Source organism: Lates calcarifer, linkage group LG21 (assembly GCF_001640805.2).
Source record: "Lates calcarifer isolate ASB-BC8 linkage group LG21, TLL_Latcal_v3, whole genome shotgun sequence".
NCBI lineage: Eukaryota > Metazoa > Chordata > Actinopteri > Centropomidae > Lates > Lates calcarifer.
Window position 1 is genome coordinate 19847190 of NC_066853.1, and position 288358 is coordinate 20135547.

General features: G+C 39.2%; 2 protein-coding genes across 2 annotated transcripts; both read left to right on the plus strand.

Annotated features, from left to right (window-relative positions):
* The first annotated feature begins 54159 nt into the window (after window positions 1-54159).
* nectin1b (nectin cell adhesion molecule 1b) lies at window positions 54160-129226 on the plus strand. The gene is made up of 6 exons (XM_018665509.2): window positions 54160-55366; window positions 103772-104143; window positions 106060-106359; window positions 107112-107229; window positions 111987-112138; window positions 124980-129226. The coding sequence occupies exons 1-6, from the start codon at window positions 55315-55317 to the stop codon at window positions 125483-125485; spliced, it is 1500 nt and encodes a 499-aa protein (XP_018521025.1). The 5' UTR covers window positions 54160-55314; the 3' UTR covers window positions 125486-129226.
* A 5465-nt stretch (window positions 129227-134691) lies between these two features.
* Window positions 134692-184281, plus strand: LOC108876109 (uncharacterized). The gene is made up of 6 exons (XM_018665425.2): window positions 134692-134779; window positions 135944-136051; window positions 164677-164824; window positions 173883-173976; window positions 179680-179781; window positions 184100-184281. Exons 1-6 carry the CDS (start codon window positions 134692-134694, stop codon window positions 184241-184243), a joined length of 684 nt encoding a protein of 227 aa, XP_018520941.1. The 3' UTR covers window positions 184244-184281.
* The last annotated feature ends 104077 nt before the right edge of the window (window positions 184282-288358 follow it).

Sequence of the window (288358 nt, forward strand, 5' to 3'; positions counted from 1 at the left end):
TAGCTCAAAGGCAGCTGAAGGAAACTCTCTAAAGTGATCCACTGGGGAGCAGAGATATGCCACCATTTGTTCAAAAAGTCGCTGCCCTCCTCAAATCAGTGAGAACGACAATACCCAGAGCACTTGGCTTTAGATTCTTCCGAGCAATACAGAGGAGTGTGTTGAGCTCAGTAGCTACACTTTCTTTGGCAACACTTACCCTATTTAAGTTGTTAGAATTGATCCCAGATGATGCACCTGTGTGTGGAACCAGTAGAGGATTATACAGTATATCATAGTTAGTAGCAGTGTCACAGAGAGGAATCTCATTACAATTTGTCCATGAAAAAACAGGAAAGAAATGATAGATGAACAAATAATCCACACATTCACTTTCTAAATTTGGTAACCAAGATGCTTTATCTTTATTTTTCTGCTGTGTTGTAATATTGTCAATATTTTTTATGGTGGATTATCTGTTTTGTTGAATTTATGTTTTTTGTATTGAGCACTACAGTTAAAATATCAGCTGCATCCTATTTGAGGCAAATGCATTTTTGCCATTGAATTTCTGAATTCCTGTACAATAGTGTTGTTATTCTTTTCCCACCACATTGACAGTGCATATGCATGCAGCTATTCAATCAGTATTATTCCTCTGTTCATTTGACAGCTCTGTCTGGGTGTATAAGCATGAGAAAGAGTCTCCCACTGTGCTCCAAGGACAAGCTGACGTTTTGGATAGTATTGAGGGTATCTTTGGTAGAAGGAGTTACATTTGCTGGTGCAGAACTTGAGGCACAGTGAACAAACAGTGTCAGTTTAAACGGCTATAGCAGAGTTGAATATACTACCAGCCTCTGGGTTTTCGTTTTGAATTCAATAACAGTACAGATGCATATAATTATGTGTCCTCTGCAAGACAGATTGGCATCAGTAATCAAATAGACAATCAAGCACAAACAATTTAACACCAATTATTATCCACAATATATCACATCAAATCCTGCACCATCAGGGAAAGAAAAATATAGAATGCTGTCCCAGTTGTTTTTTTTTGTTTTTTTTTTCCCTGGGAAGCACACATCCACCTACCATCACATTTCTCATGCATTTTTTAGAGTCAACTGTTCTCATGCCAGGATGCACTTGAGAAGGCCTATCTGGTCTTTGTGAGAAGCCATCTGCATGTCTTTAAAGCCCCCCTATTAGAAAGTTAAATGAGCACATGAATATCCCTGGAGATCGTTTACCTGCATTGGATAGAAAATAAGATTTTTATGGTGGAGTAGACATTACAGTGCAGCCACAAAGTAGAATGGATAGCCTTGGTCCAAAGCTTATTTAACACTTGATGTCATGCGGCTACATCATTTGTGCAGGCGGGATAACTCATTTGGAAAATGAAAAGTCCCTTGGAGTGATGTGTGAGATCTAATCGGCTGCAATATTGCATAGTTTGTAGATTGCTTCTTGTCAGCCAGTTCACCGGGTACAAAAATGGTTGGTTAATGTGTCAGACTGGATTGTCTGAGGGACTAAGTATGGCTGTATGAGAGTCTGAAATTTGTTTTGCATAAAGAAACCTTTCATTACAAGGAGATATTGTTCGCTCTCCATCTTATCTATGTAAATGTCTACAAGAAATACAATGTATATGGAACAAGTAGCAACTGTAAAACAGATGATATTCATTGCTGTTCACCACCCAAGCATCTGGATACCATACAAAACCTCAACTATCATATTTGTTGATGCAGTTATGCATATTGACCAAAGGATGGAGCCCAAAGACAGAGCTTTCCAGTCCTGCTGCTGGTCACTTCAAGAGATTCAGTCTGTGAGGTTCATGCGTAAAGACTGAATAAAACATGATGCTTCTCTTATGCCTTCAGCAATACAACAACATCAAGACTTCATTTCATTGCTGTCTGGCCAAAGTTGCATTTGATTATTATTTTTTTTTCTTTAGTATTCAACTATTTCAAAGGCTTATCACTCACAGCAAGGTCTTTGGTTTTGTTGTGGTGATTTGGAGCTCCAAGGCAGTTTCCACTAATATAGGTCAACAAGGTATTAATAGAAACAACAAGGAAAAACATTTATGGCAAATTTACTGGTTTCTTTCTTTGGTGACTCATCACATTTATATCTGGAGGCAGCAGTGTTTTCATCTGGCTCAGATCTTTCTGGAGCTGTCCACCCACTCACAGCTCCCATGTAAATACAGTTGTTTATTATGAGCTATAGTCCCAGCAAAAGGTTGGAGGCACTGACCTCAGTCCAGCTCTAATTAATCAACAGAACGGCGCGACGTCCCACGCTATTAACCTTACAGAAGTGAGAGGTTTATAGATGGCACAGGCCAGACCTGCGAAACAAAGCTACTGATTTCATGAACTTGGTCTTTGTGTTTTTAGTTTAACTGTTACATCAATACTAATCTATACATATTAGACCAGAGAGCCAGCAATGTAGTCAGTTTACAGCAAGCCATTTGTCCTGTTTAATTTTATATAGCAAATGTCCTCACAAATGGCGGTTTGCTGAATTGACTTTACGTATTCCTGAACTCACTCCTGTAGTTGTGTGAAGAATAATTATCCTATAAAGAAAGAACAGCTCTGGTTGTTTGTTCAAGAAGGTTTAGCCAATATGCAGTATGTTTTTGCTCAGTAGGGAAGCTGGAAGTAGATTGACGTTCTTCACCAGTGTGAAAGGTCTTACTAGAAATTTATATCAGATATGTTATTGTCATGTAAAGACTACTGAAGCATTGATCCGTTCAGTCCACACCAACTCTCATCACAACCAATCTACAGCCAGCTGAACCTTCTTTACCAGGCTGAATAATATCTGAAATAAACAAAGATAGCTTTCAGGAAAATTCCATGAGAAGTGTATAAGAAGAAAACTGAAAGATGTGTTTATCACTGGTATGTTCATGACCTACAGATAGCAGATTTGTTTGATTTGAATGGCTTCTTATGGAGATCACACTTAACTTGGTGCCTAGAAGAAAAACAACGCTGAAGAAATGGGACTGGTTGATGTGCGTGGGACTTTCTTCTCTTTGAGCTGATGTACATTGATACATTTGTACGTGTGAAAGTGTATCTGTTCTCAGTGAGAGACAAATGATGGATGTCTAAAATGCTCCAGAATTCTCCCTTAAAAAATGTTGGTGGTGTGGAAGAGAGGAGGTTGTGGTGGATGGTTGGATGTCCTGTCTCCTATCAGTACTAAATGGTGGTTTCTTTTAACCATGACCACAATTCTTCACTAGTTTTGCCTAACCATAATTCTTTGGCCCTTACCACCATCTTTTCCCAACATTAATCAAGTAATTTGGTGTGTCTTCATTCTGCTGAATGGGGTGCCAGATCAGCAGAATGCTCCTATGAGTCATTTTGAAATCTCCTGACAAACCATTTTGTCGTTTAGGTGTGAGGAATTATTTATTTTGTTGAATCACATTTATTATCAAGGTTGATTTGACCCTGTTAATAATTGGGTGCACATGATGAAACCTATGAGTGGAGTTTGAGCTTTGTTGTCTTTCCCATGAGCACAAGGGCAGCACTTACGGAGAGAGGAAAAACAATTTTTTATTCACTTTCCAATCTGCTTCTGAATTCCAACTATAGTCCTTCCAGTCACAAGTCTACTTTTCAAAGGTCAGAGAATCTCTGGGAGAAATAACCATCTGTTTCACAGTTGTCTTGTGTACTCCGTTTGGGGATGTAGAGAAGGAGAGAATGCAACTTGCCATGTGCAAAGGAGAGAAAGGTACACTGTCAAGTGCAAAAAAACTAAGCTTAAAAAATTGGTGAAGCAACAGCTTATGCTCTACTGCACTTTTGATAATGAGAAAACTCAGTTTTCCATCTTTGGAAATGTCTGCTTATCTTACAGGGTGTAGTTGTCGCTGATTTGAATTTGCCTCATGGAAACACAGTTTATGTATCAAGCAATCATATGTTGCATATCAAAGTTTATATAAGGTGACAAACAGATGGTTATTTCTACTGGAGATTCTCAGAAATAAGTCTGACGACAAATGTCAAGCATAACAATGTTAAAGGGGCATAGACAGTAGGAGTAGCATAATATTTTTGAAAATCAAACTGATATTTTTTGTCATTATCTATAGTGGAAGCCAATGCTGGTGCAGCAGACCGGATTCAAATTCAGTTTCTAATACTGAAAATCCATCATAACTCTAACAGGTGCTCAAATCTAATCTAGCCACCACCACTCATCAGTAGCATAGTCAGAAATCATGCTGGGAATAGAGAAAAGCAGATAGGCCTACTTTCAAGATTCTTAGTGCAGTATGTTTTCAAAAAAACATTACCATAACATTACTGGTTAGATCACTGGTGTATAATTAAGTTACATTGCAGGCACCAACTCCTGATGAACGACAACCTAGCCTGACACTCCCTGTCACAGACATTTGACAGAAACACACACACAACAGCAGCCTCAACATTAAACCACATGTAGATATATTAAATCATACAGGTACACAGGCAACTGAGCACACACAGTTAAATATGATCAACAAGCCCACCTGATACAATCATATAACAGCTTGGCCAAACAGCCAAATAACCACATTCTGTCTCGCACCTGCAGGAGCACATTCTTTCCTACAAGGCTGCAGAAACAGCAGCATAAAATTTGTGCCAATATGCACAATAAACTAAAACAGGTAACACGACGGGGACGAAGAATTTAAATGTCATGAAACCACGTCAGCACTGAAGTTATTTCACAATGGTTCATTTGTGTTTCAGGGAGCATGAAGGAAAGTTTAGTCTGTGTGTCACCGCTGATGCTCTCATGCCATGTTTTACGTGTCTGACAGTTGAGCACAATGTTATCACTGTACATTTTGTCATGTACTGTGACTAGGGGCTGTGGGACACTATATCTCTTGGGAATTATGCCACTGGAGCTTAACTTTAATGTTATCCAGTGGGCTACTACTATTACTGTAGGCAGGACTGAATGAGCATCACCATCTTCCTTACCATGAGGCAGGGAAAATAGCATGGTGCAGCACTGAGTCGTCACATAATCTAAACAAGCATTAGAAATTGCCATTAATTCAGTCTTCACCCGATGTGTGTTTTGAAGCCCGTTGATCGAGTTAGCCCAGGCACTGTGGCAACGGATATGCATACAGACATATTTTTTGACTTGATGCAATGGATGCAACATTAAAGTTATAAGAAAACAAATGTACCAGTCGGCCACAGGGGAGCTTTTTACCCATGGCTCATCCCAGCATGTTGGCGACGTCTTTCGTGAGATGAGATAATCTCTGATGGTCTCCTGCTCTGCTGAGTGACAGGTTTCATCTGCTGGGGGGATGTCACCCAGTGTGACAGGAGGTGACACCCTGGAACTAATTTATTCTGCTCTTAAGGGAAATTCCATTTCTCATCTGCCTGTCGCACACGCAATAGTACATATCGTGTAGTTAGCAAATTATAGAGACGTCTCAACGGCTGACCAGTGTGAGAAATGAAGTGTTGCTCTGCATGTATTGAATCGATCTTGGCAATGTAGCAATTATTTCAATGTACCCAAAATCTGAAAGTGATACTTTGAATAAAGTATGAGGTAGTCAGCTCATTCTCTCAGTGACTGCAAGCAGGGGCTGATGGCAAAACAGGTAAGCATGTGAATAAATGGATGTCACTTTAATAAATGTATCAGACTGTGAAATCAATTATAATTGATCCCCCATTTATGAAACTTGGCAGGGACATTTATTAAGCCTCTGAGGGTTTGGAGTTTGATTAAATGGGCCGAGCGGCTGGGTCTGGTTGTTTTCATGTCAAAACAGCACTTAGTTTTGTAAAGTGCTTTAATAGTGTGTCAGGTAACATTTATTTGCCAGTTGTGTCTTGTCAGTTTGTCGACAGGTGTTATCTTCTCCACACAGGGTGTAGAGCAGTGTTGGCATTCTTCACAGTCTGAGGTATGATCCTGTGGTGTTAAAACATTGTTCCAGCTAATTGTTAGAAAAATACATAAATGAGAATTAATTGCTTATTAAATATATGCCATATAAGCACTCACACGTTGTACATGTGCACACTACAAATAGATGGAACCTCTTGTTGGTTGTTCTGACATTGTAGCCTGAAGCTATTTTTCTGTCACCACTTCAGTGTTTGTTTTTTTTTTTTAACTGCTATTCTACTGTGACTTGTTCCTGCCACATGGGCAGCATTCTAGATATGTGACTCAGTCAGCTCAGCCAATCAGATGTAACACATTAACACAACAAACAAGCCAAGATGGCAGTGTAGCAGTCAGTTACGGGCGAGTAGGTTGTTTTGTTAGAAGCATTATTTATGTGAGATAATCTTAAAACTCCAGACTGGATCAAATGCGTTTTCTGTGCTTAAAGTTTAAAAAATTACAACCAACATGAGCAATGACTTGGCTTTTAGTGCATTAGATTTGCATTAGTGCATTAGATTGCATTTGGGTCTCTCTCCCTTCCTCTCTCCCTCACTCGTGCGCACACACACACACACACACACACACTACCTACAATTCAATTTTGGTAATCAGATTTATTTTCACCACAGACAACGCTGTTTCCGCCAGAAGCCAGTGTTGGAACCTTTCATCAACATCTTGACACAATCACAAGTCAGATGTCTAATTTACATTTGGCCACATGCCACCACGCTAATTAAAGATTTAAATCCGTTTGGATGGTGAACACAAATCAATAGTTCTTCTCTTTAGACACTTTAGTGGAGTCATCAGTTGGAAAGTTTAGCATACAAGTTGGTTTTAGAGGCAGTTCTAAGCCTGAAACCTACTCTAAGTTGGAGACTCTTAATTTTAAAAGTTGCCTCTCTGCGATTTCCCGGTAACACATTCACTCTGCATGACGCAATAGAAATGGCGAGAGTGGTAATTTGTTTCCACTCTCTTTCACTTTAATCGTCAGTGAACGTGTTATAATTATGGCATCACCGGCTGTGATGTGAAAAATGACAGATGCAGACTCTTGCAAATTAAAGTAATGAATTTAAGTGGCAGTGTTCTTTCATTAATTTGTTCATCATTCATCCATTTACTCTGCATCTCCCTATTGCTACTCCTGTTTCATTTTATAACATTTTAATTGTTGACATCAAGCAAAAGAGATACAGATTAAGATGGCTGTAAATGTCCATTAGCATAAAATCTTCTTCACATAATAATTTTGAGGTTGAGATCTTTTCATCTTTTTTAAAATCACCTTGAGAAATATACAAGTGCTAAAATTCACTGATTGAAAAAAATGTTGAAATATTGGTGGTAAAGTAGGTGATTTCTATTTTATGAGACTTTCTAATGCAGTGCCTTAGTTTAAAGCCTGTACGTCTTCCAGGCTCTTTGTTACCTGGTCATTTCATGTCAAGTATGTGTCCTGCAGTTACTATGAAAGCTAATGGATTTCATATTGTGCCCCTCTCACCTGGGAATCATCTCACTTCAGCTTTGCTCTCAGATACAGCTTTAGTTTCAGCTGTTTGCCCTTTTAGACTCCCAGAGCAGGCTGGTCCTTTTTATTTGATCTCTGCACTGCATTTTGAACTATGACAGTGTGAGTGGGATCAGTGCGACCTCAGCACCTGCAGTTATTGCATTGATTTGGACCATACTGTTGCTGTGTCTTGGGTCTTTGCACCAGAATAACAGTGGTGTAATACATTTGTACTTTTACACCCCAGCAGAAAATTGTAGCCTGCAATGCCTGAATATAACTGGACATAGGAAAGAAGAAAAAAAATATCCAACAAATGTCAACAAAAGGTAAAAAGCAAAACGACTGTGCTACATTTTAGATGTCAAGATATCCTGCTGCTGGTCCTCAGAATGAATTACTATTTTAACCTCTGGTTTCCTGCTTTGAGTTTTATGCCAGTGGAAGATTTCCAAATACTAATACAAGGCTAATCAATGTTGATTAATTCATCACTGCTTGAAAGCTTGCAGACAAACATTTATAACTTTAGAGCAGGACAAAATGCAAACTCTTTTACGCCATCATTTGTCATGTTGTAAGAGCTCCTAGTCCCTATTCATTTCAAAAATAGACCTCTGAAAGATGCAGAAGTCTAGCTTTGTGTTCATTGTGTTCGTGATTTCATAATTAGAGTTTTGTGGGTGCTTTGCTGTAAGCTGTGGCTTTGCAGTGTCTAATGTGACTCTGTAAATTTCTGTCTTTTTTTTTTTTTATTGTATCAAATAAATATTCCCTTATTCCCAGAAACTGCCCTTGGTGTTCTTGCAGTCACTTTTAAAAAATCCTTGCCGTTTTAGTCTCTAATGAGCAACTCTGGTTTTAAAGCCTGATGGCATCCTATGTTTTGAGTCACACAGCAGCAACTCTCTGGTTTCCTGCTTTGGAAATTGCAATTAAACTCTGGTTTGTTTTAGGCAAACTGAAAAACAGTGAGATTTAAAGATCAACCTGAGTTCCCCTACACACTGACTGCGTAGGATTTATTTGAAATAAACTTTCTGCTTGAGATGATGGCACAGTGGTAAATAAAATGAGGCAAATCTTTAATGTCTACTTCACTTTATCAGTTGGAGATAAGAGTCCAGAGCAAAAAAAAAAAAAAAAAAACGCCATTTGGACCTTACCAAAAATGAATGAATGAATACCAAAAATAATTGAATAATTATGGAGCTCGTACCAACCACAGAAACATTACTGGTGATAAGTGACATCTCACACACTGCATGCACAGGCTGTACTTCACCTTAAGCCTGGCACGCACTAAAAGATTTTTAAAATCTTAATCGATTTAGTAAATGTGAAAGACCACACACAACAACAAATAATGTGATGTGCAATGCGAAGACCAACACAGCACGCCACACCCTAACAGATTCAGTCCACCAACCACCAGAGTCTTGACTTTCAAAACTTGTAAAATTGAATATCATAAATATTAAACATGTTCAGTATTATTGAGGCAGCCCTGATCGTCTTCCAAGTCGGGGAGGGTAAAATCACTCTTAACACACCTCACACCACAGGAAAATCTGGCAAAATAATCTTTAGAACCATCAGATAATCTGGCCTTTGGGCTACCCATACTTTTATGTGTCAAAAACATCCAAGTAGAAATAGATAAGAGGCCTTTTTTGTTTTGTTTTTTGCTGTGACCTCGGAGGAACCGATCAAAGTCGCACAGAACACATTATTGAATGCACCTGAACTTTTATCTATTGTTTTCAGCTGTCTGGTTTCAGCAGGTGCACTTCGCTTTCAAATTATGCACCTCTTATTTGGGGCACAGCAACCCTATTTAGGTTTTGGATGAGACAATCAAATTTGAACAGGCTCTTCATAAGAACAAGAGCAGCAATCATTGACTTTCCCTGTCCATGTCCTTGTCAGTGACATTAGCCTCCTTGTCACATTAGCCCTACTACCACTGCTTTTATACTGTGGTTGTAAAGCAGTGAAAATAATGTAGTGTTCCTTGTGCTTCACATAAACTTTTCATGCTCATTAAAAGTGACAGTCACTGCGGTGTGAAATTCAGAGATGCCGGGAATTTCTGAAAGCAGCGATATCTCTCACTCGGTGGGGGAAGAACTATCAATTATCAACAAATCGGTGACAAAATAGCTGGAAAGCTACCACCACTGGATGTTACATCTAACACAGCAAAAGTAGTTAGAAATAATACATAAACACACCCAAGTCACAATCACAAGATGCTTTCTCGGTCTTTCAATTCTGCCAACACTGCATACTACTACTTGTAGTTTAGTTTTTAAATGTCGGAAAATAGACAAATGTTCATTACAAGAAAGCAAGGTGTTATCTTCCTGCTAGTTAGTCTGACAACCAGTTATTCCAATTATTATTAATACTTGTTTTCATAACTTTTTTTAAAAAACATAATAGGTCTTTTTTATTCAGCCAATCAATTAATTCACTAGTCATTTCAGTATAAAAATCAACTTGGTTTTACGTATATATGGCCCAAAATCACATGATCATCCCAGAGCGCTAAACATTCTGTACAGCATACTGTCCTCAGCACCTCCATTTGCAAAAAATAAAAAAATCCAAATTTTAATGCAGGCTCTCAGGACGACCTCAAGGACCCCTGAGGTTGTCCTCAGCTGTAGTTTGGGAAACCACTATTTTAAATTCATCAAGGTCAGGTTAGCTTCATGCATTGTCTCATCAAATAGCAGACACACTGAAATTCTGCCCTAGACATCGTTAAATGATGGTAATTGTCCTCATGAGAATAAAAAAAAAAAGAAGAAATCCTTCCAAACCAAGATGCATAACGATCGTGTGACTCTCCCTCAATGGAAAGTTTGTTGTGGAGCTCTGGATAAAGGAAATGGTCTACCATCTCGCTGACATTGTTTTACCTCATTAATGTAACTGGAGCATGCAGAAATGCATTCATCCCCATTTTCACAACATTTGCATCTCTGAAAAGGACACCCTAACCCAAGCGGCAGTATTGTAGAGTCAGAAGATGAGATGGGTGTTACCCGAGACCCCTTTAACACAACCAAACATGGCTGGCAGCACTGGTCCAGGAAGAAAACAGACTTCAGATGGGCTTTTATGGTTTCAAGTATACCACTCAAGGTCAGAACAAGTCCAAGCCTCCAGCAACATTTACAATAATATGTTCAATTTTTAAACATTCTCAGATAATTCTTTTTTTTTTTTCCCTTAGCCAGTGTTGTATTGATTTAGTTTCACGCATAGAAGTGAGCTGAGGCACATGGAGTAAATGTTACCTTGTAGTTCTGTATAAAGCGATCAGATTCCTGCACAAAAACATAGCTTTTATTTAATCACTTGGACTATGTGAGGGTCTTCATGGCTCACATACTAAATGTAGCATTTTATTAGGGCTCACATGTGACATTCTCATCTGTGGCTTCCTGCAGGGTTATATAACTCAAACATCCCTGCAGCCAGTGAGACAGAAAATGTCGTCTTCAGTTCACTGAGGCATACCAGCCCCTGACAACCATTACTGTGGCCCCGTGCTTCCTCTACATTGTGAGCATGAATACATTTCAATGACTCCCACATGCTCAATCTTTCATGACAGGGATGTGTGTGAAATCTTAAGCCAGCCTCCCCACCTATAGTGTAGAGCGAGGTGCACAGCTAGCAGCGGTATCAGGATACTAAGCTGACTGGCAGAGGAAGAGGCATTTCTTTTTAACACGCTGTCACAGCTCTCTTCACTTAAATCCTGCAAGATTGTTTATAAGGAATTACCCATCTTTCATGAGGAATTGTCAAAAACAAGCACAGGATAAAACCTTGAAATGAAAGAAAATCAAGAGTTGAGGATTTGGTTCAGTCCACAGTAATAAGTAGAGAAGATCCTTTTATTGATAATTGAATTTTTGGGGGTTGTAATGGTCAGATAAGAGTCAAAATTCAGTGTAAAGAACAGTATCACACTCTAAGCACTAATCATCTTACTGTGCAGAATCAATTGTAATGCCGTCTGCTGCCGCATGGACGGTGCCAGCACTAAATATGCAGGAAAGAGCGGAGGCTAATGATGCTTGCCAATGGGGGCTTGAGTTGATATTATAACAGATTGCACTTCAGTCAGGGTCTAGCCAGTGGGAGAAAGGAGCAGCTTCTTTATTCATGTAGAAAATTACGAGCACAAAGAGGAGAGGTAAACGTCATGGATGGGAGAGAGTTGTTTACACTCTAAGGGAAATTTTACACTTCAAAGGATTGACTGTGTCTCAGTTTTGACAGTGAAAGATAAAGGTTATTCGAAATACATTTTTTTCCCTTTATAGTTTCCAATCCAAGAAGCCATTATTGGTCCTGAAGTATCTCAGTCGTGTATATATATATATATATATATATTTTTTTTTTCAGCAAGCTTATCAGAGTGCTTTTTTGATGAATTTGCAAATTTGAACAATAGTGTGTCCTCATCTGTGAATGTTAACTTTCCCTTTCAATCCTCACATCCCACAAGGCCTACACACTGTGTGGCACATCAAACAGACAACGTGGATGTGTGATTCTTATTAAAAAGAATGACAAATGCAGAGGAAAGATTAAGTTCTTCTGGGATATACTGTTGCTGGCATGAATGATGGTGCAGTGGCTGACAAGAACAAATGAAAAGGGTCTAGATTTATTATCAGATGATATATACATGTCATAAATTTATGTAAGAGTAAGAAAATGAAAGGAAAATGAATACATGCTGCACTTGCTGCACATGTCTTCTGATGCAAGAGACTGTCACCTGTAACCGTGGCCACACATGTCTCCCCTTAGCCCAAATGCAGGTCTGGGAATTCATCAAAATGTTAAAAAAAAAAAAAAAAAAAAGTTTAGGAGACTACTGTCACCTGTCACAAAGATGAATTTGCCTCTAACAGATGATGTCTGCCAGCTACAGTGCCTGAGTCGCTCAGCTCGCAGACAGAATGTACTCTTCGAATGATTATGACCCAAGTCTGAAAGTGCGTACGCTTTGTATGCAAACCACTTTCTCTCAGAAACCTAGTGCAGTAGCAAGCTGTTACCTGGATGATTTGTCAAATAAGTTGTCATCTCCCTTCTTTTGATGTGCAGTGTTTTGTCGTCTTCCTGTGAGAGCCCCCTTTCAGATCTCGCTTTTAAAAATTTTCTGTCTGAGCTAATAAGATGAAAAGTGGTTGGAGGCATAGCTAGCATAAACATCCTCTTTGCTGAGATTAAAGCAGTGTTTCTATGATGAAAGTGCATGCTTAGATGTTTTGCTAATTTTCATCTATTTCATTCTCAGCACTGTCAGCTCCTATTATTAGGATTGTGTTGGTGTGGCAAATTTAAATGTCTGGACGTATGGAGGAAAATACATAGTTGCCAGAGCTGCAGAAATAGTTAAATACTTTCATCTAAAAGTTAAATAATAGTAACGTTGCATGACTTAGTGCATTGTACTAATTGCGTTTTATGACAGAGTGCTTCAGGTTGTGTGTCGCTGACTTGTGCTTTCATGTTCTAGAGGTGCCAATCTAGTGCTGGTCCCCATTTCTCTGATTAAAAAGCTTTATGAGAAAGCAATTGCAAAATGCACTCTCCTTCCCCACAGGGATCCGCCAGGTTCTGACCTCTTTCTGTGTTTGACCAGTCACACAGTGCTCTGCTACAGTGTACGTGTCTAACTTAATCTCTTCTCCCTCAGTGTTTTTTTTTTGTTTTTTTTTTTGTCTTAAATCATCTTGTGCTTGTATATTTGACATAAGCAAATGGAGAAAAAGGGTAATGAGCATGTTACAGTTCAGTGTTTCCTGAGTGTCTACAAGATTTCATTTTTTATCTGGTACTTTTTTTTTCTTTTCTTTTTTTTGTCCTTGAGCAGTTTCAGCATGAGGCAATAAAACATCCAGGTACACCTGAGAGAAGTAAAAAGAAGAGAAGAAATTGCGTTGTGCTCAGTGGGGCATAGACAGGGAAGAAACAGAAGCACATCGCCGCTGCCTCTTTGTACCAGCAATGTGTGTTTACATACTGTATACTTCCTCTCATCTTTGGGGGTCAATCCTTTCAACAGCTGCAAGTCACATCGAGCAGCTCTGCCAGCACGTCCTCCAATGTGCTCTTATACACAAAGGCATCATGTCATTCACTTAACGGATATATGAAATTGATTTTGTGACCTTGCAAACCTACCTCAGCTTTTGTTTTGAAGTCTCCATTCATTTCATTGTTGAAAAATGACAGATGATATAGCAGGCTTTCATCATGGAACAAAAACCCAACATGCAATAATAGATTTAAACCTGTGAAAAAATGTCACGCTATTATGTTGATATGGTGCTGTTAGATAATTTCTCATAGTTGATATTGACAGATATGTTACTGTTGCTTACTAGAGATGATATTGAATGAAAAATCTGTAATATTGCTTTCAGGACTGATATGTGGTTAGTTTACAATGTAGAGACCTTAAAGTAGTGATCTGTTTAAACATGGTTAGAAGAAATTAATTAAATAAAGCTAAAAAATAATCGCATCAGACTCTTTAGGACATTACATTGACAGACACATGCTCTGGCAGATGAAGGCAAGATGGAACACCTTTCCAGGCAAAATAAACAATATTGCTTTAAATCAGTTTGTTCGTAGAAAACCTGTGTCAATAATGTCTTGTGTATTTCATTATCATCACATCTAATCAGTGAAGAGAGCATGAAATTAGATTGTAATTAGGTCACTATTTTTCATGACTCCTGAAATGTCAGTGATATCAGAGAACACGGTGAAGGCTGTTAGACATGGTTGAGAGTGGGGGGGGAGTGAACATACTGATGTGTGCGTCCCACAGAGATGTTCAGAAGTCTCACACTTGCCTGTAAAGTTGGGCAATTATATACAGTAAGCCCACAGGAAGAGCTGGGAGTGGAGCTGCCCACACTCTGAAAAACCAAAGGAAAGAAGCAACAATATACATGCAATATGTCTTTTAAAGTAACTTCAGTATTGAGTGATCCTGAGAAGAAACCAGCGGCAGCCTTGAGTGCTTTGCTGAAGAGCAAAAGCCCTGCAGGGGAGGAAAACTGGAAATATTCAGAGGTTATAGCTCTGTCAAGGCAACGCAAACCTCTATATTAGTGATATTTTTAAATATTAGAAATGGTTTTGATATCTTTTTTTTTTTTTCATCTGCATCTTGATGCATCAAAGAGAAATAGTAATAATCAATTTTATTTCCACATCATTTAAATCAAGTCAAGTCAAGTCAAGTCAGATTTTATTTATATAGCGCCAATTCACAACAGAAGTTATCTCGAGACGCTGTACATATAGAGCAGGTCTAGACCGTACTCTTTATCTTATAAGATTTACAGAGAAAAACCCAACAGATCCCACCATGAGCAAGCACTAGGCGACTGTGGCAAGGAAAAACTTCCTTTTAAGAGGCAGAAACCTCGAGCAGAACCGGACTCAAGGTGGGCGGCCATCTGCCTCGACCGGTTGGGTTTAGACAGAAAGAGAGGGGGGTGGGGGAATGGGGTAGGAGAAAGACAACATTGCACATACACAGACTAAGTCAAAGTGTAAATAGTAGTAGTAATAATAGTAATAATAATAATAATAGTAATAATTATTATTACAGCTAAAGGAATAATAATGACAAACGATGGTACATTAATAGCACTAACACTATCAATAACACTAGTAAATGTTTTAATTATTGTTGCATCATGGGTTGAGCTGGATCATGGGAGCAGCAGGAGACTCTCCAGCTCTGGAGGCAGAACCCTGCAGTGAGAGACAGTAGAAGAGAGAGAGAGAGAAGCACAGCCTGGGCAGTAATGTGCTTGAGGGAAGAAACACACAGTTAAAGTGATGCAGTGATATTAAGACAGTTAATAATAATCTCGTCGGCAGGACATCATGGACAACATTTACTAACTATTAATCTTAACTGATGCATTGAGACTGACCCAACCCGCCAAGGAAAAAATGGTATCCTGAAATAGGAACCAGGATAATGTGCTAGTTAAAAGTTAAGGCATAAAGATGAGTTTTTAGTTTGGATTTAAAGGCCTCAACTGAGTCAGCCTGTCTAATATCACTAGGGAGGTTGTTCCAGAGGAAGGGGGCCCGATAGGAGAAGGCCCTGCAGCCTGCTGACTTCTTTTTGACTCTAGGGACAGACAGCAGCCCTGCACTCTGAGAACGCAGAGCACGGGAGGGAATATAAGGGTTAAGAAGATCAGACAGGTATGAGGGGGCTAGCCCATTTAGAATTTTATAAGTCATTAAGAGAACTTTAAAGTCTGATCTAACATGAATAGGGAGCCAGTGAAGGGAGGCTAAAACCGGGGGTAATATGGTCAAACCTTCTCGATTTGGTCAGCATTCTAGCTGCAGCATTCTGAACCATTTGCAGACTTTTAGTGCTAGTACGCGGTAGTCCTGAAAGCAAAACATTACAATAATCCAGTCTAGAGGAAACAAAGGCATGGACTAGAATTTCAGCGTCTGCCATGGAGAGAAAAGACCGAATCCTAGCTATATTGCGTAGGTGAAAAAAGGCGGTCTTTGTAATGTCTTTAATATGCTGATCAAAGGAAAGAGTACGATCAAGTGTGACACCCAGATTTTTGGCTGTTGTACTTTGAGGGATAACACAGCTGTCAAGGGATATAGTTACATGATCGAACTGGTGTCTATATCGTGCTGGGCCAATAACCAGCATTTCTGTTTTGTCTGAATTAAGAAGCAGGAAGTTTTGAGACATCCAGCTTTTAACAGATGACAAGCAGATCTCTAATTCCCTAATTTGAGAGGCATTATCAGCCTTTATAGGCACATATAGCTGGGTATCATCAGCATAACAGTGAAAATTAATTCCATGACTCCGAATAATTTGGCCAAGAGGAGAAATATATAGAGAGAAAAGCAGGGGGCCAAGAACAGAACCCTGGGGTACTCCATATTTCACATCAGAGAAGGCTGATATGGTGTTATTACAAGAGACACACTGAGTTCTGTCAGATAAGTAAGATTTTAACCAGCTGAGGGCCACGCCAGAGATTCCAAATCTATTTTCCAATCGGTCCAAGAGTATACGGTGATCTACAGTATCAAAGGCTGCACTAAGATCAAGTAATATGAGCATAGAGGTGGAATCTGAATCTAGAGAGAGTAGCAGATCATTTACTACTTTAGCAAGTGCTGTTTCAGTAGAGTGAAAGGCCCTAAAAGCAGACTGATACGGTTCAAATAGATTATTATCAGCTAAATGAGCTGAAAGCTGCTGATACACCACTTTTTCTAGTATTTTAGAGAAGAATGGGAGATTTGAGACAGGCCGATAGTTACCTAAAGACCCAGGATCAAGGTGTGGTTTCTTAAGTAAAGGTTTAACCACAGCTGTTTTAAAGCTAGAAGGAACAGTGCCAGTCGTCAACGATAGATTCACAATATTCAGCACTGCAGGGCCCAAGACTGGCCAGAGATCTTTGGAAAGTTTACCTGGTAAAGGGTCAAAAAGGCAAGTGGTGGGTTTAGAAGCTAGTACTATCTTAGATAATGAATCAAGACATATAATGTCAAAATTCATCAGAGCAGAAACTCTCTGAGACTCAATATGATGGACAGCCGGTTCTGCAGCAGATGCTGGAGAAACTGAACTGATTTTTAATCTAATCTCATCAATTTTACTGCAGAAAAAATTCTGAAACTCACAGGCAGTAAAGGGCGAGCAGCTAGGAGGCGGCTGCTTTTTAGTGAGTTTAGCTACAGTGTCAAAAAGAAATCTAGGATTATGTTTATTGCTATTGATTAAATTTGAAAAATATGCTGCTCTGGCAGTAGACAGTGCATGCTTATATTCCAGAACACCCTGGTGCCACTGGAGATACAGAGCTTCTGATTTGGATTTGCGCCATTTGCGCTCTAATTTCCGACAGGCCTGCTTCAGAGCACGTGTGTCGTCTGTGAACCAGGGAGTGGACCTCTTTGGCTGTTTAATTTTAGTGGTGAGAGGTGCAACTGAATCAAGGAGACTAGACAAGGTTGTATTCAAGTCCCTGGTACAGTTATCAACAGAACCAATTGCTGTCGTAAAAGGGGCCAGGACCTCTGGTAGTTGTTCACTAAGAACAGTTAAAGTTGCGGGACCTATGTGTCTGGTGGAAGATATATTAGAGACAATTTTAGGGGGACAGACTAGAGTTGCATCAAATTTGATAAGAAAATGATCGGAGATAACCGATGTGACAGGAGAGATGGTCAGATTAGACACCTCAATCCCACGGGAAAGAATCAGGTCTAGAGTGTTACCACCACAGTGAGTGGGTTCATGTACAGACTGTGTGAACCCGAAAGTATCAATAAGTGCCAAAAAAGCTATATTTAAAGGATCAGAGGCCTTATTTAGGTGAATGTTAAAGTCACCCATAATTAGGATATCATCACTATATGTGACAAGACATGATAAAAAATTTCCAAATTCATCTAAAAACTGTGAGTAGGGGCCAGGTGGCCTGTAAAGTACCACAAGGTTGAGTGGTTGCAATCTATTTCCCTGGTCATGGGGATCGGAAGCTACTGGAGAAGGTTTCAATACTACAGCCTCGAAGGAGTTAAAAGTGACATTAAGAGCTGAGGTTAGACCAAAGAAAGACTTATAAATTAAAGCGACGCCCCCACCTTTTTTCGTAGCCCGAGCAACATGTGCGTTGGCATACTCAGGTGGGGAAGCTTCATTTAAAGGCAGGAACAAATCTGGTTTAAGCCATGTTTCACATAGACCAACCATATCCAGATTATGTTCAAGAATCAAGTCATTTATCAATAATGCCTTGGTAGAAAGTGATCTAATATTTATGAAGCCAAATTTGAGGATCATATTGAGCCTGGAGCTGCTGGTAGCAGCCTGGTGTGGCAAGGTACCTATAGATGAAGTATTAATAGGAATGAGGCATCTAGTGCTTCTGTTAGGAAATTTAAGTGGCCTTTTATTCAGTACTTTATGGGACCTAGCACTGTCACCAGTGGCAGGAGTGGTGTTTTGTACATGGTGGTTTAGAAACTTAGGAAACTTGTGAATAGTACGGCGGGGAATGGAGACAGTCTCAATGCAGTAGATCAGGCTATCAGTCTGAGCATCTAAAGTCTGCAAATTATCCTGGTTAGATTCATCATCTAAGCTATCTAAGCTCGTGGACTCCAAAACCGCACCACCTAAAGACCTAGCAGGTTCTCTACTCACCTGCGACCTGCCGATCACTAGTGTCTTACTGTCAAACCCGACGTAAACACCTGTCTATATTCCTAGATAAAATAGCAGCGCCTGCTCCAGTAGGATGCAGACCATCTGCCTTCAGCAGGTCAGGACGGCCCCAGAAAGAAGGCCAGTTATCCACAAAACTATATCCCTGCTCACTACAGTGACGAGCCAGCCAGCGGTTCAGAGACGTTAATCTACTGTACACCTCATCATTACCCCGCATGGGTAAAAGACCAGAGACAACTAATCGATGCCGACACATCTTTCTAGCAGACTCAAACGTCCTAGCTAAACTAGCTTTGGTGACCTCAGACTGCTTCATTCTAATGTTATTGGTGCCGACATGAATGACAATGTTGCTATAACTAGGTGTGCAGTGTGCCTGTTAGCAAACGTAAGGCTTTTGTATACATTTCAAGTCAGTTGAGTCAGACTCATGATCAATGACTTATGGCCATATGAATTTGCTGTGTTGCTTTAGAGGTATCTAAATTTTACATGGTTACTCAGAGTAGATGTGTGCGCATATAATCAACATATGGTTGCAATTGCAATGTTTAGCACTTACAGTAGTTTGTGTGAATCAGTATTCACTATTACAGGGATTGGCTGAAAGTCGTAGGAGGAGGGAGGGAAAAAAAAATGCAGTCTGTTAAGGCAGAAATGTGTGAAGCCAATACTGAAATACATATTTTGAACAAAGAAATTCAAGGACAGAATTAAACTGAAGTGCTTTACAAATAAATAAGGATGCAACAACTAAATTTTTTTCTCACCTTGTAATTCCATGCTTGTACATCTCTCTACTGTAAATTCATTGTTAGTAATATTAGCCCTTGTTTCTTAAGCCATTTATCAAGCTTTGTTAAACGTATATAAAGAGTTTCAAAAAGACTTTGATAAGAGTGCAGAAAATGTCTATATTTAATAGCATTAGAAAAACTCCCTTCACATTAAATTGTATTTAGAAGCACACACAGAGGGTTCAGAAGAATCAGTGGCAGCCTTATTCAAGTTCTGTTAACTCTGTGAATGTATGCAGCAGAATAGTGTATTTAATAAGGATCGGTGTCATTTGACTGATACCCAACCCAATTAAGCCAAACCATGTTAACCAATGAAACATAGCCATCTCAGCAGAGTTATTGAAAAAATAATCCCTTCTCTTTGTAGGAACCTGCTGTGATTTCTACCTGAAAGGTACAAACAGAAGGACCAGGCGCTTTCTTCATTAATGCCACTGTACTAGTGTTATGAGAGATGGGGAATACATTTATTTCACTTTTGAGATTCTTTCACGTCAGCACAAAGTAAACTGATTTTTAAGACTGAGGTGTTCATTTTAATATCCCAGGCCATTTGTAACAGTAAGAGCAAGAGCTGCTCATCAGCATTTTGAAAAATTCTATAAGCTTTCCAGAAGAGTATGAAGAGGAGCACCTCACACTCAGTACACAGCCCTGTAAAGCCTGAAACATGCTACGTGATACTTTGATTCCTTGATCGTTTCCAGTGCTTCTTTACCGAGCAGCAGTTGACCCAAAGGCATTTCAAAGGTAACTACAGAGAGAACAATTTCTTTCTGTGCATTCTCCATCCATCCTGTGAACTCCTTTTTCTGTGAGCTCACTGAAGACAAAGCCTGTTTAAATTGGCTAACAGATGTTTTGTTTTCAAAATTCTTTGATACCCCTGCTCTCATATGTAAACTAGATTCACATCCAAACTTTTTTTTTTTAAATAAATCTTAATTAACATCTTAATTGTTGTATTTGAATATTTGCAACCCAGTGAAATTAACTGTTTTTCAGTAGTGAGGAAGAGCCTTCATGTTTTTTATATAAGACAAAGATAACAGACTGTGAAATAATGTAACTCTGCTGCTAATATGTCCATAAATAGAATTCAAGTGTGATGATAAGAAGCCTGTGATGAAGACAGCACCTACCTTCTGTAAAGGAGTCGAGTTTAACATTTGACTCGATGATGTGAACCAGTCTCTCATACAATCATACATAAATAATATGCAGTTTTGCTCAAACTTTAACATTTAGCTGAGTTTACTGAATTTCATCAAAATGCTTTCTGTGGTTTTTCAGTGGAGGAATAATTTGTATCTGCCTTCTCATCCTGTTGCCTTTGTTAAAGTTTTGCACTTCAGCACAAACGATTTCAAATCTCAGCTATGCGGCACTTTTGATGTTAATGTATTTGATGTACATTTCAGGTAGATTTAACTATTAAAATGGTGAAAAGAAAGAATGGGGTGCCTTGCTAATGAAAACCCACACTGGCTATAGAACAAGTGGACGTGATTTTTTTTAGATCTCAACTTCTGCCTTTTTTTGCATAGTACAGAAGACTGCTGTCCCCTCATGCAGTTTTGCAAGGATCAATTTTCTTTTTCCATTACCCTTATTGTGCATTGCTTATCCACAGAAAGCCACTTGTGGTCTGAATAGCATTGACCCATGATATCAGAACCTGTTATCATGAAATTTCTTCATGAATCTTTCACTGGAATAAAAAGATATTTCAATGTCACACCACGCAGGTTGGCAGCGAGGAGAGAGTAAAACTGTGACTAACATCTGAAAGAACAGTTATTATAAACCTTTCAAAATGTTATGTATCATAAGGTCTCTTCACCACAGGGAAAAACGGTTTTCCTCTCACAACTCAACTCTGTATTGACTTTAACATGTCCATTTTCACCCTGTAAAGACAGATATTATTAGAGCTCTTACAACTATTATTCAGATTGTCCCCTGTGTAAAGACCCAAGGGTATTGTACTCTCTGGTGCCTCAAGGCAACAGTTCTTACATTCTCTTAAGACACAAACAACATTTACAGGTGTTATACTACAGCCTTTCATGCCAGCAAGTCCCTTAATTTTTCATATAGAAATGCAATAGCTACATTTCAATGCAAATAATCAATTAAGGCTTAAAACATCTTTACTTCAAGGACCTCCATAAACACATAAGTTGCAAAATATTTGTCATGCTTTCAACTAGTGTGAAATTATCAAACTTTGCTTCATTTTTGCTCAGACTCTTAAAAGCTCCCCAAGGACTCACCTGAGTTGAAATCACAAATGTCTTTTTTGCACTTACCTGAAATTGTCCACAGCATGTAATTCATTTAAGCAATATTAACTGAGAGGGTGTGCTTTAACGTCATTTGAACACGACAGTGATGCGGTCAGGACCGAGGCGCTTGCGTCAGTGGACTCCTATGTGTAATGGAACCGAGTTTACCACTACGGCAAATAATCAGACCCCTAGTAACAACCTAGCAACAGAAATGATCTTCTAGTCCCAGATGAGTGAGCTCTGAGCTGACGTTAATGCTTTATCAAGGTCTCGGACTTTACCGAACTAAATCAGTAGATTACTGCACAAATGAATGCTTACTTTTATCAACCACGTTATAACAAAGAAGCTGCAAACTTTTACATGAATTTTAAGTTATAGCGCCGTGTCACCGGCACAGCTGATGGAGAGAGCCGAGGCGCTTTGCTCAAATGACGTTAAAGGACACCCTCGACTGTAATCTTGCCATTATACAACTATTGCCAACAAAGTGAAATGTGTACGGCGGAGTAATATTTTTAGTGATGAGTAAGGCGTGCTGTCATGCTGATTTGAGCACGTTCTAAATGTCTTGTGGACCAATCAGATTGCTCGGTCGGAACTACTTGTTGTATAACTTAATTTAAGCAATGATAGGAGAGTGTACCTACAGTACCACGCATGTCGCTGAGAGCACATCCTCCTCAAAGTCCCAGTAACCACTGAGCTACCTTGCTTAAATGTATAGAAACATGACAGATCTAACACTTTCAATAATCACATACAAGTTTAAACAAAAGTGCTGTTTTATGTCAAAGTGTTTTCAGCATACCCTCTGCTTTTCTTATTTTCCCTTAAATCTCTCCTATTTGTAAAATAGTAGATAAAAATTGGGTCATGGATGATTTTCCCTTTTACCAATTTCTTCTTATTGACTTTATTACCTCTGAACACAGTGCGCCTTCATTTCAGTTTTGGTTAAGACAACAGCGCACGAAGAAGCGAAATTGCATTGTAGATGCCTGTGGCACATTAATTGGAAAACAGCGTAATCAAATCTACAGTACATTAATATGACATGATTTATGCTGCTCTGCATTTTGCACTACCAGAAGTCATGAATATAATGTTTTATATCACAAAGATGAAATATGAAAATCTGCTTATTCATACCAGCAGTTTTTTTTGTTTTTTTTTTTCAAATGCAGAGCTACAGTAGAAACAGTAGTACTAGAGGAAATGGATGGTACTTATCCTTTATTGATGTAAAACTTTGAGTCTTATATCTTTTTGGTTTTTTAAGTTGTTTGTCATACACTTGAGGAGCACCAGAGGTTGTATTATGTTGTATTATGTGAGGAAGATGCAGTTAAGCACTATCACAGTTTTTTAATTATTAAAAACACACTGGTACCTAAATGGCAGGATGAATTGTGTTTGCTTAGTTGTGTGGGAACTGCAAATTGAATATCCATTTCAATTATTCAGAAACCAATTACACAATTTAATTCATTACCTTGATGTTTTTATGACCCAACAGTTCATAACCTAATATGATATCTCAGACATTATTCGTTTGCTGGTATGAAAGCACAGAGAGAGTTGTAGACATAAAACAAAGCTTTTAGGTAAAGAAAGGCACATAAATAGACTTATGTGAAGGTCAGACTTGGTGTCTAGGCTTTGATTTACATACTAACACATAAAACTTGTGTGAGTCTTCACACATCCAGTACCTGTCTGGGGTTGAGCTTGTGTATGGCAGCACATAAAAACTGACTGAGGCAGCACTGTGCAGCACATAAAGCTGCACTCTCCAGTACATATACTTTATATTTACACCTGACACAGAAGCCTAAATCTTAAGATAGAGCTGCGATGGAGGGGAGTGTGCAGTATCTCTTAATTCAGACCCTTCTCATTTAACCCATTTCATTTTTTTGGTGTGTGGCATGAACTCTTCTCCACACACATTGAAAAAAAAAAATCAAAACTAAAAAGTAAAATCTAAAACTGTTGCATGGAGCGATTACTCCAGACTCTCTAATTCCAACTCTTCTGCCTCTTTCATCCATTTGGTATCTTTTGGTATAAAGTGATCACAGACCAGCCAGTTTGGTAAACACGAGCATGCTGTGTGCAGTTTACTTGGAGGATTTTTGGATATTCAAGTTCAGTTTCCTGTTGCTGCTCAGAGCCTGAAAAGTTGCCCAGTGCTGCTTCTACGTCAAAGTCTAAATTGGCCCCTTAAGGAAAGAATGAGAAGGAGTGTTCTTAAATAAGCTATTAAACAAATGCGCACATATGAAAATATGAAATGACATTTTCAAATCCGTATGCCTCATTTTGAGTGGAGGACACACTCTGCAAAGACCATTTGGCCTGCAGGCACAGGTGGCAGAACCTCCATTACGCATTCATTTGTGTTTTTATTCAGGTTCCCAGTTTGCATAAAAAAACAGGGAGACATAATAAAGCAAAACAAAGAGAAATGAGAAAAAGCCTCCTATGCTGCCATTAGGTGATTATGTGTTATACAAATGTAAGTAGCCACTCACATCAACACCTTTACCGAAATAGTTAAAGCCATTAGATATTCAGACATGTTTAGAGGGATAATTGTAGTTTTCAACTTGTCAGTACTACACTTAGTCCAACATTAAGTAAAACAACATCACATTTTCACCCATGACTGACTCTCTTGAGATTCTAAAAGGCCCAACAATAGCTTAAATCACAGAGCAAACTTCCGTGGCGAGTAATTGCAACACTTTATCTGATCAGCTGGATGCAGAATACATTTTGTGTTGGTTCTGCCTCATCACACTCATCTTGCTCATTGTTGCAGAGGCAGAGCCTCTGAGACAGAACCAGATTAGAGTGTCCTCTGATGAATGCTGCGGAGATACCACTGCACAGGTACAGCGGTACACAGAATTACAAATATGGCGAGGCGGCTTGTGACAGGGCAACAGTGTGGCCAGCGGTGTGCACCCAAGTGAGACAAAATACAGCTAGATAGTAAATCACTGGCTGCGGTTCCTGGGCTGAGCGCACCGGTGGCAGTCTCACTGTTGAGCTGCATCGAGGATGAGGCACTGTATTGGCAGTGAGCTGAGGATGCGTTTGTAGTGATGAATAGTGGAACACAAACACACAACATATCTGGGCACATCCTGTCTCGCTTAGTATACAGCCAGGGTTTTCTTTGCTGGATAAAACAGATTCATCTTCTCAGCCCAGAAGCTAAAGCCCTTCTGTTTTCCTCGCGTCCCTGGGTTTCTGCTCAAATGCGAACACTGCCTGCACCTTTTCAGATTCGAAAAATCTTGTGTGCTGTAAATTCTGTATAGAAATGCAGTCTTTTTAGATGTGACACTTGGAATGATTCTTGAGGGAAGCTTTGTAGCCATTTTGCAGTTTGGACTACCTCCCCATTTTTCACACAAACCATTTTTGTAATCCACCATTTACTAAAACATAAAACAGTCAAGAGGGAAAACAAGAGTCTGCCTATTCTTACTCTGCCAAACCATTCTTCACACTTTGTTTCACTGCACCAGTACAGGGGAATCATCTGCAGAACTCACTTTTGTGATGTGATAATGTCAAAAAAATGAATTATGTTGAGCAGTCACCATCTTCGCCAGCACAGAGCTTATGACATGGCAACCATGTCCTTCCAAAGCAAATAGTGTACAATAGCTTGCATGCCTGAGGTGAGTCAAGCCATCAACCGTGTGTTGCACTGGTCTTCAAGAGTGCTCAATCAAATTCCTCCTTGTAGTTCTCCATCAAAAGCTTTCTAGTATTTCGCTGCTGGCTGGACAGCCCCACTGTTGTCCTGCATTGCAGCGGGACTTTAAAAAGGTGACACAGCCGACGGGGGAAGGGATGGCAGCCCAAAAATTGTGACAACCAATAGAATGATATGCCCAACACAGTCCAGAACTAAAGACTAAAACTTTTCCCAAGCTGTAATTTCTGACACCAAACCTTAAAAGAAAAACAAGCCTCAAGATTTGTTTTGAGGTTTTTAGTCTGAGTCTTTTAGTCTCTCGGCTGCAGTACAGGAGCAGAATATTGTAGCTATAAATGAAAAAAGCCCACATCTAATGTCAGTACATAAGAGTCAGAGTTTGTACTCCTTGCTCTGACTGTGTGGCTCTTTGAAGAAATAAGAGAGAATGTAAAAAAAGTACATTTTGCAGACCTTGTCACAAGGGATTAAAGCATATTGGAACATGATACACAAATATGACAAACTTGTGATAACAGTGACAGAATGGAATTGGAAATGTTGTACCCAGTTTAGAAAATTCCTTTTATTATCGCACCAAAAACCACTCTGCTGTCAATGTGATATTTTCAGTTCTTAGCTGTGCTCGGGAATATTTGAAAAACTTAATTTCTTTGTAGTGCAAGTATTGTTGTAATGTGTGTGTCCTGGTGCAACTGTCTTGACCTCATCACTGTAACATATGCAGCAAATTTGCACTGACATGTAAGTACTGTCACTTCAGTAAACCTGCAACATCAGTAGTGTTTGAGACACAATCACATAAAACAATCTAAAGTCAGTAATGACCTGATGGGTTTTCTGTGAGGTCGTGTCACTAAATTGTTCCAATCTTTAAAATATCTCTCACCACATTTGTATATACTTTTAATGATAGTAAAAGATTAACATCAACAAAGGGAGAGAAAGAAAACAAAGATGCCGAGCTAGTTATATACCAGACAAGGTTTCATAAAATCAATTTGGGCTGATTTAACATAATTTTTGAAAAAACTTTGTTCAGTAACATCTGCCCTGAATTCTGCTCACTTTTAATGGGATGATGAATTGTGTAGTGGGTTGTTATTTTAACAGCCATATGGCTGTCTCTCAGGAATTAATTAATTTCATTTATATCTTTGGAAAGGTGAGCTTACTCCAAATTACATAAATTGACATCATCCACAAAGCTTTTAGATCGTCCTGCTGTTTTCATTTCACCATGATTTACCATGCGCCCTGTGCGACTCAAGGTCCTGTCTGTTTAAACATACTGTATTTACATACATTTTAAGGTTGTATACACACACGCAATCACTATTCAAGCCTGCTTATGGTTTGATAGAATACATCTTATGTCACATGTGTTAAAGAGAGTACATTGTCTGTATCTATTTTGATTCAAATATGGAGTTTATGATTGATGTAAGTCTTATAAATCTGGAAGAATCTAAATTACAGTGATAAAACTCTCAGCAATCAGTGAATACAAGCAAATAATGCAGTTTCCCTCTGTATTGTTCCCTGATTCAAAGAAAAGTTGAACACTCCCCACATGGGGCATGTATGAAGGGTGTGCACTATCTTACAACTCTGCAGTCTGCTCTCTGGGCTGCCTCATCAAACAATGCCATTATCCCAGATCAGCATGTGCGACATGGGTAGATAAGAACTGGTAAATTATACAGCAGTTATATACTGCAAGAGGCAGACAGTGAATTCTCCCCAGCAGCAACATTAAATCACCTCCTCTAAAAAGAGAGGTGTCTCCTTTGGTTTTACTCATGTATAAGTCTTTGCAGCGTAGTGCCTCATCTCCCTTTTAAAACACCTCTCACTTGTCCTCTGTGGAGGTTTCTGATGTCCTGCAGCACTTATTACTAAACAGTGGAGAGCATAGATTGACTCCTTTGGAGATCCAAATTCTAATTATGTAAATGAGCGAGACTTTATTTTAAGATTGAATGCTGATAGTGAACTTTCCATTTTTTGGTAAAACTTCATTCTGCTCGGCTGGAAGGTCAGGCTCTTCTTCCCCCCCCCCACTAAATGTCCGGCCTTGAGGTATTGCCGACAAAGTATAATCGCTATTCTGAATTAATATGCTGATCAAATCCAGGGTTCCAGGCATAGACGTGGCTTTTCATCCTTGCCACCATGCCCCCATGTTCCCCATCAAATATTCAACATCAAATATGCACGAGCATCGTCATTGTAGTTTTGGGTAACTGTACCTGCTACAGGGTTACTTCCTGACATCACGCGAAGGATCATGCATCTTGACTGCCCATTTAAGCATGAAGAGGTGGCTCTCGTGGCTATGCCTGGCTGCAGACATCATCTACAATCTGTTAGGGCTGGGGTGTTATGCATTCTAAATGCATTTTGCAGAGGGAAAATTACCTCCCTCTGAAGAATGCTTAACACACAGTCCCTCATTCATTTTTCCCATATAATGCCCACATATAATGCCCTTGTATTTCAAACAAAGTGTATAAGCTGAAGGCAGTAGCCTTCTGCAGTGGGGAGTACCACCAGTTGTGCTAATGCAGCTGAAATTTATGAGTTCACAGCCAAAGTGCAATGGTAACCAATTAGTTATCCACTCCTCTATAGGTCATTTTGTCTCTTCTAATTTTTCTGAAGGAGTATTGAAAAAAAAAACTTTTCAGCCAGTAACTATGTATTGCTATGCTTTGCACGAAAAACTATATCTTTGAGGACGCCCTGTAGTGATGCTGATGCAGTTGGAACAAGCACATCATACCTCGCAGCATCACTGTCATATCCATAATCACAGTAAAGAATGTCCTCTTTGCTATTGCTCCTCAAAAGAATTATGTGAAGAAAAGTTTGCCAACCATGCCAGAGTGGTTTTACATATGATTTCCACTCCGACGCAAAGAACACTTACAGTTCGTCTGCTTGTATTTTTGAAAACATATGTTAATGTTGAGGGGGAGGAATATGACAAAATCCTTATTAATAAGCAGATGTGATAAAAAAAAAATTTGGGTTAGTAAAATAAAGAAAGCCTTCACAGAGACTTTTCAAAAAGTAATTCCAGGGGTCATTTTCATAATTCAAATATTCAAACATAACATCAGGTTTAAGTCAAATGATGTTGAACACATAAACTTCACAAACTCAGTGTACACACAAATCTCTGAACAGTGATAACTGTCATCCTGAAGGTCAAGATTTTCAATAGCCTGTCTTCAGAATTTGAGATAGCCAAGGTATGAAGAGATGGAGATAGAATAAGAAAAAAATGATTATAGTGGAATCTGGCATTTTCTGGATGAATGCACTTTGGCACTCAGAGGCTGATTGTGAGTGACACTCTATGACCAGTCCCAGCCTGTCTGAGCATCTGCGCTGTCAGAGGCAGAGTGGGGAGGTGGGGGGTACGGTTGTGTTATCATGTGGCTGTTATTCTCTAGCTGAATAACTTACAGCTAGAATATTATATTCGACAACAGTATACAGAGAGAATAAAGTAACGTTGGCATTTCTTCCTTTTTTCCAGCAGAAATCTGTCAGGTGATTTAACACCCCACTGGCAGCCATATTTGAGTGTCTTAGCTCTCAGCTTCAGTGGTTTTTAACAGCTGATTGTGTTTCAAAACAAAGCAACAACTTTGTCGTCTCACCTGAATTTATTAGACAGGGGAAATTGATTTGGCGCTAATAAATTTGATTGATTTTGTGTTAGGACAATGTTGGCTTGTTTGCTTACAAAGCATAGCATGGTCTGCTAACATCACCGTCTCAGTCTCAACGCATCTGATTTTCACACCAGATAATTAGAGCTGCCAACACTCCAGGACTGAGCAGGGAATTTACCTCAGTGTCCTGGGAAGGAAGGAAAATATCTACTTTCTGACTGAATCTATTAAAATAATGGTAAGTGGGTTGTTTTTGTGTGTCAGTGAGAAATGGACACATTCCTTCGTTGATAGTTGGCACTGTGATGGGTCAGCACAAGTTTGAGGTGTTTGTAGTCACCCTGAAATATCAGCCATATGCTAACTACAGTACTATAGCTAATACAACAAGTATTATAATAGTAGTTAGCAGTTAGTAGTTAGCAGTAGTTAGCATGCAGGTGATGTGCCTAGCTAGTTGCATGCTGACATTAACATATGCTAAATAGTGTGCCACCAGCTTGCAAAAAACAACTTTTTGTATTTAATTTAGAACATTCCTGAATGAAAACATTCCTCTTGGACCCTGGTTAAGTAAAAGTCAACAAAGTTGCAACAAACTATAATAAAACGTATGATTTCATATGAAATAATGTCCACAACTGCTACAGAGTCTGTTAGCCAGTGGATCATCCAAGACGAAGTGCTATTGGCATTAGCATTGATACATTTTTACCATGAGAGGCACATTTTCATATGTGGAGACACAAACAAACACAGAGCTGAATGAGACTAAACTACGCTGAGTTTTTATGTTTTATCAACCACCTGACAACGCAACTTAGTCATAACATAAAAATACAGTTAAACTTATCAATTCCTGTATCTAAAAACCAACAGGTGGCTTTCTGAAAAGTTGAAAAATGATACCAAGCTGTGCATACGTTGTGTCTTTAACAAAGATACAAATTCTAACATTCAACAACTACAGCTCCCATGAGTCTCTGACATAATGATACAGCATTATTCTCCCATTCGCTGTCTTTCATCTTTCAGCAGTCGACGGAGAGAAATTCTACATGACAGCACTCTTTCTCACGTATCTATTTCTGATTTGGCTGTTTGGACAGTTTTCCAGTGGACCTCCATGATGCTGTCAGCGGTGGCTGCCTGGAGATTTATGATGCAATCGCACAGCCTTTATAAAAATGTGAGCTCAGTAGACACTGAAGACATTATTTAGCTTAAATTTCAGCAACCTTTTGTTCCAATAAGAAAAAGTAATTGTGAAATGTCGGAATATATCACCCTCTTTGCTCATCAAAGAAATATCGATGGCCTCTGCTGCTTCATTGTGGTCTGGGGGAGATAAGGTATTTGAAACCTTGATCTGATTGGAGAGCACATGAGCTGCAATTGTAGCCTGCTGCATGAAACAAAGGTTTTCTGTGGCTGAGGGAGGCAGTTAGGCTGCTTTTGTTCTCTCTGCAAAGCTCCTGTTGGCTTGGCCTAAGTCAGGATGACATGTTCACCTCCTATCCTCAGTACCTATTTCTGGATGACTATAACTTACTCTGACATTGCTGGGGGCAGCACTTCCTCCGTATTACTCTCAATATAAAATCCTACTAATGTATTTTGGCTGTTATTTATCTCAGGCAAAAAAACAACAACAAAAAAAAAAAAAACATTTCTGAGGAGTAAAAAGGAATAAAATGTGTTTTTGGACCAACACCAGCTGATATTGTAATGTGCATAAACATTTGATCTGCATTTTTCAACACTTTATTATTATTATGTTTACACCAGTTGGACTGAATTACACAACATGAACAGAGCAACAAAGCTAGCCCTTGATAATACGTAACACAATCACCTTCAGGGTATCTTTTTGAGTTGAGATAAAATCTCTGAGAAGAAAAGATACATATAGCAGAAGAGTAAATGTTGTTTCATGAGCAAAATGTGCAATAAAAATAAATGAGGGTCTATTCAATATTTCTAACCAACTGCAAAGAGTCCAGGATATGTGACAGTATAAAATGCACTGAAGCAGGAACCAGGGTGTGCTTGTTTTCCACATACAGTACATATGAGCTGTTTTCATGCCTTGTGCTGGAAGGCATCAAATGCTCAAGGATCGGTATGTAACATAGATATGTACAAGACTGTCTTTAAGACTGTGAATGTTATAGGTCAAGTTGTTTTCATAGGATTACAAAATTTTCCTCTCACAGCCATCTTATATTTATAATCTGAAACCACTGTGTAGTATCCATTCCAACAGAAAGCGCTACTTCTGTATTGCATAGTAGGAATTGCCAGAGATTATTTGAAATTTGCTTTGACATTTCACAATGTTGGTGTATTAATCTGGAAATCAATAAACATTATCTTCAAAGACATCCCATAAGACACACTGATGAGTTTACATGATTGATTGAGCTGTACATGCTTCAATCATTGTGCTGTTTAGTGAATATCTTGAATTAGCAAGTGGGTCTCTGCTGCTCCCACAAGTCTAGAAAGGCCTTGGGGGACACGGGGTCAAGCAAAGAGAGGTTAGAAAGTAGGAAGTTGAGTCAACTCAAAACTCATTTTAATCAGCCTTTTCTTGCCACACATAATAGGCTACATTTTGCTATCTAGTCCATCAGGATAATCACCTTTGGTTTCTCGTGGTGCAATCAGTTTGACTCTGTATCAAAATTTAAATCGCAGGACACGGCACAAAGAAGTCTTTCAGGGGTCTGATAGAGAAGGAGGATCCTGGCGGCAAGACCGTTTTGAATAAAAAATGCCTGAAGATTAAAACTAGCTTTCGCCATTTAAAGGGAAACAGGGTGCAATTTCAATAATCAAAGGTGCTCCCTTGAATGGCAGTGTTTGCTTTGGATTGGAGTTGAATCTTTAATTTTTTCAGCAGCAGAGAGAAAATTGGAGAGATGCAGATAACGTGCATCAAAGGCAGTCACTTATACTCAAGACTGTGCTGTTGCAGTGTTGCCAGTTACACTGCCAACAGCATCCAGGGTGATTTCATTTTTTAATGTTCTCCATCTCATCATTGTGAACAACACTAGAAAATATTGCCAATCAGTGTAGTTCAAACATAAACTCTGAGTCAATAGTAATTCTGCCGTTAACTGTGAGCAAATCAAACATGATTCCAGGGTTGTGAATCTCACAGCTTGTTGCCTAATATTGACTCAACTAAGGAAATGTAGGGATATCAAATTAAGCAAATTGTCAAATCAAGTGGCATTGTCCTGCTATTGAGACTAAAAGTAAACAAAATTCATCTTATCATTTTTATTAAGCTATGTTTCTGTGTTGAGAGTATTGCTGAATTTCAGAGCTCAAACCTGTAGCGACTGGCGAGATGCAGTCAGATCCTGAGCACGGCTGAGAGCTCTGTTCTATTTATAATGCACAGGGCACTTGCCTGTCCTCATGAATAAACCTTACTGGGATGAATGCTTCCCACTGGGACTACAATATGGAAGCAAATGGGAGGGTAATACCCGCACTTCCATCACACAGAGACAGAATACATCAACAACTGCAGCAAGTAGGAAATTAACAGATTCAATCACAAGTGGAGGATACTGTCAGGTTTTATACTATGTACTCTTGAGATATTTTCCTGAAATCTTTAGGGTGTTGAAACTGTTGTATGTCTAAATCATACAGTTCCAGTGCCTTACTTCAGTTTGCAGCAACTCTGTGCATGACAATATTGTTGGTAAAAATAGGTAGTTTTTGAAAATGCATTATTGTATGTTGGATTCAATATATGGTCACTTCAATCAGTGATTCCCAACCAAAGACACTTGTCTGTTAGAAATAATGGATAAACCACTGAAGTGATTAACTAAAAGCTTAAACGTCCATTATTAATGCAAACTTGGCCAAAGCAACCTAAACATTTACCTCAATTTTACATAGCTAATGAATAGTGTTAAATAACATCTAATTTATAAACAGTTCATAAGACAATGTTTGGAACACGATGTTGGTGCAGATAAAGGGATATTTGAACTCATCTGACAGGGCTGTGGGGATATGTTAGAGAAAAAAGGTTGGGAAGCACTGATGTAAATGATTAATGACTTAAAGTTGTGCACTTTGTGTCGAAGCATTCTGTGTTTGAGATCTGGGCTCTTTGTGGTAAAAGTTCTATGCAAAGAAACTCTGGTGTGAATCAAGTGAAAGCGATAGCGAAACAGTTACATATACTGCGATGATTAATATGTTCAGTGACCTCAGGATAGCATCTTAGCAGAAAAGTGATGACTCAAGCATGGAAGCAGCATGATTCAGGAGGATGCTGTGACTCTGGCGATGAACTGAGTTTCCTGTTTTTGTACTGTGAGTTTGTGATTTGTGTGTTTCTTAGAGACATCTTGTAAATTGCTCACCCTCAAATGGCAGTATCTTGCTAAAATTAGCACACGTGTATTCCCTGTGTGAAAACACCGTAAAGCCTGCTTGAGAATGTCTCTTAAATGTCTTTTAAAACAACAGAAAAGTCCAACATGATTGATGCCAATGCAATGTCGTCTGTTGTTCGGGCCAAGAAAATGCCAGTCAAATTTCACAGCCACGTCACCTCCTCTTCATATTTAATACCACAACAGCAGCCCCAATTTACGTTCTAATTCCCATCTCCAACAAAGAACAAAACAGGCGGCTGAATTTGTAAACAACTGTCTCTGTTTTTTCCAACTCAGTGCTTTGATGTGACCCTAAGGTGATGCCAATGGGATTGACAACACGCTCCTGCAGAGCTTTTGGATTTGGAATAAATCATCGAGACAGGCCCTACCCTCTCTGTGCTGTGCTCCTGGACACTAATATATCTCCCATATAGCTCACTGCCCCAGTCACTCCGTTCAGATGAGAAAAACGACAAGGTGCCGTGGGGGAAATGAATTGCATGCATGCAATTTACTAATACATGAGAGAAATAACACCTCATAAATGTCAGTAGGTAAGGGGGGAAACGGCATAGATTTGACAGCGATTAATTTATTCCCAGCAACGCACTGCTTATAATACAGAATGAAGGTGTGAGACATCCTCAGCTTAAACCAAAATATATCATGTCAAAACAGTAACAAATGAGAAAACAACAAAGAGAGGTGTCTGATCTCATACTTGTAGATTAAAAAAAAACAAAACACCATGTACATGCAGATAACAATGGTGATAATCAGCAGTTATAATTTAATATCATTTTAATATACCTCTACTGGTCTTGAAACAGCTGTATTATTCAACAGTGTCAAATTCAAACAGCAACACTTAACACTCATATTTGGAGCCATTTCTTTTTCTGCAAAAGTGTCGTTTTAGTTGTCAGGCATAAGAAAATGAACCCTTAATTTTTTATGTTATGTTTGATTAGGTTTTTGCCAGAAACGGTCACAGCAGGGGGACTGCATATTGCATTACAACCAGATTAATGCAAAACCCAGTTGGCAGATTATCCTATGGCTGCATCACATCTTATTTCACGGGTAAATAAAGGATCAAGAACACATTAGAGACTACTCTGGTATTTAATCAAGTTACAGCTGAACATTATTTGCACACATGACATAATGAAATGTTTCATTTCAAGTGGTTGTTAAGTATTTATGCCACACATCACATGACCTCTCAAAATATCTCTTGCCCTTTTCATATTTTATGCCTCCTGCCTAATTTAAAGGAAAGAATTAGAGCATAAAATTACTTTGCTTTTTATGGGGGAGGAGCAGTGGACACACACATGACATTAAGCGCTATCCTTTTCCACACCCCAAGCTCGTGCCAACAAAAGAGATGTTTCCTTTATTGCAGGGTGTAAAAATGTTCAATTTAAAGCCTCGCTTACATCATGAAGGTTCACTTTCATGTAGTAAGCTATTCAGCAGCAACAGATGCAAATGCACTTGACGAGATTCAAACCCAAACATGCAGAGTCGGGGGATGAAGGATTACATGTTGCAGAATGACAATAACCTGATTAATTCAGATGTAATCTGTTGCCAAAAATGGAGTAGATCACACTTACTTTGGAATAGCAAATGTTATCACTCAGGGCATTATAATGCAGACATGGCATTTTTAACTATATGACTTTGAGCACAAAAAACACTGTTAACAGTTTGTAATAAGTTGTCCATCATATCTCAAATTACACAGGCAACTAGTTGACCCCCAAAGTGACATAAATCAAATTATATGGCTACTTGGAGTTGTCCAGTGAATTATGTATATCAATTTAGAGATGCTGCACCACCTAAAACCAGATTAACTGCATCTGTGAATCATTTTAATTTGGATTATTTTCAGTCTTGTCCACACAATTGACAAAAAAAAAAAAAAAAAAAAATGAAACTATCAAAAACTGCTCTTTAATATTTAATAGCAAAAATACAGCATCTATTTTTATTTTCTACTGAAATACTGTGTATATACTGCACTGCACCAAAACAGCACAATCAGAAAACGGTTCATCATTGAAACCAAGAACAAAGACCTCCAGTAACCACGCCCACTGGGTACAATACAGTATCTATCAACAGTGAGTATGCACCAAGGAAGAGCAGCTTGGAGGATCATGAGGGGCATTAGCTAAGGCAGTCCTGTCACTGCTAAGTCTATAAAAGCTTATGTCTGTGACACACAGTTAAAGCGCGTTTCAGAACCACTCTTGAAAACCAGTGTAAATGTTGATCACATATGTTGTCAGTGTTGTCAGCAATATGTTGTTGATGTTGGTGTTTTCTTTTTCTGCGAGGCCTCACAATGTGTTAAAGATGTTATCCAGGTTATAAAGGTTACAATGATAAATATGTTTCTCGCAACTGTGGTGCCAGTGCCATATGCATTGAATATTCTAGTGTCTTATAACCCTTGTTTCACCAGACAAGTTTAATGAGGACACTTCCCTCTTCAGTGCAACTGCCTGCTGGGGAAACAGTTAAAGGGAGATACATTTACACAGACAGACCCACCGAGACACACATATATATATAGAGCTAGACACACACATACCCACTGTGATCTGCCCAGTAAAGTGACAGCCTATATTCCCAATGACAAATGATATATTTGCTGCCTGATATGCTGTAGCCCCGTAATGTTAATCTCACTCTTTCAGGCTTCTTTCATGTCAAGACATGAGACACGACTGCAACTCGCAGGCTGCGCAGAGCAAACACGAGGAAAGATGCCTTTATTAAGAATATGGGAAGAAAAATATTTCTTTTTTCTGAGAGAAAGGCAAAGATTCAGTATTTGTGAGGATAACATCAAAGCTCCAGCATAAAAAAAACACAGTGTTGTATGTCTTCTTCTCTCTCTCGCTAAACATTTAATGTAAAAGCAATTGAAACTATATGCACCCATGACACATGCTCTCAAGCAAGTCATTGTATACATTGTACCATTTATATGTTAAAAAGTAGAGCAAAGGCATTGACCTCTACAAGCGGAGTCACTTCTCAGCCTCCAGAGGTTCTATAGTCCAATCGCACAACAACATAACAGGATGTAAAACATGCATGAGTAGCTCATGGCATCATGGGGAGTGTTAGCTAAGTCAGCCTTGACATCTCTTATATAATGCTAATAGGGAATGCAGCATAGGACTCTCTTTTGCGGTCTTGTGGCTATTCAACGGCAGCTTTTTCAACAGAAAATATTCCATTTCCCCTTACCCTGTAATTCTGCATTGTCTGCAACTCTTTTATTATTCTTGGGTTTTTTGTTTGTTTGTTTTTTTTTAATAAATAAAATGAAGGACCTCTGTGCTTTAAATGGACTTAAATGCACTCCCTTGCTCACACCAGATGCACATAGTGCTCATTGTTCAGTCAGTCATTTCAAATGTAAGAAATCCATTACACATGCATCATTGATTTTAAGCTGCATTTGCATTGTGTGGAGCCTTAGGTGTTGACTGCGTTTGAAAAAGAACTGTTTTTACTGGCGACCAAAACTCCAGCTTAAGCAGACACTAAACACTATACTAAGCACTTTTTTAAGCACTGTTTTCTAGCTTTTCTTTGAGTGTGTCATTATATTATATCTCATGAGTTAATAAAAGCAGGAGCAGATGAAAAATGACATTTTGCACTGAAGAGGCTTTGATTTCCTTAGACCAGTATGCTAAAGATTATTTGGTTCCGTTCCAGAGCTGGAATATTACTGGCACAGTGATTAGAATTTTGCTAAACTTTTTATTTTTTGAAATGAAGCAAGTGTTGGCAGTTTCTCAGGTCTTAAATAGTGTATTTCTTTAAAGCTCTGCAGTTTATGTTTGCATGCACTGCTGGCTCAACATGTATCGCATTCATTTAGAAGTCAAATGTGGCACTACAGCCTACAGCTGCACCTCTCAACCTGTCTGACTTGAATTCTCCCAAATCAAAGTGACAGCCAGCACTTTGGTGCTATAGAATGAATGAATTTTTTCTAACCAGGCTACCAGGGGGTGGGGGTGGGGTAATCTAAGGTTGTGGTTTATTTAATAAAAAATAATAATAAAAAAAAGGACTTAGCCACCAAGAGCCGAGACCATATCTGTTACCTGTGGTGGTGGTGTGTTTACATAGTATTATGTCAGCTGTTATCAGAAGCCCCATATGTACAAACTGTGCCTCAATTTATAACATCTACACAAAATGAGAGGGAGGCTTAAATCATGGCAGTTGAAGTGTTATTATGTTGCTGATAGACCTCTGTTATGTCTCCTGTTCTTGAATCGGCAGGAGTCTCATTTCCTGACTGCATCCACATAAGATTTATTTGCATTTTGTTTACAGCAGGCAGGGATGATGCCACTCCAGTGACCATGACATTGCCTCTCAGCAGACTGGCACAGTAGTGAGTTGGGAGACTATCCTTAAAATAGGTTCAAGCCCCTGTGACAGTAAGCATGCAAGCTACTGAAGTGCCCTTGAGCAAGACACTGCATCGTCTACCAGGCATTCTGTTCTGCAGCCGGAACAGCACTCTGACCTCTGTGAAAAGACAATTTGTCATTCAGGAATGTGTAGCCTCTCGTGCAAAAATAAAATTCAAACTGCTTGAGCTTTTCTCTTTGATTACATGAGTGAAATACAAAATATACAAAGATGACTGTGGCTGGGCTCAGTTCATGGAAAAGAATCTTTCTCAGATAAGAGAAGGTTTCAGCAAAAATGTGGAAATTGCACTCGACTGTTTGAATGATTAATCTAAGTGCTAATCAATGTCAGCCATAATTACTGAATGTCGCAATGCCTGTTGCTCTGTGGCTTCATAAACTGTTTTCCTATCTCTCCCCACATCCATCACATTTTATTTTGTCTGTTGCTCGAGAGGACACACACACACACACACACAAAAAAAAAAAAACTTTAAAAAAAAAACTGGGCTGTTCCCTACCAGAGGGAGAGGACGGTCTCCAGGGAGCGTTTGCGACAGACGTGATTATCATCCATCTGTTCAATTAACTGTCAGCTTTCTCAGAAATGAATGAAAAGGGTGGAAAAATAAATAATTGATAAAGTCAGGAGACAAATTGAAACAGTGGCCTCATGCATTTGAAAGCGTGAAATATGAAAATGGACACATTAAATGCAAACTAGAAAAAAAAAATACGCAGGATTTAGCTAATTTCCGACAAGAGCCTCACAAAATATGCATAATATCGATATCTTGCCTCTCTGACAAGTGATAAGGGTAATGAGCTTTTCTTCTTCCTCTGCTGGATTCAAGGAAATCACATTCTCTATGTTACAGATGTAAGTCTCATTATCTGACCTGAGTTTCTTCACTTCAATTCCCACAGTCTTTGCTCACTAAGCGCATCAAGCTGATTAAAGAACTTTTCTAGGAGACTAATCCTGTTTTATGCATGGGTCCTGTGTTATCACACCACAAGCACAGCCCTGTGCTCTGGCCGCCAAACAGATAGTGTAGCCTATGCATCCCAAAGCTGGCTTTACCTTAGACACCGCCTCGTCACCTTCCTCACTTCTTCAGGTTCCCTCTCCTTCAAGCAGCATCACACACGCAGGGGCATGCACACAGTTGTGTACCCATCAAAGCGTCCGTGCAGTGGGCTGTACAGCACTTTTGCAAAGCTATAGCAAACAGTCACACAGCAGCTTTCAGAATGTTTGGTTTTCTACTTATTTAAAGATATCACAAAAGCTCTCACTGGGAACAACAATTCTGCTGAAAACCATACCGATTCATCCTTAGTTGATCGTTGGAAAATTACTTGTCAGTGTCTTTCATAATCAGATAGTGTCGCAAATAGTGTTGTAAGTTATTCATCAAACAGAATGGCAATGATCACTGGTCCAGGCTTCCCCATTATAGGGATTTGCTGCTTTTACCACTTTAACATCATTATAAATTGATTATCTTGGGTTTGGATTGTTGGTCAGATAAAACATGAATTTTTAAGCTTCACCTTGGGCACTGGGAAACAGTGGAAACCATTTTTTTTTACTATTTAATAGCCATTTCAAAATCCAATATCCACAGATTAACTGAGAAAGAAAATAGTCATCAGTTGCAGAAATTAAACGTGTACATCAAACTGTATACTGGGCCTGTGCATACTAGTTATTGTGTGAAGTAAGACCATTTATTACCTCAGACACTTTTTTGATCAGTTTAGAGGGTGTCAGCACTGATGCATTTTGAATACTCATTCATCACTTAATTCATCAAATAAAAACACTGACATGTTTCATATAATCCACTATAATCCACAATATATAATCCTCAACTCGCATGAGTTTGCATGTCTCTGTTGTCTTTTCTTCACATATACACACGAACAAGGTGGATGGATGGGTCCACGAAACACAGGACTTTGACACAGGAGACTGCTGTTCATTTCCTGTTTGAAACTGTCAGTCATCATTATTTCCTTTAACCATGACTGTTGGTCTGGTACACCTAGAGGAATGCTATTTCAGGAGATGCTCCTGTGGGTTTTATCTGAGACCAACCACCTACATGGTCATCCTAGTTGGAAGACTTATTGGTTTACATGCATCTCAGGTGTTATCTTTGTGTTTATGTATGCATGCTGTTCTGGAATCACATGTATTTTGCAAATGCAATTATGCAAATGTTGTTTTCAAACGTGAATCTGCCTTCCAAAGATGACACTGTTCCAAGAACAGTGAAAGCGATGTTTGAGATTGTGTTTGATTGAGTCAGTGTGATGGTTTGTTCCTACTTCCATGGGGAGAGTGAAAATATTGTCAGGTCGGGTCATCATCAAAAAGAGCCTCAAACCATAAGCGTCTGGCAACCTTGTGGGACTGGCCATTAAGTCCCATTTCCATGACAACGTAAAATATATAATGTATATTACAAATTGTATAGTTAAGACGGCTTACATTTTGGTCATTTGTATGCAGCATCTTTCAGTAGCATGACTACTGTTGCTTGGACAGACTGCAGAGAGTCATTTCCAAACAATACACTGATTTCAATTCTATTAGTTTAGCCATTTTCAAAGCCTGAGAAATTTCTGCTGTTGAATGACAACGTTCTCAAAAGTGAAATTTACTTTTTTAAAATCTCTTCTAGTTAGTAAATGACATCAGATCCATTCAAATACACATCATTTTATTTAAAAATGACAACAAAATGCTGATATTTTTCAAATTACCCTCAGGCAATAGGACAATATATTCATTTTATTTCCATCAGAAGACACAGTTCTGTGTGTTTACAGCAAAAGGACCCAGTTTATTATCCCACTGTATACACATTTCTTTTTAACACACTGGAAACACAGCATGATGCCTTGCAAATTATCAAATCAATGATTGCCGCAGTGGCAGAATGTCAGGAATTGATCATACAGGCCCAAAAACTTTGTTTTGACTCACCAAAAGAGTGTATGTGCCATCCTACTACTACTAAAAAAAGTATAAATCTCTAATATATCTCTGCAGGTTATTGTCACTCATCTCTGCATCTGTGTACACTGAAATCTACACATACACACTTTGTTTACAAGATAACCAGCATGTCTGTTGTCTCTTGGCTGGTTGGGAGAAGCCTTGGTAGGGAGCCACCAGCCGAAGGTGGTTTGGTGAGACGAGTTGGGCTTCAGCCGGAGCTGTCTGCACTACAGAAGGGGAGGTGTGGGCTGAACTAACTACTGTATACTGCTATATTTTAAAGAACATTCTCAAAGAAGTTTAAAAGGAAATTCAGGTTTATCTCAACCTGGCATATTTCTTATAAATCTAGCTGTTGTGAATGTTTGAGTCATGCTAACCTTGAACTTGTAGAGATTCTGTCCAGAGATGCGGGCCTTAACCTGTAGAAGCTTCAAGCAATATATTTGGATCAGCTGTCAGATATTGTCAGGCTCAGGGCTGCAGAGCACCAGCATCCTGATGATCACCAACTTGTACCCTCCTCGTAGAAGGCTAGAAGCCTGGGGGAGATATGCAGATAGCAGCAGGGGAAGATACCTCACTTCTTCCTTTCTTGGCATGTCAGACACATGCAAGGAGAGAGACACAGTGTTGGATCAGTCAGAAAAATAAACTCACTGCTTTGTTGGTCCTGCTCCAAACCTGTAGAGCCCTTTATAGGGCCCCATCTATCATCATAGAACTTGGGTTACAACGTACAACTATCATGTGCTACAGCAAAGATAAATATTTAGAGTGAATGTTGAAAGGCACACAGTGATAACTGAGGTTTGTCAACTGGCCATCAGCTCCCCCTCATGTCCCAAAAGTGGCCCTTGAATTAAGCCATTTGACTATCACAGATGCAGGATGTTGCAAGTCAAAATCCATTCCCTTCTACTTTATTGTTTGATAGATTTTGTTTGGATCAGCAAAATTCACATGCTGAGGAAAACAGGCTATAATCAATTTCACCATCCTGAAGTCTTATCAGCTCCAGCAGATCCTCTTTTTTTATTATTTATTTCAGCTATCTCCGTATTCTCAAATGTTGCTACCTCGGCTGAAAAAAAAAAAAAAAAAAAAAACACTTTTTCACAACAACTTTATAAGACAGGTTGTTACCAGGAGGTGAAAGCTGATAACCCCCTGGCATGCTCAGAGGGTATTATTAAAACTCATGCAGGCAAAAAGGCATCAGAGAGATATACTGCTGGACTGTTGGGGTTTCAAACGGGAACATGAGACCAACATGACAGGATCGTGTTTTTCTGATTGAGCGTGTGGATTCATTAATCTGTGGCTGTTGACTGGGTTTTATTTTTCTGTTAGATGACTTATATTCCTGCAGCATGCTTGATCTCTTTGAATCAGATTGCACCTTATCAGAGGAAACAGACTGCGCAGAGTTATCTTAAGATACTGCAGCAGACTGAGCTCTCGATCCACGTGTCATTCAATAGGCACATTAGTCCCATCATTATTGCAGGCCCAGTGACACTACTGCTACTTTGAGGTAACCCCCTGTTGTCAGGCTTACTAAATATCTAATTGAAAACCAGATGTTTTTCTCACATAAGCATTAAAGAGGATTGATCTTGAGCCGATTTCATGCCCCCACTGTGATGATATGGAAATAAACAAGATGCACAGGAGTTCTCCAGACACAAGCAGCTCTCTATCTCTCTGTCAAACAGAATGATTTTTTCCTGATCTTTTCCTTAACAAAAATGATACCCTTAAATGTCGTACATCTTTCAGTTTCTCTGAGGTTTTACCACAGATGAGAAATGATAATCTTATAAGCTCCATGACTTATTTTTTCCCCTGATGTTTCAGCCATAATAAAATATATAATGGAATTGGCTGTTGCCCACAGCTAGAATTTATGCAGACAGACAGAGTAATTTTGTCTTGTGTTCACCTCCAGAATGGTCCCTGTGATGAGCCCTCTGCCACTGCCCACCCATTTGCTGATAGCCCACTGGTCACTCTCCAAATCTCTCATTTTCTCTTTGCAGGCCTTTGAAGCCCAAGACTGAAATTAAAGATCTCCAGATATAATCCTTTCCTTCCAGCACTTGGGTCTTCTTTCTCCATCTTGCTCAGCAATTTGACTCCACACACTTTGCTACGAAAGGTAATCTGTAATTTTGCGCAGTACTATTTTATTGTATGTTACACATGGAGATACACAAGCTGTCAATCTTTGAGGATCCTCTGTCACACTTTCTTTTTGGAACATTTTAACTTGAATTCCTTAGTTAAACATTGTGTTTCTCAGATAAGTAGCCCGATCATTACTTAAGGCTAACATTTTGAATGATGTTAGTGTAATTACAGCCTTGCAATATAAATTTGTTCTGTGTAATGATGCATTGGCATTGATGCACTGACAGCGTGTCCCAAAATACAAGTCAGTGGCTACAATTTAAATGAATACAGGTTGTGCTGGCATAAAGTATTTCAATGGAAAATATGTTTAAAAAAATAAATAAACAAACTCACATAAAATGTAAACTCACAAAGAAACGTTTTGCTATGGCTACAACTTTTCCATGAGCAGAGTTTGTGACCGCTAACTACAGGTAGAAATCCTACTCAAATGACAGAATAAAATATGTCTCCTGCCTGCAGTGCATTTCCTGAAAGCTTAACATAAGAGCTATTGATTGAATTTGGATGCACATCTGATGGCTTTTATAATTGTTAATATTGATGGCAGGGCAGAATATTACATTGAAATTTGCAAGAACACAAGCAGTGAAATTACTTTCTGTCTGCTGCCATGCTGTTAAAAGCATTAAAGTGTATTTATGGAGTGCAGACATTGTCTGTCTTCCCTATTATGTGTATAAATGAGCAGACAGTCTCCTCTAAAATATCAAATCATGTCTTTCCCTTATTTTCTTCACAGGTTAAAGGGGTACACCAACCTTTTCCTAGCTTTACTATCTTATTGTTGTTAAACGAGACACATCACATAGATTTTACTTTGCTTTGATGTCATGCAGCTGTCAGAGGTGCGTGACATATGTCCTTTTTATGTGGACACATTAATGTTAGCTCATAAACTGCATAGTAATTTTTATGATCACATCTGAAAGATATACTGATATAACAAATGCAACAACACACAGAGAATGAAAGAGCCTCAAAATAGGTAAACAGTAAAACAAACAAAATGGTAGATTATGGGGTCATTCAGAGCCCCATATATATATATATATATATAATATATATATATATATATATATATATAATCATACATAACACACATATGATAGCATATAACTCAAACGTCCTTTCAGAGCTGCTCAGTCTCTGCCCATAAAAGAATGTAGATGGTGCCAAAAAGTCAACCTCAAAAATAAAGAGTGAGAACCCTACAGTACACAGTAATAAAAAGTACTCTTAGAGACATATGGGTTAGGCCAAAAGGCCACTATCTAGCATAAAAGCACAGATATAGAGAAAAAAGGTTAAAAAAAAAAGTTTAAAACAGCCATCTGAATGTATAATCAAGGCCAACTCTGCCAGCTTTTTCCACGATCTGTCAGAAGAGCAAAAGCTACACTCAGGCAAACCCTGGTCACTGTAAGTATACTGATGAAACACTTGTGATTTTGTGAAGTGTAATATGATACTGTTATATTCAGTGATACTTCAATCCATCCATCCCTTAGCTATACTGCTTATCCCTTTGAGGGTTGAGGGAGGGCTGGAGTCCAATTCCAGTTTGCACAGCACTGGCACAGGGAGAACATACAAACTTCACACAGAAACACCCAGACCCGCAGGCAGGTTACAACCCAGAACCTTCCTGCTGTGAGGCAATAGTGCTAACCACTACACCATCGTGCTGCCTTCACTTCAATCCAGTTATAGTAACTGCACTTTTACAGAGTGTACTGCAGATGCAATTTAAGGCTGAATTTAAAAAAAAAAAAAAAAAATTAAAAATTGCATGTTGGTGGTAAGAGAACATAAAATTTGTGTTATGACTAGCTGATTGAAAAGAAACATCTTTGATCATCACAACATTTTTTAACCAACTTTATTGTCCAGGAAGATTGTCACAGCACTGCCCAAACCAATGAATGAGATAGATAGATAGATAGATAGATAGATAGATAGATAGATAGATAGATAGATAGATAGATAGATACTTTATTTATCTGCACGGGAAATTCACACAATACATGTGTGTTAACATGTAACAAGACTTACCTGTACAGATGATAAGGAAGTATAATGTTGTAACACTTTTGCCTGCACCTCTGACCACATGAGTTTTATCAAACTTTATTTTTATCAAACTTTTATCAAACATGAGATCTTACTCTAGTCTGGCTCCATCATACAAACACACTTTAAATTATGTTCTGTGGCATCTGTTACATGATGCCTACTAAATTTTAGAGCCTGGTGGTGACTGGTTTAAAAGTTGATTTTCATGCTCTGCTCCTATTTCGAACTGCCAGCTTAGTTAAGTGTTTTCTTGCATCAATGCAAAACCAAGAGTGGCCTTTTGTGTCATTGCCTCCTGATAAATTTATGCTAATAAGCTGCTGGTAAATAAATCATGAAATATAAATAGAAGTTAATAGGCACCAACAGAAAGCATGTGTCTCTCTGCAAACACTTTTAATGATGTATTCCTTTGAAATAAAGAAATGAAATCACCCGCCTCAGGCAATAGTCTGGAATAGCCTGAGCACGATGCAGTCAGCATTTCAAAATGTCCAATCTGAGTTTTTGTACATTTACTTTGCATTCATTTACATAGTCCAAGGAAAACATTTCCTATAAATCCATTTCTTTTGCTGTCATCCCCAAGTTTTTGTTTGCTTGTTGGTTTATCAAGTCTGTCTGCATGTATGTGTGTGTGATTACTTGCAGTCAAAAGCACAGAGATGGCAATCTGTCATAAATATAAAAGTAAACAAAATCTTTTATTGCACTAACTGTTATTTGTTGTTTATAAACAGCACACTGAGGGTGCAGTGTTGTGGAAACATGCACTCAACAAGGGGTTGGGTTTAATGATCATATTGTTGGTGACACACCAGATGATAGACAATATAATTACACAAACAAGTCATTTGGTTAACTTAATGCTGAATCATCAAGCGTCCCAACTGGAAGATTGAGACTGATAGTAACACAGTGGCAGAGCAGCTGTGTCACCTTCGGGTGTCCTCCTCAGACTCTGACAGAGGGAATTTTTTTTTTCCATTATTACTTTTTTAAATTGCTGATGTGGTCTCTGTGTTGACAACAATGTGGAAGTTCTTTCCTACATTACTTTTCGACCTTATAGACATATGCATCGACTTTTTGCTCTACACATACTGAGTCTAGAGGTGTGGTTTGTGGGTGGAGCTGATTTTAAATTGTCCTTAAATATTCCTGCGGCGTCCCGAGGACAAGGTAATGGAGAGTCTTCATTTTCTACAAGGAGTCTTCCAGTACCACTGGGGTTGTTTCCCAAAATGGTAAATCCTTATTGTATAGGACCAGGATGAATGTCAATTTTATTAAGCATTTTATCAGACAGGACAGGCCTGGAACATTTTCTGCAAATTTGTGAAGCACATGTGCTAAACCATGGCTTTGAATGCTGGCACAAAAGCTGGATTCAATTTGTTCTCCATTCAGCAATCAATTCAGCAAAGTAGATATTCTTCGAAATTCAAAAAAATGAAAAGCTTTTGGCATGAAAAGGTTGTCATACCGAACCAGAAGATATCAGAATGAATACTCGACCATTAGCAAATGAGGCAGTTTCTATTTACAATTTGAATTGATTGGATTGAAAGCAAATCAACCTCTGCTGGCACACATGGACATCAATGACAGTAACCTGCCTTCCACAGCTTTAGAGGGAACAGTTATGCTAAACCTCATCTATTTTTAGCACAGATGGGTGAAATAAATGTGGCTTATTGCCATCAGGAAGGTACTGTGATTATGAAACCATGAGTGATTTAGGGACGGCTGATAGCACCCTCAGAATGATAATTTATTTTTTATGTGTGGGGGGGTCTGATCGCTTCTGTATGAGAGCAGAAACATCCACATTTTAACAAGGCAGCCAGTCAAAGTAGAGGAAGCCTATCTTGGCTATAGGAGGTTGAAGTGGCTTGAAAATGAGCCAGTTGATAGATAGTTAAAACCGTGTAACTTAGCAAGTGCTGCCATGCATGTGATCCATCTCATTATCCACAGAGCAGAGATTCTATCCTGCTGTCTCTGCAGAAGTGCCTCCGTGCTGAGATGTAGCTGTTGGATCCACAGTTTGCAAAGATAATGCAATCACAACACTTCTGCACAGTTTCAACTAGAGCTGAGGGCCACAAACATCAAGGGTGAACTGATTAGCAGAGTTCTGAGTATGAGAAAATATAAACAATAGGGAATGTTATGGGGTGAATTTGTACTTGAGAAATAGTCAGGACATATTCTAGTAGTTGAGAACATCAGTTTAAATATTTTTAGGGAAGTTATAGCTAAGTTTTGTACAGTTTGGGTAACAGAAAACGTATGAACATAAAGTATGAGTAGGCAGACTGTAGTTACAGTAACATTTTAAATAGGTGGTAATCAGAATACAGTTATATTATTAAAATCAATAGATTATCTGAAGATTACTTTTGTATGTCTGCATTACTCACTCTGAAGTAGTTGAGTTGAAAGTTTGCTGGTCAAATTGCCTGCCTAGTCAGCTACCTATTTAGCGGAATTGCTAGCCTGGTCGCATAGTAGCTAGCTTGCTAAGCAGGTCTAGCTAACGAATGAGCCATAGAGTGGAGACCATTTACAGCATGCATGGTGAGTAATGTATTTTGGCCAGTTATTTCTGTCCAATAATGTATATATAAATACCTATCTAAATGTCTGGTCACTTTTAAACTACTGTTTGACAACTTCAACTTTTTGGTATGTGAGCTAGCTTCCTCGCTCTGTGGAGCTGTTAAAATATTAACACCATTGTATCTTTTTTGTCCATTTCATGATTTGGAAAAACAGACAAGCTAAAAACAGTCCCTTTTTAGTGCTATGCTATTTTTACTTTAAGAGGATTAGTTTCAAGACAACAAAGTGAAAACAAAATGTTCTGTGGAACTACAAATTCACATAGTTCTGTTTTTATCTTGTTTACTGGTTTTCACTCTAACAGTGTGGAAAATAAAAGATATAGAATATCTCCACCAGAATGTTTCTCCTGGGCTAAAGTCTATTGTTCATAGCAGTATCGTGTGAATGCCACATTCATTCACATGCAATGTTGAAGTAATCCAGGTACCAAGTACTTAATAAAATACACTACTCGCTTAGTAAAGAGTAATCTAATGGAATACCTTACAGATTACATTTAAGGTCATGCATTCTATAAAATCTGTTGTAAAATATATTTTATAGTAACCCTTCCAACACTGGTTTTAGATGAAGTTATAAATTCACTAGCTCAATTTACAAATTTCAGTTTCCATTTTATTTTGTGTGTGTGGTAGTATATAAAGATATATCTGTTGTTGAGCCAGTGAAAAATCTCTCCTCTGTCAGCTCAGCTCTCTGCCACACTGGCTCTTTCTTTGTTTACTAGCACGTAAGCTAAGGCTAATGCTCACTCATTAGTGGCAGCTAGTGAGCAGACAGAGGTCAATTGTATCCCTGCAGATATAACTGTGCCAATGCAGTATGCTGTGAGGTGTTATTCACTCATTTGCCAGCTACTGAGTTTGCTCGTCTACTGTAGTAGGTGAGTAACAGGATGTGACTTTAGCTACTTTATTACAGATTGATTTCCTCTTTAAGTTGGGAACAGTGGTATTTTCCTAAATGTTCCCTGAAGGAAAGAATTATCCAAGGGCTTTCTTGCACAGTCTCACGCCCACATGCACAAGTAGATCATCTTTCTTTGTCTTGTAACTGAAACACATCAGGATTCATAAATAAAAGACTGAATACCTGCACAGTATACATAATTTGAAATGCTGTGGGCTACAGTCCATCATGTATACTTCTTTGGTTAGTCATCATTTTTGTGTTTCAGCTTAGTTTTAAAATGAAACAAAAACAGCCCTGGACTATAGAAGCATATTGCATTTGGCTTGACAAAGAAAAATCACCAGCTTTTCTCACAGTAACAAGGTCTTTTGTTATGATTAGGAGATATTTTCTTTCTTATTACAAAATCTGCTTCCATTCTAATGAAAAATGACCTGGTAATATCATGTCTTTTTGCATCTATTCTGATCTTTACACCCTGTCTTGCCCTAGGAAACGTATCAGTGCCCATATGACTTGCTAAAAATAATAATTTGTTTTAAGACCTAAATACAGTGAAGTGATCAGTTTTAATCTAAAGTTTGCACTGGTTGATTTACTATATATTTGACCCTTTTGCACTCCTTAAAGGGATTCCCTTGAAAAAGTAATCGAATAACAATGTATATGCAGTATTTCTACCATGTTGAAGACAATATATTATACTTAAATTATACTGGAACATTTAATAATATTAAGATGCTTCATCAAGATGTTAAATATCATTGGCTTAACTCTTTAATATAATTTTCTGTCTCAAATCAGGAACCAAAATAGAGCTGCTTGCACACACACAGAGGCCTGTTCAAGGTTAAATTTACTTCACTTCATTGCAACATCATTTATTCTGTGTGGGAGAGTAAAAGGGATTTCATTAACTATTCAAGTGACATTAAACATAACATATAGAATATATTGTAAATTTCACATGACAGATAGCAGAGTCCAGATGTTTCCATTTGCACATCAGTCCCATTGAAGTGCAGAATGTGGGCAGAGGTCAGGTGTCAAATGCATATATGTATATTTAAAAAACCTTATGAATGCCCACTGTTAGAAACCTCATAAACCATCTTATTTAAATTTCCGTCTGTGGCCACAGAGGTATTAGCTCTTCAATTTGTCCAACACTGGGCGACTGAAAGTGCAAGGAGGTTGAATACCTCATCAACATTTTTCCCCCTCTCCTTTCTCACAGCACTACTGTGTGTTCAACTCCTAATGACTTCCTCCTTTGCTCGTGTAGTGATTTTGGACTGCATGCTGGTAATGCCAGAGAACCAATTTTTGTCCCTTTGATTGGTATTTGAAGAAAAAGATAATACACTGTCAATAAACACTGTAAAAGGTTGATAAGACCTTTCTGTTCACTCTGAAGAAGATTAGCTGCCTCATAGAGTGCACTGTTGGCTTTTCTCTTCTCTGCTGTGTTGGTGTGAATGTTTTTTGGGAATATGAGCACATCACCAAAGATTATGGTATGTCCAATATGAATTATGTTTGCTGCCTAGAGATTATAGTACTTATGACTATGAATTATCTGCAATCATCTGTGTCTCTATCTATCAACTATTTTTTTCAGGGAGATTTAACAACACGTTGTCACCAGAATATTTAATCAGGAAATAATTCAGGGCTCTACAGCCACCTAGGAGAATGCAGAATTGAAGACATTACCAACATAAGTCTGTCTGGTAAAACAATTACCATCCACTGTATCAAGCTATTAAGTTAAATGGTCAGTAATTTGTTTGGTACAGTGTAATTGCACTGTATTAAATGCTGGGGGGAATCAGTTAATAGCAGCCTGGCATGGGGTGTTTGTTGTTTCCAGATGTTAGTATGCTGTGCCCAGGATGAAGTCTGTTTTCTGTCTGAGGATTAGGTTTTGGTAACATACAGTACAGTGTAAGATTTTCATGTGTTAAGCAATCAACATTGAATTTAATTAAAAATTGCCGATCTGTCTTTGTTCAGGATGACTGCAGACACCTGGAGACTGTTTTTATAGGACACAAATTTCTCTATCAAATGTTTTTCAGGCCAGGGAAACTAACAGTTTTGGATCAAAAGAGTTGTCTGCTCTCCAGGGAGGCAGACTTGGGTCAGGCCCAATGCAGATTTCATGCTATTCTGGACCGCTGAAAACCTGCATTCTGTTTCGCTCATCAGCACTTTGCCAAAGTGCTGCCATAATTTTTGTGTTCACAATTGCAAGTTTGTGACAGCTCACATTAGGTCACTATACGACAGATGTCGTGTTGTGTAAATCACTGTTTGCATCACTAGCTGAGGTGATGACAGAAAATGGGACTGGAATGGATTAGACTCACACCCTATGTCAGGGTATTGATATATGGCATAATGTAAGTGAATTTGTTTTGTTTCTACATGGTTATAGAGTTAAAGATGGGCTCATTTAGTTTAATAGGGTTGTAATGAATTAGATTTCCCCTACATTTATTTGCCATAAAATTGTGAATAAGAAGCAGCTTTAAGTCAGGAATTGTGTTGAACTGGAAATACGTTCTGAAACATGAGAAAAAGTAAGATCGCAAAGTCATCAGATGAGATTTTACAATACTGTGAAAAGAACACACAAAGGAAATGTTATGAGATGAAAATGATATTTCTTTTTTTACTGGTAATAGAATTTTTGAAAATGTTTTCAACTTGTAGCCTATTTCTGCATTAGTTGTGGAGGGTTAACGTCTAAATTTAATATAAGAGGAAGTAGCTTCAGCTGAAATAATCAGGCAACAATGTATCACTGCCTCTATATTCTTAAATACACCCTGTAGTAATACTGTCATCAGCGAAATATCAATTACTTTTTCTCTGCAGTAAAATGCATCATCACGGTTTATTTGACATTGATAAATGAATCAGAAAACCCTTCATCTGTTACATTTATTGGGCTTACCCTATAATTTAGCCATCTAGCCTTTTTTTAATGCATCTCCAAATATTCATTATGCAGGACAGTTCCTAAATCTCCACGGCGGCTCAGGCCTCGCCTCAAGCTCTGGCACAGGCTGTAGTTCAGAATGAGTGTATCAAATTTCATCAGCTCGCCTGTAAATCAATCACAACCTTGGCTGCTCGATGAAGGGGGCAACAGAGTTAATGCACTGAAGGCAAGGGGCAAATCTGAAGTTTTTTTTAGTCATTATCTGCCATGGGAAGTTTGGCCGAGCATGGATGTTGTTTTTTTTTTTTCGGTCAGTATGCTGTGATTTGGACTCAAACTGCTTCACACGCTCAAGCTTGCCAGCACAACCATTGCTGATTAATGAACACCTGCAACTGTGGCAGTTACTAGTTGAGTGCCTTGCTCAAGGGCATGTTTAAGGTAGTTGTATTTGTAGGGGAGGATTTTCTGTTCCCTTCCTCCGATCCAAATTTTCCAGGTTTATCGGATTTAGACTACTACTCATCTCTCAGTTCCTCCAGGCTGCTCCTGCTCTGACCTTTCAAGGTTTATGAAGTAAAGTGTTTATCTTCCAAATGGTAAATTGTAGTGTAAAATTGACATAGTTAATCCATACTGTATATATTTTATTCATAACCCTGGAAATTCTCCTGCTATCTTGTGTGATAGCCATGAATTTTCACTTCCCTTGTGTGCCTTGTCAATAGTCAGTAATACATTTCAGCTGCAAACTACATAGTACATTCAGCTGACATGATTCCCTTTTGCTAAAACCATTACTTTGGGATAAGTCTGCAGAATTTCAAGCAGTAGCCCTTTAGCTTTTCCTCACAGCTCTGTATTTGACAAAACAAAATGTCAACTCTTGAGTTTATCTTTGTGCTCCTGGGATGAATGCACTACTCTAGTTTCATTGCACTTAACAGGATAGTAGGTATGTTTATAAACTGCCCATCCTTCACTTACAGAGGGTTTGTTACATATAGTCTTCCATTTTACATAATGTGATTTATGTTGCAGTGCAAACACTACACTGACCCTAATAACCAACTGGCCCAGTGCTCTTTTGTCATGCCAGGTAATTTCTCTTGCTATTTGGCAGATAATTCAGTGCTGCTGATAGTAAATCATGATTTTGGCCGCCGTGCGGACCTACAAACTCCAAAACAACACAATCGACTCTGCAATATTATCCACGCTGGCCTAGGTCTATTGTAATTATCTGAAGAACTACTGTCCACAAGAGGGAAGTGTTATCACATTCATCCTCCCATTCATTTACAGGCACTACAGTCACATGCCTGATCCTGTGTGGTTGCTTCTAGAGAAAAAAGGATGAGCTGGCTGAAGAAGGAAGGAAAGATGGAAAAAAAAGGGGGGGGCTTGGTTCGGCTAGTCAGCTCTCACAACTGGCTCATGAGGTAAAACAGACACCCCCCACCCCACCCCACGTGCACTCACACAAACTAACACGCTCATATACAGTTGTAAATGTGGGGACAATGTTTTGTGTCTGTGTCTTCCTTTAGTGTGTCACTTCCCATGTTTTTAAATTATAAACTGTTACCTCATTATGAGAATATGGAAGGATCATATGTTAGCTGTCACTGCCCCACCCTGATTTATTTATTAAGACTTGTGGTTCACTTGAGGTCTGGGGTGCTGCAGGGGTTATTTAGGGGGATCCCTGATGGTGCAGAGCATGTAAAAAATACTAAACTTTCCAATTTATGAAAGTAATTTGAAGTTAATGATGTAATAATTGCTAAATGAGCTCTTGTTTATGGGTCTCACTGCCTGAAACCCCATCTCCCTGTTGACGATGGATCTCAAAAAGTGCTGCTTCTTTGGCCATTGGGCATTTCCATTTGGGAGAAAATTGATGAAAGGACATCAGCACTTGGAGTGTATTCTGTCCTTAATTTCACTGGCTACTTATCACCAGAAGACTAATGACTGTCAAAGTGAGGTTCAGGCAGCTGTCCCAGTTTATGCAGGAGACTGTGCTTTCAACAACCTATCATTTGTTCAAGTCACCGCTGTGCAGGTTTTGTTTATCTTACTCATATCCTCTTTCTCGGTAGTCAGAAAATCACGTTTCAAAAGTTTCGGTGGCTCCGTGGGCCCTTGAGGGCATTTCAACATGAGTCATGTTTCCTATTGCATTTATTCACTTAAACATGACAGTACACGCTGTGTTTCTGTCCTTTTCCCACATCCCCACCCTGCCTCATCGACGGATCTCTCTCTATCCTCCTGAAATTGCTTTTCGTTTGCTCACACTGTTACCACCTTCTGCTCCAGAAGTTGTCATTTTTTAAAGATAAAAAAAATACCTTGGCGTGTTAGAAAAGTTTGAGAATCGCTTCCTAGGGGTCTACCTCGCTGTTGTAGGGTTTTTTTTTTTTTTTTCCAGGCGATGCTTTTGCTTTTTGCAGGACAATCCAGGCTCCTCCCTTGCTACAACGTCACCCGATCCCGATCTCTCTCCCAAAGCGTCAGCGATAGTCAGTAACACACTGTGGTGGCAGATCAGCGGGGCGGTGCGCATAGCGGGATAAAGCTACACTGTATTTCATCCAACAAAAAAGAAGAACGAGAAAAGGGAGGGGGCGCATCCCACCATTTCCAGAGTTTTAACAACTTCACCGGCCTGGCGTTCTGATCTGTCCGGCTGGCCGTGGCTGCAGGCAGGGGGGGGGGACCGGGAACTTAAGGAACTAAAACAGGGACGGTGCCAGCAGATTATCTGTGAGGTGCTGTGTCAATTCCACATACGGAAGAAAAAGGCGACATTTCTCCCGGAGGAACTCTCCCAAGTGTTGGAAACTTCCCAGCGCAGCATCGATCGAGGACCTCCCGCCCACTTTACCTCTGATCCACAATACTGGAAGGGGGGGGGAGAGAGTGAGTTCTGCAGCCGCTGCGGTGGATGGAGCAACAAAGGTTAGATGGTTAAACTAGAAGAGCTCCTCTGACAACATCCCAACTCTCCTTTCTCTCCTCGCCTGCCGTCTCCCTAACAGACTCCCATCACCTAAAACGGCAAATCTGCAGCCGATTGGATCTCGTTTTGGGGGGAACCCGGCCAGGTTCTACTTAGGGCAAAACTCTCCGCCTGCCAGGGAATCGCCGCAGACGTGAAATTGATGCTTTGGTACTACCGATCCTCTAGTTTTGCGAAAGTCTGCTGCTACTCATTGAGGAAGGGAGACTAGTTGTGGCCGAAGTGGGATTTGCAGAAGTTGCATGCTTGGTCTTTGTCGTCTCGAGTGAGCCCTATCCATCCACTCTCGGGTTACCAGAGAAGATCCGGATAGTTGAGGTGCCATGGCGATGTGTGTGGGGATATGGATACTCCTGTTGTCGCTGCACGTCCAAGGTAAGCCCGCAGAAATCGACTTCAGCATTGAATCATCTGAGACACATATCTGCCTTAATTTTATCACCCCCCACCCCCCCGCTCCAACGTCTCTCTCTCTCTCTCTCTTCTCTCTCTCTCTCTCTCTCTCTCTCTCTCTCTGTGTGTGTGTGTGTGTGTTGCAGGCTGTTTTGCAGTGACATATACTTGATTAATGCACGAATGGGTGGATCGATATGTGATCGCCTGGTTTGTGTTTTGCAACAAGATGAGCAAATGAGTACCAGAAAATTGGAAAGTGTCTCCAGTCTTAGAATCCAACCCTCCCCAAACGGCTGCAGAATACTTATTTGGCTGTAAAAATAATGAACTTACCCGGGCAGCAGGCAGATGGCGATATGTGCGAACCGTGTAGGCCAGCAGTCTCCCAAGTTTTCCAGTATCTCATTGCGATGGCAACTCGAAGACACAGCCTGCACTTGAATGATAATTGAAACCTGTGGCCTGCCATCTTCAGCTCTCCTGTCTGTTAGTTCAATACAGTTCATAATTAGAATTTAAGGACTCATTAGAAGAGCTCTGTCCAAATCCTTTATGTTAGATTGTGAATGAGATCCACAGGCCTTTGCTGTTTTCATGTTCAATCATGACATTTTCTGAGGAAGACTGACTTCAGGATATGGTGACATTTGTCTTCCAAAGAATTGTCTCAACTTGTACTTTGAGAAATGGTCCTGAATACATAATAGATTTTAGCAGTCAGATTGCCAGTGTGAGTGTGTGTCTGTGTGTTTTGAGTGGAAGGATGAGGTGTTGAGGGAAGCACTGGTGGGTTGATAAATGGAGTGATAATTTGACATTGATCATCTTGACATTAAAGCTTCTCAAAGAGAACCTAATTATTTAAACACATGCTTAATAAGTGTATTTGACTCTTATTGGAAGGAGCATCATTATTCTGGTTATATTGACAACCTTCTAATTGGAAAACAAAACAAGCCAATAACAAAATCACCATGTGTATATGCCTGTGTGTGTTTGTGATCCATTAGGCGGAGGAGTTTTTTAGGCTTAGCTGAAAGTTTACTGGTTTGTTTACATCTTGGGACTAGTGAATTCTGTCTGGCGCCCCTATTTTAAGTAAGGAATGGAAGAGGGTCAAGTGTGGTCAAGAAATGTCAGATCATGTTTTGAATGGCACGATGTTCTCTTTTTTTTCTGACAGACTGCAGAATGTGCATGGTTCAGTGATCCTGTTCTAGTTTAAGAAGTCTAAATAGACTTTTCTCATCAAATATATTTGTCCCATCTGGGCTGTTTCAGCTCGAGAACAACTAAGATATTGACCTTGTTCGCCGTGAGGCTCCTTATGGCGTCATGTGTTTAAGACTGATTGAATACTTTGATCAAAAGCCCTGTCTGATTTACATTGAGATGATCCCTTTGCTTGTGGAGAAGATCAGGATTAACTAGTTCCCTTGGGATTCGTGGTGGAAATCTTTTGAAGCTGTTCAATCAAGGGAGTGGAAAATGTCTCAGAAATTGCACTTAAAGCGTCCTGAAAATGTCTTATTTGAGAAAAGCAGGAGGTGTTTTCTAAGCCCAATTAGACTCCGTCCAAATATGTTTTACTCTTATTTCTTTTTTTTTTATTGCTGCAGTTTATTTAAAACCAAAAAGACTGCATAATTCACTCTCTCAGACATCTTCATAATGGGAAGAGCTTGGAAAATCTTTATTTCAGCAGTTGTTTGGACCCATTTCTTTTGACATGCAAAAACAAGAATTTGGTCTTTCACCCTGAGGTTAAAGGGTGTAGCCATAAATGCCCTCTGTCTTTGATGGCCTAATTGATATACAACATGTTCCAGACTCTACCCTCATTACCCAAGCACAAACAAGTGGGAATGGCCCTAACAAATGCAAGTAGCAGCAAACCCTGTTGCAGTTATCCATCAGGGAAAACCATTTGTGCCTGTCATGGTAATAACCATTTGTAGAAAACACAAGAGTGCCAAATTCATAAACAGAAAATATTCCAAGCTGCTCGCCAAATAGATTATCAAATAAAACGAACATTGAGAATAATGGTTCTGTGAATACTAACAGCAGCTCTGTTCCCGCTTTCTTATATTAGTACACGGTCTCTCCAGTATTCCAGACTGATATTTAATTGAGTGTGAATTGAGTTAGCAACCAGGTGGTTGTTTATGGCTTGGCTCCATCCTCGGGTCCTGGTGCTGCACGAGCCCATATAGATATCACTCTCAGCGGTGGGATAAGGAGATTTTCCAGTTCTAATTCTTCATCTTAGTTGGATTAAACATTTGGGAAATGAATGCTGAATGGTGGACGAGCATCAACTTTGAATGTACCATTATTCAGGCTTGGAAATTGTGTAGCTGTGAATTATAATCTTTGTAATAACCTGGCACCATACAAGCTAAAATCATTCTGCTGGAGACCCCTGTAGTTCAGTACTGTCAGTAATTTCATGCAGTCTCTCATATGAGTTTCTCTTGAATGTTCAGTGGTTTGCTTCTCTGCTAATATCACAACACAGCTGCATTATATTGTGTCATTGTCATTAAATTGTGCTTATTTGCCATTTGAGTCTCATGTGATGTGATTGAAGCCACGGGTGATGTTTCCTGTTCTGTTTTGACGGACAGTTTTATTGTTTCAACTCTTTAGGGTTAATTGCACAGCTAACTGCCTGATTTCTATGCACAGGCTTGTCACTGAGGCCCGACACACAACAGTTCATTTTGACTCATGACAAATGGTCACATGCTGCGCTGCTGCAGTGTGTATTTGTTTTTCAGACTCATCTGAGGCACATTGAAGTCTGGCTTTGTGTATGAAATGTCATGTCCTTCAGGCGGATTGTTGATTGACTGAACAGTCAGGGGGTCTGTGGACAATTGCAGACATGTTCATAAATAGTGTTGAAATAGATGTTTGATTTTGAGCGGTGAAACAGGAGGGAAAATGTTTCCTCAGATGGGTCACTGCGCTTTTGCAACACTGTAATTAGCATTTTGACTTTGCTCTTTTTTTCTCCCTCTTTTGAGGAAAACTAATTGCTAGTCCGTGGCATTTTGTATTCCATTTGGATGACAGTTGTGATATAGTGAAATGGAGAGCGCCACTATGGGATTGTTGGGCTTTGATGGTTAGAGTGTGAATGCAAATTGCTCTGATCCTCATTCCTTTGGGGAGTCTCCCTTTGGTCCCCGCTGAGGTGATGGATGGGAGAGAGAGCTCAGAGTCCTGCGAGACTAGCTTGAGGGGAGCTGACAGGAGATTAAGCTACGTTTTTGCCATTGGAACTAATGGAGGCACTTGGCCACTCAAACTTCATCTCTTTGAGCATTTAGCTCATTGTGGTTCTGCTGTCAGCTCTTTAGCAAATCCTTCTCCAAACACTGCGTGAAATGTCTCTGTAAAGCGTAGATTCTGTTGTTTTTTTTTTTTTTTGGTCTTCTGATTCTGGAAATGGAGTGGCCCTTCATTAATTTCAGGAGCTCCTCTCAAATGAGTGATTTTTAAATTTTCTTTGGCAAAATATTTAAATTAGTTCTCTTTTCTTCCATACGTCACAGCGGTTGACTCAAGAGGCACAGTCTCAGTTCTCTTTGTAAGTTCCTGATGTACATTTCCATCCACTTGTGGTCTCTGCATAAAGGCTGAATGTCACAAAATAGATGAATAAAACATGACAATAACCACTGAACCTAAATAATGGAAAGGTTATGACAGAATGGAGTGTTCTGTGCTTGTGGTAGGCTGCACAAATAGTATTAAAAACTGAATGAATGTTGAATTAAGTTCACTTCTCTGACTGTTTGGAGTCTGCACATTTATGTGCTGGATGTTGGTCAAGGCCTCGAATGAGGTGCTTACAGCTCTTCTGCATGTCCCTGTGATGATGAAACTGTTTAGATTTGATCCCACCGTCAATGAATGAAGCTATTTTAGGGGATAGGGAAGTTTAGTCAAATATCACACGTGATGTTTGTCCCAGACACCGGCTGTCTAAGGTTACCAGATAGCTTGTTTTGTCAGAACATGCAGTTCAGTATCATATGAAGTGTTTTCATTTGGGTGTTATTTTGGTGTACAGTGCCTGATAGGTGTCCCCTCCTGCTCCCTCGCCTCCTTCACACCAGACAGTCACTGTGTTGGATCAGGATGGAAAGCACGTTTATCAGCAAGCTGCAGCTGCAATTTTATGCTTTAAATCCTTGAAATTCTTTCTCTGTTTCAACTCAAATCGCAGAATCAGCAAAGTAAGGAAAAAGGAAATCAATAAAGGGGATCAAATCTCGCCCTGAGTTTTTCTGATTTGGCATTAATCTGTCAAGTCTTTTTCTTTCTGTTTAGCCAATCCTTGTTGAGGGATTAAATGGTTAAATTCTTGCTCTGCTCTTAAGAATGAGAATGGCATTGACTGACTACACTTGTTCCATATTTTCCTTGGCATTTGTCAGATAGCTGTTCCAGCATCTGAGGATAGGCTTATTATGGTTCCTGAGTTGATGTAAATCTTCTCTGAGGAGAAAGTAAATAATTTCACATGTTGGAGGGATTCTGACAGTCTGCACTGTTTTTATGTGACACCATCTTGGCTTGGCAATAGCTTGTAGAGTTTCTTTGCACTATTTCTCCCTTAGTGCTCAGTTACTATAGTTACTACCTGCAATCAGTCATTTCAGTTGAAAGAAATCATATTTATTTCTTTACAAGCCCTGCATCAGTTTCAGTGTTTTTCCAAGCTGCTGTGTGAAGTTAAAGCAGCCTTTTAATGCATCATTTTAATGCAGTCATCTTTGCATTTTCCACCTCACTGGTTTAAAAAAAGAAACCATATGGGAATACCAATCTTTGCTCATTGTGTGTGGGTTTACAACCGGGGCATTTAGTCCCAGGCTGATCTGGGATTGAGAGAGTGGATAATTCCTGGTCTTCCCACTAAGGCTGTATGCCTTTAAAATAAAGCAGATCTGATCAGTGCAGCTCCCACCCCCGTGTGACTGCCTGTACAAGTCAATTTACAGCAGGCAGCTGGGCTGATGTGCCTCCATTAAGGTGCAAAGAAGTCCTGATAACCTGTCAGTGAACAACCTGCTGAGTATAAAGGGGAAAATGGATCCTGTAAGGTGGAAACACAAAGTGTGTTGTGGTAGAAGATTTTTTTACCTGATACCTGTGCTGCAGAAAAAACATCAAGCAGTGTCAGTGAGATATACAGTGAATGTTACCTGACTGACTTTGATGAGCTTTAAGGTTTATTACATTGGCTGTGTAATCGTCTTGGTCCTCGCTATAAGCCAAATGCCTCTGTTATAGCTCTAGTTTCTTGAATTTGTTTAGGTGGACTGCTATTCATTTAAAAACTTGATGGACTAGTTCGTGCTGTTGCCATGTTTCTGGCTGTTTGACTCAGTTGAATTTTGTGCTGACTTGTGCAGTCTGTTGACAAGAGCTGGCCTGCAGCTCTGCCTCTTACTGTCCAGGGGCAGACCAATATATCGGTTGGCATATGCACTGGGCAAGTATAGGCCTTAAATGAAATATATGACAGAAGTTCTCCCTGACTACAATGTCATTCTGGTGTTGTACTTGGCCACTATTAAATGATTCCACTGTTACCAAATAATATCATTTAATTGTTCAATAATCATTATAGGTAAAATGTTTTTTTCAAAGTCTAAAGGCTGCCTTGAGAATTTCAAAGAGCCCCTGAAGTCTTTGTTTCATTCAAGAATTCTTGTGTTTTTCTGACATTTTTCCTAATTTGTGACCTCAGGCAGGTCAACTTATAAGACACAGTGTGTCTGCAACTTCTGACTGAAAACATTCGCACTGCCTTCAAAAACCATATCTGTCAATCCCATTAAAAGCCTTCCAGCTCACCCACTGCACATGCCATCCACCTGATAAATACCCTCCAGGGGTGAAGCTGAAATGGAATATGAGCTTGCAGAACACATTCGGATGAAAATATCGAACATTTCTCAAATTTAGCTGCGGCTTCTATCTTTCGTTACGGAAATGTTCAGAATCAAAGTGGTATCGAAATTTCCGTCATTGAGACACAGCACCCGTCTTTCACAAGGCTCAGGGCTGATCTCCTGCCAGAACTTTACATTTTTCTCTTTTACTGTCTACAAACTTGGGTGTACCCCCCTTTTCCCCTCCATCTCTCCCCTTCCCTTTCCTCTCTCTCCTGGCTCCTCTCTCTGCCTTTGAGGATGGTGCGTGCTGAGAGTCGGCTTGGTTAGCACTTGATACAAAAGGGGGTTTGTTTCATGAAATGTTTCCCTTTTTAATGAGTGATGGTGTTCGCTCATTTAATATTCCGTACTGATATCTCTCCGGGAGCTGACTGTGCTTCAAAGCAACAGTGTGGTTGTAAATGGAAGTGGGTGAAGGGGGTGGCAGCAGCAGCAGAGGTAGTGGTGGGGGTATTGGGGGGGGGGGGGGTTGCTGCTTAGAAAACACAAACACAGGTTTATTTATTCTCCCTGACATATAGCTAAGCTCCCAGTGTGCTGCAGCTTGCTGCAAAGCTCCTTAGTGCCCTCGTCCTGTGCAGACAGACTAGCAAAATATGACTGATAACAGGTCAGCTCTGTGTCTGTCATATTTCTCTGTGTACATCTTTCATTTATGTTTGCACCGTTTCCTGCTGTGATCGACTTTAAAGGTAATTGCTCAATTCAGGAGGATAGCAATAGCTTATATGTGAACATTTCTCAGAATATTTCTGCTATTATTTCCACACACCACCTGCGCCGCAGCTGACGTGATGGTTTCTTAGAACTTACCATTATAGTGAGATTGAGGTCAACTCACACGAGTGGTAGAAATTCTTTTTTTCTTTATTTTTTTCCCTTTTTTTTTAGTGCACATGGTTCAACTTTGCACATGAGAGATGAAGATGAACACAGAGATGACCTGCAGTTTGGCATTGATCCTTCCATTTTGTTAGTAGGGTCTATGCCAAAGCAACTAATGTAGTCTGCTATTGATTCCCCAGTTTCAAGCCTGGCTGAGTTTCACCCTGATGTTGCATTGTTTTCAGAAAGTCAGGTGTGCCAAATGGCCTCCGCCTCCCTCCTCCTTCCTATATGTCCTCTCTTTTTAAATGGTGTTGTGGTGCATGTGGTTATCAGTAGATTTTTGTATTTAGATGTATGTGAAAAAGAGGTGGGTGGGTAGGTGAGTGAGTAATCTAACCACTAGCCCTGCCTCAGAGTGGGGAAAGGGGTTCTGTTTATCCCTTTATCTCGAGCTGAAACAGAGTCTGTGTTAGCACTGCACCTATTTAAACTATTGACTGCATAAAAGCAAAGCTGCAGGGTATGGCTATGCTGTGCTTGAACTGTATTTACTTGAAATGTATTTACTTCTCTAAATAACAAATATAGTACATCATATGGCAATAAAGGGAAGAAAACAAAGGAAGCATGCATGTTCTGTTCTTTTCATACCTTACATTTATTAGAAGCAGCTTACAAAACCCTGAAGCAAAGGGACTCATACTCATGAATACAAGATGTACACATACAGTAGCCTCCACACTTGAGGTCTCCATCACAGAGAGTGCACATAGGACTGCTGCAGTATCCCTAATGCATTATGTTAGGGACTGACTGGCTCGAAAGCAGGTCTACCTTATGAGGACCTGCTTCTGTACTTCTCTGTCGTCCACCATCCTTTCTGTTCTCTAGAGCCTTACCAATGTATTGTTGAGGTCGATTTAATGTTGGGAAATATAAAATGAATTTCTTTAATGATATATCAACAGACATTTGTTGCATTTTTTTCAAATTTATTTTAAATTGTACTAAAATACTACGTTGAAGGCAGGGTAATTTACAGATTAAAAACACACTTTTTGATGAAAGATGACAGCAAATTTATGGTAAAAGTGGATGTTGAACAGTAAACAACACAAACGTAGCTTAAGAAACATGAAGGTCAGATCTGAGTCAAAAGGCCATAAAACAATTACTGCTGCAGTTTATTGTACTGCACTTTCTTTCGCCTGTCTCCCAACATATATGATATTAGTCAGGTTTTAGTGTTTTCTACAGATTGTGTTCATTTGCAGCTGTTTTGCATTTGTCTGTTTTATTGGTTCTGGACAGAAAATTAATGCCTCCTGGTCAACATTGTTTTTAAAAGTATCAGACAGAATGATCACATTTCCAGATTTGCAAAGTGCTCGCTGATGTTTTTCAGTATGATATTCCTGTCAGACCCGGCACATGGGAGCTAAAATAGAGGGTGAAGGTTAAGAACAGACTTTTCATGGTAACTATAGTAAGACTAAAAGTAAGATTGAGCTACGGTTCAGTTTAGGAAATGAAAAGGTTGGTTAAGGTTGTAGAATGATCCAGATCATAGTTGACCTCGATCTAACTTCAAGTTGGCAATGGCATTTTGTCTGGGTAACTTTACTATTTCCCCTGAAGGTAATAAATTCAAATGCAGAATAGCTGCATATAAAATTTGTGCTGTACCCCCCACCCACCTCTCTTTCTGTCTCTCTCTTTCCTCCTCCTCCTCCTCGTCCTCACTTCTTGCTTCTTCCAGCTGAATAAGTTTGCCAGGGGTTTCCACATGGGAGCTTCCACTCTGGCAGCACACGTCTTGCTTGGCTACGGGTCCACAAGTGGAATTAACCAGTCAGGAATCTGGAGAGGGCTTTGATAACAGTAAAGGAATCATGCGGGGCCATTTTGTAGTTCACAGCAATTGTCAGTTCAGCCATGAAGATGCCAAATGTCACATCAGGCCAGAGAAACAGAAGGTTCCGGGAGTCAAGGGTTCCCCATTCTACCGCCCACACGTCAAATATGAGTTACAACGTTTATGTGATGATAAGTTATGCAGATATAAGTGGCCACAAGAACTCCCACTCTCTGACCCTGCACCCACATTGCTGATAGCCTCACAGATGAAGAGTGAGAGGGAAAAGTACATTTTCCTGCCTTTATTGATGTATTTGACTTGAATTTCTTCCTCCCTTCTGTTCATATAGAACACGAGCATCGTAAATATTTATGTGAGATGGATGCAGGGGGTTGCAATTGTTCCCGGCACTGTGTACCTTCTTTGTCAGCATTATGAAACTGAAAATAGAAGCTAAAGAGGAACAAATGTTGGAAGAAACTTGATATAGAGGCTGTTTAATACCACAGCAAAACTCTTAAAATACCTTCCCTCTTACAGCCTGCAGACTCATAGCTTTCAGGATGCCAAGTTTTAAATTGCTTTGCAGAATGGGTTTAAGGATTTTACCTTTCTTCCTAAATTGTGAAAAAAAGAAAAAAAAAATCTTGCAAGCGAAAATAACAGCCCCAAATGTAAAGAGGCAAAAGGGGAAATGGAAATTTACATTTAGACCCTGCGGGGGATGGGAGTTTGCATAGGGTCATGCTGTTCATGAATGAGGCTATGTTCCAAGGGTGATTCTAGTTTGCCTTGAAATGGTGTTCTTGGCGGAAGTTCTGTGTAGGCACATTGGGGCTGCTCGCTGGAAGAAAAGACTTGTGCAAATAAAAGTTCATTCAATTTTTTCCAGCTCATTAGGCCCTATTTCTATTTCTATGCGGGAAGCCAGTAGACCCCCCAAAACCAACTCATATTCTCCATTAAAGCTATCTTCAAACAAACCGGTTGCCTGTTGCATAACTGTAAGAATATTATAACACATAAAACAGTAAATTAAATTAAAAGCCTCCATAATGTGCTAAAGATCATATTGTCTGCTAAATTAGTTTAATTAAAGCCTTGCTTAATTTGAGTAATGAGTGATTCAGAGGCTCAATCAGATCTTTTATAACAAGTGAGTCCAAGTCAAGATGAAATGTTAGTCCCATGTTTCAATAGACTGCTCATTATGTGATGAAAGTCAGAGAATAAAGCTGATTGGATTTGCCCCACATCTCCAAGGGTGTGTTTCATCCCTGCTGTTTGTGAAATTTTGGTTAAGGTGGAAAAAAGAAGCAGCTCCTGAGAGAGTAAGTGGTGCTCCAGTGGAAGTAATCCACAGGGCTGATTCTGTATGTCGTTATATGGGATTTATAGGGTTAATCCTATTGATTTGGTGGTGGGATTTGCCCGTGTAATTCTTGTGGAAGTTTCTCTGACCTCTCATCGTTGGAGCGATTCGGTGTGTGAGATATGGGGGTAGTTTTGTTATGCGCCGCACTTCCCTGGTCTCCCTAACCCCTCTTTTCACTCTCACACTGCTGACGCTTTGTGACTGGCGTGGGGTGGGTGTTTGTTTTTGCTGGGAAGACCCGGGAAGGAGTGCACTGAGGCATGAATGTGTATGTATATGTGTGTGTGTGTGTGCGTGTGTGTGTGTGCGTGTGCAAATGCATACGTCGCAGGCCTGAGGCAGAGGCAGCTTCACGTTGCCGGCCCTGCTCCCCCCCTGATCCTGACCCACTTTCTTTCCCCTGCCCGTCGCTCCCTCTTTAATTGCCGCGCGGCACACTGAGGCCATCTGCTCGAGTGAGGCCCGTCGCCATGGAGATGCTGGGAGGCTTTTCGGATTTGCTGTGGACTGACCAACAGGGAAATAGAGGTCAGGGTAATGGGGGTAGGGTGTTGGACAGTCATAAGGGCACCAGAATTGGATCGTCTGACAGCGCAATTGTACACCTGGATGAAAAATCTGAAACAGATGCAGGTAGATCCTCTCAGTGTTGTTTTTTTTTTTTTTTTGTTTTGTTTTAATCGATGCTGTCAGGGAGAAAAAAAAAAACATGTATCTCTACAAAATCAGCTTTTTAGGCTGATATGATCCAGTTTTTTTCAATGGGCCCTCTGAGGTCCCCCTAAACCTGAGGGGCATTGAACATGTTAATCCCCCATTTTAACCAGACACATGAAAAGAATTAAGTTTGAAATCACGTGGATTACATCTGACACCAACAGTGTACTAGAGTGTCCCAAACAGGAGAAATAAAAATGTTTTTTCCATTTATTTGAGTTTTTCGTCTTTCTTGTATGTCTAGAGGTACAAAAAAGTTCCCTGAATATTACAAATTGAACACTGCATTTTTTTCTATGAGGGTCTTTTTAGACAAAGGGTGTTTGTCTGGGTTAAGATTACTGTGTTGCCTCAGTCAGATGTGTACTTAGCGTTGTATCATCTGCCTGCTCTGATCATATTGAGCTGTGTTCCTTTATCCTCATGAGTGTCTTTGTATATTTTGCTGCTCCTGCTTATTTCCTTTCCAATGACACGCCTCAGTGAGGAAACAGTTGTGCTGTGTTTCCAATTAACACTCAGGCGTATTTCAGAGCCGTGGTCTGCACGGCTAGGTCGCCTTTTGCTCTTCAGTCTGTCAGCTGCACTTGCATCAAGCCTGCCCTGTGTGTTGTTTAAACATTCAGATATTCCATTCCTGTTCCACAGGATCATTTGGTCAAATAGTTAAATGTGGCATTTTATTCCAGGCGAATGTTATACTTAAACGGCTCGGATGGAGTCTCGGTATTGACCTCTGGCACATGCACAGTGCTGAGCTTTGGGAGACACTCTTTATATTTACTCCTCTTTTAAAGGTCAATATTGGTAGCTGTCATTTCTGAAGTGCCATTTATAGGTCAATACCTCATTAGTAATCTGGTGGAGTTTAGATCAAATGCAACTGCTGTCTTGTCTGTGTCGCTGAGCTGCAACTATTTCCACTTTCAAGTTCAGAGAAAAGCCATGGGCCTCAGTTACAGCAATGCAGAAGCTGACATGTTTAATATCATTCAGTGAAGAAATCTGGGTTTATTTTACTCTAGAGCTTTAACAAACAATTATTTTCATTATTGGTTAACTGGTTGGTTAATGTGTTTTTTTTTACTTGTTTGATCTATAAAATGGAAAAAAAAACCAGAGGTTTTCCATTTACAATGATATGAACAAAGCACAAAATCCTCAGAGAGAATATTTTTGCTTAATGACTTGCATGATTAACAAGTTGTTGTCTGTTACCTCTCATTGAGTGTTCAAGTTCAATTAACTGACACATTGTCCAGCACTACCACTATTACATGGGTCCACCAGTGGTGTTGTTGCAGGCTACCATAGCTTTAGTAGATGTTTATGTGACTAGAAATGTAGTCAACATGTCAGATGATGATCATGATCATGGCAGACAGACAAAACTATGGTGGCAGGTGCATATCTCCTCCATGAATTTCTGCTACACTGTGGTGTCTGAGTTACAGTGTGTTTCTACTAGATTGCTTAACAAGAGTCAGACCTCCTACGTAGGCTGTCAACATCCACTGACTTTGATGCCGTCACTATCTGCATAGATGCCTCAGACAGCTTATTTTGCTCCTCCATCACCCGCCAGTGACAGAGTAACACAGGAGGTTGTGACAGCAGAAAAGGTAGCTCTGTCAATTTAAACTCTAGCGAGCGCTTGATCTCTGGGCTGCCCGAATGTACAGTCAGAGCTGAAGTTAACAAGACAATGTACCCAGTGCCTGTAATTGGACCGGGCCCTTTTCAGCAGTGTGAAAAGATAGAGAAGACCGTCTGTCAGCCTGCTCTCCAGTCAAGGTCATGATGTCGAGCGCTGGATGTGTTGTATTTGCTATCGTGCCCTTCGTCCTATCACAGCTTATCCAGCTGCTGCTGTGCAGAGGTGGGGTGAGAACTGCTGCGCTCTGTGGGCAGCACACTAGATTATGTGCTTGGAGAGATTAATCAAATCGTGTGATGTTATGCTATGAAAGAGTGACCAAGTAAAGTTTCATCCAGCCAGTCTTGCCAACATATGCCTTGCCTTAGACTTGGTTAAATGCTGTTTCATTTGTCCTTCCTGTCATTGTCAAAGGGGCAGCACATTTATACCTTGATATGAACTGGTGCGATGAGGAGAAATAAAATGTCTTTCCAGAGGATTATGTCATGGCAGAGCACTGTGGATGGACCTAGTTAGCTGAAGTGGTTTTCATAGTCCTTGTTGTGCCAAACTCCTGATTGCAGTTTGAATGGGGGCCATGCTAAAAGAGGACTCTTAATTACCCCTCCTTAAGTGCACATGCTGACTCGACAGTGGTGCCTTTTGATTTGTTTAACAAGGGATGCCTGCCTCCTCTCTCCTTATTTGAACTCAGCTTTATCACTACTTTTAGTATCATCCAACTCCAGACTCTTTTCTGCAGCTGTGTCCATAGCTGTTTATGCTCAAAAGCCTACACCAAAAAGAATTTCATTCCCTTTTTATGGACAGCACAGGGAAGAAAGGTTGTTCACTATTCAACAGAATGCAATCCACTCCACCACTCAACAGAATATTTATTTATTTACCCTCCTGATGCCATTTTGGTCCGCAGAATCCCTGGAGAGGAAAATGCATTAAGCCACTCACTGTATTTACTTGTGTTGGATTGATGCTGATGTGTGAGGGCAGGCCAGAGGATGGAGGATGGGAAATTGATCATTGGTGAATGAGTGTCAGGGGAATCTTGACATCCACAACTGCTTTTCACGCTTTGAGCTTGGAGAATCCATCAAGCAGAAACTCAGTGCCATCTGAGAATACAACTACTTACCACATAGATTAAGACATCGCTGTTTGTTCAGGCATACACACTTCAGTGGTGTGCTTTATTTGATTGTACGGGATAATTGACTCACCCTGCTTGTTTGTACACTTCCTGGTTATTATAACTTGCAGTAAAGCCCAGTGTACAAACATTAGGCAGTGAACCCCAGTACATTTGTTGATGTGTTTCCTCTCACATATAAATAGTGACAACATGCTCATGTAGTGTGAAAATCAGACCATTTCCCAAGTTACACTTGCACCCAAAGTAATGTATGTGTAAAATAATTGGATGGATCGCAGACTTACAAGTCCCTCTAGGAGTTTATGGCATTGATTCAGAAACACAAAGAAAAACAAATAAAAATCAGCAATATTTGCACAAATCCTTACACGTTCTGGTTTGCAGCAGTAGCATTTGCTTGCATAGAAGTGGTCATTTCCATAATTCCTCTGCATTACATCAACTCCAAATCAACAAAACATTGCCCACAATCACTGTTGGTCAGTGCAACTTTGCCAACGATAAACACAGAAGATGTAAAATTTCTTGATATTTTTCAGCACAACATGGCATCTTCAATCTTAATCACCATGAAATCAAAATAAATAATCATAACAATCACAGCAGGAGGAACTGTTTAAGTACAGCTGGCTGTGAGGATGGCCACAGTTGTATTATGTGTAGAGGGAAGTGGGCTGTTAGATAACTGTCAGCGAGTGGAGAAGTGATGGGTGGATTAGCAGTTTTTTGCACTTGAAAAGCACTGTACAAAAATACTGTATGATAGTGTAATAGTATAGGCCTATTGTGGAGGATCTCTCTATTGACTATGGGAATGACAGTCATGCATTTGCAAGGTAATCCCTGGAGCAAAGGTCTGGTTTATTTAACATTTACACAAAGAGTGTTTCTAAAACGAAGACTCTAAGAGTCTGTATTCTGCAAATACAGTTTGAATAATGAATTATATCCTTTTAAAATTCCCTCTGAGATAAACAAAAGCCAAAAATGAAAGGCCTATCTTTGTGTCTTTGAGGTTTGCCTTCCCACACACCTTGATCAGAGTTTTCATCTGACAATTTTTTTTCTTTTTTTCTTTTCTGCAGAAATTTAAGAGGAGAGCCAATGAAAACTACCATTAAAAGCTGTGTTACATTTTGAATTAAAGGCATTTTAAGGATGGGTAGCAGGATCTCCCAGGCATGAATAAGCCCTTTGTGCTGCATGTGTAGACTCATTTGTTTAGCTTGTCTAGATGTAGACTGTGCCGATTTTCATGTGGTAGATGTGAAAGCAAACCTTATGAAAACGAGAGGATTACAGGCATTACTGTTTCATGATAATGCAGGTTTATGTGAATCCACATAATTGTTGATTATTTCTCAATCTTTGCAGGAGTGTAAAACTCGCGCTCCCTCAGGTTTGTTGCCTGAATATGCGGGCTGCATTTGCCTTTTTAAAATTGCCAAGTCATTATTGTGAATCAAATTCTGTTCTCAGCTGATTTCCCTAGTTAAACAAAGGTTTAATTAAAAGTTAAAAGCTGCATGCTAAATTTATGTACATATTTTGATGCTGTTGCTTTCACACCACTCTTACGCGCTGAAAGTAAGGACTGAAAAAGTCTGAAACATCATCTTGTTCTCTCAGTCAGGTGATGTAGCCATGGGCCGCTGAAATGACTTCCTGTACTAGTTTATTCAGAGGATTAATTAAATTTAGTTAATTAATATTCTTGACTGGTTATGTCTTTCAGATTATTCACCACCATGACTCGAACCTTAGATTTATGATTAATATTTATGGGAGACTGTCAGGAGCTGTCAGCCTCTTATGAATCAACAAGACTTCAAAACTCAAGAGCCAGTTGATGTGATATAAATCAAAGGCTGAGCAGGGAAAAATCCCACCCAGATGAATAAAAAGGATCCAATTAGAAATGTGTAACCTTTCTGCAGTGAGACTTACTGTGTGATTTATTGGTTTAAAGCTGTTTGCTCCTCCCACTTCTATTGTATGTTTTACGTATTGAAGGAAATGAATTTGTCTAACTTGAGAATGAATGAGCTCAGGCACCATGACTGCAACTCGTGCATTACAATGGAGTGAGTGTAGGCTTCTCTCTCTTTCTCTCTGTCTCTCACATACACACACACTCACGCAAAACGGTGAGGTACTACTATACTGTCCAATCCTCCAGAGCGTGCTTGCATGTGTTGGAAGTATTTTTAGTAACCCACATGCACACACAGCGGTCTGTGTTTCCAACGCGATGTGTCAGGACGGCATCATGTTAAGGATTCAGTCAGATGGTCCTTAACGCTTTGCCCAGAGCTCTGCAGAAGGGATGTGTTTGTACCCAGCACTGGAGGGGGGGTCACGTGCTGACCTCATTGTGTGCACGAGTAAGTGCACTCTGCAGCATCAGTGTGCAGCTCCCCCTCCATATTATGAGGGAGCGACTTATCTCAGCGCTTATAGCTAATTGATTGATTTCCCTGGCACAAATATCCTAGACAGAAACATTTTTTTATCCTCTCAAGTTGGTTAGAGAGGCAGAGGAAGCAATGAAAAATGAAAATGGGGCCCTTCTCTGAAAACGGAAAGATTTAATATTTTTATCCCTAGAAAGGAACTGACACGCTTTATTACTCTTTGCCTCGCCACCCCCGCCCATCCTTCATAGGGAACTGTGTGCTACAGTACGGCACTGCTATGGAAAAGCACTTTGCAATGAAAAAAACACATTGCTTCTTCGTAAACACAGAGGTTAATGTCTTATTTACAAGCTGTAGCCCCAACGGTTGACATGTTTGGCACAAATGTCGTGCTGTCTTTTTGAGACAGTGCAGGCAAAGGTGATCCAAGACAGGCAGATCCATCTTCTGCTGTCCCTCTCGCGGTGCCTTAGCCTTACAGAAGTCCCATATCCCCCTTCCTGGACCTTCAAAGATTGCAGCTGGCCTGCTTTTCTCACCGGTACATTAACTCCTGCAGCCTGCGCTGCTTCACTGGAGCAGATGCCTTCAGAAGAAAACAAAGCTGGCAGGCCAGGGGGTTAATCACACTCATCTAGAGGTCTGACGCGCTGTTGCCAGGTGTGTCACACTCAAAGTACACTTGGCTTCCTTTTGTTGCTGCTCTTTGACCTCTGCCTTTCACACCAAGTGCAGAATGTGTTTGGAAGCACGTAAAAAAAACAGGGTCTATTCAAGATTCTAAGCCTGATGGATTCTGTTACAGCTTATATGTCAAGGTTACATGCAAGTCTAGCAGAATGAGCAGGAAGTGATTTAAGCATAGATGCTGAAATTTGTCAGTTCTCAGAAAAAGTGAAGAATTGTATTGATGGAAAGAGTAAAATAGTACAGTGGTCGTGAAATACTTCAAAAACGTTTTCTGCGGTTTTGACTGGAGCTCAACAAAGAACCCCTGAATTCTGCATGGTGCCTCTGAGGGCCATGTTGACAAGAAAATACCACTGTAGCCAATGAAGAATTACAAAACACCTTGAATGTGTTTCATATGTATGTCTTATTACTTTGTGTCGAAAGTTGTGGTTGGTTGTGGTGATTATGTTTTCTGTTACAACTTTGTGACATTAGATTTCACATAGCGTACTAGCATGTGTCCTTTCTTATCTTTCATTGATTGTTACACAGTACTGCAGGGCTGCCTGCATGCATTTTTGTAAGGAAAAAAAAAGTTATTCCTTCAGCTTCACTGATCTGTGACATTCACATTGTAACTCAGATGGTATTGCTTGTGACAGATTGTGTTTGAGTAAGGCCAGAGTTGTACATCAATATGCCACTGAGATTCTCTATTGTGTTGGCTCTTGGCTGCATATTGACTTTGTTTGCATTTGTAATCAACAGGGAAAAGAACTTATTTCTTTAGAAATTAATCATAAAAGACTAGTTTTGACATTTTTTTAGCTCATTTGAGAATGAGGTTGTACATAGTAAAGAACATCAAGGTTGTCACTTGGCCTTGTATTGTTACAAAACACAATGTGGAATTTTCCAAGCTGCTGTTGCCTCAGTTAAATTCTTGTTAAGTCTGTTATATGCTTATCGTTTCTCTCAGTTCCCAGTGATGCCTCTGTGTGGTAAAATGCCAATTCCCTCTTTTGAATGCGTCTCCTAAGACACAGCTGCCTACTTAGATAGCTAATGGCTGTGTTTTGTGCTGCAGCACTGTGAGCCGAGTGTGGCGTGATGGCATTTGTTCTGTCTGCCCAAGGCCTGGTCTGTCATTGTGTATTAGACCAGCCAGTGGCCATGACTCACACATGAACCCTCTGGGCGCTGGAGCCCATAGAGAAGACACAGGAGTTTAACGTTCAGCGCCCGGAAATACATATGTCAGTGTGAGGGAGAGAGGGCGGGGGGTGGGGGACACGGACAGTGCTGATGAGGAGGTGTTAGTGAATATTTTCACTTCACAACAGCTGGGGCTGCACAGTTCTTTATACACTGCAAGAAGTATCCTGTTTCTCTGCATTGTTGGTGCTAAGCAGTCATTACTACAATGAATCTGCAGTGCGTTTACCAGAGTTTCCCTCTGCAAGCAAACAGCATGTCCAGTCTGTGGCATCTGCTTCCTTGGATTTTCTGTTGGTTTAGTTGATCTGTTTAGGCACTGGCCTTTTCTTTGTCTGCTCAGTCACAGTGCTGCTGACGCTAACCCCCCACTTCTTCTGTTTATTGTCAACAAACTACCGTTGTCTACTTTTGCAAACTTAAACTGCGTCACATTATGTGCTGCAGAAGATGTTTTCCCAGTAATTGTTGCAAATGTGAAAGCTTACATGGCCCAGCCTGGCTTGCTTTTGTATTTTATGAATTAATGATTAAGAACAGCAAAACAAAACATTAACATAAATGAAAATGTCACCGATTATTACTTTAACCTGAGTCCCTGAGACGTTTTCTGATATCGCCAGGTTCCTGTTTTCATTCCTGTTGTCTACCTTCCTGCTTCCTCTGATGGCTTCATCTCACACACTGACATATTCTCAGAATCATATCCATCAATAGATGTCAGGGAGAGTCCCCCCCCCCAACATTCACTGACAAAAACAGTGGCCGTTGTATAACATCATCTATCATCCTGGGGCCTTTGTTCAGCATCCTGTCTCATACAGGGGCTAGCAGCCAGTGCGAGGGTGGCATTCTAGTTGACAGGCCAGTGCAGATGCTAAATGACAGTGACACAAAGAGGGGGCCCACCACGCAGGTCCTGACAGAGCTGTTTTCCATAGAGAAGAGGCTTGACTTGACTTAAAGGCCCAACCCAAAATCAGATTACAGCACCGCTCTTGACACCTCTTTGGCCTGGTTTTGATGTTTGTAATTTCCCTTGATAGAAAACACTTTTTTTCCCCCCTGAAATGATGTGACTGCTGAATATCAGATTCAAATGTACTTTGAAGCTCTTTGCCTTTGTGGTGTTTGAAAATTATATTCATCAAGTGTCTTTGTGTGTATTTATGATTGAAATAGCTTAAAAACGTCATTTCAACTTTGAAAATTTTACTTTTGGTTGGTTTTCAAGTTTGGAGTTGAACGATTAACCTGTCATGATTCTACAGCAACTTATCTAACATGTAACATCAACCATGTGTCCTGTTGAAATGTCCTAGAGCTAAAACCTGCACCATTGTTTCTTATTGTAAATCACCCTGGATTAGAGTATTCGCCAAATGCCCCAAGAGTAAATGTGATGATAATATTCATTACAGTGTTTCAGTTTACCTTGTATCCATTTTCTCTGATGCCCGGGAGGAGAACTGCTATTCGAACTCTTTTGTTAAAATGCTGAACATAAAGTACATCCATATCTGCACACATATCTGTTGTTGGGATATGGATACATAGACACGTTTCCCTACTGCAGTCAGATTACACCGTCTTGTCATTTGCAAAGCTGTCTTTCTTGCTTAGGTGTGTTGAGGCTGTTTTTCGATCAGTTGTGTTTGTGCTTGTGCAGTTACTGTATCAGCTGAAGGCTGTAATCTTACAGGATTAGTGACTTGTAAAAGCTTTATTATCTCCTATAATGCCATTTTCACTATACTTTTTATGTGACACTGGTTCCCGTGTGTACACACCCAAAATGTTTGGACAAGTTTACTTTTTGGACATGATGGCATCTGTAGAACCCCGATGATCAAAATTCACTGTCACAATGTGTTGCAAACATGTGTCCAGCACCAGAAAGAGAGGAATTATATTAATGGCCTCGTTTCAAAGCTCTTTTTATGCAACTTTGATGTCCAGTCAGTCTCATTGTGTGGGATCCATTAACGAGAAGAAAAGCTTGCCTCGAACTGCCTCTGGTGAAATAAATGAAATATAAATGTGGGGTATTTATAGATCTGAGGTGGCTCTGTGAGGATGTAGCTCTTTGAACCCATCGCTGATAAGAATACAGATAAATGCAAAGGACGTGCAGTATAAGGGTTAGGGTTAGGGTTATTGTTCACCTGAAACCAACATGTTGATACATGTGTTGTTACTCATGCTTATGTACTGTGGTTATTCTAGACACTTTGTTTCTCAGCAGAATATCTGAAAACGTCAGATTTAAACAGATTTCAAATGTAGTTAAAGGTTAGACCTTAGGCTAAGAACAAAATATTAGTTTTTGATGCTGCTGCAAATTCAGGAACTTAAAAACGTTTTTTTAACAATGTGAGATTGTATATTTTAACGTTTGTGCTGATTTCTCAAGAATATCTGCCCTTGTTTGAGGAACTTGAAGGACTGTGCAGCCTTGGTAGAGGTTTGGCTCTCTGACTGCTCTCTAGTTAAAGGAGCATTGGGTAATTTCTGAGCTTCATTTACCTTAATCGAGTTGCATAAATTACAGTGTCTGTACATAAACTTGTCTCTCCAAGTCTCTGGAACTCCCCACTTTACTCTAACATCCGCTTTACAGTGGCCTGAAACTGAAACCAGTAACTTTCAATTTCCACACTTCAGAATAAAAGAACTGCAACCGAAATATCTTAATAAGAAGTGTAAGATACTGTACTAATGCTGTTTTGGTTATTTTGAGGTTACTTTCCGGGCTGATTTTTTGTTCTGTGTCACTTAAAATTAACCCAGCTTTGTGAAAAAGGTGTTTAAATGATTAAATTAAAATATCCACTTATTTACTGCCATAGTCTGAGTGACCCCTCTCGTGATGCAGGGTGCCAGAGAGCATTTATAAAGGAGTGGCACTGAGCTTTTGAAGCTGGAGTCCCAAACAGACAACACAGAGACACTGATGGGTTATAAAGCTGTCATTATCTAAAGGGTTAAAGGGACCATGAGGAGAGGCAGGAGGTCTGCAATCACAAAACAGGTTGTTATGTCCTAACACAGATAGAAGGACTCCTATTATTTCGTTTTGAATGGGTGTACCCATGTCTTGAAAGGCAGTCTCCTTCTGCACTGGTGGAATATCAGACTACTTTGTCTTTTTTTCAGTTTAAGAAAAACAACAAAAAAAAATCTTTCTTCCCTTTTTAAGGACAGCATTTCAGATGCTGTCTCTGGGTATGAGACAGCTGCATTTATGTTTGAAAGGACGCTTCACACGTGCCATTAGGAGAAATATGGATTTAGACTCTAGCCTACCAATTCACTATCTAGGGATTATCCAGAGTTCAAGAATTGCAAGAGTCAGTTGTAGCTTTTGGTAGCATAAAGGGCTGACATTTGCTTCAGCGTTAGCCATGTCTGTGTAAGTTTGTGGACTGTAGGGATAATGTACTGGAGAGTCGGTGCTTCAGGTCCTGCCAATAATGTGAACTTGCCACAGAAATGTTGAGAAACTAAAAGCAGTTCATATCCTGCTCACCACAGGGAAGGCTGACTCATCAAAAGATGGCTCAGCTTTCTCCTTGGGGTAGGAGTTAACAGTTTTGTTCGTCCAGCCCTCTGTCTTTTATTTATAGTAATAACCCGGAGAGACTTTGTAGTCCAGCTTTTTGTCAGTCTGCATCACCTGATCCTTTAACTGTAACAGCATCCCTCCCTCCACCTTGCCATTCTTTGCTGCAGAGCTGAAATTCCACCCTGCTTTCCCTGAGAGCTCACTGCTGCGATCATTTTTTCATATACCTCTGCACACTTCTTCATTTCCATAAAAAAAGATACCGAGCAAGCAGTAATTTCTGAACAAAACTATAGGCTGATTACACAGACATCCTTAGATAAAATGCTAACAAGCTAGGGTTTTTTTTTTTTGTTTCAGGAAATGAGGATTTTGTAAATTGCTGTCATAATGCTCTAATAGGCGACAGGTGAGAAGCGTCTGAAAAGGCTGCTGCCGAACGCAAGCTGTTTCCTGTGACAGCTTCATCTGTGAAACCATATTCTCCAAGGGCTCAAAGCCTGCCCAGGGATCACTGAGACCGTTTAAGATTACATGTCTGCTGGCAGGGAGCAGCAGATAGGTGAAAATAATTGGCTTCGTCACCAGCCGCCTCTCCACCTCTCCTCCCCCTTTTACTCCTGGCGGTGACGACAAACAGAGTGACACGACGAGGTAAGAGGAGCCCAACCTCCCAACACCCACCTGAGCTGCCCGTCTAATCTGCACTGATGCTGCTACCCAGCTCCTGTGGCATATAATCAAGAGAGGGAACCCTTCTGCCCCCCGCTGATTGGGTGTAAAAGAGGTTGCAGACCTAGTTTCATGCAATTAGTGGAGGAATGCCAGACGCTAATGGAACACAGAAGTGTTGGCAAAGCATTATGTTGGGATTGTTGGGGCCACGGGAAGTAAAAAAAGAGGACATTTGCCCAGAGGAAGAGTAGCACTGTACAGTGTATGAAACAATAAACTGGGATGGACGTGGGGGAAATTATCCACACACAGCATGCTTTTTGGTCGGAGCTTATTAAGGAGGGGCATTGTGGGAAAGTGAGGCTGCTCACTATAACATGATAAATATTATTGAAGTAATGCAGATGGTTAGGCGCAGGGGAGCACTCAGGGAGGGAAACAATAGCGAATGGGTATTTCTGTATTAATTAAACTCTAATTTGTGTTGACGGGGGATACGGTGTTGATGCTTTCACAAGACTCAGCCACAGCCAAATCTGATTGGTGACATAGGAGGGGAGGAGACCTTTTGTGTAGATACAAAGCAGCTCGGAAGAAAAAAAAAGGAGGACATCAGAACTTGGGAATTTATTATGGATGCTTTAAATGTCACATTTTGAATATGTGGACTAAACATGACAAAAATAGTGATGCTGAAGATAGTCTGTATGGCAGCGCTGTGCTTCAGGCTTTAGTGGAGTCTTAACTAGACCTGGCAGGTTTCAGGATGGTGTAAAATTAGTGCGGAAATACTCATGTGCAAGTAATTTGCCATGTTTATGTACTTTAGAAATAACAAGGCACCCCGTTGCGTCTGTTGGGCAGTCATTTTGTTATATGTTAGGGTTGACTTTTAAGTTAAATGTTATTGGATAAAAACAAGGATTGCAACTCATGGTAATTTTCAATATCGATGAACCTGTCAGCAATTTATTTGATGAGTAACTTAACTATTTAGTGCATTAAATGTCTTTGAGGAATCTACAGAAATCTAACCTTGTTTTTCCCAAGCAATGGTCCAAAATCCCTTTTTGCTTTATAAATGACTCAAACACTTATCAGAATTGTTCGAGATTAATTCTCTGTCGTTTCAACACAAATTAAAACCTTACATTGTAAGATGTGATAAGAATAAAAAGCAGTCATACTCCTGTGAAGCCATATTTCAGCTTGAAACATGCTACTCCTGTGTAAGGTTGATACTTGTTTAAATTGCCAATGTTTAATTCATGCGAGGTCTATCAACAAGGAGGCAATGAGCAGATGTTGCAGAAATACGGATACACCATGGGACAGAAGTGGAACATTGCTGGTTCAGCATTAGTTGGGTTGAGGAATACATCTTGGTGGGCTCGGTGGCATCCCTGTTAGCGAACCAATTAGAAGATGAAAACCATCACAGATCTCATGAAAGCAGCACATATAAATTGGGAGTTTTCTGTAGGTGTAGCAGATGCTCTGAGTTAGAACGGAGTGTAATGTCACCACCTCTGAGTGAGTTTACAGCTGCAGGGAGATCTGAACAATTTCTCCAGCTGTCTCTCGGGTATTCTTCCTCTTTTTTTTCCCTTGTTTGCCCTTCCCCCTTAAGAATGCTTCCATGCTGCCAAAGTGTCACTGGGGGTTTTAAATAAATAATCACAATATGCACTTATCAGGTGACAGCTCTCTCTCTCTCTGCACCACCCCACGTTTCATCTCTCCTGGAAGTTCAGGTTTGAGCTCTGACAGGAAGGACAAGTCCCTGCCTGTACCTGCAACACCGAAACCAACTGTCTCTTAGCCACTGTTGAAACAATTACTCATAACACCAGGGGCTCAGCCCACTGAATAGGGCTTTTGTTTGACTGTTGCCATGTGAATATTCCACTCATGAATCATTCTCGATATCCCCGAACTTGTACAGTTTATCAGACCTTGACAGTAGTTCACTGTCAGCTCACAGATATAGAAGGGAAGAGGTGGTATCCAACAAAAATATCACCTCATGGCGGTCCCAAGACAAATTCACAACAAAGCTGTATGTTTGGAATTAAAATGACCAAGCAGATGGGGTAGTGAGGGAAGAAGAAGGTGCTTCCCCCACAGTAAGGCTCTATTATCACCTGCGCTGTTTTCCTCCCGGGGCACAGTGTCCTTGGTACAGATGTGTGGTTACAGCTCTTTCATAGCCTTTCAGATGCACCTCTCCTTATTGGTAATGGCAGGGGAAGGATGCAGAGTGGCTGTCAAACCTTGAAGCTTGTTTGCACAAAGCAGAGACTGAGGCACGTTTGGCTGGTAGCGGTGCTCATGGGGTTTCAAGCGTCTCATATTGGCCATGTTGTGGTTAGAGAAATGTGTAGAAATTATATGTGACTCTGGCCAGAGAGTAAGCTGCGGCGGAGGCGGCCACACCCGGCTCGCCCACATGTCTGCGCTAAACCAACCAAAAAAAAGAAAAAGCAGCATGGTGACATCAGCTGTGGACCAAGCTGTTTAACCGGTCCGTGGATAGGAGCTATAATCTAGAAAAGCCGTTAAACTCACCCCCAGGTGGTTTGGACTGGTGTGTGTACGTGTACATTTGTCAAAGAGGTAGTGTTTGTCTAGTGTGTATTTCCATTAAGGATTTGTTTGAGTTTGAGGAGAAGTGTATTGAGTGTGTTGTTTAGGCACTGTGAAAGCTGGGGATTAGTATGGTTGAGTTTGCACAAGTGGACCCTGCCATTGCTAAATAGGGTCACAAATGTGTTGCATTATGGAAAGGTAGTGATACGTCTGTGTGTCTGATTCACTGTCATGCAGTAAGCCAGCATGAACAGCTCTGAATAGTAAGCCCACTGTATATCCTTATACTCATCCCAGGTGGATAATGTTTAAAAGGACAAAAATAAAGGATATTATGGAACACAATTATGTGAAGATGACAAGCCTTTCCTCAATTCTTCAAAAAAAAATTTTTTTTATATTTCAATGCATAGTTAGTTCCTGCTTTACACTGCAAATAAGTAGTGAAAAGCTGAAAGAAATGACAGTTACATGTACCCTAGAGGTCTAAAAAGCACTCACTTTAAACTGAATTTGGCCCAGTTTTTAACCTAGACCTCTAGACTTCTTTTGACGTGCCAATCACCAAAACTGTGCTTACTTTGTTCATGTCATTGTGGATTTCTGGATTTCCTATTGCTCCCATCCGCTAGCTTACAAAGTTGTGTCATGCAGCTTTAATTATACAAGGAACAATACCCATTAACCCGATTTAAGAAGAAGTACAATTATTATTTTATATGTCTTACATTGCGTGTGACACCAATAACAATGCATGGATATTTTTTCCTCAAGCTCGCAGCACTGTGTCAATGCCAGACTTGGCTGCATTGAACAAACATGTCTTAATATGGGAGCAAGAGGATCAGGGATGAGTGACTGCATTTTAATAGAGCTGTTGAAGTAGAGCTAAAGGCAACATGGACACATTTATTCACTTCATTATATCCACTTGCACTGCTGATATGTTTACCTGAAACTCTAATTTGAACAATGTGGCAAGAAAACACTATGAATGTCCTTGAGCTTTTTTTTTTTTAATGTCACTTACAAATCCTACTTTTAAACCGTAACGTCGTGAATGCTTCTCCTCTCCACAGATGTCCAAAATGAAATAGAACAAAATTCACAGAACTCGAATGTGCCACTTACACCTTTTTAGTTTCATGCTTAATGGCAATTTCATTCGAAAATCATGTGGCTTTTGAGAGCAGGATCGGTTGCGACACCATTACCTTACCATTCTGAAATATCACAGTTTCACACCAGAGACCATGAAACAGCTTTATCACACCAACCAGCCTGATCTGTCTGCTGCTATTAGGCTTGCACTGCTCTTGCCTGTGTTATACATAGTTTGTGTTTTTCTTTCTTTTTTTTTACTTCACATTTATTCACCCTGAAACTGTTTGCATTTATTTCATGTATCATATGTTCTCTGTTTTCATGTTCTTGCTCTATAACATCTTCCTCTGTCAAGAAGCCCTCAGTGTATTGTTTAATTGACTTGCACTGATCGAAAGGCTGCCTTGTCTCTAAAGAAGCAGATAAGAAAAAAAGAAATAAGTGGACATGCATGCTTGTTGTTTTTTATCCTGAGAGCTGCTTGTTGGCACATTTTATTGGACAAAATTATTAAGCAGGTTGCCTACAGTTTATTAAACTTGTTTTATGTCTGTGAATATTGTAATCCTGTGGGCTGTTCACTCATTCTTTTTACACCCACATTACAGAGTGCTATTTCTTCTCAATGGCACATCTGCTGAGTGCATCTGTGAAGCGGGTGCTAAGGCTGGCAACCAGGTGTGCTTGCCGAACATGACCCAAAGTATTACACCGAGAGTCCTCATTTGTCACTCACTGATAACTGTAGACCTTTTCAGACATGCACTGCAGTCTAGACAATTCTCGGCCAGGTTAACATGTTGGCCTTGTTTTTGAAAAGGGCTCTGACGCATTTATTTTGTAGGATCCCAATTTAACGTTTTCACAAGGCTGTCTTTGTTGGACTTTGATAAAGACAGCCTTGTCAAAAAAGCTGACAAAAGCTTGTCAAATGTGAGTTTAACCTTCGACATTTTTGTTTATTTTATACCTCTATTTTCTTTTTCTTCTTTTTGAAAAGGACCCAGATTTGTGTTTTTGTAGAAGTTACTCTTGAAATCTATCTACCTACTGTAACATAAAAGCAGTCAAATTGCCAGGCAAAGCATGTCAGCAATGTTCCAAGTAAATCAGACAGAACATGTTAATGTTGTCTCTTGTGCTAACGTGTAATATTGTGGGAGCATCATGGCTCTATCTGTAGCTGTCCTGTCAGGTTTTAACAGGTTCAGCAGGGAATTTTTCCTCAACAGAGCCCCATGTGTCAAAACCAAAGCCATTACTTCCATTGACAGTAGATAAATGCAGTTACCATCCCATGCCTGAAACAAGTGAATTCTGTTAACAGTATAAATGTGTCTTCATCACAATCATATTTGTGTGCTATGTTCGCTGAAAACATTGTATTTTCTTAACATACCCAGTACCACACATGCATGGCTGTGAATGCAGCCCTGTTTACCATCAACACTTCCAGCCCTGACATGTTGCTTTGTGCAAGCTCTTTGGCAATGGTCTCTATGGAGACATTCCAGTATATGTTTACTCAACATGGAAGTATAAAACAATGTATGTGCATCACTGGACTAAGACTCTTACTTAAAATTCTGCTTAGATTAGTGAGCATATTGATTTTCCCTTCCCTCATTAATTGTTAACATGCACATAGAGATGAATGAAATGTAGGTATAAATTGAAATATAATGTGGCACATTCCAGAATAATTCTATGCACATTACAATCTAAATACATATTTTGCTTGATGGGCCTTCACTGTCCTTTAATTAGCTTAATTAAATCATTCAACTGTGTTCTCCTCATGGTCTATAAATAAGCCACATTTTTATTCAGCTGTTCCTCAAGGATATTTTCTGCTGCTTTGGTTCCATAATGCAGTTCTAAGCTGTGCACTGATGCTCATATGAAAATTTGATGCACTACACGCTTGGTTCTCCCCCATCGCTGTGCAGGGGCAAAACAAGCCTCTCCCTCCCGCATTCCCATTTGACTGTCGCGCCCCAGCTGCTTCTCTGCTCTCTGTCGTCTCCATTGCCCTCCTGGTTTCCCCCACCCACCCCCTTTTTTTTATACATATCCTCCTTTCTTTTCAAATGTGCCAAAAAAAAAAAAAAAAAAAAAAATACAGGCTTATGTGTGCCCCTGTAACACTGGTGTGGTTCTTCCAAATTCCAAAAGGACCCAGTGAGGAGCTTATGTCTCCTCTTCATGAAAAATTCACCCCTGAATGACCTTTTAGGTGTCAGGAATCGTAGAAGCGTTGGAACATGGTTTTTGGGGATGCTTTTAAGAAACTATCTGGGGAAAACTGCAGCACTGTCCTAACATGCACTTAGTTTTGCTGCTTTGGTCAGTTTGTAGACTATATTTTTTACCATGACTCACTGATTTCAGTAGCACAATTGAAATCAGAATTCACTTGAGGAAAGAAAGTGCTTTCATAATGATATTAAACATGCCTAATTTCCCTGGTAAGCTCTTTGAAATGACTTTGTAAAAGTTCCAGCAGTAATCCCTCACACTTTCAGTTTGCCAGACACCTATTCCTTCATCAGGAACTTTATTGTTTACAGTGTGGGTGTTGCACATTCACAAGGTAGAGTGCAGTATCTTGCTAAACACGTAAAGGGAGACAAAGGAGACACAGCAAATAGAAGCTGAGTCTGATAAAATGATTCTCTGAGGGATGAAAGTGCTCATCTCTGTCTTTCCGTTTCTCATCCCACCGTTTGTCTATTTTTGTGTCTCTCCCTGCCTCTCTTATAAAACTCCCATGCCTTCTTTCATTGTGCCATCCCTGTATTGAATAATAATGGTACTCTTATCTTTGTACTCTTAATACAAAGATGGTCAGTTATTGGAAAGAAAACCGGGGGTGGGTTTTCACTGCTGGAGATGTGTTCATTGGTTTTCCTGACAGAGAATCTGTTACATGACTGTGAATCATACAGAGCAGGCCATATAGTCAGTATAAACATATCAGAGCCAAATCTCAGGGTGATCGCCAAAGCAAGGTCAGTCAAGGACAGTGTTGTCTCAAGGAGAGGACACACACACACACATATCTTACCAGGCCAGTAATGCTGAGCTGTTATTTTATTCATGCTCTCACTGTGTAGAATATTGTTGCTTATTGAATATTTAGACAAGATGAAACTTAAATGTATCTTTGCCGTTGTCTTTATTCATTAGCAGCTCAGGGTTTAGAAACAGGCCGTTTCAGGTCAATGAATTCTAAATAGAGTAGAGCCTTATTCTCCCCAACTTTAATCCTGTCTGTGGGTGTTGGAATCATGAACTGCATGTAAAATATTCGACCAGTTTCTGCATTAACTGCAGTTAATCTGCAATAGCGTTGAGAGTATTTCTGTAATCTTAACACTCTCTGTTCTTGAAAAGTTTGGATTAATGTGGTGTTATCATAGATAGCCGGTGGTTCAAGGGCATCTATGTTAGATCTTCAAAGACTAATCGCAACAATTTGCCAAGAAAGAATAGAAATAGTAATCAGTTTTCAGTTCAAGACATTCTGCTATGATAAGGAGGAAATATGGACAAGAGTGTAAAGTGTCAAGCAAGTGCTCGACAGCAACTTGTCTGATTAGTTTAACCGTCAGCGTGGCTAAAATAGATATGTCAGCTCAGTCTGTGTCAAATTGTTGCCTCAGAAGTGGGGGTGAACGCCAAACACTGCAGCTTTATATAATTCATGGCAGTTTTAGAATTGTTATTACTTATGTTGACATCCATAGAGCTCAGCGGAGCTCACTGCTGCACTACACATCCCACACTCGACTGTTAAACTGCTCGGGTTCACATACTCGAAAACTCTTCAGACTTGGCTCACTAACTCAGAATTCCCAGCACTCTGGGACAGACCAAGGCCCAGCAGAATAAAAAGCCATCATTATTTTGGCATTGTAATCATCTGTATAGCATTTAATAAGGAAAGCTTTCATACTTTATGAGCTAGAAATTATATCCTTGTGAGTTCATTTATTATATGTACTGAGTTAATTTGTTGTCTGTAGAAAATCTAGATCTCATAGACTACAGGAATAGATACCTCTTCAAAATAAAAGCACCATTTCTTTTTTATTATATTGTTGCCTGTCTTTTTTATATGCCCATATCCTTCAACAACATATCACTGTTTGTATGTATGTTCTTGTTTTAATTTTACCTTGGATGTTGTATTGATGCAGTTGGACTTTTAGCAGGTGTCACTCCTTTCTAATGGCAACTATATAGCTCTTCTGTTTGCCGCCAAAACATGCTCGTACTATTCCGTACTATTCAGTTGGCCTGTGATTGGCCAGTCACATCAACTCAATGCAAAAAAGAGGACATGCTGAATGCAACTCACAGCGGCTGAGATTTACAAGGCAAAGCTGCATGTAAAGAGTGATATTTTTAAATTTCAAATGAAACTCAATTCACAACTCAATGCACACTTCTTTCATTATGCTTGCACCATGCTTGCACTATGCAACATGGACATGTACACATGCCTTTATTCCAAAATGCTTGGTGGTGTAAAATACATCATCTTGTGTACTTGAGGATTTTGTTATGGGAATGCTCTACTCACCATGCAGTTTTAAAGGTAGACTATAGGTGAGACTATAGGTGAGAATTAGGGATAATTATAGGATAATGCCTAAAGGTAAAATGTAGTGTAGCAGGAGCACAAGTTAAGACATAAGTTCAGCAAACAACAGTTGCGCAGCATTATCTGTCTTAAGTTTGCCAACAATAGTTACCATTATCCATTGGTCATATCAGACCAACTAAGGCTGTGGAAACAAAGGCCCGTATTATAATAAAGTGAGTAAGGGTGTGACATAATGCTTATAAATTGAACTTTTCATTTATAACAGATAAGTGTGTTATTCCTTGTTTCAAAAGCTATATAGTGATGCTTTAAACAAGCTGAAAAGCGGTTTTATTAAATGGGTTTAGTGTATATTGAATTGTTTGTATCTTATCAGTCCTGTCATGGAATAGAAATGTATTTATTTCTACATTCTGTTTCTTTCATTGAAACCCTTTTTTTTTTACCATTATCAGACACCTGGTGGAAATACATAGCTCCTTTCTTGTTCACAGATAGCAACCGCCCAACTGTTATCCAATCCAATTATTCTGCCATCCACCCCACGGCTAATCAAACTTTTAATTCTCTTATGGTGCCTCATTCTGTAATTGGTTTATGTAGTCAAACCAACAGTGTAGAACTAGACTAGTAATCCCCTGACAGCCACACATGCTGTGTCTGCTAAATTAGCTCTTAACAAATAAACAAAAAAAAAAAAAACCCTTCAGAAAACTTCCTTCCGATCCAATCCGATACTTGTTAGGTGGTTGGAGAAGGCCAGTGCAGGCCTGTTATGGAGTATTTGGAGAGGGGTTAACGGTAACTCTGTGCGATGAATTACTAAGCTAAAAGAATAATTATACAGTAAAACTGTAGATTGGAACATAATTGCTTGGCAATTTTCTTACTGTCTGTCTGCCTTGTTTAATTTCAAGAACCTACAATCACAGAGAAATTTGTAATTTTCTTTGTTTTAAAGTGGAGAAGTGATAATGGTTCTTATTTGTTTTTCTGTCACTCTTCCAACATGAATGCCTGTCTCTTGTGATCACTTGGATTAACTGGAGTTGTATGCTCAACTTGCATGTGTTAATCCAAACAAGTTACCTGCAGTTAAGTCTCCATGGACATTGACAATTGGGAAGGAATGCTGTTTTGAGACCGTCTCAGTTTGTGCAGTTTACCTGTTTTGTGAGATTGCAGTAATGAGACGATATGTGTGAACAAAGTCTTGGATTTAACTACTAGGTGTGTTACGTGTGTAAGAACAACAAAGGGTGAGGTTTGCATGAATTTCACTATTCAAGAGGAGGCGCTCAAAAAAAATGTTGAACATAGACAGAAATATGTTCTCCCTGCCTTAACATGAACAAGAGTTCATCTTGTGGGAATTCATCATGCCATTTTAAGAAGGTTCTTTGTATAACAAGCATGCAGAGGTTTTGGCAGCTTCTCCCACTATGGGATTTTGTCAAGCTCCCTGCATAAATGTACAATGGCCTCACTGATTGCTTTTGTAGCAGCCCCTCCATGACCCCAGCAAGGTTAGCATTCATGGTGCTGTTGGATTTTATTTCAGCAAATGTGAAGGAGATCTTGAAGTACAGTGAGGTACATGTGGTACTGTATGTTTCTGACTTGCAGAGAGTTGAAAGCGCGGCAAAAAAATAACAACTCTCCTAGTACATAGGACCCTTTTGTAACACCTCTCAGTTGTGTGGGGAGAATTATCACAAATCTGCCAGCAGAAAGCACCACAGTGTGCTTTGAGACCCACAAATGGTGGTGATAGGCTCTCTAGCTGTGGTAGAAATGGCCTATTCAAGTGATCTGAATAGTAATTTATATAGAATAGCAATATCTCCACAGACACGTACACACTCTTACTCAGAAAGCTTTGTTTAGATTGACTTGTGAAGCATGTTCCCTGGAGTTTGAGTGTTCCGTTGTGTTCGATCAGAGGAGTGACTCATGAAGTGAGTTAAGTTGCACAAGGTAAATCATGTCTGGGCAGGTTTGTGATCTTGTTTATGCTCTTCATGTTGTAGTGAAACATAAGCAGCTGGCTGTACAGCCTGCAACTCTTACATTCTGACAGTGGGGATCTTTCAGGTGTTCACTGGAGTGTGTCACGGGTGCAGCCGGGCCAGCTGATATGAAGGTTGAGAGCCATCAACAGAGTTCAACAATGTTTCACACTCTTGCTCTGACTGGCTTGCCTTGTGAGAAAAAAAAAAAAAAAAAAAAAAAAAAAAAAAAAAAGAAGCAGCACAAACAACCTTGGAGTTGTGTCCCGTCACAGTTCATCAGCCAAGCAAAGTCAAGCTGGCTGAGCTGTGGGAAAGAGGGGAGCGTCACCTCAGCCTGTCCAGGCCTGCTCACCCTGCAGGGGAGTGGCAGCACATTAACAAAGCGTAGCCGCCTCAGCCTCCTGCAACGAAGAGTCGGAGCAGCCAAGGAGTCTGTCCTTCACCCGCGTAATCAGCTAAAGAGTAGGACACAGACCTTGCTGCCCCGTGTCCTGCTAACAAACTGTCGATAAGGATCCCTGTGCAAAATATCATGCTCGATATGGCCATTTCTGCTTGGCTAGTCTCACGGATAGAGGGCGGGCACGGCCTTGTCATGCAGCATTCTCTTAACTAGGTCACAACAAGTTTTATTTTAGTGCAGCGGAGCGAGATCTGCTCGTAGCTAGAAAATGGGTACATAAATATTTAACAGTTTTTTTTATTAATGTTTTTTTTTCTCCCCACACAACAACAGAATTAAAAAAGGGATGAGACATTTGTATTCATAAAATAAATTGCATTGCAAAACTATAGCAAAATTATGGTGAGCATGATAATTGCTAAATAACTAACTGTTTGGGGAATAGGAATACAATACACTGTTAATTGCTGCACACCATTGATGTTCCCACCTCCCAGGAAAGTAATGTCTTTGATCATTGCTGGAATAGAAAAAAAATATGCAGTTAAAACTAAATGCATCTGCTATTAATGCTAGTTTGTTGGTTAATCCAGTTTCATTAGGAACAATAAGATGACATAATAATAAGCTGCTCTTGTTCTGAAGACTCACAGTAGCTCAAATGTGAAGTCAAAGCTTATAGATATGCATTTTCAGGATATTTTTTAAGCTTGTGTTCAGTTTTAGCAGCAACTGTTAAAAAAAATATTTACTCCTCAACCAAATTAACATTAATACGTGTAAGACTATTTAAGCCAGTCAGGGTATTTTATCTCAGCTATCATTCTGCTCCTCATTCACTATTAGAACATGGCATCATCCTCAGCCACCACATTAGCATGATAAATGTAAAACAGCACCACTGGAGAGGCTTCTGATTAGTATAAAGTGTTCAAGCCTGATAAAACATTGGCAAAGCATGTCTCTTATTGTCTCTGCCCTGCATCAACCCTTTGCCTCCAGCGTCTGTGGCTCCATGGACACCAACACATCTATTACATATGAAGGGTCAGGTATGTCACTGCACAGCACGTGAACACGCATCGCAGCTGAGCAGCAACAGAAAAAAAAACTGCTTTAAGAGCCCAGTCTGTGTTGAAATGCTTCAATGACACGGTGCGTGATGGATTAGCATGAATCTTACATGTGTTTTGAGGCTGTAAAAGGTTTTTTTTTTTTTTTTTTAATTACACTCCTTTGTGTAAAATCTAGCTGTATTTGTAATAATACTGTAGAGCACTGCTTGTCAGATACAGTCTTGGTCATGATGGTGAAGAGGTTACAATAAATATGTGCAGTTTTGTCAAATAAAATGCTGATAAGATGCTAGCTGTTAGCTTCCATTGCTATTTAAGGGTGAAAAATACACTCCTGTCAGTTGTTTTATTATTCATCTTTGTAGCCACATAGCTATTGTATATAGCTGGGTAACTGTCACAAATAGCTCAAGTCTATCTGAAGATAAAATGATTAATGTGATTATTTGCGTTGTTTTCTTTTCTTATGCCAAACATATCCATCATTCTGAAATTAATACTAGCTGTAATTACCACACTGGTATGCATGACAGATTAATGCACAACACAATCTAAAATTATAAATAACTTTAAACAAGATTACACACAAGATTATGCCCACAAGGAATACACCTGTCACAGCTCACTGCCCTTTATTTTACTGTGGCCTGCATTAGCCCATATGTCGAGCCTTATTCCAGCATCCATTCGCAACACTTCATGTCTATTGCATGACAGTGTAAGCTTCTCCAACTCTGAATGCACAAACGCAGTTTTGTCAATTTCCAAGACACGAGCTCTCGGCTCATTTCTGCTCAAACATTTTCAACCAGCTCTCTAAGGCTGGGATTGCAAGTGAGTGTGGGAGCACAGGGTACACTTGCAATCTGTGAAGGGCACAGAGAAGATGAGAAATTTTCACCCAAGCTACTATCATTTCTAGGCAACAGATACGTGCACTATCTAATGCACTGTGGTTGAAAACACTGGCATTTATAATTCTGATGGCAGTAAGTGTTCCCCAAATGTTTATAAAAAAATACCCAGGCTGCAGGGCAAAAATGTGACCCTTAACTAACAAGAAACTGTTCTAATTGCTGGAAGTCAATTATTAAATTAAATGCTGCAAGTAAAGGTAAAGATAGGACATATGGCTCCATTGTTTTAGTAGTCAAACATGGCCACCTTAAGTACACACAAAATATTTTTACAGCTGTGGTGGTTTAAACAGCCCATTTTTTTTAAAGTCATGCATAATGTAAAATGTAAAAACTGCAGAACAGTAAATCACTATCTTTTGAGGACAGGATAATAGAAAGGAATGTGTTTGATAATAGGGCTGCGGTATCATTTAAAATTCTACTGTCACATTCAGTAACAATACATACATTACTTTGAAAAATATAAATGTCTATTTCTTTGAAACCCATTCAATTAGACAAAAGACACCAACAATTGGCAAAATTACAATTTATATCAGTAAATATAGAATAGGCAACAAGACTTTAGAGTACACGGCACCACATCTCCCCCCTGTCCTTCTGACCTCCTCTGAAAACCAGCCCCTGAGAAAAAGGGGAAAAAAATGCATACATGAGAAAGGGCCAAAGATCAGCTGCAAATGGAGATGTGACCTAGCACTTCACCAACACCTTCACCCTCTCCTTCCGCAAACCCAGTTTCACACCTATCTGAATACGCTACAGGAGAAGTGTGAACTTGCTTGTATGACCCCACTGTTATGTTATGTCTTCATCAAATATCTAAATGTGGAAACACAAAAAGATGAAGCACTTGTGTGACTCTCCCAAGTAGTTTTATATTCTAATTGGTTATTTGGTGCAACAAGTCATTAACTCTATTGAGGCGTTTATATCTATTTTAATCAAACAAATTAACAGTTTTAGTCTTTTCATTCAGTAACAATGAAGTGAGAATAATGATTCTCTTCAGTGGGACGGATGGGAAAAGTGAAAATGTGCACCTCTGACACTTTGTTTGACAATGTCAAAATCTTTTTGTTATGTCTATTAAGTCAGTTTAGTCAGCTTCTTTATTTTCTCACGGCAAACAGAAACAAGATCACAAACCGTATTAATGTGATAATAACTGCAGCACAATGTGCCTCTGTGCTCAGCCGCTGAATCATATCAAGAAAGACCAGCTAGGTGACTGTGTGGGGGAGGGACTCAGAAACCTGTGAAAATAGAAGTACTCTGTAGATGAAAGTAGTGATGAGTGGTGTGTGGGACACAGTTTGAGATATCTTTTGGTGAAAGTCACCCATCCCTTGAAGTCTTATCCCATGGCTAAAGCTATGGTATTAGGTTTCATTTCATAGATTATTGTGAGATACAGTGTCAAAAGAAGAACATTTTCTCCTCTGTGGAGCTGTGAGTGAAAAGCCTACCAGAGTGGGATGAAATCAGTTAGGTATCCACAGGAGCAGGTATCTTAATTCTCTATCATCCAGACTCAGCTGAGGTAAATTGAAATGTCCATTTCTGGATTATGACTCCAGAGAGCATGGCCAGCTGTTGCAATTTGTGAAACCCTGGTTTTTTTAAAAGGAAACCGGTTGTAGCGCGCGAGAGAGAACGTGTGGCCGAGGCTCCATAAACTCTGTGATTCGGGTAACTTATTTGGAGAGGCTTCAAGTGAACTTCAAACATCTCCTTAATGATCTATAATCCTTTGGCAAATCTTCAGTGGGCAGCCGGGCTTTCAAAGTTATTTTTACCAGGATGTGGAAATCATGATGAAATTAAGTCTGAAGCTGAAAAGAATAAATAAATACATTGCAGTGTGTACTTGTCGCTCTACATTTTAATAAGAACATTTTTTCTTAGCTAAAACAAAAGCTAGCGGATGCTCATGCTTGTACAAAAATATTCTCTTACTGAGAGCAACTCATTCTCTTTTTGATATGACTCTAACAAAAGAAGAGGGAAGTAAAAAGAGGAAGAGGCAGGTGAAAGGTTCTTTGCAAGCCAAAGCAGCACTGTCAGAAAAAAAAGAGTCTATGTTGGGTCTTAATGGAGACATTGATCCTGCGCCAATGGAGGACACACCCAGTAGGGGACTGGCTCACAGCGAGGAGACAGGTGTTCGCTCGATATCTGTCCCACTTCTCTGACCTTAAAGCTTTTAATCAGCTCTGCCAGGGAGCTTGTCAATCCTGTCAAACAATGAGCAGCCCACAGTATAGACACAGTGAGGGAGGGCAACGTGAGGGTAGGAGCTCCAAATAATACTCCTGCAGCCCTGAGGAAAAAAAAAAAAAAAAAAAAAAGCCTGTACATGCAGTGTACAGCTATTTCGTCTGGGCTCCCACTGGACAGGCCCTGTCTTTGAGCCAGCTACAGCAGTAGTCTAAATCCTGTCAGCAGATTTCAAAGGCTATTAATGTCAAAGTGTCTGTGTTCACGTGAGTGATTTCATCTGGGATTGTGTGATAAAATTTGTTTATGGCTACTTTGGGGTGACTTCCATTCCATCTCAGAGAGAGAGACTCTGGCATCATGGGAGATGGTTCCCTCGCCTTCACAAAGTTAACGTGGCATGCTAATCACACCTTTTTTTCCCTTCCCGAAAAACAGCACATTTCTCCATTTGTTATTTTCATGAGTGAGTGACAGGGATTTCAATAGGGCTTAATTGAGTGGTTGAATCTCTGTGCAACTGCCTGCTTCACTTTCCCTGTTTCTGATCAATAGTAATACACTATCAAGATTTGTCATCTCCACTTTTTTCTTTGTTTCATCAGAACCCCCTGAGCCAGAACCTGTTCCATTCTTACAGGCTTATTTCAGTGTGTGTCCTTCTGCATTCTGAGTCCGAACTGGCATGCAGTGAAGTTTAACTACAGAATATCTTTTAACACGGAGGGTAATTATGGTGCGGGTTTGATTGCAGTTAATAGCACAAGCTGTCAGCGGAGCACTCACACAGCAGTCACACAGTTACAATTTGGCCACACTGAAATTACATTGCACCACAGAATTATCTCCCATCACTGGCAGATCTCTTCACCATTGTTCATTTTATCCCGAATGCATCTTAGTATTAAGTTTTAAACTTAGATGTTGAGATTCGTTGCAAATGATTGTTGATCCCACTGCTTGTAATCTGGGTGCATTTTTATTCAGCACTCTCTGGGGCTAAACATGTTTAATCCCACTCCTCGATTTTGAGAAGCAGCAGCAGCTACAAAGCCATGAGTTCATTTCCTGACATTTTTTTTTTTTTTTAATACTCCAAGCCCACAGCCCACCCACTGCGGTGTGTTTTCAGTTGAAACTGAGAGAAACCCAGAGAGTAGTTTTGTGATTTTTGATTCATATGATTGATTACCGCTCCTATTCTTTTTCCTTCCATACACATTTTAGGAGTGCCTGTCATGTTTTTTCTTGCAGTGTACATCTTTGAGAATGCACCAAATGGTTTTTGTGTCCTGGGTCTCTGTGTCAATACACATTGTTAGACATCTAACAACCAGTGGAGACTGGAGTAACTCATACCACCCGACTCAGCTTTCAGGCTGTTCCTTTCCCCTTTCTGTGGCTTTGTGGTTCCCTACTTAAGCCTCCATGCCAGTTGCTTTTCTCTTGAAAGACCAGTGCAAACTGTGCAGACATTAAGTGCTGTTATTTCTTGTCCTTCTAAAGCTCTCCATCTAATAATGTTGCAATATGAAAAATGACAGAGACAGATGCCTGAAAAATAACAGTCCAGAAAATTGCTTCACCTGATATTATTATCAAGTCTTAAACAATGGCTCAATTGACCAAAAATGTTTATTCTGTTGTTACTGTCAAGTAGGCATACAACAGTCATCAAAGAGAAATGGCTGCAGTGTCAGGATAAGCCAGGATCAGATATTTCACAATATCCCACATAGGCTTGATGTACTGAAAGATGCTGTACTGAGCTGTGAGAAAGTACTGTATATGGTGAAGCTCGGAGACCGGTGGGAAAGACAATACTCCAACACAGCTGGAAAGCACATGCAGCAGAATATGAACACGGTCCTGAGATGTGGTGAGCATTCCAACGGTTATATGTATGTGGAACATGGAGCCTTACTCTCCTTGGAAAGATAGGCTGTGGTCGTGGTTTAGGAAATGGTTCAGCCCTGGTCTCGGAGTTCTGCCGAGAACCGCTGGATTTCATAGAGGTTTATGATCAAAACACACATGAAAAAGGGGGAATTTGGCAGAATTCAGTGCTCCGTGTTCCCATGTAGCCATCCCCTGCCACATGTTAGCATCAATTTTGTCTTTTTGTTTACATATCATGCTTGCTGTTGATGCTTCTGCTATAACCTCTGTGATTTCTGAATCACTTTTCTCAGAGAATTCAGGGCAAAATGATCCTGAACAAAAAAGCCTGAAACCTTCTGACAGCATGCAGTGAATGCCTCAGTTACACTGCAGCAAGGAATGGCGATTAAAATTTACATGCATTACCAATGTGAAAATTATTTAAATAACAAGATAAGATAACATGTTCAAGGATAAACTAAGTGTAGCATATCTAACTTTATCAGCTTAAGTAACTGTGCACATTCATTCCTCCAGTGGGGAAAACAGGATACTAATCCATGCCTAAATGATGTGACTGCGGGGCAAAATTCATAATCGTGTTTATTTGCACTTAATTCCTTGTACACGTGCACAGAGATGACTGGTTCTATTGCAGTGGTTTAGACCATCAGAAGTGATATAAGGGCTGGTAATCAGCTAAAGATTTGCTATTGTGACAATACTTATTTTGAGCAAATGCACAGTATTTGTCACAGTCCCATGGTGATCATGACTCAGACACATACTAAGTGTGCTTGTTAATTGATAGCAGACTGGGGCTTCAGCCCACTGCCCTCTCCAGCTGGAGTGTGAATTCCCTCTCCTATATGTTAATGGATCTGCTGTATAAATGGCCTGTGCCAGAAATGCTGGAGAAAAATAGCTCGGTGCACCGTACCAACAAGCAGAGCTGTGTGCACATTGCCCCCGCTGTCCTGTTTATGTCCCAACCACAATTAGAGATGCACTTTGATGACAGCCAGCTCTTCTATTTTTTTTCCATGTCTTTAAAAATGCATGATATGCACAACATTAATTTCTTTCAAGAAATCTATGGAGGCCACTCCAATAACGCAGAGTGGAAATGTCTGAAAAAATCACAAGTGACTCTAATCAAATATTGATTGTTCGTTCTCTTTTCTTGGTTTAATAAGCCACTGGTCATGCAACAGTGCTTCTCTCCATGCTTATACTGGACCTATTTACCCCCAAATGCTTCCTCCCACCGGCATGCCTGTAAGATATCAGCTGGCCTTTGTATTAAAAAAAGACAGAAAAAACTTCACCAATAAAGGTCAACACAGGTCAGACGCCAAAAACAATATTCTTTGCTCTCACTGAGTATTTCTAAAGGTCACCTTGCTTGGAGTGTATAGATTTACACCCATATGATGTTGTTTTCACTGTGAATGCAGAAGGGCTCCACATCACATGTCCATTTCCTTCCTTATGCACAGCCAATAATTGATCATCCAGTTTCAGCTGAACAGTTGTTTGATTTTTGAAATCTTAATGTTTTATAATGTATCCAACACAAGTGCTTGGCATAATCTCATGAAAGTATTCAGTGTTTGTACTCTATGCAAGACTTATCTTTACTTGTGGACAATGGAACAGATGGTGTGAGAGAAGGATTTGTCATGCATGGTTGTCCAGGGCCAGACTCTTTCTCAGCACTTTTTGGCAGGACTTTATATGCGTTTCATGCTGTATTTGCTGAGTGCTTAGCAGAGGTATAGGGTACTGCTGTGGTGCTGGCTTGGACTGAGCCACCCTCATCCTATACATCCCACTCCAAGACCATTCTTGTAGATAATCCTGCGTGCTTCATTGTCTGATGCATATTCAGTGATGATGTTTGTGGTTCACACTTTGGGAAAAAAAAAAAAAAAACAAACAAAAAAAAATAATAATAATACTGACTCATGCGAGTAAAATGAGCAGCTGTCGCAACCAGTGGTGATTCATTCTTTTTAAAAATTATTCTGTGGATTATTTCTCCAATTATATATTTTTTTCTTTAAAATGTCAGAAAACATTGAATAATGTCCATTACAAGTTCCCTGAACCCAAAACTACTTTTATTCTAATTTTATTCAACTGACAGTCCCAAACCCTAAGATATCAAATGATATAAAATATTGGAAAGTAACAAGTCTTCACACTGTGGAGGTGGACCAGCATATGTTGTTGATCACTTTCTTTCCATGATTTGACTGTTTTAGCAAAATATGTATGCAAGTTAAGCCTGCAGTCATCACCCACAACTGAGGACTTAGGTTTACCACTATATCTACACGTATTACTCATGTACTGTGTTCCTTCTACATGTCACATTAATGTAGAGCTGAAGTGATTTCCCTTGCACTATACCATAAAGAAGAATTTCAATCAGAGCCTCTCTGACCTTTGCCACAAGGACTGCATCCTAACCTAAAGGCATGAGGAGATGTATGCTCCTGCAGCAGTTGTGTTATTGTATTGCTGTGTTGACCGTATCAGAAGAAATGTGGACATAGCTGCTCTGTCACCCTGTGCTAATACGGAGATTTCCACGGGAGGTGTGTTGCCTGCAGCATCGTCTCTCCTCCACTTTAATATCCTGAGTGCTGTAATCTGCTCACCACGTCTGACCCACTGTGTGTCACTCTCACTGCTTACCCTCCCCCGTAACTCCCCAAAATCCTCTACATCACATTTATATAACCCCACCCCACCCCTTAACTCCTGCGAACTGTGAGCCTATACCTGTGCCGCCGTGGCTGGGCCTGTCTAAGACCATAATGCATCACTTTGCCACACGCCTGTGGCCCCCTTTTTATTTATTGATCATCTCTTTCCTATTAAGACATCCAACAGCTGCCCTCTTTTGAAAGCCCAGGGAAACTTTTGCATTATTGAAAAATAACCAGCACACATCATTGTGTGTGCGGAGCCCATTCTGTGGATGAGATGCTTTGTTGACTAATTGTCTGGTCTGTGTAAGTGCTCCCTAGTGTCTTGGCTTGAGATCTGTCTGATAAAGTGTATTATTATCTAGCTGTTATTGCTCTCACACCACAACACATTTCAGATACCACACTTTTAGGCACTCGCAATACCTGGACCCGTTCCCTGTGTTTCCCCCTCCAGTTTCAGTCAAACAAGCACAACTGTAATGCTTACAGTCATTCATTTACCAGGTAGGGGGACTCTCCGTCCCTTTCACTTGTACCCGGCCTTTTGTTTACTGACAGTTGCTCGCTATCTGGTATCAGTGGGTGATGTCATCCCGCCATTTGGTCAGGTAACGTCAGCGCTGTTTATTTTGTGTTGTAGAGCCGAAACCGTGGTGGCCTTGTTTAGTTAAGCTGCAGGGGGAGGGAGGAGGGTCAGAGCTCTCTGATACTGTGTTTACACTCAATACGTGCTCTGCTCTCTCTCTCTCTCTCTCTCTCCTCTCCTCTCTCTCTCTCTAGGGCAAAAGTCTTATTTTTGGCCCAGCTTTATTTGTCATTGCCGCGGTCAAAGACAACTAAAATCCCAGATTACTCCCAGCATATTTCCTATTAGAACAGAATAAAAAAGCATTAATTACAGTAAATCCACAGGCACTGTTACCCACTATATATATATATATATATATATATATATATATTATATATATAACTCAGAGAGGATAGTAAGAGGCTCCCTAAATGGGCACAATATACTCCACTGTGTCATCTGTGTTTGGTTCTTTGAAATTGTCTGATAACAAAATGGAGTAGCACTGTTTTCCAGTGTTTCATTCAAGGATGAATCATTATCCTGCTGAACTAAGATGAGAAGCTCTGTTGCAGGCGAACTGATGCATCCCCTTGACATTTCAAATGCCTTAAAGCTGCTCGAGGGGCGTGTGTGTGTGGGCTCGTGCTCTGAACCTCGTGTTGCCTCAGAAACAATGGATGTAGCTACATTAGGTGAGAATCGGTACGTACGGTTGACTGGCCGATGCTACGCTCTGCCAACCTGAAAGTTGTAATTTTAGAGCACACGATTACTGTGCTGTGCCGTGGCGCTCGGTCATTACGCTTCTCTCACCCCCTCCAAACAAACAGCCATTGGGAATAGTTAAAATGAAATGTGCAGCGCCTTTCGTGGAGCAATTCCAGATTGGGAAGTTGCCTAACATAATAAATATTCCCGATAATCATTAACATTTACAGCGCAGCAGATGTTACATTGTCCTCAATGAACGAGTGTGTTGTACAAAAGAGCATTTCAAATTTGAACCAGATAGTGGAAAATTAGGAACAGGTCTAGTAACCATCTGTTCCAGTGAGGTTTCACTTGCCTCTGCAGTTGAATGTTTGCTTGGGGAGACAGAGGGTAAAAAGTGTGACTTTGGCAGGTACGTCACTGTTTACCCAAGAGACCTGGCTGAAGCACCATCAAATAGTGTCTGAGTGTAGATTAAAACAAACTCTCAGACATACTGCTCCATCTCTGAAGCTGAATGGCTATGGTCAACCATTAACAACATTAAACACAGAATATAGCTGCTCCTGCTAAATGAAGTGCCCTATCTGGATGTATTAAAGCATCCATCACAGTGAAATAGCTCCTAGTTATCCCTGAGTGCAGCACCATAATTTATTTTATAAATCATTTTGAAACATACTTCTGTCTCTTGACAACATACTGTAAGCAGAATGCCACCGGTTCAGCTCTAAAATACTGGCTGACAAAAAAAAGAATAAAATTGTTCCACCAGGAGAATAAACAAGCAACTAATGGGTGGGTTTTCATGTGTGTGTGTGAGAAGATTTGGACTCCCCCTAAACACCCCATGTGTGGTCATGAATAAAGGAGCTCAGAGTGCCTGTGCCATTGCCGTGGGAACTGGGGCTACATTAAACAGTCATTATCCCAAGTGGCTCAAGCCATGTTTTATCTATCAGCATCCCACTTAAGTAACAATGGAGTAACCATATCAAGCACGAGGAGATGATGTGTCTTCATGTGATAAGCTTTAAAGCTGCACCCAGCAAGAAATGTATACCAAAATACGCCTGTTTCAGCTGCCTGAATCTGACTTAGTGTTGGGATTGGATAGAATTACTATAATGATATAAATACATAATATAAATATAATATAATATAATATAAATATGTAGCGAGTCTTTGGTCCAGTGAAAGTGGAAGCTCATCTTGATCCCCGCCCCCGAAAAAGCCACAAAAGCCAAAAGACGACATTTAGGTCCAAGAACAGTGCCGTTTAATGACATCACATTACACATTTTCTGGGTTTTGAAGTATTCCGACTTCAAACAGTGATGTCGAACTGCCATTTGGGACTGACAGTGTGCCAAGATGCCTGGTGCAGCTTTAAATAGAAGACATTAATGAGAGCCTCTTCTAAAATATGCATTCAGTCCTATTTAATCTTTGCCTTCCTCGCATTGCTGCAGTGAGAGGTGAATTATGCTGAACTTTATTTGACTCAGGCACAAATGGATATTTCTTGGATGAGCGTGGGCCACGTAATGGTAAACGAGCCAAAAATTGTCTTTTGAAATATTGTTGATTGTTGGCCAGTTCAGCTGAAAAAAAGACAATAGTGTTACATATCCATTACAAGATGAGCTGCCAAATAGCAGTTGTTTTATGGAAAATAAGCTTCCTCAGCTTTAGGGGATGACGCCCTGGTTTTCAATTTAGGATTTTATGGTGTTGTTATTGTTTTATATGTAGAGCAGTGTCTGATTTAATGTTCAGAGGAATGTTGTACAGATGGATAAATGTAGTGTATTTGTTGTTGAAACTTTCATTTGAATTTTCTTCCTCTGCACCACAGACAAGAAACAAATATTAAAAGTTAATGTCATGTTTCTCATTTTTTGATTTGTTATAGAGAGGAATCAAGCTTGTTTTTCATGTTCGTGTTTATTTTCCCACCTGGGAAATAAAATTTCTGATTGATTTAAAAACATTCACCCTGTCAGCTTTTGTGATCAGAACTCTTTGTGAAGAAGATTGCCCTGCAGTTCTGTATTTTCCTGGATATTGTCTACACTATAGGAAAGCCATTTGACTGAAGGCTGTTTTTTGGAGCAGCATGCCCCACGCATTGTCCAGTGCACCATATGCAAACAACAGAAAGCACATGCTTTTTCCTTGCTGCCTGGCAGGCCAGATCTTGTTACAGTTCTCTGTGAACAGCGCTGTGCCCAGGCCTTGGGAGTCTCTTGCTATCAGTCCAGGGCCAGACGGTACAGCAGCTGTTTTAATAGTGCCCCTTATGTCCCCCTTGATCCAAGTCAGCTCACCTGGTGTGAATCAAACCACTCTTCTTTTTTTTATATTCTGCCAGCATGGGCATACTTTCTGCTTTGTTTGTTTGTCCTATTGCTTTTCCTTCCAGAAATATGGCTCCTTTCTCCACTGGCAACTCTCAAGGCAGTGTCTAGCCTCAGGTGTATTAGAGCATGACTGTCCCCCCAGTCACCCTCTTGTCAGTGTGAGAACAAAGCAGCAGCAGCACAAGCAACAAGGCTGGCCAGCCTCAAACCCGCCACACTCCTACAAATCTCCCTGAAGCTCCGCCTTCCTCTTTGTCTCCCTCTCCCTCTCTCGACAGATCTGCATCTGCACTACTTTGTCTATCTCTTCATTTATTTATTTATTTATTTAACCCCCTGTTTTCCTCCTCTGTTTCTGTACCACAGGCTCTCCTAACCCTCATAAAATCTACCTTCTTAATGCCCCTTTCGTGCTCTTTTCTTCTATGGCCTTGCCGCTCTGTGGTGTAGTCTGTAATTACAGCTTCACTGTGTGCTCAGCCAAGGACTGCTCCAGTCCTTGAGTGAAAGGGGTCCCCGTGGGTGCCCCTGGTCCTTCACTGAGGGGATTTGGGTTCTGCGGCTGTGTAATTATGCCTATTCCTCTGGTTTCCATCTGCGTGAGCTGCTGTTTATTTGGTTCAATCTGAGTGGGGAGCATCAGACTCAAAGGAGGAAGGGGAGAGCGAGGGAGGGGCTGCAGCTTTCCATAAAGCCAGCCCCTGCCAGTATTGTTTTAGCATTCAAGTGGGTGAGGTCTGCCCAGGTACATATTTATGAGATTTTACAACCCCACCCTGCCCCCTCCTCTGCACACACAGTGCCCCACTTCTCTCCAACTTAAGATTAAACTTTAACTAGTGTTGTCACACAGTAAATTGTGTTTGCTATTTCAAAAAAATATCATACTATACCTGCCACAACTGGTAATCTAAGCTGTGATAAAATGGAGTAAAGCATTGCCCTGAGGTGCACAAGGACACAGGTGTTTCTCAGGGTACAGATGACAAGGTTGCCAGTCCTCCCTGTCAAACTGTATTAGTAAATCAATCTGTCATCTTCGGATCCTACAAGTTTAAATCTCTATAGAGAGGGTCTTGCTGATGTGGTCAGAAGGAAATGAAAAATGATGTGCACTCAGTAACTGCAAAAGGTTGTCACTTTGTTTTTTTATGTGATTTGATGTAGGCAGAAAAGGCTGTACTTGAGTGAAAGCATATAGCAATGGATAGAAATTGTCTCTCTCTCGTAATGCACTGCTTTCCAGCATGAGCCATTCAACCTGAGAGTTGTGCATCCGCTATGAAAGATGGAAAGAAATACATTGTTCATCTTAATGGTCTTCTAACCAGAGTCTGCACCATTTTCTTTCTTCATGTATGCATTGTGCCCAACTATCCTTCAGCTGACTACCTACAGTTTTTATACGAAAAAATCTTCATAACAATCTCTGTCGCTGCTTAGACAGTTTGACAGCCTGCACGCTCAGAACTCCCTCTCCTCGCCGCTTCAGATTCCTGTATAGTTGGAGATAGACTACATCAGATATTATATTCAGTGGGTGTATACATAAATGGATCTCTCTTATGTATTCTTAAACATTTTAAAGCCCCCTGTGGAAACTTTATCTCTGAACGCAGGGATTATTCATCACTGCGATGCAGTTACTCAGTGTTAAAGAGCTGCTCTGTTTGTGGTGCACGTGTGCAGGCCCCAGTCCTCCACTTGAGGCCACAACATATTTTCTCTCTGTTTATGACTTGATTCACTGGTGGCTTTATGAGTCCAGTGTGATTAACGGAGGAATTTCAGTCTTTCTTCCTGTGGGTCTTCACCTATCCATAGGAGATAATTATAGCTACTCGCTGGTTGTAAATACAAGCCCAGGCAGGGGTTGTCGGACCAGGAAATGGGACATAATCAACCTTCACCTGGAAAGGAACATAAATCAGAACCTGAGATAACAAAGATGTGTCAAAGACAACAGGATGCAGGGGCCCTGCAGCAGCTCAATGACACATCTGTTCAGGCTGCAGTCGTTTCAGACCTCAGCTCAGGCGTAAATGAAAGTTGTTGTTGTTGTTGTTTTTCTGCACTTAAGACTCAGATTGAAGGAACAAAGAAGAACAGGAGCAGGAAGCGTTGTAGATAAAAGAAGAGCTGCAACAATTATTTTAATACTGTTCTATCGGTTTACTTTTTTTAGTGAATCAATTAATAGTCTGTAAAATGTCAGAAAATAGTGCTAAATGCTCATCTCAATTTCACAGAGGCAACAAGGAAGCAACATCAAGGTGTTTTTTTGTTTTTTTTAAACTGCCTAAAATAGAGAGAAGGGAATTGACACTTCAGTTTAGCGTGAGGTCAATATAAGCATGAAAGACTAAACCACAGGCAAGTTTACAGAAGGTCTGTATTTGCTAATTGACTTTTTTGCCACCAAACCCCTCACAGGTTTAGGTAGTTGGGAGAGGGGCATAATTACTGTTTTTTAATTATTTTCTTTTCTTTTTTTTTAATACAGCTAATGTGTGTGTTCTCATTGTTTTGAGTGCTTACACAGGACTCCTCATTGTTTCTTTTAATAGGAGCTCCAGGCAGTCATTGAAGTATTTGTGTGTAAAAAAGTAATTAAAATTACAATGGACTAGCCACTGTGTTGCTGGGTAGGTGGAGGGGAGCAAAGCAGACGATGACTTGGCTCCAGCTCACTGCCCTTGTACTCATTCATTAGTGATGCATTGGTTCTTGCTCGGCCCTCCCATCTCATCAGAAACAGTACCCTTGTGGACAAAGACAGGGTTGTATAGATGTGCCCATTATGTTAATAACAACTCCCCCAGCTTTTACTCACAACCACCATGTACTGACTTTTTACACTGATGTATAGGGAGCCAACTGGGCTTCTGTAGCATAAGCGGAGTGTGTGGCTGAATCCATGAGTTTGACTGCGAGTGTTGCGTGCATGTACTACCTAGGAGGCTGAATTGACTCCTTGACTTTCAGTGCATGTACTTGCTATTGAATGGAGCGCTTTGCTTGGCCTTGGACACTTGTTAATCGTAATTAAATGTTGTTTTTTTTTTTTCCCTCTCTGTGTTTCTTACTTCTAGCTGGCAATGGACAGATGGTACAGATGGACCCCAGTAAATCTGGCTTCGTGGGTTCACAGGTGGAACTGCGCTGCATTTTCATCAACAGTAACCCGCCAGTCAAGATCTCTCAAGTCACCTGGCAGAAGCTCCTCAATGGCACTAAACAGAACGTGGCCATAGCCAACCCGGCCCTTGGCGTATCCGTCCTGCCGCCCTTCAAGGAGCGGGTCAGCTTCAAGCAGGCAGCGGTTCGTCATCGTACACCCTCGCTGGAAGACACCACCATCGTGTTCTCCAACCTGCAGTTGTCTGATGAAGCTGCCTACATCTGCGAGTATACCACATTTCCTGCAGGCAATCGAGAGAACATGGTCAACCTCACTGTATTTGGTAAGAACCAGTAGAAAAATTGTGAAATGTTACATAGCATGTTTTTGGCCCAAATATAAATGTTCACCTCATTAAATCAGGAAGTTACCATCTTTTCAAGCTTTACAAGTTACATCAAGTAGTCATTTGCCTATGAAAACCATGTTTCGCCAAAAGATCACATTTTCATGAGCTAAGGAAACACTCCTTTTTTTCTTTTTTGCTTTGTGACAATGAATTTGCCCCATAATTCAGTTGGATTTTATACTCTGTATTTATCTGAAGAAGCAGTTTTTTTTCAGTCCACAAAGGGAATTTTTTGTCCTTCCCTTTGTCTGGAAAATTTGAAACCACCAAATGTGGTTTTCACTGGGCAGAGATGCAGAAAGAAACAGGATGACTGCATGGAATCAGAAAATGAATCAACATTCAGTGCCACAATGTGATGACTTTGGTGCCCAGGATTATATGCCTTGTTCAGTAATTTGTTATTTTAAGTTTCTGCATGTTGTCTGCATGCAACGATGGATTGTGTAATTGTTGCAATGAATCAAGATTGTGTAAACATATTTTGAGCCAAGATAATGGAGCAAAATATCAGATTCTATCAGGTTTTTCATCTTAAAATCAGTTAAGGAGCAATTTCCTTGAACGTGTTACCACTGGCCTGATGAGTAGTCAGAGGGATGTAACTGTCACCCAAATTTGGTTTCTCCTTGACTGTAGGCAGAAAAGAACATTATTCTGAATCAGATAACACAGAGTCAAACTGGTGTCTTCCCTTTTCTGTGAGAGGCTAAGAAAAAATACTTTAACAGCTCTGCTCTTCACTGTTTCATTGCCACAGGCTTTATTGTAAAGAAGGTTGAAGTCCTTTAAAACCAGGTCTTTCTCTGTTTTCTAAAGCTCTTGCTATGAGAATTTGGTTTATAGTTAAAACTGGAGTGATTGGTGACCTTATGGTTGAGTCTACAAGGCTCCCGTTCCAAGGCAGACCTTGACGTTGGGTATACATGTTCGGTGTTGAAATGGAAATCATTTTGGATTCATGATGTGATGATTGGGGTGACATGTCATTTAACACTAACATTCCCAGTCTGGCCCATATGGCTTTTATAAAATAGGAAGCCGCCGCAGAGAGCAGTCAATAAAAATGGCAGGTGAGACAGAAATCAATAAGGCCACTTCAGAGTGTGTAATTTGGTTTGAATAATCTCATCTTGAGGAAGAAAGCAGGGTCTAAGATGTAGTTTATCTTGGAAAGAGACAGCTTTGAAAAGGTTGTGCACTGACTCTGATTAGAGATCTAATTAGAAATTAAGTGTTGGTGTGTTTTCCATTAAGTCCCCATAAAGAAAAAGCACTTGGCTTAAGTAGTCCCTGTTGCCAGAGCTTCTTGTCATCTCTGAGTCCCCATTTTGTGTTACTGAGACTCTCAGGTCTTTTTAGGTTTTCTGCAGCTCAGTGAGCGTCAGGAACCTGTGTGCAGATAACCAACCGGCAGCGTTCAAAGAGGCCTCTTCATGGGCCTATCTCTTTCAGCTGTGCATTCGCTCAAGCTCAAGTCTGCCTTTTGATGTACTAAGAGTAGATTGCTAATTGGCAACTCACAAAGGATTCAAATTGGATGACGGTGCATTTGGGTAGGCAAGTGGGTTCTACATCTGTGAGAGCTCTGACAACTGCTTTGGCTTTGAGGAGGGAAAGAAGCAAAACTTCACCTGATTTGAGTTACAACACTATTTTCATCTCAGCCCCTTAGTTTAATTTACTTCAAATAGAGATTTTTATCAAATCTAAAGCTGATTGCAGGTGAAGTAGACAAAATTAGACATTAAAGTGGGATGGAAACTGAAACAAAAAAAGACAAAATCTTTCTTTAATGAGTTTTAAATTAATTTCAGTGATTTGATTGCTTTATTCTTTCTCCTTTACAGCTCGGCCTATGACTCGCATGACCTTGACGACACCCACAATTGTGGCCAGGGCGCAGAAACGCAAGATGACTGTTGCCACTTGTGTATCAGCCAACGGCAAGCCCCCAAGTGTGATCAAATGGGACACCAGGTTGAAGGGCGAAGCCACTTTCCAGGAGACTCGCAACCAAAATGGGACGGTGACAGTACGGAGCAACTACGTGGTGGTTCCAAGCCGCGAGACCCACAAACAGAAGCTCACATGTATCGTGACATACCGGAACGAAAAGATCACAGACAGCGTGGTGCTCAATGTGCAGTGTGAGCATCTGTTCCCCTGGAACTCCAACATTATTCAGTTTATATGATAGTCTCCAATGTTGTATTGTTCAGGTCTTAGTTTTAAAAATGAGCAGATGGATTTATATCTGTTTTGTGTTTTCTCATGCACCCAGAAGTTGTGTGTCTTGTTGTAAGAAGACACCAATCACCATAGTTTACAGTAAACAAGGCCCTCTTGCAAACACAACTCAGAAACTCTTCCAGTTATACAAAGTGAAATATAGTGTGAGCTTATGACTATGCACCAGACTTCTGCTAAGTAAATAGTATTTTTAAAGTGCATGATGTTTCCTCCAAATGTTGATTTTTTGTTAATTACTCAGGACAATACTACTAAACCCCCCAAAAACTATTGTTTTATTTAGACAAACCCAATTTTGAAACATGTCAAAATTTTTAACCAATTTTGTGCTGACACTGTGCAGAGGTCTTTTTTGGTAGATTATATTCTCTTCCACAGTGTCTCACATTTGTTCATCAGATTATACTGTACCTACTCTTTGAAAAATCAGTTGTTATGTAAAATGGCAACATTACTAATGTGGTTAAATGTGCAGTTTAACATTAAATTTTTTGTGATCATACACGCATATGGCAAATAGACCATTCCTGTTTTATAACAATGTTACTGCCAGACTTTTGGTATGCTTCAGCAGAGATGCAGTGATAAAAAAGTGTTTTTGGATTATGTTGTGGGGGGACAAACTGACATCAGCGTGCCTTCCTTGCAGACGAACCTGAGGTGAAGATCGAGGGCTTTGATGGGAACTGGTACCTGAACCGTCAGGATGTTAAGCTGACCTGCAGGGCTGATGCCAACCCTCCTGTCACAATCTACCAGTGGAAACTGTGAGTCTGACTAAACCCTAACAAAACCCCTCAAGGTTCTGAAGTCAAGACAGCATGGCTATGTGTTGTTTCTCTCACGTTAGATTTCTGTCTGGGGAAAAAAAAAAGTGTTTTGTGGAAGGTTTGCTAAAACACAGGAAAGCTATTTTATTCAATGGTCTAGTCTAACGGAGTCTGCTATTTCCTAACATGTGTTTCAAGGCGTACATATACAACAAAGTAATCTACAAAGATAAAAACACACAAACTTCCCTCATCCTCTCCAGAAATGTGTCTCAGTATATTTGTTTGTTTATAAAACATGTAATGAAGATAAGACTGGGACCCGAGGCAGAGCACAATGGGCCTATTACAGCAGCAACACACACCCCTATCTGCCTGATGGTCACAGATACTGGGAGATAAATGCAAACAGAACACGGTTTGCTTTGCTTTTGGGGTTTCTCTTTGAAGTCTCAGGACCAGCATGCAGGTAAAGGGGTAAGAAAGCGTCATTGTTAGTGCTGTTATGTTCTCTCTGGAGGACCCAGAAGGCAGCGGTTTGTCCCTGACACAGAGAGCAGAGGGGCTGGAGCTGAAGCTGAAGTAGGAGCTGTGGATTAGGCTGGCATACCGGAGGGCTGACATCAGTGTTTTTGCCTCAGAGACTATCACTGCAAATACACAAGCAAAAAGAGATACAAACATGTTCTCAAGGCCTCTGGGAGTTACAGAATAACCCCGGGTTTGATCTGCTTTGAGTAATGGTATATAAGTTGGTCATGTGGAAATGATGTCATTTAAATATAAGCACTGAGACATGGAAGGAATATAACTGGAACACAGAGCTGTTTGCTGTAATTTGCATTGATCAAACTCTTTACCGCATTTTGATGTCAGATGCAAAATTTGAAAAAAGAAAAGTCTGCGCTGCTCTCCGAATATAAAGCAACTTTTCAGAGCATATCACAGCTGTGAACAAAAGTATTATATGGCAAAATTAAGAGATAAATGTAGCAATTTGTCCTGTAATTGCACAGTGAAGGTTGGGTTGAGAAATATGTCAAAGGACTTGAGTGGATGTGGATTAATAGACCATTGTGCCCTCATTGTATCTTCTCGACAAGCCACTGTTGGATTTTAATGAGGCATAGGAGGTTTTTTGCCTTTTTTTTCCCCTTACGCTTAGATTTAGCTTCCAGGGCAGAATCATCGATATACACACAGCAGCAGCAGAAGAAGACAAGATAGAGAAGATTTGGCCTGTTTGTGTTTTCTTTTCTCCTTTTTTTTTATCACAGGGAAATTTAGAGAGATAGGGGAAGATAGGGAGAGAAGAGGAGGAGGGTGAAGAGATGTGATCTAGAAAGACGAGGGCACTGTGCTGACAGATAGGAGGGGACGGCCATTGCTGCACTGAAAATGAGATGCCAAATCTGTTGTGAAGGTTCCCCTGGGCTCCACTGTGGAGGTCAGCACAAGAGTGTGACGGAACGATCCGGAACAGGCCGGCAGGATTGCGTCACACAAATACACACACACGCTAGAGGTGTAGCCAAATCCAATAAATATTAATGTCTTCAATACAGATCCACATGATCTCTAGAGACAATCAATTGAATATACTATTTATCTTATTCAGTGAGTTCATTTTTTCATTTGACTTATTGAGGCAGCTAAATGTTTTTTTTTGTTTTTTTTTTAATCTGTACCTGTGGAATCTGCAATAGCTTTTTCACACTTTCTTTGTTTCTCTGTATTGTGTGGACTGTGCAGAAAGCCTTAGCATATACACAGTCCTTGAGGAAAGCAACCAAGCACCTTTGATTTTTTTTTTTTTTTTTCATTCTTAGAGCAGAATGCCTGAGCTATTTCTCAAAATGGGTTAATGGGGAGCTGCAGTGAAATAGCAGACTAGACTATGGACACACCCTATCTGAACTTTATTGTTTGTTTTCGAGGTGTTTGTTTGTAGGGCATTCTTGACTCGCTGTACTCATTTGTTGAGTCTGTTTTAAGTGTATACTATAGCTCTCAACAATAGTGAGTGGGGAAGGGAGGGCTGGGAAGTTGTTAATTATCACAACCAGTTCAATTAATGCTGTGCTAAGATTTCAGATTTAACATGTGCTTTTACTTTTTTTTTTGTTTTGTTTTTTTCTCTCCGAAAAGCCTTTTTTTTTTTAGTATTCACAAGATTTGACTTGCTGGAGGATACAGGATGCTGCTACAAATAAAAGCACTAGTGTTATTATTATTATGGCTCTTTGCAGTGTAATTACCTCACAAAGCTACCGCTGCTCTAATTAGCTAGCTTACTTATCTCCATTGTGAAAATGTGATTCTATTACTCATGTCGATTAAAAGCCACCAAAGAGATCTGCTGGTTAAATTCAGTCACCAATAGCTCTTCATAAAACTCGCACATTACTTAATGACCCCTTAAATGATATGTAAGTCAGATTTATAGATAGTTATTCATGTTTGCCTCATCATTTGTGTTCATTTATCTGGAGCCTTTGACACTTGAAGTGCTCTGGCGTCAGGCTGAGAGCATTGTAGTAATGAATGTCAAAGAATGAAATGCCCCAACGCAGACAGTATAGATTATATAAACTTGATGAGCAAGTCTCATCTGACTCATCCGAAAATTCAAATATAATTTGACTTTTTATTATCATGATCACATGGGGTGCCAACCTCAAGATATGGTTGTATTCCCTACAACATCACTTTGGTATTTCAGCAGCCATGCTCATAATATGAATATATATTGGGGAACACTGTGGCTATTCCAACAAAATGACATCCCAGAATGTTTTTCTAGGCCAACAAAGCAGATGGATGTTTGATTAAAGACACCATCCTTTAATGCCACTTATTTGTTAGTTTGAAGTCTAGTGAGCAGTTGTAATTTCTTCTTTTAATGAGTATTATAATCTCTTCTAATCAGTTGCCTGTTGCCAATGAGAATTGTCTTTTTTTTTTAGACTTGAATATAAAAAACAGTAAAATATCACATTTTGGCCTTTAAGCACTTACAGTATGTTTCTTCTGCAGTCAGATTTAAAGCCATCTCCATACAGTTATGCAGTTTATAGTGAAATCTAGAAGGTGGGTTGGTGTATTAAGTCTTTGAGTCACCCACATCTATACGCACACATCACATAAACACATGCACATGAGCAGGCCAGCCAGTCATCAAAGAAATCTGCATCACTCTCAAGCTGTTAGCCTTTCATTTTGCTGCCCCTCAGGGCGCTCACACACACATTCAAATGTCTCATACAAATGCAGACATCTCTGGTTGCGGCAGAATCTGTGGTGAATCGGAGTTTGCCAGCCTTTCATTTCTGCAACAAATCAATTGGGCTTTGCAGAACTCAGCATTTGATAGAGGCTCACAAGGTAACTGATTATTGAATCGTGACATACTGTATTGAGGGCTGTTTGCAGCTCCATTGCGAACCCATCACACAGGTGGCCGATGGAAAACAACTCGACCATAGCTCTTTTTATTACTTTTGTTCTGAACTGAGAAAAAAAGTACTCTTATGTTTTTTAGACTGACTTGTCCTGCTTATTTTCTCTTTGGAAACCACAAATGGATCAGCTGTTTATAATTGACATTTTATGATAACTTAATTAACAAACAACTTGTCCCTGTGTCTTTTCCCCCATCACTGAAGAGCCTTATTGAAGGCCTGTTTAGTGTAGCTCAAGTGCTTGATGTGTGCCCATTGTTAGCGTGAGGCCTCTTTTTGTTGCCTCTCTGTAATGTTATTCTGTTTTTCTCTCGCTGTAATAGATGGAGCATTACATTGTTTTTAATGCTCTCGCACACCAGTGTATCTCAAAGTGTCTCTTTCTGACAGAGAGCAGGGCTGGGGGGGAGGGGGGGACCTTAGCAGCGTGTTTAAAGAGACCAAAACTGCCACCAACACCCAGCAGCTCACCACAGTCAGACCAGAGAACTGTTTAATATCATCACAGTGGTGGTTGTAGCTCTACTTAAGCTGGATCCATTCAGAGCAGCTGATGAAGCTTATCGAGGGGAAGGCAACAGGAAATGGCTAATTGTCATGAAATTTGATACCTTTTTTCAGCCCCTGGGCTCCATAAAAGGGGTTTAGATAATAGAATGGAGGATTGGTGTGGTCATGATCCTTGACCTCAATGTGTGCTGACCTGATCAAAGGACACAAGCAAGTTTGAAGGCAGCGGAGATAGCGAACCATGAAGACAAACACCTCAGGCAGGAGAAACTGACTCCAGTTCTCATTGACAGCCCAGCATTTGGTAGATTCTGTGTTTATCGCTTGATCAGCTGCCTCTCTTGACAGCTCCCCTGAGTTTTGAGCTCAACCAAGTGAGCTGTGCAGTTGTTGAGGAAGGGAGCCCCCCCCACCCCCCCCACCCACAAACACCCACCACCACTATCTGTTTTGTATTTCACATGACAAAAAAGCCCTGTGTCTTCAAGCATCAGCTATGTCTTACCTGCTTGGACCTGCTGGGATTCCCTGTCCTCATAATTTTGTTTGGACTTGATGGATGATGGCTGAAATATAGCACTGTCAAATATTCCTGGTATTTATCTCACCCCCACATACACGTTCGGGTTTGTTTGGCACCAGAGACTGTATTTTTCATGCGCTTTGAATTGCTTTGCAGCTCCTGGGAGAATTTTTTTTTTTTTTTTTTCCTTTTACTGTGGTCTGGTGTAATTCTGCCTTTTTATGGTGTCTGTATTATTGCCCCTCTCTCTCTCACCACAGCTTGAACGGCTCCCTGCCCAGTAATGTGGAGATCAAGAACAACACTCTGTTCTTCAAGGGGCCCGTAACCTACGACCTGGCCGGCACATATGTCTGTGACGCGACCAACGGCATCGGTACTCGCACTGGCATTGTGGACGTCAACATCACAGGTAGGTTGATTAAGGCAGTCATTTCCGTCCTCTGTCTCTTCAGTAAGTCTGGCATGGCTTATATCAATACAGTACCCCACAGAAAATTTTGCCTTGGACCATCAGAACCCCATCGGCTCTAATAAATACAAACATCCATGCATGTGCACAGACTAGGTGATTGTAGCAGATCACCTGTGTTTTCAATGTGGCTCCCACCTGCCCTGGCTGTGTGGCTCCCTGCTGCACTGTATGGAAGGTTAGATGAGAGAGAAAAAAAAAAGCCTTTGTGTTTGTGTATGAGAGCTCCACACACACACACAGTGAGAACACAGCCGCTCCCTCCCACCCTGCCCTGTTACGCACCCAGGCGCATGTGTGGGGGCGATGTAAAGCAGGTCTATTATCAGCGCCTAAAATAACATCAAGGAAAATGGGGGTTGGAGGTGAGGGCACTGTATTGATCATAGTTTGCTTGCATCACGCTCACATTTCTCCGAACAGCCCGTGCCTCTTTTGCAGTTGAGCTCTCTGCACTATCTTTTGTCTCTTCTTCATCTTCTTCTTCTTCTTCTTCCTCTGTCTTCTGGGGAAAACAAAATGCTGAACAAAACTGATTCAGTTCCCCTGCATTCCACATAATTGTTGGCACACACGCACTGTGGTTCCTCTGGGTTCTTATCCATAGGAGACAATATTTTGCACTCAAAGCCCTTGCTACAATATATACCAGATCTGACTTTGCTATATGTCCTACAAATGTGGGGATCTTCCTTTATTGGTACCAGCTGTGTGTGTGGTACTGGGAGACTGTCACAGTTTTGCTCTGGTCAGACTGGAAAGACTTTTCCCCCTTTACTCTTTGTGCTGCTTGGTTTCTGGGAAGCGGGGGTGTTCTAACTTGCATTGCTTTGCATGTTGACTCATGTTGTGTCTCTGGGAACGTTGTGCTTGCTGTGAAGTGAACAGCTGTGCCTTACAGTATCATTGCATACCTTTTTTTTCTCTTTCCTCTCTTTCAGTGTGCTATTCCTACTGTTAAGGGTAATGCTAGGACAAAGCAGCTTTTGTAGGATGTGATGTCATTATGAGAAGTTGCCCATCCAGTAGGCGGGTTAATAGTGCGATGATTGAAATCTCAAAAGGGACATGAACAGCCTTTACTTATCAAACAGGAAAGTGAGGAAGTAATCCACCGTCAGGAAATCACCCTGCACCAGCTTGTATTGAGTAATTGTGTTCCAAAGAGATTGTACTGTTTGGCATTAACGTACTGTATCCCTTTGGAAAGGCAAAACAAAGGCACTAAAGTCATTTTCTATTTCTGCTTTTTCATTGATTGCTTAAATTATCAAACCATGTTGCTACTGTCCCAGTGGTCTTTCTGTTTGTTCTCATCATTTGTCCACATAATTTTATTGAGTGAGTGAGGTGAACAGTGCGTGGGTACATAATTTGAGTGCATTTATTTTCAATTTGTCTGCATACAGAATTGAAATCTAAACATTTTTCTCTTTGTGTTTTTATTTATTTAATTTAGATCAGTGTTCAGTAGTAGATTATAGGAAATGCAATGATTGAGATTGATACTGTGAAAACACTCAGCTGGACTCAGAGACATTACTCTGAATTTCACCAGTGTTTTTCACATTTTCTCCTTAATAACTTGATTCTCAATTTGATATTTGACATGTGTTATACTAAGTACCGTCATGCCAAGACACATCCTGAATATTAAATGTCACAAAGCACTTGGTGGTCTGTTTGTATCCTCTGTAGTAATAAGCTGACTGGATGCTGGCTGCAAGTGTTGTTCTATATTGTTAGATGGCAGTAGTTTCTGAATTTCTGTTTAGGATACAATCCCAAAGGGTCCTATACAAGCCTTAAAAGCATGTTGCCAGTTCCCATAGTAACACTGACAAGTTAAAGGGAGGAGAGCCAGCCTCCCCTCCTAAAGCGCAGTTCAGAGCCTCAGCTCCAACATGGCGCCCAGTCAAATTGCAGAACAGCTCACAAACAGCTATAGTTGACTGTCAGACATTAGTATGGTTTGGTACTTTAGGATGCTGAGAGCAGTGCAACAGCATGTACAGACAGGGACAGAGCCGTCCTGCCCTTTTGTCTCATGCAGGTGCAACATGGATGTGTTACAATGGGATCATACGCTGTGCTGATGTTGTGAAATGCTAGCCTGTTCCTGTCTTAATGTGGGCTTGTCAGCATAATCTCTCACACAGCCACAGAGCACCATTAAGCTTCACAGATCAGTGTAAAAGAAATCTCTCTGTTCGGAAGACATTTCTGTGAATGTAGATCAGCTAGTGGTAGACTTTGCATCGGTTATGATGACATGTATAAACTGTTAGAGGTGAACTTGAGGGTGAGCACGGCATTTCCTACTAATTCTTTGAAGTGTTCTGTGCAGCCTTGACATTGGTTGTGTATAATGACCCGGTGGTGGAGGTAAAGAAGTGTGCTGATGCTTCATTAACTTCAAAGAGCATCTTTGTACCTCCCAACAGTCTCAGACAAGCCCGGCTGAGACATGGCAGGTGAGAGGGTCCACTGCTGGCTGCTGTTCAAGGCTGCAGCACTGGGCCTCAGTAATGCTAGCCAAATGCTGTCTGCAGAAAAGGAAGGTGACCAAACTGATAGCTGCAGTACATTTGTTCAACAGCTCACAGAGCTACCAGAGCTGATAATTTCTAGGCTATTGCTAAACATGAAATAATTATTTATTTTCCTTGTTGAAGGGCACATTTTAATAGTCTTTGGATTTAGAGGCACTCAGGGGAGTTCTGTGTTTCTACAGTCAATAACTCAGCCATCATGGCGGGCCTTTTTTAGCCTTAGTAAACTATATCAGAGCAATGACAATGTGACAAATATGACACTCAAACAATCCATCACTCTTCACACCACCATCATACATAGTTTTGTCACTATGAAGACCTAACACGCTACTACTAGCTACATTATGCATGAGTTTGGAAGTAGCACTTTTTTGTTTTCATTCTGAAGTTGATTTTCAGATTGACACAGCAATATACACCTGCCAGGGAGACCAACCCTGCCTCCAGTGTCAGGAAGATAAAATGCCCACGACAACTTGTTCAGTATCACAGAAAAGCTATTTTCCCACACTGGAAAACAGCACTGATGGAGCACTTAAGGAAGGCACATTTTAATCAAGCTCCTCAGTTTTCATGGACTGATTTGCAGGAGCCGCATAACTGTCACCTCGGCAGATAGCGGGGGCCGCAGAGCACCTTGTTTCAATTAGTTTGGGGATAGTGTTTGTGGTGGAGATGGCATCAACTACGGCGCGCCACATGGGCTAAGACGGCTTTCTCCAAGGACATGTGTTCTGCAGATATGGTGTCGCTTGTCGGAATCTAATGAACCACTCTCCTGTTTTAATCAATCCTCGCTCTCAGGAAAAGAGGTGAAAAAGGAAGTGTGAGGGAAAAAGACAAGCAGGCGGAGAAGATCTATAACAAGAGAGATGAGCTTCTGAGGACAGAGGGTGTTGTAATGCTGTGCAGATTGTTAAGCCCCTTGAGGAAAATTTGTGATTTCTGATATTGGGCTATAAAAATACAATTTGACTTGGCTTTACTTCATGTAATGGCCTGCTTCTTAGAAAATACCTCCTCTCATTCACATTCAGTTCAGAATTCTCCTGGGGAAAAGTTGACAAGTCGTCAGATCTGATTAATCAGCTAATTACTAACGGGCGTCAGAGGCCATGTTAAAAAACAGAGACAATTAAACAGCCTCACAATGAAAGTCATTTTTGCCGATTCATTCTTGGCAGCTTTCAACTGTCAAATAGGAACGCCAGTCAAACAGCGACTCCTGTAAAATATTGCAGCTGAGAAAGCCACAGGAAGAGGGCTGAATAGTGTGGTTAAACTGAAAAGATCCTCCCCAACTTAAGAGAGCAAAATCAGTCTTTCATTAAGATAATCAGCTTTTCCAACACCACACTCTGTCTTTGTGCTCGAAACAAATCGATGCTGCCATCTTAAATTTCTTCCCAGCACATAATAAGACATGATGAACAGCCATTTTGTCAGGATGGCCTTACAATTATGTCATTATCACCCCTGAGAAAGGAGATGTGTGGTTTTATTCATGGCAGTACATAGTTTTGTGACGTGGGAAAATTTCCCCTCAGTGAAGCAGCACATTCACTGCAGAATTAATTTGTTTACCCACATGAATAATCTTTTAAACTTGATTAGACATTTTTTAACCTTGGTTTTCGCACACAACAGCGCTAATCTTTGTGAGATGAGGGCCGGGCCGAGTCAAAGCCAGTGCATAATTCCTGCCACATTAGCAGGATCAGCCACGAGTGCCGATATCAGATCAGCTCGGGGTCAGCCAGTATGTGCACTTTTTGGTGATTCCACTTATGGCCCAGCAGCGCTAACTTTCATCCTCCTTTATCGGAGCCAAGGCACCGAGCTGCTTTGGAGAGTAGAGGTGCAGTCAGCTCTGCTACAGGGGCTTTACCACTTGGGTTAAACTGGATGGAGTGAGAGCGTTCTCTTCAATTTAGCAAGAAAGCGTGAGGATGGATCCTTCTGTAAGCACAGGCAACCGCCGCCGACATCTGTTCACGCTCGCCTGAACAGGCAATAGTTCGCTCCTGTGTGAGAAAATGAAGTTGAGAGAGAAGAGGTGAGGGGGGAAAAATATATCTTAACGGCATGGTGAAAATGAGATGAATAAAACATAGGTGGTGCAGTGGAAATATAAATAAATAAAGGTATCCATGTGACTGATGGGGATGCTTCACTGGGTCTGATTTTTGGAATTTAGTTGAGGAGGTGAAGTGGATTCCAGAAATGGGCTGTTTACATGACTTTATATAAGAGTCTGTGTCAACTCCTGGTGTTCACTGCTTGTCACTTCCTCTATACTCCAAGTCCTATAGTACATTGATATGCAAAGACAGTGAGACACAGTCGGTGGCGAGAGGCACTGACATCCTTAAAAAGTACCTGCATGGACTTTTTCCCTGTTTATTTACCAATCTCGTTTTAATTTTATTGGTGCCGCATAACCGATGCAAGCAAATGAGGCCATTGCCGAGAACATTAGCAATGTCTATATAATGATTCCAAATGCTTGCCACCAGGTTGGCAGGAAAGCAGCAGCGGGTTGTTGGCAGTGGCAGAGGGAGCTTTCTCAGCATAAATTTAAATTACTGTGCAGGAGATGTTGCTCTAAGCTGACATTAGATGTTATAATTGTCATAAAACTTATTACAAGTAGACCTGGATGCATAACACACATTTTACTATTGTCAGATTATGGTATCAAATTTACATAGACATTTAGTAGATATTTATCTTTTATTAGACAGGTATCAGCCTCATTAGTCTACATTTTACAAGAGATGGACCCTCTTAGAAAAAAAAATGTATTTTTTTTTTAATTAAACAGTTATGCCTTTCAGCTTGTCCTATCAAATTGAACGTCCTCTCTCTCTGTAACTTACAGCCTATTGGATTACACTTAAGACTGATTCCCCATTGGCTTGTTTCAACAAGAAATACTTCACATTAAGGACATAATGATACCATTTCATGGGACGTTAAGGGAGACTTTGTGACAAGAAGCTCATGGCAACTTCAACTGTTGGCTGCAGGAGCTGCCAAAGCCAACAACAATCCAAAACTGTTTGCAGCAGCTCTTAACTCTGACTGTCTGTGTTTTCTATTAAAACACTTCCAGTCCCCCCTCGCTGATCTCCACAAATGCCAGCAAACTGTAAATAACTCTAGGTGTTGATGGCGCGGTTCATTTTTTATCAGCTGAGAAACAGGCATGTTGCTCTATCCGTTACAGCAGGATCTGTCGGTTTTCTCGACGTGATAGCGTGCTGATCACTTCGTGTAATAAAACTTGTGAGATTGCGGCGAGAGCAACCTTGAATAAAACAAGTATCACACCATATATTACTGACATCTAACAGCAGAGCCACTCCGCACAGCCGTTTGTCTCTTTCTTTTCTCTGACAGAGACAAGAGACATTATGAAGGCAGCTTTGCAAAGGCTCCCCCAGCAATGTGAAATTTGTTTGTCTTCGCCTGTCATGGTAGAGTCTGTCTCAATCTGTGCGCTATAGCACATTGCACTGTCGCCTTCTCACATTCGCCCGCCTGCATTATTCATAGATCCAAAGGCCACACGTGTATATCTTGTATATCATTACAACCTGATTTCAAGTAGACACATGCTGTCAGACAGGTTGAAGAGCATATTCAGAGTTTTGCTCTCCTGCTACCCCTGCTAGCTTCTCATCACCCTTGAACTTCCCCCGATCAGGCGTCAAACCCAGATGGATTTGGGTCTGCAGGCTTTATAGAGCGACTTTCCAGCCCCCACGTTCTCACTACAGGAGGGGCTGCTCGCTGCTCAGATCCTGCCAAGATCACACCTCATTATCCAAATGAGACATTAGCATGAGCTGCTCTCTCGCTCACACACCATAGGCCACCCCATAAAGCCTCTGCTGCGTTGTTCCGTGCCAGGGAAAGCACTGAGGGGGAAGACATCGTGGCTGCGGCTCGTTTTTGCATAAAATGGAGGAGGGCGATGCTCAATGTGTAAAGGGGTCTTTTTTTATTTTGAGAAAAGATATAGCCCTGGCTAGAGGAGTGAAATGGAAATGTCACCAGGGGAGAGCATGTGAGAGCAGAGCAGCTGAGATCGTAGTGATTTATCTTAACATTTGTTTCTGCATGGCTTGCTGTTTCTGCTCTCCGGAGGATATGCAGAGGAGAGGGATGTGGCAGACAGATGGAGCAGGGGGATTGGCTGAGCCCCTTCGGCCCAGCTCTTCTCCTCCATCCTCCTCCTCCTCCTCCTCCTCCTCCTCCTCTGTCCACCCGTGTGGTGTTGGATCTGTCACGCCTCCCTGAGAGCCTGATGAAGTAGGTCAGACGCTGTCCCAGGGTCTGACCACTGGCTCCAGAACTGCTGCTGCTGTTTCTGCTGCTGATGCTGAGTGGTGATTCACTCATTACACACACACACAGCTCCAAAATAACAACAAGGAGACAAAAAAACAAGAAGGGGGGGAAAAAACAACTGAGGAGAGGCTGAGGGTAGGATGGTGTGTTAAACAAACAGAGGCCCGACCTCTCCTGGTTTAACATGTACTCGCATGTAGATTTGTTTGCTGCATGTCTGCTGACCCATTAACTCACCCTTACAGCACTCCCACTTATCACTACAGCCGCATGCAGGCTAGCAGGGAATGTAGGGATGCATTAATAATGGCGCCTTATGAGCCAACATGATTTGTAAAAGAGCATTGGTGTTTAGATGCAGGTGTAAATATTAATTGCTCATTAAAAGTGCATTAAGATTGATTATCACAACCCCTCATAGCACAAAATGACCATATTAAACCTGTAATGGTGTAAAATGTGTTTTTTTTCTGAAATATTTTTTTCTAGTTCTTTCCACCACAATATTGATGTGCAATCCCTGCTTTGATTTGCCATCTTAATCACACTTATTGCTGATATTACTTGATTGTTGATTTCTGGTGAACACCATAAATTTTATCCACAGACTGTCAAGTATTGTGGTAAAAAAAAAAAAAAAAAAAAAAAAAAAGTCAATGATTACGTGCTGCTCCTGCTGTGTGGAGATGAAAACAAGTGTTTCTGTGACAGGACCATTCTGCAAGTCGCTGCATGTTCACAACATGCCGCACATGATGTCACCTGTGTTTTGATGGCAGTATTTCACAATGTTATCTCCCCCAGCACATCCACTACCTCTTATCCATTGGCTTTTTACAGGGAATTGAATTTGAATTACTAGTGTGAAGGTTTTAATGGTGCGAGTCGTATTTACCTGCGTATGAGACACAACTCTAGCCTCTGTGAAATAATCAGTGATAGCAAAAAAAGAAGAATAAGAAGAAAGAAAGAAAGAAGAAAAAGAAAATGTTGACAAACAGAAAGAAAATGGAAGATATTGGAAAGTAGCGTATGATGGGGTAGAAAAGAGCTTTGCCTCGGTGTAGACTCCCCAGCCAGCATGTTAAATTCCTGTCAGTGGTGAGCTTTTATTCGTTGTGGCAGCATTACATTTCCATGACTTCACAACCACTGGCAAATTCAGACAGGGGAGTAATGAGGATTGTTGGAATCACTGAATTAATGCGTCTTTCACTGATCGTCCCCATCCCTCACTCACTCATTATGCCGTTCTTTATTTGCTGTTGTCACTCCCCAACCTCTCGAAGGCACTCGCCTCGTCTTTTCTTCTTTTTTTTTTTTGCCACTCCTCAACTTCTCTGAGTAGCCCTCTATTTTCTTTTCATCTCCTGTTGTCTGCTGCTGGTTCCTCATTAAGTCATATTAAAACACCACACCCTGTACCACTCTTTGAAATCCTCTCTCATTTTCCCAGCCTCTGTCATAACACCTTGTCCAAGTGATTGCGCTAAGACTCAGGAATGAGACTCCTTTTTTTTTTTTTTTTTTTTTTTTTTTTCATGTGCAGACATGACTAGAGCACACCCAGAAACAGTACCTGCAGGACAGAGTTGTGAAACAGTTTCTCTTACTTTAAAGCCCCCTCTGCTTCAGACATGCCTCTCCTCCAATATCTTTGAACATTTTCTGCTGCTTGTTGTTTGGTGCTGTAGCTTACACTGAAATACAAAACCCTGTTATGTTGTTTTCTGAAGCCGCAAATCTGGCACGGACCTGATGTGTCATTTCCACAACAAGATGTCAAGCTTTTTTCTTTTTTCTTTTTCTAAATTTTATTTTGAGTGTGCTGCATTTGTTTCTCTTAAACACTCACTTGTGTTTTACACAAATGACTCAGAGCGAGAACACTTACCAAGTTGTGAAGGAAACAGATTTTGTCACTAAAATGTTTGGACGTAGTAAATCATCCACTCACTCAAGTCAGATGTGAATGTTCAAAATAGTATGATTAATGCAATACAAAACGGCACAGTTGTGTCGTTTGAGTAGATGCAGTATTTCATGTTATTCATTACCTGTATAAATCTATCATGTGTCTGGATTTGAATTATAGCCTTTCATAGCACATGTTGGCACCTATTAATCTCAATAGCACATTTTAGTCATTGCAACTCAAGGTTACCCCACTATCTGCATATTTCCAGAGTGGTGTTAATAGACACTGCCTTTTGTTGCCTGGAACAGTATCAGGGCTGTTGTTGGGCTGCTTTGAGGTCTTTTTTATCTATCTGTTGGCAGGTGTTGCCGGTAGCGATGGCGTGCTGGTGGAACGCCTCCTCCCTCCTCCATGCTGTCAAACACCCCCTACGTGCTTCAGCCATTTCAAATGTGTTTTATTATTAGTGTTTCTGTAATGTGATTAGTTTGTACCATAGCAACTCTAATTTCGCATACTCGCATTCAGAGTACATTACAAAGCGCTGCACTGGCGAAATCTTTTTGCCATTTTGTTATCTTCATGGATGCGAGAGACCAGTGTGCTGAATGGGAGGTGGTGTTGTGCTGTGACCTCGCGGAGGGATAAGTACACAACAGAAGTCTGCTGGATAACGCAGCGAGAACAGGCCGTCCTCTTTGCCAGCGCAGCTCTTTGAGTTGCAGAATAAAAGCAATGTGTTCCTCCACTGCACAGAAGTGATCTGATGAGCTTTTCCTGGTGCTTCTGTCTGCTTTTAATGTACCGCCATATCACAAGTAGAGCCATCTGTATACTTCAACATTCCTGCCTTCCATTCCCCCTTCTAGTAAGACATCTTAAGAAAACTCCATTTCTTGTTTTTGGTCCGGCAACATACAAGGCTTCCTGGAAGGTGATTCACAGACCAAAAAAGCCAGAAACCTGAATGTTTACAACTGCTTTTATGTCTGTAGTTTGTGCAGACTCTAACATATTTTTAAATCATTAGTGTTGACATTAACATTCTTCAAATACAGGTGTCAAGAGGTGGTGTCACTCGATCCTTTTATAGAAATGGAGGTGAGGGAGAGTGCTTTTGAAGGTTCACTGCCTCATCTTTTATTGCCACTGTTTGGTAGTTCTAATGGTCTTGCCTTGTGTTTTTCACCCCTCTAAGTGGTAAATATCGAGTCTTTGCAACCTTAGAGATGCAAGGCAAAAAGCTGCCTAATTAACATTGAATAAGGAGACTGATGGGAGCAAAGACAGGTCCTCACAGAGGAAGACAGTGAAGACTAGAGGAGAGGATTACAGGAGAACATTTTTTTTTTTTTTCCCTTTTTCTCTCTACTCCTTCAATCCTCTGAATTTTCACCCCTCTTTGGACTTGGTGGGAGGATGTGTTCTCGAGCAGGGGTGACCTGGCTCTGCTCTCTCATTCATGTGTGTAATGAAGGCCTGTGTCTGAATAATCCCATTAGGTGGTCAGATTAAAACCTGAGCTGATATTTGAGACTGTGCCCAGCACCGCTTTAGAAATTGGAGAGCTTTGCTGTCGGCCTAGCGAGAAAGGGCGCAGACGAAGAGCAGCTGAGGAGAGTGACTGTGTTTGGGAGGTCCCTCCTTTGGACTGATTGAGTGCACTGTAATTAATGCAGAGAGTAAGGCTTCGGTAGCATTTTTACTTCACCCAATACCGTAATTTTATTGTGTGCCTAGAGAATTATTATTTCCACAAAAAATAGCAGTTCTAATCGAGTGTAATGGTTTTGATTCAACAGTTTAGGGTGATGATTTGACTGTAATCTTCTGCTTATGTGGGAAATTTGTCTTGTTTGTTTGCATGGTGGCAGAGGTTGTCAAATTTGCAGGTTTTTTCAAAGAGAATTTAATATCTCCAAGGAACTTCCAGCATTGCTTAACAATTTACCTTCATTTTAGCTCAATTATGATCACTTACTTTGTAATGAGTTTCCAGCGTCAGAAAAACAATTTCCCCATCAATATCAACCATAATTGTATATATTAAATACAATGGTTTCTTGTTTAGGACCATACTGATGCACAACCATATTATCTGCCAGTTGTTGCCTTTACTTTGTAACAACCCTGAATGGTGACACATCTTGATGAATAATTTGGTATACATCAACTGTGATTAAAATCCAGCTGGGAAAATGCGTCACACGTGACAAGTGTGTTTGGTGTAAACATATGTAAATTTACATCCAAACAGAGCATCAAATATGTTTCTGATTTGCTACCAGAGTATTTCAGTGCGTATCTGGTGGTTATAAAATCTAAATATTTTCTGGAGAAGTCACCTGATGACTAGTGTTAAGATCTGCATTTACAAGATTATGATGTGTCATAACAGGATGGAAACAAATCAGTACAACAGTAGACAGAAATTGCATCAATTATCAGTAAATCTTTTCTGACTTGTCTTGCCTTGTTGCACACTGTGCATAAGAGTCTGTGGTTTGCCCCACGTGAGGAGCACGCTCCCTCCTTTCTTCCTCAGTTTCGTTCTCACTTCTTTATTTTCCGGTCCTCTCCCATACCATTTGTTTAGTAGATGGTGTTACACTGTTATTTTTTCCTCCCCACCTTTCTGTTGAGGATTCAGCGTTTGCCATTGAAGTTAAACGTGCCTGTGCTCTGCAGGTTTTGACAAGTACTACCTGTGCACCTCCAGGCTTTGATCACGTTTCAGATAAAAGTCGCTCCTGTCTCTGTGCTCGAAGGAGCTTTGCACATTTTCTTGTGAAGATGTGTGTGTTAGGGACACGGTTTTCACCGTTTAGTTTTACTGTAACACAACGACTGCGCTTTAATCATGAGCATTGTTTATCTTCTTGTAACTAGGTTTTGTGCTCCCTAAAATGGTGGAATGGATGTGATGGCTCAGTTTAGTTCCAGATATGGTATGGCCATGGCTGCTGTGAATTTAAAACAACATATCTGTTTTGTATTTGCAAGGCAAAATCCCAGCCTTCCAATTCTGGCATCTTAGTTATTGTTTGCAGGCCATTAGTCACTGTCACTCTGTTCTAGATTAGAGCACATCTTTGCCTCATTTGATAATTTCTGTCTTTTCTCCTCTGTTTTTTCTTCTTCTGAATATATACTTTTCTCTTGGAAGCTATTTTTTGCTGTCTCTTCTGCTGCTTGAATAGAAGAGCTTCATGTTTATCAGCTCTCTTGATGCATTGTGCCTGTGTATGCTTGGCTGCTGATAATCATCTCTGGCAGTGCTGGTTTCATTTCATTACCACAACATTGATGATGACAATGGTTATATGTCATGCTGTACTATTTTATGCTTTACCACTGTATATCATTGAATATGTTTACTTGGGCTTTTTTTGAAACCTATAGAGTTGAATGTATTAATTAATAATTAATACATTAATAATTAATAATTAATTAATACATAATTTCCCTGAGGGAGTCATTCCAAAGGGATCAATAAAGTCTGTCTAAGTCTAAGTCTAAGTCTAACTGAAAGGTCACAAGAATTAATTTCTCCACAGTTTGTTCATCAAGTGTTTCATTTTCCTTTGCCTTCCAAACAGAGAACAGATGATGGTTAATGCATGCTGACAAAGCTTCACTTACTTTGTTCTCTTCAGTCTTTTTGCTCTCTGATGGTGGTGTGTGGTGGACTGGCTGTTAATTTCATTCTTTCCATGTCTGACACTGCATGTGACTGTTAATGACTGAGCCTTGCCACTTTAATGGTATAGGTTCCTCTGGGGCTGGGAGGGGGTTTGTCGTGGGGCCGGGGGTCCTTCCTTTCCCCTTTGCTTTTCCGTCCTTGTCTCCCTTACTTCATCTTTCCTTACAAAAAAAATCTGCACCTGCACAAATGCACCTCCTCCCACCAGAGCACTGACACACTCCCTTCCATCTGTCTTTTCCTACCCAGAATTCCCTAACAACCCGACAACTCGGGGTGATGAGATCCTGCAGGAGCCACACAATGCAGGTGCCGCCATCGGGGGCGCTGTGGGGGGAGTCGCCCTGTTGGGCGTGGCGGCCATACTGCTCTTCATATTCCTGCGCCGTCGCCAGCGCACCTTCAAGGGAGACTACAGCACCAAGAAACATGTGTTCGGAAATGGGTACAGCAAGGCCGGTGGCCTACCCGCCCACCCCCCCATCCCCAAGAACCTGCAGTACCCGGATGACTCGGACGACGAGAAGAAACCCGCCCAGATCGGCGGCCCCGGAGGGTTTGAGGCGAGCGAGCGCGATTTTGACGGCGAGGCAGAGGACCTGAAGAGGCCCTATTTCACTGTGGATGAAGGAGAGAGCCGAGATTATGACGAGCGGACTCTTGCTTTCCAGTATGACCCTGAACCTGAGATAGCCGATGATATGATCTCTCAAACCGACGGCTCTGTCATTTCTAAGAAAGAGTGGTATGTGTAGTGGCATGCAACAACCAAACCAAACAACCCTTTGTCCTCCACCTGCATTCCACCACACCCTTCACCTCCATCACAACCCCTGCCTTCCCATTCGTCAAACTGCACCCGTCACAGTCCCATTCCCCTTTTGGTCAACCTAGTACCCCCTCTCCCATGACCCCCACCCACCCCACATCAGACCCCATTCAACAAATCTCAATTAGAAAATCAAGCGTCTATTTAAAGTGCTAGCAACATCAACTTCTCAGCACGACAGCATTGGTATCAGTTCCATCAGGTGAATGGGCAAAGAGTAAAAACTAAGGTATGTAAAAGGACTCGTTGTCACTGACTTACGAGGCCAGGGAGGTGATTGGTTGATTAATACTGGTGTATTATTCTTTTTGTGTACTTTTTTCCTGTTATAAATGTATTAAATGTATAAAAAGAGACTGCAGGTTGAGGTTTTGCTGAGCACATTTGTGAAAGTCCTACACTGGATCTACGATTTGTTTTTGTTCCTTTTTTTTTCTAATACCATTGCCTTTTGTTATTTTTTTTGTCTTTTTGTATGATTTTTAAGTGACCAGAGAATTGAGAGTTAAATGTCTGACATAATTACAGGTGGACTTCTAAGTGTTTGTAATTTTGTGGTCAAATATTAGAGAGAAAGAAAAAAAAAATCTCGCCATACAGCGCACCTTCATCACTTCTCGTGTTTTCTCACTGGGGTTAGCGTCCATGAAGTCATTCACTTTTGTATATTTACAGCATTAAACACCGATATGTTGTTGCTGTTTTCCAAAGACACGCTTAGTATTTCTTGACCCTCTGTGTTTATATGCTCGATTTGTTTCTTTACCGAGAGGGAGTCAGTCTACTGAGCTGTATGGACGTGGCAGTAACAGATTAATGTTGAGTGTTTGCAGTTTTCAATCATGTTAAACTAGTTCCACCATCAGTGAATCGGAATAGCAGGGGGAAAGAAGCGCTGCGATGGTATCATACACAACAATTTCTGCTTTTCAGTGGTGCATCACAATCACGTCCAAAAGAGGTTTGGTGAGTCTCACAGTAAACCCAGTTATGCTCTAAAATGTCATGATTGTCACTTGACTTGAACAGGTTCACCTGTGTACACGAGCTCTAAATCTTACCACTATAATGAAATGTCTTTTTTTTTTTTTTTTTTTTTTGTATTGAGTTGTCATAATTCTGTTATGTTCTAACCCTTTTCTTATCAAAGGGATGTCAGAGAAAAGTGTCTGGGGAATTTCCCAATAATGACTTTGTCTCTCCTTATAATTGTGTGACTTTGTACTGAAGAATTGGCTTAAGCCTCCCCACTTATACCAACAGCATTTTTCTATGAGGAGTCATCCATGGACACAAAGGACACAGAATAGGAGGAAAATGCCAACTGATGCTTTTATTTACGTCTACAGACAAAACATTTTAATATGTAAAGGGAATTCAAAATATGATGGTGACCATGCTGGAGAATAATAAGTCACCTGCTGCTTTCATGATGTTTTTGATCCATCTCCTTTTTTTTTCCTTTCTAAAAACTAATTTCAGTAGCTGTTTGGGGGATTTTAAAGGAATGATTGGTTGTCCTTCCTTTAATGTTGGCATCCTGAATCTGCCAATAGGGATACAATGACCCTGTCTGAAGGCATTATATATATCTGGCTTTTTAAATTACTGTTAACAAGTGCCAGTGGATGCTAGTATAGCAAATGACTTGTTTGTCGCCATTACACAATCAGCAAAATGTATTTCCTTCAAACAACAAAAAAAAAAAGTTCAATGTGAAATATCAGATAAAACAGAAGCAAAGGAGTAAATCCGTGGATATATATGACATATCTGACTGGCTCTGAACAATATAAATACTGTATTAAGCCTTATTTTATGCATGTTTTTTTGTGTGGGAGTGGAAGTGCATATGTTGCTATTTTTTCTGTATCAATTCCAGTGCGTTTGTCCTCATTTGCAGCTCAAAAGACAACACTTTGTCAGTGTTGTCAGTATTGACAGAGGTATGAGTTTATGGGCACACAGTACCCAGCAACAATATTGCAGTTAACACACAAAAAAGTATATAAATATATATATAAATAAAGATGAAAAAATAACATCTCTGTGAGAGCAGATCTCTCTGCCGGCTGGAGATGTGAATGTTTTACAGTCCATGCTTGTCTACTGTGTGTTTTTAGATGAGCATGTTAATCATGAGCCTCAAACTATATTGTATTTTCAACACAAATTAACATTACAAAGTGGGAAATATCATGTTTTTATTAAAGGGTTAGTTCAGTTTCCTTCTCTGTTGATTTTAGTTTAGTTCAGTTTCATTCCTACAGCCTTATTTTTTATTGTTTTTGTTGATTGTGTCCACTACAGTTATAGAATTTTTAAAGTTTCAGAGGGGAAGAACTAACTTGACAGTAGCGGGGTTGCTACTTGCAAAGTTTTCGTATAGCCTTTAGTTTATCATTCACCTGCAGATGAACTGTTCTGCTGTAAAGTTCCACGTGGTTTGCATCACAACATAACAGAGACAATGGTATGAAAAGCATATTTTCTCCTTTGTTCTTGCATTCAGTGCCTATCAGAGTTAGGAGACATTAGGGAGTCTGAACAGTTGCCGCTCCTTTATTTAAGTTATTCATGCCCAGAATAACATGAGAAATTATACTGAAGTATGACATTAACTGCAAAATTCTTTAAGTCAGACAAATTAACAGTTCTTTCCGTGCAGTGAATTTTAGTTAATATTAGTGGGGATGTTATTCCATCTGAGCTCCAGCATGATACTAACAATGCGTCTGTACTTGATCTTTAAATCAGTTGATATCTTAAAAGCTGCATTCATTACCATGTTAAAATTTAATGATGGCTAAATGGTAATACAGCACTTTGCTTTCCTAAAGAGTCTTAAAGAGATCTGACTTTTGCAATGTAGTCACACATTGCTGACTTTTCTAAGCACAACAATTGAAACTAATTCAGTGAAAATAGATTTAACTTGTAAATTTAATTTAAAAATGAAAAAAAAAAATACAACTTCAAAGCAAAGACCAACTCTATCCCTTTTTAAAGCACAAGGTTCCATTGTACTTTTTTTCTGCATCCATTATGAATCCACTGCCACACTTGCTTCTCAGACATGCTGGAGAGAGAAAAACCTTTCAGATTTGAGTTAACATTCTGTATACTGGTAGATGTAAACATTGTCTTCACATGTTGTTGGGGTGTTATGAGTTTCTATTTTGTAATACTGACTTTAACTTCATTCCATCCTAATCTACTTTTTGTATTCAGTATGTTCAACATTCCATTGTAAATACTGTACATAAGGTTGAGATTATAGTCGGGATTTATTTAGGGACATCTGCGTTAGGGACCCTGTTCATGTAAAATATACCTATTTTGACTGCAAACATAGAGACTCAATGATGGATAGATGAAGTTGATACATAGCTTATTTCCAAAGTCCCACATAAAAAAGCTCCTCCAGTACGTTTTTAATATGCCACTAGCGGCTTCACTGTCATACAAAGGGGTGATGCATACAGTTTGTCGATTTAATGTTATTGAAAGAAAATGAAAAGAGAGAAATTGTCTGTATGCAGCCATGTGAATGTATATTTCTGAGGGTGTTACAAATAAGAAAAAAAAAATCTCTTGTTCAATTGTGATGACCCAGTGAAGTAACTTGTATTTGTTTTAAGCATTAAATGAGTTCAATAGTCAACAATGTTCTGTCCCAGTTCACTGATTGGATAGATGTGTGTTTATTGGACTGAATATGGTCCATATCTGCAACACGTTTCTTACTGCTCTGTATTGATTTTGGTAATAGCAGCACTTCTACAACAGCTTTGATCAGTAATGTGTCCCTGTCGCCTCATGTAGATGCTTACTTGGATTCATTTTCCAGCTGTATCACTTTCTATAAGCCTTAAGCGTAAGACATAAAAAGGGTTTGTTCTGCAAATAAACTTTTCTTCATCTTCAAGATCGACCTTGTTAGAAGAATGTTTAAATCCAGATGTAGCCCTGGAACCCAGAACAAATTTCTTTTTGGTCAAATCCTCAGAGCACAGAGAGTGTTCAGGCATCCAGCCATTAGACATAGCCACAGTTTTTGCACCACAGCATTCCAATATTCAGCTCCTCATTGCTGCTCCAGTTTTCAGAATTAAAAGGCTACAGAGGCGGCTACATTGCTAAAGAAGGATGATTCTCTCTGAATGCATCTATGGTTCCCCTCATTGTTCACTCTAGTTTTTGTGCCTGAGCATGAGACAAATCTGATTTTAAAAAATAAATAAACACAATCAATATAATCAGGAAATGTCTTATAATCAAAACACAGTGTATCTTACAGGTATAGAAGGTACAGCATTTTTTTTTTGTGCTTCCAGCACTGAGAATTAGTCACTGCAAAAAGCTGAAACAGCCCTGATATGGTAAACTGATAACCACTTCATGTGAGGCTAACACAAGATAGATGATAGGATACATAAAGAGCCTAAGAATGGTATCTGATAGTTATTACAGTAGCTTTTTGTGGATTTTTCCTTTAATTAGAGTGCAAAAACTGCCAGGCAGATGTTGATATTGAGTTCAGTGCTTAATGAAGCTACAGTGATATGATAAGAGAGGCCCAGTGTAGAGCCAGACAGATCTGTCTCAGACTGTGGGACTCAAGTGCAGACATCTGCACGGTGCACATTAAGAACAGCCCAGAGTTTGCAGCTGTTGCCATCCATTTGCTAAAAGAGCCCTTTGTAGCCCAAGGGGCTTTGATGGCACATAGGCTTTTAACATGCATGGCCGTCTTAGTGTTTTTCTCCTCCTAACGGAGCAGAGAGTGGATTTCTTCAACATTACCTCTATCAAAGTTCTCTTAGGATGAAATATGGCTGGATTTTTGTTTTAAAATATCATCCTCATGGGCCGTAAATTCAAAAGCGAGTTTGTTAGAGCACCTCATATGGTATGTGTGATGTCACTTTATTCAACGCAGCATAAAATCAGCAAATTCGTATCTCAGCTACGTAGAATTAAGGACTGCAATCTCTGTGGAGAAAACTGAAAAATGATCTGACAGTGCCTGCCATGATTTTATTGAAATCATGTATGTTTTTTTTTTTTTTTTTACAATTATAATTCTCATATTTCATGGTGCTAATAAGTTCAGACAAGTATTATATTTGAAGCTGAATTAGTCACTAATACTTTAGTGCAGGCCCATGAGTTGATTAGTTTTCTTTCTGCTTTTCTCTTGGATCACATTACTATTCAAATTTGACATTTTTAGGGGTCAGACTGATTTTGTAAGCCACAATTGCTCACTAAACAGTGGACTGGATTCTTAAATTTAGCTTGCTTTGGAAGAAACTCTTCTCTAGTGTTAATTGTTTAGCTGTCAATAGGCTAAGAATTGGAAAAATGTATCATTACAAACTGCTTCAGGAAAGCACACAGACAGCCAATACCACGAGTCGTTAAACTACAGTGATTAAATGGTTAATGAACATACTGTATATGCATGAGCAATCCATTGGGCTGGATACAAGGAGGAGAGTTTTACTCATTGATCAGTCAGTGACTTTTAGCTGCACTAGTTTACAGCCATGAGGTCAGGTCAGATTTCTTCTGAGTGCTGTTTCAAGATCTATAGTTAGTGGACTTTGCTGTGTAAGTTGCAATATGAAGTGTTCTCTCAATAAATATTGTTGTTATTATCAAAAGACCCAGCAAGCTAACCCGTGCCACAGCCTGTAAAGAGAGTGCTATGTTGTTTGGTCGCCATGGTATGTTTATGTATAGTTCTTTTTTTCTTTTTTTTTTCTGTCTTTTTTTTTCACATTGTTTTTTGCTCTTGTTTTCTGCTTGTTTTCAGTGTGTGCAGTTTTAGGTCACATCTAGGGGCTATCCATAATAAAACTATGTTACTGTAAAGGATGCTTTTTGGTATCAAAAGTTAATTTACTATAACTGTGGAATAAATATATATTTTAGGAATAATAAAAAGTTAATATGCCCTGAGTTGTCTTGTTAACAAGACTAAAATGCCAAATTTGATGCCAATCAATCCAGTAGTTGTTGAGATATTTGAGCCTGGGGACAGACTGACAATGCCACCCCTAAAGCTACACCGCTAGTGTGTATATACGATACCTTAGAGCGTATTATCATGCTCACTCAGTGATCACAGTGTGAGCATGTTCAAATCATCCATTATTTAAAAGATGTTTTTAATCTTTCACACCAGCGAGAATCAGGATTGTTCTTACTATCATTACTGTTTGATATGCAGCTATATCTGAGGTGTTCTGTTATGATGATGATTTCAAAGGACACCTGCCAGGCAGTGACATATTATTATGGTATACAATGACAATATATTCAGTCTTGGAGTCTGAACAGACTTCAGGTTAAATGAAGAAGAAGAAAAATGTATCTTTCAGTGTGACATATCTAATATTGATTGGCGACAGCTAGAACAACAACAAAAAGACAAATTAAAAAATATTAGATAAAATATATATGAAGCCAACAAACACAACTGTAGGCATATTAATTTATTTCTAATGTGGGTTTGTTTTGGAGGTTTTGCTGGATTGACCAGAAACCTAATACTCAGTAGCCAAGTTGTAACTTTTAAGTGTTTTTATTGTTAGGGTTTCAGCCACTGCTGGAGCACAGTCATGTGTTTGTGGCCTACCTGCCACTGTGATCATGCTTTATTATCAGGAGCATGCAGCTGTGAGTCTTACACGTGAAGAGTTTCACCATTTAATTGGTTATGAAAAACGCATTAGCATCCTCTCACTTAAAAAAAACATGAACATCAGCTATTCCACACTGCTGCTTTATCCTGAGTCTTGATGTTATTCCAAATAAAACTTGTGCTCCATGGTAATTATGAGGGAAGGGGCTGCTTACTTTAGCTGCTGCTATTTTCCCCCTTGACTCGTGGTATTTTCATTGGTCATCTCATCAAAGATGTCCTGAGATGACTTGTGTCATCTCCCACTCCCATTTTCTGCATTTTGACACAGTTAGCTGTTTTTGTCTCCTGAAATTTTATCTCTCAGGCAACGAATGGCACAATTAAAGATGACATATGTTTCACTCAGAGCGCCATCCAAAACACAAGGCACATTATTCCTAGCCATGACCAAACCAGTAAAATGAACTAAGAAAAAGGCACATTCACATTTCAGGCTGAGCTTATGCTGTTCTTTCCATCCTCTTAAAACCACTCTCAACAATGAGCTGTTCTTTGCTCCATAATGCTGCAGCCGAATGAATGATCACACTGAAACAAACACTATTGTAAATGAATAGATCAGAAGTGTTGTTTCTGGAAAGCTAACGCAGACACCTGGCTCAGTGTTTGTGCCATGTTTAGAGCTGAATAGGTATGTGTGATTCATTTGGAACTTTTACAATGCTTTTGTATATGCTTTACTTAAAAAAAAAAACAGCATTTTGTGAATACAAATATCTATGCCTGACACGCTGAGACAGCTCAGAAAAATCAATGAACTGATGCAATTGTTACCCGTTTCCTTATTTGAACCACCGTCCTTGCCAGCCTCTCTGCTGGCCTTGTGCAAACTACCTCATGCCTCTTCTGATTCTCATGATGTCTCTAGCTCCATCTTGACATCTGATGGTGAAGCGTTTCCACAGGAGAGCGTAACGCATTTGGAAGTTCATGCCATCTGAGCTCACTGTCTGAACTGACCAGCTGGCAGAATTGTTCAGAAGCAAAGCACATCATCCCCCCCATCCCCACCCTCCTCTTCCTCATCCTCCTCCTCCTCCTCATCCTCCTCCTTAACCAAAGACACTGCTGCTGGGACTTAACCCAGGTCCCAGGGGTGCTTTACCTCTACGGTCTCCAGTGGGATGCTCCATCTCTGGGAACTTGACATAAGATAGCAAGCAGCTTGTAACTGCACTCTAGACTTGAAACAACAACTGAATCAAAGACAGTTAAAATAAAGATCTTCACTGTTGTACATGATAATCCAGTGGGCATTAACCTTTACCATACATTACTCTCTCTCTCTCTCTCTCTCTCTCTCTCTCTCTCTCCTCTCTCTCTCTCTCTCTCTCTGTCTCTCTCTCTCTGAGTTGCAGCCAGTAATGAACCATTAACCATTAACATAATGACCAACCTGGTACAAACCTAAATTACTCACTTTAAAACCATACACAGCCCTACACATCAACAAAACCACCATCTGTTACTGTATTTAGCTGAAACCAAACATCCATTGTTTTTTTACTGAGGATATTTGCAAAAGTAGGGCTACAAAAATATATTAAATAGAGTCTGAGTATTTTCTCCTGCTATGAAAATACAGGCTAACTTTCCATTACATTTTAAACCATGTAATACATTGTATAAAATAAAAATTCTAACCCAACAGTATCCATGACCAATACATATCTTTGTATTTCAGAACTTCTTTGCAATTACAGAGTAAAAGCAGTAACATCGACAGAGAACAGTAATAATGTGGGAACTGAGCACATCCTCATCTCTTTGATATTTGGTCCAGGAAATAGTGAAATCAGTCACAAAGCACAAATCTGAAACTGTAAAGACTCTATTGATCATCTACAAACTGACAGAAGATTGTTTATAGAAAATAAAGGAAAGCTTTATCTTTGTTCTCAGATCAGGTTTTATGTCATATACAGCATCAACTTGTACTGACACGTCATTATTTACACTGTTTTAATTCTTTAGATGACTCTCTCAGCTTCTAATTGTGTCACAATCACACAGTGAGGCAGGAACATGTTTTCTAATTCGGTTTCCATTGTGCAGAATATTTTCTGACATTGTTTACTCAGTTTTGTCTTTGTTTTGACAAAACATCTTTCGTATATAACCTGATCGACTGGGCATGCAGCGTACACCCCACTGATAGACAGAACAAGTCAATTCTATTTCCAGAAAATGTGAAATTATAATGAATTGGCAATTATTTGGATTAACCTAGGATCAATCTGAAATTATTATTGCCTATTATTTTGTAAATGAGACAGCTCATAAACAAACTGCTCAGATCCCATGAATAAATTTGTTGGCATCTTGAGGGATGCCTGCAGTGGCTGCTGGAGACATACACACATATACACACACCAGCCCTCCTTTCACGCCCTCCCATTTTCAGAGCCAGTCATGGCATGAGCAGCTCTGCTATCCAGCTGCGCATTAGCGTTCTCCAATTAAACTCAGCCATCCCGGAGCAGAACGAAAGGCCTAAACCCTCTGGTGAGAAAAGTGCTGACAACCCTCATCTACAAAGTCCTGCTGGGAATACTCTGTCCCTGTGACCATTTACCCAGCGTCAAAGAAGTTGCCTGTGTGTGTCTGTGAGGTTTAAGAGGGCCAGAGAGGGAGTCAGTGTGCATACCCTTCATCCCTTGTTTATCAGTGCTTTTTTTTCTGCACCGTGCCTGAGTGACCTTAGACACACAGTTACACAGTCACAGTTTTCTTGTGCATGACCACACATTTTTGATTTCAGTGATGAAAGAGTGTGAAGGCGCACGTTTGTGGTAAAAAAAAAAAAAAAAGCTGCTGAAAAAGGCTCGTTGAAAGGCAAAGTTACAACAATCAGCTTGACATTTTCTTTGATGAAGTGCATCATACAAGTCCTGTCTTGTCGTAGCCTAAAATTAAAAAAAATCCCTTTGAATATTAATTCCTGAAGAAGCTTGATGATAAAAGAGATTGTGACAGACACTCTCTCCGAAATCCTCAATTACACAGAGACTGGGCGTGGCCCCAGGAACAGAAAGATAGATTTCAAGGACACTTCCACCTTCTAAATTTAGTGCACATGATGTTAATGCATACAGGCACAATATAAGCCCTGTGCCCCAGTTATAATAAAGTACATTAATAGATTGGTCTGTAAAATGCACACACACACACACATCTTTATTGTAAATATAGCTCTTTGTGTGAGCTGCCTAATAATTTACTGTGTTGATTTAATTCATAATCCTAGTTTGTTGTGTAAAGATATTATGATTTTTATGACAGCATACTACATGTTTTTTTATTGATTTATATTCACAGCTAATGGGTACCACAGTGACACAGTTTGGATAAATGAAATGAAAGAATAACACATCTACATGTTCTCCATCACCAAAACACTGCAGTTTATTATTTACAGATTTTATACATTAACAATTCTGCCATTCTTCAACAAAGGGACCAATTACGTCTCTGTACAGTTTGTACTGAAATGTATCCATGAGGAAATACTGTCCTCGGGCCAAACCCAGGTCTTAGCCAGTGTCCTTGGCTATCATCATGCACGAGCTTGCTGCTCTTACTGGGATAGAAAATGCATCACTGGATGAGTCAAATCTCACTCAGCATCAATGTGTCAGTTGAAATTAAAATTTCCCTTCACCTGTTAAGAATCGCTGAAACCCTCTGACTGCGGGAAGAGCTCTCCCATCCGCATTCAGAATGATTCATCAACCCAGTTACCACGAGTTCCAGCGTCTGACAAATGGGACAAATGGGGTAAATTAAGAATCCAGTGTCTCCCACCCCCACACTCTCTTCCCTGACTATTGACTCTCACAGCTTTATCAGTGTACATTAGTGTCAGTGCCAGTCTACATTTAGACTAACTGTGCCAGAGGAGGCAGCCCATCAGCACATACAGGCATGCCTGTCGTCATGCAGAGCCAATGACCCTTTGTCAGAAACAATCCTCGTCAGCGGAGCCACCAGGCCGAGGCTGTGCTGTTCAGTCCTTACATCAGTGAGACTGTCCTCAACTCAAAACAAATAATGCTAGAGTAGTAGTATGTAAATTCAACACGTAAAACTGCACCAGGCAGGATTTTTATGTCTAAACAAGCCTGTGTTATCAGTCCAATTCATATTGTTTTGTCCCCCAAATAGAGATGCCAAAGACATATCCTAAATGTCCAAATTAAATTTGGTGCTGTGGAGAAATATACACCAATGACAGCGAGAGATTAAACAAAACTAATGTATCTAAACTGAAGAGTACAAATCATCTACTTAATGGCAGAGAGAAAACTGGACACATCAGTGGGTCTTATACCTGACTCATACATTTGATATTCTTTATTATAATGCACCACACAGTGCGGTTGTACACTCCACACACTGTCTCACTTTTGATGTTTGAAAAATTCAAATAGTCACCTCTAGCCAACAACACTGCAGGCTAAACCCCCCAAATTTTGGAATGTGCCAATTAAAATTTAAATGTGATTAGTTGTCAGAAAAGCAGCCGTTTTTTTCTTTTTTTTTTCCTCGAATGAATCTTTTTTTTTTTTTTTTTTTCCTTCCCGCAGTGGGAAGTGAGACAGGCAGACAGAGATGTGGAGGCAGTGGAGAAAAAGAAGCAGTGGGATCTGATTATATGCCAGGAGGGACTCACACAGGTAGCTGCTGCAGCAGCTGACTTAACCACTCAATTATCTTTGGGCACCAGAGGTCATCAGAGAATATTTAATTGAGTCCAAAGTTCTCCATCTTATACCGCTTCATGTCTCGGGGAATCTGTAGCTGTGGACTTGTAGGCTGTGACCCCCAAACTCTGGTCTCTGAAGGTTCGGAATTACTGCTAACAAAAATAAATCTCCTAATCTGCTACAAATACATGGGCAGAGCCAGCCATTGATTAGATTACAGCGCAATTTGCAACTCCATCTTTGAAAAGCTGATCCATGCAAAAATGCAAACAAACTAACTGATCCTCACAACACAGCCAGTCGGGACTAATTCCCCTGAAGTCTCGTGGCTGGTTGCCATGACAAGTCACAACCAATTAGTCGCCTCAGGGGGATTGGCTTTCTCCAGCAGCAGGTTTCAATACCCAAACCTGAGGTCAGTCACTGAGTACACATCAGCAGAACCGATATTGCATTGTTCTGTGAATATGTCAGTGGTATTTGAATCTCCATTTGAGAAAACAGGCCTAAGGGCTGGATGTATTTCAGATGCTGATAAAGCAAAGATGGATTTCCACATAAAACATCATAATAAAAAACCAAGTGATTATCTACCTGTATCGCTAGACCTGTCCCACAGTGTCTAACATGTTATTAACTTCTCTTAGTGAAACAAAGCATCATATATAATTGACAAAAAGCTAGCTTGTCCATATCTTCAAAAACAGCCCATGTGACTGTCACAGAAGCAACTCACGTTAGAATTGTCTGATCTGCTATGGATTAAGGTCTGGTTGAGTTTAGGGCAACAAAAATCACAGGGTTAAGGTTAGAAAAACATCACTGTCCTAGGTACAAAAACCAAGCTGAGTATTGATGTGAGGTAGAACTGTGTTGGGGTCTTGTGCTTTGTTAAGCGTGCCAGTAAAAAGTGAAACCATACAATGTTGTTGAATTGCTTTACATAATTTATATACCATCCTTGTAACAGATACCAAAATTGTTCCCTGAGAATTAAATTTTAGGAGGTGGCTATATTTTTGAAAGGCCAAGACAACTGACCCAAAGCCAGGAGTTTTTCTAAAGGCCAGCATTGTATAGTAAATACCTTTTAGCTAGCAAGCTAACCAGCTGATGAGCATTCTTGATTTTAGCTTCGAATGCAGGACACTTTCTTCTCTCCTGGCATGTGTGGTCCATGGGGTCTGCAATCTGGGTCAGGCCAGTTAAAATCACAACTTTGTTGATAGAAAACAGGTCACAGTTAACAACTGTCTTGTCCTTGACACTGGGGATCTTTACTCTTAGTGCACAATGCCTTGCCTGTGACTCCAGCACTCCCTACGTTATCTCATTTTCTGATCAGATACTGTTTCCATTGTCATGCTTGAAACTGGAAACTGTCCACGCAGTCTGTGGGAATATTTGCTATAAACTGAACATAACATTTTGTGAAGACTGTCAAATCTGTAAGATTATAAAAAATATGTTAGCAAATGTAACCTCTCATGTTAGAACTTTGTGACCAAATCACAATCAGTTCATCTGCAGCTTCTTCCAGACTTCATCATCCATGTTGCAGGAATTTTGGATCAGTTTGGCTTATGGAAGAAGAACATGAATAATCACCAGGCACATACTGTACTTAAGTAAATTTAAGTTTTCTGGTTGATGTGCCACGAGATTTTAACATATTTTTGTTTGAGCTTTAATTTGCTAATCAAAGTTGGAAATGTATTAGCATAATTGAATGCTCGCTATGACTGATGACATGTTTATTTATGTCTGTCTCTCCCTGAAGATGATGAAGGCGTAGAAGCTGATAATCACTCAGGCCGATTTCTAAATAACTTTGTCATCTTGCTTTGCTGAGAAGTTGGTCAGAAGCCATGGGCTTCAGAGGCATTTCTGAGTACTTTTATGACTTGTTGATCTTTATTCATTACTTGGAGTGTGCATATTGTGGTGTTTGCTTTGCATTAACCACCCTCTGTGTACTTAATCATCAGATCCCTTTTATTGCTGCTGTAGGTTGCCATGACATGAACATTTTTAGACAATCAGGGTGCTTAGGGTTTGAATTTGTTGCATCAAGTCAACTCATTTAAATCTCTGAACTTGTTTTCCACCAGTTTCATTATTCACATCTGTGACATGACATAGATCATCCTCAACAGCATGTGTAATTGCAATAGTACATGCAATAACTTCTCAGTAGAATATAGACTGGGAAATTTTCTGCTTACACTCATACATACCTCTTGGGGCTCTCGCAGCTATCCCTCAAAGCTTAACAAAAAAACTAAGAATGACTCACTCTGCATGTGCACGTATCGACAGAAGGACTTCTTGCCACGAAGCATCTTGTCAAAGGGAAACTTGATACACTAATGTTGATCTAAGAGGTTTTCCTTCTCCTAATGAATAGCCTTGTGGGGTAAAAGCTTCCTGTTTAAAGGTATTCAGCAAAGGCAAGTGGATTCTTGGCTGCTTTGTTTCATGAGTAACTTGGAATAATGTGGCTCTTGACAAGAGAATACATGAGGAAACAAAGCTCCACTTCAAACCTCAAAATAAATAGCTTCGCCACAAAGCTTCACTCACATTCAGGGGATCCAGTTGCTTCACGCTACTGCCAGCTGTGTCAGATGTATTTTATTTGCCCTGTCCTTTTTTTTTTCTTTCTTTTTTTCTGTTCTAATAATAAAGATGATATTTTAGGAGAAATTAATGTACTGATCTCAATACATCCAACAGTGTACACAGTAAATTCTACCATGTCAGTGGCAGAGTTGAAGGATGTTTTCTCCTGAATAGCCCTGGGGCCTCAAACTGCAGGGACTACATGTGTTTAATGCCACTTAAAAAAACAAGTACAAGCCCAACAAAACAAATGTATTAGCTGGCTGCAATGTATGAAAGTCATGTGAAGCACAATTCATATGGCCTTGATGATCGTCTTTATTTTTTAATATCAGAATCACATGAATGAATGATGACCAGAGCGACCACCCACAGAGCACTGAGGCCATCGAGAGGACACTGCTCTAAACACAGTGTTTTATCTGAAGGGAATGAGTGCCATTACACATAGTGGATTGTGCGCTACAGCAGAATATAGGCAATCACTGTGTTTTGATAAAACATAAGCATAGAGGATGGAAGTAAAACTGCAATTTGGTTAATTCACTAAATCTCCAAATATAAGAAGATTTTTTTAAAATTATCATTATAACAAAAAAAAAAAAAAAACACAGTAGAAAACAGTAAAAGAAATGAAAGTATGTCCTGTACAATACTATTATCTCACACCACTTTAAACATCCTCTTGTGTAAATAGATCAATTGGAAATGGGAAATATGCTTTTTTGCTTTATTCTCTGTACAGTAAATATGGAACTAGTGCCAGCAGCTGGTTAGCTTAGCTTAGAATGAAAACTGAAAACTGGCTCTGTCCAAAGGCAATACAATCCTACCACTGCCTCTGAAGCTCTCTGATTAACAGGTTAAATCTCATTTTGTTTAATCAGCACAAAAAACCTTAACTATTGCTTTAAACCAGTTATTTATTCTATCACTGAGGTTACCAGATATGTTCGGAGTATCAGATCCCACTGACATATATAAGATGAACAGGAAAAAACAGGGTGAAGCAGGTTAGATGAATGAGAGAAAAACAGCCTGAGTTCAATATACTTTGTTCATCCCCGCAGGCCACAAACACATGTTACAGTATAAAACAATGCATCAGCTGTATACAGTATTGACAAATACTGATACATAAAAAACTATACTCTCTAGTGCAGCAGTAAACACAGTGTATAGGGATGTTAAGATATTGAGTTCTGTTTCATTTATTTTGGTTAAATGGAGTTTCAGCACTTGGGAGTGATGCTATATTACAGTACATGAGGAAAGTTTTTTATAGTGTTGGTTAAATTGCTAAACCTGATAAAATGTTGCTGTGTTTTGTTTTATGGTGCAAAAGAAGTGGTATTGGTGTTTTGGTGCTTTATCTTTACATCCAAGGACCTAATTCAACTACAGCACTGTTGTCATAGTGAGAGTGCTTATTCGTGTGTTTTGTGTGTGTGTGTGTGTGTGTGTGCTTTGAAGAATGGGTCAATTCTAATGAGAACTTGTTAAATTAAAAAGCAGATTTCACTGCTTATTAACACCTTTTCTTCTCAGAGGAACAGGTGTTGGTATTATTGAGACAGCAGATTTTTTTATTTTTTTTCGAGAACTGACGTGCTCTCACAGACAGGGCTGTAGCTGTTTGACTTGCCCAGAAATTCCTTGTGTTTTGACACAGCATCTGTCTTGATTGGCAGAAGTCAAGCTTGTCCTTACACCTGTGTACTTTGTTTCTTCACAAGCTTTTAACTGGCTCAAAGGTCAAACAGTTCAGCCAATTAGGTTTACTGTAGAGCTGCTTGTTCTTGAGCAAGTCAAAGGTCAATTAACCAAAGTGAAGAGCTGCCAAATGTCAGCATTTCCAGGATAAGCAACCTCACAACAACACTCAGTATGTTTACATGTATGCTAATGTTCCACTATTACTCCTGCGGTATCTTGCACTGGGATGTTGGCAGCAGATCCTTTGGGTCCTGTGGGTCGCAGGGTGGAGCCTCCATGGATCTGGCTTGTTTCATCATGTCTCAGAGATGCTTGATCAGATTGGGATCTGGGGAGTTTGGAGGCCACTGGCCAAACGTCTTTGTGCAGTGGGCACATTGTCCTGCTGGGGGAGGCCACTGTTGCTGGGGAGTGCTTTCGCCATGGTTGGGTGTGCTTGGTCTGCAGCAGTGTTTATGTCAAAGTAATGTACAGGTGAATACCAGGATCCAAGGCTTCCCAGGAAAACATTGTATTATAACAAGATAATCAATGTTATTTCACCTGTCTGTGGGTTTAATGTTCTGACTGATCAGTGTGTATATAGCACATTTAGAATATGTGTCTCAGTTGGGCTTTTTACAGCAGTTTGTGACGTGGCCTTTTGTCTCAACGCAGAGAGGCTAATTTAGTCTTCAATGCTTGTTTCTAACAGGAGCTTCTGAGATGCATTTACTAAAACCTGGTTGACACGCTTTAATTAAAATAAAAATCCTGCTGCTTTATTCAGTTTATGAAAATAATGGCAACAAACTACAGTGACAGCTCATGAACAGAGCTGCAGGGCAGGCTGGAAATACCTGCAGGGCTCACAAAGAAAGGCTCCACAAGAGAGATGAACAAAAAACCAAAAACAAAAAAAAACAAAAAAAAAAAAACAACAAAAAACAATCCAATGAAATGAGCAACATAAAGCAAGAAAGAGCATTCACACATTTTTGGATAATATTTTCAGAGATTAAGTTTCTATCTGATGTGAAAGAGAATTCAATTATATGAACAGACTGTTCCAGTTTTTGGTAATGAAATGAATGCTGGCCTTGGCATCTAACAGGCAGATGCATTTGATAACAAAAACCAGTCACTAAGTTTCAAAACACTGAAATAACGTTGTTGTTAAAGAAAAATATTTACATATTTCAGACATTTTCTGATAGCATTTTTTATGGCTGTTGTGCCAAAAACATAATGATCTTACAGGACATTTGCTCAAAAAAAAAAGAAAAGAAAAGATGATTGATTTTGTTGATTGAAAGCAATTACAAACATCCACTATACATAACTTAACTGAGAATAAGAAATAAAAGCAGATGAATGCATGAATGTCTGCCTGACAGTCTCAACAAAGCAGAACCCAATGAGCTTCACATAGTATAGAGTCTATTTGTTACAGTTGTATTGTATGAGCTTGCATAATTTTATACATTTGGTTGTGTTATTGTGTGAACCCTCTGTAATCATATGCTATTATTTATCTGAGTGACAAAGACTTGTACCATAGCTGATGTTGTTATTTAAAAGATGACTTCTCTCAGAATGTTTTTTTAGTGACTTAATTGTCGACAAGTTTGATATGATTTTGTGTACCATATAATTAAGTCCCTGTTTATCCATCAGGTGATGTCTTTTATTTTTGCAAGGCCGCGCTGTAGTGCTCTTCCCCAGTTGTCTATTTTCAGGCCAGAATGAATCAGCTTCTCGTCTTTTTTGTTCATTTTGACACCCAACAAAACTCATCGCCTCTAAGGGAATTGGAGTAGAGGGTCTTGTTTTGTTCTGGCAGTTCTTTCAGGAATGGCCATCAATCAGGTGATCTATTGTATTAGAGACGGACCTTTCTCTATTGAATTCATGACTTGCTGCAAAAGCAGATGCTACAAAGGTATTGAAAGTTTGCAGGGTACATTATAATCTGACATGAAAAGAGCCTCAGTGAAAGACGATAGGCTATGCTTCATAATGATTTCACCAGTTTATATGTCAAGATGAGGTGACCCCATTGGACGATGCCTCAGCTTTGACAGAATTTGTATTATATCAATATTCTCTCATGATTATTCTCATGTTCAGGTGGCGTGATTCCCACAAAACAAGATGAGCAGCTCTGATTTTTGCTGATATTTGGCATTTTCCAGTAAGTGGCAATAAAGCCAAGACTGGATGAAGCACCATAATAAGACCAAAATAAGTAAATAAATAAATAAATGAATAAAATAACCCAAAAAACTGACTTTAACTCTTTTTTTAATTGTCTTTTTTCATTTAAGAAGAAATTAAAAAAAAAAAAAAACAGCACAATGATCTTTTTGATTGCTGCTGTTTAATCAGTCTGACAGCGGGACAGTTTGTTTCATGACATGTTGTTGAAAATTGAGCAATCTTTTTCCTTGCAGCAACCAAATGTTGATAGATTTGGGAGAGTGTCAGCAGGCTGAAATAAAGTGACAAAACAGAAGACAGGAGTTGATTTGAGTTTGTCTATTTTGCCTGGTGCTCCAGCTGATCGATGAGAGGGGCTGTGGCAAGCTATTGTGAACACATTTACTTCTTGTTTGCAAGAGTGCAGAGTAACTGGGGGAAGGAGTGGTTTGTAAGTCTTAATTTGCTGGCATTATCAGTCAATGCCTGTGTTCTTCAGGCTGGAACTGCCCAGACGAAGGATAAACAAAGTGTAGACTCTGTTTAGAGAGCCACGGATAGAGGGAGACCAGAGACAAAACAAGAATCCGGGTGAAATTCTGACTGTGTGCATCATTTCTGTGGTTGAGGACTTTGGGAACGCTGAATGTTTGTTTTGGGCTAAGAAGAAATATGCATTTATTCTTATGAGCCCCGAGGTTGGTAATGCCCTAAACCATTTCTCTGAATACCACACTGATGTTAAGGCTTGTTTCTCAGCATTTCTCAGCATTTGCAACATTTTTTTTTCATTCTTTTTTTTTTTATTGGGACCCAGCAGAGTTAACAGTGCCTATTCAGACACTCATGTAAAACTGCTTATCACTAAAACTTGCAAATGCCCACAGCAACAAAAAAAGCCTTTAAAAATAATAATAATAATAAAAATCTGCATCCAAACAGAGAAATGGAACTTTGCAAAGTACTTTCTTCTTATCTGTACAACCTTCAGTTGTCTCTGAACACATGTTTTTGCAACTTCATGCTGATACATCTCTTGAGAATGGCTCATTGTTATTTTTTGCAGATTTAATAGTGTATGTGTAGTTACATAATGTTTTCATTTGTAAATTTGCCTTTAAAAGAGATGTTTCAGTATCATGTGGCCCTTGGGATGTCAATGACAAACTCAGTAGCACTTTACAGAATTTATTGTAAACAGCTTTTACACTCTGCGAATTAATCATCTTTCTCACATCAAGTAACTTATTCTTTATAACAATATTTTTTTTGTCTCAGATGTCTGTGTCACTTTCCCTGGTTTTCATTTTACTAAGAATCTTTTTTTTTTTTTTTTTGAATTCTCTGCCTGCTGGTTTTCACGTTGCACCATAATTATCTAGGTCCTTCATAATGACAACAGACTATCACTGGTGCCACAGTGCTTGTTAGGCTGACATTCAAATATGGCTCAAGGCTCAGTCTTTCTCAGATACTCCAGCGTGTCTTTCGATTGTCTCAGAGTGAAAGTCAAAGAAATAACATGGTTTTCCCACCCCCACCACCCGCCAACCTGGGCCAACACAGCTCCCACACACAGTGTCTGTTCCGAGGTCTCCTGTGGAACAGTTTTGTCAGCTGTGTGGTGTAGGAGTGGGTAATGACATGCTTACTACAGATGTCTCTAATGACTCATGACAGGCAAACACTGGAACCCAGACGTGGTTATTAATTTCACTGGACAAAGCCTGATTTGAATAGTTTTACTACAGATGATAAGGTGACTGAGTTTGAAAGGTTGTAACTTCAATACTATAACATAAAATCATCACACTGTCTGGGTATTTGACTTCACAATCAGACAGCGTTCCTTGACAAAATGAACTTGTTTTTGCAAATATTTGTGATCAAATCTACAGTACAATCTTCAGAAACAGTCTTAATCACTATTTGAAAATTAAACACATTACTAAAACATGATTAGACTTACCTTTTCTCTTGAAACCCTCCATGTGCTATATTCTGCAAAAGCCAATGTCGTAGGGTATGTTAATGTTAGGATATGAGTTAAATTTGTCTTGAGAAGTTGAGAATTCTATCAAACTTGCAATAACAGATTTTTGGGCCTCTCAGGGGCAGTGGGAACAAGCATGGCAGTGACATATCATCACTATATTACGCTAATATGGTGAACCTGTTTAGAAAAAGTTATTTATACACTCAGCAGTTACAGTACAAAGGAGCATTATCATTTATTTGAAATCATGTCTCTGGTTACCTGATGAATGTCAGGCCAACGCTCTTCTCCTTTAAGCTTTGTTTCTGGTCTCCAGTAACTCACTAACTTTGTCTGTTGGTTTTAGAGCTTTATAGGTGAAAACAGCTGCCTGCTGCAGCTGAAAGCAACACACGACAGCAGTGAGTGCGAACAAAAACAATAAAATTGTGGATCGTAAAAAACCAAGACAGTGAGCTGAGAGGTGCTGAAATGCTCCTTACAGTTGAGGCAAATTGCAGAGTCTGGTGGTAATTTCCTGTAGGTTCATCTCTACAAGCAAACCCTTTCACCTACAAGTAGTCATGTGATCCACTAGCAACATAAAAATATTAATTATAACTGCTTTAATGGCAGGAATCCTTCCAATCCAATCCAATCCTTCCACACTGGATGGATTGGACATAAGGCACGACCAGCTGACTTACTCCATATGAATGTAATTCCTAGAAAACTGGGCTCAAACTCAAACTCCAAGCAACAAAGCCAAGTGGAAGTGCTTCAGGATGCTGTTTCTCAACACTGACACTGACTTAAGTTTGAATAGGAGTAGTTAATGTTTTTTCATAACATGTGCCTAGGTTGTAAAATTTGGGAATCCTTACCCTATTAACAAAATGTCAAGGTTTGAAAAGGATTATGCTTTTAGGCATGTTTGTATGATTGACAGGTGTCTCTGTCAATCACAGTCAAACTGTTTGCTTGTCTCACCTCAGCTTCACTTAGGCTTTGTCTACTTTGAACAAATTTGGATTGTCTACTTGCTGTAGCCACTGCCAAGATATCAGTGAGGGGGAAAATTGAACCTTCAAAACATTTCTTCATCAATCTGTGGTTGGCATCACAGACACTACTGCCATGCGCTACTACAGAGAAAAACTTGATGGACTAATAGGAGAAAGATCGGTAGCCACCATTATAATGTCCTTCTCTTTGAGCCCAGAGTGAGATTAAGGGAGAGGTTCTCTTTTGAGACTTATGAGATAAAGAGTTCGTCACTCCCGATGCCCTCGAGAGACTCTGCAGAAATGATTAGGTTCATGTGCCACTCAATTATCTGTTCCCTTAAAGCATTCCCTTTGACGGTGCAATTATACAGGATGGAGGTGAATGAGAATGTTGGAGACTGTGATGTGGGCCTGGCCACTGTTGGAGCTTTAAATATGGTCAGCTTAATAGATCACACATGTCTTGGCAATGTTTGTATTTTCATTCAGTAGACAAGAGTCATACTCTTTACGGAAAAAAGGAGGAAAAAAAATGAGGGGACAGCATGCAAAAAGAATGACGCTCCCTTTTTCCATCTGTTCAATTAATTTGCCATTAAAAATGCTGTTGAAGCTTTTCTAAACTTTCTGTGTTTTTTTCTGCCACTTTCTTTCAATTTGACGCCACTACTCAAAAAACAAGTTGTTTTTTTTTCTGGTAAAACTATCATGACGGTGTCGATATGGCCTTGCTCCTGGACCTTTATGGAGAGGTTTAAGTGTACACTGCCTGCCTCACCAGATCAGGTTTCTACTGTTCCCCCACTGAATCTCCCCCAGGCCCAGCTGCCTGGCAAAGCATTCATGATTAAATGTGAGACACGAGCCATCCTGCCAAGAGAAAGCTGGAGGAGGGGCTGCTGGCTTAGGACAACCACAGTTTGGAATTTCTTAGCTGTTTGTCATACACACTGAGAAAAATGAAAGCAGATGTAGAGGCAGAGGGAGAGGGGAGAGGAAGGGAGAGAGGCAATCATCAAAGACAAGAGGTCTCTCAGGCAATAGATACTGTAGGAATAAATCTAAAGCAATATTTATAAAGCAATATATGCTGTATACAGAAGGACTTGCCAAGCGGAGCTGAAATTATACAAACATCTCTCGCAAGGCACAAACAATCTTATTGGCTGGGCTAAACCATAGTGGGTGGGGCCAAAGAACCACAGTTTTTTCTGGCTAACATGCTAAGTTACATTAAAGCGCCACTAATATTATAATTATATGGGAAGAAGAGGAACTAATACTCTTTATATTGGCAATGAATGACATGATTGATGCGAAAAGGATTGCTTGAACTGACGAACCCACTGAGAATTATTTGTCAGTGTTGCAATATCAGCTCTACAACACTGCTTAGCCTCTTTTAGCTTGGTGTTTTCATTTACAGCCTTCAAATCCCCTGTCTAGTTCTTCTGCACTGCTTTCAGTGGCACCACTTCTAGCAGCAGCTGGTCGCTGTTTCCAGAAAAAAATATCTTCAATAAACCCACTGTACTCTACCAGCCCTGTAGCATTCATCAGCTAAAGAGCCAAAAGGATATCTCCTGAAAATGCAAAAGACAAGAGGTGTTTTTTTTTTTTTTTTTTTTTTTTTTCTCAGAAGTTGGTGCAGACCAAAACTGAGATAAATGAAGTGGAGGAATGGGACAACATTCATCAGGTATCCTGAAACACAACTAATTCACAGATTTTAAATGACTAATCTGGAGTTCTTCTACCCTCCAGCAGCCATGAAAATACTTGATTACATTTCATGGGATATGCAAGTAACATTCAAAATCAGGAGCAGATAATATTACGCTCCAGTTATTCGCTAATCGATGAAAATAGATTCTTCAGCTGCTGTTTCAAGCTGCACAGGCCTACATTAGCTTTCAAGGAGAGCTGGTCCCTAACATCATCAATACCAGGGTCTTAAATGTTATAAAGAAAAGGAAAAGGAAGCATTAGCTAACAAACTTAAATTACCTGCAGGAATGGAATTGAGGGTCATTCAGGAAAATTGGTCTCACCTCTACACTATTTAAGATTAATGATCAGCTACTCTGTGTCTTTCTCCCTAAGCTGTCACTGTTTGTTTGGTTTCTTTTTCAGCACCAACAACCACAAATGCAGAGCTTAAAACTATATTCACTGAATTCTCACTTACATCTGACTCTCTTCACACACACGTTACTTTTGAGGCAGTTATCACATGGGGAATGGTCAGTTCACTCAGGATTTGTCCCAATTAACATAAATCAGCTACATCTATGTTGGCTCATTCACTCTGTGTGTGTCGATGCAAAGATAGAGAGCATTTAATCTGATAAGCAGTGTGAGGTAAAATGTAAAGGGACACACAAGGTTGGTCGGTTTCATAAACAACAATAGATTAATAAATAAATAATCATTTCTAACTGCTGGGGTCTGTACCATGAGGTGAGATTAGTGGGTTATCCAGCTGTCTTTGGGCTTATCTCCAGGCGGATCGGCTCAAAACCAGTCAGCAGCTAGACCACCGACCAATCAGATCACTGGAAAAACTGACTCATCATTCCTACAGGATGCTGACATAGACTAATGAGTTTACAGTCAAGTGACAAATAAAAGAGCAATTGATATTCTCATAGATCAGGAGAATCATTATCTGTTCCAGGCTTACTATGTGTCCACTCTGGTTTTAAAGCAGAGCTTCTAACAAACAGACACAGAGTTTAACACTTCATAGCTACATAATGATAGTTATGTGTATTCTGGAGTCTTTCATTCGTGACAGCAATTCTGACAATGCCTATACTTTTACACTCTCAGACAGTAATTGCAGATGAAAATAACACTAGGAGACTTTGTGATGATAATATGGAAGTAAAAACTTAACCTTCTCCTGTTTTTCATAAGGATGGCCAATGTTAGACTCAGTGAAGCCAAATGACAGTAAGAGAGCCAGGCTGAGTTTCATGGTACAGGTCTCCAGCTGTCTCTAATATATGTCTATAAAACTAAAAGCAAACAAAGACAAACAAGCAAAATTCAGATGAGATCAACACAGCTGATGTGCAGTTGGACGATGTGACAATCCTCTGTGACGAGCCTCTACCTGCAGGATTGGACCGTCATTTGGGAGAATTCGGCTCACCTGGCCTGACTGCCTGCTGCTCTATTTAATGTTATTAGCCTCTGTTTTCTCTCCCCTGGCTTTTACTGTTTGTTTGGTTGCATTGGCATTCTGTTTTTCCTCCAAGAACTGCAAATGCATCCTCTGGAAACTCAATGATTTCAAATTCCTCTCACATGTTTCTCTTTACTTCTCGGTTGAATATCACATTGAAAATATGGCTCTCCAAACCTCAAACTCAAAAGCCTCAAGTTAAGATTTTACCTTCACTTTCTGCTCACAATGTTCTCAGTTGTCCCAATTAACATAAATCTGTTGCAGCTGTGTTGGTGTGAATATGGAGAGATACAAAACTTGATATGTAGCTGTGTTGTGTGAATGTGAGGTGGGAAACATTGTGGAGGGGAAGCTGACTTTCAATTTAGCTTTGTAAAGTGGGAAAATGTGTGATTCCAATACACTGTAGAGGTTTTCAGTGAATGTCAGTGATTCATCTCATTTGATGCATGTGAGTATAATTCTCAGTTTCTAGAACACTAACATAAATCTCATGTCTGGCTAACAGTCAATGGTTGAAATGGCCCGATGCAAATGGCAGTAAGATTTTTCTATATGCTAAATGATTGCAGGTGTGAATTGGTTTGATGCGTCTGTCTTGGAAACAAAAAGCTACTTTTTTTGGTTCTGTGCTGCCATTAGTGTATAGGTTGGTGTTTCAGTGTCGCCTTTTAGAACCCTTTTGTGATTATGTTAACAGTCTTGAAAGCATAATTACATTTTAGAGCACGAATTATGCCATTTTGTAGTTGTTGTTTGTCACCTTTTCACAAAACACTGTTGTTTCTAGAAGAAAGAGAGAAACACTTAATTAAAGTATGTTTGGGTATGTTTCACACGGTGGCTACAGCTAAGTTTTGTTCTTTAAAAAAAAGTGTTATAGTGTGTTTTTTTTAAAACCTGGAATATGGTTGTCAGAAATCTGTGCTGTTGTCACGCTTCAGTGGAGAAGAAAGGCTGAGAAAGAAGAGAATTATTTGAGAGAAAGAGAGAACAAGCAGTGATGTCTGATTGAGGTGTTTGATCCAGGTCATGCTGCGGTCTAATCATTGTAACTGTGGATAGCCTCTGTCGGTGGGTTGTTTTATAAAGGAGAGATGGTTGTGCAGGCCTTCTCTCTAGGACCTAATTCAATTGAAGAATAAATGAGTTCTGTTGGTAATTTGGAGATAACCTGCGCAGTGACCGAGCTTAAAGGAAGATAAGAAACGACACAGAAATGAAGACAAGAAAACGAGACAATTTTTCACCCTGCCTTTGCTAAATTAAACTTTTCCCAGTCCTCCTCAAACTTTAATTAAAACACACACCTGCATGCACATTGCGCACACAGGTTCACACAGTTGTGCGCACGTGCTCGCACACCCACCAGATAATCCAGGAGGAGCAATCAAGTTGTTTGAAAGAGATCAGTAGACAGTGAGCGGAGAGCCTAACTGGAACGTACTGTAGCCTCTCTATCTGTCCCTCTGTTGTTAAGATTAATCAGGGAGGTGCACTCTAAAAGTCAATCGTCCTTTGAGTCATAAAACACAGAGGTGTAGTGAGGATTTTTAAAGGGTCAGTTCACCCAAAGCACAGAAAACATGTTCCCTCTCTCACTCCTGCTGGTACCTTTCCCAGACAATGGTGTTGGCTGTATTTGTGCAGGTTTTGAGGTGTCTTGTTGAGATTAATGTTGCTAAACCAAACATGAAACAGACTTTTTAAATAAGTTTCTACCAAAAAATGAAAGCACTCCACAGTAATGTCAGTAAAGCGACCTGATCATTGTTCCTAGAGAGACAGGTTGCTGCTGAGATTTTTAAATGTAATTCTTTGATTGTTTAAGCAGAGAAAAACACATCTGCCTCCATTGTTTGTTGTCTGGCAGCAGAAGTGTATGAATGGCTGGGTACCTCTTATGGAACATGAAGGAGTGAAGGTGAAGGTTTTTAGTCGAATTTTAGAAACAGCACAATTACTAATAAAGTTAATGAAAAACAGAAATTGGCACAAAATGATGCAAATTCAACCAAGGCTGAAAACAAAGATCCATCCTTGTGAGTTGAAAATATTTCAGCTTGTTCACCTATTTATATAATTAAAGCTGAATACAGCTAACAGCTGTGCAGCTGAAAAACAGATTGCAAAATACTATTTTGGCCAAATCTTCACAAAAAGTGTGAGATGGCAATTTACAATTTACAATCCCATCTTGAGAAAATGTGTCATTGCAATTTAGTTGAGTTAAACCTATGCAGCAAAAGAACATCTTTAGCATAGACTTGTTTAACCAATAACACAAAGAAGCTCCAAGATGTAGCTGATGCACAAACAGATGCACCGTTTAGAACAAACACAAGGTCAAGATCAATGATCATCAGAAGTCACCCAGCCATGGCTTACATTTCACCTCTGTTGGACTGTCTGAATGTGATTTTGATGAGTTTCAAAATGTCAGTGATTAGTGCAATATTTTGAGAGGCACTGTTGTTTCTTGCCACTGCTTTTACCAGGTCAGTGTAGGCCTGTTCAACCTGGTAAATGATGGTAGAAGGTAATGATGGGAGAAATTTAAACCGAAGAAATCAGCATTCCTTCATGTCTAACAAGGCTATTTATAGAGCCATTACTTTCACAAAAAAAAACAACAACACACATTTGAAACTCTAACTTCACTAAACTAAATATTCATCTAGGCTGAATGGATCATCTGTGCATCTGGTTTTTGAAACAAGTTGCCCGCTGGGGTCCTCGCCTCCAATCCTCCTTGAAATTGCAGTGTTGCAGCTCCACTGAAACTGAACAAAGAAACATTTGGTTGTAAATGGCGCTGCAAACCTCCACATGGTATCACTTTGTGGATGGGACCATTTAGCGACTTGTCTCCAAAGCAGTTCCCTTGATTCCCACACGATTGCCAGTTAAAGAACCACTCTGCAGTTGTGTTTATCATCTTCTCTCATAGTGTGATGGTTGGTGGCAACACACTGATCTGTAATTAATGCAGTGTCGAGGCATAACAAGTCATGAGACATGTACAAGCCCAGACTTTACAAACCAGCACACAAAGTAGGCCTCTTTGGTCTGTGTCAGCTTTGAGTTGAGCTTTTGTGTTGAGTCTCTGAGGTGTTTCGTTGCATAAAATTAAATGATTTGTGCATTTTTCAAATAAGACTAAGCATTGTTTTCAGTTGTCACACACCGACAATGTTGTGATTTGGAATGCAGCGTGAATTCATAACCCAGACAGTCGAAATACATACAGCATCATCAAAACATCAAGTGGCACATTTTTTAATCTGCACTAGGAGTGAGGGAAAAAAGTTTTTTTTTTTTCCTTGAAATGAAATATGAAGCTGTGATGTGAGGAATCATCACACATCTAAATTTTCATTCAGTCTTGATGGACTTAACTGAACTGTGTCCCTGCTGTCAAGGTAGGGTTAAGGTTAGATGTGTTTGCTTTGGATTCCGGGAGGAACTGTGTGTGTTTCCTGGGTTCTTGGAGAATAATAAAGTATGTTTTTACTGGGTCGTATTGACATCCCCCCTCCCACCCCCCTTTCTCTTTCTTTTGCCACAACTGAGTGGTTTCCAAAAGTAACAAACTGAGCCCAAAAAAGGCAAATGTGTAAATGTTTAAACCTGGTAGATTTTCAGTGGAAGAGATTATTTTTTTAACCTCAGAGTGTGCATGTTTGTGCATATTTTTGAAGGTTAACTGCATTTATATCAAAACAATGACACATCCATGCTTAGAATGCACTCAAGTTTCTCCTCAGCCAGAGGTAATTGCAACAGAGATGTTGAAAAAAAAAGTGCATTTTTCTTCAGCTACACTTTTGTTTCCAAAGATTTGCACAACTTCAATTTCTTTAGAGGGTCCCTTTTCTTCCCCTTCTCCTTCTCCTCTCCCCATGCTCCTTCCCCTCACAGATTTCCCACCGCAGATAATTTTCAGTGACCACAGCAGAGTCTTGAGATTCCCCGGCAGTATTTAGTGGTGGAAGTAAGTAGCTTCAGTGGCTCGATGAAATGCCTTTGAAACTCTGGTGTCTGTCTAAGCGGTGTGTGCTCGGAGCGGAGCTGCGCCAGGGCTGGGGTGAGGGGGTGATGGTATGCGTGCAGAATCACAATAGTCACCCCTGTTACGTGGTCTGAAGCAGATCTGAGTTAAGGCCGCTTCTGTGAGTGAAGGGAGGGATTTTTCTTGTGTCTGTTGTGAGGAGGACGTACCTCCTCCTTTGAACTTTAAACTCTGAGCCAGACATCAGAGGGCGGGTCAGGTTTTTATTAGCTCACTGCCCTTGAAAAATCAGTCTGTCAATGGAAAATATGCATGCAGACTGGCACAACAGTGTAGATTACATTACACAACAGTAAAAATATTCTAAAATACTTTGTGGACTTGTCTTTCTTTAAAATACCATCTCAATTTCAGTATAAGAAAATGTAAATCCTCTGTGGAGATTGCTCAGTGATTTCTTTTGGCTGACCGTGATGGCAGAAGTTTCAAATAGTTCTCCTCCTCATTGACTGTAATAGCCGTAAAATTACAATTTGTGGTGATGGGTCATATTTGTCCCAGTGGTCATTCTTTTGCTGCATCAGCACAGTTTTTAATAACTGTAACTGACTCTGCTCTAGTATTATAACCTGTCAGATACACTTGTGTTCCTTTTTTCATATCAGAGTGGAGATTTCAGCTTCATGTGTGGATTTTACCTCTGAGACAATAACAGATTGGCGACACAAATGTATTTTCTTAGCGGTGGAGGTGGGGATTGTTGAGATCCTGTGAATCCCCTGTGTGAATTTTAAGGGGTTTATTTCCACTTGGAAAATTCAGTATGCATCCATACTGTTTTATTCTCTTTAGCTTTCTCCTCTGTGAGAGCAAGGAATCCAGGATGAAAGCATTTCATCCATCCATCGATTGCTCCCTCCACCATGAGTGCAGCATCATGTTTTCACTGAAGTGTTTGCCTGAAATCTCAAGCACTGTGGAAACAGCCAATTGTGGAGTCCTTATACCAACCTGGCTTTCCATAAACCACAATGAACTGTGCATTAACACCAGTCTGTGGAAACTGCATTCCAGTTAAGCAGCAGGGAGACTATGCCTACCACTGTAATTGTTCTGGCTCACTTACAGTCTTCACATTTACTGCATATCAATTGTTTTTCCATGTACGGGTCTATATGAATATGATCAGGAGGTCTCAAAGCTTCTGTTTTCTTTGAAAATCACCAGCTGAGAAATTATATTTCCCCTTTCTCTTGGTTTAATAAATATAAAATATGTGAGCATATAAACACATCTTTCCTACAGACAGAAACAGGAAACTCTGTCCTACAGACATCACAACTCTCAAGTGATGTCATCCATCAGCCTCATACTGATTCTAGCAGCAGTGAACAACGTTTTTTCCCCTATAACTCACACACAGTTGAATTGTATGTGCTTTTATTACTTATGATTCAACAAATGTCTGTTTTATTAGAATATCATCCAGAGTCCTCTGATTCATTTTTAGTTTAGAAAGACCACAACACGTGTTATATCAGGCAAACAGACCTAAAATCTGTTTTGTAAGTCAGTGTGCATTATTTTTGGATATTAACTGAGAAATTCATTATTGTAATTGTTAATGCGCAGAAAGTCATCTCCCAACAAATAGAGGCTTAGATATGAGTGGTTGTGATATTTATCTTATCTGCTTATTTTGTCCAATTCACTTTAACTTTTCTATTTACCGTAAGCTGCCTGTGGATTTGTTTCCACATTTAGGCTAAAATGACACAGTAAATGTCCTGAGTTTAACATTAATAATGACTCCAAAGTAGAATCACTCTATGTCACCCACAACCGTTTTTGCTTTGTTAACTGGCTAACTTACCACAAGTAAAACCATCAACCGCTGTGCAAGTCAAATATCTTTTACAAAATGGTAACGGTTGCTCTGCATGTTAGTGAGCTATTGAAAGGATAACTGAAGCCCACATATTCCCATGCTTTTGAGAGTGCACTATATCCTCTAAAAGACTTTCTGCACTATTTTTGAATCTGCACTGAAATAAGCTTTTGAACAGATAACAGATAATGTAGAACTCTAAAAATATAAATGGGGTGAAGTAAGGGTTCTTCTAGTACAACATCATTAATATGTTAGATTGCAGTCAGCCTATGAATCATTTTAAGAAATATGCTGTATTTCATTTCTTGTGCTGCTTCCAGAGCCTTTATGAGTTTTTGTGGAGATTCTATTTTTGTTCCTAAATTGGGGATGAGACATTCGTTTGACATCATTTCAGGAGGCACGAGTGGTTCACAATTACATACTCATTTCCTTTATGTTTCCATGTTCGAAGATGTTCACATTTCACACATTTTCCAGCTCCCAAATGAAACTTGGAGATGTATCAGCAGACAGGTCTCACCATGTTGTAGGACACGTTTGTTTACTTTTGTCCTCTGCCCTAAACTGATGAGGATAAGATGGTAATCTCTGAGATGGTCATCTTTTGAGTCTTCTTCCAAGGAGCTTTGTCTGTTTTGTCTTACTATCCTGAAAAACAGGAAGAAGTCACAGCATGCCATGCATTAGTCAATCTAAGATGTACCAGTGGATTTCATTTGTGATGTTAAAAAAAAGAAAAGAAAGAAAACAGCAGGAAACAACAACAGTAATTAACAGGTTGAGAAAAAATAAAGTCTCACTGATAAACTTCTTATTGTGATCAAAATCAATTTCACCTTGCTGCATTAATTTTCTTGATATAAGATTAATCTAAAATAGAAAGGTTCAGCATGAGAGTTCATTGAGGTAACTGTCACCAACTTTTGATTTAACTTTCAAACATATTATGTGATATGCTTGTATGTGATCAATCACAACATTTGGGTGATTTCTAATTAAGATTTGAGTAATGATTTTGAGCGATGATCCTGATGACTTTATCTGTCTGCATAGATGACAATAACCCTGTCAACAATTCATTTACCACAGATATAAAGAGCATCAGAGTATTGTCAGGTGTATGATTGAGTATTCTTCATCACCAGATGTTATTAGAATGTAATCTTCATCAGGAGATTCTGACTCATTATTTGGCAACCTGGTAAAATACACTGAACATCATTAGCTCTGGTTTTCACAGTGTGTAGTCTCTCTCACGTCAACCTGCTCTCGAACATATCCAGACTGACTGGGTTCGTTTCTCTGTCAGCTTTTAACCAGGCAAAGGAAATTACAGCCGTGACCTCATGGTGAGTGATTTCCAGTGTGATTTCCAGTGTCTTTTTTTTATTATCTCAGGGGGCAACCACATAGCTACAGTAGCCATATGTACATCAAAATTTTATTCAACTTACTTTATGGCGCATAAAACTGGAAACGTCAAACCCATAGAAATGGAGAAAGGCTGCATATGTGGAGTCCCATAGACCACACTGTCACAACTACACCTGAAAATTATGTGTCCTCACACCTTTATAGGAAAGCTGTGGTAGCATTCTTGTGTTGGTGTTCATTTGTTTATGAGTCATGGTGCTGTGTTGTACAGGTAGCCTCATTCACTCCAGGTGTTATGGGTGCCTTCTTAATTGGGCTTAATTGATAGTTAAATTCAAAAAGCTCTAAAAATGCAGAGTAAAAGCAAATGAGCTCTTAAAAGGTAATCAGAACAGCTGATGACAGATACCCAGAGACAAATACTCAGTGGAGGGGAAATACAAAATTAAAATGTCAGACAGAAGAAAAGTGCTCAGCAAATGAATATTGAAGAGTGAATTCATATTCCTGCACTGGAGTCCTGAGGTCTGCCAGTGTGTATAAAGGAATCAATGGCAATTTTCCAGAGAGAACACAAACAGTCCAGTCCAGGAATATAAATATATTGTATTTCAGATCTAATACTCAATCCCAGAGAGGTTATCTGAATACATTTGAGTGTGTACGGTGTTTGAGATGACACACTTGCTTAGCAGCAGAGGCAAGAAAAGGGGCTGGCCTTGGGGATGGCATCTGCAGGCTCACCAGCCCAAGTGTAGCTAAATTGAAAACCTGCTCTCGAACATATCCAGACTGACTGGGTCCGTTTCTCTGTCAGCTTTTAACCAGGCAAAGGAAATTACAGCCGTGACCTCATGGCGCTTGGCAGAGAGAGACAAGTAATTTTGCTTACACGGAGAAGAAGGTAGGAGAGGGAGGACAAGGTGGAGACGAGGGTACAGATCTATCACAAGCACTGCAGTTCCTCCAGTTCAGAGCTGGGACCAGCCATTAAATTAACATTCAACACATAGAGGAGTTCAGCTGGGGCATGAAAGAACTTGATAGTGCCTGCTAAAGCAGACTGGGAGCTCTATCACCAACACTGCACGGCCGGCTCTTTTTATGGAGCCAAAGCTAGTTTACAGATTAGTGATGATTCACGGTAGAAGAAACTGCAGCAGAATTTCTGTACGCTTCAGATATCCTCGTCATAAAACAGAAAAACAGGAGACAATCTCATGTATATAATACTAGTATATGTTTAGATTTTTTTTTTCCTAATTAAAGTGCTGGAGTGAATGGGCCAGTGGGCAGAATGGATAGAAAGTTATGTAGCTTTTAAAATAAGCTATTACATCTTGACAGCAGATACTGGCTTCCTGAAGTTAATAAATGAGCGCAATTCGCTTCCTGGAGCGATGTTGCGGTTTATTCCCCCATTAGGAGGCAGTGGTCCACCCATTCCAATCATTCTTTAATTAGAACTGTTGTTATTTAGGCTGTCACAGGAGGTAATACCTCATGACAGCATCAGCATCAGCTTGGCAGCCTGCAATCTCATATTCATTGACAGGGGCTTTGGTGCTGCTTGTCGTCGCTTCATCTACCCCGCCGGACTCAGCGGTGCACCAGGCACTTCCTGCTGATGTGTGCGTGGTTACTTGGAGATCTCCGGCTCTCCATGCCAATGTTGAGTGTCGTCTGTTTGAGTGTGGAAACATGCTAAGTGTTTTTTTTTTATTATTATTATTGAAGGCTCATGATTATTTCCCCAGATTGCCTTAACGTCCCATTGAGTCACAAAATGTTTACACAGGAATGAAGGAGGCTATAAAGTGAAACAGAATGGCTCAGCAGGGATTTATTCAGCCATGCAGTGACATCCATCCATTAGTTGCGATCTGGTCCCTAACTGCCAGCAGTGCATTGAAAAAATAGAAATGTAAATAAAACAAAACAACCAATATGACTAAAAAAATGTTTTAAATGTCATTATGTTGTTCTCTGAGCTAAGGTGTTCTTCATGAAGGCCCAGCATTTCTGAGACAGGTTCAGAGTGGGCTTGGTTTCATCTTAATAACACAGCCCATGTGTTAGCAATTTGTGTTTAATGAAGTGCTGCCCTCTGTGGAGTAATGTAGAACAGCAATCACACACCATCACAATCCCCCCACCCCAGTCGCCTCCAGCCCCCGTCTTCGTTTTTACACATCGGGTCAGAGAAGTGGTGGAGAAACAGACCATCAGTGTGAGTCTAGGTGAAATAGGATGCAGACCTCTCCAGAGGGTAAACTACTGCGGAAAAGAGGATGACATCAGGAACCCCGGCTCCCAGAGGAGACAGCTCTGGAAACATTGAACTTTAACGAGATTACCAACTCCGGGAGGGGTAGGGGAAGGAGACGAAGCAGCATGTGCCGCTTGGAGTTGGCAGCATGAAATACAGATTTATGAACTCCATTAAACCACATTTCTTTCTCTTTATTGGGGCCTGCAGCATTTACCCAATGTGGAAAAAGGGTATTAAAAAAATCTCCCCCAGATAAATTAGTAACAGCCTGGGCATTTACCTCCACATAAGGTAGCTGTACAACTCATGAATAGAGAGATAAAAGTGACTAGACACCTTGACTGTTTCACTGTGCTGACCGACTGGCAACTTGTGCAAGCTGAAGTAGGAAACCAGTCACTGTGGTTTTTGAAACAGGTGGCTGTCTCAGACTGGCATTGGTGGTGTGGAGCTGGCGTGGGTTCGTAGCCAGACTCTCAATCTGTCCACTTGAAAACTCCCCAGTATTGCTGGAAAGTATTATTGCCCCTGCGGAGGAGATAGCAATTACAATTTCTGATGGGAGAGAGGGAGCGCGCCAGGAGCCACATTCATTCTTGGAATACGATCAGACTTATGACTGGAACATTTTTACAAAGCACCACTACACAAATGTCCTCTTAATATCATCACTGTGGTGCCTTATAGTTTCAGGCTCTCTATACACTTCCCTTTTATCCTCTTTTTGTCAGATTGCCATGGGTGACTATACATATAACGACATCATTAAGCTGTGAATTGTCCTCCTTATGCCAGTGTTTGATGAACCTCACCAGGCCTCAGCAGGTACATGGCAGCAATCTGCTGAAAAAAACCTGCTTCTGTTTAAATCCTGCATTGCTGCATTCTGTGACAGATTGGATTTGGAGTGGGCAAAGCCCGCTCCAGCTGGAAACTGCTCACCCTTTGGCCTCTCACCTGAACTTTTCCTGCTCTGGAATGTATGACTAACTTGTTCTATGGGAGACTGGTAACACTAGAGCCCACATGTTTTGGCTATTGAGTACAGCTGACGCTTACAATTACACTATTTTTCACACATTTGGATGGTCCGTGTGCTGAATTGCTATGTCACTCTACATATCGTTCACGTTTACTCAAAAAGGGCCACGAGCAGCAGTGAGAAAGTAATCAATTTTCAGGCCATAGCTTCAGCTGATCAGTTGCTTTTGCTCCATAAAAATGTTGCCAGATCTTTTCTAAGGGGTAACCACCTCCTGTTGAGAGCATGCATAAGAATCTGTTGGCTCTGCCTGAGGAATGAATAAGAAATAATCACATGCAAAGCACTTATTCTCTGTGTCCCCTGAATCCCATGAGACCTCTGACTGGCTGCACGTCTGAACTCTGTAGCACACAGAGCAACCTGCTGGGTAGAAGTTGCATGCAGCCAGGATTGTCAGGGAAATTTGATTCTCCGCGGGCTACCGGCTGACGTAAACGTATACTCCACAAAGCCTATCAAAGCTGACGAAGAGCTGCGTGCAGGCCTGTGGCTGTACTCTGTGTTTGAATGTACTCTACAGCAGAGGAAAAAACAAAAAACAATAGCTCATAGATCTGGTGCAGCTCAATGAACACTGGGGAGTAGATGTGACAAGAATGAAGGTTGCCGCCACCTGAGACAGAGCTGCAGCCACAAACAGCCAAGGTCAAGTCTGTCAGCTCAAATGTGCCACAGTGGTGGACTGACAGCACAGAGAGAGCCACTGCATGGATGGGTGCTTTACACTTATTGAAAATCAATAGCAATCTTTCAGTGGCAGCTACAAGACATATTTGAACAACAGCCTTTACTCAGTAGAGTTGGTTCAGATTTTATGCAGGTTTTCCACTGGTGAAAAATCAAAGGAGGTCAAAGGGTTATTTGATTTTATACTTTGCAGGTATTCTTTCGAGCTCTTGTGTTTCTTGATTGTGGTAACACCTCAGTGAAAGGAGGTCTTGTTTTTTCTGTAAGTGTTGGCCCTATTGCAATCTTGTTCTCTGTTGCTTTTGCGTTATCCTTTACTTAAGTTAAAAGCATATGCAGTGCCTGTTTTATGAACACAGGAAAAGAACACAGCTGTTAGCTGTACTGTATTCTGAATTACTACTTCAAAACAGGGCATTTCATCATGTGATAGTTTATGCTTAATTGCTTCAACCAGTTTATATGTTTCACACCTTGCTGTGCAGTAACTTGGGAGGCAGATTTTCCTCTGAACAACACGGTGTTGGTGTTAGTACCGGCACTGTTGGGAGGCTGTGAGAGCAGGAAGCAGAGAACTACTGGATAGAGTAAGTCTTAAGTCCCCATGCCTATTTCTGTTGGCAATCTACTGTTTATTCTACAACAAGGACAAAGCTCTCTGCATGTAGTACTGCCTATTGTGTGCAGCGTGGGGGGATTTCCAAACGATTACTTTCACAGGACGAAGTCACAGGCACAAGGGAATACTAGAACAACAGAAATTTGAGAATGTGCTAAAGAGCACAGTCGGAGGTTAGGCACAAGTATTTGTCAGTGAGTCCATTGTTTGTCAGCATTGCCGGATCACCTGATTTGTCCTCAACTCTTGTGGCATTTGGGCGCTTGAACTCCTCTATTCTGCGCTTGTCTTCACATTCTTCAGTGGCCCCTGTCCTTTGGATTTTTTGTTTGTTTTTGTTTGTTTTGTTTTTTTTAACTCTGGGTTTTTTGATGCCACTGACAATCCACCAGTGCATTGTGTACTGAAATGCTTTTGTTAGAATCTAGAACTTTTATTGAAAAGAACTGACCTGTCAAGTCGTACCAGTGTGTTTCCAAATTCCCAGAAATTCATGTCCTTGAAAATACGTTCCCTGCAGTAACTGAGTCATCAGGCACCAGTTATCTGCTACAGTTATACTGTCTTACTCGGGCTAATTGAATTTGAAGGTGTGTTGTTGGCTGCACATACAGTAGAAGGGCTTGGCTTCTGTGGAGGTTTTTGTGATAAAAATGATCCCAGCTCAGCATTATCGTACACAGTGTGGGGTTAACGGTGTATGCTCTCTAATCGCTTTGTTTCGCCGTCTACAACATTCACTGCTATCAGCACTACGGATAGTAATGTTTTGCAAAAACATTTCACCAAAACAGAGTGCAAACGTGATTAGGATGCTATAATGTAAAACTCATGTACTGAGAATGACATCTTCAATTTTTGATGATGCTTCAGCATCAGCATAAGAATCAGACAAAACGTTCTGACTGTGCGCCAGATGGCTCAACCTACCTTTATGTGTTAGGAGGTGACAGTCTAAATCCTGTGCGCTGAGTGCCTAAGGCTCCACAACAGGGAAATTGCATTCTGATCCAGTCCACTCCTCTGTGTGTTAGTGTTATACAACAGACTATTGTGTCTGGCATTTGCATTAGGGCCATGAAATTCAACCCACTGGCTTTCACTATGCAGCGCAATGAGACAACAGTAGGAGTTCTAGCTTATCTGTTGCCATGCTACAGCAAGATCACATTCATGCCCGGTCTTCAAAGCTACTTCACATCCTTTTCATTGAAATGCATCACAAGAAAAAAAAGTATGTGTGTGGCTACAAGAAAACCTATTTACTTTCTTTTGGTGTGTAGATTTGACGTGACTCTTAAGTACCAGAAGACAGAAAATTAGAGCAGCAGCAACAACCGTGGTGTGACAGGACAATCTGATGGACATGATAGTAATCACTGACTTTCAGGCAGCGAGTGTTGGGTACAAGGTGGGCCAACGTGCTCGCTATTGTGCAGCCGTATGTGAAGTAGTCCTCTGTGTATCCATCATTATGGGCAGTGAATCAAGCAAGCAGGCAGGGGCTGTTGAGAAGAGGCCCCCTGGGAGCGAGGCCTTGTTCTGTCACTACCGGGAGGGATGGCCAGATAATAATGGAGACATCATGAGGGCAGGAGATAGGCTTTCCTTTTCAAAGTGGAAGATGGTCAGAATTTGTAGAGCCCCATCACAACAGGCTCACAGCCATTGATTGGTCCCTGGCCTGTCTTAAAAAGGACAGCTTTAACAGCTCTTGTCGAAGAAAACAGATGCCAGTGCTGTTTGCCATCACAGAATGAAAGATACATTATACTTCTGAAAATAGATGACTGTCCTATTTTAGCAATACCTGACATCATTTGGGACACGACGGAAGAGGTTCACATGGGACCTGCAGTAATTTAGCATTTTTATCTGCCTGACAGCAGATGAATTACATTTTGATCTAATACATAATATGATTCATTGTTGGTGTGAGGTGTAAAAGCATAAAATCACTCGATCCTTATGTGAAGAAGTGCAGATGATTGCAAAGCATGTCCCATTTCTTGCAATGTATCGAGCTAAAACAACTGGTATCAAAGCATATTTATTTTCCAATATTTCTACCAGCTACAGACGTTCCCTCTGGCTATGGTCACAGATTACTTTTGACAGTCACTTTGAAAACTCTCAAAGACACTTCCAAAAATTAAGTTTAGAAGATGATCGTAGCCAAGTACAGCTTTTAAAAAATAGGTTACATCAATATCATGAATTTTAGTTTTCCGCTGCAGTCCCTGAGCCTTTTTAAAGTTAATAGCCTTGGCGTTATCAACGTAGGGGGGAGGGTACTGGAGTATTGAACACAGAGCAGGGAGAGTAACATCAACAATCTGCAGTGTTTACTGTGTTGGACCTTCACGTCTCCTTCATAAGTCAGTCGAGCTGACAGCTGTAGACTAACTTTTCCGTGTTTTGCTCTCAACAGAATTAGGTAAATTGTTTTACTTTGGAAACCAAACACATTCTTTCTCTGCAATGCTGGAAATACATTTTGCATTCGTTACCCCCTGCTGGCAAGGAGTTTAAAATATAATAGCTTTGTCGTGCTCTTAAGAGTGCATTTGGGTTCACTGTCAAATCCAAGCCAATTTAGGCTCCTTTTGAACAGTTGATGGAGTACACATTAGAAATGCAGCAGCAGCTGCTGAGTGACCACAACAGTGTGGTATTCATGCAGTGCCAGAGCAGGCAGGACAATGGTCTCATCCTGAAATATGTGTATAAAAATAGTGTTTGGACGTGTTTTATGACAGAAAGCCTCAAGTCTGGCAAATGTCATGTCAAATGGCTTGTAAAGATTTTCTTTTTACAATAGTCTATTGTTTGTTTCTTCTTCTTTTTTTTCTTTTTTTGGATCCATTGCTGCTTTCATAATGAAATATTTTTAACCAGCTGTTGAAGTATGTCCAGAATGTTTGTGATTTAGTGTAAAAAGTTTTCCTGCCTCACATTGCTTCAAGAGGATGTCATTGAGATGTGCCATTAGTGAAGTTTCTTTGTCCTCACTGCTGTTAGATTTTTCAAGTTCAAGCCAGCAAGCATCAATTACTTAAAAAGCACCTACCCTGACACTGTTATATCTCCTCTTGTCTGCAGAGAAGCCGCTGCCGCAGGGTCCCCCAGGTGGTGTTATCGGGATCCTTGGAGGTGTTGTTGCCATCGGACTCATCATTGGCGTGGCTGTTACTGTTTTCATGGTCCATCGGCGGCAGCAGAAGACCCGCACTGAGACAGATAATGACCTGTGAGTACCAAGCCTCTGACAGAGAATATTGCAGGGGGCTGGACAGGTGGGAAGATTAGGCATGAACTCTTGTCAACCCATGAGAGACAAACACTTTGAAAAGGACAAAACACTTTTATGGTGGTGGTGGTGGTGGTTTAATGTGTCCAGAGACAGAACATACTGCAAATATGACACTGCCTCCCTCTCATTCATTCTGAGAGCTGATAATAATACCTTCCTATTGGTCAACGTATAAAAAAAATAATCTAATTGCGCCCAGACTAAAGAAAAAGAGCAAGTTTATCTTCACTTACAACAGCAGATAGAATAGACGATTATCATTAAAGCAGCAGCTATTAAGTGGCTGCTTGATTGTAAGGTGGGCTGTAGTGAGCCCATTTCCCATTAAAACACTATTGTTTTAATCAGGACTGATTACAGGACCATGTGCTGAAGTCTCTTCTCAGGAAAGCTTCACCTCTCTTGGATCGTTACGATATCATCAGGAAGTGAAGGAGATTTTCCAGGAGATTGTTGAGTATGCAGTAGGTCCAAAGGTCGCGCTGTCTCTAAATGTTATTTGGAGAAACAACTGTGGAATTATGCAAATCAATTTTATTTGAAACGGCAACTAGCGGAACAAAGATTTGATGATTGGGTTTGGAAACATCTAAAATCCCAAGCAGCTCAGCATGGAACAGTGACGAGAGAGAGCAAACATGATTCAAATATTGATCTGCTTCCATCAAATCAGGTGATCGCTGAGGTAAAGTCTGAACCCTGTAAAAGCAATGTTTGTAGGTCATTTGAACTGAAAAATTACAATTCAGAATGCATTTTAGAATAAATAAGACTTCTTTCCTTGTATCAATTAAGCCAGGCAGATTGCTACTAAAGATTTAGGGACCCTCTACCTCTCCAACTTTATTTACTCTTGCCACTCCTCCTCTGGCCAACCAGGTAATTTTGTTCTGCCTGCAAACCTAGGGCCATGACAGTTTTGAACACTGCCAGCTGCTGCTTGCACACAGAGGGGAAAACAGAAGTTGCAGAGGATGCAGCTGAGAGAACAACAGGCAACAGAGCTGTGAAAATCCAAAATATCTATTTGTGTGAAGGTTATAAAAGTCTTTGCCATCTGTTTAGGGAGAATAATAAAAAAAAAGATCTGTTGTCAACGAAGAAGGAGACAAGCATTCAAGTTGAATCCTACTAATTGCCTTTGTCTAAAACACCTGGCCACGACAGATAGCTCAATGGTTGCCAGGGTTTCCATGATGCTCTTGGCTATACTGGATATATGAGATGCAAACCACATACCCATGGGAATGATGCTGCTGTGTGCAGGGGTTGGCTATCTTCCTTCCTGGGAGTATTACCAAAACAACTGCGGTTGGGGGTGTGCAGAATCTGGCTGAGGGTGCACATGAGCCTTTAATCAACTCGCATGATGAGATTATAATGCTTATTTTAGAGGTCCCCCTCCAGAATCTCGTAATTGATTTGATATTCAAAGCAGTGTAACGCTAACATCAAGCATCTACAAGATGCTCTGCCAGGTTTTCGGGCCTCTGCGACTCCTCCTGCTGCACATCTCGGCGCTCCTGTGGCGGCTGCAGGTCCTCCGTTGAGCCCGCAGAGACCTAGAAACCACACTGCCTCTACCTCTCAGGAATGCTTTTCAAGACAAATGAAGCACAGAGACTCTTACCTCTCCCATTGCTTTCTGTCTCTTTCTCCCTTCCTGCTAATCTATCTTTCGTTCTCACTCTGATGCCAAAGTAACTGCTCTCTGTTTCCCACTCCCCTCCCTCAGCATTGCTGTTGCTGCTGTTGCTGATAGTTGTGTGACACAGGCTCCAGAGAAGCCAGAGTCCCCCACAAGGAAAGTAGAGGCACCTGACCCCAGTCTTTCCCCTGCTGAACCCTGTCCTCCTGGATCCTCTGTTCTGTTGCCTGCATGTAATGGTGGCCTGCAAGTGACATACTTGAGCACACCATTGTGAGCACTGAAAGCAGCAAATGTCCATCGACACAGTCACTTAATAGACATTCACGTTGGACTTTAGGTCTAATGAACTTGAAATTAAAGCATTTTCTAGTTTTCTTTTGATAGAATTCAACAAATTGAACACTTGAAGCAAAATTCAAACATCTCTATTTGGTACATGACAAAAAAAGACATATCCAGCTCCATCAAATAAAGACAAAGCAGTTTGATAAAAAAAAAACAAACTGTGAATGAAAATTAAGCTTGATGGAAACAGCGCTAAGATAAATCAAACTTAATTAAAAGTATTAAGATAAAATATCCAGCTCCACTTAGAGTTTATCAGATTTTGCGAGCTTGGACAAAACAGAACAGAATGTTTTGATGAGATTGAACATACATATCAAATTGTTGATCGGAGGGAAATCCGTACGCTTATTTGAGGCTTTGTCTTTTTTCTTTTTTCGTAACCATTACATAAGCTGAAACTCAGTGATAATGTCTTTGTTAACAGACCACATCGTGCAACCTCTCTCCTCCGCCTCCTGCTCTTTCCCCTCCTTTTGTGTGCATGGATTGTCGTCAAATATGCATGACAAGAGTTACAGTTGTGTCAGTGCTGTTTCACTGTTGTTAGTGTTTCCTACTTGTAGCTCGGCATGTAATGCTTAATGTAGTGTAATGTGACTCAAAGCTTTAATTGTCTAGATGAACATTTGTTTCTGTTTTCCTGTGGCTTGTCATCAAACATGTTCAGTGTCTTATGAAGAAAATGTTTACTCTTACTTTTTTTTTTTTTGAAATGTCTAATTATGTGAATGCAGATAATTTGCAAGTGAATGTGTGGAGGTTTATTTTGATGTAGATAACAACTACGAGAAATTCATAGTTTTATATGAATGTCTGTTGTCAGGGTAAAGGGGAAGCATTTAGCCAGACTGTTTAATTCTGCATGTTGATGAGCCGTTAATCAACCCTGGGCATTTGATAACATGCCTGACTGCACCGCCAGTCACGCCTCTGTTTGCCCTCACAAAGCAGCACATGATGTGACTCAAAATTGGTCAATCCTAATATATCACTGGCCCTTTAGAGGCTGCACTGGCACAATAGTCAACTGATTATCAAAATAGATGGGCATTGTCAAAAGCGATGTTCTCAGAATAATGTGTTCATCGCTCTGTCTTTTGCCCCAGTGTGATGTATGACCTCCAAAATGCTGAAAAGCACTGCCAATCGTGGCGCCGTTCCCCTGCAAAATGAATTCGCTCGCTAGTGCTCCTGACGTGCAGCTGGTGTCGACACAGTTGCAGATACTTGCTGGTATAAATCACTTTGATGCCAACTTCCTGGCTGTATTTACCACAATATCTGAAGTGAATCACATGCAGGATGTAAAAGGATGTTGAGTTATGAGCTGGGTGTCAATGCTACCAAACAACATCTACGCTTTTGTTTTCTCAAGCGTGGATACAAATTCTTCCACCTTAGGGGCTGGAAATGGTTTTCCATGATTGAACTGTAGCACCATTGTGATTTTGGAGGACACTTTAAATTATTGATAGACTCTACGGCAAAGTCATATCGAAACAAATGGGATGTTGCAGTTATAAAATAGATGTTTGCTTTTGTAGCACGATTTGAGAAGATGACACTGGCAGACGTGATTTGTAGAGACATGATTTGATCTTGTGTACCCTTTGATTTATAAACTGGTCACCAGTGCTTTTTCACCATTGCTTTGTGGAGACCTTTAAAATGTGATAAATGGTCATTCATTTTTGGACACCTGCTAGCTTTAAGCTGTAACCAAAATAGGATTTTCTTTCTTGTCTTTCTGAGTCATCCAACGTGGACTGATATTATACTGCGTGTGAATTTGAATCAATCACTGTTGTTGTTTATGAGTAAAAAAAAAATGGTGCTTGGTTTCTCTGTAGAGAATGTTATACATGCAGTACAATGTCTATAACAATCACCTTTATTTTCATGTCATTTTGTATAGCAGTGTATGTAATCTAGTATCAATGCCTAAGGTGTTGAAAACGATTTGGAAACTGGCCGTGTGTGTATAATTGTAAAGTTAAATGTTCTAAAAATCTAAATCTTCTCCCAACAACAGAAATAGTTTTTGATAAACTTGTCAAAGGCAACAAACAGAAGTCATTTTGTTTCATTCTTGTTTTGTTCTTTCTTCTCTTGTGAGAAAAGAAGAAAAGCTGAGCTCTGCAGAGTAATTGTTGTTCGCCTTTTGAAAAGATTGGAGCGAGACAAAGCATGAAAGTAATTGCCTCCTAAAGATCAAATCACATTTATCCCATCTTGCAATTAAAAGTATCATTAGCATTTAAATTGCCAAATAAGATTGTGATCAACAGAAATCAATGAGAGTACCAAGGATCACCTCAAACACTCCACATTGTTTTCCATGAGCACGGGCTGTGGTCATATGGCGGTTCTTTCATCCAAACGCTTCTGGGGATGCAACACTTCACTTACTCTCACACGCAGTGGACAGGAAGAGTGTTTTCTAACTGTCACACTGGGGGACATCTTAACTCTGATTATCTGCAGCTCAAAAACTGGCACATTGCTGCAAAAAAATTCTAATAGAGAGGTCATTTTTTGCGAGTGCATTGTAAAAGTCATTTTCTTTGCTGTAAATCTTCCGTCACAGATTACTCTTCTCAGTTTAAGGATTAGTTATGTTTTCTCCTCGCTATCCCCCTTAAATCTCCCCTTAAGCTGCCCTGAGCCTTTTGTAGCCAACAGAGCGAGGAGGAGCGAGGTCTTCAAGGTGGATGTCTGAGTAGGAAACGGTGCAAACTTGAATGTAGCTTATGGTTCCCTGCCCAGTGCTTTCTGCTCCCCACAGGCTTGTGGTGCTTGTCAGCTTTCATTAGTGTCTTCCTCTCACAAAGCCGACGCCCACATGCTGCCTGCATCATATTCAGCTCTGAGGAAGTCTGCACGGAATCGCACAGCTGAGATGCACATGAGGTGGTCAAGCTGAGCTGATGAACATCATCATATCTGACTAATGACGGATGGTGCTAACGATAAGTGCAAAGTGCAGAATTAGTTGGATTGTAATGCATCAGGGAGAAAATGCAGATTACCAACCACAGATCTGCTGTGCTGAATATTTTACTCGCCATATGGCATAAGTATACATCATAGCAGAAAACAACATTAATAAATAATTAATGTTACACAGCCTACCAATCCATACTTTTGGGCTGATTTCTCTCTTGCACATCACATCTTTTTATTCCCAGTGAAAATTTTAGGTATTAAAAAGGTTATATCTATCTATCTATCTATCTATCTATCTATCTATCTATCTATCTATACACACACACACACACACACACACACACACACATATATATATATATATATATATATATATATATATATATATATATATATATATATATATATATATATATATTTAAGATCAAAGACTTATCTTATTTAGCTTGAAAGCAAGCTTTGCATAGAAAAGAAAAAAAAAAATCCTAGCTCTATGTTGTCCAGTATTATTCTGAACATTAGCTGAATAACACGACAGCTGTATTGAAAAAAAAAAAAAAAACTGATGAATTATTCAAACTGTAAAAACTGTTCCATTTCAGTCCAGCTTCAATTAGTTTGTCATATGCATGTTTATTTTGCACAACTAGAGTCTCATTCTGTGTCCCACATGCTACGTGCGAATTGTATGCTAGGTCTGGGCTTATTGTGTGATCACACTGGAGAAGAAGAAAAACAAGTACATTCAAAGTTGTTCACGTGCATACTGAAGTTGCACAATTTTTCAGTGCTGTATCAATGGACAATTTTCCCACAATGCATTGCTAAGGAAATGGAGATACTACTCACAGCTGGAAAACAAAAATGAAAACACACTGAGAACAATGTTCAGGCAGCTTTAGAAACATCTTGACAAATGAAAAATATTGTATCGATCTTAGGGGGAAATGCTTTGATCTCTCTTTGTAAATGTTCAAACCATCTTTATTGATATAATTCTCACCTACTTTTCTTCTGAGACAATATGGTGGCACCGTTCAAATCATATCAGATGGGACAAAAAACACAAGCAGACAGACAATCACACACACTGATCTGAATAACCTCTATGGCTGCAAAACCTCCTGGGGAGAGAGAAAACTGTAAAATTATTTACCAACCTGTCTATTGTTAACATTGATCACAGTTTACAGATTGCCTTCCTGGTTCAATTTCAGTCTACCATACTTGCCATAGCTGTGCAAACAGATTTGCAAACAAACTGAGGGATTAATAGCACATTGACCTTCAGTTCCACCTCTTCCCCTGATGAATTGATTTGGATAATCAGGCTAAACTATTGGCTTGTTTAAAATCTGGCTGATAATCTGACAGATTGTGTCTCGGCACATCAGATTTGTAGCCATGTTACAGTGTTAGCAGATCTCATCAATTACTTTGATGAGTTTACTGACATCATAAACTAAGAAAATCAAATCCAAGTAGGAATAAACTGAAATTATCCCTTAGATACACTCAAAGATGTATGCTAAATTTGCTTCATCTTTGAATATGCTGTTGATGGACGCCATAGTTCCACAGTTCAGTGCTCACAGAAAAGGGAAGAGTCGCTTACAGCTGGAAAACAAATTATAGATAGAGTTGAGACAGTTTTGAGAGCAAATTTGAAAACAAAAAATTAAGTTTTAAATCTGCGGAAAAAACATTTAGCTTTCCCTTTTTTGAGTTTAATTGGCAGTGGTTATAAGATACACTGGCACATCTCTTCTTTTATCACTTTTCTACCACAAGACAGTAAATTACATTAATGTCTTGTATATTCATATCAACAGTTTATTTTAAAGATTAGTACTTCATAGTTTCAGTCTATGGTATGGAATTGGGACATAGCTTCAGTCAGTGAGCACACACATACTGTATGTTTGTCTCGAAGCATGCGTGCCTGAGCACACAGCTGTACTGTATATTTGTGTGCTCTGCACACACACTGCTTCATCAAACACTGATGCCACTTTTTGCTGTGTTTTCCTACTATTGTGTCAACCAGTAGTGACAGTCTATACACTGATGGTCTCCTGAGGCTGCTGCTTGTTCGTAACGTGATTACAAATATAGCTGAATGTAATCAAGGGAGGGATGACATGGAGAAAGTGGTTCCTGTGGGGTGGTAGTCATGAGTTTCTTCATGTTTGGTCAGATCTAATAAACCAACCCCGCATATGGGACCCCAGCATAGTACTTATTTAAACAGGCTCCTTCACAAAATGTGCAATGAAATGCAATCATCGGGGGTCCCATGGGATCAAATGTAAGTTGAAAAATGCAGCAGGATCTGAATGCAAATGCATCATACATAAACATGGTATGATTTCATCCTGCTTGAACAAATCTGTCCCAACATGATGATGTGCAACTTGACTTGTCTTAATACCCAGTAAATATTGTATAAAATATGATGTGATGCCACATTTCTTTTTAACAAAATGACAATTAGGTCAGTGCACGGGATGTTCATCAGCTCTCTGTTTCAGCAAACTGAAGAAAAATCATGATTTGGATCTAAGTGTATGCACAGGGTAGACAGAGGCTGAAAATTACATTTTGTCTCATGCATTTCTTGAAAGCAAATGATCTTGTTGGCTGTCACAGCTTTTTATTTTTTTTAAGTTTTCTTCTGTATCGGAATCCAGTCAGTCATAAGCAATGGATTACAATATTTTATAATGAGCTCACTGCTGTACCTGCAGAAACCACATTTCCACAAGAATCATAATTATCTGTCTCAGAGAAAATGGATGCTCCCTCCTCTGAAGGCTCTGCGATGGAAGAGGTTATTGTAGACGAGGGAATGTGCTGCACGCTGCCTCTCTGTGTGTTTGCTGTGCCTCTGTGCTGCAGGCGGGCTGAAGAGGGTGCCACATGAATCTGGCAGTGGCACGGCAGCCCTGTCTGGAGACAAGGTGATACGGACTGGAAATAATGAGCGTGAAAGAAAGAGTTAAGAGGTGCACTCATGCACAAATTTTCTGCACATTAAAACGCTGGCTTGGCCTTGCGGAAAGGTCATGTTATTCAATAAGGACGTGAACCAGTGCGAATGGGAGGCAGGAGGAGCCGGAGATAATGCATGTAGGTACACAGCTCAGTGTCTGTGCTCCACTTCATTATCTTTGATCACTCCTGATATCATGTCAGAATATGGCAGATGACATCTGACTACCAGCATGTTTGAGGGAAGGGGTTTTCTTTGTAACGATTTCGTAGCAACAACCCTTCTGCTTCCTTGTCTGAAATAATTATCTGCATGCACTTCAAACAATTTCACCATCAAGCTTTCAATTACTGATGTCTTTCCTGTTCACAATTTAATTTTCTTTTTATTATCATATCAACAACTGTGTGCTGGAATGGCCTTCATCTCCAGTGAAAATTTCTTTGCTGGTTTGTAGAAAATAGTTGTTTACTGTCCTGTTAATAGTGGCATGTAAATGAGAACAGGTGTTCAGTTGTTGAGGCTCTGTTCTTCCCCAGGTGTGTCAACAGAGGGGCAGGTTGAGCATGCACTGGGATTAGGGGATGTTAGTACAAGGGATCCAGAGAAAGGTGGAGAGCAGAAGTTGCCTGCTGAGCTCCCTGAGTCACATCTTAGGACGACATGTCAAACAAACAGTCGCTGCGCAGTAGGCAGGGTGTTTGTGCGCGTTGCACTCTGGATGAGGCTCGATCCACCCTGAGGACTTGACTCACACATGCCCTTCTTCCTGCTCCCCCATACCCCCTCCATCCCTATCTCCTCACCTCAGTGTCCAATTACAGCCCACTCTCATTAGCACAGTGTCTCTCCAGCGAGAGCCTTTGAAAGGGCAGGGGGAATGGCTGCCGCCGCAACAAAGCCACCAACACGAGATCTATCAAAATCCAAGGAAAGAGTGAAAAAGGCAAGTGCAGGCAGGACTTCTCATTATAGAGTGCTGTAGAAGGTGAGGGACGTAAAGAGTGGCGATCCCTTACTGTGCTGAGTGTCATGTTATCTTTTCACTCTCTTAACAGGACCGACCTCCCACCCGCCCACAAACCGGCCCCTCCCCCGCCGAAAAAGAAGAACAGTGACATGAAGGGACACTTGACATCTGATGACATCCAGGTAAGATCCTCCCTCTCCTCCTTCTCTCTTATTCTTATCTTCCCTGGCTGATCTGACACGAATTCTCAGAACTCTCCAGATTCCTGTGTCAAATATCTGTCACTGTGTCACAGTGTCACAATATCTGAGTGGAACATTTGTAATTTATTTTAAAAGCATGAAAAGATGTGAGAAAACCAAGTTAGAACATGCGCAATTACATTCATAACACAATTAAAAGAGCCCTAATGAGGCTTTTTCCCCCCCTCAAAATGCTATTTTATTCAATATCAGCTGGACTTCATGGTTGGTATTGGAATTGTATTTATGGCTGAGGTGGAATGACAGCATAATGAAATGTCATTTCAGTGACAGGTGGCTATTTTTTAACATGTACAGTATTTCTCATCTTACAAAGCTGTCTGAGTGTTTCTCATCCTCCTCTCTGGACTGGCGCTTGTAACAGAGTTCCTCCAACAATCCAGTTACAGTACAATTAACTGAGAGTGCTTGAATATCAAAATATAGAAGTGTCTTGTTACCAAGCAAAGCCAGTAACATGTAGCGTAATTACCAATCTGACACTAATTAATTAGTAAAGTAGTGGTAAGAGGGTCATTTTTGGCACATCGATATTGACCTTGCACTTATTAATATTAAATAGAACCTTGTTGTTTTTGCTGTGAAGCAGTTTTTGTTTCTGTGTTGAATACTGTGTGAATGTGGCATTTGGTACTAGCCACTGTGATTCCTCATAGGCCATGCTTTATGCAGCATAGGTCTGATCATTGCATGTGGAGTCTGTATATTGTATTGATTAATTCTGTTATATTTATACCTTACTAAATGTAGTATAGATTATAAAGTTGCACTTAAGTCTAAGACACAGTTTCTCAGCAGTGTTTGTCTTTTTAACCCCGAGACATGATTTCATAATCTAAATGAGCAGTTTTGTTATTAATCAGGGACAAAGTGAAATGTCAACACTGAGTGGATTAGTGAGTGGGGATCTACTGCTATAACAATTTTCTCAGATCACTGATCTGGGCTGAAGAGGGAAAACACTCATTGCTGCTGCAGAGACCTGTGTTTGATCCCTGGCAGTGATAGTTTTGGGACGAACAAAGTCATCATTGTAAGCAGGTTTTGAGTATATAGTGTGTTCACAGTGGAAAAGTGACAGAATCAAGTGTACTCATAACAGTGATTATGCATACTAAAAAAAAACTATAGATTTTTGAGTTTGCTGGACACTATTCTCCCGCAATGTAATGCACAATGTTTCTCACAGCTGAAAAAATGTGGATGGTGAGGAAACAGCTCTAGGAACATGTCAGGAAACAAAAGATAACAACTGACCTTATAGAAAAAAAAACCAACATTTTCTGTCTCATTGCTACATTTGATTGTCAGTGTCATCCTAAAGCCACAGTTTCATTGCCTATGCACAGCGAGCATACTGCATAATGTTTGTACAACTCAACTAAGTATGTAGATTTCTTGTATATTAGCTGCAAAAAAGTGTCCTATAAAGATTAGTATATAGTGTATGCATTCAGTGTGTATAGAATTAGGACACGGTTTATGTATCTTAGAGAGGAGATGCATAGCTGTTCACAGTGGAGTTAATGCATAACACATAACCTCAAACCTGACACATGCCTATTGAATTGGCATGGGTCAAAAATATATTCCCAAGTCCCTCTGGATATTTGAAATCTCATTTTCTGTAGTCACACCAACTCTGCACACCTCCCTTGATGATTGGTATGTGCGACCAACATTTTAAACCAGCTGGTGTGGTCCCACAGAACAATATTCTTTTGTCAGGCTTGCATGAGAACACGGGCTTTCACTACAGTGTGCTTTCTTTAGTTTGGTCCTCAGCACAAACTACAGTCTAGGAGAGGAATGGCAACTCTCATAAGAACCAAAGCACAGTAGGATGAACACACCAAAGGTTGTGGATAGCGTGCAGAGGTTGCAGTGACCTTTAGGGTTGTCAAGGGCTATAGTATAAAATAAGTGGCTGCTCCAAACTGGGGAGATAAAGTGGAAAAAAAAAAGAGTTATTAGAATGTGAATAATTGAAGGTTCACCTAACCACCGAGTTGGCCTACGCGTATCAGCACTGCTGAGATTTTAAATCCAACTTTATGATAGTCTTTATAGCTCCAAGGTCAAACTCCTGGACATCTGAGCAGAGAAAGTAATGGAGAGATGGGAAAGTAATGTGCTCTCCTCCCTACACAACTACTGCACAGGAGTACTTGAGTAAAACACCTAATGTCCAGCTCACTGGTGATTAGTGGAAAGATGGGGCTGTAACAGACACTTTACGGGATTTAATGTGTTGTGTTTTATGGCCGTGGTTGCTTTTAAACAAGATGCATGCTCAGCAAGCCTGCATCTGGAAAAATAAAAGTAAGCACAGTAAAAAAAAAAATAATTCTATATATCACAGCAGGTTCATGACATGATGGGTAACATATGCATAAATAAACAATAATCACTGATGCGTAAACAATAACCATCGCTTTTATACGAGTAGGCATGTGCAGAACAAAATATGTAGATTAACAGACCAAAACATTTTTAAGGTTCAACCTCTCTGGCTTCTCAGAATTTATGGCTGTAATTCACTTTGCAGCAGGTCATAATGTAGCAATGGCTGCTCTTTCAACCTCTGAGCTACAACTTAAATCATAAATCAGGGGGGTGTCTTTAGTCCCGCCTTCATTCCTTCAGCTAGACATGCTCCTGCCTGTCAATCATCTTGATGAGGTGTGTCTTGAAATAATCAGCATCAGGCAATTTGTAATGATAACACAGTTCTATTTACTGTTCACTATAGCCGCTTCAGGTTTAACTTTAGTAGACTTTTTCGAATGCTAAGAGGACACAAAGTTACCATACTGAGTTTGTTCAAATACTTAAGGGGGTTGCATTTCAAATCACTCACGATGTGTACATACAAAATGATGAATTTCTTCAAAATAAGGAAATAGAAGATAAAGATAAATCATTACTTTCAAATTTACAAATTTACTGCTTTCTGATAATGTTGTTTTTGCTATGGCTGCTAGACCCTCAGCTCAGCTCTGACCACAGCCATCAGTCCAAAACACCATGAATGGAAATGAAAAGCCAATTTCAGAAGAAGTTTGGACTGAGGCACACAAACATACACACAGACAGGTAATGGCAGATGTAGTGTATCCTATTATTGAAATTGGAGCCTGAGAAAGTTGGATATTTCAGCTGTATTTCAGGATAGGTTGCTAGGTGACTTGACTGGCCTGAAGAAATTGGCAGCATCACGGTTTCATCATTGCCCAATGCACAGAGCAAAACGCAGCCAAAGTATAAACATCTGCACCGGCTTCATCACAAACACTCTGTGTATGTTGCTTTGAGATGGACTCCGAGAGCCAAACAGAAGACCACTATCCAGGAGGCCGATGTCTTTATGTTCCCAACAGACATTTCCTCCAGTTAACTGCATATGAAGTTTGTGGCTTAGCTCACCATTCAACCACTCAGCCATTAAATTATTTTGATGTAATATGAAAGGAAAAGCTCCTAGAAACCAATATTGACTGGCATTCAACAGCTTTTTAAAAAAATAAATAAATAAAATTGAATGCAAGAAAAACTGGGATCAAATAGCATTTGGCGGACTTGATTACTCAAAATGAATGGCACAGATGTATGAAAAGGAAATGAATTGTTCAGCATCTATTATATGAATCTCGCATTTATTACGTTGATAACTTAATTGTACTGAACAACTCTGACTTCACTTTTATTCCCTTTCACTGTGCAATGTGCAGGTCTGACAAATGTTAAATGAAGGTTTTGAGAAGGTTTTATGTGCCATTACGAACGAACAAGTTCCATCATGATATGACAGGATTGTCGAGCCTGGTGTGAATATCTCACTTTAAAAACCCTTTAAAGGTACTTTGCTGTCTGTGGCATCAAACTTAGCTTTGTGATCATGACAGAGTTTGACAGATCAATTAGGAGAACGCTGCAGGGGAAGTTTAAGACCGGTGACCTGTTGAAAAGAAAAACTTTAGAGGAGCACCTTGCCAACCCCCCACCCCCCCAACTCCCAGCTCTACTGACACACTGCTTACGTTATACTGCAGAAAACCATCTGCTGAACCTTGAATTTTAAAGAGGGAACCTTAGAGATATAGCATAGCCCCAAACTAGTCTTCTGAATGGTAAAAATTAAATAAATAAATAAACACAACTGTCATTGAATGTTGTCATCTCTTTTATTTTCATGCCTCTTTCAAAAAAAAAAAAAAAAAAAAAAAGAGAGAGCCTTGGGTTGCAAAAATTGTCTAAGTGCAGTTTCATGGTGTGACTCATGTTGTTTTGAGATATATATATTATTTTTTTTTAAAAAGAGAAATAGGATTGGTTCCATCATCTTTCACCCTTCATGTCTTTTCTAATGTGCCCTGCTCTTTTCTAACATGAATGGCTCCCTAATTTCCTGCTGAATTTTAAAAAATGTTGTTCTATCATCAAAACCTCTTTAGTTGTGTTAGATAGACATTTATATAAAATAAAGCTATGCAATAACCACTTCCTTATGAAAGTGAGTTACTGTGGTTCAAACACTGTCTTCAGTGTGACATTTTAAATGCAGTTTACATCTCCTGTTTGTTGTAATGTTCAATACTTTGAAATTCTTTCTACTGAAATAGTAGCCTATGTATCCTTTATAAAGCATATCACTTGGTTTTCTACAGAGAGCAAATAACATTTCACACATTAAAGACTCAGTCGTCTTTTTTAAATTAAAAATTTCCACATCTCAGACTATCAGCAGTCCAGTTTCAGTTCCTCAAACACTGAGATATTCCTTGAGAATATGACAAAGCCAAGGCACAATTATAGAAAATCTCTATTCAAAAGCGTCTTTGCTATGGGATGAGTCCAAATTTAAATATTTCAGCTCAGCAATATCAAACCATTGACAGAGACCTGTAAACACCACACTGGGATTTTACATCAAGTCAGTCTGTGAAGCTGTTGAAAATAGTTTCATGTATTTTCATGTTTTGTTTTTCTTATAAAAAGAAGGCAGTGACAAATGATTTTATTATTTATTAAGCAGGATTATTATTTATTGAATACAATGTATTTATTCAGAAGGAATATATAAAGATGGCCTCACTGAGCTCCATCCACATACCGACAGTATGTGTTTGCTAAGCTGCCGCATATCTGTTTTGTAATCATATGTCACCTTCATGTATGAAATGTAACTACCATTCCCCATTACTGCAGCTAGCTCTTGTGGCTTTAAAGTAGCTTTAGCATTTCTGCCCCACTATTTCAGAAGTTTGCATCATACGTTGTGTGATATGGAAGCGATTAATTAGACAAAATAATTCTGATGCACCGAGAGATCAGCAGAGTGGCGAAAGTTCAAACTGGTGTCAACTGTACTCCTTCCTTTTCCTTGTCAGGTTTCAGCTCTCATTTTTGTTTATTACTACTGAATACAAATGTGAGCAAATGAAGCTTAAAAAAAAAAGGATTTCAAACATAAAATTGTGTTGCCGTTAATATAGAATTTTCAGTTATGGGCAAATGGCACAAATTAAACTTGATGAGGATTGTAGGGCAGGTTTACCTGCCTGGTTTGTGGAGTTTTGGGGCTCATTCTGAGTCTTGCTGAGCTCTTGGTGTTTCCTGTAGGTGGTTCATCTCGACAAGGAGGAGGAAATGCAGAAGCTTCCTCTTCAGCCTCCTTATTACGACATGGCGCCCTCTGAGTCGACCCCCTTCACTGATAAGCCGGTGAGTAGGTTCAAAGGAGCTTTCCCTATGACGGGGTCATCCACAGCCGCTGCCTTCAGCCAGCAGTAATTGCTGGTGAAAGGGTGAACTTTTCTGTGCCATTATGCTTGGAGCTTTTTTGAGAATTGATTTACAAATTAAATGCAGTGCTACGATGCCTCTTGAGTGTCACTGAGGATCTTTGATGTTGCTGCTTCTTCTTTGCTTGCCTGTTGTTAAAAGTGGATGGGAGGCTCTAACAAGCTGACCAGTAAATCCGCTGGGCTCCTTCGCTAAGTTCCTTATCTCATCATTTACATCAGCACCACTCACTGTCTATCTAAACCTGAGCTGGATGATGTCCCCACTCTGCCCTCTGCCTAACTTCCCCTTCACTTCCTCTAATCCATTGTAATTACTTGTGTGTTTGCATGGCAACCATATGCAGATAAATTGAGGTGTGATGGTCTACAGTATATCATCACCCCTGAGTATTAACTGTTGACTATAAAGTGTTTGCTTTGTTGTATCAGATGCCTGCTAACTGTGGTGAGCCTCCCTCAGTGGAACAGACGCTTGAATGTTTTGGGGACTTTATTTGCTTTGGCTGGAGTCTTGGCTTTGAGTTAAAGAAAATAAAACTCTTTCTGACTTTTTAGACAATGTGTGTGCATGTCTAAGCCTGTGTTTGGTATGCGTGTGGAAGCAGGAATAAAAAAATCCTTTCAACCGTGTCTCACTGTGGTAGATGTGAACGCTTGCTGTGTCAGACATACAATAGCCAACAGGAACAATCTGCTTTAAATTAGCATTATTGTTGCCACCTGCATTGCTAATGAAAGAATGCCATGTGGGTGTTGGATTCCTGAATTAACTATCAACAACCATACATTTTAAAATGTTTTGTTACAAGTTTTTATATAAGAGTAATCACATCACTTTGTCAGTCTAATTTCAGATCAGCTTAATTGTTTTAAATAACTCATTCAAAACCATGTCAGAAGTTATAATCATGAGTTAAAGTTTTTTCTTTCAGTCAACAAATGCCATGAAAAACAGAAACTAACAATGAACACTGCTAAAAGGTTTATCTGTGTATCCAAAGCCTGATGTAGCTGATTCCTCTGTGTCATAGAGCTCCATTGTTGTCCTAAAACTATTAATTATTAACACATCAATGGGCCACATTGTAGCACTTGATAGCTTGTTGCCTCATCACCAGTGACTGCAGCAGCTGTAGTTTATTTTGAGTCAATCCCACATACACTGTCCTGCTGCCAGAAATACTCACTAGAGCAAATAAAATGTGTATTCATCCACTTTTAATAAGTAGCTAATCTATATATTTGAGGCCTGCTTTTAAAGATGATTATCTGCAGTAGGAGAAAATGGACATGGGGTGAGAGCCACAGACTAAGCTGGGAAGTCAGAGAGTACTGAGAAATGCATGCATGTTTTGGTCTTTGCATGGGATTTGTTGACAATAAGAAATACATAGACCATCTGTCTTGCTATATATTTAAACTTATTTCCTCCACAGATCAGAAAAGTGAATGAACTTAAATTTAACTGTCAACTCAGGTCTTTAAGCTGAATTCAATAGCTTTTGTTACAGTGTGGAGTGACAGTGTAAAGTGCATTTCATATTTGGCTGAACTTCTGGTCTGCTGAGTAACTTGAACTGGCCTAATGTTCATTGCTGCCTGTTGCTCTCAGTAAAAAGTTGCTTCTCTTAAATGTGAAATTGATGCACAAACCTCTGGCCTAACTTCCTCTTAAATATCATCTAAAATGGAAAACTATGCTCCATAACTGTTGTGCTTTACTGATGCTGCTGATGAACTACATGCTCTGTGTTTCATATATTATCTTGTCAGCCAAGCTTTTTAAAAGTTCTGCTTTGCATATTTGGTGTGCTTTTTAAATGACTCATCTTTTTTCACCAAACTTGCAGGAATGACTCAATTACTATCACTCTTTTCCCTGGACGAACTGATTTTGATTTTCTGTGTAGTTCTTCAAGGATATTAAACCATCATCTTCAGTTCTATGCTCAAAGGAACCAGATGTTTAATTCTGATAATCCTTGGACACTGAGGGTAGATTTTCCTTAGATTTATTTCTTATCTCTGGTAACATTCCACTTAAATCGAAGTTTAGGGCTGCTCTTAAGATGAATAGGGTACAAGTGAGGTTTTCAAAACACTATTTGCGAGAGACATGCATTGACTGCTGAGCGTCAAGTGTTACTAATGATGATTCTCTAGGGGCAAAACACTATCTGCCAATTTTGAATGCGATGTGGCTGTAATTTTCCCCCTGATTGCACTCTGGTCATGACAAATATTCCAGATATTTAAATATCCAGCGAGTGCAGAGTGTGAGAGGTTGAGAAATATGTAATGGTAGAGAGATTGCACAGTAGATTTAAATTATTAATGTGAAACTTTGTAAAAGCTTCAATCATTTCTATGTAATCCTTTCTCAAATGGAAATGGCACACACTGATGCAATGGGAGGACAACAGGTATCATCCCATTGGATTTCCTCCCTCACACCTCCTTACCATCCATCCTAAGATGCTGTATAGGTGGATACAGGATAGCTGACATCTCTGCTTTGCATTTACTTTGTCATAACCCCCTCTTTTGCTCCATTGATTTCATTACCAGGAAAAAAAAGCAGGCAGACTAAAAGGAGAGGCACCACCATTTGATTCAATCACTGACTTCCTCATGCAGTCATTTCTGCTCTCAGAATATAGAAACGCCGTGCAGCAGCAAACTAGATTCTGCAGTTTTTGCTCCCTCAAAATATAGCCAGCGAAATGAAAGATTTGTTCCGTTATTTTTTGACTTCTGTCATCATTCGCCGTAATTCTAGTTTGTCGGTAATACAAACATCAGTGCAGTCTGATTCCCATTTGTCCTCCTCTGTGCTGAAAGAACCACTTTGTTTGCCTTTTCATAAAATGACATGTTATTCCATCTTTAGTGTCCATCTCTGGTCAGTTTATTCAAAACAAAGTAACACTGAATAAATCTGTCAGTTCTCTGGCCAAATAAAAAAAAAAAAAATGTTCATCATAACCACTTTAAAGAAGAGGGAGGGCAGAGGAAATCAAAACCTCATTTACTTTAATGTAGCTGTGTTACCTTTTCTATTTTACACCGTCTTTCAAGGCTATGTCAACATTTCATATCAGTTCTTAAATACATTTAAATGTATTTCCCACAGTTTATACATGTTCCTGTCTTGTCAATGTCTGAGTGCCTTTGACTCTCCTCCATGAACAGAACATGACAACCTCAGAAGTATTTTTGGAATTGGATAAGCAGCGGCCAAAGTTTTCATTGTCATTTATTGATTACCCCATTAAGGTCATTTACTCAATCATCCACTTGGCCAATTGCTCATCGAGTCAATCAGTCAGTCAATCACTGGGACTTGTTTTTGTGCCCAGTGGTCAAATGCTGGTTGAATGAAGGTCTTTGTCTGTGTTTACATGCACGCTGACATTCCAACATTAAAGCAACCACTCTAGCATGTCCATGAATGTGCTTACAGGCTGTGTAAATACTTCCATGTGTTGCACAGCCATAATTGGTGAATTCATAGTGATCATAACATGAATTACTGTCCTCATAGTTATAGTTTTTGAAAGATTGTGTGGACATGCGTTTACTATAATCCAAGCATTAGGGCTGCAACACATTCCCAATATGTGTTTGGTTTGTTTAGTTACAGTGATTGTTTTTGTTTAAATCCAGTTTTCATGCCCATCATCTCTGAGCATTGCATAATTTCTGAGAAATGCACACAAGCAACAGAATCATAGAAAAAAATGAAATAAACATGTTGTAACTGAATCAAAGCCTCTTTCTGCTGTGAAGGCAAACTCTTGAATTGAACCATACAATGTGTCGAATGTCATTATGTGCATGTAAACAAAGTGTGAGTTCTTCTCCATCTCTAACATTTTATGTATGGCCTTATATTAATCTTTGTCTGTCTTTTACAATTTTCTGTGTAACATCTCCATCTTTTTGTTGGCTCATCACGCTCAGTCTTAATCTGATATTTTGTTTATATGTTCCATGCTTACACATTTTTCTTTGCCTTCCTCTCGAACACCGCTGCTCACAAACTCAAAATGTCCCCATGACCATCAGATCTTCAGTTTTTTTCTCATCTGTCTCTGTCCCTCTCTCTCTCTCTCTCTCTCTCTCTCTCTGTCTTCCTCTCTCACTCTCTCTCTGTGTCAGGCTATCTGTCTTTCTCACTCTCCTATTTTTGGCTGCCTCACTCCTCACACACCTTTCGCCTCTCTTGTCTCCAGAACTCTGGCCACAAGGACTGTGATGTCCAGTATGCGGAGCTGGATACTGCAGCTTTGGCCTCTTCTCCCAGCCCACGAAGCTCTGCTCACACTGGCCCTGGGGACCTTGTCGAGTATGCAACCATCCAGCCTAGCTCACACTAGCGCATGCCATTATAGGCCTTTCCCCCTCAGACTTTGGCCTCAAGGTACACAGACTGATGCACTCCTTCCCTTCGTTCACCCCCCCTTTTACATGCACCGACCTCCCTTTATACGCTCCACATGGTTCCCTTGTCTACCTTCCTCTTTAGTCTCGGCCGTCTTTTGATTTCCCCCTCGCTGCTCTGCAGAAAGTTTGAGGCGGATATATTTTTCAGGACTATTATTCTCACACAATATAGCACTCATGGCAGAGACGTCCAGTTTGACGCAGCAGAGAAACAATGAAACCTAAGAGTAGCTTGCACATTATCCCTGAGAGATCAGCCATATAAATGCTCTATTATTTTCAGAAAATGTCATGTAAAATATGACTCAACGGCAAACAAAAAAGCATTTCTTTTGAAATACTTCATCTTCCTTTTGTCTTTATATGCATGAATCTTGATTGTAGAGAAATCTGTACAGATAATGTCCCCCATGTAAACATTTTACATTCCCTGCTAATGTCAATAATTTGGGAGGTTTAACTGCATGAGTCCTTTGCATGAGCATCTTAGAGGAATGGTGAATCGTAATCCATGCATTTTGCATAAAAAAATTAACTGTGGGTTTTTCAAGTCACTGTTTGCCCTAACAACAAAACAGTGTAAAATACTGAATATATAAATATTAATATCAAATATTATTTTTTTCTGAACAGACATAAACATGCAAAATCTGTTTCTCAAGTGATTATGCCACACTTGACACCCCTGATTGGTAGCAGGGCCAAACACGCTCTCATCTACAAGATGCCGCTCTGATATCTCATCTGAACCCCACAGGAGAGAGCCAGAAGAAATCCTTCCATCACGTACACATGTGGTCCTCTGCACCACTTGAAATCTTCATTATACACATACAGCAAAGTGGGATATAAGGGGGCACAAATCGCCATGTTGCTAGACTGGTTAGACTGCTTTCTATGACATTTCCTAAGGCAAGTAATTCTCCAGGCAATTCAGGAGGCTTTCTTGAGGCAATTGTTGAGGCATGCTGAGGCACACCACAAAGTGTGTGTTATTGAAATTCTGAAGCAGCAATTCTCTTCTCATTTAAAGACAGTTCAGCCGAGGGAAGTAAAGGTAGCTGTAAAATACATTATGGCGCATAAAGCCTAAAAAAATTTATCCATAACTGGAATGAGTTGTTTATATTTTCGAAAATCTGTGGAAGGTGATACACCATCCTATAGAGAGTAGAATGAGTAGCTTTAACTCATGGACAGCAGAACTCAATACAACCATTTGTCATCTTGAACTGCAATTTTAGATTCACCATTGTGGTGAATCACAGGTGTAACACACCAGGCAGCGAGAATTTAAAGCTACATTAGGTATTCACCCGTTGAGAGCCCCAGATGGCAACAGAGGATACTGTTTGAATGTTGACCAGTTCAGTGGCCAGGAATCATGGGACATAATGTCAGTAAACACATTCATCAACCCAGCAACTTTGCTGTTTTATACTAAATGGCACAAAAGAGACAACAGACCAGTGAACCCAGCTTTCAGGTTACCACGAGACAGTTTGTGTTCAACTTGGTTTTGTTGGTTTATTTGCCTCTTGATGATTGGTTGACAGCAATGATAAATGAGCAAGTCCTCAGCGTACCATTAATAATACAAACCCATACGTAAGTATGTACAGTCCGACACTCCCCATAGGTACACGCCAAGCTCAGAACTGATTGGACTGGGGAACAAACTTTCCTCACAACTCAGTCTCTTAAAAATTACATGTAAGTTACGATTTTGTCGGACTTATGATGTGTTAAAAAATGCTGCCTGGGGGAAGTGCTTTTTTGAACCACATGGAAGTCATAGGGAGGAGGTCTAGGTGGTGGTGGGCATGCAAAGCACTGGACTAGTTAAAATCTTCTCTCAAGTTAATGTCCTGTGCTTTAAGTCACTGTTGACATTTAACAAAGAGCATGGTCTTTCCCTTTTAATGTAATGCCTTAGTTGCTACAAGCAGATATATTCTTGCAAGAGCAGATATATGAAATATATGAAATATATTATCACGGAACATTTTCCTTATACAGTCAACATTTTGCAACTTGACTAATACCTTAATTAACAGCATTTCCTCATCATGTTGATAGAAAACATAATCCCCGAAGACCTTACATTTCATTCTTTCTTTCAAACGTATTTGCTGTTACAAATTAGCAAGCAAATTAGTGGTGAATGTAATTTCTGGGAGACAGGGTTTCTCCTCACAAGCACCAGACAGCACAGCAGGGATGAGGGAGTGACAACAATGAACCTCCACCAATAACCTCACTCACTCTACAGGTGGATGCTGGATAGATGCAGGTCTTGCGGTGGCAGAGAATATTTGTAGCATTTTGAGATAGTAGCAAATGAGTGGTGCAGCAGTGGCATCGGCACCTTGCATGCTCAATATATTTTACATACGTCTGTATTTCAGTGTACTTTGGCAACACATGCTTGTTTGGCTGATCTAGCTTGCAGACTTCACTCCATATATGTTGTTTTTTAAAAATACTGTTGCCAGAATAATGAAAAATAAGGGATAAAAATAGAAGATGTAGCATGAAGATGCCGCATTGTTTCTTGAGTGTGAGAGCCTGAACTTAGTCATTATGTGTATAGGAGTATTTAGCTCTCCATTTGTGTTGATGGAACTATTTTGGATTGTTACGAATGAGTACACACAGCTTGCGGCAGTGAGCCAAACAAAATTACTTCACAAACTGAGATGTTGGTTTGGTCACAGTGGATACAGAACATTTCACATTGTGACACACCCAACACCATAATTTAGTCCAGTCAATATATACGGAGCAACATTTCAGTGCAGTGGGAGGAGATGCTTGTTTCTACTGCCTCCCCCTTGTGATTAAGGCTAAATAAATACAAATAATAAATAAATAAATATGACAGATTTTAAAATAATTGCATAAAGTAACTTAGCTCTAATACTACTACTAATCTAAAGTCATGTGCACATAGTCGGTATTAACATCCCAAACTTGTCTTTGGTATTAAATCTTTGAAAGTTGTATGTGGGGGGAAGCTCCTCAGAGTCTTCCAAAAATATCCATTGTAAAACATAATTTATTCTTACTTTGGGTCTTGCAAATCTTCATTATACTATCACTGAAACATCACTGAAACAGGTAACACTGAATTAGAAGAGACAGTATCTCCATTTATTGGCAGTTTTTAAACATTTTCAGGACTGAATGGTGAAGAAATAATAATGTCTTTCAAAAGGTGTGCAATTTATTTTAACTTATTCATTACAGTAGAAATGTGAATCTACATCAAAAGCATTTGCATAGTAAACATTTCTTCAAGATTCACATACTGTAAATACATATTTCCCCAACACTGGGAACAAGAAATGTTTATAATCTGATGTGGAAATATGTTCAACCATCAGATTACACAGGTCTGAGACAGTGAGGACAATTTAATGAATATTGATTCAGTTCACATTGACATTCATAAGGTGTTCAGTCAGCAGCTCTGTAATTGATGGTACACTGTAGCAGGGGAACAGTTTCAACATGAAAGTCCTCCTGGGAATTGCCTGTTGGCATTCCCTGTTTGTAATAAGGCATTAAGCCTTGTCTTGACTGGCTCCAGTCATGAGGTTACACCATTCAATAAAATCTTTGTTTACTGAGCCAAAGACTGAGCCATTAAGGCATATCCAGGGTCACAAAATCCTCACTTTATTCTGAGAAGAATAAAAGGCTTTTCAGTTCATCTTTGATCGGTGACTTAAAAGTAATAAGTGAAATAAATCAGCCGACTGTTAATCACAGCCTGATTGTATTTTTTCTAGCATACATTTGCTTTGACATAGTTATTATATCATCAGATATGAAAACTTACTCAGGCCATAGTTATCTAAGGTTATGCTTTCTACCCAACATGGTCAGCTCAAAATGACTTCAAGGTGAGCCAGATTTCATTTAGATTAACCCTCAGTTTTAAATTTATGCATTTAAGAATGTTCCTCTTGTCCACTTTTGCTTTAATTGCAGTGAGCGAGGGAAGAGGAAGTCTGACCTGGCAAAAAAAGAAAAGGGTCACTCAATTTTTTGACAGCTTAGCCACTTGCATTTTAGTAACATATCACAAAAGCCACAAGTACTGTTGCATTCATGATAGAACTATTTCTCCAGCTCACACAAAGTAAAGCACCTGTGGCCCTCTGTTGCATTTGCTGTTTGAGTAATTGGTGAATCTTCCATTTCGAAGCTACTGAATTTTCTGTTCTTGCTGTGTGAACAGCTGTGAGAGCTGAATGGATGTACTGAAGCATATTTTGTCTCATGTTTGGTTCTTGGTGTTTGCACACTGTTGTCTGGCAGACTAAACACAGGGAGGAAGGTATTAAAATAGTATCAAAGTGCAGTCATCCGTCCATCTTGGGTAAAACTTCATTTCCTCTTACAGTTTTTGTTCATTAGGTAGAAACAGATTTGGACAGAATACAAGATGCTGTCTTTTTTATTGTTTATAAGACTTTTTTTGTTTTTGACCCTTTTTTTCACACTAAGCACAGTTTCTCATTGACAAGTGGCTGAAGGGATGAACATGTGAGGAAAAGCATAATATCATGCTTTGCTCCCTTGTGGAAATAAATGGAAATATATTCATAATATTACTGAATGAAAATAAGTTCATATTATACTTAAATACAAGGATTTAAAATTGCATTACAGTTACTTTTTGACAAATCTTTTGGTTTTCGGGGCGGATGCGGCCCATGACCCAGACATTGAACAACACAGGATTAAATCAAACCTACTGGGTCAATGAGTCTAATCACCAATACACAAGATTCACATGTAATTTAGGAAACACTTGATCAGTGGGGATCGATATTACTATAATGCATGTAGATTTTCCATGCAGCTTCTGAGTAATAGTGCAAAAAAGCAAAACACATCCACACAGCTCAAGTCTCTGATAAAAAGGCCTTGTTTTGGGGGAGTCAGAGGAAAACGGTGGCACTGAAGTGTATTTATGGTTATAGCAATAACAGCAATGCTCAGTTGGACACCACAGAGCATAAAACTTTTTGAAACAAGAATTTCCTGTTGACTGAAAGCATAAATTGCCTCCAACTGCAATGAAATATTGAATGCTACATAATCTCTCATGAAAGGACACCACATGATGCTGTGCAAGGTGCTTCTAATGAAGAACTAGCATAAGATGAACAAAAGTATTGAACCTTAAGATTAATTATGATAAGGATTTATAAACAAACAGGGGAAAAAAGTCACCCCATTGGACATCAAATGTGGACACCAGGACACAATTTAAATTCATGATAACATCCTGCAAAGGGAAAGCTCAACTTTTGCTCCAGATGTTACTTCCCTTTCTGAGTCAGCAGATGTTGCATCTGTTTCTACGTAGTGTTAAACAACAGTGAGAAATTAGAGTTAGAACTGTGGAGTTAACAGTCAATGTTTCCAATCAACTTCTATCATCCCTTTTCAGTTTACACTCACTTACAGTGTTTGATGTGATAACAGCCAAATCCAGAGGGAACAGACACCCCTCTCTTTGTCCCCCTAATTTTGTGATTTAGGCTGAGAGGATGTCTATAATTTAAATAAACTTCCAGCCTAGTGCTGCTTTAATTAATATTGACCATCTTATCATCTCCTCTTTTTCCATTAATGACCTCCTTTGCATTAAATTTCCCTTTAAAAGTAGGTATATGTCTTCAGATAAGCTACTATCCTATATCATCAAAGACCTTGGCCTGCTGCCCAGAGTTTGACGTTGGAACCCTGGAAATGCCTAGAAACAGAAAAAAAGATGCATCCAACTTAACTTCTGCTGAGGATCAGCCTGAGGTGAAATAGATTACAGTCATAAAAAATGTATTGATAAACAAAACTTATGGGTCAAACTCCAGCGGTTGCCAATTGGCAGACAAGGCATCAGATTTTAATGAAATTCATGAGTGTTGAAAAAAGATTTTGAAATTCTTTTTGTGTAATAAGTCAAAAAAAAAAATGCAAATTACAAACAGGCTGAACTTTCATAAAAGTTTTAGAATTTTAAACAGTTCGAATTATGGACAAATTTAAAGCTCCAGTATGTAGGATTTGATTGGTGCTCCCAGTGGTAGAATCAAAGAAAAAAAAAAAGACATGCAGAAATCTTTCAGGTGGTTGTATTTGAGAGTATTGTTTACTATGGCAACTACTTGGCAAGATGCTCTCAAAGAAATGTAAACCTGAGTGTAGGTGTGCTGTCAGTGTAGCAGATATTTTGCTTACAGCGTTTCTAGAAAGATGTGATTCTCAGAGAGCACTGTGGTGCTTCCTGGAAATGTAAGATAAGACAAGATAAGATGTGCCTTTTTTTTTTATGTATTTGACCGTCTCCAGTTCTCTGATGGAAGAAACCCACCCAGTAACCCCAAATATAAATAACCACCAAAACCCTCCATTATATCCATGTGGGTTTGATACATTGATTGATACAACTGATTTAATAATAAAAGAGGCACTTACATCAGATTTGGTGTAACATGATGAATTAATTATCATGAAGTTTCAAGTACATGAGGAAATTCAAAAGAGCATAGAGATCCCACTGCCAGCCATCTGTTTGTGTTTTATGAGGGTTATGTGCCACATTATTTCTTGACCACGAGCAACTGCTTTCTACTCACATGTAAAACTGATTGTGTCCATTTTTTGTGTCACTGCTGTACAAAATACTAAACTAACAAAATAAAATGTGAGCTTTAGGGGATCTGGAAGGTAGATTGTGTTACTTTTTAAAGAGCCAGGCTAGGCTAGCTCTTTCACTCTGTTTCCTCAAACATATGAAGTTGTAGCATCACATTTACCATACAGACATGATAGTGGTATTGATCCTCTCATTTAACTCTTGGTAAAAACTCAAACAAGCACCTTTCCCAAAATGTCCCACAGCAATTCCTTTAAATGATTAGAATGGTATAACCCTCAAACTTGGAGATACGTGTTTTTCAGTGGTCTGTGTTTCACATAAAACAGTTGATTTCTCAGGTAGGGTTGAGAAGACTTTTCTCTAAATTGACACTATATCCTTATCATGGAGTCAGACCCGTATCCACAGCTGTTTGCTTAACTTTCAGGTCTGAATCCCAAATGTCTCTAGACAAACCTATAAGCTGAGAAAACTGCTGCTCAGACTGTTGGTTTTAATTTGCTTGAAACTGCTTGAAATCACCATGGTCTTCTTAGCAAGCAAAGAAATTAATAACCTGACAAAGTAGAAAGTTTTACTATGGCAGTGTGAGTGGTCCTTGATACTGACCTGAAACAAATAAGCTTTTCAGACGCTTCTGTCAATGTCTGCAGCATGTGTGTCAGGACAGGTTTACTTGCATGTCTTCTGCAGTGAAAATACCAATTCACCTTCACACAAAATCACCAGTGACCCTTTTGTCTTTCTGAAATCCACTGTGCTTTACCATCCATTAAAATTAAAATCACTTCTTTAAGTTACTATTTCAATCTTCAGTCAAAGTAAATGTTATTAAAATTAATTTCAAGTAAGATAAAGAATGAGGCAATGTAGTTTTTTTATATAAGTTACAGCACGTGTCGGACATTTATAAGATCAACTACGGTTTTCATAGGTTAGTTTGCTTTTGATTGCTTCCCTGTTATATTCCCTATGTGTTACCCATGAAATATGTTTTGTAGTGTGGCAGCTATATTGTGTTGCACACCTTCATCATTTTATATCTTGTTTAACAAATTTGTAGGCAGATTTAAGTCTGTTTCTGGTCTTGTTGCCCCACCAAAACATTTTCAGAGTTGGGATCGTCGTTTTCGTAGATGTAGAGATGCTTGAGGAATATTCGTAAGTTCCATTTTCACTCTCATCCATGTTTATTTTGTTGTTGCATGTCTGCTATTCATTACTGTCATCATTAAAACCATGTTAATACATAATCATAATCATAATCATTTTCCTTTGAAAACACCATGGTGAATGCTGAATTTGGAGCTGCTGAGGGCCTTGTGGCCACCAGGGGGCACACAAAAAGGAATGAATTCTAAATGGAAAGGTCCATCTTTGACATCTATTTATTTGTTTCTTTATTTTTCATGATTTTGTCCCATTTCTCCACTATCATTTGCACTTTTTAAGGAGGAAACTATATTAATTTATTTTCCACTCATGATCAAATTCTGGTCAAGTTTGGCCCCAAAATTCCCTGTGTCCCTCATTCAAAGCAGCCATTGTATATGCGACTGTGATGTTTAAAAAAAGAAGCCAAAAATAACATTGATACTTTAAACAATCTAGTGCTGAGGACACTATATTTATGTTGGCGCTGAACAGCATCAGTGACCTTAAACTGCCACACTGTCATTTGTTTGCTACCAGTATTTTGTGGTGATTTCACAGCCTGCTATGGTCACTCTATAATATCAGCTCTGCCAAAATGAACAGGGAGCAAGCTAAGTATTCAGTGAGCTCAATCTAGTCAGTACATTTCATCCACAACTGGGGCATACAGTATGACTGCCCAGACTTTCTGTGGATTAAATCTATGTAAATATAATTTGAGTGTGATGCATACATAGTTTTAGAGACAACTTTGTATTCCTTATTAAATGTCAAATCTAACACCACATAATGCAAATTATAAACATCTACACTCTCCTAGAAACCAAACTTGTTGACTACAACTTAGAACTCCATGTTATAGCTGCACCACCAGATTCTACATTTACACAGGGGCATGAGTGTGATGGGTGTCATCCTGAGGACACAGTGTACACAGCTTCATTACAGATCTTAAAGCCATTATAAACTTTCAACTAGCACCAGAAGCATTCTGTTTTGAAATCTAATAGATAAACAGCCAGGAAATGGATGCTTCAAACAACATGATGCAACACATATACAGCAGAATAATGGCTGCAGTTGTTTTGTTAAATGTGATAGCAGCAGGAAAGAAATCAAATGCATTTCACAGAGTCTGCTGTTAAAGCACCCCAGATTCTGTTTGGACTGAGTATCAAACAGATATTCAGTCATGTAAATACGAAAACTATAGGGAGGCATTACTTTATGGAATCATGTAAATAGGAGCGCTACTCAGCCTGTGAAAACAGTAGTATAATATCTTCTGTGGCTCTGGAGGAGTCTGAGAAAATGACTCTGATTATGTCATCAGGGTTATTTCTTATATTTAACACAATGTGTTTCTAATGAACTGTGGGTGTGGGATTTGAAAGACGTGGGTATTTACATGGGTATTGAGTGTCAAATGAATGATCCTATTGAATAGCTTTATGGGAACTGTAATGTTAATGAATAATGTTAATTGATCCATGCTAGGGACTAGAAGTCAGGATGTCTTAGTTTCTGCAATATTGATGTAGAAAAAAACCACCTAACAAAACCTCAAACCTCTGTCTTCTGATTGAGCAATTATCCACAGCTGTCTATACAGGCACTTCCGGTCAGCGACGTCCACTATTGAAACACACAAAGGGACTTTAGGACTGGACCCCACCTGTCTCCTCTACCATCTTTAAATGCATGCTAAATGTCTGAGGTTCCCCTTTAAATAGATAACCTTTTACATTATTGCATGCATGTAAGTTTAACCAAATATGACTAACCGAATGCAATAATCAGTTTAGTTAAACAAACTATAGGAAATTGATAAAAGTGATTTCTTTTTGTTTGTTAATTTGCTTTTGCAGGTTCCAGACTGACAGGTTCAATTTAAATTCATGATAGCTGAAAAGAGCACCAAAACCAACACCTCCAGTATTTTCTACATCTGTATCCAACCCCTCTCACAACTGTGCTGCCACATTACCACATCTCCTGCTGACCTAATCTAGTTTGCTCCACCATCTGTATCTGTACCTTTCTGATTCATGAAAATAGGGCCCCCAGTGTAAAGGGGTAGTGGCCTGTTATGCACATATGGCATGTTTAATGCCACATCTGGTGCTGTAATAAATGGACTGCTCTTACAATTTTCCTTTATTATAAACATAAAAGTAAACATCTGTCATATAGATCCAATGTTTGTTTTTGTTTTGTTTTGTTTTGGTTTTTTTTTACAAACTGAGTTAATACAAATATCACGACAAAAACTGACACAGACAGTTAATCCAACCTTTATAGTATCTTAGTCTCTTGTTGTAGAGAACCATATGCATGAATATGTGTTGAATTCTGGTTAAATCTGAGTTTGTATATTGTTTATCAGTAAGGAAATACTGTTGAATTGTAAAATTTCCAAATACTGTTTTCAAGGTCTGCTCAGTAAAACTCTTAGCTAATCTCTCTCTGGTTCAGATGCATTGTTCTGCGGAGCACTGTAATATACTGGTGTGATGACACTCCATTTCGGGTTCAGTCAACCCTCCTGAGATAAAGAAAACCCTGTGACCCTGCAGCATTATCCTCTTTCTTCTCCTTTTGTCTTCTCCTAGCAGGATTCTGGGAGGCGTCCAGAAGAGTTGTTGAACCCGGCTGAATACATGAGCTACCAGCGCATCTGCAACATGGAACACTTTCCCGAGTCTCAGCCCGCTCCAGCCTACCCTCCTGTTACTTTCTTGCCTCAGCACCCCTACACGCAGCAACCATCCAGTGAGCCCATGTACTCCAACACGAGCTTCCCTGCCCCCGGCCCTCGAGCTCCGTTCACTTTCCCCAAGGAGCAATCCGTGTGACATGCCACATAACTCTTAGCTCTGCAAGAGGCAACGTGATAGTGCCACAAATGCTTCATGGCAAACAAAGCTCTGCTGAACGGATGTGCATCCATCCCCACCTTGCTTCTGTTTATTCTATAAGCTTAAAACACATATGGGCTTCCCCCGGCTATGATGAAAGTGTCTGTAACTTGTGGCCCTAAATCCCCTGAGTATTGTGCACTGTTTGTTCCACTGAGGCTGACTGTAGGTCCCCACTCACCTTGTGTGATGTTAGCGTAGCCGACACCAACTACCTTCTTCCACTGCTCTACCCTTCACCCCTCATGCGTGCCCACTCACCTTGTTTGTTTTTGATTGCTTCCTCACCTTTGAATATTTCGCTTTTTTTTTTTTTTTGCCAACCGTTAAAACCATGTACAGAATATGCCATTGTATCACTCAAGATGTTATTTTTTTCTTCTTTTTTTACATTTCCCACAGTGGTAGTGACCTTTTATAGCAATGTGCTTCTTTTGTTTGTTTTCTGTTTGTCTGTCAATCATATGCTTGCTTCTTTGAAAGTCATATACTATACTGTTTGTGTGATCGGGTGTGTTCTGGTGAAGAAAAAAACAAAAAACAAAAAGACAAAAAAAAAAACAACAAAAAACAAATGCCATTTGATTTGTAAAGCTAATTATCAATCTGTAATGACATGGACTACCCCTTTAATGACAGTTAATGACAGGGTTGTTATGTGAAGATGTGAATTGGCAGTCTCTCAACTGAATCCTTCATTACTTCTCATAATAGCTTTGCTGTTATGGAATTTGACTGGATATTTTGGACTATTGGAAACGAATGTTATCCTCATTAGCTATGAAGAAAAACAAAGGGCTTGAGATCCAGCAGTATCTACTTTCTTCTATTTCTCCCTGTATTATTGTCCATCCATCCTGGTTATTATTATTATTATTATTATTATTATTATTATTATTATTATTATTATTTACCAGTAGTTGCCAAAGACATATGGTTTCATTCAGTTTTTTTTTTCTTTTTTTTTTCCATTTTGTTTCATGCTAGCGTTTACATTAAAACTACCTGGTTTGATGGGAAATAAACATAGTTGATTGGCAATGTGCTACACTTTCCCAGTTTACATTATCGCTTACCATATGCTGTATTTTCCATATCTGTATGTGAAAACTTGAGTTCCTCATGGAGGTTGGTTAGAGGTTTGTGGGTCCTTTGTTTGTGCAGAGTTATCACCCAACAGGAGCTGTTTATGCAGGTGCAATAGGTGAAGACAATCACATACATGGGTTGTCCTGGAAAAAAAAACAAACAGTTAAAATTATTTTTAAGTTGCTCTAGTCAAACCGAAAGGGAAAGACTTTTTCAAGGACAGCCCACACGTTTAACATATTTAAATATTTTTTTTAATTAATTTGTACTAATATAGCCTAAAGAGTTTCAAATCAATCACTGAAGAGAAAAGCTTGCTACTGTATTTTTTTAGAGAATGCTTAGTTATATATGATAGCACACCACTTATTTTCAGAGTCCATTTTACACTGTGACTGTTAATTTCAGACCGTACATAAGCTAATGTGCTTGACGAGCCAATTTCAGGATACTGCCTCCCACACACAAGCCCTCTAGACACAGCAAATTTGCATAAACTGAAAGTTCACATTTTTTGCCATGTCAGATATATGTTTGGAAAAAAAAAATAAAGAAAAGAAAATAGTTGTGTTTGTGCTCAATGTAAAAAAAAAAATCCTTGAGGTGTTGAAGGTAATTTAGTGTTACTCTTAATGGTGGTGGTTTAATGGGATAGAGTAAAACTCGTGAGACTTTCTCCTGTGCGCACCTTGTTGTCTTGCAATGGCTCGATATGTGTGCTAGCATTTAGTTTAAGCAGTGGTCTCTGGTTTGTACCGCTGAAGGAGTTTGATATTACTGTACCTGCTGTGTGAAGAAACACTGAAACACTACTTTGTCTTTTTGTGACACATTTGATAATTCATGACATCCTTTCTTTTCATTATTATTATTATTATTATTATTATTACTACTATTATCATTATTATTATTATATGTAAGTGCTTGCTGCAGAGCTTAAAATGGCATTTACATACATTTATTTTCACAGTTTAATCCTTACAATTTTAGTCACATTGATTTATTTTGAATGTCGATGATAATTGCCATGTTTGTTTTCACCCTCGACCTTGTTGTTTTGTGTTTTGTAAGACTGTAACATTTAGTTTTTATTTTTTTAAACATACATATACAGTATATAGGCTTACTGCACATTTCTTTTGACATTTATTGTGCATTTGTGGAAGGATACTACCTGAATAAATATTAGGGTTATGAGCTCTTTTTGTTGCTGAGACTGAAGTAATGAAATGTGTGAAAAAATGTAACCTTTTTTTTTTGAGTTATGTTTGATGTAAATATTAACAATGTATCTGATGTGTGGAAAAAAGCCAAGTTATGCAGTTTAACATTAAACTTCACAAATTACCCATTTTATAGTTGTTGTTTTTCTGTCATCACTACTGCCCTGTTGGAGACAGCAGAACAAACTAGAAACATTTAAATATCACCTTTAAAAAACTGGCATGGGTCACTTGTTAGTTGTTACTTTTCATATTCAGCAAACACAGAGCAACACCATCACTTGTCTGGAGTCATGTTTCGGTTCATTCAATGTCCAATATTCACTCCTGTTTTAGTTCTGTTTTTGGTCTATACCAACTCTTTAGTTGATCAATGCTCCAAAATGCTCACCAGCTACTCACTAACTTTTTTGTTCATTTTAGTTAATCAGAGCTTCTAATTAAAAAAACACACTCTGCTGCTGGAAAGGAGGTGGATGAGAGCAAAGCCAGTGGACTGGAAAAGCAAAACAACAAGCAACAAGAGGCTGAAAACCACAGTAGCGCTATAGGATAGTGCCAAGTTGGTGATACTTAATTGTGGGTAAATAAATGCAACTGATCCCTTTCACCTTAAATATATATACTTGGTTCATTTTTGATAAAAAATTTATTGACTAGTGCAGCTTTAAAGCAATGACAAATCATGTCATATGTATGTATAATATGTCATGTTAATTTGATTTATGTGAATATACTAATATTTACCTTGGTAGCATAAAATATACACCTGCTAGTGTTAGCTCGTGCCACATCATTTAACTGTTTTGCAAATTAGACATGTCAACAAGACGTCTCTCTGTTGCCTTATCAATATATCATTCTGTTTGCAAATTAATCATATCAGTGCTGAAAATATCACCTTATTTAGTTTATGTGGCTAAAGCTCTAGCAAACAGCTATCTATTTACACATCCAGCAGGCAGAGGGCAACATTAACATTAATTTGAAGTCATGTCTCTGTCCACCTAATGAATTTAAGTCCAATATTCACTCTCCTTTTAGTTGTTTTGGTCGCCATCAACCCTTGAGGGAAATAGCAGGCTCTTTAGCTGCTAAATGCTTCACTATGCTCACCACCTAGTGAGTCTCTCTGCTATTTGCTGCTGGGCAGGTAGCAGATTATAAAATGTAATGAAATAATGCTATAAAGTATTGTGGAATTGAATCATGTCGCTATATAGGCCACTACATTTTTACTTTAAAAAGTATCTTTAGCTACCAGCCACTCACTATATTGTAAATTAGATATGTCAAAACCTGTTTCTTAAGCTGTATCTTTCTGTCAGCTGGCTAATTAATCATACATATAAGTGCTGAGTTCTCAGACAAAATTAGCATTGAGTCAGTCTAATCCAATATATAACCCATACTATTTCAAATCATTACTCTGTAAGTGTGATCAGCTACTCAGCTGCTGTTTGCCGAAGCCAGAGGAGATCAAGATTTGCTGCCAGAGAGCATGTAGCCTACAGCAAGCCTCAGGAACAGAGCTGGACTGTGCCAGACCTGCATTTCAAAGACCGTGACCAGAAACATTTTCACTATAAACATCCATTACAAAAGTTGCATGGATGTTGCATCTGTCAGTGGACAGCAAATTCAAACATTTTGGCCTTTTCATACCACTGATTGCTGAAAACGAAGAAATAGTATGAGGGAAACTTCCTGCTGTTTCTTGCCTTTGGTTTCCCTAATGCATTGGTATTAATGTCTGCATGTCTCTCTGCACATGATTGACACTAGACTAATATATGCAGTTTTTGAGACTTCAAGCTGTGGTAAATCAGTGTAATATCTGAATGTGTGTGACCCTGTGAAAACTTTGGCTTGATGGTTTAACAGCCATTTCTGTTGCGGCAAAATGCCTCTGTGGGTCCTAGGGTGTCAGTGACCTTCAACATCACCAAAATTAGCCCAGTGTTGTTTCTGAGCTGTGTGGGGGATAATGTGGATCTAATATGGTTGGTTTCTTAGCCATAAGCATCACCCCACTTAGTGTGCATGTCATTATGACTAAATATTGTGTTAAAGGATATAATGTAACTTTGAATGCCAAACCTTATCTAGCTCTACCTCTGCTCCTACAGTTTCACTCGGAAGAGCCTGTCCAGTGTGCTCAAATATCTGAATGTTCTTCATACCTAAACTACTACTATGGCCATAAATTGATTTGAATTATTTTGAATTTGTTTCCTGTTTATGTTGGAAAAAATATCAAGAAATGTTCCATTTACAGGTCAGTGCTGCTATAGTATGTTATCATAAAACAGCTGCTGCCTAGATGGAGTAAGTTTTATCTGCATTAACGTGATATGTTATATGAGGTACATATAAATGGACTATAATGTGTCAAACCACTATAAAGACCCTTAAAGCAATACAGCCAATAACACAATCAAGAAATAATGGACACATTCAAACCATTAACTGATATTCTAGTATTACAAATAACATTTTTGTTACTGTTAACAATTTATTGATTAAATTTCAGTGCTTCTTGGCTGAATAATAGAACTATATTTACTGTTTTATAGACAATGTATAAATACCTTCATTTATTTGTCATCCAGTTTTATTACATTTTGAGTGCATTCATATTAAATTGTTTAGTACTATTTTGTCAACAAGCAGCTGTATCTTCTGTTGATGTAACATTTGGGAGATGTTTGTCCAGAGCACCATGTTTTTATATTCTGTACATTATAGCTGGACCCACCAATGTTATCGCCATCCTAAATTAGTTTGACTCAGGGGTGTTGTCCTTGTCTCCCTGCAGTAAGCCTCAGTAATCCATCAGGACACAAGTAAATGTTTTCATAAGCATCTACAGAAACCATTCTTTGAAAGGCGCAAAGCTGTTTAAATTATGAGATTTCTACAGTGAAAGTGGATGGACATAGTGAGAGTTTTATATAAGGCAACCTTGTCTTCTAGAAATGGTGTTATATACTGCAACTATATCTTTTGTAGGAAAAGTGATTTCTGCTGAACTATATTGAGGCAACATTTTCTTTTCTTTTCTTTTTTAATAAACGAAGCATACATTTATTAACAGCAGAAAATTCATAATGTGGTCGTTGTGGTGGATGGTGGATGATCCAGAACAAAGGCACTTTAGATTAAATGTAAATAAACATGTTGGGTCTGAAGCCACTATGAACTGTTTAATGTTTTATATCAGATCTTGATCCCTCCCTAACCTTTACTGAGTGCTGTGTCTAAACATAGCTATAATATATATATATATAATAAGGATATAAATGGCTAATGATATTTTAGCAGAGAACAAATATGTTTTCAGTGTCACCATATTTGCAACTTGCCAAATAACATATCCTCATCCTACAAAATGTATTTGCTGTTGCACTTAAGTTGTACATAAATGTAATTTACTGGAGATGGTTTTGTAAGGACATACAGTGGTTGGAGATAATATAACCTTCAGGGAGGATGAATAGAAAACACTGTATATTCAGATAGTCAGTCTCTGGTGAATACTTCAAGTAGATGATTTCTTAGAGTATGGTATATAGCTGTGAGTTGTGAGTACTGAAGCAGTTTTATCAGCAGTGAATTCATTCAATTGGAATCCAGAAAGTCAGTACAATAAGTCAGCAGAAGTGCTCTGTCAGTAACACCTACACAGTGTTTGATGCATCTGATCAAAAATAAAACAGGACCAAAGTATCAGAACTGAACATTACATCTGCTGGTGACTTTTACAAAGTTTCAGTTTGCTGCAGATCCCAGGCCACATTTCCCCAACATGTTGGATAGTTACAGTTTTATCTTAACAGAAAAATATGACCCCTGTGAGTCAGGTAGTTATTTTATATGTTGCACAGTGTGGATCAAATTGTGTAGGACTGAACCACAAAAAACATGAGGATTGCCTCCTTCTCTCTATGTGAGCAAATACAGACATGTAAAGATGGTGTCCAGCATGGCCTGTTGCTGTAGCTGCAATTCTCACAAAAGTGGAGTAATTGAGACACCTATCCTCTACTGTTCATGAATTGTCATCCATTTGATGATATAAATTTTACTACTGTATTAAATTCTAATGCCTGTTAAACATCTTTGCATGTGTGCTGTAGAAAAAAACAACAAATATGGACAATTGAACATTATTGGCTGTAAAAGAATAGCATTCAGTATAATAAATGCTGTTTCATTGTCATTGGTCAAATTTGAGAATTTTCAGTGAGCACTCATTCTCACTCATAGTGTAACTCAGTGGAATGCTAAACTGAAAGTTTTAAACTGCAGCAGTGGTGACTTTGAAGATATGAAGCAAAGCCTAACCTAAATGTAACCTAAATGGGATTTGGTCATTGCCCCCTAACAACGCATTTCTGAAAAGGCTTTTGGTTGAAATTCATATTTGTTACCAATTTTATGAATAGAAGGTTGTAAAAAAAAAACCCTAAGCAAAACAAAACAAACTACATAACAAATTACCAGAGTGCCACAACGTGAATAACAGTGGTATATATGGTTCTTAAGCGATGATGCAGTGACCTTCAACCTAAAAACCTGAAAAATGACCATATAATTGTGCATTAGAAGTGTCTGATACAGTATCTGTTGCCACATTACTATACTGGATTTTAAATCTTATTACTGTATATTGACATGGGGTTGTGTAACAGTGTCCAGCTCCTGCAGATTATTCTATAATAATGTAAGAAACATTTTTATGGTAGTAATTATCATGTCTGACAATCAGGCACATGTTTTGAGGTTTGTAATTATCACCTATGCTAAGCTTCCAATTAGCCACTTGCATTTTTGTTTTCCTCCTCCCATCACAATAACACACAGTACAGTATTACCTGCACCATTTGAAATGACACATTAGAATTGAAAAGTATCTGCAAAACATTAAAAAAAGAGAGATGATTAAAACTGAACAAAATACTTTGCTGAACAAGGACACAGGTATATAGGTAAAATGAATACTGACAGAACAAGGTTGGTGCCAGCCAATTTAAAGGTATGGACTCATGGCAAAAAATAAATAAATAAATAAATAAAAAATAAGGCTACAAAAAATTCTCTTTGAACAAAAAAATAACATGATCACATCTCTTCTGTATCCTATATTTAACCATACATGTGAGATGTTACATATGTCAGCATGGGCAGAAAGAGCTACAGAATGATGCAGAATATTATATCTGTAGCATAATAGATCATTTCCTCATTACCAAAGGACAGGTTATCTTGAGTGCTTTCTCCTAAGAGATTCAAGAATCGCTTGAGAGCTCATCCAGAAAAGCCCACTTGATTGAATTGGGTGAAGTCTCCTGGAACAAATCCTCTGTGTCACTTTTATGTAACACATAGCTCTGCTCCTCTTTTGCTCTTCTCTAATTTGCTTTGTCTCTCTAAAATCTGTGTAACAACCATCAGTAACACAGACTTCAGTAATACCAATTACAGTATGACATTAGAACAGAGCAAGTTTCACAGTTAGATCAACTGATGTGTGTTATACCATCTATACCCATGAGGATTTTCATTCCATCATTGTGAAAGACAAAGGTCTATGGCAAATTCTAATGCAGTATATAACATACAGCAGTGACTTGAGATGTAACCAGTATAGATGGTCTGCTTGGCAACAGCCCAACTACAACCTCAGTAATATTTGTAGGCCTGAATCAACACCTGTATGATGCATTGGAAGCCTCAATACAGTAGGACTGGTTGATATCCAGGCCTGTCAACAAGTCATCCAACCTGAATAACAACACAAGTTGTTTGTCAGTATTTTCCATAATGACCCCACGAGCATTTTTTTATTTTTTTTTTATTTTTTTGCTGCAATATCTCTATCTTCGGGAAAACATTGTTTTCCAGTGCCTTACAAAATGCACAACTTTTACACAAATTATTCATCCTAGCATTTTCTGATATGCCACTTATATGGTCAAGAGAGTACTCCACTGGTTCAGTATTGCACTTCTACAACATTGTCAGAAACACAGTCTGACAGTTCAGCTGGAGATTTAGGTGAGTTATGCTGATAGCAGCTAATACAGCCTCAAGCTGCTAACTTCAAGCAGAGAATAGAACGGGCAACAGGTCTGGTATAAACTCACTACTATCTAACCCCATACACCCCAGATTTTTTTTCCTTCAGACCCAACAGATGTTGCCTCAAGTGACATCATTCGACCTCGCACTGCTCCCTCTGTAGCCACAAAATGCTTTATGCATTTTTTGCTGTAGCACTCCTCAAGACCTGTAAACAGACTTTGATGTGCAAAATCTGTGGAGTTGGGACAGGTTTAAGAAAAAAAGAAGATATGGGATGCAAACAGTGGTCTTTTGTGGCAAAGACTATGAACGCCAAAGCCTCCACCACTGACCTCACCACAAAATTCCAATGCACACCGGCCACTTCAAAGAGTCACGTGCATGCACCACATGCTGGACATCATACGCAGAGATAGTGGCATGTTCTTATAATTCACATTACGACAGCTCCAGTGTCTTAATGGAGCTGGGCTTAGATAGAAAACAGTGGGTAAGTGCAAATGTTTTGACGTGTTTTACATATGCACGTGTTGTTCTTAAGAACACCATGCTTCTGCTTGCTTAACCTCTTAGACAATGGTCATTTTTTGTGTGATGACAACAAGTGGACTGTCAGGAAACATACACAGTTCAGATAATACAGACAGTTCCTGTGTGATAAAATGCAATCTGATAAAACAACACCACAAACTCACCTCTGAAAAATCTGGAGTGTAGCGCTGATTTAATACCTCCATGATAATTTACAAGGATCACAAAGGCTGGATATTGCAAGCCTCTTGTATTGGATTGTATAATATTGAACAAGTTCCTGCTATATCGTTCACCTCCTGTACCTCAGTAAATAAATAAGATTGCTAACAAGCTCCCTGGTTACAACAAGAGGTGGCATAGCAACGAGTAAAGCTGAGTGCTGGCATCCTGTATGGGAATTATCAGCACACCTGCAACATGCGTGTGACCAATTTCACTGCCGGGCTCCAGGCACCAAGTGTGTATATAGGCTCTGAAGAGATCTCTGTCACACTCCAAATCAAAGACAGGAGTGTCCAGGAGCATATTAAAGGAACCTGAAGTGATTTCTAATTTTCTGGTGTGTGTTGGAATAACCAGGGAAAAAAAAAACATCAATTGTGACAAGTGTTTAGAAGATGCATAAACAATTCCATCTCATTACATTCTCCAATAAGTTAGACGAGGCAATTTCCTTTGAACACTTGACCTTTCAGACAAGCATATTAAATGCATCTGTTTTGCTCTGTGTCCTAGTATGTGTGTGTGTGTGTTCATCTCCTGTGTGTGTAGATTGTTAATGTATCATACTGTAGATGGGGCTATCAAAACTTTATTAGAGACAGACTGTAAAGGCAACAGCTTAGATGGGCTTTCTGCTCATTTTTTTCCTCATCAGTTCTCTGCCATATTTTGATATTGTGTAAAGCTCATTGGGATTCACTAAAGAGGAAAGGGAAACAGAGATTCAATTCAATTCAATTCAGTTTTATTTATATAGCACCATATCACAACAAAAGTCATCTCAAGGCACTTTTCATACAAAGCAACTCTAGACCATACTCTTTAAAATAAGTATTTACAGATGAAGTTGACTGATTCGCTGCCTTATACAAATGGAAACAAATTCTATGTGACATTCCTCAGCAGAGCGAGATGGGCCCTTTCCTTGCAGTGGCCACAACCAATAAGTATTATTCCTCCTGCTATACATCATACCCAATACCTAGGCCTTACGCCTTTTTTCTCTTCTTAATCACATATTGTTGAGAGAGCAGTTCTGGTAGGCCGACTTTGGTTGAAGTTTATTGATAATCCAAGTCAAGGTTTTTAAACTGATTCATATTATTTGGAAGTGGTTGTCTTGTCTGGCAATTCAATTGATATGACAGGCCAAATAATGAATAGGAGATAACATTTTTGGGCTGGAGGGAGCAAGCACAGAAGCAGAGCAGTTAAATAGCCAGTTTCTTTTTTCACAATGGTGCAGTAAGCAATTAAAGTTACTCCTAAGGATCACACAAAAAGTTTTTCTGTCCCCTGCAAAAAAATAAAAAGAAAAAAGAATAAAAAGGCACAATGAGAAACACAATGCTTAAGGAGCTTGAAAAAGATCAGCTTTTTCTCATCACAGCCACATACAGTAATGGATCTCATTATCTCCTCTATCACACTGGTCACTGACAATTACGAATTGCTTAGAGGTAATCATGTCTGTCTGTCAATCTTTTTCATTTTTCTCAACTAAACCCACTATGGATGACATATGCAGCAAAATATAGCCCAACCTCTGTCAAACTAACTATGCTCTGTTGCACTTAGCTGATGATGTGTAATTGCTTTGATTGAAAATGCAAACTATGCCATATGTGAATTGTCTACATGGTTTATTTTTATAGTCAACAAAATATATTACATAATGCTCAATACCGATACTGATATAGATTCTTTTTTATTATGGGTAGTGACTAATGTATTGTAATATAGAAATGACCAATGTATCATGATTAATGAGGTGATTCCATGCATTAGCTGGCTACGTCTTAATATAACTGCATTACCTCTGAGGGGTTTTCCAAATATTATGCATTTCTTTTTTGGTATTTTCTGTAAACCTAATTACATGCATGGATATGGATTTTTTATGCCAAATAAATGTTCATTGTGTGGATTCTCTTTTACTTTTACATTTTAACCTGGAAAAAAAAAGGTAATTCAAGTGATGTACATGAATCACTAACACAGTTGAAAATGATCAGTCAGTATACAGGACTCTTTACAGGGTGCACAAAGCCAAAAGCTTTGCAGCTGAAGATTTTTGAAAGAGGGTTAGTTCGTGTTTTTATCAAACTCTGACAAAATCCAAGAAATTTGGATATTGTTTTCATGATTGTATTCAAGTAATTGCTTATCAGCAGGTCCATGGTTGAACATGTTTGTTTGTTCTCGGAGGTCCTTGCACTCTAAAAGATAAAACTCCTTCAATGATCTCTTGAAGTATTGAACTGTCAAACACAGTGGCACAATGGAGGTCTTAGCTTACTTTATCATCAGAGAGGCTGTGTATGAAAGGAATCTTTCTCCCAGTAGACAGAATAGAGAAGTGTTTCATGAAATGGAAAACCTTTTTTAATCATGGTAATGGCTCTTAAAGTAAAATTTATAGCTCAGCCTTTTGTAATATAAAAACATCATAGCTTTGTTCAGATTTTTATTTCACATGATAAAGCCTCTTTGGCTTTTGCTTTTTGTTTTATGTAATATTTTATTGTTGTTGCAATGTAAAATTTGGATGCCACTGTTTCTGTCAAATAACAAATGCTTCTGAATGTATTCTTTATTAATGTTAGCTTGTAAATGATGTCACCACTGTTAATTTCCATTTCTATTTATTTGATTTGATTTAATTTGTATTTTTTAATCTAATACAGAAGAAAAGCTAAATTTTAAATCCAAATGAATTACTACATAATGGTTAGCTGTGACCTCCTGATGGTAGCTCTGTGAATGAGTTGTGGGCTAAGATAATGAGCTAATTGTATTTCACTCACTGTCCCCTGCTGTGTTTTATCTCATAAACTACCCAGCTTAAGATTGTCAATCAAGGTCACAGCCACAGACATGAGGGCAGCAGAAATGACACTCCCATAAGTTTCTGATCATACCCATCGCCACTGGGATTTTCTGTGACAGGGGTGGGGGAGGAAAATTGCTTTAACAGAAAAGCCTGAGAAACTAATTTACACAAGATCAAAAGCATGAAAGAGCACTTCTGTGGAGAGATGATAAGCCTTCAAGGCCACTGCCAAAGCCCCAGGACAGTGCTCTTGTCTCAGCCATGTGGACACTCTCTCTGACCACCTGTGTCCATCATTGTCCAAGACACAAGCCACGGGGATGCTTTAACAGGAATGCCAGAGCACCTGATAAATGGAGAGCAACGGTGAGGAGGCAGATAAACAAAACACAGTTAGAGATAAGGGGTGTGGGAAGGGCGCTGCATGCTATCGTGTAGAAAGTAATTTTCATACATTACACTTCAAAAGGTTGAAACTATGTGAGTATGTGTGTGTGTTAGTGTGTGTGCTTCTTAAAGCGTGTGTAAAAGCGCAGCAACAAACAAGATTGTGATGATGTCATGATTATTCATGATCATTCTTGAAGCACAGTAATATTTTGTTCCTGCTATTATCAGCGCAGTGTGACTAACCTTTAACCTCAATTCTTAGCTGACTGTGATACTGGAGACATTTTAAACTAATTTACCTCTTTAACTCAGTGTATTGTGAGTCACTCTGAAAAATAGTGCCAGCTAAAAGCCTGTGACGTTAATGTAAATTTAAACAAGCACTGCACATCTCATTACAATCTTTTAGTACTTGGAGTTTTTTTTGTTTTTTTTTTTTTTAAGTTTCTGTTACACAAGTTATGATTTGAGTTTTGACATTGGTGCTGCTGTTGTTGTTATAGCTGCTTTTTCAAACCCTGGCATATTTTGTATTTTTCTGACAGCTATTCTGTATCTGTGCTGCCAAGTTCACTAATGTCTTTTCTATAGTGGTTAGTGTATAGTAGTTTTCTATAGTGGTAAGTCTGCACAGTTTACAGTATGTTGTGCTGTATTATGAGGAACCAACTTGTGAGTTGTGAGAAACATTTTCTACTGTAGTAGAATATTGATAAATCACAGACCATTTTGCATTAGTGTACTCAACACTAATGCAATGAGTGATTGGACAGGCTTTCATATACTGTAGCAGCATATAACATAGAGGTGTCTATGGGGGCCCATATAAGGAAACATAAAAATGTAATAATTTTCATTTGAGATTTTCTTACAGTCTGTCCATTGTGCTGCACTAACTGCTGGAATCCAGTCAAAAAAGATACAGGGAATGACCGTACAGGAAAAAGAAATTTAAAAACCACTCATAGATCAGATGAAACTGTCTCCTTAACGCTGTCTGTTCTTGTGTCACTCATCTTTTTTTTTTTTTTTTTTTCCTCAGCACTGTGAAGTCCAATCTCAGCCACCTTGTGTAAACTCTGCAGGAGCTCTGGCTCCAGCAGACAATTCCACAAAAAGCTTTCATTAAAGTTAAATTCTGATGGCTCCATTTGAAGGTGACATTAAAAAAAGCATTCATCCAAATATGCAAAAATATGAAAATCAGATACTTATTAAGCAGCAGTGAAAGAAATAGGACTCAACACTTGGGATATTTCTGAGTTTCATAATAGATTTCTCTTCCCATTCATGCTATCTAATAGGACAGTTAACTATAAATCTTGATCAAGATATTTGGCGAAGTTGATTAAATTTCTTGAAAGTATTGAACAGACTGAAATACAAATTAGATTTCATAACACAGGCTTGATAACAGTTTATTTCTGCAGACTCACAGGAGGCAATAAGAAGAAGCACATTTATAAATGCATCCGGCAGTCATTCAGCGTGACCTTAAATTTCCTATGCCAGAACTTAATATTGCCTCTGATAAATATAAAGTGCATGCTGCACTTTATCACCCTTCACATGACCTGGATGTAAACCTGCCATAATTGACAAATGTCTAAGAATGGTTATTTTTCAATTCTGGGAGCTGCTATCACAGCAGCACTATATTTCAATTAACTTATCTACGACCCAGTGAAAACGTGCTCATAAAAGAGAGGACAGTATCATCAAAATGAATAAAAGTACTATTATTCAACTGCAGATAATTACTATTACCAAAACCCTGTCACGGTGCAATTCTTTCTACACCTTATTTAGTTATGTAATGTTATTTAATTTAATTTTATGGCCATCTGACTTTGAATTGTGATTTTTATTATTATTATTATTCATTTTATTCAGTGCTTATTAACCATTTAAGGCAGAATCCCCTTGAGCTGGGGATGGTGGTTCATGAGCAGTTGCAGCCTTGAGTTATCTGACTTCAGACTGGCTCGATAGATAGAAAATCCAAGTGTGAGATGTGAAATACTGAACTCTCACTTAGTAGCTCCCTTAGTAGCTACCATCGAGGTGCCCTTAAGCAAAAACACTAGTCTCCAAGTTGCACAAGTGGAGCTCAACAGGACAAAAACTATGGACAGAGAAAGTCTGGGTAGCTGCCAGTGAAGAAAAACCAAGGTGCCTTAAAGGAATATTTCAACATTTTGGGAGAAACTAAAAAAAAAAAAAAAAAGATTTGCTTTATAGAGGTGAGAGACATGAAGATTGACAGCACTTTCATATCTGTTCCTTAAAAATAAAGCTACAGCCACATTGCCTACCTTAGCGCAAAGACTGGGAACAGGGGAAACAGCTGGCCTCAAACAAACACAAGATCTGTTAACTAGTGATCTTTAGAGGTGTTGGTATTTGGATTTCCTTGCCTTTGGACAGAATCAGGTTAGCTGTTTCAGCCTAAGCTAACTGGAATTTAACCAAACTATTCCTTTCATCAGTGTTATATTAAATCTATTCACATTTGTAAATTGCTAAATTACTGGCCAAGCTGACTGCCAAGCAAAAACAAACATCTGAAACAACATACTCCTTTGTAGAATTTTTTCACTTAATACATTTTGCACAAATCATAATTATATGCACAAATGACTCAGTTTTATGTGTTATACAAGCTCAAAATGTCTAATTCTATTTTTCACCAGAGCAGAGCAGAACACCACTGAGATTATGTTTTTGTCTGCTCTCTCTGGAAATGTACATGTTCATGCACAGCAATCTATGAGTCAGTCTTTCCTGCTTACGCAGGAGAGGCTATGGTAAAATTAATGGATGAGGGGACAGCTGGCTCAACGGAGCTGGTTAGAAGATGGGCTGGGTCAGACCGAGGTGGTGACAGTGGTCAGCAGCTGGTCATATTGTGGCTTTACTTTGTGACAGCTCAGGTCAAGAGAAGAAAGGTCGTGTGATTTAATCGACAAGCTGACTGAGGCTACTTTATCCGATCAATAAACAGTGTCATCTGATCTGAAGGAGAAACAAGGCACTGTAATGTTACACTATATGACTTATAGCTCACACTAAAGGAATGAGAAATGAATTTGAATGTGAGTCTCATGATGGAAAAAATAAAACTGCCTTCATACTGAAAGTTCTTCCAGTTTAATCAAGCATGCATAGAATTTTATTTGTGCAATATACAACTTCCCATTCAGTTGATATCTTAACTTGTACTATGTTACCAACATGATACATAACACACGGTCCTGCTGGATCAAATAGGGGTACAATTATTAGCACAGAGGGAGGCACTTCCAGTTGCAGTACTAGCAGATGTACACAAACTGCCTGTTTAAACCTGCAATTTTAGACTTCTGATACACTTTGTTAGTGCAATTTTTTGGTGGATGATGACTAGACCTATCCACCTTAACTTTTACCTTGATCAGAGCTGTCTGCAAGTCTAAAGTTAGTCAATTACTGCTCAGAACAGGATTCTAGTAAGGGCTAACAAAAGCATATGCAAAGGAGGAACAAAAGTGGCTGTAGATATAAGCAACTTATTTCAAGCTCACTGTGCTTCTGCATTAGTTAGTCTGTGTATTTGATGACATGCACTATCAGAGAGAACAATCTCATATGGGCGCCAGTGCAAGGAAAACAGACTTTTATAGGCAACAGTATTTTATCGATATAACATAAGGTGTTGGATAATGTCACTAACAGCTGCAGCTCCATGACAGCTGCAGCTGTTAACAGGTATTGCCAGGGATAAGACTTCATCTTGCAGACAATAAAATCAGAGACTCAGTTTGCTGCACATTCATTCTCATTGAAAATCAGTGTATTATTTCAAAACATCGACTTTCTTAGAGGGGATTTGCAAAATCGTTGTTAGTGGGTTCATATCTTGTGACAGACCAACACTGAACAAGGTTATTATGCTATTACTATCTGCCATTGCTATCTGTCAGAACAATACCATCACAACAATGTGAAATTACAGTGTGGTGTTAAATTAACCAAACCAGAAAGTGAAAGGATTGTTGTTGGCAAATTGAATTGAATAATTGAAGTTTTTATTTATTTATTTTTTTTAATCAGTGACCAAATGTATTTAAAGCTATCTCTGATCTTTTTGTCTTCTGTGGTTTTAATATATAGCAGGATGTGTCAAGCAACACACATACACTCACTGAGCACTTTATTAGGGACACCTGTACTCTGGCTTATTAATGCAATTATCCAATCAACCAATGGCAGCAGTGCAATGCATAAAATCATACATCAGACTGTTTTTAGAGTATAAGTATGGTATTTTTTTTTTTAGTTCTCTTCAGCTAACCAGTCAGTCTACTGCCCACTCTCATTCTCATTTTGCATGAAAAATAACCTTGATGGTGATAATAACAGTACTGCAGTATAACATCATGTTATGACTTCTGGTGTCTTTTTGAGCTGCCAGTATCTACTTTCCTTGAAAAACTTGGCAATGCTGCTCTGAGCTCTTTTTCCCCTGTGAGCTCTCAGCTCTAAGTGTTTGCCAGTGACACTGGCTTTGTGCGTGTAAAATCCAATTCTATGGGTGCAGATGACTCAGAGAAAATTTGAAAAGATTTTGATTATATTGATTTTGATGCTCCCCTGCTATACATAACACAAAGTACTCTCACAGACATTCTTGTCAATGCTGATTGGACACAAGGCATTTTGTATGTAGCCAGGAGGAGACAGTGTCAGAGGCACAAGTCAAGAATAATGAGAAAGGTAACAGCACAGGAGGTGAACTAACTGACATTAGTTAACTGGGGTGTCATAGTTTGCAGGGTGGAAAAGTGAGAAGAGTGAAAAGCAAAACATATTCTTAAAAATTGGAGAAATATTTCAGATACACCTCTACAGGTATATTATCTCATAACTAATAGTTAAATAGCATAAGTATGGACATGAGTATATACTGAAAACAGAGCAGAATAATGCTGTATTAAAAAGGAAAATATATTCCATGAATTACCACTTAATCTGTGCTTTTACTGGTTTCATTTAATGCCGCAAAATGAAGGGCTGACAGTCACACAATGAATGTCGCTAATTCATTCAAATCTTTTAGATGGGCAGGTAGTGCCACCATTGAAATGATAGTTTTATGCATGCCATGTACTGCTATTTTATTCTATATGTGTATAACAGAAAAATGTTGAAATTACTTGAAAGCTTCTTCTTCACTCCCCTCTCTGACTGTGACTCTGATGATGCTCTGCTTAGAAAGTTAGTGAAACTACTTGAATCATCACTGCATCACTGGAGCGGTGTCAGTGTTGCTGCCACACATCCAACATTTATTATGTACGATGTGGCTTGAAATTCATGAACTAGCTCCTTGTACCTCCTTGTCCATCACTCTGAAGTTAGCTGTCATCTACCATAAGTTAGTAATGTGCTGGCACCGGGATAATTGGCTCAATTTATTAACTCGATTAAGTCTGACTCACTGATGAATTAAGTTTCCGAACGGCTTGGGATAAGTGGTCCAACTTAAAGCAGTTGCTGCCAAAGGGGACTCTTTGTCAAAATGTCACCCTCAAGAAACCTATACGAGGGTTCCACATGGTGTGCAGCAACTGCCTATGCCAATTTAGCCATCAGCTTATCATTCATCTACACACATATATTTTCTTAATAAAGAATAAAACAATGGAACCTTCAAAAACAAAGTACTTTTTTTTTTTCCTTCCATGATCCTCATTAACAGTTTGTTATATTTTATTTCTGAGACTTTAATACACTGTATCATAAACCTATCAATGTTTAATTTTTGTGTTTCCATTATTTTAACCCAAGAGCAGGACTTTCATATATTTCAACCCAGTCTCACGGCAGGAAATGTAATCTATTGATTTTTGTGTATGGCCACAAATTTCCCATGTTTTTGGTGACACTCAGCATGAGTTTCAAAGTAATGTATTTCAATTTGCAACCCAGTGCCATGGCAGTTTGTGACATAGTCACAAAATTTTATGTGTTGATTTGTGTACATGGACAGGAATTTTCCAGTTTTTTCATGCCAACTGACTGTTCTAGAGCTCTTCCCATATGAATAACCAGGACAAATTCCGGTGAGCTGGTGGACCGGTAAAAAGTCCATAAAGTCAGTCCCAGAGGATGAGTTCAGGACTGAATTTCTGTTTCATTTGCACAGTGGCAGGCACACTTCTTTTGTACTATAAATTGAGCCTTACTTTTTCTGTGAAGATTCATGCCAGGTGGCAGACAGAACTGCACAGTGAAAGGGGCTCTTAAGGAGAACCAATCTAAGTTAAGATGGAGTCATTATGCTACAGCCATTAAACTATGCAGTCAACATTAAAACAAAACCAAAAAAGTTATCTATTGTCACTTAAGTACAGAAAATGATCACAGTAACTTCAGACACAACATACTTATTCAGATTTAACAAAAACCGTGATCTTTCACTAACCTTAACCAAAGTGTTTTTGTTGCCTAACCTAACTCTGGTGTGATGGTTATGCATTTTGTATAACCTGTGTCCACCCCAACCACCTCCTTGTCAGTAAGGAATGTAATGCTTCATTCATTAGAAAATATATTTACAATTCAAATACATCAGTTTTAGAGTTGTGCCGAGTGTTATGAAAAAAATTGAAAATTCTTGTCCATGTACTTGAATCAATAAAGAAAGATGAAGAGGAACTTGTCAGTATTAAGCCAGTTTCCATTTAAGCCATCATGTATCTTACATGGTAAACAGAGGATCTGGGCTGTTTGCTATAAATGTGGGCCATACAGTATGCTGCTGAAACTGGGTACAACACAAGGGCTGCACATGATAAACCCATGTGGGCTGACTTTAAGGACCCCTTTTCCAGCCTTTTCAGTTACCACTTTAAGTTTGACTACAATCAGTAGTCATTTTGGAGCAGATTAATTATACATTTGTAGAAGTATTCCCAGTGAGGCTAACCCATGTGGGACTGACACAGCCACATTTAGCTGTGCGGTTCTTCCTTCTGCTCCCACTTCTTTCACCCTGGAGCCTTTTGACTGGCCAACAGTTGGAGGGCCCTGCTGTGGGGTCTGCTGACTGCCCTTTTGCTTTTTTTACTCTTTCATAGACAGATTGGATATGTCGTCATCATGTCTGTTGTATGAAACAAGCATGTGAGATAAATGTAAATGCTTTAGTATTACCTGAGATGATCTGCCAGACTTGTCACTCATCATTTCAAATAATACATGCAAGAGGCTCAGTGTTATAATACATAGACACAGCAGTGCTTTGAGCTAAATGCTTGCATACTAACATGCTCACAGTGGCAACATTTTGTAGGTGTAATGTTTACTTGTTAGCCATCAAAAGTCAGTGTGCTAGCATGCTAACATTTACAGCTAAAGCTGATGGGAATGTCATCTGTTTTGCAGGTATTTGGTCAAACTGGTCAAATTAAAATTATATATTGTATATACTGATGGTGGCATCAGTGGATCAGTGGTAAAACCAGGGAATCTCAAAAGTCTTTAGGAGTCATCATCTGGCAGCCAGCAATGTCTGTACAATATCTAATGATGATCCATTCATAATCTAGGTATTTTCAGTCTGGACCAAAGTGATTTTTTCAACAATCTAATTGACCATAAAATAAACATATACATATGAATCAATCAATGATAATTAATTATCAGACCAGTTGACACCTGCCATATTTACTGTGTCTCCCTTGTGAACAAGTAAATGCGGAATGACTGTTGTAATATTAGTGGTGCACGATTTGAACACTGAAATTACCCGCAACAGCTCCTCAACCTCTGACTGCTCCAGGAGCTCATCACCTCTAACCTGCTTTTTGAACACTGTAAAGAAATTCATCCATATATTCTGTCAGTGTACATGTGAAGAAGAAGCTGCAGTGAATGTGAAAGCACACATTCAACATCTCTCCTGTAACATGGCCAGTATAACAATGTGATATATCATACTCTATAGATGGATAGAATAAGTAACCCTGAATTGATGGTTACTTGTATATTAAAAAGCACAGAGCCTTGTGATGTCCTCATTCATGTCATTCTCTTGGCAATAACAGAGCTGGAGCAACATCTACAACTGCCACACCTCATGATAGCCTACAATTAAATACACTTTTTAACTAGAGATGAGTAAGCTAGAGAAATAGAGCAGAGATTGAACATTAACTTAAGAGGTTATTTGTAATTTGCTTTTTGACATAGGAAGCAAATGTGCTGTGGCTCTCCAATAGCACCAATTGTTGTCTTCAGGCAGTTGTGATTAGATGGAGATGGAGGGGACATTCAAAAAGCCAAACATTTGAGCACTTGGCAAAGTAATCATTGAGTCACTGGTATTGATCAACATCCCTACCAAACACTGCAGATACATTAGGCCGATTTTGTGAATCAGACAGTAAAAATGCCACTTAATGCACTTTTAATAAACTCTGTGACACAAACAGAGGAGATTTTTTGTGGGTGGAGTCCAGCGCCGACAGATCTCAGTGTTAGTCTAAACCTAAATGCCAGTGTGAGTTCAACAGAGAATCCGCCACACTAAATCATCTGAAATGTACGACTGGACAAATGCATTTTTAAAGCCCTTTCAAAAAGCTGGACACACAATAGCTCATTTTGACACAGCAGTCTGTGGGCACATCAGCTGTGTCGGCCAGACAAATGTGGTCCAGAGAGAGTTCTGTTTTTTCTCCTCTTCCTCCTTTTGTCAGTGGTATCAATAATGTCGGACAAAGCATTTCATCTTTTCCATCCTTAAAGAAGATACTGCAAAGTATCAGTGTATTCCAGCTACCAAGTCACTGCAGACTCTTTGCCTCAATAATATGCTTGTCAAGTTTATCTTCTCTCTTTTTCCCCTCCTCTCACTCTTTTTTTTCCCATGGTGGCCTGTAAGCAAACAACACAGTCCTGTGAATGGATGCTCAATGCTCCAGGTTAATGTACTTCATTAGAGGTTCAGTTTGGCATGTCTGGCTTAATTTAATGGACCGGAAAGCCTTGGGACAATTCTTCTGACATTTCAAGAATGCCAGGCCCGGCATAGGAGGCTTATGTTTATGTGAAACCACGGAGAGAAAGAGCGAAGGGGTTTGGGAGAGGCTACAGCTTACTCTGCCTGTTAATGATGGTTTAGAGCCTAAGGAGACAGGATGCAGACAGACCCAAGGAGCACACAGCTGGAGTAAGGCAGGGGGAGGCATTGCAAGGTAAAGCACTGCCAGGAGGGGGGTCATGTCTCCCCCATACATGACAGCAGCAGTCATTCATACAGAACTCCCTTTTGGTTTTCTAGTTTCCACTCAATATGCTTTTTGCCCCTTTCCACAAATACACCATATTAAACATGGATGTATACAGAAATGGATAATATGTGGGAAAAGAATTGCTATTATGTATTACACTGCTTGTACTGCATATGCATGCACAGGCAATGTGAATATCTGATGATTTGACTGTTTTTTATGACACAGATTTTTTTTATGGGGCACATTTGGCACTACAATTTATGCAGCGTAAAGTACACATTGTTTTCCAGTTGGTTTTCCCTCCTTATTGAGAGCAGGCAAACTAGGACTAAAATAAAGAGCTGAGATATTTTGAAAACCCACTGTGTTGTTGTGTTTAAAGCTTTACTGATAAAAAAAAACAACATATTTCCTATTCCATGAGATCCTGAGATGAATCAACTGACTAATTGTAAAATTTGGATCCTGGGAAAATACACTGCCTTGCTAACTAACATAACAGTCCTGTATTATGCAGTCTATGCAACTAGAAATATTCATTATCATTACAAATGAACGAGACTGTGAAAAATATGCAATAAAGGGCTGTCATTGTTGCATTTCCTTTTAATGACTGTGGTGACCAGAAGGCAAGCAGAATGGACAGGAAACAGCAAAATAATGGGTATGATCAATATAGAAAAAGGTCATAATAAATTGACAAACCTGGCTGGATAAAGATGCCAGAAGGGTTACTTAGTGGCTTACACATAGTTCTGTCCTATTAAGGAGTACTTGGTCATTATTCTAAGTGAAGGTAAAGGTTATTATGTTTCAGCATCTTCAAGAGTGACCAACCTTTCTATCAGATTAGACCCACTGACTTGTCGTGCGTTGGATCCCATCTGTATTTATTGTACAATATGAAAATTGCAAATGTAAATGCATATGGTGATGAACTTTGTGTTTTGGAAACATTTGGAAATTTGAGTTTGTGTTTTCACTCTGTACATATTGGTTTCTTAATATTGGCCTCCAGGTTACAGTATCTATGTCCTATAAATATTAGTCTTTGTTGATGCTAAAGTCGTGTTAGCCCTCACCTTTGTTTCTCCAGCTATAAAATGTCTTATCTTCTTTGTATATTGTATATTATTTGTATATGTCTTCTATCTAATTTTAGATAGAAGAGATTTTTTCATTTTTTAAATGTTCTATTTGTCTCATTGTTACAATTTGCAGAGTTGAAACTGACTAATGTTATGTATTCATGTAAAGTACTGTGTAACCTTGTTACTGAAATGATAATGATGATGCTTAATGTTTTATCATTATGCTTGTTACAGTTCAGGAATTCAGGACCCGAGTGCAGACATGTCCCATGGCAGAGAGGTTTAGTGATTTAATGACAAAAAAGCAGGGTTACAAGCAGATGATTGAGATAGCAGGAACACTGGAGCAGGAACATTAGGAAAACAAATAGGAAAAACCCAAAAGCAGAAGCAAAGTAACTCAAAGAAACAGGACAGATGTATGGACTAAAGAACAAAGGAAGGGCACTTGGATATTATATGGAATGAGGTGCAGGTGGAAAGAGTCATGAATGAATGAAACACTGGAGGGGAAAACTTACAAAGACAGGAAGCAAAACCATAATGGACCTAAAAAGTAAAGTAATTTCAAAATAAAACAGGAAATAACTCAAAGTCTAGGGAGGAGCAGATCATGACAATGCTGCAGAGGAATGAAACACAGCATGTCTATTTTTTTGGTAGTTAGCCTATTAAAATGCAGGATAATTGTTTAAAGTTACAGCTCCTCTTTGCCACTGTACCTGACATACTCGACTAGATGCAGCACATATGTACCACACATACCTGCAAAAAAGCAGGGTCTGATTAAACTGGCAAGCACCCCTCTCTGTGGTTTCCTCTGTGCTGCAGTGCTTGTTTGCTAACTCTGCTAAGTTCCAGGAGACTTGTAGCTGCTGTTGCTGCTCATGTAGCTTTACATAAACAAGCTGGCTGCCTACACTCTGATCATTTACTTTTGGGAAGGTTTTGTAGAAGAAAAAATGGTGATTGCGTCGAGCTCAAAGGCCTCCTGGTACTGGACTTTGTGGACAGCTGTGGATGTAGTTTCTTGTTCTGTTGGTGGCAGCTTGGGACAACACAACTCTACTCAACTATAACTACTAATGTCTACTGAGATGCAGAGGATCTTTACCTCCCTTCAACAAGGTAAGTGTTTGTGCTGGTTGTGCTAATACTGTGTGGTCTTGTCTTGGCTGTGTTTTTGCTGCTCATCTCTGCCCTTGCTGCTAGCATGTTTGCAGTGTTTGCACTGTAAATGACTAAGGCTACTTGCAGTGACTAGGCTTTTAGTTGTTGTTTGATATTGTGCGGTTCAATGTTTTCTTGTGGCGTTTGTTTTGTTTGTGTAGTGGTGAAATATTGATGGTCATGTTTGTATATGATGTTTTTGCTCAATATTTCTCTGCCAGTTGCTGCCTTTGTTTCTGAGGATTTTCCATAGCTTACTGTAAACAGGTGTGTTGTGTATTGGTCATAGAGATGTAAACATTGCCGTTGTCTTGTACACATTCCAGTAATTATGTCCCAGCACTACTGGCTTCATGGAAAATTCAACCTGGCTCTGTCTCCCATACACATTTTGGAGTCAGAGCCACATGTTCAGCTGTGCACTAAAGAAGCATTTCTACTCAAAGCACTTTGTTTATGTGACAGTTTGCCTTATTATTCTTTACATCATAATTATATCTAAACTGCTGAGCTCCTGTTCTGTGGTTTAGCTGCTACCTAACTCAGCTGTACCCATTACCAGCCCTCAGATATACTGATGGTCATCTGCTTTTTATCAGCACTTCATAACTTTCAAGGGACAGCAAGCTCAAATAGGGGCAGCAGCAGTAGCTAGCTGTGACACTTCCATCCATACATGATAGAAACCTAGACACCAACAAGTAGAAGTTGCTGTGGCATGTCCTCCACATCTCGTCTGCAGCAATGGCAGCTGCCGTTGAAGTCACTTGCAGCTGAGGTTGCCACTGGAAGTGCCACAGCAAGCTGCCACTGCCACTATGTGAGCCAGCCCTTTCTGTACCTTTGTATAAGAAGAGATTCTCTGCTAAACATCATGAATTTTTGTGAATTTCTTAATGTCCATAATTAACTGGCAAGTACTTAACCTGCTCCTGTGTAGCAGGTACATTGCAGGGTGATGATGTATATAGCTCAATTCACTGGGTAGTAAATTTCCTGTCATGGTCAGAAGTTCTTTTCTGAGAAGCGGATGCACGCCAGCTGCTGCTTGTTAACATATAGATTCTTTTTAATAGTTGGCATCCTGCTCTATTTAATCTGGTTTTGGAGACTCTATGATAATCACTCCTCAGTCTATACTGTGCTGAGCTTTCTATCTATTTGCTGTGAGTGACAATGTCTGGAACTAGATGTTAAATATCAATTCTACGCACTCTGTGTTCACCTAATAAATCTGTTCCATGTGAATTGGTTCACTGACATGTTTGCAGTTAAATGGATGTGAAACGATAGCTAGATTGCCATTATTAGGATTACAGGTTTTCTTTTTTTGTCTTGAACGAAAACAAATCATATTTTTACTTTATGCTACCTTGGTGACTTTACCTTGGCTTCATGTGGGTGGCTGTGTGTATTAAAACAATTCTATTATCTTAGAAGACAAAGCTGAGAGAATTACAGCAGTTGTATGAGTGGAGAATTTCCAGCTCCTTTTTAATATATTTATATTGTCTCTGGTTACATTTTCCGTTTGAAAGCATTTTTTAATCACATTAGGATACACTGGACACACAAAAATCGGCTTTAAAACCTGTTTTGGCATCAACCAGACGTCCATTGTGACAGGCACACAATACACACAGGCATTATAAATGCATGCAAAAATGAACATTTTTCAATAAATACAAATAGCATTATACTTAAAAGGCTCTTCAATGTGCAAAGCTGTCACAAAAATTTGATCCTTGAGATGAGATGACTGACAGCAGCCATTGCTTTGACACACAGGTCAACACACTAAATGGTCCACTGCCCTTCTTGATAACCATGATGAACCATAGCAAATGTCTTAAAGAGCAATGTTAAAATGAATTGCACATTCTCATCCTCACATTCATTCAGGCTTAAAAAATAAGAATATAAAAAAATACAGCTTCCAACCTTCAGTATGCAGCTGCTAATGTGTCACTCACACTATGACTTCTTATATTTGTTTTGGTTTTATTAGCACCCACAAACCTCTTGTTAAATCTCCTCAGGAACCTGAAAGGAGAGAGTGTTTACTCAGTATTCCTGCAACACAGCGGTATTTGAACAACAAGGTCAATCCTGATTTCCATTTTGCCTCACGTTATGTACTTAATTAATATTGTTACCAAGTCTTGCCAACCCAGTCCAGTGAGTATAAGTGTATAACTGTATTTCTTATTCATGATATATGATACATTTACAAGTATTTTTTATTTTTTTTTATCCAAAACTGTTGAGCAGAGATGTTCATTATGACCTTTATATGTTCTTGGTTATTTAATGTAACTTGTGTCTACAGCTACCACTCACTTATTTACATACACCTTGATCTCAGTTACTTGTGGTTTTATGGTGCTAAAACCATCAAATAGGTTGTTGCAGTGAAATGAGGAGAGATTAATCTTTCAATGTTCCAGCCCACTCTGGGTTTTCTGCAGAATAACCTGTGTTATATTTTAGCAATAGGGGCACAGACAGATCCCAAATAAATATTTTACACCTATAAATAATTCTATTTGTTTCTTCTGCCTGTGAGGAGCTGGTGCTACCTGCTTTGCAAGCTCTGCAGGCCTCTGTCACACATCCTGAATAGAATGTGTGACACCTCAGACTGCATCTCCAGTTTAGAGTGCAAAGTCAACAACGAGAAAACAGACAGCTTATTCTGCAGTAAAACAATGGAATACATATTACCCTGAGGGCTTTCCATGTTTGTTTTGCTTCAGTTTCCATAATGTGTCCATTATAGTAGTTAATCATTACGAATAGTAACTTAAATGTGAAAAAAGTCACCTCTGTAATGTTGTATAAACAGGAAATCATATTTTCCATGCTGTTCTTGAATTAATTAGATAAGGTAATGCTTTATTGAGGAACGCAAGATTTACCATTAGGGCTTTGTTTGATATTCTGTTCAGCAGTTAGACTTCTGTTGTTTCCTGCGGTATGTTTAAGCTTTTCATGTGGGCAGTGTTTTTGGCGTGCCTCAGGGAGCTGCTTTGGTCCCGCTATCCCTCTGTGGTTGATGATACTAATGAGACCATTTGTGAAGATTAAGACCATTATTCACTCATATTGTGGTACACAGTGTGTGTTCCAATTACTGTATCTTACCTCTAGCTAGAACATAGTTAAATGCTGTACTTACTTTTCTCACAGGGTTAGAAAAAAGGGGGAGAAAATATCCAATTTATTTGCTTAAATTCAAGTGTAGGAAATAATGACAGGTTAAAAAAATAAAAGAAAAAGAAAATTCTTGACTTAAAACACAACTCAGCATGAAATGTGTCTGACTGTCTCCAAAAGAAAGAATATTCTTTGTTATATAGAGCAACCATATTATAGATTTTTAAGTGGACTGTAATAAGGGTGTATCCAGGATTTAAAGGGAAGGGGTTTATTAATTTTATTTAGAGTAAACATGCCCAGAATAAATCATTTGATGGTTTATAAATCCTCCTTATATACATACATATACTCTTAGCTTTTCCAGAAGCATTAACCACAACGACGATGGCAACAACATCAACAGTGATGACAATAACAACCATGAAGACAACAATTATGTCAGTGAAAACAACAATAATCACAACAGTGACAATAATAATAATCATGACACAACAACAAAATTGGCAGCAACAGTAATACTAACAATAATAACAACATCAACCACAACAATAACAATCACAACAATGATCACAGTGACAGTAAAACAGCAACAATAATAATGTCCAGAACAATAACAACAATGACAACAACAACAGCAGTATTTGATGTGGACTCTACGATACTTTGAGACAAAGCCATTTACAAAGAATAAGAATAACAGTAAAGAATGTCACATGAAAGCAGGTCTGTTAAAATTAGTTGAAAGAAGTGAGTGAATTATAACATTTAGTGAGCCTCAGGCAGGTTACTCTGACGTCTAGAAGCCCTGATGGCAAAGGCTCAACATTCTTCATCGCCCCTCATTTCTAATCTACAGTTTCAAACAATTAATAGACACCTGCCCAAGAATGTCAGGCTGTAGTTTGTCTCAGCTGGAATGAGTTCTGAGTATTTGAAAAGTGTTTTCATCAATTCTGGCTTTCCTTTAATTATGATGATTCCAAAGTAGAAAATAATCCAACTGAGATCCATCATATTTTGAAACTCATGGCTGAAAATCATACTAGATATTCCAGTGAGATTTCTTATAAGACTCAGACAGAAGTTCTGAGAGTGTCTGACTGCACAAACATCATCAGGCACTTCTATTTTAATCATAAATCTTGAATCTTAACACTGTGTTATACTAAACTGGTTCAAAAAATAGGACACACTTCAGTTGTTTTCAAGTATATTTTGAGAAAAAAAAACAAACAGAATTTTCAAATAATTTCCTTAAAGCTATTTTGCAAATAGAATATCAGTTGCATTTCAGCTCCACATTGTTAATGATACAACATCTGTGTGTATTGAGCCTTGTAAAATTATATAATTCAGTGTCACGCTGAAACAAAACTATTCCTGCGACAATGTTTTGTTGTATGTAAGACACTGTTATTGTAAACATCACAGAAATGTTGGTGGCACAAACAGGCTGCCATCGCTCCTATTCTGTCCCCTGAGATGTGTCATGGGAAAAGGCAGTACAGCCCTCCTGTTTTTATTTTAGCTTTGATTTCAGTTCGACCCGCGGTTCTCCATGTGCAGAAATTCTTGGCCTATGAGGCATCTGCAAGATGAAAGAAAATATAGCTTTGTAATGTGTCTGAAGTGGATTGCAAAATATACTGGAAAGTAGTCTCTTCTAAACGAAGAAGGTTAATCTTCAACAGAATAGATGATATCTTCCTTATCATTCCTCTAATCAAACAGCTTTCTGTAGATGTGAGAAGGGATCACACTGATGTCATTCTAAGCATCGCTTCAAAAAAGGATCATTCATTTACAGCTAGCACCGTTGATTGCACCAACTCCCAAACAGTGAGTTAAGCTTTAAAGCTGTAACGTCTAACTGTCAAGCACTGTATTTTCGACCTTTCTTTTTTATCCCACACTAATTGAAGTTCAGAAAGGAGTATGCATCTCTGCAAATAACAGCAGGGTTGTAAGAAAGCAGGAATGACATGGCAGCATAAGATCCCCCAAGAATAACTCCCATTGTCTAACTAATTACAATGGCTGCACCACAACCTTCAGAAGTAAACATATATATTTAACTAAGTCAGTGCCTTCATTACAGCAGGCAATGATAAGCTGTACTAAAATAGATGTCCTACACATATGGACAGTAAATGCCCGTTGTTATCACTCTCGGATCTGTCTGATACAGTGGGTGGTGAAGCATAATACCATCATTTTTAATTCAGTGGCCACCAATTGCATAAAGTATATGAGCTATCACTAATAAAAAATGGAATACGATACGGAAATAAAATGTCTTTTGCTTTTTCAGTCTCACTGGACAAGGCTAAACAGAGTAGACCATTATCACAATTTTATACCTATATCAAATGCACTTTTTTGTCATGTGCACAAAATCCCACGACTCCCATAATCCACCCTCACATTATATTGCATCAAAATATATACTTTTTAAATAGTTAATTGTGTGATTTCACAAAAATAAATGTCCAGTTGCTCACATTGTAATCTATAGTCTTAGATCTTGCACTTTACACTAACTATTTCAATAATATGGCATAGCTACACAATATTTACTGTAGTCTAGAGCTGTTTTCAGTGGCATTTTAGGATAAATCATATTGTTGTATAAGCAGCTGTTGTATGTTATTTTTTTGCTAATACACTGTTGGTAATGTCAACAAGAAAGCTGGGCTGAAAAGAGCTACAGAAAGGACATACTACATACTGTATCTCAGGCAAGGGCGATAAGGTGGCTATTTGCAGCACAACCTTCTAGGCTGCGCAGGTGGCTATATATTGTATAATACCTAGTTAAATGTAACATTACTATAAAATAGCAGCATGTGTGATTTATGCTTTATTTTCAAAGTCAAAGTCAAAGTCTGCTTTATTGTCAATACTGCCATATGTACGCACATACAGAGGATTGAAATTGCCTTACTCTAAGACCCATGGTGCAGCAAGGAAAACACTCTTTGAAAGTAAATACAAAAAAATAAATGTCTACATTTTCAAGGTAGTCATTCAGCTATGGAGTTGGATATTCAAGATACACATTCAAATGAGCTGCTAATTAAAAATATGTATGCTGTCTGTCATCTCCACAGTACAGAACATTCACTTACTTTTTCTATATTTTCACTAAGATTTTCAGGGTAATGTCAATACATGTTGAGTTGAGTTGTTTGTTTAGAAATAAACAACTCAAAAACGCAAATATTGTCATTTTCATGTGGACAGAAGTGCCTTCTCATTTACTTATAAACATGCACAAGTTATGAAACACGCAAAAGAAGCTGATGCTGTGTATAACTTAGATGTAATGGAGAATACAACCTGTGAAAAAACTTGAAGCTTCACCAGAAGAAAGATTTATTAGAATCCTTATCCAGTTTCATGTTTCAAGCCACTGTTCCTTGGGTTGCGTAGCAAGAAGTGTAGTTGCACAGTACGCTGACAGCTGAGGGTCACAAAGAATTGTATAAGCTCTGACAAACACTGCAGGAAACGAGCAGTGAACCTGGAGAGGAAATTAAAAATTAAGTGGGTCCTATATGCGATGCCAAAACTCTAACATCATAAAGTGCACCGCTAATATTCAAGTTGATTATATCAGGGCTAAATAGCATTGAAATGTAAATGTTAATAACCCAAATCTCTTGATATGAACCACGTCTCAGAAGCAGCACTGGGGTAATCACACATGTATTCGCTATTCCTAAATGAACGTTCCTGGTTGAAAGCAGATTATCATGCTTCCATGTGTGTTTGGATATTGAGGGAGCTGTCCTTGGTGCTGAAATCCTGGGTTGAACCTGCTGGCATTGCTGCACTGGTTTTAAGAAGAGTATATTAATTAACCATACATAACTTCATAATGGTAAAGCGTGATTAGAAATATGCTAGTGAAGAAAGCCTTTGGAAAAACTTTTTTATTTTTTATTTTTTTTAAATATTGAGTTTAAATTGAAAAATATCTACCATTTAGTTCAGACTGCTTTTGCACTAACTATTTTAAGTAGTATTTATCTTCTGTTTAACATTATAACATTATTAAAACATAATTTCTGGATAAAGGATAATATTTTCATATTTCTGTAACCTGATAAATGAAGGGCAAGTCTTGAATACTGTAGCTTTACTTCTACTACTAATTCTGTCATGACTATTAAGGAGATAAAGAAAGTCACATTAGCCCAAACTGGAGCTGAAATCATTGATTGATTAATCACTTAATTGACTGACAGAAAATTAATCCGTTCTTTAATAAGAAGTAATTTTTCATTCATTTAAGCTACTTAAATGTGATGATTAACAGTTTTTCACAGCTTATGTCATAGTATGTTGAATAAGTTTGTTTGTTTTAGACTGTTGATTAAATACAAAAAAAAAAAATCACTATTTGCTAACAATTTATGACATTAATTGAGAAAATAATCAGAAAATGAATCAGTAATGAAAATAAGCATTAGTTGCAGCTAAAATTGTTTATAAATGCCCAGTCACTTCAGCCAGGTTCCCTTGACTGCCTGTGGTACCATTCACTATGGCACCATGAGGTGCAGCCTCCACACATTCAACTCATACATCTCCAGCAGCAGGAACCCAGAATGTATCTAGACATTCTGCAGTTCAGACTGGGCCATTTCCATGTCCTTGATCAGCACTCCCAGATTGTTGTAGCTGATGTAATTCCCATTCTGGATCATGGCAACACAACTGATAAAGATGAGTACTTTGAACACCTAGAATGGTTATTGTTAAGTTCCCTGAGCTCTCATTACTTTAAATGTGTTTATTTATTCAGTTCAGAAGCCAAGAATGAAAACCTCAGACAGATCATGATTAGCTTTGTTATGTGACCTTAAATGTATGATGACACATGGCAATATTTAAAAATGTCAAGGCTAGTTGTCATCATTAGACCTCACGGGAAGTCTCATCAGCTACACACTGAAAAGGAAAAAAGTAAAGAGATTAAAATCTATAACAAGTCATGACTGAAGCTTGAACCTAGGAAACTGGACATGAAAGACCTACTGTGTCTATGAAGAGCTATTACATTCCTCTACTTATAGTCTATTAGTCTGGAATTATCACATTATTCTTCACTTTATTCTTCTGTAATGCAACACAAGGATAACAGACCAGCTGCCGCACTGCACTGATATTGCAGGCATATGCCTGAAAATATCCTATGTCTGAACTGCCTCACTGATGATTGCACATAATAATCTTTACAAAGTTACTTCCCAGACATGAAATTATAGTGAGGGCTGATTCATATTATATTCAGTGTGCTGTAATACCAAAATATTTTACTGATCCTGTTTCACAAATATTTGGATCATCAAAGGTTTACTGTACAGCTTACAGTTTACACAGCTTTTAGTTCTGTTTTGGTCTCTACCAACTCTTGAGGGAAATATCTGTCTCTTTAGTTTTTAAATGTTCCACATTACCAGCCAGTCACTAACTTTGTCTATCTGCTGTGAGAGTGAAACAAAACCCCTTCACATTGTACATAGTAATTTCATTTGATGCTCATAGAGAGGTACTGGTTATAGAGTTTTACATTCCTCACATTGTAAATTTAACAGTGCTAAATGAATGATGGAGTGATACTTGCTATCAAACTACAATCATAATTGCAAACATTAAATACTGTATATTATGTGCACTACAACCAGTTATTACAACACTGTACTAGCATCATTAAGCAATAACTTTACCAGTGTTATAATGTAAGTGTCTTCATTCAGTAGCTGTTGTCTTCTGATCCTATTGATTCCTATGAGGTCTGTCCACACAGTTTTTGTTTCTCTTTGCCAGAACCAGTATTGTAACTGTTGTCAATGGCTTTACTGTCTGCTTGGCTGAATGCTGTGATTAGTAGACTCATTATATTGTCATGCTCTGATGCACTTTTGCTCCCCATCTGCCAGCACATACAAGTACTTTACTGAAAGAAAGACTGACAACTCCACAGGCCTTGTTGGCACTTAAACTTGAGCGAAAGGGAAAGGGAATCACACTCAAGAATTTGTGGGTCTTCATCAGAGGACACCCCCCCCCCCCCCCAAACATAAAAGCCTTTCACTGTGTGCATCTTGAAAATTTGCTCACGGGCATCATCCTCCAATCACAGTGTACGAACCAACTAAACAAAACAACTAAATTAAACAAACTAGAAAATTATAGTCAGCCTGCCCTTATAAGAGCTGTTGTATTTGTGAATTGCTGACTGTGATGAGGCCCGCACTCTTTATGTCACCCCGTGGATCATTTGTTGTCTCTTCAAAACTCTTACAGTAGCTGTTGTTCACACCCACCTCCACTCCCACTCCTTCTTTTCCCCTCTCTCTCTCTCACACTTTCTCTTCGTTTCCGGCTGTGTGAAACTCATCACATATTTTCAGGATGCTTTTCTGGCAAGCGCAAATCCAATTTCTGGTGACTAATCTGCATTTTTTTTTTTCAGCCTCCTCTCACTAAACACTTCTCACCATTTTGCTGGACAGAGATGGAAATAGCACAGGCAGAGGGCACAGCTGCAAATGTTTAACCTTGCTTGCAGGTCCAATTGTTATGCTTAGAGTTTTATTAGCTGTGTTTGCAAAGGAAGATGAGTCTTGAATATATGCAGTATGTGCTTACTGTAGTTGCATGGTTTAATTTGCATAGCTTTACATTTTGCCTGTGGGGAAAGAAATCTACCCATCCTTTATTAATGGATATTTTGAATGAATCACGAGTTTCATTGTTGATGTGAAAACATTATTTTAGCAATGCAGTGAATGCAAAATTATAATAAAATGTCTTCAAACCATTCATAAGTCCACATTCACGGAGATGTTTGTGTGAACCCATCATGATAAAATGACAAATTTTTATCAACTGAAATTAAAGAAGAACAGTGATTATTGCAGCTGTGTTGTGCTGGCACTAACCAGCACCTTATTGGCAGCTGAATCGCTGTTCGTCATGGTGCTGGTGCCATGATAACATATGCACATGTGCACAGCGAGAGAAATCCAATTGTTGAGAATCATGTCAGCTGAGCTCAGGGCCACAGCTTTTGCTCATGATTTATTACCGAAGCACTGCCACATTTGCCAATAGGAAAACACTTTCAGTAGAGTCATGGGGATATACAGAGATGGATGAGAGTAAAAATTGAAATAATATTTCTCCTGTGCTTACCTCACATTCTCTCCATCCTTCTCCTATTTGTGAAGGAAGAGGAAACTAGTTACATTTGATTGAGTCCAAATGCCTATGTGTGGGATTTATTTCCAAAATGTATTTTCATTGTTAAATTTCAGTGTTCTTTGGTTTTTGAATTTGCCTTTTTCTTCTATTGGGAGATGTCCTGGTGTGGTGCTGGATATTGTTCTCAGACCAGAGGCAGTATCAGAGCTTTAACTGCAGTCAGCTCTGTGGTCGAGATACTAGAGTATCACTTCCTTTGCCACTCTGAAAGGAAATGTGGTCCCTCCATGTCCAGAGTGGCTCTTGTTATTCCTTGTGTTTTATTGCCACCCCAAAAGTTTGCTTGTTACATCTGTCAGGCTCTGTATCATCCATCCCCTTGTGTGGCTGCGTGTGAGACTGTGTGTGATGTTGGGTTATTTGTTGAGCTGTATCTATCCTCGCTACAGATAACAATCTGCACAAGTCACAAACTCCCAGAATTCATCCAGACAAAAGGTTATAACCGAATTTCTACAGTGTTGCTGCCTCTTTTCTCTTAACTTAAATTAAAACAGTTTAAACTGTTTTCCCAAAAACAATGTGGAAATCCACGACTTAAACATTGCTGAGGATTTCAGATTTTGCATTTCACATATTAACCCTTAGCATTTTCATACACGTGTGTTTAATGTTTTTTTTTTTTTTTTTTTTTAACACTCAATATAATAGTGATGTTATACCATACCCAGATCATGGAGTCCTTTTTATTTCTACTGAAGAATGGGGTGACATCTCATTTTGAACAACATTGAACAGTCTTTGACCTTTAAATAAAGTCATGCATAAAAGCCAAGTGGCAGTTGCTTTTCATAATTAGGGCTGATTATATGTGGTGTGAAAGAAACAGAAACTTTATACTTTTATTATGAAATCAATAGTGATTTCCTATTCATATCATATCATATTTTCCACACAGAGTATGCAGACAAATTTCAAGGAATACATAGGTGAGCAATGTCAGCTCCAGTCTCTAAATCCTAAATGTAATGACTACAACTAGCCCAACTTTATCTTTTGTAGTTAATATTTTCCAAAAATGTGACATGATATTGCATGATCACAATAATTTCAGCACCAGAGAACTCCAGTGCTGAAATGATTATTTGATTTAGTAGTTAGTCGGTCGACAGAGGAAAAAATGAACAACTATTTTAATGATCAGTTAATCTTTTGATTTACCTATTTACCATTAATTGCCACTTTGCTGGCTCCAGTTTTCAAATTTGAGTTTTGCTACTTTCCTCTTTGGCTTTTGGACTGTTGGTTGAACAAAACAAACCTTTTTGCAGTCAAATTATCATTGTGGATAATGACTCGAACAGTTTGAATGTATCCAACTCCTGAAGTGATTTTGTTCAGTGTCTCCTAGAAATGATATTTCTTTACAACTAAACTGCAAAGCAAATACTATTTTTGCATCCGAAGTCCCATCTGTGATTAGGTTTGGGCAACAAAAGTTATTTGGTTAAGGTTAGTGACCCCCTGTAGTTTAGTTGTATAGATATACTATAGTTTTGTCATATAACTAATGATTGACATCTTTAAAAAAGACAAAACCAAGTCTTTCTAATTTTAACTAATTGATATTCTTGTTAATTTTGTTAAACTCTGACAGTATGTGGACAAAAACATTTGATATGGATTATGTCTCTCTCATCAGAAAAGCATATAATGATGAACTGATTCACTGCGGGTGTTGAATTTCACATTGAATGCTGTATGTCATCTGTAGTGTCTCTCAAAAAATCCATTTGTGAACCACAAATGAATTCTTTGTTGGTAAAGATTAAGTTAAAGATTTCCCTATCTTTGCTGCTAACAGATCTTCGGTGGTTTGATTTGATATCATAGCTCTCAAATATAACTCTAAGTAGAAATGACAAAAAAAATTCAGTCACCCGTTCAGAGTATTTCAATGCAGGAACCAATACCATTGTGTGAGTTCACAATAGAGCTGTCGGTTGCTGATGTGGCTGATGGTGGTGCAAAGTGTTTATTCCAGAGCACAAGTTATTAAATTCTCAATATGGATTGTCTGAACTACTGTAAAATGGCCTGCTAACTCCCCTCTATGCAAAACAGCAGCACTCCTATGGAAATGTGACATTTGCTTTGTTTCCTGCCATCTAATGAGCCAGTTAACATTCAGTTGTTCGCCCTAATTGACTCTTACGCTAACCGGATGGAGGCACAGGACTCCAAATAATTACTCCCTTTATGAGCCAATGTCTAATGAATTTAAGTGGCATATTTACCAGTCGGCTGACTCTGGGTGGAAGTGATGGAATAAAAAAGATGTCTGCTTTCAACTTGGTAAAAGACACATACAGTATGTTACAGTGTAGACTCTTGACATTTTGAAGGCAACGGCAGCTGTTTGAGTCCCACAGTACCACTAATATTCAGGCTTTCCTTGACACTGTAATAAAAATATAATTCTTCAATCGGCCTCAGAATAAATAACATTGTCATGCCATCACAAATTCATTATAGAAATGTTCTCAAGGCTGAGGGTGTCGGGTAGAAAAAGTTCAAAACATTATAGAGAATGTGGCGTAACCAACAAGTACACATTGTTTCTGAAAGATTAAATCAAAATGGACCTTGAGGTTGTACAACCTTTGCTGGGTCAAACATTTTTTTAAACTTTTCCCCTAATTATTTGCATAGTTTTGGCTTTTCTCTGCCCTATTTGACATTTTAAAACACACATCAATACAGGTTGACAGCTGGCATTAAAAAAAAGCTGAGGGGAGCACAGCTTTGATGTCACCTGTGCAGCAACCTTACATTAACAAGCCAGAGGGAGAACTGAATGAGCTGACAAAGGAGCTAAACAAAAAAGTAAACAAAAAAGTTGTTGAAACATTATTTCAAGGTCTACCAGTCTGACTTGCAAATGAATGTAAATAAAGAGTCAAATATACTGTTATAATGTCCTTATTTTTCCTCTCGCTTCTCGTTACAAATAGGACATTTGTGTAACAGGAGTGTATCAAGCAATTAGAATCAAATGCCTGAGCCTTGGTTTGAAACAGCGTCAAAATCTGTGTCATAATTTGACAGCTATATCAAAAAACTTCTTGACAGATTTACAGTACCACTCAGTGACTGTGGCCATTATTCAACATCACAGACCCTGAGGAAATATGATTCAGAAGAATAGAGACTTTGGGATTGTTTTTCATGGATGACTTTATCAAATCATTTATTACAGAAAGAAATTGGATTTCACAAACCCAAGCTGATTGTTAAAACCAAATGAAAACGTTCCATGTCCATCCACATTGATAAGGGAAATCTATAATTATGCTCTAAGCAAATAGAATATAACAGCAAAGTTTGCAGTATATCTAGCTGCTGCTAATTACTGTCAGTGTTAGGTTCAATTCATCCTCTGAGACATGGGGTTGCTCTTCACCTGGAAAAAGGACTTTGTATAAATATAATCACATGTTTGCCTGCAGTATACTGTGTTGTACCTTCCTTGTTTCGATACTGAGAAGTGAAGGTGTTTCTCTTCTCTTGGTCTCCACTTACAGCTTTATCTTGGCTCTCAACATAGCCATTAGCATGTGATTCCCTGCCTTAAATAGGGTACCTCCATGGAGATTCATTCCCATCCAACTGCTAAGCCTCAGGTAACTAAAAGGAAGGCTAGGCAGGCCAAGATTTGACACACAGTAGTGCAAATGCAGCTTGTTAGCGAGTCAGTAATTAATAACTTGGAGCCACATCATGGGAGATGTCAGGTTTTTTTTTTTGCACCCAGGATGTCGACATGAACATAACTTTGTGTCAGTGGTGGCATTGTTTTGTATCATATATACATTAAATGATTTCGGCTTTATACTTAATGACTATTAAATGCCCCCCGTGCCTTTTGCTAAGGTTGTTCTATTTGGGTTGTACTTGAAGGGTTATTTTTGACCTTGAAAATAAGAGATGTTAAATGTATTGTATGTTGAATTTCCATCCAGTGTTATGATTTCATTTTAAACTGTAATCATTTTACCTCAGGAATTGGCAGTCATAGATTTATGCATCTTGTTTGTTTTTTTTCTTTTTGTTTAAGTCCTCCAAGGTTTTATTTTTCAGTCAGTTTGGGAAAAGCTTGTAAGTAGCTAGATTGAGCTAATGATGTACTTCTAGTCATCTAGTTATTTTCAATTGTCACAATCAAAAGTAACATCATATTTACTGATAATACATAGTTAATCATAATAATATTACAAAATAGTAATACATAGTTGTGCAGTAGTAGTAGTTAATTGTTTGAATGTCATACTGATCGTGAATAACATTTCTGGAAAAGTTTTAATATCAGTAAAAGATAAATGTCAAACTCTTAATATTTAGACAGTGAACACAATCGGAGCTGTAGGGAGATGCAGAATTATCATCCTTCAGTCATGCAGTTAACAGTTTGTCACCTGTGACAGCAACCATCTGCTCTGCTGAAGTGTCCTTGAGCAAGACAGAGATTGTCTATCAGGCTCAGGGACTCTGTGATGTTTCTATGGCTATTGAAAAGATGAATTTTCCTTTGAGGAGTCCGTGAAGTGTCAGAAAAAACACCCATCTAAACAGAAAAGTAGAACACTGAGAATGTCAGCAAATTTCTCTCTGTGCTATAGAGGAGCATGTTCATAAATGCAGAAATAAAATGTACACTCAGTAACACCCTTGTGTTTCTATTAAGGCAAAAGAGAGCTTTATCTGCATTATTTTAAGCCCTGTGCCTGACCTAGCTGTGCTGAGATGGCTGACTCAAAGTACAAAATGTGCATGAGCTCTCTGAACTTGTCACCTAATTTTCTTTTCTTTCTTATGTAAAACCACTAATTACATCTTTTTCTATGAAGTTAAAAAAGTAACTTCAGCACAGAGAGTAAAAACTAGTATATCAGCTTTGATGTGTTGAGCTATAAATAATAAGTAAAATATAAAATTCCCTTAAGTAGACATAATTAAAACATTGCTTGAGTAAAACCTGCTTACTTTTCACCCCCTGGCCAGCCCACACAGGTGAGGCAGACATCAGTAAGGGTCCGATGAATTCCACAAATATCTGTGCTGGGGCATCCGAGGACGGCCCTGCACACTTGGCATTGCTGATGTGGTGAAATTTTGGATGAGCTCCTTTAAGCATATCAGAGCATCCCATAAAGGCTCAGCAGAATGTTGAACACCAAGGTGCTGCTTATCCCCTGCCTTCAACAGCTTGGTTGAGACGGACAACGGGCAGCAGATTATTATCTCCTCTGAGGTCTCTGCATACTAATGACTCCATCAGTCCTTCATCAGAACAACTTTTCCCCTGAATGTTTAGCATCATCAGTTAAAGGTTAATACTGCTCAGTTTGGGAGTTCACATACACAACTACCAAGAATTCTGTAGTAAAAATGATGTTGAAAATGTGATACATTTTCCCACTGAAAGCACCAACCTAAAATCCAATAACGTCATCCAATATGAACTGATCTGAATAATGCAGTATTTACTTGTTGCCACACTCCAAATAGTGCTTATATTTCTAAAGGTTTCTGTTTTCTGCTGAAAGTAAAGCAAAATCACATAATGCCTCATATTTAATTCTTGCAACATGCATTGTAGCATTGATGGAATTGACGGCCCACACATGTTTCCAACTGCCTTGTCTTCTCCTTTAACACTGGTGGCCTGAAATTGACAGACTAACAAGACAGAGTCTGCAACCATGCTAGTGGCTCTGTAAGGCTGTCCTTGGACACAGCGGTGCTTTGAGCTAATGATGATGAAAAGTCTGAGGATGGACAGTGTTATTATAGTTGATCCTTAGGGGAACATGAATTTGTAAATCAAATTCCATGGCAATCCAGCCAATAGTTATTGAGACATTTCATTCAAACCACAAGTGTGAAGTTTAGAAGGAAAGCCATGGGCGTCACATCACACATCAGCAGGGTACCATGGATGTCTGTGCAAAATTTCATGACCGTGGCTACGTATATCTCCAACAAGTGTCTAAATGTTGAAATATCAAGTGAAAATGTCAGCACTCTATATACTGTAATAATAATACCAAAGTCATGAGGTTTTGGGTTTTAGGAGCTCTATCAGCCTTAAAAGATAAATCTCAGTGATAAATGCCTGCATGCCACAAAGGTCACTCAGATGCAAAGTCATGTGTTAACAAAAAAAGCAGCAAGGTTAGCAGTTGGTTTTCATGTTACAGCTTACACTGCAAATAAGGGTACTTGCATTAAGTTGCTCTGCAAACTCATCAACTCCGTATGCCCTTAATGCTGCTGTTTCCTGTGCTCCCTTATTGATCAACTCAGGTAAACACAGGATATTTATCATGTCTACTGTAACTATTTACGATATAGCAGCTATCTTTGAGCATGTAACTGCACTGACTGACTTTGCAGTAGAAAATGTGAGCAGCTGGGGTTGGAGATGGGGTTTTAGGAGTACGTGAAGGGTTGGAAGCATCCTGAAATGCCCATGGGCAATACGTTTTCCTTGCCAAACAGACAGACTGGTCCAGGGAGTGAGTTTCAGTTGCAGAAAGGTCAGCACCTTGTGAAGTAATTATGGAGTCATTGGTATTTATCAAAAACTCTATCCACTCCCCATAGATATATTATGGCCATTTTGTGCTCTGGAGCGGTAAAAATTTCACTTATTGCCCCCTGGAAGGCAGACTGATAGCAAAAGTTGAAATCCAGTGGCATTCAGTGGTGGAGGCTAACCGTCGGAGGCAGCCGGGCTTCCTCCCTCACCTAATTACTCAGAGGACCTGTCCAGGTCTCCGTGTCAGCACTGACCTCACACTGATCCAATTTGACCCTTGGCCCACACAAGGCGGTCTCTGGAGTCACTGCCAGTCAAGAGGAGGTCAACGAGTCCCACCTTAATAGTCATCAGTTCAGACCATCTCCAAGGAACCATGAATAATCCCCATCATTCATCTCACAGACAGGCCGTATAACAACAGCATGGGGATCCTAACGGCTTATTTTGCTATAAAGCTCTTATGTGGACCATATTGACTGCAGCAAGTGCTTTATAGCGATAAACAAAGACATATTTCTTCTTCTTCCTGACATTTATTTTGGTCAGGAATTGTCTGAGGTTTGTTTACGGGTGCAAATAATGATCATTGACAATTTTGATTTTCAGTTTATATATTGAATTTATATCAATGATATAAAACACACAAGCAGGCAGTCTTTATGGTTGAGGGGGTGAAACAGTGACATTTGTGATTTTTGCTCAAGAAATTACTACAATCAGTCAATTTTCAAAATTGTTAATGATTCATTTTCTGTCAGTCTAACTCATTTGACAATAGACTGAACATTTCAAAACTACTCAGAAATTTATTTCTCAAGGCAGGCTAAATATACAGAGTATTTGAGTGTGTAATGGGATTTCTATAGTATGTTGTATGTATTTAAGTTGTACTTATAACTGCCAATAGGCAGTTTTTTTAACCAAAAACTGTGACACACTAGTAGCATAAAAAGAAGCAAACACTGAATATATATTTTAAACAGCAATTCAATCTCTGAGACTTTCTGATTAATGTATCAAACTGCACACTGGCCTCTGAAGAGGGGCTTTGATTGCTAGCTGGATGTGATGACTCTAAAAGAGAATCTATTTGAACCTTGGTGTACACTGCTGTCTGTGAGCCTTTGCTGTTACAGTACCAACCAAGGGCTGGAATGAAAGGTGCAATTTCTGCCTTTGCAGTCACTTAAGAATACTTTACATGGGCTTAATGAATAATCAAGGACAGCAAAGTGAGTCTTGCTCCTTGGAGTCACCCCACACATTTAGAATTCAACATTATACTGTATGTATAATCAAGGACATGAGGGTTTCATGTTATCACCGGCCCCAGCATCATTTACTGCCTCATTTAACTTCTTCAATCTCAGAGCTGTTGTCTGCTTCAATCTTTGAAAAACCTAAATTTAGATATATGTACTTTTCCATTTGGTCCACACAGCGTGACTTCTGTGTCTTTGTTACAGCAGTGGAGCATGCCAGAGATTAATGGCTCTATTTCAGACAGTTATTGTTGTGTGTAGGATCTGTGCATAGGCTGAGTCATCACAGATGAGTGTGGACAGGCTGATGGAACATTTTGTTCAGACATGCGTGCTAATTTAAATGTCACAAAAGATGGGTTTCTAAATACAATTGGGGCTGCTGTATGTTTAGTGTGGAGACTTGTATGAATCCAAGTGTGTCAGTAAGAATTGTAAATTCACTTTAGATTTAGATCAACATAAACATTACTGCCAGAACACTGACACTTTTACATTACCTACTTTAGGTAATGGAAGACTTTCAGTGTTTTCAGTATTACCAAATGGGCAAGTCATAGTGAAAAAGTAGACAGAGTTAACATACTGATATCTGGTATCTTTACCAGTTTAGTTTAACATGTTAGCATGCTAACATTTCCGAGTCTGCACTAAACAAACAGTGCAGCTGAGGCTCATGTGAATATCTTGCATTTGGTCATTAACCTAAGTATTGAGCACATTCAAATTGTCTGTACCCACTTTATATTACACATCTATTGAGTAGATGTGTAATTTCACACAAAACCATTGTTTTTTTTTTTTTCTTGCTGGTGGCCTTAGAGGAGAAGTTGTGCTAGCATGGCTTAGGAAAGGCTTCATGTATCAATATGACAGTATAAAGTAACCTACTTAATTAAATTTAAAAAGTTAGGGTATCAAATCATTTTAAATTTTATATAAACACCAATCAAAAGTGACCCAAAACATTCACCAGAGAAAAATGGTATGGAGTATTCAGTGTACAAACACATTTTCATAAGCAATGAGTCAGAACAAGCCTTGCAACAGATTAATCGATAAGTCTTTAGTGCCAGCTGGTCCTGATGGGCAACTCTCAAACGCAAGATTCACCTTTATTATCCTGCCTACAGTCAGCTGTAGCTTCTCTTTGTGGTTGTAACACTAAAGAAAAGTTTTAAAATGGGGTCACCAGTGTTTTTGAAGAATCAGGCAAAGGAAGATTGTTTCCTCCTGGGAGCAGTTTTCTGTTCAGTAATGTGTTATAATTACAGTATTGTCTGTGTTTGCAGTGCACTGCAGCTCCCAAACACAACCAGACAGTTAAACAAATTATATAACATTGTGCAAATGTCATGTAAGGATAAATTTCATTAAGGACACTTTTCCCCCAGAGTCCTCTATCAGTTCTACCTAGTCAGACTTGACTGATAGAGGACTATATATATATATATATATATATATATATAATATATATATATATATATATATATGTATATATATATATATATATAGAGAGAGAGAGAGAGAGAGAGAGAATGTTCTGATTTTTTTTTTTTTTAATTAAGAAAATGAATGTTTTTGTGATTTGGCCTGCTGGTTCAAATAAACAACCTATTTGAAGACCTTCCTTCAGGTGCTAGAACATGGATTGGTTTTCTTTCACCATTTTTGACTTAAAGTTTAAGAAGATGGTAGAATTATTAGCAGCCATAATATGAATAAACAACGTGTCTCAGTTATTTGAAATGAAATGCCTTGATGTACAGTATGTATAATAATGAATGACAATAAATAGTGAAACACAATTATAATAATATAAATTGTGTTTCATAGGAGAAGTTAAATTACTGACACACACATAAAGATGTCCTTATAGCTGCAAGTCGGGGGACTTAAAGCAAAGAATTGCCCAAAAACATCTAAACTTAGAATTACCCTCATTTGTTTTTGTTTTTTTTTTCTGTCTGATTGGTATGTAACTCAAGTACTGAAATGAGTTACCTTTGATTTGTAACAGTGTGTTCTACAGCCCTCAAATGATTTATGTTAAATGATGTGACACACTGTGATGTGGCTATTGTGTGTTGCATTTAACTGTGAGCCTATAGGACCTTTATGAATGAGTGATAAGTGGGAGTTGATTGAAGCAGTGTGACGCACAATTTTACTGTAGAAGCTTCTTGAGGCTTTTGCAATTACAACAGCGATACATGGGGTTGAACTGACGATCCTGATGATGCACTTGTTTTCACTAACACACCGCTGTGCTCAAATGTTCAAGGCAGGTGATAGACCCACTGATAATGGCAATGTTTTCTGTTTTTGTTTTTCCAGATCTTGTGTGTAGTGGTAAATCCAGATGTTGTCTATTCTATATCTTATACAGGTTCATGAAAGAAACAAACAACAAAAGGACCTGTTTGATTTCCACTCTTGTTAGTTGGGAAAAAGAACGCTTTATCTATCAAACTCTTTTTATTCCAGTGTGACCACTTTAATATCTGAAAGAACAGACAATCAACTCTTTCAGTCAGGCCCCAAATCTTGTGTTTGGAGCACAGGGAGTGAAATTTTGTTTTGGCAGTACAACAGATCCATACTGTATGATTTTCTTCAATCAGGAAACAGCACAAAGCTTACCCCTGGTGGATAAGCACAAAGCCTTCAGCTCCTGTTTCTAAGCCAAGTGTATTTGCTCCCTGCACTGAGTTTTCCCCTCATTCAACTTACTCCCACCAGTATCTGCTGTTCACTGAATGTATTTCATTACATTTAGTATATAGGCTTCACTTGCTCCTTTAGTTTCCCGGCCATTGTGTCGCTGTATTTTTCACCCATCTGTTTTCACCCTCATTGCCGACCCAGAGGTTGTTTGGTCAAAACTAATTGGACAGTTAAATCCAGTCCATTCAAAAGTAGGGCCAAAGATTAGGGAAATTCCATTAGCATATGGTTAGGGGTGAGTGCATTTCAGTCCTGTTTGAACTTCAAATGTCATCTCACTACCAATTACATTCTAAATTGCAATTTACCTCAGTTAATTACCCTAATTAATATTCAATGGAACACCAAAAAGACTCCTACTTGATTTGTTCCACTTTTAATTTAACATATCACGGCTCATAATCTGGCCATATACGATATGCATCTCCTTCACTGGGCTTGTCCACTTGACCCACCTTCATTTACATATTCTGAGGGTAAATTAAACTTTAACAAAAGGAGAGAAAATACTTAAACATTCGTTTTAAACATGTGGTTTGGTTACCCAGAGTGACTCACACTGATCAATGATATACAAAAGGAAGCACTGTGCTCATAAACAGTGATAAGAAAATATTAAACTTATGATGAGGGCTTTGGATACAGTACATCATAGTGCATCTTACCATAATTGGTTTTAGTATTAACTAGTCTGAATCTGTTAATATTGGATTTAGCAAAGATCTTGTGGTAGATTCTGACAGGAATTAGAATTGAATGAAAGTAGCTGAGAAAAACAAAAGCATACATACAGAATGCAGGGAACAATATACTGCAGTGGCATCTGTAAAATAGGTACTGCCAGAGTGGCTGAAGGTTTGGTGCAGTGTTTTCACAGGTGATACCACCAGTCAGATGAAAGCTCCCAAAATGTCAGAACGGTTGTTCTCTCTGGAAATTGGTTCAAACGAGAAGAACTTCCATTTCATGCTCCCCATTTGCTGCCTCTGTCAGCTCTCCTGACATCAGTGGATTAGTCCCTTTCTCTCCTGCAGGTTAAACCACTGACCTTCACCCTTACTTACACTTTGCTCTACCAGTTAAAAGACCACAGTTGTTACTTCAGCCCATAATGTTGCTGCATTATTGGTGGCACATGCCATTAAAACCGCTGCAGTGGAAACAATACACTGTACATTTATTTAAAACAGAGATTATTGAACAATAAGATGCCATTAGACCAACACAATATACACATAGAAGAAAGGGGATATGGAATAGCTAGCATAACTTTGTATGTTTTTTGTTTTTTTTTTGGTTTGTTTTTTTTCCCCCCGCCACTTAGGTGCTTGCAGTATGTGAACTAATTGAGTAAATAAAATTTCAAAATTGGGCATCATGGTGGTTAAGTGGTTAGCACTGTCACTGTCGAACCTCCAGAACAGCTGGGGCTTTTCTGTGAGGCGCTTGCATGTTCTTCCCCTGCGTGTGCAGATTTTCTCCAGGTGCCCTTGTTTCCTCCCACACACCAAAAACATGCAGGTTAGGGAAATTATCAACTCTAAATTGAAATAGATGTGAATGAGAGTGTGATGTTTATTTGTTCATATGTGTCAGCCCTGTGATTGACTGGCCACCTGTCCAGGGTGTGCCCCACCCTGCGACCATCTAAAGGATAAGCAGGTACAGCTAAAGGATGGATAGACTGAAATTTCAAATGTTTTGCACTGAATGGCTTCTTCTTTTCAAGTGTTTTTGACAGTAGAATAACAAAATTGATTTTGAAGTTGTGGTTAATTGTTCCCGTTTACAATCTTGGAAGATGTTATCAGAAAAAGCTTGTTTTAGGTCTCATATCATTGACTGAGTAGTGGGGTGGACCAATATAAAACAAGCAACGCATCCTGTGGATGTTTATGTCCATTATGGTACACTTGTACTACTGATTCCCTCATAGCACCCATCATTTCTGAGTGACTTTTGACCTCTTTATCATCATCATTGATGCAATGTTGGAATATTCTATTTTCCATGTTTATCTGATTAAATGTTTACTGAGCTTAGTGTTGCTCTTACTTCAGCCTAACTGTGACTGCTTTTAAGTTTGACATGTAGACTGGCCAAAAAGCATTCATAGCTCTAAAGCAAGATTAGCAAGAAGTGAATGTTTTGATAAGTGTAACACCACTAAATTTTAGTGAGTGAGCTTTTAATCGACCAATTCCTACTTTCAGTTGTCTGTTGTGTTTCATTTCAAGGTTATTTAATTACTGCCCTGACATTAAGTGTCCACTTAATGTGGCAAATGAGAGAACGCAATCTCACATTCCAATCATCCTAAGTACCATTCAGATTTTTAAAACATCAGTTTAGAATGTCATTTTGTAAATCTGGTATGCTCCTTTAAGAACCCTTTTTCTTTTCTTTTCTCTTTTTTTTAATTTCATCTGTTTAGAAATATTGTTATCTTTAAATGTATAAAAATTACATTTATAAATTTGATAAATGGAAAAACTGATTTATGTTGAGTATAACGTTCAACTGCTAAATAACTGACCACATCACAAATTATGACACAAAATGGGAAGTCCTACATGACTGGTTATATTTCAAAATAGGTGTACACATTTTGAGAAGAGTCTGAACTGAAATTCATTTAAGAAGTAATCCAACTGCAAATGCTTTATTTATGGTTTTTGGTATCTTTCTTAAAAAGAATAAAGAACTACTTGCTAGAAAAGGTATTTTCCAACAATGAGTCCTACTCCTCTTGGTTCACTCCTGTCCGTCTGAGTTTGTTAAACTGCTAGAGAGAGATTTTATGTCATTCCACTCTTCCTCTGTCATCATAAAAGCAAGGTCATAGACTTAATATACTTTACACAAAATGTAACTCATGGTATGTTGTTGATTCACTGTACCACAAAAGGCTCAGACTATGTGTGGCCTCCTTCTCTTCCTTAAAGTATTACAGCAGCAGAGACATCTGAGGTCAAATACTAATAAAGTATCAAGCTGCAGTGACCTTAGACAAACAAAAGTGCACGTAGGATGAGGTGACAGTACATGTGTTGTAAATCAGGCGGTCCTCTGGTTGACAAGAATGCCATAAGCAGTGCATTCCAGCACCACGGACAGATCTCAAGAGCAAACGCAGCAGTTTCTACACTCAAGTGCTGAGATGGCAGCTAAAAGTCAAGATGATCTCATATCAGATTCTTGCTTGTAACTCCGAAAAGCAAAGCACAAAGTAGCACCCTACTTTTGTCTGATATTTTATGAATGCAGTGAAACTCATGAGACTAACAGAGGCAACAGTTTGACACACAAAAAAGATGTTCACTTCAGACCTCATGCAAAGGCCTTTTCCCCTCGTTTTGAAAGTTTTTATTTTTAAATAATGACCAAAAACTTAACTCAAACTACATTCCCTTGTGTCCTATTATTATGGATTATATTATGGATGGAGTGAGTTATTTTTCCTACGTCACACAACAAGAAACACTTTGTTTTTTTTGTATTCTTGTTGAATGATTCATTCATTGAATGAATCATATATAATATATATATATATATATATATATATATATATATATATATATATATATATATATATATATATATATATATATATATAATGTGTGTGTGTGTGTGTGTGTGTGTGATTCAGACATTACCTCAAATGTTTTTTGTGTATTTGTTTTATTTTTTTTTTTTAGAATGCTATGTGCCCACCACATGCAGTAGAATATAGACCTTGCATAATCACAGCAGAAGAGTACCTGACCTTTCTTTTGTAGATTTAATATTAATTCTGTTGTGTGCATTATGTCAAATAAATACAGCTTAATCAAGGGAGACATGGTTGGTTGCTTAAATAGGGTTTATTTCCCCATTTTTGTGTCAAATTAACAACTCCCATATCAACAACTGTTGAAATAAGAAAATGTAAAAGTTTCACCTTGAAGCAAAAGTGGTTAATCCACTTACAGTTTGATCTTCCTGTTCACTCTGCTCACCACAGGTTCCAACAGGGCCTTCAGATAAAAATAAATAAATAAAGTTTCAATATCCTCTTATATTTCTCATTTAATCATTTCACAATAATATCTCTCGACAGGCTGTGTAGAAAATTAATCAACACAGAGTTGGACTCACATCAGACCCTGATTCATTTCATTCATTTTTTCTTTTCTTTTTCTTGTTTTTTTATTTTTTATTTTTTCTTTGGCTCAAATGCCAAGCTACAGGGCTTTGCAATATTAAATCCGTATTCAATAGCTAGAGCATTAATTCTTCCTTATACAGTCTTGTTGTCGGATTGTTTTTATTTTATGGATGAGTACGAAATGAAAGTAGTACAATCCTTTAGACTTTTTTAAATACCCGCCCAGTCTTTATTTGGCTACTTTTCTGTCTGTTTTTGTTGGGCAAAAACTCAGCTAACTAACACTATATGAACTAGCATCATCTCAAAGCTTTGTTCCAAGTCCTTCATAGCACAAAGTAAGTGAGTAATTATTCAGATTCCAGCCTGTCCTTGTCTGAAAATAACAGGGTTTTTGGTTCTCAGTCTGAGGCTGCCAATCACCTACATGCTCATGATTTGAACTGGGAATTTCCCCTCCTCAAATAACTACCAAGGCAATTATATGCATGATTTTTGCCCTTGGGCTCACTTGATATGGGCATCCAAGTCTGATGTTATGATCATCTGCTGCAGTGGGCAAAGGCTGGCAGCAGAGTTGCAATGACTGGACAGTAGCCCTCCATCAGAAGGACAATGATCAATGTCAGGTATGCTGATTTAACCGTGTCACTGTGTCCAGTATGTGATAGGAACAGGAGAGAGCTGTGATGGGAAATGTGACGATGGCATCCTTTGGTTCAGAGACTGCTGGTAAATAGCGGAAGTGACAGACGAGAGGGACACGCTCTAGTAGGCAGGACGAAATTGAATCCCGTCTCGCTTAATGCCTCTGAAATGATGCGCCTCTTGCACTTCTGTGTGGACCTGTTTATTCTCTCACCCTGTCCAACTTTCATTTATTACGAAGAGGCATTAACATTTCCTGGTTGTCAGGCAGGCTACAGCCAGGTAGGTGAGTGGCTGGAAATTTAGAGAAAAAAAAAAAAAAAAAAAATCTTTTTTGAAACTTCATTAGAACATCATGGGTAAAGTGGTTGTTTTGTTATATTTTTTTAGGCTCTCACAGGGCTGCAGACTGCCACAGTGGACTTAATCTGTCCTAAATCACAGTCTTTCACTCTTTTTCTACAAACTGCATAAAAATAAGGGGTAATATTATTTTGATCAATGTGGTGGAAGTGTGTTGTTTAATTTGTGCTTTTGTCTAGATCAAGTTCAATTCAAGTTCAACCAAACCCTTTGTTTAGCCTAGAGACTAGATAAAAGCTACACAGAATAAAATGTGTCACCTTTTTCTAACATAGAAAATTTGTTGGTTGGCTACACCACAGCCTGAGGAAGTGATGGTCCAATGACGATGTTGTCTTGATTTTATCTTAGGGGACTGGTCCCCACAGTGTCAGACTTTGAAAACCCTGGCTATCGTGCAGTGTGACATGACAGCTACACCAAGTGTGGAAAAAACATGTTGTCATGGTGCAAAGCATGAAGTACTCTTCACGGCACAGCAATTTTTGATATAATGAACTAGCATTATCTCTCCTGTGTGATGTCACAACTGGACGTTTTAAATAAGCAGTGGAGCAGCCAATCACATCAATTACAGTACTGGAATAATGTCCATCAGAGCTTCATGTGTGACTCTGTAAAGCAAATAAATGTAGGTAAAACGGAAATTTGCACAAAATTTACAATGTAATTGAATAATTATAACTTTGTACAAAAAGCATTGTTAAACATGTGAGCGGTTCTACTTTCCAAATAATTTCAACAAAGTTCAACAAAATTAACTCACAGGCTTTATGACCCTAAATATTTTAAAACAAAGGAATAGTTGAATAAGTGATGTCAAAAACAGGGTGTATACATATTGAAAACATCACTTGGATAATGTGATGCCATATTTTATATGAACTTCACAAAGGTATTCTTTAGGGCTGTTTGACAACAGGTGTTGTTTTTATAATGTCTACCTATATATTTGTTCATTCTATTTATTTATATGGCAGTGTAATAGGGATATATTTACATAAATATTATATTTATAGCAGTATAAGAAGTGAATTGTTTTGTTTTCTTTCTGTAACTTCTTTCACATTTAATTTATCTCTTCCAACTTGGATCAGTAACTGGTTTTGCCCTCCTCCACATCTGATGTATGAGGAGAGATGGCTCTCTATTTGAGCTGATTGTATGTGCACCCCGTTTTCATGAAAACCTTATCATCACAATGCAGCTGTCACCCGTCTTCCAAATAACCTGCCATCTCCCGAAAAACAAACAATGTAAACGTGGGTTTTTAACTGACACAATCCCCATTGAAGAGACTCCGCTCCAACTCGTGTGACTAAAGTATTATTGCCATGGAGCGAGGACGCAGATCTGTTCCAGTCACAGAGATGATTGAGGAATCATTGTCCACCTGAGTATTCAGAATCAGAGTTGATGCCGTCACTCACTGCCTGTCTATGTCAATTACACGTGGGTGTCGAGAAGTGTGAAAATCCAGATGTCCCATGTGGCGCTGGACGGTTTCTGTGTGTCCTTGCCCAAAGTCAAACAAGTAGCTGTCCTCTATGATGAAAGATAACTCTACACACTCATACCTTGGGCTGTATGAAAACATATGGACTTTTTGCTCTGGACACACACACTAAACAGATTTTAATCAAGCCATAGGGGCCCGTCAAGTGAGTTGAGTGATTTTATGAACTGCACAGTGACATCTCACATTTCTAATATTTAGTCATTTGTCTTTGTTATACCTGCTGTTGCTAGCAGGCACTGAAGTGGAGAGAATAATGAGTGAAGGGAACAAATACTATTTCATCTTGACACAGTTTTAGATGATATTTCCCAAAACACACATTCACACTATGTGTAGTTTTCAGAGAATTAGTTATTTTCATTTTAAGGTGTGTTTTCTTTTTTGATGTTTTGGATTAACAGGACTGAGAGGGATTTTGGTCTCTATTCTTCTCCATAGATTCATTGAATCCAGCGCTGCTGGTCTTCAGAGATATTGTGCAGGAGCTCAGAGGAAATGAGGCACACCCACAGGGCCCACATTACTATTAAAGACAGTGTCAGAAAGAGGGACTGTTTTCATGTTTGTTTCTCCCAGGGCTAACATCATCTTCCTGCAGAACTACACAGGTCAGCAGGGGCTAAAGCTGGCTTTGCATTGAGAAAAGCGCCTCAGGGAAGATGGGAAGCGGGGATATGTTGACACACTATTCAGTTCTCAAATGGAAGTATTCCATGTGGTGAATACAGAAATGCCAACACAGCAGACAATGGGGGCTGCAACTCTTTTGCTATTCATGCACATATCGCATGTCATTATACACAGGAACAGATGACGAGTGTAACAAAATTCATCCTGATAGATGTTTGAGAAGGAAGTCTGTCTGAAACATATTTAATTGATTTACAAGCTCAACAGGAAACTGTAAGCAGTGAAAGGAGAAAATAAATCAGACTCTGAATTTCTCACAACACATGCTGTCCAGTTTCAGCAGGGAAGTGGCTCACTTGTTTTTAGAGAGTCTTGAGTGTTAAATAAATGATAGCAATTAGTGAAAAGGCTTTTAAACACATGTTTCCCTCTAAGCAAGGTTGTATCCTTGTGGTTGTCGCATTGAACACAACAAAGGCCTGGACTGCATCAGTAGTTTAAATGCAAATTTTGTGATCACATTCACATGATCTGAGCACAAGTAAGAAATGAATGTGCATTTTGTGTGTCGCTCTTGTTTTTGTGTGTGACATGTGAAGACACCTATTTTAACTCTAATATTGTAACAAGCACATTTTTTAAAGATACAAATTTTTTAAAAAAAAATCAAGGTTAAGTAAGTTACTAAATACATGTAATACATGCTCTGGAAAATTGATTGAAAATTGTCAATGGGTAAAATAAAATTTAAAAAAAGACAGGAACGGCTGTTTTTGGCAAAGTTAGTCAAGTAAGTATCAAAAAATCAAAGTACTTCATCTCATTGATGCATACACAAAAGAAAATAAAAACATACCATCAAACCATCCTGTTTATTTATTTACAGCACTGCCCACCACGACCTAATACCTGGAGATCTTAAAAGAATAATTCATTGTCTGACATTTATATCACCATCATTCCCACAGCTGTAAAAACATATCAGAACTAAAGACTTTTAGCTAGTTTGCAGTACTTGCCAATGTATTCTTGGGTAATTGCATGGAAAAATTCATCTCCCACTTCCTCATTTTGAATTGAGTTGCATCTCAATGCCTCTCACAGCAGGAGGAAATCATGTATGACCTATATGACCTATATAATTTGAACATATACTATCATCAATATGATTTCCATAGATTTTGCTGCACATGGTGATTTCATTCAGCAGACTATGTCTTGTAGTCTTGAAACAAGCACATAACTGATTGAGCCCAGTTAGATGCATATTTGAGCAGTCAACTGAGGTTTATAAAGATGTGTAAATTTGGCAATACATGTAATTTTCTATTGTGATATTGTCATATATCATTATGTAGCAATTTTCTCAGCTCAGGTGAGATTCTTTTTTAGTAGATAAAATGACAAATTAAGGCACTTGATCATGTCAAAGCAACATTTTTTTAGTCCTGCCCCTTGATTAGGATCATTGTTGGCAGTGGTCTAGATAGCCACAGAAATTAAAGGCACCCATACCACTGTATAAATGGAATAGCAAAATTTCTGCAGCCTTTCTAAACTTCTAATCCTTAATCCTTTAATAATAAATATAGTGATAATTTTGTATCATGGATGACAACTCAGCCCAAACCCAGTCAAATTCTGCTTTTCTTTAATAGTTTAGGAGAAATGTTATGTCTTTCCAGGCTGAAATGTAGGTGCAAAGACCAAGAACCAAGAAGCATTGTGATCACTGTCCAGTCCAGTATTAGAGGGGTTTAAGCTGATGCCACAGTGAAGGATAGAATAATATTTTGCAAGCAAATTCCCGCTGACTTCACACCCTGCCATACCACAGTCAACAAAGCAAACAGCCAGAGGCCAGGGTCCATTTCATCACTAATGATTGTAAACAATGATAAAACAAAACAATGAGACATTTTTTACAGGATACATTAACACTCTAAGTACATTTTCACAGTTTGATTTACAATGTGTGGACTGTAAACCTGAGCAAAGAGGCTTGAAATGTGGTTTACATCATTATCGATTAGAGATCTTCCAGTGGGATGGCTGAAGGAGGCAGGAGTGACAGTATTGTCACTCTGTACATCACAGTCTTGGAGGACTATCACTGCTCTCCAGACTGATACTGATAGCATCTGTGTTCATCTCTGGCCTACCACAGATGCTGACCTTCTATCAGATCCCTAGCCTAATCATGCAGTCCTTCTGCCTCCAGCCCTCCAGCTCTGGATCCCATGAGGGCACTTCCACCATGTTGAAGTGAAAACAGTTTAAAGCACTTTCCATTTGCCGCCCTACAGGGAGGAGGCGATTTGTCCTTAGGGAGGTCCGCTCAGTATAATGGTCAATAATATCTGTACTGTATGCTGCAGACAGTCAGTCTTTTTAATCTTCAAAAATAATCATAGAGTTTGGAGCAAGATCTACAAAACCTTCACTGAAATGTTGGATTTCCTTTTCTTCCCCAGTCCCCAAATCATAAAGGCAAAACAAAGCTGAGATCTCAAAGTTTCCAGTGTGATTCATGTGGCTGTTTAATATCCCAGTGAAAGCATATCATTCTCACACTTAAGCATACCCAGAGTCCATTGTGTAAGAACAGCCTAGAGCGGTGAGTGGGATGTGTCCCCATGGCTCCAGCTCTATTCGCAAACATTCTGTTGATTTGTTGGACTCGTATTGTCAGATACTAAGCAAAGTGACTCATTTTTTTGAAGCATGGGCCAGTATTTATCCACAAAGAAAAGGTCTTTGGCCCATTACTGTTACTATAGCAGCAGAGCCTGACTGAATCTGCAGTCTCTTTCCATCTGTCTCTTCTATTCTTTACAGTCATTGTATCAGTGACAGTTGTGATTTTATTTATTTATTTATTTATGGAAAAAAAAACTGTAAAGGCTCAGGAATCACACTGCTCTCTTACTTTCACTTGATATACTCTGTATCTGTTGCAGCTAACTGATATGATTCAGCTCATTAGCGGCTAATGGACAACTTCTTGAAAATCATTCATGCTTTTAATTCTTTAGAATTAGTGAAACCCTTTTGGGGTGACAGCGACTTATTTATGCATTAATTGAGAGTAAATGTTCGCTCAAGGTTAACTCAAGGTTAAATAAGGTTATAAATGTTAGGGGAAAAAAATCTGAGAACTGAGAAACTGAGAAAACTGCTTGAAAGGTCTGGAACAGAGAGTAAGTGAACATCAAATTAAGATTTTTTTTTTTCTTTTAATATGATTTCATATGCAATGTGTATACTGAAGTAAATAAAGCATAATGTATGCACACATGTTTATTAAGTATATACTGTGCATTTATGTTTCATATTGTAATATTTTTAGTTATTTATAATAGATTTTAAGATAAAATATTGTAACAATATGAATAGCTTGGACGATGCTCAGATTAAATCCCAGCAGGAGATGAAAAGCTCTTGTCAGCTCTAATTTAAACCACAGGTGGTGAAATGTAATTCAGATAGCACCTCTCAAAGTGCAACTCAGTCTGACCATTCATAACTCACTAAAACACAGAGAGCCAGGAAGAGAGTAGATGTCTTGGTAAATGAAAAGTCTTTCACCTCCCCTCACTGCACTCTGAGTAGAAAAGACCATCACAAAGACAGCATTAGCAGCAGTGAAGCTCTTATGTTACCTTCCTATTGCAGCATCCAGTTTTTGGTTAGAAAAGATGTCCTTTGTTCAGCAAACACACTCCTGCATCATTGATGTCAATCAATGTTATAATGACAGAAAATCATTGAACTGTCCAATCCTGTCGTGTTACTTGTAAATTACAGAGGTGAGAGTCAGCTTTAAAGTTCAGAAAAGAATGGGGGAAAAACAACTTTTGATTTGGCTGTCTGAGCCAAGTGACAACTGCAGCTGCACTTCTTCTAATGGCTGCGAGATGCTGACTCCAAGAAAACTGTATTGACGTCAGATGAACAATTCTCTCTCTGCGCCTGAAATACAAAGTCAATATATTTTTCACAGTGTTTTGGAGCCTCAGTTTCTGCTTCTTCCAATGTTGCATTTGTTGGCAATTTTGAGAGTATTTTTTCCACTGAAGATATGATGAGACGTAGAAGAAATCTAATTTGGGGTGTATTTGCATGATTGACATGTGCCTCAGCAAATCACAATCAACTCCAGCCAGACTCCTTCTCCTTTGACCAAACTAGGGCTGGCAGTTAGGGACGAAATCCCCTCTTGTGGTGTATGTCATTTTATATTGTGGTGTCAACATATACAGTATGATGATATGGTATATACACACCCTACTTCTTGAATTTGCCTGCAATGTCCTGTAACACCCAGAAATATTTGATGGATGGCTACCATGGCATAAATGCTAGGAGAATCTAGTTATATTAGACAAACCTCTACTGATCTATGGTAGAATGACTGCAACAGATTAATATTTTCATTATTGATAAGTCTGTCCATTGTTTTTGATCAACCAGATATCATTTTCTCTATGCAGTGTCAGAATATAGTGCATAACCCCTGGATATTCAATTTTCAATGGTTTGAAACAGAAGAACATTTTAGAAGCTGGAAACAGAATAGTTGACTCAACTAATAGTTGACTAATAGTTGAATCATTTGATGGGAAAATTACATCAAAATGATAAATTGTCAATTGTCAAAAAAAAGTCCCTTAAACATTTTCCGTTGATCTACTAGTCAATTAAACAAACTGTTTCAGCTGTAGACTGTATATATTGTCATATCATCTGACTTCAAACTAAAAGGCTCCAAAAAATGCCAAGATGAAACTCAAATCCAGGATTCAAAATCCCTTCAGAAGCCTGTTGGTGATATCACAGATGCCATGTCCATGACCCCAGTCTGTGGTCTGAGCACAGTGTTAGCTACTTGGTTATGTATGGAAGTCACAAACAGCAATATTTATCACTATCAGACAGCTGGAGAGAATAAAAGATAAATTATCACTTTGGCTAACTATTTATTCAAAAATTACATGATTTGCGTTAACGCCCAGTCCACACTTAGATAGATAGATAGATCGATCCTGCTTTTCACCTCTGTTTTGTTTCATGTTTGGCTCGAGAAAAGAGGAGGAACAATTGCAGCAAGTGAACAAAGTGCAACAGACACATTAATTATGACAACAATCAACCACGTGCAGAGGAGCACACATTACCAAAGCACTTTGACCAGACTGTAGAATTGTGTTTTCACACAGAAGCTGTGCATGATGTGCAGCAGAGAGAAATGAAGCATTGAAGTTCAAAGACAGTATTTCAATGAGCTCGGACGGCACCTGAACAAAAGGCCTGTCCAGCTTGGTTGGTAGATCTCTACAGCAGGAATTGAAATGGTTGTCAAAACAAAGTTTTCCTGGAGCTGCTTGCTCGGGTGGGAGGGGGCTGGAGGGGCAACACACAAAGAGAAAAAACACGGGTAGTGCCACACTTAAACACAGACACGTACACATGGACACGTGCATACATACACACAAATGGGCAGACAATCATGCAATTACACACCATGCACTGATGTTCCTCCATGAATTGACTTTTCCTGACAAAACCTTAGGATAGCACTGACCTATACTGTCCCCACCAAATTATTATGAACACTGTGCTGTGACACCAGCTTTATTTAATTCACCTTTCCACTGTGTCTCAAAGGCCAAATCGTGCCCTCGGGGAATAAGAAGAGCTCTAAAATGTATCATTTAAAAGCATCCTTTTAGAAAGCAATTTTCCCAACCCTGGTGGCACAATAGTTCAGAGTATGGACATGTCCCAAACAACGAAACTCACAGAAGCTGTTGAAATTTATATCCACTGTACAAAATCTCAGGCTTTCTTTTAAAATCATGGCACTCCAAAAGTCACATATTCAATCATCCTAGGAGGAGTGGGTTCCTGTGTAGTGCATGCAGAGGCAGTAGAGAGTAGACCAACCGGGAAGGGATTGATGAGAATCACAAGGAAGTTATAAAAGGCCTCTTGATAGTTGGAGTGTTGAGTTGTCAGATGAGCTTTTAAAACTCTGTGATTTTGTAATTTAACTGGTAGAAGTGTTGAATTTGTGAGTCATGCTCTGCAGATCATATTACAGACTACACAATCTGGTTTGGTTCAAAGCTAAGCCCTGTGCATGCAAACCACAGCAAAGACAATGGAGCATGTTTTGTAATTTAATGCATAAATAATGTGGCCAATAAATCAATCTGTAGGTAGATCTGCATAAAATTAATCAACAACAATCTTGATAACTGAGTTATTGTATAAGTCTTTAATTAAGCAAAGATGCCAAACACTGTCTGGTTCCAGCTTCTCAAATGTGAGCTTACTTTTTTACTAATAGGGTGACATGAATTCAAATATTTCATGTGCTGAAAGGATGCAGTTAGACAGAATTTGTATTGTTAACCAAAGCAGCTGCTTTTCACAACACTCCACCACACAGAGGTCTGGAAAAACACACTCTCTGACTTGGAGGTGCTGATCTTCATCTCAGCCTTGTCATGCTGAAACTTGAAATCGCTCCAGCGCACATCAGAGCTCACGGTCCAATAAAATCAAATGGGTAGCATCATCCGCAAGTAGTAAAAGGGAAGCAGCTGCCTCAAGTGAAAGGCGTTCAAATATCTCTGGGACTTATTCACGAGTGATGATAAAAAGAACCATGAGATTGAGCAGCCGTTAGGAACGTCTGTTACAGACTTTATATCAGGTTGTGAAGGCAGAGCTGAGCCATAAGCAAGAATTTAAATTCTGCAGTCCAACCCTTCATGACGAACCTGTGATCTTCCAGTTGTTGGACTTGGAAGATGGCATTCATACAGCAGGAGTGCATGATCAATGGATATTTTCAGATAATAGACACAACAGCACGTAGGAGAGACAGGTGGACAACAGAGCCTCAAGCTACATATCACAGTGTCTCACATGTAATTGCTCTTTGAAATACCTTGCACATTCTTAAGTCATATTGGATCAGAGCACCATGTTGTTTGTCAGGGTACCAAGAATTTGAACAAACTTTGGAGAAGTGTCAAACATTCTCTTGTTAAAGCTTTTCCAGTGTGGAGATTTGCTGTTTTCTTTGTTTTCTATCATTGTAAATTGAATGTTTCTGTGTTTTGACCCATTGGTCAGACCAAATAGGTAATTGAAGATGATTGTAATTGGTATTTTTTAGGGATAGACCGATTATCTGCCGGGCTGATTATCGGCACTGATATTCGGCATTTTGACGCATATCGGCTTCGGTCTTTCTTTTTTTTTTTTTTTAAATCCGACGGCCGATAAGAGATCAATTTAAAACTGGTTTTTTTTGGCTCTGATGCAGCCGCGCCTCTCTGTCTGCAAATAATAATAATAAATACAAATCTAATTGAATTTTTAACCATTATGATAATTGAACAATTGTTTTAATTAACTGTAATTAATTATAAATTCTATACATTTGACAGTTGGGTTGATAAAATCTTCAATTAGATATAACCCCAGGGTCTGGGAACTTTTGTTTAACTTAATAAAATAATTATAAGTGACTGTTAATATAATTCAAAATAATCAATTATTATTAGTTGCAACCTTGATTCATGAAATTTAACATGGACTTACGAAGCCAGCAAGTGTAGGGTAAGGCAGATTTTTACTTTGGCGACTCCTAGTGGTGGTATCAAAATACATTATGAACCTACCAACTAAGAATTAATAAGTTTTCTTCAGTTTTCTTCAGGATCATCTCATTCAAACCAAAACTGCCGCCACAATAATTTGAAATGTCCTATAATCACATAAAAAATATACATGTAGCAGGTTTAAATTTATGATTATGGAGGACTGGATATGAAAGTGATAAAGCATCTCAGGGACTGATTTTTTGAGGAGTACTTAGAGCACATTCGTTCTGAACTCACCAAACAAGCACACTTGTCTCTCAAGGAACTCATTTAGTGATTTTCTGTGAGGCTGAAGAGATCATTCCCCCTCTATCTGCCTATTGTGATTTTTCTTCTATCTTAATAAATAGACACTTTGTTCCACTCTCTTGCCAAAGATAACATAGAATTAGATAAGCACCTGGCAATGAATGGTGATTGTGCACCTCTTTAATCCTTTATGCCTTGTAGTTGTTATGAGCCTCTTACTTTGAAAAGTTAGCTCAGATAAGTTTGTCATATCATAAATAAATCATGCCTTTTAAAGCTTTGCAAGGGATCAATTCTGACTCCATCTCTGCAGGTTTAGATATGTGCCAGAAATACTGAAATGCTTCCATGTTTATGTATCCTGGAGAGCAAAACCATGACTGCCAGTGTTGAAAATAATATGTTTGGCTCTCAGCTGTTTCAGCCGTAATTCAGGCCTGTCCTTGCGCTTTCCAGCAGCTTTACCGCACGCCCCACTGTACCAGCGAGACTCTGCTTGGAGGTCAGTGTGTAACATGGACTGACCAGCAGTGATGAGGGGTCCGGGTTTAGGATCAAACCATTTTGCCAGGGTCCCTGCTGGGTCAGCTCAAAGAGAAGACAGAGAGACGTGGTAATCCTGGAGATCTCCCGCTGGCATCCACGTCAACAATCACCACGCTCGGGGGGCTTATCTCGTTGCACGACTGAATAGCAGAGATTGGGTCTGCTTCAGTGAGTATTGTCTCGGCCAGCTCCTCCTCTCTTGAGGGGAACGTATTTCTCATTAGAAATACAATCAACAAACTAACACAACAGCTCACAGGCATCCATAAAGGAAGTTAAAAACCATATGTGCCCATTACCTGCTCTCCTATACATGTGTTGCTGTTGTCTGCTGAAGACTCAGTTTTGTTAAAATTTAGCTCTTTGTCTTGAGGCAGAGCTGAGGAACACAACAGATTTTCAATGATTTTCCATTTCCATTACATTACAAGTTCTCTATCCTTGATGAATACAACAATGGAGAGATGCATTCAATGGAGAGAATGCGATAACATTTTGCTCTTGATTGCAGTTGCATTTGAGTTTCAGCGACTACACTCGTGACTTCCTGAGTATCAGCTGGGACTGGAGACCTATAATGTCTACTAGGGAAGTGATTTGAGGATCTCTGACATAGATAATGATGGCAGCATGAAAAGGGACGCGCTGATCAAAATAAATAAAAAAGGGGTGCCACTCATAAATAGTAAATCAAATGCGAAATGATTTCTTTTCTTTTCAGTGAGCAGGGAAAACACTGTAGCTGCTGAGCTCTGTGACAAGTTTTCAAAGGCAGGTGCGTGGAGCACTCTTGAAGCCTCTCTGACAGGAAAGAGAATCCACGCAAACATGCTTACAAAGATTATATTTACAATACACAGTGGATTGACAACTGTCTGCCTGGAGGTAATTATAGATGGAAATCGAAATCAAATGCTCAACCCATCTGCTGTGCAGGGTTGTTAAGACGACTTGCAGGTGTTGAATCTGATCCTGTCTCTGTGCTTTTAAGAGAAGAGCTGTTACATGGGCTTAACAAGAGTGCAGTGTCTGACACAAGAGCGAGAAAAATGCATTGTATTAATTTGCATTGAAATAGGATTCAGTATAATTTAAATTTCAGTCTACTTAATCTTGTTGCTCAGTTTTGGCCCTGGAGACCCCACACCCTCTTTAACCACTCAAAAAAACAAACTTAACATTGTTTTATTGGTTTGATACATGTACTGATTTTATGAGAATTACACATGTTTTGGGCTAATTGCACGTTTCAGGGGCTGACAACTGAACAGACATCGAACTATGTCTATTTCAGAGTCTATTATCAGAGTTTGTTTAAAAGAGGCCTTGGGGGAGTAGGACCTCTCCTAGGACTAATTCTTTACCATAATTTCCGGACTATTAAGTGTGAATATAAGTAAATGTGTGTGTGTGTGTGTGTGTGTGTATATATATATATATATATATATATATATATATATATATATATATATATTGTCTATAAGCCGCAGGTGTCTACGTTGTCAATGTCTCACCATCAATTTTATTTTATACATTACTGTGATGCGAGTATTACAAGATGTGCGCACTGAGATAAACTGTTGGTGCTGCTACTTCCCCACTTGGGTGCCTTTAAAACAATTCAGAAGAGGCTGCAACAAGATTACCTCATTAAAAGAGTAGTGTTCAACTTTCAAGTGGTGGAAAACTGTGGAAATCATCATTTAAATATGGCATTTGTGTTTGTTTCTAGGGCTGAAACAATTTTTTTTAACTAACCTACAGAAAGATAATTGCCAACTAAGAAAAAATGCTTAAAAAATAGCTGTTTCCAGCTTTTTTAAAAAAAAATTTAACATCATTGTAAACACTCTTACTACAAGACAAAAGTAAAACAGAAACATGGAGAAATAAGTTCTCACTGACCGACATATGTCCACATGGGCAAATAGAGGCTTATTGAGATTTATACATGAGATGACTTGTTTAAGTTTGACATGCAGATACATGTAGTTGACACACATCCTCTTGCTTGACATGTCATTGTAATGGGTAAGTCTGAATGGTTCAGTTTTTTCTACATATTTGGTGTATAAATATTTTCATATATAACTGATTTTATCATACTTTTTCTGCAGTTTTGAAAAGCACACATAGATATTGATATTTTACCAATTCATAAAGCAGAGTTTTGTGAAGATGCCAAACATAAATTAAACTGAAGTGTAAGTTTGTGAATCTTGCCAAGTGGAATTCACTTCTGACACATGAGCAATAGCCAAACCATATAGCAGGGATAAAACTTGCCAGCTGCTGTTGACAGGGTAAAAATATGAAATCGGCCTTGTCTTATCTCACACCAACAGCATGAACACAAGGCTACATCTCACCTAACTCATAGGTTCCTGTGATTGTTGCAATATTGGCGAGTTTCTACCCCACCAATTCTAACTGTCCTGCAACAGCTCAATGCTATGTGCTGACTGTGTCATCTTGAAACAAATGCAGAAAAGTAAGCTTTGGCTGAAGGGCAGAAGAAACAGTTTATCCTCCAGGCATTCTTCCACTGAGATAACATGAGCTGAGTTTTGAGCATGCTGGAATATTATACAGCGGGAATCCATTTAAGGTACAGGCCTCTGTGGTGGAAGCTGTTCGTGCTGTACTGCTTAATCCTGAAGAGATAGCTTCATTAATTGTGCTCATCCCCCTCTCTGTTGCACCAGCCAAATGTAAGAGCGTTGAATAAGTAATGCAAGTTGAACTGCTTAGTGACAGGAGTCTAACCTCATCCATCTATATGCTGGTTGTGCTGCGAGGCCTCTGAATGGATCAGCCTCATCAATCAACAGTTTCTACCACTGACGACATGTTGTGCCAGGGCAACAGCTGTAATCTCTTAGAAACATTAACATATTAGATTGGTAGTCAGCTAAATATTTGAGGTAAAATATGCTTTAATTGATTTGTTTGCCCTTTTGGATTAAGTGACAAGTGGGTGACCATAGAGAGCAAATTCATGTAGTGATAATCTTGTTAATGACATTGCATTTGTGATGCATTGATTAGTGTAAATAGCTTTAAGCCAGTGTGGGTATCAGATTGTGGACTAACATACTATAAATAACACTAAGAAATGGATATTAACCTTGATCATTTGATCATTTGATCATTTACTGGCAGTTGTTTTCTTCTGAAGTAACCGGTATGAAACAACAATCTTGCCAGGAGGCGATTTAAAGCCCAAATTTCTCTAGAATTTTCAAGTCTCTTTGTGGTTTGTTACAGTGAAAGCTGGAAGTGTTGCCAGAGGCTAAGTGTCATGCCAAATAGAAGAATCCTGCCAATTCAGAAATTCTAGAAATCTCAGGTCTAAAGGTTAGAAATGTGGGCTTGTATCCAGGAGATCATCATTTCACATCCGCTGCAGGCTGAGAATGCAAAGCTGAGAGAGTGACTGAGTGAAATCTTTATTTACTTCTTAAAGTTCCACAGAGATGCCCTTCAGCAAGGCACTGAAGGGGGAAAAACAAAATCCATCTGAGAATATTCTCACAGGATTACATTTCATCAATTGATATTCAGTGCTTTTGGTTATTTTGTAATGAAAAGCTATATTTTCCATTTTGGAGGACTTAGTGACTTCCTGGTCAGTGAAATCCTACATTTCCCAGACTGACTGTCAACAGTTCCCAGGAAAAAGGGCATGAGCATGACCATGTAGGAAAGATCAATAGTTCAAAACAACTGTTTTCCAAGAATAGAAGAAGATGGGTCACGCACGCCTGTTACTCAAAACACAACATCTCGTTTGGCTGCACTGCAATGTGAACTATTGAAGCTGCTGTCAGATGATGAATTTCTGCCTGTACCAAACATTGATTGTTTTTGAAAAATCAGCACAAAAACCCCAAGTCTATAAAAATGGCTTTCCTTTGTGATTCTGAGGGTGAAAAGAAGAAAACCAAACCTGATGTTTACTGTTGATGTTTTAATAACTAAAAGGAAAATCTTAAACCCTACAGCTGCTAACTATCACTGAGTCAGGCAATTTTAAAAGCTGAGGCTAACAATGATATAGATCCAGTGTGATGTATGTTGTGCTGTAGTCATTTTAATTTTAATTCAACCATGATGTGCTTGTCTGAGATCAGATTGGGGCCTCAGAATTGATACAGTTTCACTGCATATACTGATGGGTGACAAATTAAAGGGAACAACAACATGAAAGTGTCACCAGAACAGCTTCAGTGCTCCTGTATTCTTCAGGTCTCTGGAACTCTACTGGAGGGATTGAACTCCAGATTTTTCCAAAATCTATTCCATCACTTGGTGTTTTGATGATGGTGGTGGAAAGCACTGTCTAACATGTCAGGTCCAAAATCTCCCATAGGTGCTCAATTGAGCTGAGATTGGTGGCTGACAAGGCCATAGCATAATATTCACTTAATGTTCATACTTATCAAAGTATTCATTGACGCCTCATGCCTTGTGGATGGGATCATTGTCATCAGACAGAGTGAGAGATATTCCTAGGTACATAGAGACAGAAATATACAGCTATAGCAGTTTATGATAAAAGGTAATCCTCTCATCTGTAAGACTGCAGAATTTAACAGACTTTAGGAAAGATCAAAATGATGAAATGTATTATGAAATAAATCTGAATTAATTTAAATCTCAGTTCATTTATAATATATAATATATAAAAGTTTTATTTCTTAAATATTCAAATATTTGATCTGAGGCCAAAAAATAATTTCTATTCAATGCAAAAAAAAATGCAATGTACAGATACAGTACAGTAAACGTAGCCTGGAGATGTGTCACCACACAGCGCAGTGGAATTTTCAAGGTACTCAATCAACATGGCCACCGAGTCTTTGAAGACTGATTAGCAGGAGCCATTCAAGCAGCAGTTAACTTTTAATCAAGGCATCATTTGTGATCAATATTCTATCTACCAGATCCTAACACGAGCCTCAAAAATGTTGAATACTGAGCCATGTCTTGCATTTGTTCAGTTCATCGCAGATTATTGATATAAGCCTGAAGAAGAAGAAACTGAAAGGAAATTTTCAGAGTGATGGAGCGGTGGTGGTGAAGCTCTCGGAGGTGAGCGGGAAAATGAATACGATAGGAACACAAAGACAAAGATCTTCTTGAGGTCATCAATAATCCCCACCCTAACCGCAGCTGCACTGTCCGAACAATTCAGCCTACCTGAAATATTATCTCCAGGCTGCAACATCTTCTTGAAGACATGTCCCCCCCCCCCCCAAAAGTCGATTAATATTGATTCTGCATTTGAGCAAACATGTGTGTCTCCTCAGGTGGAACCAAATTACTTTGAAACACCCCAGGAGTGCTCTGCTTCTGGGAGAATGCTGAAAACCATTAGCTGAGTGAACTGGCAAAATAAAACTAAATTAAGGCAAATAAACAATAATAAAAAAGTCTGCTGTTTCAAGCAGAGGAGAAGAAAAAGCCTGCAGTAATGTTAAATACCAGATCAATGTTTATGTTGGATTAGGCCCTGCTGCCGCTGCTCAGAAACATGTGCAGAACCTAGGAAAATGATGAAAGTGTCAGCACCTCATGCACACACAGATGTTTTTGAATATGTGAGTCTGTGTTATCCTGTGCTCCTAAGCTTCTTATCGCACTGCTGAACCTGTGCATGTGCATGAAACATCACTTTGAATTTCTCTCTCTTTCCCGTCCATGTGGTTATTTGTAACCTTTACACCCAGATAGCTGGGGCTGATTATTATCAGCTAAATAAGTTAGCAAGTAAACAAGCAAACACCAACAATAAATCTTACCTGATGTTCACACCACAGGCGACTCAGTTTTTGACCAGCTGCAGAGCTGTAGTAAGCTGTACTTCCAGCAGATTATTTAATTGAAACATTTTCCTCTTTTACTAATTTCCTTCATAATATGTCATCACTGACATGTATCATTAATGTCATTACTGACTGAGTTAGCATCTCAATATACACTTCTCCTTTATAATTACTGTAAAAAAATTGTAATTATATTATTGCTTTAAATAACATTCAACCTGGGAAGCTGTTAACACCTGTCTACACCTGATGCATTTTTATAATTTTTTCCATCTTCTATCTCACACACAGAAAACACAATGGATATGCTTCAATTTTAATTACTGTAGGTACCTACACTGGTTCTGTAATGACTATCACTCCATCTGTGTCACTGCAACCCAAGTTGTTTTGAGTTCATAACTTCATTGATTGATTGTGATTGTTCGGGCTGTAAGCATGGTCAGCACACTTGTGAGTTAATGACAGGGGTTTGGATGAACACATCCAGTGTAGAAACAGAAGAGGACAGAGGCTGTTACTGTTGTGAAGTTGACATTTGGCCTGTGCACCTGGTGTGTGCACATTCACCATGTCTGCATCGTTCTTTTCTCACAATCCAAAGACGGGCAGGTGAAGTTAATTGCCATCTCTAAATTGCCTGGAGTTGTGAAAGTGAGTGAATGGAAAGTCGAAATGGGCTGCTCATACTCATGTGCCTGCAAAGTATAAATTGGTATCCTGGTGACATGAAAAATACATTTCCTGAAGTGCAGTACTAAATGTGGATACTGTAAATAACCTGAAAATGGCCCATTCTTTATTGTATGTCTTTTTCCTTTTGATACCCCTAATTGCATACTTTCAACTGACACTCCCCTTGAAATCCCCCTTTTGACAATCCAACAATCACTTCCTGTTATTTGGCTTTAAAAATGTCTGTTAAACCTTTCTTCAGTTACAAAGAAAAGCAGCTGTGGTGAGCTTGGATTCATGTCACTTAAATTGGATTCCATTATGGTGACAAGTTTTCACAGCAGAGAAGCAAAAACAAAACTTTTTTTTTTTTTTTTTTTATATTGTTGCATTGCAACATTTACATTGCAACAGTAGAGCATCTTAATGATGTCCACCAGCCTTTTATACCATAAAAATTACTATCTGTATTATTGTACACCAACATACCATTACTTTTCTCTCCAGAAAGGAACAAAAAACCAAACCACAATTTATCACAATATCTTTTAAAAGGGGACTGTCACATGACATAATGATACATCTTGGCCTCATCTTGCAGTTTTGATCATAATCATCAGAATCGCAGCTACTGAATATGGAAACAAATTGCTGTCTGAATGTCATTTTCATGACGCAAAGAAAGAAAAAAAAAAAAACTGAATTACAGTTTTGCACAAACTGCTTCTTCTGGTCATCATCATTAGCAGATCTGCTGCAGGTCTGTCTGACAAGAGTGGGGGTCAATTGACAAATCTGATCTGTGATTATCACTGTAATTCAGGCAGTGCCAAAAGTGGATAATCCGGGTCAAATCTCATTCTCACTTCTCAGAAATTGATCATCACGTATGCATTAATGCCAACCCACGCATATCAAATGGGACATCTTGAGGAGCGATTTGACCACTCATTTCAAGAGGCTGATTATCAGACAGAAATCTTTGTCGTGGCAGACTCAAACAGCACACTAGAGAGAAATCAGACACACTTTCTCATTTATCGTTAATGCAATCAAAGGCCTCTCTCTGAACAGACTCTTGAATCAACATTTGGTGAGAGGAAGGGAATCAAATGTGCCTTGCTTAAAGTGTTGCCAGCCAAAGGAGATAGTGTGCTGAGACAGGCAGAAAGAGAACCAAACTCTGAAAGCCTCAACTGATTGGTTATTTCAGCAGAACTCTGCAGCACGACAGGAAGATAATGAGCTCTCTTTGATCAGAGGAGCATTGTTGTATATGATGATCATCTGTGTGTGTGTGTGTGTGTGTGCAGATATGTGTGTGCCAGCAACAGTGCCTGATGAATATTCAAGGAAGATTGTCTGCGGTAATATCCCAGAGGAGCAGCTGGCTTGTTGTTACACACACATGGGAGACTTGCCACGCACCTTGTCACAATCACATGATTGTTTGAAATACCATTGGCACTGTAGATCATGAAAAGGCCTTTTAAAGGTAACTCAGGGTCACACAGTATGAGGAAACACAAACAGGGAGGGAGAAAGATAAAATGGTGTAGCACAGAATCTCACGGACATTATAAAGATAACAGCTTATTATCAGTTTGATTTGTCTTGGATGGCTGAAACTGAAAATGATAATTGCATGCTAATTACATTGTAAAGTGTATCAATTAATCATTTAAACATAAACAACAACAGCAAAAATATTCATCACTCTCCAGTTGAGAAATTTGGAGGGGTAATTGTTTCTATTTGGTTTTGCTAATTATAGAAAAAAATATGATTTAAATTTTGTTTTGCCTGTATTATTTACTTTACTGCTTTACTAAACCATCCTACACCCCCATTTTTTTCATGAGACCCTCAGGGGGCCAACCACTACAGTAGATTTATCTCCTGAATGCAGCTTCCTTGTCTTTTTTTGGAGGCAATAATTAATCCCTCATTTGTAAAAAATAAATAAATAAATAAATAAAAATAAAGCTGCATAGAGATAAGGGACTGTGGTCTGGGAGTCATTTTGGTATAACCTCTGCATCACACAGCCCAAAGCCTAATTGTTGTGTCACATGCAGTTGCTCTCACTCAAGCTGGCAGAGCAACATAGGACTGTCACAGCTTTGTTTTCCCTGCACAGTCACTCTCTAAAGAGGGCCCACACAAATTCTGGACCACCTTTTATCTATTAAATCCATTCAAATCTCATCCCTCAGCTGTAAATATTCCATATTTTCATCACTGGCAACATTATGGACTTTATCTTTTCTGTTTATAAATACCTTTATGGTCTTTCAGTTCAAAAACTTTTTTGTTGCGGCAGGAGTGTCCTATGAAAAGTCTTTCCAAAGCATCAACTCCACTCGACCAAGACCATCCATCTCCATTTATAATGTGCATTTAATAAGAATTAAATTGGCGGGTGGATAGATGTGGTTTGAGCGGTGTGATAATGACAGTTTGACTTTTCATGGCTTTGATATGTCGGTGACAGCCGTCTGTAAGGCCTAATGGAGCCGTTCCACCAGCATCTGTTAAGAATGCTTCATTGAGTTTACAATTAGTAAAGGTCACGGTTCACTGCCAGGCTGTGTGACCACTGAGAGTGGCCAAATCCAAGAGCCTTTTAACACTTTTATCATGGGTTGGGAAACAGAGTTGGGATTTTGTTTGGTGAGGAGAGGATTGATGTGTAAAATATTTCATCTGTCAGGTGTATGGGTCCAGCATGGTTTCATCAGAGGAAGTGAAATATTCTCCCCATTGAATTCAGCCCTTACTAAAGATGTATATCTTACACAAAACAGGTCACAAATATATTCCCTCATTTTTTTTAATTAAAAAAGGGTTAAATAATTTTATAAAACAAGTGGGCACTGTAGCTTTTTAGTTATACAAGCAACAGTAAATAGTACGGTTTTGGGGGACTATTTTAGCTGTGGAAATGCACATTTGTCTATAAATCTTAGCCAGATAAAACCATTGGCAAATGTTAGCTATGGTTAGTTAATTTTACCCAGATATTGATTTGTGTTTTATATGTGAGTCAGTCTGACTTTTATTTACTTGTGCTAATGTTATGTGTTTTAGCATGTAAGAGATAAACAAGAAGTAAATACACAGCTCCTTTTAATAAATGAAACTCTCTTTTTCAGTTTTTGTTCAAATCACTCCCAGTAAGGTTTCTAATGATGATGTAAATAAAGGAAGGGCCTCAAGAGATGTCAGAGAAATGTGAGGATATTCACTGTGTTCACTGTATTCATCTGTTTACAGTATGACAGTTTTAGCTTTGGTCCTATCTATAGACTGTGGGAGTAAACATGAGCACCTGGAGAAATCATACATAAAGACTTCTGTCCATAATTGGATCCTCTAAATTGCCTGTAGGTGTGAGCTTGGCTCTGTTTGTTTGTCTCTGTTTTAGCACAACATTGGACCACCAAAACTGTCCTGCCTGCTGCATGCTGGGATAGGCTCCAGATCCCCATGAACCAGAATGGAAATAATAGATTTTAAAACACTGATGGATGAGTGGACACTATTAAAATCAGACGATACCCTGACACTGACATAGTAGGTTGAATGCCAAAGCTTGGAAGTCAGAGTGGTGTTTTTTTTATTTTCAGTTTTTCTTGTATAACCACAACCTCAATGAAACTGTAGGTCGGAGTGAGGTTGTAACAAGAGTGTGCATAACCTCCATAGCACAGCTGCATTGCTCATTTTTTTCATTTTACTGGGACATGTAAATGCCTTAGTCACATTTCACTCTGCTTTTAAAACTGTGCAAATAGGTCTCCAAGCAGTAACCACTGTGTTGCATTTACAGTGGAAACAACATACCGTCCAATTTGAAAGCTTGCTGTGAATGCTCATTTATTTGAATCTCCTCATGTTATTAATGAGATCCTTTTATCTCAGGTTATCAAATTTATATGTTTGCCAGACCAGACAGTAAAAGCTAGGTAACAACCAGAGAGAGAGGACAAGCTTTATGAGCATGTTTTCTTTATGTGAGTTTATGAAAGAAGCAGGAATTACAACCACATTCATTTTCTGTAACTGTAACAAGTGAACATTTTGTTGTATCACAATAATGAGAAGAAGAATCAGTTCAATTGAAAACTGAGTTTATATGTACAAATACAGAAGCAGAACAAATACAAACAACATGGATTATAGTGAAATCATGATATATGTAAATATTATAATGGGTATATTATTGCAGTACTGTTGTGCATGTAAATGTGCTTTATTTAATCGAACAACCTTATGGGCAAACTGCGGAAAGGTCAGTGTAATATATTATCCTCTCCTGGCAACACATGAAACCTCAGTGTGTATTTTCATGAGTTTCCTTGTTTCCCAGAGGTCCTTTGTGATCTATAGGACCTTATTCACAAAGCCCTCCTCACTCCGATTCCAACAAGGGACCCTGCGATTCGGGTGAAGTGCAGCATATGGAGGTGCCCCACCCCACTCCCACCCTTCAGCCCCCCTGCTGACACCCAAACCAGTCAAGTGAAACAAGGCCTCTCCATGGCAAAAGCAGAGAGCAAGCACTTCATCTCTCACCTCAAAATCATTATTACCTGATTAAGTGTGATTAAGAGAAGATCATTAGCAGCTGCATGTCCTGTCAGTAATGATTACTGTGATGGGTGCGTTATACCCAATGAGCTCATCTGCAGGCTTAGCCACTTTAATGATTAGGGAAGCATTGTTTAGCAGAGCTCTTGGATGAAAGGTTGACTCGCTATCATCTGAGCAGAAAGTCAGAGTGAGGTGAACATCCCACAACTGCATTATAATGAACTAAATTGTTCTACAAGTCTGATGACATTGAACAAATTTTAACTTCAGTTCTTCAGCATTGTATAAGTATACAATACCCATGTTCAATCTGTTACTAATAACGTTGATCCTTTGGTTATCCAGTAACTTAATGCTAAAAATATCCCACTGGTGTTTGGATTTGTGTAAAAGTCTGACATAGAAAATGAAGTCAGAGGGAAATTAAGTTGATGTAATGATTGGGATTGTGTCTCTCTGTGTGAGGAAAAAGTGAGAGCGAGAGAGAAGACATTAACACCTGAAGGTGTTTTCAAAGAGACTGAAAATGAAGACATCTCTTATCATATTACTTTTTTTTAGAAAAAGATATTGAAAAGGTTTCTCAGCCCTGTCAGACATTTTTTTTCTCTATAACCCTACCTTTCTCAAATTGCCTTGTTCAGCGAAAGTGATGTGTGAATTCTATTGCTGAGGTCTGTGCAAAAGTTAATTTGTGAAGCCCAATCAATGACTCTGTGTAATCACTAAAACAGGACCTGGAGTCTCATAGAAAGAAAAAAAACATACTTGGCTTTCATCTTCAACTTCATCTTAATTAAATTTTTCTAATTTGGTTTCATATGTTAGCTGAATTATGGAAGAAGAGTAAATAAATCCCTAGATGCACGTAAGTGTGAGTGCCTCAGGAATTTGACTGCATATGAAAAGGATTCACTTCCCCGCTCTATAAATATCTGGAATTAATTATCATTAGTGAGGAACTTTGCAATGAAGTGATAAATGCAAATTACCTTTCGCTTTTCATCAAAAGCTATCTCTACATCAACACTAAAGCCGCAAATGCCAAGTTAAGCTGTTATTGGGATTTCCTTTGTTTGCTGTACATGCTGAACTTGATGTGAAGATGCAAAATGTACAGCAGGCTATAAATGTATTGTAATGCACCACTATCTTTCCCAAACAGGTGAGATTGAATAGTAATGATATGATATGTTGGGAACCACAGCTCTAAACCAAACCCACTGGTAAATTCAGACAGTATGGTAGCTTAGTCACTCTATGATGTATTTTAGTTATGGGTGTCATTGTAAGACAGTTATTTTTGTTTTATCTGTTAAAACATTGGCTGTGAAGTTAATTTTCACTTCCTTTCTCCTGTTGTGTTCCATCTCAGATTTCATAAAGTGAGACAAGTGCCATTAAAGCTTGTATCCCATGACATTTACAGGTTAAGTTTAAGTTCACAAAAGCTCATGGTGGTTTAATTCCCCTCTTTCACCACCTTTCTTTTCCATCATCATGGAAAGTTGGTTATTAATTCTTGTCTGTAAACAACAGAAACCAGAATGTAAATACCCTGAGAGCAAATGTTAAAATAAATTTCTACATCATTTGTTGAAAATTACTGCAATTTACTGCAATTTGCTGAAGAAAAGTGCATGTACCTTAACAAATTTCATGAAAGTAATTATTTGTGAAGCTTTTGACTCTGTGAATCACAAAGTTGTTTTTGTTCACTCAGGACAGGCTCTCAAGTGTTCCGGCAGGCAGTCAAGTGATTTAATGCAATCAAGCAAAACCTTTTCATCTGTGGAACTTCAATACCACAGGGCAGTATTTCAGGTCCCTCAGAATTTCTTCAAACTTATAACTAATTACAATTGTGTTGTAATGACACAGTAGTTTTCTTAATCAAAGGCATGTTAATAATTAGTGAAAACACAGATGCAGAGGATAATCAAAAAGCATGACTCCCCTTGAAGGGAAGAGATTTTTCACTGTGTTTGACACTTTTGGGCATCAGTGCCACCTGCGTTACCCTCATAATAAACTCCCCAACTCTATACCAAAAGTTTGGGTCTCTTGTTAATACACCTTTTAAGAAGATGAATAGAATTCTGTTTTTCTCCTGATTGCCAGGCACAAAAGTAAACTTGATGTAAAACGTTACCATGAAATCTCAATGAGATGCGAAAGAACAGATATGTGTGTTTACAAGTCTGAAGTTTTATAGTGTAAACTTTCAAACAGAAGAGAGTTAGAACATATGCTATTAGATTTTCTCTTATTTATCATCTCTTTGTATGTTTGTTGGATATAATTTTGTATAAATTTGAACTATGAATAGGATTAGCTTCAGAGAAAAAAAGAGAGGGGCATTTTATTGATTGATCAGGTAACAAGTATCACAAACTCTTTTTCATTGAGCTGAGAAATCCTCTGGGAATGCCTAAATGATCCATAAAGAACCCCCATCTAGTAAAGCAATTTTGCATTATTATTGCAATATTACAACTCAGTTCACCTGGTGTAGTCTGTCAAAAGTTTGGAACTCCAAACTGAGCAATCAATCTTCAAAAATTCAGCAATTCGGAAGACTTTATCCTGTTAACACTTTTTTACCTATAGCACTCAACTCTACTTTTAAATATTAAATGTCTAACTTCAATTTATAACATTTAAAAATGAGATGTTCACACAGGCATTAAAAATATAATTCAAATATCACAACAGTATGGGTATGTCCATTTTGATTAGGAACTGATCATCAGAATTTAAGTCTCAGCCAAAGGGCTCATGATGAATATTATTTCCATTTTATCTCAGGAAAAGCACAGTCTGGCACATGTCATCACATTAGGCTGTCTGAGAAGAATTAGAGTATAAAACAGGGCCAAAATGCCATTAAATTTGCATCATCGGCTTTGAGTTGAAAATCATTGGAAAGTTCATTTACATGTAGTCAGAGGGAAAAATCAATTTCAGATGCTGATTCTGTTGATCCCCCCCTTTGTGGATACAAATAGCCATCAACAGAGAGGCAGGCAAATCATGCCCTCGAGACAAGGCTGTGCTTAGCAAGCAGCTAAAAGTGAGAGGGTCTGCAGTAAAAAACCCACACAGTCTGACTGAAAGAACATTGTATCGAACACACACCTTCTGAAGCGTGTTCCTGCATTTTTATTTTACACCAGTGTAAAATTGATGATCAGGAAGAAATTTAATATAATAATTCATACCAGCACAAAATTCACCCAAAAATATTAGAGATATAAACTCAAATTTGCATTTTAAGGTTGTACTTTATGTTTCATTTGTTTTTAATGAATCAGACTTTTAATGTCTGAATTATGAACATTAATGCATTTCAAGCACGTTCTTTGTCCATCCGGATTTTTACAACCTAGTCAGGTTGCAGGAAACATAAAACGACGGTCTTTAATTTCATTTTGCTGTGTGCATGGAGACGGACAAGTTAAATTTTTAAAAACATTGATTTGAAAATATGACCTACCAAAACTGCTGCTGTCAGAATTTCCTAGTTGTTTACAGATCTGTGGCAGATATACAGCGCCAGCACAACCATTAATAGCAAGTGTGATCAGAGAGGAGGATGCAGCTGAAGCAGAGAGCATCAGATAAAGATGCCTCCATTGAGGAATTGCATGGAATGCTTCCAAAGAGACAGTAAGATTGGTTTCCAATTCCTCCCATCAGACAAATTGAGCCCAGTGGCCAATTATTCCCATTGCCAATTAACCTTGCAACCAGCCCCCTCTCAGCCCCTGCGTGAGTCAGCCTGCCAAATTTGCTTTTGCCTGTCATGTCGACACCACTGATGAAAACAGACAGGAATGCTCTGTGCCTCTGCATCGATTGAACCAAATATCATTGTGTAATCCGTACCAGGTCCAATAGGGTTTACGTACTATCTTACAGGGACACTTTGAAATGTGTGGCAACCTGAGTGGCAACAGCAGAAAAAACACTTCTTTATATTAAATTTTTAATCAACAAAATTTAACTTTTCCTGTTTCTAGATGTTTGATTGAAGTGCCATTGAAGGAATCGAGTGTTTCTTCCCCTTTTTTCATGTTGAGACATTTTCTGTGGAACTGGAACTATTGTCCAGTGTGAAGGTGACTTGGCCCATATGTTAAAAACAACTGTGGATTGACAGTAAAAACAGGACAGTGACAAACAATATGACTTACAGAAGACATAGTCTCATAAAATGTTTGCTTTTAGCAGCACAGATTCATAGACAAGCAGCTTCAATTTGAGTGGCACTGTTTACATACTTGCGTGAGTACTACGTGTACCTAGAGGATAAGAGCCAATGCTTACCACTGTTAATAAGTTCATGGCAGGAAAATAGAAGCAGCAACAAGCTCTACTAGTTTCATTTCTCTCCATAAATCTCCCCCTTTGTTATTGTAGTTGATTTGGTGTCTGCTGCCGCCTCCTACAAAACATATTTGCTGTTTCAGTTTGGACGTACAGAAATATTATTTCCAGGAGACCTTGTTGCACATGATTTGTGTTGCAGCCATGATGTGATGCATAGTTTAAGCAGTATTAATTGATGTTTTGGATGCTTGGGGGTGGAAAACACTGACATAACCAAACATGCTGATGTTCCAACAGATACAGACCAAGATTAGCATTAATCTGGATTTTTTGGCCACCTGGTGAATTTAGGTTCAGTATGCACTGTCCTTTCCTCTCTGGGAAATATCTGGCTTTATTTCCTATGTCCTCCACCAACCTCTTTCTAACGTTACCTGTCTCTTTGGTGCTGGCCAGGTAGCATATAGTGGGCTTATCAGAGCTTTTTTCACTGAGAACATTGAAAAGAGACTGATGGCAGCAGTGAGAGAGAACTAGAACAGTTAGGCTACAGGCCATAAAGCCAAGACAATAAGCTGAAAAAACACATAGAGCTGAAGGGAACTGCAGAGTTTAGTTAGAATTTTCTTGGCAGTATGTGCAACCTTTGACATTTAATCCACTTTAATGAGTCCAGATTTAAGTATATCAACACTAATAGATGCAATTCAAATGTGCCATTACAAATAAGAGCACAACATTTAGTTAGTGGAAAGATATAAAGAGAATAAGTGCTCAGTATTGTAATTAAATTCAGCAATAAGAATACTTTATAGTTAAAACAGACTTCTGGATAGACATCATCATCTTCTCTGTGTATGAGGTCACAAACCAGAGCATCTGTTTACATCCTTGTTGAACACCTTCTGAGCACAAATCACTAATTTATATTTCTCAGTGCAGCATGAAATGTATCTCTGTCATCATTAGATCTCAGCTCTGTGTGTGTGTGTGTGTGTGTGTGTGTGTGTGTAGGGAGGGGGGGGTCTTCTCACCTTTCCTCACATCTTCCACCTACACACCAGGGATTTTCTATTATTATTATGCCTCATCCTGCTCCAGCCTCTTTCGGATTTACATACAATAGTATCCGTTTAGCTTATGCTCACTCACAATAAATGAGTAGGCAGGCCTTTTGTGTCTTGCTCAAGGGCATTTCAGCAGTATTCATGGTTGTTAATGGACACATTGGCTGCTGTGGGAATAAACAAGAAAGTGAATTGAAAAAACTTTTCAGAAATAAATGCTGATGCATACACAAGAAGTGATTTAATTTATTGTACATTATATAACTATAATTGCATTTTCTCATCCAAACACATACACCCTGTTCACACTTTAAAGTGTGACTAAGTAACTCTTTGCAGCATCATAAAGCTAGGATTCAAAATGGCCCTTGCAGGGTTGACCAATCAGAGACCAGATCAGTGGGTAACAGAGAAATATACCTTTACAGCACCTTGCTATCACCACTATTTATCAGTCTAGTGCTTTAATCAGGCAGCCTTGATAGCTGTAACTTTGAAAGCCATCTGCAGGTGATCTGCATCTTTTGACTGCTTTGCACACATCGATTGTGCATTGTTTATAAAAATGGATGCAGGAGAAAGGCAGAAAACAAACATTCAATAATGTTCTAAAGATTTACTCACAAAGGAGCATTAATTCCACAAACAATATGAGATTTTTTCTTCTCAGGAGCCCAACAGAAGCAGCAACTTAACTTGATCTATGGATTTCATTTACCGTTATCTAATATAGCACTGTGAATCTCATTTGTTCAGGCACTGAACACTGAGGCTTATTACTGCGAAAGACAGTATAAATGGTTTTACAATTGAACATGGAATGCTTCTTCAGTAAGCACTTCACAGCATAAATTCTAGTGTCCATTTCCCAACTTGTGAAGGTATAGATTGTTGTAAAGTTAGTGTGGAGGAAAAGAAAGTGATGAATGGTATCTTTATATGTTTACAAGATGTGAATATGGATGGATTACTGAACGCACCTAATGGGCACAGTGACAAAGGCTCAAAGGATCAAGGTGACATCTAGGTTAATATTTCTTGCTGGAAAATCACTGAAATGACACAGAACATCCATAAAGATGCAGGCACCCACCAAGAGATGCAAAATGACTACAAAACAACAAAGGGACACAAAACTGCCACATTGAGATGCAAGGAAATTACAAAGACACACAAAGCAATGACAAAGTTATACAAAAAGATGACAGACAGACAAGCTACACAGCTGTTACAAAGAGAAGCAGCTACAGAGGCACAAAATGATGACAACGCAACATAAGACAACCACAAAGAGATGCAAAACAACCACAAAGAGACACAAAACAGTTTTTTGTCTGCTTCAGTCCATGGGTCTTATGCAGAGGGGGGTGGCTTTTACATATTTGTGCTCAGGGGCCCATTGTCTTATATTGTGTTTGTGTACTCCTTATACAATCTATAGGAACTGATTAATTAGTTGAAGGTATCAACATCACTACATATACTCAGCCGGCTGATGTGTGTAAAGCCACTTTAACTCTTGTTTAAATGAGAAGAAAAAAGCAACCGTTTTATTTGTTTTTTCTTTTAACCTTAGCAAAAGTAATCCAGAGATAGGAACCCAACCTGTTAATTATAAATAGCAGGATATTTATAATTTAAGGCTATAAATTAAAAATCTCTCAGCATGAGCTTCCATGAGCATTGTTCTTAAGTATTTAGGCAGAAATCTAATCTGAGGATGTGGATTAAAAAACTGAGAGAATCATCTTCTGAGAGGGTTATTTTTCTCAAAGGGTGGATTCACAGTTTGCAGTAATAGCTCTTTCATTGTGGTTTCATCATCTCAGTGTAACTAACAGTGAGATTTACCAATACCGCTGGACAAAGTTGTGAATAGCCATCACGTGTAGTTCATGTAAATACAGTATATTATATATTATACTGCATATCTTGGAAATATACACCAACCACAAGTAGTGTGGTATCTTCTTTTGTTGAAAAGAGAACGCAATGTAGAGACTTTTTTCTGGTTCCCAGAGTGCAATCATCTAAGGGTCATGACATCTCTTTACGTCTGTATTGTGACTGACATAATTGCTCATAACCACAAAATGATGATGTCATGGTGCGTACAAAGCCAGTGAATGCTCAGAGCAACACTGCTCTTTATTCTCCTCCTTTGAATCTGCTTTGTAGGTGCTTGAGGTTTAGAAAATCGTGCCAAATCTTGCCAAACATTTTCTCCTTCCTGTTGGCAAGAACAATGTGGAATCCTTGCCATGGAAGGAAAGCATATTTCACACCCATACACACCTACACATCAAGTGGAATAGATTAGAGACAAGAGGCTTAGGGCATGAAAAGCACAAATAAGATTTCTTGGAGCATTCCCATACTGTAGCATGCTCGCAGTTCTCGGGTTCCCTTATTACCAGCCTCATGTGTTTGCCTGCTGCGCTTTGTGCTAGCTGAAAGTACAATGCACAAACACTGCAAGGCATTCACAAAGGAAAAAGCCTAGTGTAGACAATGCTTAGATACTTGAGGATAGGTTTATAGTTTTAACATGTTGACGCAAGCTCTTGTGTTTACTAAAGGGTAATGCAAGAAAAAGAGGCCACATTCTTCAAGTAGATGGATGTTTAAAGTGGCTTGCAGCCTTAGTCCTAGACTCTTCTGAGTCTGCAAACCACCATTAACTTGATAATTTCAATAAATCAAAACTAATCAAGTTAAAGGACAACAGTGTTAAAAAGGTGTGTTCCCTGCAGAGCCCTCACAGCTTCTAATAGTACTTTATTAGTAATTAAATTAATTTTAATAGGTCCTTGTGCTGGCCGTATTCAAGATAAAAGGTAATTATCAAATCTTAAAACACTGAAGTCAATATTCATGTCCTTCTGGAAAACGTGCCTCCTCAGTTGTGATAGAAGGAACAAACCTCTGAGGAAAGCGAGAAGAGGGGAACTCTAGGTTTAATTTTCAAATGTTTTAATGTTTTTATAATGCGGATAACAGCTCTTTGTAGACATCATGCTTTATTCTCACTATGGAAGTAGCTTTCTCATGTTTATTCTTGCTCAGTACCTCATATATCTACAAACTTCTTGGATCTATATTTGTATAAGAAACATACCTAGGCCAAAAGACATGTAATGTGTCACACTGCAGGGAACAAGACAGACAGCTCTCATATATACATACTTCTAAGGAAGCTGCTTTTCCTTAATGACTCATCTCCCATAACATCTACCAAGCAGACTGAGAGGCTGTAAGAAGCACAGTATGTGGTTTAAAAAGAAAAAGAACATTAAACATTGTTTAACACCAATATTATCACATTCATCATCATGCAGATCGCAGATCTGGCTGCATATAAAAAAAGTGTCACTTTGAAATTACAATGACACTCTTACAGCTGATCTTTACTGTAATGAGCATGAGGTGAAGTACTATTTTCTTACCTTATAATAACGTTTGTCTTTAGCACTCTAATAGTTTCCTGTGGCTTATTGTTCTTGAGCTGAATGTGAGAAAGCATGAGAATTTGGATTCACAGTAAATGCTAATTTTCACTGGTTTTCCTTCATGCGCTGACATGAACAAGATTGCATTACCTTTGATGTTGGTTTAAACTTGACCAGCAAGTAGTCAAGTTTAAATGTAAATCAAAATTTTCTTCATGCTAGATTGGTTTTGTGGTCTTGTGTTTGCTATAAGCCATGTTTATGTTTTATTTCAGTAGAACTTTATAGCTCATCATCTGAAGTTAGCCACTGATTATTAATCAGTCTATCAGCTCTGCTTTGATTAATTGTTTGATTTATAAATATGGAAGGACATATGTCCACTGCAGATTCCGATAGAACTCTAGGTGTCATCTTACAGTTGCTTATTTTGTATGACAACAGGTTAAAAACCCAAATGTTGATTAATCAGTTGTTAATATTTTTTGTATTTTGATTAAAAATGTTTAACCAAGACACATTTACAGTATCTGAAGCAGCTGCCCCTGATACTGCTGAATCTCCTAAAATACTTTTTTAAGTGTATATCCAAATCTAGTGAATCATGAGTATCATCTTGTGTAGGCCCAGAGAGACGAATAAATGAGTGAAGCTCAGAGGACTGACCAGGCCCATTGCTTGAACAGGGGGGCCTTCAAAGGGTTTGTGGGCGCAGTAAATCATTACACTCAGCATCACTGATGATCAAAGGCTTGAGTTGCAGGTTGCTCTCTCTTTCTCTCTCTGTCTCTCTCTCTCTCTCACCCCTTCCTGATCTAAAAACGCTACTGGACCAAATTAATCCTCCCGCCACATGGTTTGTTTTCAGAGCATAATCACAGAGCACACAGTGAACTACTTAAACCATCTTAATGATTACCCCTGTGATTTACACAACTTGACACAAGGCAGTGTATATTAGCTCGGCATGAGGTCAGCATTCCCTTCCTTTAGCTTGGCCTCCTGAAATGTTGAGAACCCCAGTATCTCAACATGATAATAATACGAACCATGCAGGAAGTGTGAGGAGAAATACCTATAACCACCTTAAAGGGTTTAGGCAGTACAGCTGACTTGCAACAGGAAGTAGCTTCACAATGAAAATAGGATGAAAGCAATGCAGTCAACCAGGATCAAAACTTAAATATAATTCCAACCCCATCTCTTATAAACAATCAATTAGTTTCCTAAAGCTAATGCTAAAATTAACAAACAGTAATTAAAAAAAACAAAAATTATATGTTCATACTTTACTGAGAAACAGTTGAACTACAGCCACTCAGTAAATCTGGTATTATTTCGATTTTCTGGAGAGTTATGATTCAATTACATACACCTGGGACCAAACACTGCTAATAGAATACACACACTACTTTCCACAGACAAACCTTTAAAGGTTAGGACAGGTGTTGTTCCATATTTTTCTTATTGTAAAACAAATACCATGAAAAGGCCAAACCCAACAATGTGTTTGTCCATCTCACAGTGCTTTCTGACTTCCCACACAGCCTCATGTTCACCGGTTCCTACTGAAGATGTAAATCTTTAAAATCTTGTCACAAGTGGTTTCCTCAAACAGCTGGGCTCTGTAGGTTTTAGCAAATGTTAGTCAAACAGCAGGATTTAGTGCATCTGCTGGTGACTATTTTCAGCTGCGGATTAATAAATACAGTATTTGGTGATGTAGTGTATTTGTGTTTTGTGTGTGTTTATGTAAAATAAACTGTAGTGACCGTGTTCATAAAGGGACATGTCACCTAGTGTAACAGTGTGGCTCACTGAGTGGAGCTCTATGTTATAATACACTATTGTCACCCAGATTGAGCTGTAATGTAGACATACAAATAAAGCACACTGAATCATATATTCAACTAGTTTCATCAGTCAAGGCTGTTGTAATCCACAGTGTATTTAGGATATTACCTGTGCCTGATCAGGGCCAAAACAAATCTGTGATGTCCATGTAATGATGTGCAGAAGGTGTGTCCACATCCAATTATAGATCATTGTGGGGGTTGGCAGTAAACTCATGCATATTCTTGTTTGTTCACCATGTCTGAGTTGGATAATACAGAACACTGTATACTCAGGGGCTTTGAAAAACTGCATATGCATTTTTCTTTAGTATTGAAGTTTAGTTTTATGCTTCTGGCTCTGTTCTGTTTACCCATCATTTCCAGGAAGTATCTTGTGGGCACTGAAGGCTTAAATTAGCAGTAGCCCAAGGTTAATTGTGTAGGAAATAAGGGGATACTTTAACATAAATCAGCTTCTCCTGCATTGTGCAGTAATTGTCATCACTCTGCACTACGGTTTATTAAAATTACCTGAGATCAACATGAAGTGGCACTTGTTCCAATCTACATTGCCAGTGTATTAAAATGTTCATGCAGAAGGGGAAGCTGAGGAAGAGAACTGTTAATATTTGGTATTTTGTACACAAGCCAGCATCAGAAAAGTGATGAACCTTTCCAGCTCGAGTCAGACATTGTCAGACATTTGTGATAACAGCTCTGAATTACTTGCTCATGACGTTTCTGTTTGACGAGCTGTTTGAATCTTGGTTTGAAAAGTTTTCAAACTATGTTCCTGTAGTTTCAAATGATATACTTCATTGAATCAACAACTATGATGGGTGGCAGAGAAAGCAGAAAATGGAAATGTTGATTTCATTTCTATCATATTATTCTTTTTGGTATCCAATTTAAGTTCTGTCAGGTACTAGATGAGATGAAATTGATGTTCATTTTGAAGACCCCTGACATATAGATAGCCAATCAAAAATGAATGTTTTTTTTCTTTCTGCCTCATTTATATAGCCTTAGCTTTTCAGAGCACTGTAAGACAAATTAGACTCCCTGCTCAGAAGAAACTTTTTTTTCTGATGCACAGCTTTACCTTAGCTCTTCACTAAATATAACTGATATCATAACCATAAGGCAACTTCCTTAAGTTCCTATACAGTATGACACAATCAGCCTGTGTAGTACTATATATAAATATTGAGGGAAAAAAAGAAGAAAATATCAAAAGATAGAGACTACTCTCAGCATCCAAGCCCATATACCTGTAATTAAAATTTAAGTGTGCATTATGCAGCATTATGGTCTACTTATACTGCATGCTCTAAAAATATTCAAAGCTGCAGAAAAAGTCATGAAGTAAAGTGATGTTTGGTGTAATTCATCTCCATTATGGGATAATATTTTTTATTATTATTAAGGAGGGAAACCTTTCATTAGTAAAAGCTGGGAAAATTAAGAATATGATTCAATTCTCAGATTTCGAGACTTGTTATTTGTTATGACATAGATATGCATTCTCTCTTCTTTTACTTCAGGGTGGGATCAGCTTGTAAAATCTGTGGGGTTCCATGGGAGTCAGATTTAAAGAACCACCTTATATTAATTTGGGTACAAGAAGCCCCGAGATGAATAGTGACTTATACAATACCTGTGAAAAGTTTCAGAACACCTTATTTTTTCCAGTTGTCACTATGTATCTTGGTACATAGTGTAATGTCTCAGTGTATTCTGAAACCAAAGGACAGAACAAATAAATAATAAAGATTTAAAAAGGGAACCATGTAATCTTAATCCTAAATCAAAACTAAATGTTTGTCTCATTCAGCACCAGAACACATTCTTTCCACAATGGAAATAAAACATTGTTTGGAAAGTTTCCAACACTGTTGCAGAGGTTCCCACAAATGTGTTGTTTTTGTGGTTGCTTTGCTTTGCTTAGAGTTTAAATCTGGAGACTGGTCTCCCATCATGTAAAACCATCTTCTAGTTCCTTTGTTGTAATGGGTCATTATCTTGCTGTAGGATAAACCCCTGACCACCATTCTGATGGTAACATACAGTACTACTTACATTATTGTCATGATAATGCATACTGCAGAAAAGTTGTAAGTTAAACAATTTCTTAATCAGTTTTTGTCTAAACTTTTTTTTTTTTTTTTTTTTTTTCTGACCTCGCTACCATTTGGGGTGTTCTAAAACTTACATGTAGCGTGTCTATCCCATAAGTGGGAGATTGTGAGCCCTGTTACAGATGGTGAATGAATGGATAGATGGATGGATATTGGGACACACATTGGGAGAGTATCACTTCCATTTCCCAAATTAGAGATCAAATGGGATTGGCACCACATGCATACTGCCCCTTTTGACTTTTTGGAACTTTGGGTTCATTTCTCCATATTGTTCCACACTTCAAATTGTGTCCTGGAGTGTTTTAGTTTTGGAGAGAGGTAAAACCCTCTCACAACCAACTGGAACATAAATTCCAGTGGAACCAGCTTTACTTATTCTGACTCTCAGCTCTTATTTTTCAAGCAAACACAAAAGTCAGGCTGGCTGGCCTAATGGCTGCCAAGAATATTTTAGTTCAGTGGTGGAAACTCTGCATGAGATTTCAGTTGGTCACAGGTTTCAATATTTCATAACTGGTATTATCTGCAGCAAGAATCAATAATGCTCAACCAAGGACAATATAATAAAATACAATCCTGATAAAGAATAGGCTGAATCATGGTTCCTTATATGTTGTCATGTTTCTAAGAAAACAGTTGTGTACTTGTTGAATCCTGGTTTTCCAATAAAATCATTTATGATAAAAAATAATTACTGAGTATATTTTTGGGCTCACACCCTTGTGAACCCAATAATTCAAGTGTCCAAGCAAATCTTAAATCAAATCAGCATGTTGATGTGATTTGATTGTCCATCGGTTGGTTAACTGTCAAATTACTGGCTGGAATAAAATGCTTTGATAAAATGTGCATATAAAAAGAGACCAGGTGTACAAGGCATGGAAAGATGTTAACATGAGTCAATTAAGTGTGCCTCCCACCTGTGATGGAGAGCAGATTCATTTCTGTTTAACAACAGAGGAAATGAAAGTTCATTGGGTAATATTGTTGTGAAGAGTGGCCAGATGGGACAGCTTTCAAAAATAGTAACACGATCAGGGAAAAAAAGAGTCAGCGGGGGAAGATTAGTCCATCACTCTGTGACAGTATCACAGGATATTGTAAAATGGAGCATCCCTCTAGTGAAACGATAATAAGTTTGTTAGATTACTTTTGTTTAACCTTTCTTTAACCCTTGTTTAAGAAAACAGCCCAATTTTCAAGTGAAATTATCTGGGCTTTTCTCAGAATTTTAGGGAAATTGATAACTGTGAAGAAGTGGTGGCTTTGACTTTTGATTATTACATTTATTTGGAGATTTAATACAAACCAGCTCTTTAGTGAAGCATCCCTTAAATAAACCAGGAGGATTTCCTCTGACTGATTCAGTTTGATGTCTAAACAAATGCTCTCCAGTAGAGCTTTAAAGTCAACAACACAGGAATGGCAGCATTCTGTTAATGTAAAGTCTTTCATATAGCAACAAATCAAGGAGTAAGTGTACTTCAGAGTCACTTCAGTGCTTCAGTGCTTGATAGTGGTTCTAAAAGACAGTTTTGCTTGACTCTGATAGAACAGTAGTAGAGTGTGAATTTAAACATAAACTCATAAATAACAAACTGGATTGGTTAAAGTGTGTAATAAAGGTGATATGGGTCCAAACAGGGAAATTATAGAGAAACTGAATAAAATGTTGTCCTGTGTTGAGGATGTTGACAATAATGTAGATTAAAATAGACTATGTGAAGAGGAGTTGTGGGCAGCAGAGTTCATTACATTACAGTACGTTACAGTTGACATAGGGCACATGATTACTGTGAATTACTGCCATGAGTTAGGGCAGAGGTAGATTCAGTTGAAATCTAAGATGGTGAGTGGGAACCTAAAAATAACGGCATCATGTTCAGTGTCAGTTGTGTTTTTAATAGCAGTAGAAATGATTTGCTTTTCTCTTCATAATGAGCTGCATTCATTGCCTGGAGTGATCTGAAAAAGCAGTGGTGCACTGGCTTTCACTCCTCCTCCTGCTGTGAACAAACCACAGCAATTAGATACATAATGTACAAAAGTCATTTATGATAGAAAGGAGCAACGAAACCTCTTCCACAGAGATAAAGGTTTTGATGTTCTCTTTTCCCTCCTACTGAGAAAACAATTGATTTAAGTTTGAATTTCTAGTAATGTGTAAAAAAAAAATGAAACCAGATTACCCTGTGATCATGTTGAGGGAAGGTTTGTGTGCTCTTCACTGAATTCTAAGGATATTTAATGATGGATAAAGATTTTACTCAAAGTTTTGCTTACTGGAGCTTTCTCACAAAACACAGAATTAAAGTGGTTTTAATATGAATTTAAGTACCTCCTTATGAATCTCCAGCCCATACAAATCAGTTAATTAAAGTATTCATGTTACAATATCCCACTTCAATTTATATTCAGTAGATTAAATAGTAATCAAACCTTTCGATCCCACAGCACACCTATGTTCCAGCCTCCAGGCGCAGTCTGTGTCATTTAATATACTGAAATATCCCCACCCCAAAATTATAATATTTATATTAATTATTTAGTCTGTTTCCATTTTTCACAAAATATAGACTTGGGAAAAAAATTGTTAGCCCTGTAACAAGTTCCTACAAATATAAACAGTACCAGTCAAAAGTTTTGACACAACTTTTCATTCAATGGTTTTTCTTATTTTATTTTCAACATTGTAGATCAATATCAAAGACATCAAACTATGAAGGAATGCATATGGAATTATGTAGTAAACAAATATGTTAAACAAACCAGAATATGTTTTGTATTTTAAATTCTACAAAGTTGCCATCTTTTGCTTTGATGACAGCTTTGCACACTTCTGGCATTCTCTTAGTAAGATTCATGAGGTAGTTACCTGGAATGGTTTTCTGACAATCCTGAAGGAGTTCCCAGAGGTGCTGAACACTTGTTGGCTGCTTTGCCTTCACTCTGCTGTCCAGCTCATCCCAAACCATCTCAACTGGGTTTAGGTCAGGTGGTTGTGAGGACTCTGATGTGCACTTCATGTGATTGTGTGTGTATTTTTTTGCTCAGTGAAAACACATCGTACACAAACCTGTTGTACGCCATCAGGAAGTATGGAACTGCCAGGACATGAGTCAAAATCATGACACATGCTCCTGTGACCGATATATTATTATACATTGTATAACATTACTAAGTTGTCAGATGGTGATCTGGTTGAGGCGGAGCTGATTTTATCTACTTATGCTTCAAAGAAAAGCTGACAATCATATTGGGTTGTTACAACAGAGTAAAACAAGCTGCTGACCACTTTTAGAACATGTGGGATGTTCAGCATATAATGCTTTTGTGATCTAGATGGTATCAAACACAAGTTGGCATCATGGAAAGCTCCAGAAGAGACGACTCTTTCTTAGTGAGTTAGGCAAGGCACTGGTAATAACTCCCATATTTAAAAAAATGTTGTGTTTGCTTTTTTCCCATTACTGATTTAAAATGCTTACTATATCCTTGACAAATAACAATAAAAACTTTTCTTTACATCACCCTATTTTTCAGTTTTTATGGTAATAATATGAAGTCATTTTCCAAATGTCTACAAGTTTAAAACACTCAAAACATGTATTTATGTAAATGGGTGATACTTCTTCATTTCATCTGTTTCACAGGTTATAGCCTTGCCTCGTTTGCTGCCATGCATGGTCCCTTTTGTGATACATTAATACATATTGTACATTTGAATTTGAATGTTGAACTTTATATGAGACCTCTGTTGAGAAGCTGACTTCTTGTCTTTCACTTCAGCCATAGGTCAATCTCTCCATAAGTGTCACACTATTTGTTTTTGAAAAGGAGTTATGTTAGTCATGATACAGTGTGTTAGGTGGAAATTTGTCAGATTAAAACACAGAATATCTACACCAACCAACCAACCAGCCAACTGTCAAACCAAGGGTGGGATATAATTGGCTGTATATTCAGACACAAAGACAAACATGTTCATTTTATTTTCAATTGAATTTTATTGAATTCATTTCACCTAAGTTTCATGTTTTTTTTAGTGTGGGAGGAAACCGGAGTGCCCGGAGAAAACCCACGCAAGCACGAGGAGAACATGTAAACTCCACACAGAAAGAAGAATCAAGACATTGAGAAGATGTCAGCATCTTCTTTCTGTGGGGCCACAGTGCTAATCACAGAGCCACCGTGCTGCCCATGAAGGGTGGAAGGAAGAAGAGAGAGAGATGAAAAAAAGAGAATACGGGTAGATACTAGGGCTACTAGTATTTTGGCAGTCGACTAATCTGTCAATTATTTTTCCAATTAGCCAACGATTATTTCTGTCACATCCTCCATCTCTGCTTCCTGTGGGCGCAGCACCTGCTCTGCGCTCTAGTGCATGTTTTACCTCAGCTGCTCAAGTCTGCACACTTGAGCTTGGGAGGGGTGTGTGTGTTGGATGTCTATACTGCTACATATGGATGTCATAGGAGAGTACTACAGCTAGCCTCACCCTGCCAGCACAGCCACTGTGAGCAGATCAAAAGCGTATGAAAAAGAAAAAAACTGCCGATATTTTGATCTGACATTTCCAACATCTGGGGTTAGCTTCTGTCCATCTATGGTTCTACAGAGACGTACAACACTTATCACGTTGCACTAGTAATGCAATCATTTCATTCAATGGAAGCGATACTGCCCGGGGCACCTCCTGTAGTGGATTGCAGTAACATGGTTCCTCTTACAAAGTCTCTGTTTATATGGTTTTATACAATGCGCTGATACTAGAATTCTGTGTTGACAGATTTTTATAATCAATGTCCCTTTCAGTCGAGTCACTCTCTGATGACCTGTAAAGGTGTATGTGGTATTAGCCACAGCTGGCCTCCTGGTGAATGTGGCTGCCCGCGGAGCGCTAATTTCCATTTTTCTGGTCTGCTCAAGGTTTGTGGTTGGGTATGAGCATAAAGTCCTCTGTTCTCCCTGTTCTCAGGGGTGCGGCTTCTCCATGGACGAGAAAGACCAGCATGAAGCGTGTCCCGTCTGCCAGGGCATTGTCCACACTAGGAGAGCGTTGACCAAGCCGGTGGTGTGTGTGAGTTGTTGCCAGCTCCGGTACTCGACACTGGAAAGGCGAATAATGTTTGTTTAGGAAGTGCTGGGAATTTCCGCTGCTGCCCAACATGATCCCTCCCTCTCCGCATCGAGGGACCCAGCTTCATCCGAGTCTGGCGGCGATTTTTCAGTTGAAGTCCCCACTGGCAACTGGGCTGATCATATGGAGTAAGTTGAGGGGTTAGCCAACTTCGAGCCCTTCAAGAGCACTAGCCAGTCACAGCCTTCAGGTGCTAGACATCGGTTTCGGGCAGGGAGAGAGCAGTTTATTTAGATGAGCAGTGTCGGTGGAGGATTTATTTGGCCAGTCCTTGACGCATCCAGCCGTTTCTCAGGTGACCACTCTGAATGTATGTGTTGTGAATGTTCACATGTTGAAACCAATAAAAACTTCATGCTGTTCTCAAAAACTACACTTCAAAAACTTGTGATTCAGGGCAGGCAGATGTTGCCATTCCCCTCCGCTATGCCAGAGGGCAACATCTTTCTCCCCTACTCTGCTGCAGGTCAGTCAGTTAGTGGTTTATCTTGAGCAAATGTTGGTACAGCTGTTATTTTGTTGCCCCGAAGAAAGGTGGGTCTTCATCCTATTCTGGACCTTTGAGTGTTAAACAAGCACCTAAGAACATATGAGTTCAAAATGCTAACACTAAGACAGCCACTGGCTGCAGTTGGTCTGGGGGATTGGTTTGCAACAATCAATTTCATGGATGCTTATTTTCATGTAGCAATACACCCGGACCACAGGCAGTTTTTCAGGTTTGCATTCGAGGGCACAGCCTGTGAATACCTGGTGCTTCTGTTTGCCCTGTCACTTGCCACCTGTACCCTCATCAAATGTGTCAAGGTGGCACTGGCTCCCCTCTGGGACTAAGGTGTCCACATTCTGGTTGCTTGCTTTGGTAGCGAGCTCCAGGGAGCAGGCAGCAGAGGAGCTAATGCTAGATCTGTCTAATATTCAATGCAGACTGCGTTTCCAAATGATGTTACAGCTACTGGGCATGATGGCTTCTATAATTGCTGTAGTACCACTCAGGCTTTTGCAGATTCAAGCCTTTCAACACTGGACTCAATCTCACAGACTGTGCGCATCACATCACCTCCAGAGAAGGTTGATTATATTGCCCACTTGTATGGCAGCTCTTTCTACTGTGAAGGTTTGTGTTTGTGAAGGTTTTTTTTTTTTTTTTTTTTTTGGAGTGAAAGGGGTCTGGGCAGTGGCACAGTGCCAACATCACATCAGCCACCTGGGGCTGCTAGCAGTTTTCTTAGCTCTGGAGCACTTTTGACTGGTTCTAATGGGCCAGCATGTACTGATCAGGACAGATAACACCATGGTGGTTTCTTACATTAACAGGCAGGGAGGGACCCACTCACTCCCCCTGTTGAAACTGTCTCACTTTCCGTTACTGTGGTGCAGTGTTCATTTTCTGCCTGTCAAAGCCACCCATGTTGCCACCTGAACTTGGGGACAAATCTTCTCTCCAGGGGGGTCCTCTTGTGAGGGAGTGGAGGCTGCATCCACTGGTGGTGGCTCAAATATGGGATTGTTTCAGCAGAGGTGGATCTGTTTGCCTCTAGGGCAAATACCTACTGCCTACTGTTCTTTTCTACAACAGACCACAGCACATCTTGGGAATGGATGCACTAATGCACCCATTGCCCAACAAGCTCCTGTATGCATTTCCTCTGGAAAAAAATGATACTGCTGGTTCTGGAGAGGGTGCACTGGTAGGGCCTGTCTTTGATTCTCGTGGCTTCCCAGTGGCCAGTGAGGTCGTGGTATGCTGAGAAAATCTGGTTGCTGGCGGCAAGGCCCTGGCAGCTTCTCCTCTGCAGGGACCTCCTCTCTCAAGTGGGAGGGGGAATGATTCATCTGCACCCAGAACTGTGGCGGCTGCATGTCTACCTGTTGTAGAGGCCTAACTTGATCGCTAAGGGTCTGCCCCTGAGTGACCTGGCAATAATCCAAAGTGCAAGAGCGTTGTGCACTAGAGGCCTTTATGCCTATAAGTGACAGGCATTCGAGCTGTGGTGTCGAAACCGAAATGTACTCCCATTTCAGTGCTCTATTTTTGGCTTTTTGATGTTTCTTTATGAGCTGCTGGATTAATGGTCTCTCCTTTTCTACAATTAAGGACCTATTTGGTGTTTCTGCTTGTCATGTTGGCTTTGACACTTGTCATGCGTTTTTTAAAAGGGGGCCTGTGGTTATGTCCAGCGTCCTCTCTTGGGCTTTCGTGGTGGTGCTTGAGGCTCTATGTGGCCCCCCCTGTTTGAGCCTATTGAATCTGTGGATATGAAATTTCTTTCATACAAGACTGAACTATGTATTGCTTTGTCCTCTGCAAAGCGGGTTGGGCAACCTTCATGCCTTGTCTGTGCATCCCTTGTGTACTCAGTTTACTTCAGATGGCTCCAAGGTTACATTATGCCCAAATGCAGCATATGTGCCCAAGGTTATAGCTGCTGCTGGCTTTTGAGATAGAGCGCTTTTGTCCACTTCCTTTTGCTTCAGAGGAGCAGAGGAGGTTGCATTCCTTCCTGAGCATGCACTTCGCACCTACATGGACCGCACTCAGAGTATGCGTTTAACTGAACAGTTGTTTGTCTGTTTTGCCAACCCAGCCAGGGCCAAAGCCCTGTCTAAACAGTGGCTTTCTCATTGGATTGTGGAGGCCATCTCTCTGGCTTACAACAGCAGGGGCCTGCCATTGCATCAAGGTGTGAGGGCACATTCAACCAGGGGCATGTCAACATCATGACCACTGTCTTAGAGAGGTATCTGTGAGTGATATCTGATGGTCATCACCACACACTTTTGTTCAGTTTAATTGTTTAGATGTGATTCCTGCTTCAGTTGCTCATGCTGTCCTTTCTGCTGAGTCTCTGATGGACTAATGTGCTAGAGGTATAACCCCAGTTCGGTGGCCACTCTGCAGGACGTGTATATATATATATATATATATATATATATATATATATATATATATATATCTCCCATACTTTGTGTGTTGTACCAAGTGAATCAACATAAAGGGAACGTAATGGTATGACTATAACTACTCAGAAGAACGAGGTACAACACTTGGTTTCCCTGCTGCACAGCTGGGCTTGGTGAAGAGCGGCTGTCAAAGTGAGAGCTGACCGTGCTGACAGGTGTTTATATGTGCAGGCGGGGCCTCACATACACTCACAGGTCATCTGCCTTAAAGGTGTAAATAGATGCGTCTTCTGTCAGGCCACACAGGGGCATGATATCCCATACTTAATGTGCTGTACTTCATTCCTCTCCCTCAGGGAACAGTAGTTATAGTCATAACATTACGTTTTTGATTATATCGACTAATCGTTTCAGCCCTAGTAGTTACAAGAGTGGGTGGGAAGGTGAATGGAAGAAAGCCTTCCTCCTCAAATAAAAAGGAGGAAAAGAAGTAGGATTAAGGAGAGGGAGAATGGAAGGGAAGAGGTAAGGAAATAAAGGATAAAAGGATAGTTAGCTGAGAGACAGGAAGACAAAGGAGTAAACGTTGAACAGAGCAAGAGCGAAATGGAGAGGTGGAGACAAAACCCAAAAGAAAGTTAAGGATAGGAATGCTGTGGAG

Excerpts from the sequence above, each read along its gene's own strand:
- nectin1b (XM_018665509.2), top strand. The coding sequence starts at position 55,315 with ATGGCGATGTGTGTGGGGATATGGATACTCCTGTTGTCGCTGCACGTC. Across the intron at positions 104,144-106,059 it reads GGTCAACCTCACTGTATTTG|CTCGGCCTATGACTCGCATG; the intron begins GTAAGAACCAGT and ends TCTCCTTTACAG. Across the intron at positions 106,360-107,111 it reads CGTGGTGCTCAATGTGCAGT|ACGAACCTGAGGTGAAGATC; the intron begins GTGAGCATCTGT and ends CCTTCCTTGCAG.
- LOC108876109 (XM_018665425.2), top strand. The coding sequence starts at position 134,692 with ATGAGCAGCTCTGCTATCCAGCTGCGCATTAGCGTTCTCCAATTAAAC. Across the intron at positions 134,780-135,943 it reads CGAAAGGCCTAAACCCTCTG|AATCGCTGAAACCCTCTGAC; the intron begins GTGAGAAAAGTG and ends TCACCTGTTAAG. Across the intron at positions 179,782-184,099 it reads CCCCCTTCACTGATAAGCCG|AACTCTGGCCACAAGGACTG; the intron begins GTGAGTAGGTTC and ends TCTTGTCTCCAG.